This window comes from Mesoplodon mirus, assembly GCF_964341445.2.
Source record: "Mesoplodon mirus genome assembly, chromosome: 17".
NCBI lineage: Eukaryota > Metazoa > Chordata > Mammalia > Artiodactyla > Ziphiidae > Mesoplodon > Mesoplodon mirus.
The window spans coordinates 76,535,411-76,823,768 of record NC_138993.1 but is presented as its reverse complement, the minus strand read 5'-3'; the positions used below and the strand labels follow the sequence as shown (position 1 = coordinate 76,823,768).

The 288,358-nt window shown below is 50.3% G+C and overlaps 2 protein-coding genes and 1 pseudogene across 5 annotated transcripts; 1 reads left to right on the top strand and 2 right to left on the bottom strand.

Annotated features, from left to right (window-relative positions):
- Positions 1 to 121,294: 121,294 nt before the first annotated feature.
- TEX29 (testis expressed 29) lies at positions 121,295 to 133,008 on the bottom strand (the record flags this gene model as incomplete). Its single annotated transcript, XM_082602367.1, has 5 exons — positions 121,295 to 121,335; positions 121,579 to 121,745; positions 122,546 to 122,615; positions 130,485 to 130,595; positions 132,951 to 133,008. The coding sequence occupies 5 exons, from the start codon at positions 133,006 to 133,008 to the stop codon at positions 121,295 to 121,297; spliced, it is 447 nt and encodes a 148-aa protein (XP_082458493.1).
- Positions 133,009 to 136,147: 3,139 nt separating this feature from the next.
- ARHGEF7 (Rho guanine nucleotide exchange factor 7) lies at positions 136,148 to 268,477 on the bottom strand. 3 transcript variants are annotated; one of them, XM_082602482.1, is made up of 22 exons: positions 268,071 to 268,477; positions 234,197 to 234,283; positions 208,890 to 208,974; positions 205,476 to 205,606; positions 199,617 to 199,818; positions 187,913 to 188,001; positions 177,751 to 177,845; positions 177,432 to 177,527; positions 171,816 to 171,938; positions 164,105 to 164,243; positions 163,326 to 163,385; positions 162,485 to 162,631; positions 161,652 to 161,738; positions 159,217 to 159,295; positions 158,889 to 159,028; positions 155,269 to 155,493; positions 153,105 to 153,198; positions 150,846 to 150,935; positions 147,833 to 148,009; positions 139,908 to 140,007; positions 139,595 to 139,649; positions 136,148 to 138,603 (listed from the first exon to the last, which is right to left on the bottom strand). In XM_082602482.1, the coding sequence occupies exons 1-22, from the start codon at positions 268,233 to 268,235 to the stop codon at positions 138,481 to 138,483; spliced, it is 2,589 nt and encodes an 862-aa protein (XP_082458608.1). In that variant the 5' UTR covers positions 268,236 to 268,477; the 3' UTR covers positions 136,148 to 138,480. The 3 variants fall into 3 exon arrangements, with proteins under 3 accessions (XP_082458608.1, XP_082458606.1, XP_082458607.1); XM_082602480.1 differs by lacking the exon at positions 147,833 to 148,009; XM_082602481.1 differs by lacking the exons at positions 136,148 to 138,603; positions 139,595 to 139,649; positions 139,908 to 140,007; positions 147,833 to 148,009 and adding an exon at positions 147,217 to 147,483.
- On the top strand, positions 168,707 to 169,341 carry LOC309792713 (peptidyl-prolyl cis-trans isomerase A-like; annotated as a pseudogene). Its single transcript, XR_014296224.1, has 2 exons — positions 168,707 to 168,832; positions 168,900 to 169,341. The product of XR_014296224.1 is annotated as a peptidyl-prolyl cis-trans isomerase A-like (transcript).
- Positions 268,478 to 288,358: the final 19,881 nt, after the last annotated feature.

Sequence of the window (288,358 nt, the reverse complement as noted above, 5' to 3'; positions counted from 1 at the left end):
CCCAGCCCGGACATATAGACACAGGTTCTAACTGCTGATTCAGAACGTGATGGAGGAGGGAAAAAGTTTGCCTAGTGTTTTAAAAAAGTGTGCTTTTTTTTTTTTAATTGCAGGATGGGGGTGGGTGGAGCCCAATGAGGAAGAGGGGGGCGTGTCGCAGTAACAAATTCCTTTAAAAGTATACTCTTTTGTACTATACTCTTCTATACTATTGTTTTAAAATTTCAACTGTTATTCTTAGTAGGAGCATTTATAAACTCCATGATGAATAAGTGAATTTACTATTTCTCCGTAAGTCATACCCAATTTTAAACCACCCCCATCTTTATGCGTTTGGCTAATTGATGATAAAGCGCCGACAGCATTTGCAAGTTGCTCATGTTCTATAGAATTCACTCTCCTACCCTAATAAAACTACTTTAAACACGAAACAGCAAATGTGTTTGATTGGAGCGCAAACTATTTAAAACAAGTTCTCATATTGTTTTTTCAAAACTTATGTAGGAAACGTTTTTACCTGCATTTGTTTACTTCCAACAACTTAATGTTTAAAATTTTAGTTATGCCGTGAGATTCAAAGATCACTTCATTCTCTTAAAGGTAATGTGCTATTTTGCTTCATGATAACAAACACCAATGTTTTGACAACTGCAACAGTTCCGCACACATTAGCATATTTTGGCTGAGGTATTGTTTTACTCTGACCTGTATAATAAGTGTCACATTAGCAAGACAACAAATCAAACGTTTGTTAATTTCCCTCGCTTTCCCACACAGCTGGTGGCGTTATCGTGTCACCAGATTTTAATTAATATGATAAGTAACACTTGCAAGACAACAGCCGGATTTTTTTCCCCTCTGTGTATGTGTGAGGGGCTGTAAACCTCCTCTGTGTGTGTGTGTGCCCACGTGCGCACGCGCCGGCACACACGTGTGCAGATGGTAGAAAAGGAAACCAAAATATTCACAAGGGCCTTTTGTAAGAAATTAGGCACTAAAAACGTTCACAGCCACAGACAATGCTATTTCCAATCAAACTTTCATCACACCATTTTCTTTCGCTTTTCCGGATCAAAGATCGCCACGCACCAATGCAGCATAAAAATCATAGAAACAGATAATAAAATGTGCTAATTTTCATACCTGGGGTTGTTGTGTGTTTAAGGGTTTAGCAGTTAAGAGAGATGCAATACTGCTGTCTTCGGAGAGGCTTAATTTTAATCTCTCCAGCCTCCCCGGGAATAGAAGCAAATACATGTGTGACTTGTACAGAGACTATTGTCAGTGCTCCTTGTACGAAGCTCTGGTCAGGCTGTTCTTGGGTGAGTCAAAAGTGCCATCTATTTGCAAAAGCTGGAAGTGCAACGGAACTCAGAATGGAAAAACCCCTCCACCCCCGGTTCCAGCCCTGCAGCTTCTGACATTGCTAACAACAGACCCAGAAGCGATCGGCTTGGCCGGGGAAGAAAAACTACCACACTGAAATACGTAAAGGAAAATGCACTCCTATCCTGTGCACACAGTAAACTATTTTACAAGGCTGGTGCCAAGACTCTATTTAAAGCTGTTTCTATGCATTTTTTAGTAAAAAGAGCAGTATCCAGTTCCAAAAAAATGTGTCATGTAAACCATTACCTAAGAGTGAATGTATTTTACCTTTAGATTTTTTAAACATTATTTAATAATCTTTTAAGTAATAGGAGAAATTACGTCTCGAACAAAATACTAGTAGTAGAAATCCTCCAGCTGGTGCTGGAGAAAAAACAACAGTAAGAAAAGAGGTAAAATCAAAATTACAACTCTAATGCTTTCTTTTCTATTTTATTTTATTGTATTTATTTATTTATATATGTTTTTATTTTGGGTTGGGTCCCGGCTGCCGCGTGTGGGCCTCTCACTGCGGTGGTCTCCCCGGCCGCGGAGCACGGGCTCCAGGCATGCGGGCCCCAGCAGCCGTGGCCCGCGGGCTCAGTAGCCGTGGCCCGCGGGCTCCAGAGCGCAGGCGCGGCAGGCGTGGCTCCCAGGCTCCTCCCGGACCAGGGAGCAAAACTGTGTCCCCTGCATTGGCAGGCGGACTCCCAACCACTGCGCCACCAGGGAAGCCCCCAACTCTAATGCTTTCTGATTTTGAATATTCTGAAGAGAAAGGAAGCCTCTTTCTCCTGGGAATGGAAAGCAGACGCCCCTTTTATGGAGCTGAAATTCTTCCAAATCTTTTTACTGTGATTTAACCTCACATTTTTCCTTCTGTTGCAAAATACAAGATTTCCCCCAATGAATCCCAAACTCTAATATTCCACCTACATAAAATTAAGGCCCAGAAGCAGGACGGCAGCCACATCCCTAAAAGTGGTTTTCTCTGTAAGTAGGACCAAGCACAGAAGCAGTGTCCACACACGTAGGAGGAGGCGTGTTGAGAGGCAAGGCCGGCAGATCCAATCACTAGTCGTGCCACACCGTGGTAGCCTGCCTCCACCGAAGCTGCCTGGCCCGGTGGGGTGGCCCAGGAGCAGACCTGACCACCTTCAACCAGGCTGAAATTTTAGGTCAACTTGTCATCGCCAGTAATGGTTCTAAAAGTAAACCTGGACACAGGTTGCCAGCTTCCTCTGCAGGCCTGTGCAAGCAGTTACGCCAGTCGATGCACACTAGGGGGTCTGCAGGCAAACCACCAGCGGCCAATCGGTCAGAAATCAACGCTGGGAGAACACGGTGCTGCGTTCAGTACAGTACCGAATGCAGTTATGTGTGCAGGGACTCCCGCCGAGCTGGGGGCAGAATCTGCCCGTCGTGGGGAAGCGGAGACCCCAACCCCGTCTCCCACATGTACCCTGCGGGCCGAGGAGCCCTCCCCCCTGGTCCTCTGCCTCACCTGGTGGGCGGGAGTGCCTTCCTGAAAGGTGCGGTGGGCTTCTTCTCTACCGAGAGAAGCCAGGACAGCTGAAGACAGGTGGGCCCGCTGTGCCAGTCACTGGGCGCCCAGATGTCCACGGGGCCAGACGGGATCTCGGGTGGGCCTTTGGTCCACCGCCAACTCAACCAAGGACGAGCTCTCTCAGCTGCTAACATGAGAGCCCCTAGAACTCACCGGGGTGCATTCTTCTGCCCTGGCTTACTCTCTGCTACTTTAGCAGAAATAGGACCTGGCTCTTTGCTGCCTTCACTGTCCACCCCAGCTAAGGAAGGGGATTTAGGGGCAGGACACAGCCGGGAGGGCTTGCAAGGGTCCAGGTAGTGTTCATTTACCACACCCCTCAAGGGAAATACTGGCCCAAGATGACTGCCCAGGGAGCTCCCAAAAGAACTGGGGCTGAAGTTCCTTTTGTAAGTCGGAGCCTAGTGCCCAAGGAGCAAGGACCCTGCGTGACAAGTGGCTGTGACTCTCGAAGGAGACAGGAAGTCAGGGTGCCTGCAAGAGCTTCTCGGACAACAACCCAGCAGCAAAGGCAGCTGAACTTCAAGGGGAAACAGCTAAGAGCTTCAGTCAGATTTCCAAATCAAACACCAAGAAGACGCACATTTTATTCTGACCAAATAGGGGCAGGAGAGAGCTGTTTTGGGCAGTGAGCTTAAGAAGAAGCGACAGCGCAGCTGATGCAGGCAAAGAGCCAGGAAGAGAGGGGGAGGACGGGAGAGACAAGAAGTGAAGCGGGAGGAGGGAGGGAGGGGGAAGGCGTCCAGTGCACTAAAGCCAGAAATTACCAGAATCTGTTCAAAATAGCAAACGGAGTATAAAATTAAAAGATAAACCTGTTCGGCTTCCAAAAAAGAATTTTATATCTACTCACTCACCATCGACCCCAAAATCTCTCTCTCACACACACACACTGCAGAAAAATACTGAATCCTAGCAAATCAGGACGGTGGTGTTTTACCTGTCCCTGACCGTGAGCCTCAGGAATTACAGATCAGGCTGCTCTGTGCCACTGCCCTGTCCCTGTCCCGGGAAGGTGGCACCAGGAGCTCAGGGCAGGGTGGAGTGGCAGGAACCAACTTTGTCCCCAGGGACACGAGACGGCACATCCATAAAAATATTTTAAATTAAACGTAGGACCTCATCCGTTACAAGATACACCAATATCTTGTGCATCACTAGGAAGAAAAATGCAGCCGGTTGTCATTACAAGGTGCCATGGATGGTCAGACGCATCTGATTTTTAAACTGCCAAATGTGAAAAATATCTATTTTAGAATAAATGAAGTACAAGTAAGATGGCATTGCCCCCATCAAAGATGTTATTAAGATTGGAGAGAATTGAAAGAAAAATATAAAGATTTGTGATATCCTCTTGATTCGCTTTCTATAGATTTGGAAGGTAATTACGAAAACTAAAATGTAATCTTAAAAAATCTCCCGTTCTGTGGAGCAGATTTCAAAGTTCATACTAAGCTTTGCACTTTTGGTCGCATTGGCCCTACAGACAGGCCAGGAGGACAGCCCGTGCGCTGTTGAAACTGGCCCCCCACCTCCACCTGCCCCAGCTGCTTCCCATGTGGAAGGAGAGCAGGGATGAGGGAAGGAAAGACAGATGAGAGCAACAAAGGCCACTTGACAGATGTGACTCTGACACAGTTGTTCAGGGGCCAAGACAACAAGGGAGGGGAGGACGGTGGAAGGAAGCTGGAAGCTTTCCGTGAAACAGCTGGGAATGCACCTGTCCTGCTGGGCATGGGTATGGATGCTGCTTTGGGAAGACGGTCATCTCCTCTGAAGACAGACTCAGGGCTGGGTTCTATAGCACTCGAGAGGATGCTGCATCAGGAGAGTTAGTAAAACTAACGCAGGAAAATTGTGTTCTTGGTTAGGAGTTGGTTTGTTTTTATAAATTTATTTATTTATTTATTTATTTTTGACCGCATTGGGTCTTCGTTGCTATGCACGGGCTTTCTCTAGTTGCAGCGAGTGGGGTCTACTCTTCGTTGCGGTGAGCGGGCTTCTCATTGCAGTGGCTTCTCTTGTTGCAGAGCATGGGCTCTAGGCGCACAGGCTTCAGTAGTTGTGGCACGCGGGCTCAGCAGTTGTGGCCCAGAGCCTCTCGAGCACAGGCTCAGTAGTTGTGGCACATGGGCTTAGTTGCTCCGCGGCATGTGGGATCTTCCCGGGCCAGGGCTCGAACCCATGTCCCCTGCCTTGGCAGGCAGATTCTTAACCACTGCGCTGCCAGGGAAGCCCTGTTATTTTGGTTGGTGTTAAATTCCTACAAAATCGTACATGTAACATAACAACCACCTTGCTGTGAATGGTGTCTGTCATTCGCTAGCTGACCCACTTGGCTGCCGCAAACATCAGCAAGGAATTGATTTTGATGATCTGCCATGCAACTGACGGAGACACCAAGCCCAGATGAAGGAAGCGCCCAGCCGGCGCAGTTGGGCGCGTCGACTCTGTCTGTACCTGTGCCAGGTGCCTGCGGCCACTGCAGAGAAAAGAAATGAGGCCACCTCCCCTTCCACGTGGGACCTTGGGCCTACGGCGTGTTCTAGGTGATGTCGCCGTTCTTATTTTCTGTTGAGAGTTATATTTTTCTAAGTCCCTCGATGCCGATCACGCTTTGTAAAATGCCCAGTGAAGTAACAGAGAGAGAGGAAGGAGGACAAGAAAGAAGGAGGCAGAGAGCCGTTTCTCACATTTACCCCCAAACGCCATTCATCCGCAAGTGAGGGGTAATACTTAGCAGACAACCTCCAGCCTCCCCATTTAAGCATCCTTGTTCTCATTAACAGGCTTGGCATTATTCATTAACCGGACCATTCAGTTCACCTCAGGGGCACCAGAAAAAAGGACTTTTACTACTTGCATTATGCACCTTGCTTCTGCTAATTTTAGTGATTACGCCGAGACTGGGCATATCATTAATCTCGGTCCTTATGCCTAGTTTATTTCACACAAGTAGGAGGTGTATTATTATCCCGGGGGCCCAGCAAAAGCACGCCTTCCTCAGGGCCGCACTGCCGGGGCTGTCTTTGGGAGGAAGATGGTGGCCCTGCCTGTGAACCCACAGTTACGTCAGTCCCAGCTGGGTTCTGACTATGCGCCCACCACCGAGTCCTTGCATGGTCACTGGCAGCTTCATTTGGCTAGCAACCTCTGGAAGTTCCATTTTCTACAGACACGCTCATAAATTTCTGCTCACTTCTGGAAAAATGCCATCAAAGAACACAGAAATATATCTAGGGGTCTGGGTAAAGATTGGTTCTCAAAGCATTTTGCAAAGTCTAAGTGGGTCATGACAGGCCCAAGAAATAAAGTCGCTGTTTATTACCAGGCTACAGAGGGAGCAACAGCCAGGCACGCAGCTTCTCAGCTAAATCCCTGGGGAGGATTCTAGGACAATGAGAGACCGGCAGTCTTGCTAAACCCATCCTCCACGGATCTGCTGCAGAGAGGAGGCCAGAAGGGGGACGCTTTCACAGGGTGTGAGGAGCAGGGAGAACATTCCAGTGGGACAACCAAGCCCTCCAACAGGCCTTCAGCGTCAGGCAGGACACAGACACTGAGGATTCCAGACGCTGCCCAGACCCCACCGCCGCCCCCACCCCCCACCACAACTGCCCTGTCAGCGTGGGCACCTTCCCGTGGCCGGGCGCTGGGGAGTGGGTATGGCCGTGGGTGTGAAGGGCGTGGACAGAAGCCCGGACGTGACTGTGGGCAGGTCACGCTCACTCTCAGTGTTCCCGTCTGTAAACAGGAGGCAGCGCACAATTTACAGGCTTCTTCTGGGAACCATGTGCAAAAGCCAGATAGACTCTCTGTCAAGGTTTCAAAGAAAGCCCCTGAGAACCTGGTGTGCTTGAGCTGCACAGAGGAAAAGAGAAGTACATTTAGTGATGTGTTGAGAAAGTCATCGTAGAATGGTCTCCTCTTCATTCATTTTCAATCATCCATCCACCCATCCAGCCATGTATTCATCTATCCACCCGTTCATGCATGCATCCATCCACCTATCCATCCATCCCCCCATCCCCCCACCCATTCATCCATCCATTTACCTACTACCTATTCATCCATCCATCCACCTATCCATCCAACAGACATTTAGTGAGCAGCCCCCAATTGCCAGGCCCTGTGCTCACTCAGTACGGGGACGTAAAGCAAACAAGTAGGCAGAGCCCATGTCTTCATAGAGTTCGCCGTCCGGTGGGAGAGCCAGAAAACAACCGTATTCACACAGACAAATGCAGAATTACAGCTGTGATGTGTGATGCAGGGGAGGGGAAGGGCACAGTGAAGGCACAAAGTGATGGTCCAGTCACACCCAGTCCAAGGAGGCTGAGCCTTCTCAGAGGACGAGGCCGGGGCTGAGATGGGCTGGGAGGATGGAGGTGACTGGGGGAAGGGGTGAGAGGGAGACAGGGAGGGTGAGAAGGGAGAGGAATTTTCCGTGTGCTGCCGTGTCAGTTTCCTGGGGCTAATGGTTTCCTTTTAGGTAGCGATGTTCTACCTCCTTGTACCTTATGTCTGTAAAGTGATAGCCACTCACTCACGTGTACGTGCTTCCCCAGCTTGATCCCATAAACACAGACACTGATTCCACCTAACGAACCATCGGAAACCCCTGAGTCACTCAGGGAGCACAGAGGAGACACTCAGCCCCCAGGGAGACGCCCCCGGTGAGGCCGGAGCCCAGGCACAGGTAGGGCGCTTGCTACAGACCCTCCTCCGTGCCAGGAGGTTTCACACTAGTTTCAAGTGCGACAGGACATGGAATCGTTCATACACTCACTTCACGGGTGCAGTGTGAGCCGCCGAGCACTTCAGCTAAGAATCCGGCAGCGTGAGTGAGAACACCTAGGCGACGGTGCGGGAGATGTGCTCAGGGTGAGGGCCACAGAACGTGGGCCCTGCACGCAAGGCTGGGCCGCGCAGATCAATCTTCATTCAGCTGCCTTTTACCACCTGTGACACGGACTCTACCGAATCCCCGCGTATGATGCGGTCCTTTCCTAATCCCCCTCATTACTCACGCCTCCAGAGTCAGCTTTGCCCCTCTGCCTCCAAGCCACCTAATTACTCATCTATTCCTGCATCTGGACCGGCTCTGGAGGAGGCTCCTGGCTGTGAGATGCATGTTAAGAAACTCTTTGCCAAGTTGTTACCGAATGTCCCAAAGAGGCCAGACCAGGCGCGCTCACTCGCATCGTATCCGCCCCCCTGGATGCCGCTTCCCGGAAGCTGCCCAGCTGCCAGAGCCCCAGTCGGTGAAATTCAGGAAACTCTCATCAAGTGGATTACACGATCACCTTTAACACCAGTCCTGGGTTTTCAAAGCTGAGGCTTCCGCGTGAAACCAGGCGATTCCAGAGGGTCTCCTGCAGTGGTGGTGGCCACGCGGTGAGCAAACAGCTGGCGAGACCCCTCCCAGGAAGGAGGGTCCAGAGCGTGGCAGGCCCTACAATGAACACCCCACCTGGGTCTCCCACCGTCTTCCTCAGCATCCTTCTCTCCTTGAAATATTACTTAGGGACAGGCCCGACGGACTGTTGTTGAAGGCAGTAATTGGCAAACTATGTAAAATCTTATAAAAGCAATTCGTACTAATAATCTTAAGACGGGATCACAAAAAAATGATTCTACCAGATGTAAATAGTTGGTGAACACGAGTTTCATTGGAAGTATGTTATTCTATGGTTGTTCCAAAATACATAAATCTATGCATTTCTTCCAAGAAAAGCAGAGAAAAGAGAAAAAACAAACAGAATTGACCTAAGATGAAAAGTTACCCATAAAAGGAACTGCATTAGACCTGTTCGTATATGCATGAAAACATTGAGATTTTCTGTAGCAAGGGATACAAAGGCAGAGACTGAGAAATATCCTTCCTTTTACGAATACACATCCGAAAACGGCCATTGGCTGATTTTATGACTCCGACTGGACAATTGATACCAGAGAATGAACTGTGATTACTGAGACCACTCACACTAGTATCCCTCACATGTGTGCCCCTCACACTGGTTCCGGCACACACGATCATACCTCACACTAGTGTCCTTCACTGCAGTACCCCTGACCTCACTACCTCTCACAATAGGATTTAGCACTAGCACCCCTCAACCAGTACCCCTCACACTGGTGCCCTCACACTGGTTCCCCTCACAATAGTCTTCCTAACCTCCATCACACTAGTATCCTTCACAACCTCCCACCCTCCTACTAGCCATGGAGGGGACCGGAAGCCAAGAGCAGTGAAAAGTACAACTCTCTACGTGCAAACCCTAAATGAGTGGGGCCTTTCAGCCCCCCATCTGAACGCAGCAGGCTGGGAAGCTTTACTGATTACTTCATCGGCCCTGTGTTGGGGTGCCTTATTTGCATGGCACTGGGCTAAGGACCCCTAGAGTGGTCATCCTGTGAGACACAGACCAGAGGTGAATGGAAAGCATTTTGTGCTAGCAATTATCAAGAGACCACAAGGGAGAGCTTAATTCAGGCTCGAGAGGAAACGTCAGTGTGGAGTCGGGGAGAGGGGAGCCCCAAAGGAGGGGATGGCGTGGGGAGAGCACAGGCTCCCATCACTGAATGCCTCCCCGCCTTCAAAAATATAGAATAACACGTCAGAGGAAAAGTGTCCACCTCTTTGCTGCCAACTGAAGAGATGAGGGATGCTTCCTCTTCTGAAAATCATGCTGCATATTGCGGGGTCTTGGGTTTCTTTATGGGCATCTGACTTGTTAGAAAGTCTTATTAGAACTTCAGCAACTTAATCGTCTTGAAGGGCTCTAGGCTAGGACAGCCCTTCGGGTAAAATTCTCAGCAAATCCTGTCATAATGGATTTGGGGCTAGGAAGCAGACTGGCATCTTTTTGAACACAAACTTCTGTCCTTAGAGTCAATACCTAGGTTATCGAGTGAAGCTCTCGCATGTCTTCAGGGGGCCACCATCTGAAATACCCTTGCAGAAACCCCAGCACAAATGGACAGGTATTCAATCAGGAAGTTATTTAGTAACACGAAAGTGTATACTCTAGAAAATAGCAATTCTAGAGAACAGTTCTATCGCCCTAGAGCTCGCGGGGTGTCCACACACCCTGCACCCAAAGCAGATGGCGTCCTGAGCACACGAGCTTGGACCGTGGTCCTGGTCCCCCACCAGCTCACGGTCCAGCGGGGGCTGATGCAGACAGGCCTGCTGATCAGGCTCTCAAGTCCTGGGGGCACTGGGCGTTTGTTCCCGAGGAGGCGGGACTCTGAAACGCTCAGAGACCTCAGGGAGTCCGGCAGAAACCGAGCTGGACGGGGTCTGGCTCAGCCAGCCTGTCTCACCCCGGCCTGCTGTGACCGGAGGTAACTGGACAAGGTCGATCTATAAGGGCAGAGAGGCCCCTAGAGCCCCTGTGGGCCCCCAGGTCGAGAGAGCCGAGACACGGCTTCCACCCCATAGGCCTGGAGAGCAAGGCTGCATCATATACTTCTTCCTCCTTTCTTCTCTAGAACAAAAGGCATGCATGACCAGACACGAGGGCCCCAGATGGTGGAGGATCACAGCTGAGATCTCCCCCAAAATAGGGTCTCCCCTGGGGCAGGGCTTGAGGTACCCTTGACTGGGTGAAGGATTAACCTAGAGAAGAACTTGGAGATTTCCAGAGTTTTCACAACCACAGGTTAGGATGTGCTTTCACGTTGGAATTCTAATGCCTCCTGACTACGCCATAGAACTCTTCTCTTTGAAGGCCTTCCTAGACCCAGGCAGAGGGTTCACAGAAACCCCATGATGTGGTCAGAACGCCGGAGCGACCACTGCCAGACTCTGACCACAGCTCCTCGTGTGCTGTGACCCCTGCCCAGGATAGGGGGGAGGGATGGGGGGGAGGGATGGGGGAGGGATGGGGGGAGGGCCTGAGAACAGTGGCAACTGCAGGCTCTGACACCAAATTTCTCAGATGCCCTCCCAATACAAAATCTTTTCTGGCTGCATCTCCTGATGCTGTACATACCTACTGGTTTTCGTCTGTCTAGCAGGAAGCTACCCAGCTCCTGGATTTTCCTCCCTGCTGAGTTGAACAATGAGGATTTTTTTTTCATCATTATTTCAAATGTTTTTCACAAGCTTGATTTTAAAAAGGAAAATTCCCCACCATATTTTCGGTCTGATTATCAGATGATGATGGACAACAGAGTCACTCAAGGAGAAACAAGCTCTTGTGTACAACAGCTCCTCCAATTATCAGACGCTACTAAACTACTATTGATCCCGCTCACGTCGGGTGATAACTGAGCATTTTCCACTTCTTTAAAGTGCTGTTAGCTAGAGACTCCCATCAATGGAAAAGCAGTAGATGTCCTTTAAACACAGCTCAATACAATAAATAGCACACACTGAAAGTTCAGAGTTCTTTAATCTCAGTGAAACAAATAACTACCTAGCACAGACACACAGACTTGAGAGTCGCTAAATGGTTTATTGCAAAACTGGCTCCCAGGGAGGTCATTTAATATGTCACCTTAGCTACCACCCACAGATGCACTGCAGGAAAAGCAGAGTTCACTCCATTTGCTTTCATCGTTTAAAAATAGAGACAGAGAGATGGGGGCGGAAGGTGGAGGTGGTAACCGGAGTGACAGTTGTTAACCATCAGGGATAGATTTCTCATAACGGTTGGCAATATCCTTCCAGCCTTGGTGCCGCAGATGCTGTTTTGCATGGGATGGCAGGATTTGCAGATGGATGGGGGCCGCCGGGAAGAGTGCTGGTCAAACAAATATCTGTTAGATTGGCTGTGGTCCCCAAAGAAGCTGACCTGTGACTGCTTCTCTCCTGGGTATGTGGTTTGGCTAGTGACAAATAGGTGCCTTTGTCTTGATGGATCAAGCTTTTGTTGTGGGTCCAGGGCAAACTTGAGAACATAAAACCAAGAAATTGACGAGTAAGGAAATCAGTGCGAAACTGCAAAACTAATCTCTTTGTACCATCAGTAGTTAGCCAAAGAGCTGACCACTGAGATGAGGGGTCAGGTCAAATGACCTGAGAAGTCAATGAAAAGTGGTTTCCATTATTTATTTTGCCATAATTTCTCCCAATGTGAATGGGTTCACATTCTCTTGCATGAAAATAAAAGCCTGGAATTTCTTCAAACAAAGGCATCACGGTCATCCCAGGGCAAGTTCCCTGCCAGTGGAGCCCCATGCCCTTGGCTCACCCACCCAGCCGCTGGACGTCGGGTGATATTTTCAGCGTCTGCAGAAAGGAGCTGTGGTTGTGAGATGGAGCACCCCAGTGATTCCTCCTGAACGAGGGTGTCATAGATGTTGGGGGCCCAAAGAGAAAAGAGGGATGGATATTGAGGAGGGACGCGGTGAGAGTAGAGGTTAAAATGAATTTAAAGATGAGGCATCACTAAGTTGTCCGCAGCGTCTGATTCTCTCTTTGTTAATCCAGTCAATGCCAAGCTATCCGTTGGGGTCACAAAGGGTTCACACATAATCATAGCTTTCAGTGACCTGAGGTTGGGACGTGGGGCTAAACAAGTAAGAAGGATACAGCGGTGGGCTAGGGCGTGATGGCAACTCATGGGGCGCACACACTCACCAAGCGGCCCAGGAGCCCCCGTGGATGGAGAAACTTGTGTTGAGCCTTGGAAGGGAGGTGGAGGTCAGGCAGGTGGTGGAGTTGGCGCCCGTGTGGGACGGCAGCTGAGAAAGCCTGGGGGAGGGGCGTGGCCTTCAAGGACCCACAGGCAGGGACTCAAACAGATACTCATGGCAGCAGCATCCACACCAGTCGGAAGTGGAGACAACCCAGTGTCCTCCAACAGATGATGGATAGAAAGCGTGGTCCATCCACACAGCAGGTATTACAGCTCATGCTACGCCGTGGATGAACCCTGAGGACAATATGCTGAGTGAAATAAGCCAGACACAACAGGACAGGGACTGTCTGACTCCACTCATACGAGAGACTTGGCGTCGTCAAATCCACAGAGACAGAGGGTAGGTGGTGGTCACGGGGGCTGGGGGAGGGGATGGGGAGCCGGCATTTCATAGCGACAGAGCTTCAGTTTGGGAGGATGGAGACAGTTCTGGCAGTGATGATGGCACAACCCTGTGGATGTACTGAATGTCACTGAAATGCATGCTTAAAAATGGCTAAGATGGTAAATTTTACGTTCTGTGTGTTTAACCACAGTTAAAACGACAGAGCCTGCAGGCCTCTGGGGGGCAGGAGAGCCAGTGGCGTCTGAACGGGGTGTGTCGGGGAGGGTGCTGGGGGCCTGCACGTTTCACTTGAACAGAACCTCTGACTTCTGCCGGAGGAGGAGGACGGCGGGTGGAGGGGCAGCTGGAAGGCAGGGAGCCGGCAGCTCTGCATCCGAGGTGGGGACGCCCTGCACCTGAGCAGCACAGGCGGGTCCTCACGGAGGTAGCAGGGGTGAAGGGGGTCGGGGGGCCCCGACACAAGTAGAACACGTGCGCCAAGGGCTTCCCGCGACAGCAGAGGGACAGTCGCACCCCACGGACACAGGCACCAGGGAGGATTCTGTCCAGGTAACAGCTGTACGTGCTCTAAGGGAGGGGCCCGCGGCTCCATGCACCTCAGGGAAGGGACGCTCTGCAGAGCTCCAGCCCACGTCGCAGACAAGCCAGGGCCAGCCTGCAGGGCCGCTTCCCAACGCCCTGAAACCGGAGACCACAGAGGCAGGCTTTGCTGTTCATGTGCGCTCTGTTTTAACTGACCTCTGTAATTTTTTTTAATTGAAGTATAGTTAATTCATTTGTGTTAGTTTCAAGTGTACAGCAAAGTGATTCAGTTACACACACGCACACACACACTCTTTCAGATTCTTTTGCATTATAGCTTATTACAAAATATCGAATATAGCCCCCTGTGCTATACAGTAGGTCCTTGTTGGTTATCTATTTTATATAGAGTAGCGTGTACACGTTCATCCCAAGCTCCTAATTCATCCCTCCCCACTACTTTCTCCTTCAGTAACCATAAGATTATTTTCTATGTCTGTGAGTCTATTTCTGTTTGATAAGTTCATTTGTATCATTTTTTAGATTCCACAAATAAGTGATGTTATATGGTATTTGTCTTCCTCTTTCTGGTTTACTTCACTTAGTATGATAATCTCTAGGTCCATCCATGTTGCTACAAATGGCATTATTTCACTTTTTTATGGCTAAGTAGTATTCCACTGTATGTATATACCACATCTTCTTTGTCCATTCATCTGTTTGTGGACATTTAGGTTGCTTCCATGTCCTGGCTATTGTAAATAGTGCTGCAATGAACATTGAGGTGCATGTATCTTTTCGAATTAGAGTTTTTGTCTTTTGGGGATTTATGCCCAGGAGTGGGATTGCTGGATCATAGGGTAACTCTGTTTTTAGTTTTTTTTTTTTTTTTTTTTTTTTGCTGTACGCGGGCCTCTCACTGCTGTGGCCTCTCCCGTTGCGGAGCACAGGCTCCGGACACACAGGATCCGCGGCCATGGCTCGCGGGCCCAGCCGCTCCGCGGCATGTGGGATCTTCCGGGATCGGGGCACGAACCCGTGTCCCCTGCATCGGCAGGCGGACTCTCAACCACTGCGCCACCAGGGAAGCCCCTGTTTTTAGTTTTTTAAGGAACCTCCATACTGTTCTCCATGTGGCGGCTATAATATTTTTAACCCTTTGAATTTGAATGCCTCCAGGCTGGCAATGCTTCTATAGGTAGCCATCATATTCAAAGACGCCTGCTGGCATTCATGTAAAGTAAGCGCCCAGGAGAAGCAAGGATCTAGGTGTTTAAATCCTGACAGCCTGTGGGGAGGAAACACACACAGGAAGAAGCTCTGAGTCAAAGCTCTGAGTCATGGGTGGAAGGGTGCGGCCGTCAGGGATGGTGCAGGCCCCAATCACCCTTTTCTCAGCAGAAGAAAAGGAGAACCGTGGCCACATCCCCAGTCACTGCCCTGAGCACAGAGGTGTTCAGATGCATCCCCGTGGAGCTGTGAGGTGTGTCACCAAAGACAAAAGAGCCCCTCTGATGACATGTCCCAGACTTGGGGGCCGCTGGGCAGAACAAACTCAGCCTCAGAGAAGAGCGTGGTGGATGTGAGGACGTGAGAGAGGTAACGGCGCTGGATTTGGAGTCAGACCACCCTGTATGAAGACCCTCACTTTGTCGTTTAGCACCCATATGACCTCGGACAAGCTCCGTAACTTCTCCATGCTTCGACTTCCAAATCCGACGAATGGGGGTGATGGCAGCGGCTCCCTCACGGTTTTTGGAGAAATAAGTTTGGAAGGGAGCCCGGCCCCAGGTGAGTGACACACAGCACAGCCGCTATTAGCATCTGTGGCTTTTTCCATTGTCAGCCTCTCTGGGCCCCAGTTCCTTTAGCTCGGCATCCAGATGAAGTAAGGAGCCTGGAAACTCCTGGCGGGATTCCTGAGCTCTCTTCACCTTTCCGAGGCAGGTCACAAACCTGCCTGGGGTCACTTTCAAGTACTGACCTCACTATTAATAAAAGTAACAGCAGCTAACGCAGACCGAGTCCTTATCAGGGTGGCCGGTACCACGAAAATGTCCATATATTAACCTCTCTGTCTGCTCAAAGCAGCCATCCCGAGGCTGGAGGCACTCGTAACTACCTTTGAGCTGCGAGGAAATGGGATCATAGGGATATTAAGATAGTCCCATAATCCCCGGGCCGGTGGGAGGTGAAGCCAGGCATTAGGCAGGTCAGCTGCCTGGGGAGGCCCTTCGCAGTTCAGACATCAGCCCTGAAACAAGGCGTAATTGGCTCGTGGGCAGGTGGGCAGTCTGAGACGTGGACCAGAAAAGAAACCAGGATCCCATCAGTGGACCAAGGAAAGAAACAGGAGCTGGTCCATCAGGGACCATTATTACCCACTAGTCCTGGCTCGAGTTTTCCCTGTATCTTAGTGATGAGAGCAAAGCAGAACTTCACTCTAACCAGAGAGGTAGAAAATCTACAGTGACCACATAGTTACAGGTATCAGACTGATAGAGCCGTCGTTTTCATAGGTCAAAAGTGGTCAAATATGGCCAACTAATATCCCCAGCCTAACATCTATACCTAAGATGTGTTAATAAATTCCTTGTGGTTCATTCTATCGTTGAAATTCAGTTCTCCCCATCAAGTAGGTTTTTATCCTCTTAAATTCTGACATATAATAAGCATGTTGAAGCATTTTCATTCCAAATCAAGACAGGATGAGGAGGCTTCCCTGGTGGCACAGTGGTTAAGAATTCACCTGCCAGTGCAGGGGACATGGGTTTGAGCCCTGGTCCGGGAAGATCCCACATGCCACGGAGCAGCTAAGCCCATGCGCCACAGCTACTGAGCCTGCGCTCTAGAGCCCACGAGCCACAACTGCTGAGCTCGTGAGCCACAACTACTGAGCCCGCGTGCCACAACTACTAAAGCCTGCATGCCTAGAGCCAGTGCTCCACAAGAGAAGCCACCACAACGAGAAGCCCGTGCACCACAATGAAGAGTAGCCCCTGCTCTCCGCAACTAGAGAAACCCTGTGCACAGCAGTGAAGACCCAATGCAACCAAAAAAAAAAAAAAAAGAAACCTTAAAAAAGAAAGACAGGATGAGGGAGGTAAGGAAGCCAAACCCGGCCACTTGGGGTCCTACATGATCAGGAAATTAAGTTCTTGGTGTTGGTAAGCCCAAACTGAAGACAATTCCAGAAGGTTAACCTCCAAAATGCAGCACACCACTGCACAGGCTCCGAGCCTGGAGGAACAATCTCACAGAGGCGTGAAACAGCCTGCTCAACTTTACATGGGTCTCATGGTGCATTTGAGGCTCCCTTGGCAAACCAGGTCTTCAGCAAGCTCGCAGTTCAGGAGTGGACGTGAGAGGTCCTCCAGCCCAAGCATCTCCAGGGACCAAGCATCCTCGAAGAAATGTGTGTCCGTGATCAGCCCTACATGCATTACATGCGGCACTGAGCATTTTGGTGCAAATACACATACTACTAAACAGCAAATTAATGAATGATGAATATTTTTAAATTTCAACATTTTCTAGAAAACACTATACACCTCCTGCACTTCCAAAAATCTTGAACTCTTGGGGATTGACTGAAGCGAAAATAAAAGAAAGTACATCTTACTCTAAATGAGCTGGGGCAAGTGGGAGTGTGGGGCCGAGCGGGCGCAGGAAGAGAAGTCACTGATGAGGGTAAGAGGAGGAAGCTGAACAATGACTGATTTGCACCTGCGCCGACTCTGCCTGAAATAGGTGCCGTGTTGCTAAGGGCTCCACCCGGAGCAGCCGGGGAAAGAGGCAGGCAGGAAACCACAGTCTGCAAAAGAGATGAGCTGTCTTAGCAAAGGGACATACAGGATACTTCATAGGGTGGCTGGAAAGGAAATGAGTTGGAAAAACAGAGTTTTCTGGACTGACTCTGATGTTACCATCTCAGAATTGGAAGACAAAGCAGAGGCTCTGACACTAACTAGCTTCTCAGCAAGGGCTAAGTAGTTTCACCACTCAGGCCTCTGTTTCTTCCCCGATGGAATGAGGTTGGCTCACAGCACATGTAAAATCAGGAAGGCGTTTCCCCAAGCCAAGTCTCTAATACAACAGAACCTCAGCACCTGTTCACCCCTAAATGACACTTTCAGTACCTGGTGATGAAGGCGAGTCCTGGCTGTGCCTGCTCTGACTGCAGGGCTGGCCCCTGCCCCCGGGAGGGTCTGGGGTCCACGCCTGTGGTCTAGGGAGAGGCAGAAGCATGACAGCCCCCTCCTTCATCCCGAGCATCAGAAGTCACAGTCCAAGCTTCCTTCCGGGGCTGAGAGGAGAGGCCCGGGCAGGCAGAACAAAGAAGATGCTCCTACGAGCCCAAACAGAACATCCGAGACACTGGAGTCTGCCTGGTGCCACCTCCAACTTATACAGAAACCGCAGGGGAGCATCTCTGAGGTGTTCTTCCCCTGCGACCTGGGCGCTTTCCATCCAAAGGCCACCATGTTGGGTGATGCCTGGCCTTCTGGCCATCGGGGGCCTTCCTCACACCTCCCAGCTTCCCAACCCACCCACCCTTGAGGGCCCAGCTCAAATCCCACGTCTCCCATCAAGCTTTCTCTGGTCAGCATGATGGAATGCTAGAATGAGAAGGGACAGTGGAAGGCTCTCCACTCACCTCTCCCACGTCACAAATCACACAAGCTGGCAGTGTTTACTGCGTGTGGGATAACTTGTGGAACCATCAGAACCCCTAGGAGATTAGTACTAGTACTATATCCCCGTGTACGGATGAGGAGGTGAGGCTCAGAGAGGTTAACTAAGTTGATTCCGTTAAGGCCGCACATCCAGGCCATCAAAGAGACAATATTCTAATCCAGAGAGTTCATTCCTGAATCTACGCTCTTTCCCTGTCACCAACCCGACAAGCTGGGGTTTAGAACCCAGGTCTCCAGACAACACCCCTCCCTGGCTTCATCCCCCCAGACCAAACTGATGCTTCTCTTTTATTTATTTTTTTTTTTTTTATGGTACGCGGGCCTCCCACTGTTGTGGCCCCTCCCGTTGCGGAGCACAGGCTCCGGACGCGCAGGCTCAGCGGCCATGGCTCACGGGCCCAGCCGCTCCGCGGCATGTGGGATCCTCCCAGACCGGGGCACGAACCCGTGTGCCCTGCATCGGCAGGCGGACTCTCAACCACTGCACCACCAGGGAAGCCCGATGCTTCTCTTTTAAACACCCACCTCCAGGATGGTGCAACCTCACTGCAGTTCATCTGTGCTGTCAGTGATGTCTATCTTATCGCTTTGCATTGTTAAACACTTAATAGCTGCCCACTGACCGTGTCGACCTCATCACCTTATTTTTATTAGAAATCACCTTGAAGGCAAGGAAAGAGAGTCCCTCATGGTTCCATAGTTATAATGACTCTAGTTATAGACCAATATTGAGAACAGATAATCTGGCAAAGGATTCTTACTCCACTTCTGGCTATAAGGGCCAGCCCTGGAGATGTAGCTTGAATGGTGAAATATACAATTAAGAGAGCATTTCAAAGGAGGTTATTTCAAAGGAGCATTTTAAGGAGGTTATTCTTTCTAGAAGTATTCCAGCCATGAGACAACACTGACAGACTTGGAGCATCATCATTCTGTAACTCCTAAAGGCCTTGGGAAGCAGGACTGCAACATGACAAACATGGGGGCAGCCAGAGGGCACCACCCACTGATGGAAAACTGCACCACCACCTATGAAACGGTCTTATTGAGTCTTCACCTAACTGTTCAAGCTTTCAGGGTTTCTCAGCCTCAGCCCTACTGACATTTTGGTTGGATAATTCTTTGTGGTGGGAGCTGTCCTGTGTATTTAGGGTGGTGAGCAGCATCCCCAGTCTCTACCCACTAGAGACCAGTAGCATCCCCCTCTAGTTGTGACAACCAAAATGTCCCTAGACACAGCCACATGTCCCTGCATAGTAGTGACACACCCCACTGAGAACCTTCCCATCCAACCAGCAATTTGGAGGAAAGGCAGGGGATAGAAGAACAGGTTAAACCCACCATGGAGATGCAATCAACCAAATCCAAACTGAAGGAAACTCTGTAGAACAAATAACCCCATTTTCTCAACACATGAATTGCAAAAGGGAAAAACACGATGGTGGAGAAAACATACAGATTAAAAGAGGCTGAATTCCAACCTACAGATCTTATTTGGATTTTGATTCAAACAAAAACTGTCCAAAATGATAGTCGGAGACTATTGGAAATTTGAACACTGGATGTTTGATGATATTAAGGGAACATTGGTAGCCTTTCAGGTGTCATAATGTCAGTATTATTATTATATTAAAGTTTGTGCTTATATTTTAGAAATACACATGAAATGCTTACAATAAAATAACATCTTGGATTTGTTTAAAAAATATGAGATGGGATAAGTGGGAAGGAATATGGATGAAACAAGATTGGCCACAAATGGTTAACTACACAAACTGGGTGATACCCCAAACCAGGTTCATTATACTGTCATCTTCTTTTTCATATATTTGAAATTTTCTGTCAGAAATTTTTCTTTTAATTAGGAGGACTTTTAACCATAAAAGCCGCCCTGGAAAACCTGCCGTGAAGGTTGCCACACCTTGGTGCCAGCATCACACACCTTGCCGAGAGTGGGTGTTGGGTGGATGGTCAGGCTTGGCTCTGTGCCTAGATAATTATATTTAATTTATATGTTGCTACCATTCATACTTCAGAGTTTATAAATACCTTATCAAGCACAGTCAATGCCTATTTTAACTGAAAATTTCTTAGAAGAAAATATCCCTTAATGGAGGCTCTCTCTTCCTCACTGCCTGCGGGGATGAGCCCGTCCACCCACCCAAATTCCACGAGCTGCTGTTCCCCGGTGGCACCTACCACACTTACAGGCACGGAACAGGGGGGAGCTGGCCACGTCCAGCAACATCTGGGCAAACCCAAGCTTTGAACAAGGCTCGCCGGCACTCAAATTGCTGCCTTTAGCATCTGTGGATGACCCAGGGATGGGAAGGCTCTGGGCTAGAAGTGTGAAGACGTGATGTGTGCTGGTTGGTCCACTAGCCACCTGTTGATGTCATGCTTCTCTGGGCAACACAGTCATTCCAGCCCTTTCCACCTTTTAAAGTGCTATGGCCCTAAGTTCCCTTCATTGATGCCTTATGCAGGTTGGGAATTTGGTCCTGGCTCAGCATCCATCCCACACTACAAAGACATGGGATCATTTGTCTTTTAGGTGAGGGGCCACTGCCTGGGGCTCCCTTGTATGAGCAAGCTTAGGGAGCCCACTTTCACAGGGGTCTGGAGACCTGAGTCGCTGGAGACAAAGAAGGACCACACAGGAAGCTTCCGCTCAGACTGTCGTCACCAGGGCGGGAAGCCTCTGAGTCTGAGTGCACATGATCAAGGTGTCACCCCACTAGTCTGCCCACTGGAGATGGCAGATGAAGCAGGAGGAATGGAGTGAGGATTGGAAAACAAGAGTGCAGTGGCTTGGTCTTCACGAGAATCGGCACACGTGGCTTCCCCAGCACAGCTCCAGGAAGGGCTGTGGGTTGGTATCAGTGCATCTTGATGAGCTTCTCCTCTGAGCACAGCCCTGGGGCAGCCACACCACACACTTAGGTACCACTTCGAGGACAACACCATGAAAGAACTGACAGATTAGCGATTTTGTGGCACCAGCATAATACTATCGTTTGTATCACAGAGTCAGCAAAATCCAGCCTCCAATAACTCAGCTCACCATTCTCCACCAAGACTGGCCATCAATACGGGTTTATGTGCCTTGTACTAATCACCAAAGTCAGATAATACGCAAGGTTAATGGTTGCAGACAGTCTGGGGAAATATCCAAGATCTGATAAGGACACGCCCACATTATTGCAGATCTCTGCGTCTATGTCGCCACCAAGAACAAACGAAGGAGGGAAATCGATGTTTAAGGCAGTTGTAATACATCTCTCTGGGTAACATATAAATTGGCCCTTCATTGGCCCATTCACATCTCGGTTAATAAATAGTTCAGACACGGGCCACCCTGATAGTGAAGGAGGGTGACCATTGTCTGCCCGTCAGCCCCTGGAGATTTATGCTGCTTCAGCACAAGGACCCGGCCAGGGCTTTCCAATTACCTCGCCCGTCTCTCAAAGGAAACAGAAGCAGTGGGCCCTCAGTTCTGATGAGGAGTTTAATATCCATATATATCAAGCCCTCAAAACTGGGAGCTGCACTGTCTTCTCCGAGCAAAGCACTTTTATTGAACAGTCACTAGACAAAGCCCAGTGTGGGGCTTCTTTGTCCCGGTATCGACCGTTGGGGTGAATGCAGGGCCCTCAAGCAGATTGAGTTTCCTCTGGTGTAGACTTGGCGACACTCGATAACATCCCCAGCAAGCCCTGGAGAACCTTCTGTGGATTTCAACGTTTAATTACTGCGTTAAAGTTCCCCGCCATCCTTGAGACGCTTCCGGTCAACAGGGAGCTGGTTAACTTTGGCATGTTCGCCTTGAGGAAGACAGGACCAATTTGCAAATACACCTCTTTCGGTGCAAGACACACGTGCACAATCATCCCTGAACGACAGATTCGAGTCTTGGCAGTGTGTTTTTCTTCAAATTTAGTATGCCTTTCTGTGTCCCGGTATAATTACTACAATTTACCTTCCCAAACCAAAGCGTTCTGGCAACATCTTTAATTTGTAACTAAACTACTAAATGCAAATGTGGAATTGGCAGCTTGGCCATGGTAGCGTTTGGGGGAATTTATCTCAACCGTGACAGTGAGAAAAGCACTCTCCCAGGACCATGAGTTTTGACAGTCCCTCCGACGAATGAAAAATCACCCAGCACAGCTGCCTGGCTGAGGCTCTGGTTTATTTTGGGGGGTTCTGCTCCAGCACTGAGAGCCACGCTCTTGCAAGCAGGACGAGGGTGGCGGTCTTTCCTGCGGCCCAGAATGATCACGGCCGTCTGCTGAGGAAGGCGCAGTGGAAGGGAGCCATGGCCACTCAGCTCTGTATTTGACACAGCACAGAGACTCCGGAGAAAGGCGTCCTTCCTTTGGAAAGTGGAAAAGGGTCAGAAGAATGAGTCAGACGTCCCAGGACCCGGCTGTCCCGGCAGGAGTGAAGTGATGCATGCGCACCGCTGGTTCTCACTCTTCCCAGGGCGTTGGCTACGCGCCAGTCACTGTGCGAAGCCCGGGGCTTTGGCTGTCCATCCTTCCAGGCGTTGACAGCACCCGGGGAGATGGAGCAGGTAGCATAGCCCGATGTGATCCACATTCTAGCAAATCCCCAAGGGACAGGGAGGAAGGCAGAGATTAACACTGCCTGTTGGTGAGGGAAGCAAGAGGACGGTGTAGAGAGCTTCTCCAACAAGCCAGAGACACACCTGAGAAGCAGCCGGCTTCCCCAGACAGGTGAGGGAAAGGCCCAGTGGCCTTGAAGCATTGCCCAGTGGGGCAGGTGGGAGGTCAAATCACAGACCCCGAGGACCACATCTTAACACCACCAAAACCGGCTCCGCGGGGGGACCAGCCTCACATTGCAGTCAATGTACTTTAAAATTGTTTTTTTTTATTTTATATTGGAGTATAGTCGACTTACAATGTTGTGTTAGTTTCTTCTGTACAGCAAAATGAATCAGTTATACGTATACATGTATCCACTCTTTTTTAGATCTTATTCCCCTATAGGTCATTACAGAGTATTGAGCAGAGTTCCTTGTGCTATACAGTAGGCCCTTGTTGGTTATCCATTTTAAACATAGTAGTGTGTATATGTCAGTCCCAAGATTAGGAGTTTGGGAGTCAACATACTTGTATCTATTAGAATACAAAGAACATCTTTAAGACGATATTCTGGCAGAGGTTTCCCGAGTCCCTGTTAAATACACCAGCCTCCACCGTCAAGAAATCCAGTGGTTACAGTTTTGTTTTCTCACTGTGCACGTGGAAGAGATGGCCCAGGAGATGAGTGTGTACCTGGGAAGCAGGTTTAAGAGGGGAATCCATCTGCCTTCTTAGGTATCTTTGAAGCATAAAGAGACCACTTATCCAATGTGCCCTCTAGAGAACAAGAGGAAGAAAGGAGATTGTATCTTCTCCTTTGTTATTGACCGGGATTCCCTTATTTATATGTCACTGTATAGGAATCACCTGTCAAACTTCCATTTGGGGATTTGGGGGCACCCCGGTCACACCTGCAAGGAGAGGGCACAGCTGTGACCTGCCTCAGGCGCAGTTTGCTGATGGCACCACTTGCGAGCTGCACAGCAGCACTTAGCCCAGTCTGCTCCGGATAAAATTTCTCCACCCCCGCCCCAGACCCCCAGACTCTCAAGCTCTCCTCCCCGTAACCCGCGCAATGCCGAGGTCTGGCTTACACCCCACAGTCACTGCTCCCATTCAATCTTTGCCGCCTCCAGAGAAATGGAAAGTTGAATTTTCCAGTGGAGCCAAAGGGTAATTACAACCTCAGGAAGGAAGGCGCCACGGCTGCCCACAGGAGGTCCTTTGTAGCCAGAAGCAAGTCTCCCAGAGCATTTTTTCTGAGATTAATATTGAAAATGTCCCTCCTGCCCAGAGGATGCACAGTCTCTCCCTGGGGTCCTCCTGAGCCACAGCCTGCACCCCGAGGGGGCAGTATCTCTGGGCACTTGTGATGTGTTTGCATCAGACCAGTCAGGAAACTAGACCAGTGATTCCCAAGCTTCCAGAAGAGAAGGAACCATCTGGAAGTCTTGTTACAACACAGAGCCTGAGCCCAGCCCATGCCCTAGTTTCTGATTCCGTGGGTCTGCGTGGGGCCAGAGAATCTGCATTTCTAAGGAGGTCCCACGTGCTGCTGACACTGCTGACCTGGGGACCCCACTTGGGGACCAGCGCCTTCAAGAAGCCATCTGTGTCTCAGAGTTAGAAAAAAAGGGACAGGCTGGCGAAGGAACAGAAATCCACAACACGGGGGTGGCGGCTAAAGAGATGGAGGGGCCGCACCTTCAAACACTTGGAGACCTGCAAGTGGGGAAACAGGATGAAAGCTTTCTGGAGCGTGGCCAAGACCAACAGGTGGGGGCCATGGGGAGATGGGTCCTGCTTCATCTAAGGAAGCATTTACTTAGAGGCTCAGCTGTTGACAGGCCCCTGGGTTCTCGGGAGGTTAACACAACCCACTGGAGATGTGCAATGGTCATTTGCAAACAGGGTGAAGAATTTAAGTAAGGGGATGGGAGGGGAAGGGGGAGGTTTGAGCTGGACGTCCTGGAAGATCTCTCCACCCCTGAGAGTCTGTGAGGCTACAGTTCCCACACCGTCTCCTGACATGCTGATTTGTCCATCAAGCTCTTGGTCAGCCTCAGGTAATGGTCAGCTCCTAGCTCACCAGGCTCCATCCGTCCTTCCAGACCCAGGAGCCTGCCTGAAACTAGTCCTACTTTTAAATATTGACATTTGAGTTCTGAAATAATAGAATCGGAAGCAGTCATGAATCAGCCCCACTTTGAAAAGACGCTGCCGGATTTAACTCTAATATGTCTTTAACTGGCGTCGTCCCTAAGGAAGAGAGATTTTTCAGAGTGCTTCAAGCAATAAGAAGCTTTCAAGAAACATACTGGATTTTCATTCTTCAATTCCTTTCAGGTCTAATTTGTGTTAATTCAGTTAAGGGCATATGCAATTTGGTTGTCACAAAAATTAAATATAAAGAAAAACATATATTAGTGCAAAGTTTGAAGAGTTAGGTGTGTAGAAGCCAAGCAGTTCCCCCAAATTTGTCTTTTTTCCTATAGCAGGAACCCAGAAGGAAGGAGGAAGAGAGAGGAGGGGGAGAGAGGGAGAGGAAAGAAAGAAAGAAAGAGAGAGAGAGAGAGAGAGAGAGAGAGGGAGGGAGGGAGGAAGGATGTTACACATATGACCTTCTTTTGACTTTATTGCTCTACAAAGGCTCCTGAACCACAAGCATGCTACGAGTGCAAACAGCCAGGCCTGCAGGGACAGTCCGTGCCCCCAGCCCCTATTGAACACCTTTAGTTTCTCCTCTCTCCACATCCTGGGCTCCAGCTGGTACGACGGCACCAAGGACAAGGACAGCCCTTCTATGAGGGATGATGCTGTGTTCACAAGCTGGGTCCGTGGGCGCCTGGGTTGTGCCATCACTGAACACATCCCCTGTGGGACCAAAACAAGGACCCCCCCGACGCCATCACACTCCCGCTGTCCTGCTCTGGTGTGACACACCTCCGGTAAACACCAGTGCCACCAGAGCAGGATGGCCCATGGGACAGCTCCTCGAGAGACTGTCTGTGCTGGTAAAACTGCCTTCTGTAAATGCCAGGCACTCCCTGTGTCCCCGTCTGGTGCAGACACCCCTCCAACCAGGCAGCACGCGGATGCCCGGCAGCAAGAGAATGCCTGGCACGTGGTAGGGCTCCGTCGGCTTGAACTGCTAAATGTGCTGAATCCCTGCAGGAGTGCCCTGACGGCCATCAGGGGCCCATCTCCCTGATGAGAAGACCAAGTCTCACAGAACTTAGGTGGCGTGTCCAAGGATGTGCCACAAGGATCCAGCAGAGATGGTACCAACATCAGCTCTGGCCCCAGAGCCGTTGTTAAGGGCTGGCTCAGAAACAGAGGCTTCTGAGCAGAGCTGGGACCTGAGACTTTGTGGATGGAGATGGGCCAGGAGGCAGAGAGAAGGCCCTCCTGGGGAAGCCAGGCCACGACACTGAGTGCTCCCACAAGCTGGGGGCAGAGAGGCACCTTCCGGAAGCTCACAATGCCCACCGTCCACCATGCTAGGCCACGGGCTTGGCCACCAGAGTGGAGAGCCTCAGCAGATGCCTGAGAGAGGAGGCCCCAGAGGGACAATGCTCCCAGGGGCCACACAGAAGCAGGCAGACCCGGAAAGCCACTGATGCAGCTCCCAAAAAAGGCACTGAAGGTTCGGACGGGCTAAGTCAAACCTGGGACAACTATTTTCTTAATCAAGAAAACCTGGTGGCAGATGAAATAAAATCAGTGGGCAAGTCAGCAGCCATGCTCTCTGGTGCTAACAGAGCTCTGCTATCCTGTGAAAACCGAGTCACCCTAACACAGAGTGACCTCAACGGCCTGGCCCAGCCGCCCCAGGGGAGAGTCCAGGGGTGGGTGTCCCTCCCCGGCCCTTTCTGTTGCCAGCCTCGCAGCCCCTGGCCACCCACATGCCTCTAGTTCTCATGAATCTCCTTCCCCCAAGTCTCCACCTTATGGTGGATCATAAGCTCCTCTCTGGGAGAGTGAATACGTCCTCCTCCATGTCATCAAGGCCCCAGCTGAGTGCTCACCGAGGGCTAAGTCTTCATCTCTGAGCTTGATTCACCTCTCGGCGTCCATCCCTCCTCCGGCCCCGGCTCCTCAGGCCCCGGCTCCTCAGGCCCCTCAGGGCAGCAGAGCCTCTGAGAGCCACCAAGGCTGATGTAAAACAGGACACTTAAGAATGCGCCTCTTCCCCATTTATCTCTCGGGCAGAGGGCGTAGAAAGAATGAAAATTAAATTCAAAAAACCCGATGATAATGCATTTACTAATTTCAACACAAAGAAGTCAGGAAATGCAGAAGTTAAGCATCTCATCCTCATTATCTCACCCACATCCCAGGTAGCGCCCATTAAGCCATCATTTAAAACAGTTTAACTTGTAATGAGAAACACCCTGAGCCATGAGAACGAACCCGCCTGCTTCACTTCCCAGCTCTATTGTTCCCCGAGGCTCCAAGTCACCGCGTGATTATGTCTTTCTGTTTAGAGTCTGAAAATAACGCCTTTTGTAAGGATGTCCGTGGGGCTTGGGGAGGAGTTGATATAGAAATGAATACCCAGCCTGTTGAAAATGTAAACTCTGAAACCAGATTATTAGGAGATGACTATTCATTACACAAAAAGAATGAGTGTGGTTCCTTCTGTAGATGATACATTCCTAGAGATGATGTAAACCACAACGGGATTTACAAAAGGAAGGAAACTTTAACACAGTCACGTCGCAGGTGAGCATCCCCAAGCACACAGCGGGTCCTCAAAAACATGTCATGAGCTTCGGAAACGCTACGATAGCAAAGTGACAGGACGCGGTTGGTGCCACCTCGGCCTGTGGGTCCCTCAGGCCGCCACACACCTGCCGACCAGGAACTCCTGCCCTCTCCCTGGTTGGAGGCCCTGTGGACACTCCTGAATCCCTTTCCCCGCTGGATCCAAAAACAGAAGAGAAATGCTGAATGACAATATATGTGGTCCATTCCTCCCAAACTGGGATCCTTGAAAAGTTGGGGGTTTCCCCCCAAGAATTCAATGAATAAGCTTCCCTATCACGTATCGGCTGACCATGCCAATAGCCCGCAGCACCATGAAAAGGCAGGCGGTATCTGACGGTTAGTAGCTCAGGAACAAATAGCCCATTAGCCCCGTTGGACTCTGCTCTGCGGGCTGTGCTTGGACCTTCCGCTCAGCCAGACGCCACCCGCCAGCAGCAGGGCCCCGAGGACACGCTCCCCTGAGACACAGGCCACCTCTCGGGGGTCCGAGCAGAGTCCCAACATGACAAACAGCAGTAACAGGCCCACCCGGGGCCTTATGGGGGTGGGGGTCACAGGAGCTGCCAGGCTGGGCCCTGTGGGCGGAACAGCAAGGCCTTCGGAAGCCATTGTGAGCAGACCTCAGCTTTGTCTGCGGCGAGCTGGCCCTGAGCTGCTGCCGGGAGGGGGGAGACCGGCCTGTGTGGAGGGAGCCCCTGCACCCCTTCCCCCGCAGTGGGCATTGGGCACTCCAGGCACCAGCTCTGGGTGCCGAGAGGGAGGCAGCTCTGTGCCTCCGCCCCCCGTCTCACGTCTGGAAGGAACACAGCATCTCCCCAAGTTCACTCTCCCACATGAGCAGCGATGAGCAAGGCCTCGGCCTCAGGGGCTGCCCCACCCAGGCTCTAAACAGGCAGCCAGGGATGCCAGGGGCTGGCCGGTCCTCAGGCGGCCCTCAGAGCCTGCACAGCCTTCCACAGCCCCCCGGAGCCTCCCCGCCTCCAGAGGGGACAGGAGTCACCCCTTCCTTCTCTAAACCCTTCTCGCATGGCCGCCTTCTCAGCCAGATCCTAAACTCCCGGCGTGGAGCAGGTTTACCCCATCTTCACAGCCCCCCAGTGCTTCCCACAGAAACACCCACCAGAATGGGCCACCGGTCAGCACACCAGGCACGTCCACTGACGGGGGGAGGACAGCTGTCTGTCCACGTACAAAGCTTAGAGAAGGGAAGGGCCGCCCCCTAACCATCATGGGCTTCGTGGGATCAAGAACCGCACAGGGGCATCTGAGAGAGTAGGAGGCTGGTCAGAGCCTTGCTGTCCCATGTCTGGGGTGGTAGCCACCAGCCCCGCCCGGCTCCGAGTGTGTGCGATGAGGCCAGTCCAAAGAGGGATGGGCCGCACGGGTAGAGCACACCAGGTCTCCAGGACTTAACGTGGAGAAAGAACATAGCACATCTCACTAGTGGCTTTCATGTCAGAGGGGCAAGTCCTGCAGAACCGCTTTTTTGCTTTCCTTAGCAAAGAACAGGCGCTTCAGGTGAGGCTGGGTAGAGAACACTCTGCACAGCTGGATCTGTGACCTGAAGGAGAGCAGGAGAAGGACCTCCACAGAGACAGACGACTTCCTTGTTATGGGGCAGGGCTGTGATGTGAAATGATGTGAAGTGGAGTGAAATGAGGTGAGGTGAACTGAGGTGAGGTGAGGTGAAGTGAAGTGAAGTGAGGTGATGTGATACAGAACATGGGCAATGAGAACTAAACAATCAGAGTTGGATCTTAATTCTTGCAATTTCCTAAAGCTGATCCATTATAATTAGTTGTTATATTTATTGCTCAATCTAGGTGCCCTCCTAGGTGCTTTTCTTGCAGTATCTCATTTAATTCTCCTGCAACACCGTCGGATGGGTAATATTATCCCCTCCTAACTAATGAGGAACCTGAGGCTGACAAGTTATGAAATTTGCCCAGTGTCCCTCAGGTGTGGTGATGGCTTCTAGCCTCCCTGGCTCCCCGAGGATAACTGTTCCCCCTCCCAGACCCCCCACCGAGTGTCCACCCTGCTGAGGGGCCACCCAAGCTGAATCAGGGTTCACCATTGTAACCGCGCAGCAAGCCAAGGTGCTCCAAGCCAAATGTTACAAGAAACATGTAAGATATTAAAGATCTCTGAGAATTTAAATATTTTAAATGTTCTATGGTAACATTTGATTGACCCCCCAAAAAACCATAAAGGGTGCAGCATGAGCGTTTAGAAAGGATATTTCAAGTCTTTAGAAAAAAAGTCTAGGTGTGAAATAAACATTATATAGCACTTAAATCTCCACACATCTAAACAAAAGCAAAGACATGAAATAGTTTTGCACGTAAGCATTCAAGTCATGCTGACGTGGGCACAGGAAGGCAAGGTGTGAAGCAGGCAGAGGCTTCACTAGGACCCGAGGCTCTCCTTGGCCTTCATCGGTTCAGGCTGGCACAGATCAGCTACCCTGGACGACAGCGTGGATCAAGTGGAATCCATCACTCTCCCCCACCACTACCCATTCCAGCCGGTTTCCACGTCTGTGCCTCAAACCCTACCTGACAAGGTTTAAAAGCAACCCCAGAGCATCGCTGGTAACAATCACCTCCTCTGTTTCCAGGTGCAGCTGCGTGTACAGAAGAGCCGGCCTGGATCAGCATGTGACCCTGTGTTTCAGCAGCTGGCTGTCCGTTTACCTGGTATCTCTGGGGCTTGCACTGCCTGCGATGTCCCCAGGGTGTATTTGCTCAGGTGCCAAGTGTGCCCAGACCTGTTGCACTGGGCCCAGCCAGCCTGGTTCTCTGCGGCTGTGTTTACAGATGCCCGTCACCCAGGCCCGCCGGCAGCTCCTGGCTGTGACACATGGTGGCCCTGTGTGTGAAACCGGCCGCCTGCTCCCAGCGTGGAGTTACACGTTCCCTCCTGAGAGCGGCCCCAGGAGCCTACCCCACGGTCACCATTCTGCTGGCTTGGCTCTAGCTCACTCTGGTCCCTCACGGGTGACTCCCCCAGAATAAAGCTGGGAAAGGTCAGGGCAGGGTGCGCGAGCCAGAGAAAAACACCACTAACGCACCCACAGGATGGGAGGAGAGGTGGCCAGGGAAGCAGTGACAGAACGGAATGCGTCACCAGCATGTTCTTCACTTCTGATGTTCAGCACGAACCTTCTCTGCTCACGTGTTGTTATAACACATTGTTTTGCTCAAACTCTGGAAAAGTGATGGGTCCAAAAAATCCATCTTCTCCAAAACTTAAGTAAATCCCTCGTTTGCTAACGGTGTTCCCTTTCGAGTGAAACCAAACGTCTCTGTGGGAGCCTCTCCGTTTGGGAGGCCTGGGCGGCGGCAGTTGTGGGCGGCAGGAACGAGAATTAGCCTGTGAAGGTGCTCTGGAGCTTTCTAGGCACCTTCGTGGTGTTGACCCCTCTGCTCGTGTGGGTCCTTTGAGGGACGCTGCCCCACCGTTTCCCTGACGTTTGCCCCTGCACTGCTAAGTGCCCTGGCGTCTCCGCCTCAAACCCCAGGGATGTAGGACCAAGCAGGTGGTGTGATGCTCCGCCCACAGCCCCAGAACCTCCCTGCCTCTGTGCAAATAAGGAGGTTGGGCCGGGGGAGCTCGTCCCAGCCTTCGCTCCCGGCAGCTGCCCTTTCACGGACCTCCTCTCTCCACGCAGCTTCGTCAGGAGCAGTCTCTCCAAACGTCGGCAGATTCTCCCTTCAGCTGAATTCAGTGAACTCTTTAATTCGTAATGTTTTCATTTTAAAGACAGTTCTTCATTCCTAGAAGTTCAGCTTGGTTCTTCTTCACATCTTCCTGTCTTGGTGGTGTCTTGCTATTGAGGGAATAAAATTTATATTTTAAGGCAGGACAAGAAAATTCAAGTATAAAGTTCTCTCTCTGTCCGTTTGGGCTTCTTCTCCATTTAGTGTGTGGCGTGCATCTGCCTTGAGCATTAGCCAGAGCTCCTCAAAGCTGGGCGTGCCTGCTCGACCATAAAGATCTGGGTTTTTTCCCTTTCTTCTGACTCTGGCAATGGAACTTCTTAGAAGATTAGCGTATTTCCCAGCTTTGTAGGGGGTTGTAATGACTTACTGATTGCTTTGTACACGCTCTCCTGGTCTATATATCTTTGATGAATTTTATGTGACATGTCAGTGTGTCATTTTCAAGTCCGATCCTGTGTCTCAAAGATGACTATGCCTTTGACTTCTAATAGGCTGGACTGTTCTCAGAGCTTCTGAGAGACTGTCTCCCGGGTTATAATCCTCAGGTTGGCAGAAATAAAATTCTCTTTCTCCTCTAGGTTGACTTATTGGTTAATTTTTCACCGACACTATTTCCCTACACTTCACCTCCTTCTTGCTGAGTGTTTTACAGCCTCATTTATCACGCCTCTCGGTTCTCCTGTGTGAAGCTCCTGTGCCCTGAATTCGCAGTGAGCGGGCTCCTTGCAGGGCTGGTGGCTTGGGATTTCAGCACGTCTTCAGCAGGGCTCTCTCTGTGGAACACCCATGATGCTGAGGAGCTCCAGGTCTGCACCCACAGTGCTCGGAGATGGAGGCCACGCTCCCAGGATGATGCTGTCGATTTCTCAACCTAGGGGCACCCAGGCTATGCTGACAACATGGATTAAACCAGCGTGGGAGCAGAAATAGGGCGATGATTCTCTTTTTTTAATATTTATTTATTTAATTTATTTATTTTCCTTATTTTCTTTTTTTGGGGGGGCTGCTTCAGGTCTTAGTTGTGGCACATGGAATCTTTGTTGAGGCATATGGGATTTATTCGTTATGGCGCGCAGTCTGCTCAGGCTTCTCCCTAGTTGTGGTATGCGGTTTTCTCTCTCCAGTTGTGGCGCGTAGGCTCCAGGGCGCATGGGCTCTGTAGTTTGTGGCATGTGGGCTCTCTCATTGAGGCACGCGAGCTCAGCAGTTGTGGCGTGCAGGCTTAGTTGCCCCATGGCATGTGGGATCTTAGTTCCCTGACAAGGGATCAAACCCGTGTCCCCTGCATTGGAAGGTGGATCCTTTACCACTGGACCACCACAGAAGTCCCAGGGCTACGAGTCTCTTGACGCTCTCTCCACCAACGGTCCAGGGTCCTTCCCGGCTAGTACGGGTGGGGGGATTGTTTCTAGAATACACTTTTACCAAGAATGCAAGTTCTTGGCAAGGATCCTGGCTTCAGGTGTGCAGGAGAAGTAACACCACATTCAATATTGCCTTTTCCTCAGGCCAGTCACCTGTTTACCTTGGAGGCATTAAAGTGCAGATCTCTGGGTCACTGGGTCCGTGAGACCAGCAATGTCAGCCTCACCCCCTGCCTCCTAGGGCTGCCAATGTGCCACTTATTCACAGACCACTCTGATCTCCAGCTCCTTCTTTGAGTCTGAGCCCTTGGGGATTTCTCTTACTTTCTTTTGGATTTAACTATGCATTTAAAATGTCAATTATATTTAATGCACCATTTCTGTGTGTTTTGTAAGAGGATAGTTTTCAGGTCATCTAACCCATTACATGGTCTGATGCACAGCTTCTCAACTATATGATCTATAAGATCCTTTCAGGTTTTCCGGTCTATGGTTTTCTTTTTAAGGGTTTTATTAAGATACAAGTCACATACTATATAATTCTTCCATTTAAATTGTACAATTCAATAGTTTTTAATGTATTCACATATGTGCAACCCTTAACAGAGTCAATTTTTGAGTATTTTCATCACCATCTGCCCCTCCTCACCAAGCCCAAAGCAATCACTAGTCTATTTTCTGTCTCTCTAGATTACCCCATTCTGGAAATTTCATATAAGTAGAACAATGTATGTGGTCTTTCATGACTGGCTTCTTTCACTTAGCATTTGTTCATGGTCCATCCACATTGTAGAGTATACCAGGGCTTCATGCTTTTTCGTGGCCATGTAATATTCCACTGTAGGGACAGACCACATTTTTTTATCCATTCAACAGTTGATAGACACTTGGATTGTTCTCTCCTTTTGGCGATTATGAATAATGCACATCTTTTTGTGTGGACATATGATTTCATTTCTATTGGGTGTATAAATAGGAGCAGAATTTCTGGGCCATACGGTAACTCTAGGTTTAATCATTTGAGGAACTGCCGGACTGTTTGGTTCTGTGTGTTTTTAATCTAATTCCATCTACGTCTTATGGAAAACAAAAAACTATATGTGGAATTTGCTTAATTTTTCTCATTGTAAATCATTATCACTGAAATTTTAGAAGACTGGCAAGTCACCATCACCCTGATACAAAAACCAGACAAAGATACTACAAAAAAAGAAAATTACAGACCAATATCACTGATGAATATAGATGCAAAAATCCTCAACAAAATACTAGCAAACAGAATCCAACAGCACATTAAAAGGATCATACACCATGATCAAATGGGGTTTATCCCAGGGATGCAAGGATTCTTCAATATATGCAAATCAATCAATGTGATACAGCATATTAACAAACTGAAGAATAAAAACCATATGATCATCTCAGTAGATGCATAAAAAGCTTTTGACAAAATTCAACACCCATTTATGATAAAAACTCTCCAGAAAGTGCACATAGAGGGAACCTACCTCAACATAATAAAGGCCATATATGACAAACCCACAGCAAACATCATTCTCAATGGTGAAAAACTGAAAGCATTTCCTCTAAGATCAGGAACAAGACAAGGATGTCCACTCCCGCCACTATTATTCAACATAGTTTTGGAAGTCCTAGCCGCGGCAATCAGAGAAGAAAAAGAAATAAAAGGAATCCAAATTGGAAAAGAAGAAGTAAAACTGTCACTGTTGGCAGATGACATGATACTATATAGAGAGAATCCTAAAGATGCCACCAGAAAACTACTAGAGCTAATCAATGAATTTGGTAAAGTGGCAGGATACAAAATTAATGTACAGAAATCTCTTGCATTCCTATACACTAACAATGAAAGATCAGAAAGAGAAATTAAGGAAACAATTCCATTCACCACTGCAATGAAAAGAATAAAATACCTAGGAATAAACCTATCTAAGGAGGTAAAAGACCTGTATTCAGAAAACTATGACACTGATGAAAGAAACCAAAGATGACACAAACAGATGGAGAGATATACCATGTTCTTGGATTGGAAGAATCAACATTGTGAAGATGACTATACTACCCAAAGCAATCTACATATTCAATGCAATCCCTATCAAATTACCAGTGGCATTTTTTACAGAACTAGAACAAAAAATCTTAAAATTTGTATGGAGACACAAAAGACCCCGAACAGCCAAAGCAGTCTTAAGGGGAAAAAATGGAGCTGGAGGTATCAGACTCCCTGACTTCAGACTATACTACAAAGCTACAGTAATCAAGACACTATGGTACTGGCACAAAAATAGAAATATAGATCAATGGAACAGGATAGAAAACTCAGAGATAAACACACACAACTATGGTCACCTAATCTATGACAAAGGAGGCAAGGATATACAATGGAGAAAAGACAGTCTCTTCAATAAGTGGTGCTGGGAAAACTGGACAGCTACATGTAAAAGTATGAGATTAGAACATTCCCTAACATCATACACAGAAATAAACTCAAAATGGATTAGAGACCTAAATGTAAGACCGGACACTATAAAACTCTTAGAGGAAAACATAGGAAGAACACTCTTTGACATAAATCACAGCAAGATCTTTTTTGATCCACCTCCTAGAGTAATGGAAATAAAAACAAAAATAAACAAATGGGACCTAATGAAACTTCAAAGCCTTGCACAGCAAAGGAAACTATAAACAAGATGAAAAGACAACCCTCAGAATGGGAGACAATATTTGCAAATGAATCAACGGACAAAGGATTAAACTCCAAAAAAAAAAAACAGCTCATGCAACTCAATATTAAAAAAACAAACAACCCAATCCAAAAATGGGCAGAAGACCTAAACAGACATTTCTCCAAAGAAGACATACAGATGGCCAAGAAGCACATGAAAAGCTTCTCAACATCACTAATTATTAGAGAAATGCAAATCAAAACTACAATGAGGTATCACCTCACACCAGTTAGAATGGGTATCATCAGAAAATCTACAAACAACAAATGCTGGAGAGGGTGTGGAGAAAAGGGAACCCTCTTGCACTGTTGGTGGGAATGTAAATTGATACAGCCACTATGGAGGACAGTATGGAGGTTCCTTAAAAAACTAAAATTAGAACTACCATTTGACGCAGCAATCCCACTTCTGGGCATATACCGAGAAAACCATAATTCAAAAAGAGTCATGTACCACAATGTTCATTGCAGCTCTATTTACAATAGCCAGGTCATGGAAGCAACCTAAGTATCCATCAACAGATGAATGGATAAAGAAGATGTGGCACATATATACAATGGAATATTACTCAGCCATAAAAAGGAACAAAACTGAGTTATTTGTAGTGAGGTGGATGGACCTAGAGACTGTCATACAGAGTGAAGTAAGTCAGAAAGAGAAAAACAAATATTGTATATTACTGCATATATGTGGAACCTAGAAAAATGGTACAGATGAACCAGTTCGCAGGGCAGAAATAGAGACACAGATGTAGAGAACAAACGTATGAACACCAAGGGGGGAAAGTGGTGGGGGTGGTGGGGGTGTGATGAATTGGGCGATTGGGATTGACATGTATACACTGATGTGTATAAAATGGATAACTAATAAGAACCTGCTGTATAAAAAAATAAATTAAATTTTAAAAAAAGGCTGGCAAGTATACCATTATTGAGAACAAAGCTTTATGCACAGAAAAAAGTCTTAAAAGATGGCCTCCAAAAGTGGGTATCTTAGGAGGGATACATTTTTATTTTTGTGAATTTCCCCATTTAAAATGTGCATTTTCTATAATGAAAATAAATAATATTTGTCATAAAATAAATTAACTAAGAATATGGGAGAAACAGTTTTTCGGAAAGTGACAAGGACATGGTTAGGGGTTTTGGTTTTTGACCAGAATCTGAAATAAACCTTTCCCTAAAGCACCTGGAACGTTGGCATGGATAGAGATGTAAGTGCTGCCTGGGCTTGTTAGGAGCCACGCATGAGGCTTAGAGAGACAGACTCGCCCCTGGGGGGGGTCACACGTGGGTCGTTGTCTCTGTATCAGGAAACAGGCGACGAGAGAACTCTGGAGGCTACTGGTTACCCAGTGCTTTTACGTTTTCAGGGATAAAGAGGTGGCGCAGGTGACCCCCCAGCACAGCAGCAGAGTCTGCTTACCTTCAATGCAGACGCTGACGGGCCCCCCTCACTCTGGGCCGCCTTCGCAAATAGATTTCCACTGCTCGCCGCAGTCCTTCCTCAGGGACGCAATTCCCTCAGCCACGCGTGGTCAGGGACCCGAGCCAAGCAGCAGCCCCAGTCACCCCAGTTCACTTCCAAACACCAACGCCCAGGCCTCACCTCCAGGGTTGATGGTGATCCTGATGCAGTCGGGCCTGGGAAACCAAAGGTCCCACACGCAAGAATCTGAAGCTTCACAGAAAACTGGTAGAGAAGATCTTCTCTCATCTCAAAAAAATGCCTTATAATTGCCAAAGGAAAGGAAAAAATCGAGAATGGAGTCTTTACTGTAATTTACTGAAAAAAATAGCAGAGGCACAAAGATTGCCCTTCCTAAAAAAAATAACAAAAAGACTCTGCAGGTTTGAAATCACAATGTGATAAAAGCAAGAGAAAAAAGCCTTTGGAGTGTGTGTGTGATACGTTACATTATTCCTAAAATACTTTGACCCTGCAGTTCAGGTCATCGTCCAGGTCTCTCCTCGGCATCCCTGGGCCCCGGACAGCCAGCCAGGGAAGCCCAGGGCTGTGACCTCGCAGTGAGTGCCCCTGTCACCAGAACTGTCACAGGGCCTCCCTGGGCCCCTGGGATCCCGTCCTCACAGCCCTGCGAGCAGCGCCCTCCTTCCTGTGCCCCCCAAAGGTGCCTGCTCCACGTGGAATCCAGGTCTGGGGGCAGGTGTCAAGTAGGACTTGTGCGGTGGCCCCCAAAACGTGCTCAGTGGAGCTGAGGCAGCTTCTCTCCCGTTTCCACCTTCCCCGAGCCTCTGCCGCTCAGGACTGCCCGCTTCCTGGTGAGTCTGCGCTGAAGAAATAAGTGCACAGGTGCAAGTCCGCAGGTCTCCACTGAATGGATTCACCTGCTCCTAAGATGCAGGGCCCACAGAGATGCTGGCGGGGGATGCTGAGCGTGGGCTCCCCTCCGGCTCCCCGTCCCTCAGGCCCTGCCTGCTGGACTCTTGTCCTCACCACCCTTCTGCTCACGCTTGCCAGGACGCTTGCCTCAAACCAGATGACGGAGGCATGACTGTCGCCATTTCAGACACAGGGAGGCTGGGTGCATAACTAAGCTGCCCTGGGTGACCGAGTAAACTTTGGCGGCCAGGCTTTGGCCCTGACTCTAGCTGTGGCAGAGCCCAGGGGCCTGACCACCACGCTGCCCACTCCCCTGACCCACACAGCCCAGCCGACCCCTGGCCACTGTGGAGCTTCTAGAATCAGCGTCAACAACAAAGTATCGATGCATCGATGCCACCCACGTGCTCCTGATGGAGCTGATGTGTGGAAACGCCTTGAGAGCCATACAGAGCGGTCCGTAGTCCCTCACAGTTTCTAAAGCAAAGGGAGAGGCCGAGTGTGGGTCCTTCCGTCTCCTCCTCAGGCACCAACCCCTCCCCGACCCCAGCGCCGTCCCCACCCCATGCAGAGCGGTCCTGGCGGGTCCCCGCGTGGTTTCCACCGTCGCATGAACGAGCATCATGGCCCCAAGGCAGGGCCGCTGTCCCTCACCCTGCAGCCCCAAGCCCGGGGTAAAGGGCCCAGGCTTCCTGAAAGCAAAGGGTCTGAACCCTGGTAGGGGCTATCACTACGCCTCACGGAAGGCTGTGGCTTCTGCACAAGCAGGCTGGCCACCCAAAGCCCCGCAACCCACCAGTCAGGGAAGCTTTCGGGACGGCAGGCCCACCCCAGGGCCCGGGGCCAGCTCTTCAGCTCGTGAAAGCAGAGCCCCAGCCTTCTCCCGCCTCCCCGAGGATCAGCTTCCCCAGGTCCCCACCGCCTTCTCAGGAATCAACCTGCCCAGCTGCCCGTTTATTTTAGGAGGGATTTTACTGACATCTGGTGGCAATTCAAGAAAGTTCACTTTTAGAAAAATCAAGTGCAGAGATTTAATCTGCCTACATTAGGGGTTGTGATTCCAGAATAAAGGGGAGTAAAAGGACAGAGGTCGTGTTCTGAGCCCTGCTGCTCCGGCCCGGACGTTGAATCCCAGTAGCAGCGAGGCCCCGTGTTCCCAAAGGGAACCCTATCCTTATTCTCCAGGCACCGCATCCCAGGGTCAAGACAATAAATCAGGAGCCAGGAGCACGGATTTGAAAACACTCCTGACAAACAAACAATCCAAAAGTGGGATTGTTTCCAGGGTTAACAGCAAAAGCCTTTGCAAACCCCACGGGCTGGGCCGGATCCCCAGAGCTGTTTACCGGAGCCCATCGGTCTTTTGCACTCTTCCTCCGGCCAAGAGGGTCTCCCAACAGCTCTGGGGTGGCTGCAGTCTGTCTCCACCACCCACACCATGAAATCACAGGGACAAACCTAGGGGACCCCACAGCGCAAGTGTGGAACCACACGGCCAGGACACTGGGACACCCCGGGGCAGGTACCAAATCCCATTCCACACCAGGGCGATGTGAAAAAGTACTTAGAAGCCAGTTGTGTAATTAGAAGTCATTTTCACGGACCGGTCGCTTCTCAGTGACTGGCTTTAAAAAGATGACCAGGCCTCGGTACAGGGCGTTGCTCTACACTCACCAATTAGAATCTCCCCTAATAAATTAAGACGAGTTCTCAGTTGGACAAAAGGATAAAAGTTTGGATTTCAGTCCAAGGTGAAAGATTTCCTTTCTAATTGACCAACAGGGCAGTACAAACAGCAGGCAGCAGACACAGCTGCTCACACGCACTTTGACACAGACACGCAAAGAAGATGCACCAGATGTTAGCAGTCGTGTTTGGCAGGTGTCACTTTAGATGATTATTCTCCTCCTTCTACACTCATAGTTTTTCCAGATCGTCTGCAGTGACGATACGTCATTTTTATCAGAACAAAAATAGGAAACAAAGCCTGTGTGGACAACAGGTTTCAACACCTTCCTGTGTTGCAGGACAGCTCCTGCCGCCACTGGCCTGCTTCCTGCACCAGGGCCCGGTTCTCCCTGCAACAAGCAGAGAGAAATGCATGTCTCATCACGTCCTTGTGCCTGCATAGAGCGCGGCTCCACCCCGCGAGCTTTCCTTTGCTACCCAGACGTATAAAGTGGCTGAAAGTCCCTGCTCCCAGCCGAGCCCGTCTCCTCGGCCCATCAGACCCTCTCCCAGTCCTGTGGACCCCAGCGCGGACCCCAGCGCGGCCCAGGCAGGCTGCTCTCTCCTGGGTCTGCCTGCCCGAGCACAGTGGCTGCCAGGAGGGCCTCGTGACTCGGTGCCACCAGCCCCGCGACCATCACGGCATCAGAGTGGACGCTGGGAAGCACTTTTCGAGTCAAAGCATAAACAATGGACAAACGCAGCAGGAAGTAGGTGCTGGCCACGATGGGCGTTTGTGTTTTTACTGGGTTCAGGGCCTCCAGGCTTGACGGCTCCCTCCCCTCCTGCCACTCCCAGCCCCCTCGCCCCTAGGTCCACCCTCACACCCGGCCCCCCAGCCTTGGCCCCCACTCTGGGGCTCCCTCCACCCCTGCTGCTTCCACCGGAAGGCCCCGGGCCGCCTTTCAGGAGCTCGCTCTCTGCGGGGAAGCTCCCCGGAAAATACGTCTATGGCCACAGGGTACCCTGGGGGTCCTGCATCTTAGGTCCACTTGGACCACGTGTGAGTTTAACAGTGGGATCCACACACCTGACTGCCTTACGAGTGGCCCCTTCTATTTCCGACGGGGAGGTGGGCACCGGGCAGGCGGAAAACCCATTTGCCCAAACTCCTTGCCAAGTGTAGCAGGTGGGGCAAGTATCGCAGCCGCGGCCTCGAAGATGCATGGAAACGTGCTGACGCTATTTGTCCACAACTGAAAAGTAACACGTCACACTGGCCGCATTTGCCCCAATAGCAGAAAACTTAATTTTGCCAATTAAAGATCACGTGGTCCTTCCCTGACTGGTCCCTGGAGCCCACCGCCTTCTCCAGGAGGTCACCTGGCGCCAGGATCTCCATGGCGTCCTTCCATGGTGTCCAAAGCCAATCCTAGGCTGGCCGGCATGCCCACTGGCCTCTGCCAGGGTAAACGTCACCTCATCAGGCTCCCCAGCCCTGGGGCCCCGGGCTGACGTCTCTCGCCCTTCCTGCCTGCAGTCAGTGGAAGGTTCCTGTGTCCTTCGCCGCCCAGCTTGGAGTCTTTGGGTCTGTGGCCTGCGAGGCACAGCTCCCCTGGGGCTCCAGGTTCAAGGCCGGCTTGGCGGGCTGCTCTGGGCCCTCCTGCGGTCACCCCGTCTCTGCTAAGCGAGTGGCTTCTCCTCGAGGCTGGTGTCCTCCACCTCCTGCCCTGGACGTCAGCCCAGCCAGCTCTGCAGCCCGGGACTGCTAGACCCGCCACACCTAAGCTCTGCAGGACCCTCCCTGGTCTCCACGAGGGCTGGACAGTTATTCCTGAATCCCCGGAGTCTCTGGGGTCACTCCATCCCCAGCTGCTGTGGCCTCTCACCTTTGACAGGATTTGCAGGAAATTCTGCAGAATTTCCCCTAAATCTCTTCTCTCTCAGTACTCCGGCTTTTGAAAGTCAGTGTCTTAGACAGCAGATTTCGACACTGCCTCTGCGGTAGAATTTAACAGCTACAGCTTAAAATTTGGCCGTGAGCAATAACCTTTGTTCTGATCTGGATTCACCCAAGATTCACCTACACAAGAGTGAGAATCACAGACACCGGGGAGCAGAACTTAGGAAGGGACTACTCCCAGGGTCACGCAGTGCGGACACTGCCCTTGCAGGACCCCAAGAGTGAGTCTGTGTCCCGGGCACCTGTAGACCCAACCCTACACCGAGGGGCTAGGCGCCCCTGGACAGCAAGCGTGACCAGGAGCGACAGACACACCAGGGCTGGAGGAATATTCTCCTGCTGCCGAAGTTCCCAGCACAAGGACATCATAAACATACGTAGACAGGGACCTGGTCCAGGGATAGATGTACAGACACGTACACAGACCGGGATGCGGGATCTTTATAAACGTACTGACACATGTAGACATGCGCGCTCACCTCCCCCATCTGAACGCCCAGGCAGTGTTGGGGTCGGAGGAGAAGGGGGCACGTAACTAGTGCTGTTCACCTGGCGCACACCTGTCTACCTGTCAGCCAGGGCTTCCCCTTCCCAACAAGCGGGCACCAGGCTTTCTGGGGCAGAGCGGAGTGTGTGTGCCTCGGGGACCGTGCGGTGGCAATGCCAAGCTTCTGGGCGCCCTCCCCCGTGGGCGCCTTGTCTGAGCCACAGAAAATGGTCAAAGCGACCCATTTCTCAATTCCCCAGGGAGGGTGCGTGGCCTGTGCCGGCCAGCTGCGTGATTCCCGACTCCTGTGGGTGAGTCGGGTGTCAGGACCTAGCTTCTCACAGGTCCCTGATGGGAAGGACTCTGGGCATTCAGAGCAAGCAGGGAACCCCACCGCCCCATCCCCATCCCCACGGAAGCGCCGAAATGGGGCTTTTCACGGACCCCGCAGGTATTAATAGATCTGATTTGTAGACCCAAACCTTTGGTTCTGTAACATTTAGCGGATTTCCTTTTTTAGCAGCTTCATTTTTCCATTCAAAACGTGAAAGTTACAGTCTTATTTTTCAAATATTTCAGATGACATACTGCAAATCCGTGCACTATTAAGGCCATCGTATGCATTTTTTCACACGCGGCCTCCAGGCCGAGGGACAGGAAAACGTACTTTAGACTGAGTGAAGTATGTGTGTGTGTGTTTGTAAAGAGAAAGCATTTCTTTTCACCTAAGAACTGAAATTAAACTTCTCCTAAAATATAAAAAGGGACTTGAAGAGTGAACCTGGTATCACAGCAGGGGTCACCCAGGCGTACTGAAAGGTCTCGGCACACCGCCTGCCGGAGCACGGGATTGAGGTCAGCCCACCTGGGTGGACCCGGCCCTGACCTTGGGCACATTCCTTCCTGTCTCTGAGCCCCCGTTTCCGTGACTATAAATCACAGAGGCGAGGATAAAACGAGATTAGTCCTCATCCCGCGCTGCTGGCTGTGAGGACAGGGGATGACAGACGCCCCGTCTTCACGCGGCGAGAGCCCGGAGCGAGTGGTCGCCCGTCCCCCACGCCCCAGCCCCACCCCGTGTCTCTGCCGCTGTCCGGACGGAGACCTCAGCCCCAGGCGCCTGGGTTTCTCCCGGCCGAGCCGGCGCCTCAGGCTGCCGCAGCCCCTCTCCCGCTGCCGCTCCTCCCCGAGGCCTCTGCGATGACCGGCGCCACATAACAGAGAGGGAAACGGGGTTCAGAGAGGCTCAGTGACCTGCTCAGACGGCAAAACTGGGCTGAGAATATGAAGTCGGTTCTGTTCGAGCACACGAGTCCCACCAGCTGTGGGTCAGGCGTCAGGACAGGCCTGGAAGGAGGCGCCTGGTGTCTGGAGCCTTCGAGAACTGAGAGTCTGCCTCTGACGAGCTGTGTGACTCCAGGGAGTGGCACTGCCTCTCTGAGCTTCTGCTTCCTTATCTATAATGTATCAGCTTTGGACCAGGGGATGCCAGGGCCTTTTAGGACCAAAACTCTGGGGTTCTCTCCTAGTCCCCTCCTCTAAAGAAACAGTCAAGCACTCCATGTTTCCTTCAGACAGGAAGGCAGGAGCGTCACTCCAGCCCGAAGGAGAAGGGATGGTATCTGAGCACAGGCAGTCTGGCCGGCGGGTCCTCGGGGAAGATGAGGTTTTGAACAACACGACGTGACCTCGAAGCTGCAGGGGCCCCCGATTTGACAAAGCGCCCAATCCCCTGGGGGCACAGCACCTCAGCTGGTGTTTCCACCCGTCCAGCCACCAGAAATGTGACAGAGAGGCCCGGGGTCCCAGTGAGGGCCGGGAGGGGGAGAATTGAGGTGCCCTCCCCCAGACACTCATCCCGAGAGGCGTGAGCTCTAAGAGCACACAAACGCTCTGCTGAATCTCCAGAAGAGGGGAGTGTAAAGCCTCCCCAAACGGAAAATACACGTGCACGTGGGACGGGAGGAGGGGCCCAGCGAGCCTGCCGGGAGCAGAGACACGCTCCTGGGTGATGGGGGTGCTCAGCCCGCGCGGGGCAGACGCCAGGGCCGTGTCTGATTCCTTGATCAGATGAGTCAGTGCATCTGTGGAGCTGAGAACACGCCACATGCACAGCAGATAAAGGACCCAGGGCAACGTAACCGAGGGCAGCTGGCCTCACCTGAAATGGACCCTCCTTACACAAGTCTGCTCAGCAGCAGGACCAGAAAGTGACTCACATGCCGGCAGGTGTGGAGCAGCTGCTCAGAGCCAGGGCCACCCAGATGGGGCAGGTCCTGGGCCACGAGCCCCCCTGCCACCTGGCCGGCTCTGGAAGTGGGGTCCCTCTCCCATGGGCGGTGCCAGAGGCTGTTCCTGTGGCCGGGACCAGCCACAGACCAGCCACTTAGCCAAGGACCAGCCGTGGTGGAAAAGAGCCGGAGCCCAGCACCCAAGCTCCCTTCCCATCCTTCCCAGCACGCTCCCCCTTCGGGTCCGGGACGCGGCCCCTGAGCCTTAGCACAGCCCCTGCCCATGTCCCCCACCAGCCACCCCCATGCTCCTCCCAGCTGGTCTCCAGAGGCGTGACTCTATAAAGATAGATAGATAGAGATAGAAGGTAGGTAGATGGATGGATAGATGGATATAGGCAGGTAGATAGAGATACATACTTACATACATATGATAGAGAGAGAGAGAAATACACAGAGAGAAACGGACAGAGAGAAAACAGGTGTGGTCAAGGCCACTGCTGAATCTAAGTGAAGGATATTTAGGTGTTGGTTGTTCATTGTTGAAAATTTTCCAAGCAGCCCAGGAGAAAGAAAGCCAAGGGCAGCAGTGCACAGGCGGTCCCGTCCCCCCGCCGACCTCCTCTCAGCCTGGTGGTTGCTGTCCCACCCTCCCCACTGCCGGCTGGGCTCTGTGGGCCTGGAAAAGTGGCCAGGGCCCAGGGGCACGTGCTGCCCACTGCCCACGGACCTCGTGCTGTGACCCACCAGGCTCTCCAGGGCCCCCTGGAGGTGGACACCTCCGCCTGCGGTTCCCAGAAGCACCACGCATCTTTCTATCTGTCGCATTTCCCGAAGCCCTGAATCCTCTAGTGATGATATGAACCGTCGTCCATCATCAAGGCCCACAGGCTGTGGGCCCCGCACAGCAGACGGGGGGCCCCTGAGCTCAGCCCTCAGCCCCCTCCCCAGTGTCTGTGGCGTAACCCAGCCTTTCACAGTGACTGATCATCTTCAGAAGCATCCTCGCCCTTGTCTTATCTGTGGTCAACGGTGTCCGCATGTTCCTTTCTAAAAAAGCAAGGAAGCACGCTCTAGACTTCCTGTGTGGCTCAGAAGTGCACATTCTTAACAGGGTGACAATTAATTGTCCCAACTCTTTTCATCGCCCTGTGAGGCAAAGGATGGGAGACGGGGCCGGGCAGGGGCCGTGTCACTCAGCGCAGGAGTCTGAGAACAGAGGCCACGACGGCCCCTCGCGTCGCACCAGACGCAGCGGGTCTCGCGTCTCGTCGCTAGAGGGCGCGACCCGCACGGATTCCTCAGCGCTGCTGGCCCAGCCTCCAGCCAGCCCTGGTTTCCAGCAGTTTTCTTAGGAAAAACATACCGAGTGGCTTGGACCACGTCGGGCTGTGGTTGCCACCGAGGCTGAGGTGCTGCAGAGGCAGCTGTGCCGTCTGCCTGACAACAGAAACGCAGTATTTCGCCCCGTTTTCCAGCACAGTCAGGAAAACCAAGTCTAATGTTGCAGAAGCCTCCCTCTCTCCCTCCCTCCCTCCCTCCCAAGTCGCTCTGAGCAGCTCCAGGCAGGAAGACCCTAAGGCTAATTTCACAATAGGGGCAGTCCAGGTGCAGGAAACCAGTTTTCACCTGTGGTACAGACCTGACTTCATAGGTTAGCTCACCACCAACCGGTAACATTTCTCCTCTCTCTCTGACAGCATCTCCTTCTTTCTCTCTGAAGCAGTCCTGAGTTATTTCACCAAGGAACAGCGGGAGAAAACAGAGAACATAGGGTGCTTTTATTTTTACTTTTCCCTGTCACTGTTTGCCCACCACTTCTTGTATGAATGTAAGCAAGTTTTTTCCCAATAGAATTAAAAAAATTTGAAGATCTTAGTTTCTTGTGCCGTTGTCTGGACGTGACAAGTAAATCTGGATTACACAGCATGAATGACTTTTACAGTTGGTAATGTTGAATATTCTGTAAATAATATTAACCCTGAAAATGCTCCAAGTGTCACCTCTGTTAACATCTACGTGAGTGCACCGTTGTCAGGCCTGTCGGCTGTATGGGGGTCTTCAGAGGCTGTGGTGGTCATACCTCCTCTTTGCTCCCGTCACCCCCTCCCCCTCTCCAGCCGGAATCCTCCTGGGACCCCCTGACTGCCCCCGACCCCGGGCAGACAGATCAAGGTCGGTCCCTCCACTTTATCCACTGAGACAAAATGCTCCGTCCTGTGTCCAATACCAGCCAACCGCGTGCGCTGACAGGTGCTGGCAGGCGTCCGATCCTCCCCACGAGGGCACCGCCGCCCCCTGCAGACCTCCCCTCCACGCAGCCTCCAGCCGCACCCCCGGGGACAGCTCAGGCCACGCAGGCCCGCGAGCCAGCAAGACAGGCGAAGAGTCTTGGTTGATCACGCCTCCTGCTTGCCCCTGGCACCTTCCCAGCTAAACCTGCACCCAGGGAGTCAAGGGCAACCCCTTGTTGGGGTCGGGGTGGGGGGCAGCTCTGCCAGTGCCGTGTCGACGGCGAATCAGAGCCAGGCGAGGGGGGACTAAGGACACCTACTTTCCTGCCCCCCAAGCCCTGAGAGTCTGTGATTTCACAGATGCTGAAGGTTAAGAATGCTAGGGAGACAAGTACCTGGTTTCCTAAAAGGACTCCAGGTGCCAGATTCAAACACAGGAGCCAGAACATTCTCGGGAGCTGTGGTTCATGCAAATACCTACGCTGTACAATAAACCTCAATATTCGTGTGGCCCAAATCGGGATTAGACTAGGCGGCATTTAGTAAAATGAAGGTTTGAACCAAAGTGAGACTCCATTTGTGCCCAAATAGTTAACTATTTTTAAGCCTGCCCTTTATTTCAGTTTTATAAAAATATATTTCTAAAAACCATTCAAACGTTCTCATGAGCGATCATGTACACATACAGACTGTTTCTGTAGAGGGTTGTCCTTTTCCAGGCAACTGTCTTTTGACCTGAGCCTCTCTCAACGAGGTCAACCCCTCACTCACCCCCGAATCACCAAGGATGCGCCAGCTGCTGAATCAAGTGTGAAGGTGGGGCGTGGCACAGCTGGTCTCCAGGGGAGGGCGGCTCCCTCCCGGGAAATCTCCCCACCCACCCTGCTGCAGCAGCGTCACCTGCAAATGCTGTGGATTCGCACAGGCGGCCTCACCCGGGTCGTGGTCACAACTGCACGATCTCCCAGCACAAGCCTCACAGACAGGCCCGCACCCGCCTCTACGTTGTGTGTCCCGTCTCACCCCGTTAAGAGGAAGGTAGATTGTGGCACCGTTTCCTGTGCCTGGGTTCAAGGACGATCCTTTTCCTCCAGAGGCCCCTGGGCAGCCTCTTGGCTCCTCCAGTGTCACCCCTGGAGGGAGGGACTCTGGAACTGATGAAAATGATGAACGTGCCCTTCAAAGGTGACCCGGCCTGGAGGTAACAGACAAGGTGACGGTCATGGGAGTGGAAGAGGAAGTAAAGAGTGCCCGCTGCACGGAGGCCAGTCCAGGGCCGCTGGGAGGGCAGATGAACAGCAGAGGACCCACTGACAACAGAGGCAAAGAGGCCAGTCCGCGCAGGCGGTCACGGCCGGCATGTTCACGCCTCCTCCATGCATCACGAGGACCTCGGGCTGAGCCTCCATAAATACTCCATGGATCGGGATTACCTCCCTGTTGGAGTCCTAGAAATGTAACCACGCCTTTAGAAGCCTGGGTACATTTCACCAAGACAGGAACTTCAGTATTTAAGTGCCTGTCTATCCAAGAACCACGCCTTGTTCCAAATAACGTGAAAGCATTTGAAACTTTTAGTATCAGGTGACCTTCCCAGACCCAACTGTCTTTGTACAACTGCCTGCCCCACCATCAGCCACATGGGAGAATCTTCAAGCAGGTGAGGCAGCTAGTTCTATGTAATCTGAATTTGTATGACTGCTGGAGAAAAAGACTGAAAGGACACTAACATTCCTCAAGCACACGCTCCGTCAGGTGCTGGGCTGCATGCATGAAACACACAGCCTCGCTGACGTTCTGCCTAAAGGCATTTCTCTACCTATGGTTGAGGGTTTTTTTTGGAGAGGCCATGTTCATTTGTATGTTTGTTATTGAAGTATCACTAACATACAATGAACTGTACATAAAGTGACAATATGATGAGTTTTCACACGATTACACACCGTGAAGCCATCACTGCCATGAATACAGTAACGCATCCATCACCCAGGAACTTCCTGATGATCCTTTGGAACCCTTTTCTCCCCCCTTCCCCACCCACCCTGGCCCAAGGCAGCCGTGGTTCTACTTTCTGAATCTACCTCACTGTACATTAGCTTACATTTTCCAGACTTTTATCTGAATGAAATCATAAAGGATGTACCGTTTCGTCTGGCCTTTTTCACGCAGCATGATGATTTTGCGATTCATCCAGATGTTGTACGTATCAGTAGCTTTTCCCTGTTCATTGCTGAGTGGAGTTCCGTTGTGTGCATGTGACACAATGGGCTTAGCCAGTCACCTGCTGAGGGACAGTTGTGTTACTTCCACTTTGGGGTTATTACAAATGCTATGAACATTCATGTCCAAGTCTTCGGACATATGATTTTTTATTTGGAGTAAACACCTAGGTGTACAATAGCTCGACCACATGGTAGGTAGTATTTAACCTTTTGAGAAACTATGGAAGAGTTTTCCATCTGCACATCTTTAAGAGTTCTTTTTGTATTCTGGAGACAAGTTTTTTTTATCAGATTTGTGTTTTTTTCCCAAGTTGTGGCTTCCCTTTTCATTTCCTGAAAGGCATTTTTTTTTTCATAGTAAAGAGCTTTATTGTGGCTGTTCTTGACATTTTAAAAAAATTTATTGAAGTATAGTTGATTCACAGTGTTGTGTTAATTTCTTCTGTACAGCAAAGTGACTCAGTTATACATTTATATATATATATATATGTATTCTTTTTCATATTCTTTTCCATTATGGTTTGTCACAGGATATTAATATAGCTCCCTGTGCTATACGGTAGGTCCTTATTGTTTGTCCATCCTATATATAATAGTCTGCATCTGCTAATCCCAAACTCCCATTCCTTCCCTCCCCTCCCCTTGTTCCCCCCCACCTTTCAAAAAAAGGCATTTTTGAAAAACAGAAATTCTTAACTTTGATGAGGCCAAATTTATCAATTCTTTCCTTTACATTTGTGCTTTTGATGATGTATCTAAAGCAATCTTTGCCTAATACAAGATCAAGAAGATTTTATCTTATGTCTTCTTCATGAAGTTTTATAATTTACTATTTTACATTTAGATGTGTATCTTTTTTTTTTTTTTTTTTTTTTTTTGGCGGTACACAGGCCTTTCACTGTTGTGGCCTCTCCCGTTGCGGAGCACAGGCTCCGGACGCGCAGGCTCAGCGGCCATGGCTCACAGGCCTATCTGCTCCACAGCATGTGGGATCTTCCCGGACTGGGGCACGAACCCGTGTCCCCTGCATCGGCAGGCAGGCAGACTCTCAACCACTGCACCACCAGGGAAGCCCAGATGTGTATCTATTTTGAGTTCATCTTTGCAATGTGAGATATGGATTGAGTTTCCTTTTTGCATATGGATATCCAATTTTTCTAGCACCATGTTTTAAAAAGTATCCTTTCTCCACTGAATTGCCTTTGCATCTTTGTCAAAAATCAATTATCAGTGTATGTGTGGGTCTATTTCTGCAATCTCTATTCTGTTCAATGTATTTATCTGTCTGCCTGTACACCAAAACCATACTGTTTTGATCACTGTAGATTTGTAATTAGTCTTGAAATCAGGTAGTGTTAGGCCTCCAACTTTGTTCCTCTTTCTCAGTTTTTTGGTGTCTTCTAGGTCTTTGCACTATGAATGCAGATTCATGGAAATCATCTTGTCAATCACTACCAAAAAAAAACACTGCTCAAATTTTGATTGGTATCATATTGAATCTTCAGATCAATTTGGGGAGAACTGACATCTTAGGAACAGTCAATCTTCTGACTCACGAACATGGCATATCTTTCATATTATTTAGGTCTTCTAAAATTCCTCTCATCTATATTTTATAATTTTCAGTTGTCAGATTTAACCCTAAATATTTCATATTATATGATGATATTGTAAATAGTATTTTTGGTGTCAATTTCTGTGTTACATTCTAGCACATAGCAATTCAATATATTTCTGCATATTGATTTAGTATTCTGCAGACTCGCTAAACTCACTGATTAGTTCTAACAGCTGTTTTTATAGATTCCATTGGAATCTCAGTGAAAGAAGCCAGACTAAAAGGAATCTACACTGTACTATTCCATTTATATAAAACCCTAGAAAATATAAACTAATGTACAGCAACAGAGCATTAGTGGGGGATCAGGGGAGCGGGAGAAGCGTTACAAAGGGGAAACTTTGGGGGGCCATGGATACATTAATTCTTTTCATTGTGCTGATGGTTTCCCATTTCTATACTTATGTCAAACCTTAACAAAGCATACACTTTATATATGTACAATTTATTATGTATCGATCAAGCCCCAAAAAATTTGTCTAAAAAAATCCTTTTTTTTTTAAGTTGGATAAGTTGGAGCAAAGTTTTCCACTGATCCAAACACTGGAGTTACAGGGTGAGAATGGAGGGCTTGGGAGGGAAGCAAGGCCACCCAGACTGTCACCTTCTAATGGGTTCCAAGAGGAGGGGCTGTGAGAACTGCTCAACTCTGAACCGGTGCTGGAGGGAAACCTGGGCAGGTAAGGGGGAGCAGGGAGATTGTGACCATGTGCAGACTTGGGATCAACTCATGGATGGAGACTCTCTTCCCGACTGTCCTGTCCTGTATTGAAGGGACTCGAGTTATGACAAAGGAGACATTCTCTGAGAAATTTACAGATAATTCACATAATGAGGACTGGCAGCTCAAATTCTGGTTGCAGAGCTGTGGTTCAGAATCATTTCAATATACAAGGATGATAATCCAAAATTCAAGAGATCAAGTTTGTTAGGAATAAACATAAAATACTGATGTTAGGTTTAAAAATCTACTCCATGTGTTCAGCCCAGGTAACGTCTTACTTGATAGTAGTTCTCTTCAAACAGACCTTGTTAGGCTTGCTGACCAAAAGTCAAAGACCAGTAAAGACTACAGAAATTACAGGATGCTCTGGGCTAAGTTAAGAGAAGCACAGACCGTGAACCACGGCTCAGACAAGCCTTCTCTCCTTTCCCATGTCTGGAGCAGGGTGTCCATCCAGGCCCCAAATTTTAGGAGAAACGTGAGCAAGAGGGAGACATCTGAAGGGGTGTCACTGTCAAAACATCTTGATGTGTGTATAAACATGAGCTGAAGGAGCCCCACATGTTTAACCTGGAAATGGGGCAGCTCAGACACCCAGTGGTGGCTTCACATACATGTGCTTCTATGTATGAGACCAGACTGGACCCGAGAAAATCACGGCAACAGAATGGCCAGCAGGTGGGAGATAGAGGAGGAAAGAGCTCTGGAGACCACAGGGAGCGCCTTGTCACCAGAGCCGTCCAGACTCCCTTGTCCACTGATGGAGGAGAGCCCAGCCCAGCCCATGAGTCTGCACCAGTGTTTTCTAAGACCCTTTCTGGCTCTGAGAGCCCACGACATAAGGAGCTCAGAGGGAAAAGAAAACAGGATGGTTTTAGGGGATGTACATCATAGTCCACAGTCACAGGGCTGATTTCGATAGAAACCCTGTAGCCTCTGCTCACAAAGAACTTCCTCTCACCATTAGCGTTTCCACGACTGCAAATGTGGTTCTTCAGAGGGATGACAGAGTTCCTAGAGAACTCTCCCCACGCTGCCCCAAAGAGACTCGGCCAAGGCTAGGTCTGCTGATTCAAGTGACAGCGTGTGCTTTAACTTGCAGTCCTCACCGGTGTCCCGCAGGTTCTTACCTCCCAAACCCAGGCCCGTGCCTGGCTCTTGGCAGCTCAAGAAAGATTTGCAGGGTGATTCCCCAGCAGCCCGTGTTGGGGAGGACCATGGCTGGAGAAGAGACACTGCTCCTTCCAGACTGTGCCCTAGAACAGTCCCTGGGGAAAATCCAGTCCCACATCCTTCAAGGTCAGAACCCTACAGTTCCTGGCTACCACATAAGACAGCTGATGTCAGGTACATATTGACCTTTGGAGAAACTTCTGCACTTTCTAAAGGTCAAACAGGGAGTAACCGATTGGCAAGCGGCTCCTGGGCTGTTGAATGCTGAGACATAAAACATTCTGGAACCGATGCCCAGAGAGAACAAAGCCTGAATGTGTGCTGTTGGTTTTTGTGCCAGAAAATACAGGATCCAAGCGGCCTCTGGATCTGTTGCTGGGTGTCTGCTGGCAGAACCTTTGTTGTTTCTGATACAACAATAGGAAGAGCTCTTTCTGTTTGCACACGGGTTAGTTAGTGTCTGGGCTGGAAGCAGAATGCACAAAAGAAGTCCTCTGTCTTTTCGAGACAAATGACTCGGATATTATGGAGACGCAGAGAGAAATTCAATTAGTTCTTCTGGGCTGCGGAGAGCCGTCCCCTCTTTCAGATCCAATCCCCAGATGAACAAAGAAGAAGGTGAGCAGAGCTGACTCACCTGCACTGACAGAGACGTCCCGGGAAACTGGTCCACGTCCCACCCGGTCAGGCAGACCCCTTCCGGGCAGTCCACACCACAGGCCTGGGCTACCCACCCACCCTGAATCCCACTCCCAAATTTACCTGGGGTCTGGCTCCAGAAGAACTGAAAGAATTATAATAAAAATAACAACAGACGATTCTTGGAGCACTTACTGTCAGGCACTGGACATGGTGTGTGTTGGGGGCAGTTTGTTTGTATTTGTGTTTGTGTGCATCTGTGTGTACATGTGCATGTGCGTTTGTGTGCATCTGTGTGTATATGTGCATGTGCGTTTGTGTGCATCTGTGTGTACATGTGCATGTGCGTTTGTGTGCATCTGTGTGTACATGTGCATGTGCGTTTGTGTGCGTCTGTGTGTACATGTGCATGTGCGTTTGTGTGCGTCTGTGTGTACATGTGCATGTGCGTTTGTGTGCGTCTGTGTGTGCATGTGCATGTGCGTTTGTGTGCGTCTGTGTGTGCATGTGCATGTGCGTTTGTGTGCGTCTGTGTGTGCATGTGCATGTGCGTTTGTGTGCGTCTGTGTGTGCATGTGCATGTGCGTTTGTGTGCGTCTGTGTGTATATGTGCATGTGCGTTTGTGTGCGTCTGTGTGTATATGTGCATGTGCGTTTGTGTGCGTCTGTGTGTACATGTGCATGTGCGTTTGTGTGCGTCTGTGTGTACATGTGCATGTGTGTTTGTGTGCGTCTGTGTGTACATGTGCATGTGCGTTTGTGTGCGTCTGTGTGTACATGTGCATGTGCGTTTGTATGCATCTGTGTGTACATGTGCATGTGTGTTTGTGTGCATCTGTGTGTACATGTGCATGTGTGTTTGTGTGCATCTGTGTGTACATGTGCATGTGTATTTGTGCATGAAAATTTCTGTGTGTGTATGTATGTATTTTGTGTATGCGTGTGTATTTGTGTGTATGTGTGTGTTTGTATGTATGTGTGTCTGTGTGTATATGTGCATCTGTGTTTGTGTGTGTTTGTACATGAAAGTTTCTATGCATGTAGTCTATGTTTGAATGTGTGTGTGAGTTTGCATGGGTAGATGTGTTTGCGTGTATGTGTTTATATGTAATTGTGTGCGTGTGTATCTGTGTTTGTGCTTGTTTGTGTATGACAGTTTTTGTGTGTGTGTATGTGTGTATGTCTGGGTTTGCACATGTGTTTTGTGTGTGTGTGAAAACATTTGTTCGCTCTGGTTAGAGAAACAGCTTCTGAGGAGCGGCGTTTGTTTGGGGGAAGGTCAGGCACTTGCAGGAATAAAGGTGTCCGTGGTGGGGAAGTCCCACCTGGGGTAGGACAAATGGGGGGCAGCTCCAGCCTCAGAGGCGTCCACCTGGTGGAGTCCGTGGGCTGCCAAGTGCACCTCTGCCTGGTCTCTCTTCTCTCAAAGCGATGTCATCCTCCCAGTTCACATGTGATGTAACAGATACATGTCTACAATACATTGTCTAGGATGATGCAAATACCCCATAAGTATCTGGGTTTTACCAGCCCAGGACCCCTCAAAAGTCCCCAGATATTTCTTAGGTTGTCTTAAAAGCCAGATGCCCACACACACCTCAGTCCCAGCCTACGAGAGGAGCATGTCCTGGGGATCTGTCTGTGACTGAGGTCAGCACCAGTAGAAACTCAGCCTGTCTGCCATCCTGAGGCACGTCGTCTGCCCTTGAAAGAGTCCCTAAACCCAGACAGCTGGGGACAGCCACGGCGTGCAGGTGTGTGCTTGTGCTGCGATGGGACAAGTAGACACCACGGCTCAGGGGATTCGCTGGGAGAACACGATCATGTCAACAGCAAAAGATAAATAACTATAACATGGCATGGCCACACATTCGCAGTTAGGCATGTGAAACGGTCCAGGGTGGGCACAAAAGACCGGGCGGATGGTGCCTTGCAGTGGACCTGGCGAGTCAAGTGCACGTGGGGCTTGGGGGTCTTGAGAGAGGAGCGGGGCAGCGGGGGGTGGGGTGAGGAGGTGCACGAGAGCCTGCTGTGGGCACATGGTCACAGGTCAGCCGCCCGGAGGCACCAGGGATCCCCTCACAGGAAGTGCAAGGGACTGGCCAGTGGGGGTCTCTGAGCATGAGGGGCTCCTTCCTGGTGGGACGGAGCCCACCCAGAACCCAGGGGAAGAGCGACTCCCTGGACAGAGGGATCCCAGACCCTTCTGCCCACCGGGGGCCCGGGTCACAGTCCCTCACCTTGTCTCAGGTGTCGACTAAACACAAAATACCGTGCTGAGTGCTAGAGGGGAGCAACAAAAGAATAAAGACACCCTCCACTGCTCTCCGAGGATTTACCATCCCCCTGGGAAGAGCGCAGAGCAAAGCACTGTCTCTGTCCTGAGCCTAGTGGCCTGACCAGCCACCCACGATGGCAGCCAGCCCAGGCGTGGAAAGTGTCTGTCCTGAGCAGATGGGAAGGGGGTGCCGGGCAATCGGTCCCAGCACTGAGCACCCGCCAGGCACACCCCTGGACCTCAGCCATCACCCCCGGGGAAGCCTGGCCTGGTCCTGTCCCACGAGGGTTCCAGGCTGGTCACAGTCCTCCCAAGATTTGGAATTTCTCACGCATCCACACAAGCTTTGGCCTCTGAGACAGAAACTGGAAGCCCGTTAGACGTGAAAACTCACCAAGTGGCTTGTCCCTCATCTCCAGCCACTAGGAACCCGTGAGATGCAGGGCAGGGAGTCTGGCCTTGGCCTCCTGGCCGCAGCCTCTCTGAAAGCCCCCTGTTCTATCTACCCCCCACCCGGCATGGCAGGACCACCTGGAGAGGCCGGGTGGCGGGAGGGGGGAGCTCCTGGCTCCTGCAGGACCTGGCCGTGGGCCTCAGTGTCCCTGTCAGCCAAGTGGGGTTGCGAGTCCTGTTCTGTGGTGAGGCGTGCAGGGCTGAGCCTCCCGGCCACCTGTCCCCCTGACCCCCTCCCAGCCTCCTGTACACTCATCTGCCCTTTGCCTGACACGATCCTGAGCTGCCAGGACTGGCGTCTCACCCCAGGATGGACGGCAGAGTCTGTATCCTCACTTTGATTTTCTCAGCAAGCCAGCAGGCCGTCGGTCCCCACCCTCCCCTAGCCCAACACACAGCACAGGAATCATCACTTGTATAAGCGTCTGTCCTCCCCACAAGGACACCATGCTCTGTGGGACAAGGGCCACGCCCTCCCTGGTCATTGCTGTACTCCTACGTTGAGCTCAGAGGCGGTCAATAAAAACTTACTGCACTTACCAAATTTCTTCAGAGGTTGAACAAGGCTTCTGGAATTTGGGATTTCTATACTGTCACCTGACTACTTAGCTCAGGTGGTTTGGGGAAGGGTGTGTGACAGCGACCCCTGGAAAACTGTCCCTCTGTAGACCTCTGGGCCTGGAGGCCTGGACAGGTGCATGTTCCCTCCTCTGGCCTGGAGACCTGGGCAGGTGCATCTCCCTCCTCTGACCTGGAGACAAACCAGCCTGCAGCTTCCGGGCCTGCTTCCTCCAGGATTTAACCAAGACCTCCATCCTCTAGACCAGGGCTTCTCAATGTCTGCACTATTGACATCTGGGACCAGATAGTCCGTGGTCGGGGGCTTTGCTGTGCACTGCAGGGTGTTCAGCAGCATCCCTGGCCTCTGTCTGCATCATTTCGTAGCATCCCTGATGTGACAACCCCAAATGTCCCCGGATATTGCGAAGTGTCCCTGGGGCACAGTTGCCCCCATTGAGGGCCACTGTCCTAGATCTGCCACTGGGACAGGTGAGGAGAGATAAGGAAGAGAAAACCAGGCCGAGGAAAAGAATATCCCCACCCCAACCCTTCCTGAGACAGGAGGAAACAGTAAGCCGTGCACCCTGCTCATCCCTGCTCTTCCACAGGGTCCCTCTTGGGTCCCCACACCCTCTTGGGTCCAAGAGCTGGAGGAAAGCAGGGGGGCATCCTCCAAGCTTCACGGGAGATGCTCCTGGGACCCTTTGGAGCACCCAACACATGGAGAAAAGAGATTCTCATGAAGGTGCCTTAAAAGCACAAAAGGAAAAATTAAAGAGGAGGACTCCCAAAGCATGCTATACAAGGTCATCCCCCTGTGGAAGGTCATACCCTCAAAACTGTCACCCTCAAGACACAGAGCCCAGCACTGTCCTGGGAAACAAACATTTCTCCCCGTGACTCAGCACCCTGCTCTGGTATGGGTGCTCGGTGAGGGCTATGAGGAGGAGATGTCTGAGTTCTTTCCTTCTGGATTGACCTGCTCCCCAAAGCCCACTTCCCTCCTAGGGTACATGGGGCGGTGGCTGCCAGGTTGTCAGTTATGAAGAGCTGCATCCCACCTGAGTGGGTGACCTTTCTCTCTGCAGGCATCCCACCCTCTACTCCAGGAAACTATTTTCATCAGGAGTCATGCTACATCTTTTTTAGTTTCTATTTGTGATGGTTAATTTTACGTCAACTTGTCCAGGCCAGAGCACTCAGTCTAGATGTTGCTGTATTTTGTAAATAGGATCAACATTTAAATCAACAAACTTTGAGCAAAACAGATGACCTTCCAATCCATTGAAGCCTTTAAGAGATGAGACAGAGGTTTCCTGAAGAAGGAATTCTCAAGGCTGCAATATAGAAATATGGCCTGAGTGTCCAGCCTGCTGGCCACCCCACAGATGGTGGACTTGACAGGTCCCATAATCATGTGAGCCAGTTCTTTAAAATAAACTTCTCTCCTTCCCCTGTCTATGGAGAGAGAGGGGATGGAGATGTTGGGGACAGAGATGGTCCTCTCCGTCTGGTTCTCTACAGAGCCCCCACTGATGCGCTAGTAATCACCTGAGCATTCCGGACCAAGGTGGAGGATGTATTTTGTCTCCCAAGACCCTATTAAACTGAATACAGAGGCGAAGTATAAATTTACAATAACAATGAGAAAGGAAGCAAAGCCATGAAGAACCGTGAGATTTCAGCAAACTTTAGGACCGTGGAAAGTGAGGAAGTCACTCTGCCTAAGAGATCAGCAGAGAAGGTGCGGGCCCAGAGGCGCCAGGCTTGAAGGAGGACATGGGTGAGACCTGGGGCCAATGTGAGGGTGAACGGGAAGCCTGTGAGGGGACTGCCCCCCCTTCCCCAGCTCCACACAGAGCACAAACCATGGCCAGGTGTTTGCCCGCCGCACTTCCCTTTAAAGAAAGTAAACATGAACCACGGAACATTTCCATGTTCTGCCTCTTTGTGGCCCCCCAGCTTAATGACGGTCCCCTCACCAGTAGGTCAAATCCACCAGTCGGCAAAACCCAACCACTCAGAGCTCCCATGGATGTTTCGCGCTTCCTTCTTAAGTACGCATAGACACCCACAGATCACCAAATATTTAAGGAGATCCAGCCACACAAAAGATAAAGTACTAGACAAAGACAAAGGAAAACAAGATAGTAGAGGATACAGATAGTAGAGGATACAGATCATTCATAAAAAAAAATAGTACTTTAAAATTTTTCTATTTTCAAAAAGATTCAGTATAAGACTGAGGGGGGAGGGGGAGGGAAATGGATGTTATAAGGACAACACTGAACAGTAGGAAAGAGCTTTTAAAAGTGAAAACAAAAGCAAATTTAAAAACGAAAATTTAATATAGAAAGTTAATGAGATAAAAATTTGGAATTCTTCTAGAAAATAGAACAATAGGATATAGAAAAAAGAATTATAACTAGAAAGCTAAAGAAAAAAATGAGGATTAAGCCACATTACACAAATAGATCCAGAAAGGAAGGCTACAGAAAATTGTCCAAGAAATAATAAAAGAAAATATCTCAGAACATTTCAGAAAGAACATTCCCCCATCAAATGCCAGCAGAATGAGAGTAAAATGTCAGAATGTCGAAGATAAAGAAAAGATCCTAAAAACTTCCAGGAAAAAAACACAGATTCCCCACTGCTTCTTTCTGCTGCCCATTATCTTATAATCACCAAATACCAGAAGACAGTGGAGCCAAAATTGTCAACCATGGTATGTTCCTTTCAAACTAGGTTTGTATATCTAGCTAAGCTACAATCAAATGGGAATATACATGTAAATACAAAGAAACTTTACCTTGGATGTACCCTTTTTTTAAAATGCAAACAAACTGGGAATATATTCCAGAAAAACAAAGGAGTAAACCAAGGTACAAAATCTGGTTATGCTCATTCATTTTTCTTTTCCTCCCTCTTCCTCCCAGGAATGTTCTTCCGTTGTTAGACTGTTTAGGTTTTGGTGGGTGGGTGGTATTTGTAAAACCAAATCCAAGGGAGAAACAGAAGGAAAAAAGATGTGAAGGTTAGGAATGAAAAAATGAATTTTTAAATAATTTAAAAGAGATACTGAAGAAGCTGATGGAAAGAGGAAAGCAGATGGGAGAAGAAAGGGGGATTTTAAAGAATTGCTGTTGTCTATATAGCCTCAACATGGTATTTGAGAAGTCTAAGTAGGAATTTCGGTTATTTTCAAATGAATTTTTCATTGGTGGGATGCCTTCCTTGAACCTCAAGTCTTCTATGAGACTGGACCGCTTGGGTCATGTTTTCATTGGGTTATAAATTAACAACAATAATTTCAGTCTCAAACCACAGATCATATAATTAAAGGAAATATGATGTGAAAAGTCAGGGAAGGGGACATATGATATAGGTGAAATCAAGATAGAATATATAGATATTTGATTCTTTTAATCAGAAAACTGCTGATTTACAGGAGGAGTTTTAGAAAAGCTGAAAGGTAAAAATAATTGCAGATATATACGTGCTGAATAACAGAAGATAAAAATAAAAGGATTTTTAAAGTAACAGTAAAAAAAAGCTTTTTAAAACTCTTAAAACAAAGGCAGTAGAGAGCTTTTCATCTTGTTCTGTGCTCTGGAATAGCTTATGTAGCATCATCATTGAATGTTTCTTAAAATAGGATATCTTCTCAGCAACGTTGATGATTACACCCTTGAAATCCACTCTTCTAACCAATGCAATGATACTTAAAGTTGAAATAACAAGTATCCATGTTAAAAAGTGAACACTGTATTATTATTTTCAGATATTAGTATGATTATAGGCTAAGTAAATTCAAGAGAGTCCACAACAGCAAGTACAACAATAAAACTACCTTAACTGGTGAGGACTCCATAAAATACCCAGACTCAAAACAAACCCACCAAAACTGCGAGCTCTCCTAATTCTTCAGTGTTCTTGTATTCTCTCAGTTTACCTCTTTTCAATTCAGTTGCATGGTGTTATGATCATGATAATAATAATAACCACCATTCATCAAGTGCTGACTATGTTCCAGGAAAGTATGTGATCAATCATATATATCATGATCTTATATCATATATATTTATTTTATATACGTAGATATATATATATATATATATATATATATATATATATATTTGGCCACGTGGCTTGCAGGATCTCAGTTCCTTGATCAGGGATCAAATCTGTGCCCCCTGCAGTGAAAGCACAGAGTCCTAACCACTGGGCCGCCAGGGACGTCCCACCCAGGTGACTCACATATAATCTTAACAATGTTCCATAAAACGTTATCTTTGGCTTGTGGATTAGAATACTGAAGTTTAGCAAAGCTAAATGTTTCACACGAATTTATATTTATAGAGAATGAAAAGCCTGGATTTTCGGTCCACGTTCCTCTGGATACAAAGTCTATGTCCTCACCACATGTTCCTCTCCCAGGTGTGTTCCTCTCCCAGGTGTGTTCCTCTCCCAGGTACGTATACAGGTAAATGTCTGCCTCGGTGGTGAGCTGGGCCTTCAGCGCAGCCTTCTCGGTCTCATCAGTAATCACTGGCAGAAAGTGTGTTTGTGAGAAGGGGCAAAGTGATGCACCTCCGCAGGAAGACTGAGTCCTAGGACCTACCCCTGACCCTGTGACTCCGAGTCCATGGGTCCACCGAGGTCAGGTACGAGCGGGGGTGCCATCTCTTTCTCCCGGAATCCACTTCACCAGCACCTGCTCAACATTCTGAAGAGACTGAAATGCAGGCTGCCGCACTGATCTCTAATTCAGCGTCTTTCTGACGCTGATCAGCAATATTTACTCAGAACGCTTTTCCAGTCATTTATTTTTGTCCTCACCCAGCTGACATTCTATTTTTCACTCATTTTTATTTAGTGTCTTTCACATTGTATTGTTTTCTCTAGTTGTTATGCCCGTTTTAGCAGGCTGGAGATGCTCTACCCTTTGCTCTGTTTAGAAGCTGCTCCCGGTCCATCCTCAGCGGGTTTCGGTTAAGATTAGGATTCATATCGGCCATCACTATCAACTATGGGAATGGCCTCTGAGTGTCCAGGGCCGAATCCTTCACGGGCACAGGGAGAGGGAAGGCATGCGGCTAAGAGCAGGGAGGAGGCCAGGGTCTCCCTTAGTGCCTCTAATTGTGTTCACTTGAGGCTGCAGCTCCTTCTGCACAGAGCGGGGTGCTCGCCGGGGGCACAGATCCCGTTGGTGGGGCTCCCCACCAAGGAAGAGGATGCAGGAGTGACGTGAACTCTGACCGTGACTGTAGCCAGGACTTGGGCCCGGGGTCTGCGGGAGCGAACGGTCAGCCTGGGCAGAACGCGCGACCCTGCTTATGGCCACAGCCCAGAGCCCCATGTGTGACGCCGTGGAGCAGGGGTTGTCTAAACAGACCCAGCAGCCCCCCAGCCAGGTTGTGGGCCAGAGGGGCTAGGCCCGCGGCTGAGCTGGGTTTCTCAGTACGTCAACATGGGTGGTTCAATGGACTGAAGTTTGCAGGCGCCCCCCATTACAGGGACTTACACAGGCCCATCTGCATGGATTATCGACACTCTGCCACCCTCGCATGCCCACCTTGCCACCCCTCCCCACGGAGCCAGGGCTGCAATTATTACCACGGATAGTCAAGGGACAGGAGGCCCAGCCAGTGTCTCAGGGCTGATTGGTGCCTGAGCAGGATGCCCGGCACCTTGGCCGCTAAGTCTCCCACCAGAGAGCAAGCGCTGAGCTCCCGCTCCCGTCTTCTGCCCTGTTGACACAGGGGTTGCCCCACCCTGAATCAGGGGACTGGGGGGGCATGGGGCTCCGTGTGCCCAGAGTGTCCTGTCTCAGAGACACAGTGGTGCAGCTGTGATTATAGGTTTTCTGTCTGCGGGAGACAGGAGGACGCAGGCTTGGGGACTGGGAGAGGGACGGGGGGAGGAAGTGGGGGGAGGGGAGGGGAGGAAGGAGGGGGGAGGGGGGGGTCGAGACAGCCGATGGGATCCAGCAGGAGCACGGCAGCACCTTCTGTTCATGTCCTTGGGATGAACTGGGCATTGTCTAGACCCCAAATCTCAGAACCTTCCCCTGAAGACATCCAGTGGGCAGTGGGGATAAGGTCTGAAGTTCAGTGAAGAGGTGACTCTATGGCTAGAGATTCCCGGTGAACTTGGGGACAAACTGTAGTGGACAGCTTGGGAACGCAAAGCAAAAAATAGAGAAGGCCAAGGTCGGAACTTAAAAGAGACTGTTTGCCATGAACCAGCCTCGGAGGCCAACCGCCCACCCGCCCTTTGCCTGTGTTCCTCATTAATAATACGGATCCTTACATATGCAATAATATGTAAGTGATCTTCCTGATCAAACCCCAGATTTTGAAAAGAGTGTTACTGGGAGCAAGGAATATTATCATCTTTAAAATGAGAACCTGTAAAATCTGGGATTGCATCAAATAAAAAGTCAGTGGACTGTAATGGTTATAATCTCCCCACTCAGATCCCTGGAAAGACAAAACAAAGACTTCCGAGCCAACAGGGAGAGACGCACAGATGGAGGCCACCACCTCTGCTCGCCGCCCACAGGAACGGGAGCGACACCCACCTGCCCGGCCCCCGGGCAGGCGGTGGTCAGGAGCTGGGAGGCCAGGGAAGAGCCCGAGCAGAAACTGACGTAATGACGACTCCTCAGTATTAATGAAGAGGGAGAACTCACCAGCTGAGTCCCTGCCACAGTACTAGAAGTTGTTTCGTAAAAGCCACGGCTTGGATCACCAAGAGTCTCCTTGCAGCCATGACCAGTGGCCTCTCTGCAGACCTGGCTGGTTCCCGACAGCAGCTGGGGCACAATCAAGTCCTCTGCTCTCTGGGGGCCCCTCCTTCGTCTCTCTGACAAGACCCCTCTGTGTCTGCAGCAGCCTCCTCACTAAACTTCTGCCTCCAGCCTGGCAGCTCCGTTCCCCACCTCCCCATCCATCTGTCCATCCAACATCCATCCATCCATCCATCCATCCATCATCCAGCCAGCCAGCCACCATCCACCATCCATCCATCCATCCATCCATCCATCCATTCACCATCCATCCATCCATCACCCATCCATCCACCATCCATCCATTCATCCATCCACCATCCATCCATCTATCCATCCACCATCCATCAAGCCATCCATCCATCCATCCATCATCCATCCATCCATCACCCATCCATCCACCATCCATCCATCTATCCATCCACCATCCATCCATCCATCCATCACCCATCCATCAACCCATCCATCCATCCATCCATCCACCATCCATCCACCATCCATCAACCCATCCATCCATCCATCCATCCATCCACCATCCATCAATCCATCACCCATCCATCCATCCATCCATCCATCATCCAGACAGCCATCCAGCCATCTATCACCCATCCATCCACCATCCATCCATTCATCCATCCATCCATCCACCATCCATCCATTCATCCATCCACCATCTACCATCCATCAATCCATCACCCATCAATCCATCACCCATCCGTCCATCATCCATCCATCACTATCCATCCACCATCCATCCATCCATCCATCACCCATCCATCCACCATCCATCCATCTATCCATCCACCATCCATCAACCCATCCATCCATCCATCCATCCACCGTCTACCATCCATCAATCCATCACCCATCCATCCATCATCTATCCATCCATCCACCATCCATTCACTATCCATCCACCATCCATCCATCCACCATCCAGCCACCCACCCATCCATCATACATCTATCCATCTATCCACCTATCTACTTATCCAGCCATCATCCATCATCCGTCCATCCATCCATCTATCATTGATCTATACATCATTTATTCATCCATCCACCCATTCATCTGTCTGGTGGTCACACCATAGTCAATGTGTTCCATCTAAAGAGGGGATGTGTATCTTTTCCTGCAGTGTTTCTTCACTGGTCTGAGATGATACACCAACTTCTCAAAGTGACAGACAAGGTCCTTCGTGGTGGGTCCTTGCTTGCTGTCCTCCTCCCTTTCAGTCCTTCTTTCTTTGCTCTCCAAGCTCTGCATGAGAAGTTCACCTCTTTCCCAAGCAGGTCGGGCTCCAAGTCCTTCACCTCTGGGTGAGTCATGGGCATGACCTGTTCAAAGGTTCTGCCTCATGAGATAGACCTGACCCACCAAGCCCTTTCCAGTCAGCTTGTGGTCTTAGCTGAGTTGTGACTTTCTTCAAAAGGATTTCCAAGACTCCCCACCCACCCTGCAGCTGGGGGCATAATAATAATAACAGCGTCTACCTCAGAGAACTGCTGTGAGCATTAAATGAGATTACGCAAGTCAAGGGCTCAGCACAGGGCCTGGCTAAGGCTGTCCCAAACCCAGCAGCCATCATAATGGTCCTTTGCATCCCTCCATGAAAACAATACCCACTGGATGAAGCCTTTCCCAGCTCCCAAGCTGGGTCTCCAGGGTGTCTGTCCACACCCCTCCCTAGAGCCTATCACACGTTTCATCTGTGTGTCTCCCCTGCCCCCACGGAGCTGAGCCCTTCAGGAACAGGTGCTGGCACAACCCCCCTCTGGACTCAGGCACCCAGGTAGGTATTCACTGTTGAATGTCCATGGGTGTATTGTTATCACCTTGACGAGGGGGAAACTGAGGCTTGGAGAAGTTAAGGATTAAATACAATTCACTCTTCAACCAACTCCAGTGCACAGTGCACTTCCTATGGGTAGTACCACAATCAGAAAGAGTAAAGGGGTATTCCAGGTCCAAAGGACGCATGTGCGAAGTCCAGAACCTTGAAAGGGGTAGAGCCTGGGGTGACCGGAGCGAGGGCGTGTGGATCATCGGAGCAGAGGGAGGCAGGTCAGGACTAGCTGGGGCTCTGCTTGAAAGGCCAGGACGCTGGGGTCTGGGGTTTACCTCACACACACAGCCGGGGCCAGCACGGAACTTCAGCAGGAACGTGAGGCAGGCGGACGGGAGAGGGGCATTTGCAGAGGAGGTCCCGGGTGAGGAGCCGGGCAGGGCTGATGTCAGGTTGACAGACACACAGAGGCCGTGGGGACGTGCAAGTGAGGACAAAGCTTCGAGCATGCAGGGTCTGTGGTGCCGGGAGACGTCCAAGAGGTGGTGACTAGCAGGTGATCGGACATGGGGTCTGGGCCTCAAGGAAGGTGTGTGGCTTGTACACATCTCGGGAGCCATCAGGACACAAGGTACCTGGAGAAGGGATGAAAATCCTCCAGGAAGAGGGTGTGGAGCAGGACGAGAAAAGAGACAGGCCCCAAATACCATGTGGGAGGTGGGGCTCGTGCAGGGAACATACACAACGCGGCATAAGGGCTCGGTCAATAAATAAGAGAGGAACTTCCCTGGTGGCACAGTGGTTAAGAATCCGTCTGCCAATGCAGGGGACACGGGTTCGAGCCCTGGTCCAGGAAGATCCCATATGCCGCGGAGCAACTAAACCCACGCACCACAAGTACTGAGCCCACGAACCACAACTACTGAGCCTGCATGCCACAACTATTGAAGCGCACACGCCTAGAGCCCGTGCTCTGCAACAAGAGAAACCACCACAATGAGAAGCCTGTGCACTTCAGTGAAGAGTAGCCCCCGCTTGCCGCAACTAAAGAAAGCCCGTGCACATCAACGAAGACCCAATGCAGCCAAAAATCAATCAATCAATAAAAACAAAGCAAATTTATTCAGCAAAATAAACTTCATAGTAAAACTACCTACAAAAAAATAATAAAATAAATAAATAAGAGGGAGGGAGGGAGGGGAACTTTAAGGTCAGATGGAGGACGTCCTTGAACGTTAAACTAAGGAAGCTGGACCACTTTTAATGAACTCCCTAAACCTTATTTATGTAACTCCATACATCTAAGCTCTGTTTTTTCCAATAACCAACAGTGTGTGAGAGCAAACGAGCCCATGCAACCTTCCACAGTGTAGTTTAGGTGTTTAAGTTCAAGTTCGTGGAGCGATAGCACACACACCGTGACAAAGCTCAGTGTCTCCCCATTAGTTTCTTGATGAGCCTTAGACGCTTTCCTGATGGTGTCACACGGCACCATCCAAAGATGCACTTGTGGAGAGGAGAGAGGGGACAAAGAAAGGCAGTTCCTGTGCCAGACGCATTTTTTACATAAAGCTTCATCCGGGGGACACGATAAAGAGAACGCCTCTATGGACTTTTTCTGACAATTCCCGAGCAGAACTCAGCTGAACCACCTGACTCCTGTGTGAAGTTGAGATGTGTGGCATCACCACTGGAAAGGGTTCGGGTGAACCGTGTCTGTCCTGGAGCTCCTGGGGCTCTGCTTGCACCTGCCCCAAACCACGGCCCCCCACCCCAGAACTGAGGCTGCCCTGCAGGCTGGTCCCCACCACCTCTTTGTTAATGCTTTTTACTGCAACGTCCGAATGTCAGGACAATTTACTTCCATTGCTAAGTTCACATCTCTTTTCAAGACTCACTTCAAATTCCACAGTTTGTGACTCACTTTAATAATTAATGAGATTGAAAATATGATTTCCATCTCCCCTGAAGATTTCCCTTGGGGTCCAGTCTCACATTCTAACTTGACTACAGGAAAAGATTTCCTAAAGTCTCACAAGGACATTTAAGATTCAAGTTGTAGCAAATTGTCTATGAAAGACAAACAAAAGAGTGTGTTCAGACTTAACAGTGGTGGTTCTAAACTATTTAAGTATGTAAGAGTGCCTGAGGCATAAAAACAAGTCAATCACAGAAACCTCTCCTCCACTGGAGGTGGCTTGTATGGGGTCCTCCATAAGGGTAGGAGAATGGATCTTTTCAAGCCTATTGGAAGTGGTTGATTTTCTAGTAACAGCTGTCATTCAGCTGACACTTTCTGCGTTCAATCCTGTTACATGACTACTTTCAGTCAGGCCAGGGGGTCATAACATTTTCATCCAGCAAAGTTTTGTTGAACATCTGCTGTGTACCAGGTACTAATCCAGGTGGGACACATTTAAAGATGATTTAAAGTCAGTCTCTCACGTTGCTAACAGTCTACTTGGGAAGACTTCATGGGAGCAGGTGAGGAAAGTCTGGCGAGATGCATGGCCTAATAGGGGTCAGTACCAAAAAGCAGCCAAATGTTTGGGGGGAGGGCAGAGGGGGGGCGACCCTCACTGCATCACAGAAAGGAAAAGCTTGGCCTGGCCTGAAAGTGGCCATGCTGGTCAGTAAGTATTCACAGGCAGACGGGGAGAGGTGCCGTGGACAGCACCCTAAGGGGAAGAAGAAGTTAGCAGAAGGGCTATCTTACCCTGGGGAGTCATTGGTGATGTAAGGCAGACAGAGCCTTTGAGTGAAAGAGCCTAGAGGTGGGGTCGGAATGGCCAATGTCAATAAATAATAAATAAATTGGGGAAATAAGAAAGCTCTTCCTGAGTTTTGGGCTTTTTGAACCCAAGCCACCAATTCTCCTTGCTTGGTCCTGCAATAAACCTTTCTCTGCTCCAAAAAGGAAAAAGGAAAAGAAAGCTCTTCCTTACAGCAGAATGCCTGTGTCTGTCTCTATATAATATGATATTCCATTATATTATGTTTTGTTATGTTGTGTTATATCTTATCAATAATATCTAATAATAGATGTAGAAATAATAATAGATGTAGAAGAAATTATGGGCTTAGAAAAGCACTAACAGATGCTAAAATCAGTGGACAGAGTTGAATGAGAAATAGAGTATTTCCACACACTCAGTGTATGTCCCACAAATTACTAAGTAATTAGGATAAAACGTCACTTTCCAGTAGAGACACCATCCTAACCACATGTGAGGTGACAAGGCCGACATGGTCAAGGTCGGAGCCCCCAATATCAGTGCCTCTGATGACACGTCAGAACACAACACTCTTTGGTGACAGCCCCACCCCACGTGCAGGGCCTGAATCCAGTCACACAGAAGCACCGATCAATCCAAATAACAGCCCATCCTCTTCAAAGCCGTCAAGGTCAAGACCGACCAGGAAAGCTGAAGAGCTGTTCCAGACAGAAGAACATTAAAGAGACTTCAGAGCTCGGTGTCATTCCTCATCCAGGACCAGACTCTGATGGGAAAAGAACACCCGAAAACGATGCTGTCGAGTCAATTGGTAACAAATGATACTGCCTGAGAATGAGACCAGCGGTTCCAGTACCCTCGCTGTGTGTCCGAATTCCCCCCGAGGGCGTTGAAGCTTCCTGCCCCGTCACCAGGGTTCCTGACTCAGAAGGGCTGGGGTAGGGCTGGGAGTCTGCATTTCTAACAGGTTCCCAGGAGCTGCTGCTGGTCCAGGGACCCCACTTGGAGAACCACCAGATTAATGATATACCAGGGTCAATGTTAAATTTCCCAGTTTTGATAATTAAACCTTATGTATGTGAAAGAATGTCATGTTCTTAGTAAATACACACTGTGGTGAAGGGTCTTGACTTAATCTCAACTTAAGTGGTTTGAAAAGTTGTGTGTGTGCATGTGTGTGTGTGTCTGTGTGTGTGCGTGTGTGTGCGTGTGTGTGTGTGTGGAGAAAGAGAAAAATGATAAACAATGGAGCAAAAGGTAAATAACTGATGAACCTAGCTAAAGGGAATGTGGAAGTTTATTGGACTATTCTTGCAGCTTTTCTTTAAGATAGAAATTATATCAAAATAAAAATTTGCCAAAAATATTTAAAAATAAAATATCATCCCTTCTGCAGGTCTTACCAGCCGTGAAATCTGATTGCTATCTTTGGCTCCACTGACATGGATTTTAATGCCTGCAAGGGTGGTAGCAGAACTTTTGAGTATCTCACCAGTGCAGATGAAGCGCTCTGTGACGAGTGAGGACTTCAGCGAGTCTCTGAACCCCTCACTTTGTAAGCAAAATTGGGTGTGTGTACACCGTTTCCTGGAGAGAGGGTCATTAGCTTTTGAACCACTGGAGAAAAATATATAAGATTATGGCACTACAGAAAAATACTGTGCAATCTTAGCAAAAATAACCTTTCCTTGTGCTCCTAACTCGATTCAGCAAGACCTGGCTGGAAGCGCAGTTCACGGGGCTCACCTTCTCCGGCTGGTGGGAGCCTGGGTCCTGCTGGTTGTTAGATATTTAGAACACCCCCAGGTCCGGTGCCACTGTACACCAAGGAGAAAGCAAAGACTCCCCTTCCATAGGTGGAAATCCAAACAGCTAAGCAAGGATTCGGTGAATGACGAGTATACGAAACGCAGGGCGAGGACTCGCTGAACCGCGTGGAGTCGGGCAGGTCACAGGGTTTGAGCACGTGACGTAGTTCAAGGTCCTCCCCAGGTGATCGCCGTCAGTCTCTGGCCAGTCCGGGGAAGGAACTGCCATCCACAGCCCTCACTCACGTGTCTTTAGGTGATGCACAGACCAGTCTATTCCACAATCACTTGGGAAAGAGGGAAGTCAGCGCCTAAAAGATTCCGCTGCTCCAATAACGGCTCCTTCCACACGCCCCACTCGGTATCACAAAGCCTCACAAATCACCCAGCCTGGCTCTAACCATCTAAAGAATCACACACACATGGCTGCTCTCCTGCCGGTACCCGGGGCCGGGCACAGAGGGGGCTCCCAGGGACCCCGTTTCCCTGACGAGAGGCCACTTTGTGCCTGAGAGCCTGGGGCTGTCAGACACTTGGAGTGGATGGCTGGGGGCGCGGCTCTCAGTCGGGAGTGATTTCCACTTTACAACCCCCCCAGATCATGACGTAACCCCATTAATTACCTGCCCTGTTATCTTGCTGGCCATAAAGAAGAGAAATCCTGCTATTTTTATATGAACAAACTACCTGGCCCCCATCCCCTGCGGCGATGAAAATTCTGCATGTTCTCTCTGCTACGGATATCAGAGGCACCTGGCGGGCCGAGAAATGATGTTATTAAATGCGGGCACATCTGTAGCAGGAACAGCTGCACGTCAAAATCCGGCATTAACGCTGGATGGAAATTAAAGGTGGTCGGTGAAGTCCGCAGCCACAGGCCTGCCTGGAGGATCCATGTAGTTCTCTCTTGGGGTCGTTTACCTTCCCAGGAGAGGCATGTGGGGCTTCCAGACGTCTTCCCATTGTACTTGGGGACACTTGAGGGCAGTGCCAAGTCCTCCCCGTCACGAGCAGCTCTGCCCTTTGACAATTTAAAGACACCTTTCAAGTGCCGGTTAAGCCCAGTTCACGGTACCCACCACAGGTTACGTCACCGGTGGGTTTTCTTCCTCACCTACAGTCTTCTTCAATTTGTTAGACTGATAAAGAGAAAGTCTGCAGCTAAAAAACCCTTTTTCCCCAAAATGGCTCTTTCCTATAATGGTTGGGGTTACTGGTTTTAGAAGAGCGTGATTTTAGGGCAGGAACGGGGACCATTGGCTGGGACACGCCACGGTCCCTTCCATCGGAAAAGCCCATGGCATCCTGGGACCCGCTGTCACACCTGATTCCAGCACTTGTCAACTTGGGGCCATGGGCAACTTCAGGATCTCCATCTCCCCGTCCATGCAGTGCAGGTGACAAAGCCCCACTTCACCACTTAGTGGTGGGATTAAAGGAGGCAGCATTTAGCCAGTCGCCAGGGGCACGTTAGCCTTTTAACTACGCAAGACTGACCACGGCTCCCTCCATTCTTTCCCGACGGCAGCTGCACCTCTTTCTGCAGCCGTGCAGGTAAATACCCCACAGCGACCAGAGGGCCCGCCAGCCCGCAATACACACCTCTGACAGATGCTCCACTTCCCTTGGTCAGAAAGTCTGAAGTCTTAACAACCGAGGGATAAAAGGGTCCTTTCTCAAATGCCCTAGCGGCAAGCTGAGGTCGGCAGTTCTGTGGGCGAGGTGGGGAAGGAGAGAAGGGAGCCGCCTGCAGAGCAAGCTCTTCTGGTTCTGGAGGTGCCAGAGAGCAGGTCCCCCACCAGGGCCCCGGGGCTGGAGGAAGGGGCCGCAGACAATGCTGTCAGCCGGGCACTGAGGACACACGGATGCATCCGGGTCCTCGGGACTTGCAGGCAGAGCTGTGGGGAGGTCAGAGGGAAGTGAAGGGAGGAGGGTGCATGGCCTCCTGGGCCGGCAGGCCCCCTGCTCCCAGCTTGTTCCCAGCCTGTAACCCACTCCTCATACAACTACACCACCTTGTGAGTCCACAGCACGCACATCACAGAACTTTGGCCAAGGACCGGACCTACAAATCTGCACTGTCCTGTGTTGCCGGGCCACACACAGCAAATGCAACTTGAATTAATTAAAGTTTAACCCTCAGTCCCTCCGTCCCAGTGGCCACGTTTTGAGCACCCACGGCCATGTGTAGCCGTGTCTGCTGTCGTGGGCGGCACATGTAGCGACATCCCCGCCATTACAGAAAGTGCTACGGGAGGCACGGTTGCAGGTCCACAAAATTACACAAAACAGCATGTGGAATGGGGCCCAGCTGGAGCGACTGGAGTGTCACAGGGGAGTAAGAAGGTGTGGCCACCAGAATAAGGGTGGGTTTAGATTCTTCTCTTCCTCCTTCCTCTCCCCCCTCTCTCCCCCATCAGAATGTGATTAGATCTCATGTGCACGTTTATTTCTGTAGGGTCAGAAAAGTATTGGAATATAAAGGAAACTTTTGAGGGTCGGCCATGGCCATGTGTTTTCACACAGTGATTCTCATTATTTGTGGGAACTGTGTTTTGTAAAGTTGCCTTCTGGGGTTCCCAAGAGCCTCTGATCACAACATTTTCATCAACAGATCGCTACTTAACCATGTTTTATGCGTGCTTTTGTTCAAGGACACTGTGATCGTTAATTCTATGTGTTGGCTTGACTGGGCCATGGGTGCCCTGCTATTTGGCCAAACGTCATTCCAGGTGTTTCTGGATGAGAGTAGTGTTTGAGTTGGTGGACTGAGGAAGCAGATTGCCCTCCCCAGAGTGGGAGGGCCTCACCTAATCAGACAAGGGTCTGAACACAACAAAAAGACCGAGTAAGAGGGAACTCCTGCCTGCGTGCTGGGCCTGGACGTTGGTCTTTTCCAGCTTTCAAACGTGACCTGAAACAACCGCTGTCCTGGGTCACAACTTGCCAATTACATGTCTCGGGACTTCTCAGTCTCCATAATCACATGAGCCAATTCCTTATAACAAATCTCTGTCTATATATACATATCCATCCTGTTGGTTCTGTTCCTCGGGAGAACCCTGACCGCTTCAGACACCTTATTCACTATAACGGCTGATTCATTAACATGGACCTCACGGCCATCAGCACTGACACTTGGGCACGTCACTGCCTTCTTGGAGTTACAAACACCAGACAGCATTTCAGAGTGATGCTTGGGGACCATTTCAGGTGACTACATCACCAACAAAAACCACAAACATGAGAAAACATGGCACTAAAAGGGGGAGGGGAGGAAGGGGACAGATTGGGAGTTTGGGGTCAGCAGATGCAAACTATTATATACAGAACGGATAAGCAACAGGTCCTACTGTACAGCACAGGGAACTCTATTCAATACCCTGTGATAACCATAAGGGAAAAGAATATGAAAAAGAACGTGTATATATATATATATATATATATATATATATATATATATATATATATATATGTATAACTGAATCATTTTGCTGTACAGCAGAAATTAACACAACACCGGAAATCAACTAGACTTCAATTTTTTAAAAAAAAGTGAAAACATGGCACTAAATAGACAACAAAAGGGCTTGTTCGCTGTGAGAGCCGAACCCAGAAGGCTTGGCCTCCCCTCCCACCGGGAGCATGTGTTGTTGGAAGACCTGCTCCTGTGCTTCTTGATGACCACCAGTGAGACCCCCCAGCCCCTGTGGTACTGACTTTAGGGTTACAAAGGCATTTGGGTGAGTAGGCGGATTTGCAAATAAACACCAAATCCCCAAACGGTGAGGATTAGTGAGGATCAACTATCTACCACTGAGCATCAAAAGGCAGCAGGAGTCCACACGGCTCAAAGGCCCTTCTCAGATCCTCCAAGCACACCTATGAATTGTGCAGAAAGAAAACCAAATCCATGATATGAAATCAGTCTCCTAGACACAAGGTGTTGAGCTAAGGAAACAGCTCAGGTGTTACCCCCCACTCCACCCCATTCTTCCCTTTAAAATCCATTAATGCTGCTGTTACTCAATCATCCGTTCAAGACCCTACAGTGCGCCAGGTACCTGCACCTGGTGACGGGAATCTCACCTGGCTAAGACCCTGTCCCTCCCCTCACCAAGTCTCTGGTCGTGGAGAAATAAGGATACAAAACAGGAAATCACAACTCCTCGTGGTAAGTCCTACAACAGAGGGGACGGAGGACTTCCAGATTTGGTGACACCAGAACCACCACTGAAGACTTTTCAGTTGCAGGGACCAGGAGGGGTCTCTTGGAACACAGTCGTACCGTGTGGAGCACAGTCTGTACATCCCGTTCATGTCTGTCTGCTGTCAGGAGGGACACCCCCGGCCCCCAAAAAGGTACCTTGATCCATCCTGTCAGCTGTGGCAAATCATGGGATGACACGTACGGCCACATGCCCAGCCTGAAATTTACCAGAAGCAAAAATCTCTTCTGGCTTTAATGATTCATTCATTCATTCTTGCTCCCCAAATGCCCCATTGTATTTGCTCCTCTTCAGGTTTAAGATGGGAAAGGAGAAAAAGAGGTCGGCCACGCCCTCTGCTCTCTGGGGTCCGGCAACAAGGACCTTGTCAGAAGGGCTCCTTCCTGGACATCGGCGGAGGGTCTTGGGCCCTGGGGGGCGGTTTCTTCCTGCAGAGGTCGACCACCTCTTGTGCTGGGTCCTGACCTCCTACCTCACCCCTTGAGAGCAGGGTCCCTGGGACATGCTCTTCTGCAGTACAGACCAAGCTGGCAGTAGAGACGCGCCTCCCAGGAAGGAAGAATCCTGCTACCCAGACCTGCCACCCAGGCTCTGCCACCCCTCCTCCCCCACATGACCATCATCCTCCGGAGGGAAGGGTCCGGCCCACTCTGTTTACACTGGCAGGGACAGGAACGTGACGTGATGGGCAAGTCTTCTAAGTGCGGTTGTTGTCTTCTGCTGGTGATTCCTAGCGACTCTTTTAACTTCTCTCTGTGTAACCACCTCAGGTCTTCTGATCCCTCAACCATCAAACCGACTTCTAGCAGGAAAAGCCTCCACAGAGAAAGAGCTGGCGCGCAGGTGGAGGAAAGAAGCGTGGGAGATTTTTTGTGCCTTTTCCTCAATGGACCCTAAACACTCTCATCGGCTCTTTCTTAGGAGAGGGTGGTCATTGGTCTGTTTTCATTGCTATGCCGAGTCTGGAACGTGATTTTTAGTAATGTACTCGCTTAACCAAATTATATTACTGTCGGAGAAAAACAGAGATTCTGGGGGATGTTTTACTCAACCTGCTTCCAGTTGGTTTCCATTGCTCAGGAATTTCATGGTTATTCCATCCACGGAAAATCCAGAATTTTCCTCAATGCCTAAAATTGTGCATTCTCTTGCTGACATGGACACAAAGTATACACTGCAGACTGAAAAGGTGTATGAACACTCCTGAAAACTCTTTTGACTGCACTGAGTCTTTGATAGATAACGTTCTCCTCAAACTTGTGGTCACTCACCCCTAGTATGAAACCACTGTTTCTAGACCAAACACCTGGTACAGCACAGCACATTTTTCTCCCTTAGTTCATTTCTTTCTTTCTCAGTTTGTATTAATTTTTATTGGAGTGTAGTTGCTTTACAATGCTGTGTTAGTTTCAGGTGCACAGCAAAGTGAGTCAGCTCTACGTATACATACATCCCCTCCTTTTTGGATTTCCTTCCCATTTAGGTCACCACAGAGCACTGAGTAGAGTTCCCTGCGTAGTACAGCAGGTTCTCATTAGGTATCTCTTTTATACATAGCAGTGTATGCATGTCAGTCCCAATCTCTCATCTCTTCTATTTAAAATTGCTAGCCCCACGTGTCCTGAATGTTTACTGTTTTCCTTGGAAAGCAACAAGCAAGAATGCAAACTAGTAAATATTTACCAGGCACCAACTGTGAGGCGGAGGCTGTGTTTGACGCAGGGGCAGATGGCAACCGATTCCAAACGCCTGGCGTCCGTCTAAGCGCTACTTTCTGCATCTGAAGGACATTTCCCAACATTGACTTCAGCCTGTTATTCACGGTGGCATGTTAGGAATTCATTACTAATGGCGACTTCTGATGATTTTCGTTCAACAGAAGGCCATGTTGTAAAGCTGGCTGGCTGAGAAGCCTCCTCGAGACGTGTGATCTGGAGGTGGAGGTCCGTGCTGATCCTGTCCTGCTCTTCCGTCCTGCAGTGGGGTCACTCTGGGTGACCTAGTGAGCACCCCGGCCCCAGCTTCTGTGTCTGCACACAAAGGGAATCAAAACCTGCTCCCTGGGGCATTTGTGGAGGCATTCGCTACACCACGAGCCTAGGACAGCGGGGCCGACGGCTCCCTAAGGGCACAGCTGCCCCGGGGGGAGGGGAACCCGCTGAATGCAAGGCTCTCTGGGTCCCCAGGGCCCTGGAGGGTTGGTCTGCTGGCTTGAGACTGGGGCCAAGACAGAGCCAGTGGGAGGGGCTGGACGCACAGCAAGGTGGTCAAGGTCGAGGCCGGGGAGAAGAGGCCGCCCGTTGGCCGGCACAGCCTGGGAGGGGGACACGGCAGAGGGGCTGCGGGCTCCTGCCCCTCACCTGGATGCCCAGGTGTTTGCGCTGTGCACGTGAAGCCCTCACCCGCTCACCCGTCGGCGCAGCGTCCACAGCCCGAAGGCCCTGGGAGCACTTTGCCTGCAGCCTTTGCGGAAGTGAGCCAGCTCTCGGGCTGGGCCCCCGGCGCCACGTCTGGGGCCGCGTCGACAGCTCGGCCGGGCCGGGCCCCACGCGAAGGCTGGGGAGTGGGTGGGACGGGATCCCTGTCTAGACCGCAGGGGCAGAGACCAGGCTGACTTCTGAGGTCTGCCTGAGCGCGCTGCGCGGAGCCCCTGGAATGTACGGTACTTGGGTTGGCATGAATAGCGCAGACGCTCGGAGAAACCCCTCTGCTGTCAGCTGCGCGCGGATTCCCGTCCAGCCAGCTCAGCCTCCGTGAACAGTCCAGACCCCATCGCCAGCCCTGCGCCCCCCGACCTAGCAAGGCTACGGACACAGGAAATACCGGAAAAGCATCTTCGTCAAAAGAACGCGTGGCAAAGTTCAGTCCCTTCTAAGAAGGGCCTTTCACGCACACCCCCCGAACAGTGGGGACTCACACGGCCCCTGAGAAGAAGCCCCACCCCGTTGCCTGGGTGCCTGATGCCTCGGCCAGTCCAGCGTCCAGCGCTCCCGAGCTCTCCCCCGGGGCCGGCATCCTGGACCACCAGCAGGAACCCGCTCAGCTCTGCCGAACCCCACACCCCTCCTCGCGGCCCGGCAGCCCCACCTGGGCACGAGGGCCACAGCCCCCGTTCTCTGGCAAACGCCCTCTCGTCGTTACCCCTTGCCCTCGTTTTCCGGAGTCCTTTCCCCAGCACGTCCCCTGCAGGATTCACCCCTGCACCACCAACGTATGACTCCAGGCTACGGCCACGCAGGGAGTCCCCGGATGGAAGAAAGGACACTGGGACCATCCGCAGCCCCGTCTGGCCACCAGCCTGACCCAGTCCACCTCAGCTTGGCTTCCCCCAGCGCGGCCAGGCCTCCTGAGGAAGGGTCGGGAATTCTTCACTCCGTTAGAAATCCCAGCGGCCCTGTTATGGAAGCTGAGTCATAAAGACAAATTCTGTGTTTTATACATATCAGTGAACGCCACGGGGAGCCTTTGCCAGATGAAGCCAGGGAGGTGCTCGGGCCAGAGCTCAGGGGACAGCTGTGTCCTGTCCCTTCAGCATGGAGGGCGCACGAGGACAGTGACCACGCTGACCCGGGGTCGGGCCCCCCACCGGCACCCCTCGGATGCAGGGACGCAGTCCCCAGGGAAGGGTCTGTGTTCTCCTTCCCAGGGACACTTCTGAGCAGACAGACTCACCGCCCACAAGTGCAGAGAGATGGCAGGACTCACCCCAGGATGACCGTTACGCGGGTACACAAGGTACCAACCAAGACGGCACCTGAAGACCTGCAGCCAGACTCACGCTTCTCCTGAGCACAGACGCCAGCTCTGACGCGGCTCCGGGTGCTGGTACCTTCCAGACGCACAGAGGCCCGTGGTGGCCTCGTCAGTCCTCTGTCCGGGGCCTCCTGCCTCCTCTGTGCTGGTTCTCAAACGGGCCTGCACGCGGAGGGCAGGGAGGGGCCAGAGGAAGGGGGTCACTCCAGATCCGCGGAGCAGGTGTCATAAGCAGGAAAGCTACCTACGCGGCTTGCCGGGCTCTCGGCCACGCCCACCAGAGAGACCTTAGCAGGGTTCAGGCATGTACACCATCCAGGGGGGCTCAGGCACACCTTGCTCTCTCGAGGCTGCATTGTTGGAACAGTTCCCACTGCGGGAACACTGGGCAGAGCCTACATGCCAAGGCCAGGGAGGGGGTGACGGGCCTCTGATTGCCCACGTCCAGGAGGGTCGTCCGGTGGTCACGCCCTCTCGATGACCTCCTCCAAGAGTCAGTAGCTACATCCTTTAGCTTTTGCATCCATTCACTGTGACCTCAATTTCCCCTGATGCAAAAGCAGCTCTTTTTGCAAAGATACAAGGTACTCATCATGCAAACATGCAGCTGAGGAGTGAGATGTTGGTGGCAGGGTTGTATCAGAGGAGTGAAGCTCTAAGTGTGGATTTCAGTCCTCAGCCAAAGGGGAGAGGGATGTTTTCCTTCTGGCTATGGTTAGGAGGACTTCTTTCTATAAACCTGGCCGCACGGGTCTGCGTTCTCTGACTCAGGACAGGTCAGGGACAGTCAGCAGGCACAGGATGGATCTTCTGTGTGCTCAGAAAATCCAAGCCAAAGAAGATCCAAATAGAATATCTGCTTACTCATAGTCTGATTAGTTTGGGGGTTTTCTTATTTTTCTCATATGAAAGCAAAGAGATTTCAGGTCAAAAAAAAAGACTAGAAGAATCACACCAGAGATTAAGATCAGCTGCCTTTGGGTGATTTTGATTATTTTTCGAGTATTTTTTAATTTTCATTAATGAGCTTATATTACCTTTATAAGGAAAAAGAGAGTTGTGAAATTTAATGATTACAGGGTAGATTTTATATGGCAACAAAAAGTTTTAATGGCAATTTCAAAGCATGTAGAAACCGTAAGGTAACATCTGACTTAAAAAACAAAAAAGACGATGAAACTGTGCTGATTTGGTTTTTGTCCCTCAGGTCCCATTGTACACTGTTCTCTTGTGCCATGTTGCTAATTCTATTTGAGTGGATTTGTCCATATAAACAAATACCCTAAGAGGCAGAGATAAATCAATTACTTATGTATTTGAGGAGGCTTGACAGGAACCTTTCAGGATGCCATCAGCTCCAGGTGATGGGCTATCTCTACATTTGGTCTGGGATAGAACCGCCAGGTTGCAGGGTGGGGCTGGGTTTCCAGAACCTTCCCAGGGCCGCCCCTCCCCCCATGCATCCCCCCCCTGCATCCTCCATTCTCTCCCCACGGCCCCCCTCATGCCCTGGGGTGCAGAGAGAAAATGCTGGCCTGACAATGTCTCTGCTTCCAGGTTGACTTCAGACAGTTTGGAGAGCCCTAAATCTATACTTTTTGGATTTACTTTATTTCCTCTGTTTTTAAACCATTTCTTTGAAGGCTTTTTTTTTAATGAGCCCCTTGCTGGGTGTTCTCAGCCTGTCCCTCCCTCCGCACCCCCTCCTCTTCACTCCGTCTGGGCCTCAGAAACTGTCACCTATAAACTCCATCACCTGGTTCTTTTGCTCCTGGTTGCTTCTTGCCAATGGGAGACATTTGTAGAAAACTGAATATTCCAGAAAAGAGAGTGTCTGGGGTGTTTATTTACGAAAACAGGTGGCAGCTCAGTGGGGGCTGCGTTCCTCCCCCTGAAACCACAGTGCCGGGTGCTTCTTCCAGGGCAGAGGCTTTGGGTGGCCACAGCCCCGGGCAGGGGGGCTGCCCCGTCACTCCTGGCCCCTCAGCCCCGCCTACTTCTTTATAGAGTATTTGCCGCAGACTCCTCACTTGCCCCTTTTGAATCTGCCGTGAATTTCGTGCCAGGACGCCACCAGCAAGTGTACGCAATGTGTTAGACCACCGACACCTGCACTGCTTATGAGGACAAACACCCATGTATCAGGAGAGCACCAGGTCCTTTTCCATAGGCAGCCGTATGCTCAGATCATCAACTTCTCGATCAGGGTGAACGTAAGCGCCCCCCGAGGGTGTCTCTCCTATCCAGGTGACCTAGAGAGTCTCCTAAGTGTGTGAAGGTAAGAAAGTACATTAAGGCCCCCATGGACCACCTGGCAGGCAGGGAGGTGATGGATGGAGGAGGAGACTGGGCCTCCACCCGCTCCAGGCGACCTTCCCGACCCCGAGAGGTCGAGTGCCACCCCCTAGTGAGGACACCCCCTGTAGTCCGGCCAGCATCCCAGGCCACAGAGTCTTGACCCAAATTAATAAGGCGGCGCCATCCTCTTTTCTCAGGTCCGCTCACAGAGCACCCATTTCTCATTTTCTGGGAAAACCATTTTCTGGAGCATCCTCGGTAACAGAACCCGGCTCATAGGAGGGAAGGAAGCAGGCTCTCTGACGCTGCCAGGGCAGTAGGAGCAGAAACCAGACAAGCTTGGTCTGCATTTCTGGAGGGAGATGAAGAGCACGCGCATCCCGAGAGCCCTGTTTAGCACCCGGGTGAGTACAGCCAGAAGCCACGGAGAGCACAGCATCCTAAAGGAAGCTGAGGGGGACGTGAGAGGCTGCCCTGAGGTCTGGCCTGGGGCGTCAGTGTGTCTGGAAGCAAGTTAGGACACAAGGCATTTTACAAAAGTAACGGGAAAGATGACAGTTTTGAGAGAACGTTTGGTTTGGATTTAATACTAGATACTGAGTAGAGCTGATCTCCTTCCAAGGGAAGGGCAAAGATTTCAAGTCAATTATCTTCTCTTTGTAAAGACTGTGTGTGCCCAGAATGTAAGACAAAATGTTTTGCCCCTTTTTCAAAACAGAGCAATTTGTGTCTTTCTGAACATCCAGTGTTCTGGTGGTGATTACGGGGCTTATTGCTTCAAGATGCTGTTTGTTCCATGTCTCAGTTTTAAAAATTTGACCAACATAAATCTAAACATTGACGTTGTGGTTCCTCTTTACTTGAGCATCTCAGATAAATAGATTCTGGGAGACAGATTTTCATCAATAATCCACCCAGATATCCTTTCCTTCTCAGAAATTCAGCAAATCCTCAGATAATTCATTAATTATTGAAGAGTCAGTCGGATTGATTACCATAGCTCACCAAATCCAAGCTGTTACAATACAGACATCCTGATTTCACAGGTATTAAAATGTAAGAAAGGGCCTCCCTGGTGGCGCAGTGGTTGAGAGTCCGCCTGCCGATGCAGGGGATACGGGTTCGTGCCCCGGTCCGGGAGGATCCCATATGCCGCGGAGCGGCTGGGCCCGTGAGCCATGGCCGCTGAGCCTGCGCATCCGGAGCCTGTGCTCCGCAACGGGAGAGGCCACAACAGTGAGAGGCCCGCATACCGCAAAAAAAAAAAAAAAAAAAAAAAAAAATGTAAGAAAGTTCATGTTAGAATCTGAGACACGGCAGGGACTTCCCTGGTGGTCCAGTGGTTAAGACTCTGCGCTTCCAATGTAGGGGGCACGGGTTCAATCCCTAGTCGGGGAAGTAAGATCCCACACGCCCTGCGACATAGCCAAAAAAATCTCAGACACAGCAATAACGAGAGCTCTTCACATGCTCAGGGGACTCCCAGCACTCCATATGCGTTGATATTAGCTCATTTCATCCTCAGCATGGCCCGAGGGGATAGATCTCATTATCTAACTGTCCCAGTTTCATGGACAGGGAGAGCCAGCCTCGGGGAGGTGAGGGTGGCCAATGCAGGCTGTATCCAGGCAGGTGGCCCCTGGGTCTCGCCACTGTCGCCTTGCATCCAGCTGAAGGTACGTCCACCCTCTAAGGGCGAGTTGGGCCTAAATTGTTCTAGTTAAAGTTCAACAAAGTCCAATTGTTGGCTAACTTGAACAAATCCTATTGTAAAGACAAACAGCTCTTGATGAGGGCAGGACTTGCCAAGAGTTGAGTAAATACATCCTAAAGTTAAGACCGCACTACCCAATAGAGATGCAGCCCACGGGGTCCATACTCTGACCCATTTTCTGAGAACTGCACAACTGGGGGACCACTGAGTCCTCCGTCCTTGGACCAGGGCTGGGGGGCGCCTGCCTGAGCCCTACCCCTCCCAGGTTCCTGCTTGAGCCCCCCCCAGTCAACCCCACCCCAGTGGACAGTGACTAGCGGACAGGCTCACCCAGATAGGACCCACATTCCACACCAGGGTGCCAGGACTTCAGAACCCGGAGCCAATTTACATTAACTTATCAGGCTCCTGAGCCGAGGCCCTGGAGGTGAGAATTCTACATGCACACCAGGCCCACAGGTTATCAGGAAGGCATTTCGTCAAGGAGGGGCAGGACCCACATTCGGTAGCTTGCTTTGTAACTGAAATACCCAGACATGCGGTCCATGGGCCTCCCTTTGTACTCTTGCCCAGGGCTCCACAAATATTAGGGATGGGAGCCCAGCTCTACATGCTTTGGGGCTTGGCTGTTTGCTTGCTGTGTGTGTGTTCCTTGAAAACAAGAATGTAAGGATTTAAATGACCCCGGGAACAAATAACTCCTTCATTTTCAGCTGAAGAACGGAAGGCCCAGAGAAGTAGCCAGTGTCAGGAATGGAAAAGATGGGTAGATTCAAATAGTCAACAAATCCAAGAGAAGGAGAAAGCAGACATGTATATGCAAAGGTAATAATCCACTTTTAAAGAATGAACATGAGCTGGGGTCACCGCCCGCTGCACTGTTTTTACTTAATGCCCAGTGATGTGATTGCGGCCACTGTCAGACCCCCCTCAGTTCATTGTTTTCCTTTTAAAGTTATGTTTTCAAAATCTTTGCTTCAAACCCAAGAATAAAAGCAAAAATGTTTTCTAGCAGAACTCAACTATAAGTAAAACCAATTGAATAGATGATTCATGTTATAAAACATACCTTTATTGTACACTTTCTTTAAAATTAAAGATACCTGCACTATAAAGTAATACTGAGAAAAGAATGAAAACTAACTCTAATAATAATGCCAACCATTGTCTCCAGAAGTAAGTGCACTCATAAGTTGTCAGACATCAATCCCAAAGGACATCCAAACCACGATGCAGGAAATAAATGTTTTCCACGTTGGAAATACACACTGGATATTTCTAGAATCTTAAGACTCCCACTGACTAAATGCTTTCTCCTAGGGCTAGGAGTTTGGATGTAATAATTATATCCTAAAACATTATTTTAACTTTTCAAAAAGAAGAGTAATGATATTTTGAGAATGTATCCAATACTTTCCAAAGAATGCTAGAGACACTTTTTCACTTTCAAGATAAAATATCCCAGATACCTGACAGATAGTCTTCTGAATAGTATACTCTAAGGAAAAACTAAAACTGGGGTAAAATATATAATTGCATATTTTCAGGTTTGTCTTTCAGTAATGTGAAATTTTTCAGAAATAGCTGGAAGAAGATTTGGCCATTAGGTTTATGACATGTGTGCTTGGGATGAGAACACAGTTTAAGTAGGATCTGAAAACCTTACGTGTCTGCAGTGGTCAAGGAACAGCCATCTGCAAACAAGCTTTTAATTTTCAATAGCACAAGACAAAAGGGAATCTCCTAAGTCGGGACAGCTCTGTACCAGATGCGTGAACTTTGGAGAGGTGATTTGCATAGAGCAGTAGAAAAGCATTTAACCCAAGGCCCCAAAGTTCCAAAGAGAGGAAGGTCAACTGGCACAGATTAAAACAGAAAAAAAAAAAATGAGATGCAGTTCTTGACAGATTATTATCTGCATAATGTCCTTTGAAATGGTGACATTGGCTGTTAGCGCTAATAAAACCTGCCTGTTTTTTTTACCTAACTTTTATATGTCATCTTTTTCTAATGATCAAAAGCCATTAGGATTAATCTACGTTCTGATTCCCTAAAAAATAAAAAATGTACTTTCAAACATCCCTGTTACATACTTAATACATCCTTCCTTGCCTGTGGAAAACCTAGACCGGCCAAGGCAACCACAAGTCACTTGACAGTCCAGGATTAAAAGACTGAAATGATGTTAACGGGCGGAAAGTTCTGCAAAAACAAGTAACGAAGAGCCTTCTGACTCCATCGACATCTGCCTTAGAGTAAATCCCGGTTACTTTCTTCCTAATTTACAGGGTGGGTTCGCCTGCGTGAAGCCATATGCATGGCTGAGACGGTCCAGTGGAACACGCGGACGCTCTCCTGCGCGGACATTCACCCTCTCTCTTTATCCCTCCCTCCTCCACCTCTAGAGTCAGCTTACAGTGTTATCAAAAGTCATCAGAGGAAACTAAGCCAGTCACCTCCACACCTGTCAGAAACCGCACGCTCGACCGGACCATGCGGTCTCGCACCCCAGGATCCAGGTCACCCGCCCAGAGGGACGCGGGTTCTCCCAAGGTGAGCTGCTACCTGTGTTCCAGGTGAGCTTGCCATGGGGGCGGGGTCAGCCTCCCTGTCTCCATGGAAACCAAGGAAGCAACAACCGCCCACAGTGGTCAGCAGCGGGCGGCCTCAGCGGGCCGGGGCCTCGAGGCTGCGGCGGACCCTCAGTCCTGGTGGCTCTCCAGGCTGGGGACCAAAGGCTGGGTGTCGCCACACAAGGCAGGATGAAGGCGCTGTGGCCGCGATGCGGGAGCCGGGGCTGTTCCCAGGGAGGAGATGGCAGCTTTAGAGCCGAGCCGGGACCGACCGGCTGCTGGAGGCTTCGTGCAGACAGGCTTGGGGCCTGAGCTGAGAAAGCTTTGGAAGATCCTCCTGACCCGAGTGTCCGCCCGCTGGCCCCCCCGCGTCTCCCAGATGCTCACTCCCCAACCCCCGTCATTCCCGCACCCCCGGTCCACCCTGGAGACCCGAGTCAGAAAGAACAGAGGGATGCCAGCCCCGGGCTGTGAGGCTGCCACGGGGCTGCGGGCGTAGGCGGGGGAGAGACTGTCCTTGTCACCAGCCCGAGGCACAGCCAGAGCCCAGGGCGAGGTCGGGAGGAGGGTGGGTGAAGGGCAGCCGGAGTGGCCTGACCTCGGTGACCCCGGTGACCCCGGTGACCCCGGTGACCCCGGTGCTGGTGGAGGGAGGGCGCCTTCACATTGTTGTGTCTTAGAGACTCCACAGACCACACCTCGCATTCACCGTCCTGCAGCACCCATTCTGCGGCTCCCGTCTGAAGGCCCGCTCAGCCGAATGTCCACCAGGCTCCTCAACGCCCATCTGGTGCCCTGGGCCGGGGGAGGGGCTGTGCAGTGCCAGCGGTGCCCGGGGAAATCACCTGTAACCGTCTCTGCTGTGACAACATCCCCAGAGGAAAGGCGCCAGGCCACCCAAGCAGGGGACAAGACGCACCACTCGCTTTTCTCTCTTTTAAGTAACTGGAGAGAAACCAGGCTCAAAACCAGAGCCCACGTGCCTGCCGGCTGGCAGCTCACCACCCACAGAAACCCCTCATTTCTCCCCACTCTCTACCACGCACATCTCAGGCGGAGAGAACAAAGCCACAGCATGTTAAAACAGGAATTATAGAGAAGAACTTTTCATCAAGGCCACCAAATAGTTAAAATGCAGGAAATTACAATTTTCAGGTTGAAAATTTGCTGTGATACGTGATCAGCGGTTTCCATCATGAATAAAAATCTCTTTTTCATCATTTCTTCCACAGTGAAAATACTCCATGAACTTTTCTTTACCATTTCCCTCACATGAAGTTGAAAGGTAATTCTTTGACAATTAGCAATCTTTTCTTTTGCATCAATTTAACTTTAGCATAAGAATAAAGCCCAACGCGATGCAGCTCTGTCAGTGGGAGAAAGTAAGAAGGAACTTGTCAGGTTTTTTCTGACAAAGTATATAATGAAAGCCAAAAGAATCCTGCCTTTTTCCCCCCAAAATGAATGTGAAAGAGAATTTATTCAGGTGCTCATGATATTGAAAAGCACAGAACACTAAGTGCAGTAGGGTAAAATACATACAATTAGAATCCTCATTTTGAAAGACTTCAAAGAAAGTAATATTCGTTACAGCTGAGAACACATAGAGGTATGTTAAGTAAAGCATCAAAACATGCACTCCTGTAAACTAATTGGATAATGACATATATTATCCCAACTGTCAGCTTCCACTGTGCCTTTAAAAGTTCCTTTTGTTAAGCACGCAAATTCATCATTAAAATACCAAAACAACACAAAAATACCTGTTAGCCAGCATTGAACCTAGCACACACCCCTGCCTTATCTCAGTGCAAATAAACACTCGAGACTTCTTTTCTCTTTTCTGTTCGTTTCTGTGGGGTAAGCTCACTGATTATTGATTCAGCTTCCCTGAAGCTCAAAGTTTGGTAGTTTAAAATCACACACCATGGTCTTCATCTCAATTTCTCCCTTCTTCAGCTCTGAACCAAGGATGGAGTTTGCAGAGCCCTCAGGCTAAGCCAGAAAATACTCATTATTTCGTAGGATTCTCACAAAAACGGTAACCCAGAGTAAAACTGCCGCTGTCCTCCAAACAATCAAAACCCAGAGAGAATGGCATTATTCTGACCAGGGCAGATGCTGCCCACGACACCCTGTACATTTCTCAGCACTCAGAAGCGTTTTCCTTTCTCTCCCCTGCTTGCTTTCTTTCTTTTTCTTTCTTCCTTTTTCTTTCTTTCTTTCTTTTTCTTTCTTTCTTTCTCTTTCCCTTCCTTCCTTCCTTTCTTTCTTTCTCTTTCTTTCTCTCTCTCTCTCCCCCCCCACCTCTCTCTCCCTCCCTTCCTTCCTTCCTTCCTTTCTTTTTCTCTGTTTGCCCTTTGAACTATATTCAGAGCCAAGAAATTGGAACTTAAAAAGCAACCAGAAATGATTCTCCAGGGCACAGCCAGGGCATCCTATCAGAATGGAAGTGTTCACGCTTGGTTACTCTTACAGTCACTGGGAGACGGTAACAGAAAATGACCTCCAGGGAACATCCCTTCACCTGACTGGCCCCGGCCCCTAGGTCTGGGTCCAGGAGCACCATGGCTATTTTCACAAGCATAGCAAACACTTAAAGGTGGGGCTGGCACACATTTCTGCAATCCCCAAATCATAACTTTTCACCAACTTGAGAGAGAGAACAAAAGTCTCCGTAGCCCAGGTAGCAACAGTCGTAATGAATCGTAGGTGGCAATCCAGCCCCACCTGGGTCCCACGGCAGGTCACTCCTGCCCCGGAGACAGCATCCTTCTGCCTCCTGGTCACACAGTGACCTCGAGGACCCCGAGCACGGCCCCAGCGGCCAGCACACAGACCCCCGGGACTCCCACGAAAGGATCCCACGCCAGATCCCGGGCAGAGCTACCGTGGCCCAACCTGTGATCGGGGGTCAGTCACTGCAGTACAGACGACCAGACCCTCCCCCCGCACCCCAACACTCAGCCGAAGAGGCATGGCCGGCTGTGCTCCCACACGTACCCCCTCCCCATGCCGCCCAAGGACACCCCCTCCTGCAGGGGGGACCCGCAGCGTACCTCCTGCGCCGGCGTCCAGCTGCCTGTCGGGGCCGGGGCTCTGGGACTCCCTGGTCCTCGTGGCACTGAGAGGCTTCTCTGGAGCATCCCAGCGTCCTGGGGCAGCAGGCGGGGTCTCCACAGCCGCGGAGGCCGAGGCAGCGACGAGCACAGCTGGAGGCCGTCCACAATGGGCCAAATGTTGTGCAGCAGCAACAAATCAACCGGGAAAACCAGCGCACAAATCAAGCCAAGTGCCGCTTCTGGAGGACGCTGAAAGCTGAAGCCACCGAATGCTACACTTCCTCCTCAAGACCGTTCCAGCCAGCTCCTTCTGCTGTTTTTACTGTACCATAATGCACTAGGTCTGGCTTTTACCCTATTGAAAGAACATGAATATATTATTATCCACACAAAAGAGCAGGTTATTGTTTATGAATTACCAGCCTTCCCAGCAACAAAGGCTATTTTCATAAGAAAACTCAATTTCATTTTAGCTCCAATTTGATTACCAGCTGAAGAAAAGAAGCTTGCTCCTAACCCTCAAAGGATTTTTATTCATACCATTGAATGGGCTTTATTGCTTCCTTTTCAAAACTGACGGAGAAAGCTTTTAGAGTAAAACATTGACAAAAAATTATTGCGCTGCTATTTTGTGCAATAACAGAGCTGAAGAGGGCAATGATTTCTCAGCCATCCTTCACCGTACTTCAGAAAAGCAAAGGCTAGAATTAATGACAGACCAGAGAGGGGAGGAGAGCGAAGTTCTCACAATGCACGTCAAATCTAAATGATCACCATACACTGAAAAGCCCCCAAAAAAGCCCACAGCTGATTGATTCACGGCTTTCACAAGAAAGACAGGCTTGAAGAGTTTATTGCACCACAATTTACTCGGAATTATCATAAAAACGAACGTAGAGACTGAATGTCACCCCGGCACGCTCCAAAGACACACACCCAGGGACTAAGTTCATGCAGGCATTGTCGTCTTGTGGGCAGGAGCTGAGGGCAGTTGGGGCGTCCGTGAAGGGGCTTCATGTGCTCTTAGCATGTAGAGCCATGACTCGGGCTCCGTGGGGGGAATGTTCACCCCCCACCAGAACATTTGTTCATCTTCACAATTTAAAGTGGGAAAAGTCCGCAGCTGCAAACAATGGCCCAGTGCCCCAGAGGCTGGATGCCTGCTTCCCACCTGGGTAGTCTGTCCTGGGGCCTCCCTGGAGGGTGCATGTAGGGAGGCCCTCTGTGTGTCAGCTTGTTGGCTTCCATTCCCCAGGGAAGCGTGAAGTTTGCAAGGCCTCAGCTGCTCACAAGAATGGTTTGGAGGTAAACGTTTAAATGACACAGGTTGTTGCTAAAATGTCTCTCTCCAGACTCACAGCACTCTTCTTTTCATTAAAATTTGAGCAATAAGGGCTAACCTGGTGGGATTGCCAAAGAAACCTGCACTTGACATTATGCAAATAGAGTCTACAGTGTAATAACTTGGCCCTGCTCACGTGGACACCTCAGGGGGATCGGACCAACCAAAACTGAAAAGATGCACTTAAAAATCTACTTATTAGCCAGCGGGCCAATCCCTGCACTTGCTTGTCTACACGGCACCATCTGGTTTTACAGGTGAAGAATGTGTCATGTTCAATGTTTTACTGGAAAACCACATTGACATTTAAACACAAACTAACCAAAAAAAGTAAAACGACCCTACTTGGCCACTACATTTTTCAAAGACTGTTGAATTTGAACACGAAATACGGGTGTTTTCTCTCTTCTTGAGTCAGGCATCTGAGCCTCACTGTTCACTAGGAAGACGGGCTTCCAGTTGTAATAAGTCATTTTCCAAGACTCCCCTGTTGTCACTATGTGTGACTGCTGACACCGTACACTGGTGATGTCGAAGCTAATAATTAAAAAGCCAAGCTCCCGCCAAGCATTCATTGCTTACAGATATCTAAGCGTTCAGCACTGGCTTGACAACAAAACTCCAAATAACTAATGCCAGCTTCACCTTCCCTGAGGTTCTTGGCGTTAGGGACCTAAGGTCAAATGTTCACAGTAATTTTGTCCTATAAGGTCACCATGAACCCTGAATTAGCAAATACTGACCTCGGCTACCATGGACACACGGGGAGTTTCCTGCAAGCCTCTGGTCACAACATGCTCACCGACCAATCAACACAGGAACTTGTTTCATGTATGTTTCTGTTTAAAGACACCTTACTTTATATGTATCATGGATTCATTAACATGGAACCCACAGCCAGGAGCCCTCTTACTCGGGCCCAAAAGGGGCTCATCTGATGCACGTAGTTTCTCCGTACATCACAGCCTTCCTGGACTTAGGAAAAGTAGACAGCACTTCAGCACCACGTTTTGGGGCCTTGATAACAGCAAAACCACCCCCAAATCACAAAAATTTGAAAAATGTGGCTCTAAGACTGTGAAAATGTTTATTGTGAGAAAACTAGAACAAGAAACGGTTACCGTCTCATCTGGCCTGAGTTTGGGACCTGCATGTTGGTTGATACATATTTTCTGCTACACTGTACACGCCCGTCCATGAGTGACATTGAAAGCTCCGCGAATATGGATCTGGGTTTACAAGTGAACTTGAGCAAGTAGGTGAATTTGCAGATATAGAATCATGAAAGAGAGTCAACTCCATTCTTTTTTTGACGTAAGGCTGTTTGCATTTGTGTCCAGAAAGCTATGGACTGAACTTGTTCCCCCAAAATGCAACTGTTGAAGCCCTAACCCCCGAGGTGACCATATTTGGAGATGGGACCTTTAGGAGCTAGTTAAGGTTACATGAGGGCAGAGGGGTGGAGCCCTGATCCGATAGGATTAGTGGCCTCATAAGAAGAGGAAGAGAGCTCTCTCTCCTTCTCCACGTGAACAAACTGAGGAAAGGCCATGTGAGGACACGGCGAGAGGGTGGCCACCTGCAAGCCAGGGAGAGAAGCCTTAGGAGAAACCAGCCCCACTGACACCTTGGTCTCAGACCTCCAGCCTCCGGAACTGGGAGAAATAAATGCCTGTGTTTAAGCCACGTGGGCTGTGGTGTTTTGGCGGCCTGAGCAGACTAAGACACAGTGAAAAGTGGAGCAGAGATGTGGCCCTTCATCAACCAGTAACCACTAGTGAGCATCTACTGAACATCAACTCCAGTCCGCAGTGAGGACAGGAGACAGCGGGGGGTTCAGAGAGGCCCTGAGGGAGGAGGCCCTCGGTGGGGGGGTGGGGGGGAAGCAGCAGCACCCAGGTCAGGGCACAGGCCCGGGAGCACTGGGGCCAGCCCATGGGGCCTGGGTGCCCACCCCACAGGGGGGCAATGTTTCAAAATGTGGCCTTGGACCCCTGACATCACATCACCATCACATCACCATCCATTGTCAGGAGAGGAAGTTTGGGGTCCACCTGGTTGTAGGGCCCTGGGAATCACTTTCCTGACTCACCAGCCCAGGTGACTCCTCAACCTCATTAAGTTAGAAAAACATTGCTATCCATTGAGCAGATTAGAGAAGGATTGAAGGAAACCGCCACGCAGAGCAGGTCGGCGCAGGGTCTTGGGAAGAGCCCCCCACAGCTGCAGCCCTTCTCGTCTGGATGGCAACCTGGGCGCAGAGCGTCTGCAGACCCTCGGCCAGGCAGCCAAGCATGGCTCGGAAACCTGCCCTCAGGTGTGCTTGCCTAGGCTTAACTAAGAGGAACATTTCCTGACTTCGAGGAGCAAAGGAATGCACAGAACGGACAAGGAATCTCCTCCTTCATCAATGACTTCAACCTCAAACACAGGGGGGACATTGAAAATGAAAGGAAGCTTTTCCCCATGCTGTTGTCGTGTCCAGAAAGCCAAGAAAGTTCTGGCTCTAGTGTCAGACAGACCTGCCACTTGCTTGTGGGTCAATTTCTCAGCCTCGCCGTTAAACTCTGAGCTCCTCGAGGACCAGGAGTTCCCCTCGTTTGTCCTGGGTTCACGGAGCCGGCACATAATCGGTGCTCGATCAAGTATTAGGATGAAACGCCTTAAACATTACAGGATGGAATCCAAGGCCTTCATTATACATCAGCCAAGGTCAAGCGCTAAGAATTAATGTAAGTGGAGAGGGTGACGGTGAAGTCCAATGTTACGAGCTTGTTTACCGAAAAGAGAGGGATCTTTAAAATTGCGAGGCCCCACTTACATTTTCAAACAGTTTAGAACCTCTTTCAGCCACACCGAGTCGGTCTCCTGCCCCTCCTCGTCATCCGGACACACGTGAACCCCACTCACCTGAAAACTTTCACCTGACCGCTAGGATCCAGACCCAAAGAAACAGAAGCCCTGCCCGGTGAGAAAGTACCTCCCCTGTACACAAGCCAGCAACCATCTGAAATCAATAACCATGTAATCTGGGTTCCAAAAAGTCTCACCAGCTCTCCAAGGGTCCAGGATGTCCCATGATACTTTGTCCTTACATTTCAGCCCTTCAAGCAAAGTCACGTCCCCTGAGAAGCAAAACCCTGGAACGGATTCTAAGTCAGGAGGCTGCGGAAATGAAGAACAATGCTATCCAAGCGGTAAAAGTGTCCCTGAGCCCAGCCCTGAGTGGCCCCATTAATCCTCGCCAAGCAGTGACAGGCGTTCATGCCATTATTGGAACATGACAACAAATCTCATTGTTTCCCCCAAGGCTCCATGTACCTTGGGAAGATATTATTTCCCCAAGTCTGATGGTGTCAGAGGAGACATTTAGTCACTAGACATTTAAGAAGCAGAGGACGCTGCCTTTTAACTTGATAGCCATCCACTGCTCAAGAAGAAAATCTAAAACCTACACTAAGTTGAAAATCACTTTCCATTTTTTTCATTGTCCAGCGTTTATCTTATTCCACTTTATGTTTCAAAATTATGATCCAGACACTTAAAGTTTGTGATTTGATGGCGTACTTACCCCACCCCACTCTCCCCATTTTTTCCCTCCTCCAATTAACAAAAAATAGAGACTCTGGCCTCATGTAGTTGGCTCACAAGTTCTTACAATAAATGCACATCTGAAAATTAGACTCCAGATGGGTATGAGCCATTTTAGCCTCTATTTCCATATATAAAGCAGTAAGAAAATGAGCCAGACTCAACCCAGAGGACAAATTACCTTATTGAGGAAATTTCAAGTTAAAATCCTTCTGGATTTTGACAAGACTCTTTTGAACTTGCTCCAGTGATGGGCATTATGGTCTCCAAGGCTTCTCGGGTGGTGCCTGGGAACAGGCATGGCCATCTGATAAGTTCAAAGGCCAGCTGTACCCCGAGGGGAGGCCACACCCCCAAACGTGCACTGGATCTCTCCTCTTCCGACCCTCCCCCAGAAGGTGCACCCAAACGACCTGGAGAACAGACACTGGGGTCTCAGGAAGGAAGTGGGTGCTGACGACAAGCCACCCACCCTCGCAGCCTTCCTCTCTGAGGGGAAGCCCAGCCTGGTCTGCGGTGGGTTTGGAGACAATTATCTCTTTAAGATGAAGAACACGTGTGACTTCGGGCAAGCGAAGCATGGTATCAACCAGCCACAGAGCAGTCATTTACCCAGGATGGTCTACGGCAATTCTCCTAGAGCAACTGCGTGTCCTGTCATTCAATCCACATCACGCAGGCGTGATTGATTGAACTCGCTCACCTGTCCCTCTCCCCTCCCGGGAGTTCAAAGGGGTGGGGCTGGGAGTCCTAAAGCGGCTCATCCTTCGGTCGGTTCCTAGGGGGTGGGGGGCATCTCATCAGCATAAACTCAGGCACAGCCAAGAGTTTCCTTACGAGTAGCAAGACACTCAGGGAACTCCCAGGGTTTGAGGGGCTCTGTGACTGGAATGGGGGTGGGGACACTCACGTTTTCTGACACCACCCCTCAGAGAGTGTTCCAGCCCCTCTGCTCGGGGTGGCTCCAGACAGATGGTAGGTCTGTGGTCCTCTCTGTGCTCCACAAGCCTGGACTAAGCTTGGGGTTTTTGTTCCATGAGGTTGAAGGTGAGTGAAGCAGAAGTGAGTGGATGTAGTAGCTGCTCTGCCTTGGCGGTTCCTTCTCACAGTCTGTCCTCTCCTGGGTGGTGGGTCCGTCCCCTCAGCACCTGCAGGCCCAGCGTGGCTGGCCCGGGCCAAGCCACCCTTGTCCCTGCAAGGGCGTGGGGACGATGCCTGGCCTCTGGGATGGGTGGCGACATGAAATCCAGAATTTCCCCTCCCAGTGCAGGTCTCAGCTGACATGTCTTCCTGTTGGGCACTCTTGTCATGTACTGGTCAGAATGGAGTGGAGCTGAACAGGCCTCGGGACGGCTGGGCCTGAGGCCAGGACCACAGGCCAGTAACCCTCAGCAGCGCTACAGGGTGGGTCCTGTCATGCGTGAGTCAAGGCCCCTCAGAACCAATAGGGTACATTTATGAAGAGGGTTATTAAAAGCCGTTAGCTCACCTGATCATGGAGGCTGAGAGGCCCACCGTCTGCTGGTCCCACCATCTCCAAGGTCACCGTGTTAGACCGGGAGAGCCCTCGGCACGGCCCCCAGTCTGGGCTGAAGGCCCGAGGAGCAGGCGCAGAGGGAGGGGGAGAGCCCGGCAGCTGGGGGGAGGGAAGCCCCCCCCCTTCGCTCTGTCAGACCGGCTATGGCTGCAGGGCTACCCACAGGGGAGAGCGACCCTTGACTCAAACGCCAGCGCCATCTGGAGACGCCACAGAAACAACAGAGCATCGTCCGACCTGCGATCTGGACTCTGGTGCCAGGACCCCTGCCCATGCTGTGTTACACCTGCTCCGTGGACCCTGACTCCCCACCCTCACGCAGCTCCAGGTCATGGACGCAGGTCTGGGGCACAGGGCGAGGTGTGCCCCTGAGAAGCTGCTCAGACTCGGGGTAGACACCCCCTGCCCCGGGTGGCGGCTTTGTTCCCAGCCCATGGCACCTGCAGCCGGACTCACAGAGGGGGCTGTGCACCCTGCCCTCGGGGGCCTCTGCTGCCCTCGCGTTTGCTGGGACTCCAGGTTCTGAGGCTTCCTGCAGCCGCGCTCGGGCCAAGGGCCGAGGGAGGCCCCTGCTGGGGTGGACAGGCTGGGGGAGCAGCCAGCCACACCGAGAGGAAAGGGCAGCTTTTCAAGAGGGAGGAGGGAGGCCGTGCTGGCTGAGAGGCACAGGAGGGGGACAGCTGAGGTCACAGGTCAAGCTGTCAGACTTGACGCCCACAGGCTTCAGGGAACGGAGAGAGGGGTCAGTGTCTGTGACTGTGGCATCTGGCTTGGCGTCAGGACAGGGTCACCTGCTTCGACTGTGTGGACCGGCCCCGGGCAGGCCGGCGGGTCCCCCCAGAGCAGGGAGGGGGGAGCGGCAGCCGTGGCAGACAGAACCCCCCTGGAGCCTGGCCCTGGAGCCTGGCCCTGGAGCCTCAGCGCGCCCACAGGCCAGGCACCCTCAACAGGGAAATGGTCTGTTGTGTCCCTCATGGCTCATCCCGTGTCCCTGCCCCGGGGATGGAGCCCCGGCATGTCAGTCAACGCATATTTTTCTCACCTATTTAACCCAGAGCAAACTGAGAGCAGACTCCATCCCCCTTGAGCCTCCCACGTGGGAGAAGCAGGGTGTGGACCACGGTATCATCGGGGCTTCACCTTCCTCCAGAAATGCACCTCATCGTGGACGCAGCTGGTCCTGCGGGCCACAGCTGGCTCAGAATCTCCTTATATCTGAATATACGTCCGATTTGAAAATGATCAGCTGGTACATCAAGACCAGCTATAGACATCTTCTTTTCCCAAGAAAAAAAGAAAAGGAAAAAGTCTAGATAAGATAGTAAACCCAGGGAAACAGGAGGAGATGATGTGGTAAGAAAAGGCAAAGAGAAATACAGGTCCGATACCAAGAAACACTGGCGTAGACGGGACATCCCGCGAATGCGTGAGAGGCGACGGACCAGAGGAGGTGGGGCAGTTCGTGGGGCAGGAGGACGCAGCACCCCTAAACGAAAACATCTTTTCTCTGGCAGAAATCAAAATATTACCCCAAAGCCCAAGATCACCCTGGTAAGCCGAGCTTACAATAAGCAAAGCAGGAGTCGATGATTACCTGGTGTGGAACCATCTGGAATGATGTGTGAATGCAACTTCATTTACACACACACACTCACACACACACACACACACACACTCACACACTCACACATACTCACACTCACGCACACTAACAAGGCTTAGAAAGTGCCAGACTCACTCCTGTGTATCCAAATCAGAGCAAGGAAATAAATATTGCTGAAGGCTGTTAAATGGGGGGGTGAAGCCATTAGGGAGGGTGAAATGCAGAGCACAAAGCCTCTTCACGATGTGGAGAAAGAGAAGCTGTCAGAGGGAGGAACGTTCCAGAGAAAAAAAGAAGAAAAAGGCAAAGCAAAGAATGGTTCCGAGAGGGCCTTGGTAAGCGACTGCCTGCAGCAGGCGAGCATGTGGAAGGGCCCTCGAGAGAACACAGGGCTCCACGAAGGCCTCAGGGCAGCGCTGGGAGGACAGGGCAGAGCCCGGCTGCACAGTGGCTCCAAGATCATCTGGGCGAAGCGGGTGCCGTGGTGCCAGGAGCCCGGTGAAAGCTGAGTGAGGGACCGTGGGGGGATTTAGACCGAGTCCACCTGCCGGTTCACGGCCAGATGAGTCAGCCGACCAGCCTCGTCGTCTGCCCATCAGCTGAGGCTCAAGGTCAGGCTGCCCTCTGTCCTCGGGGAGCCCAGCACCCGGCCTATGAGGCACAGAAGCGTCGCCCCCTTTCGCAAGTGAGGAACCGCGGCCTCAGAGCACAGCCCAATAGCGGGATTCCAAGTCAGATCCCAAACTCATGTCAACACACGAGACCCCTCAGAGAAGCCTGCCCTCCACCCTCCTCTGGCCCCGCCAGCGGGAGAGGCTTCCTCTAGAGCTGGGTGGCCGTGTTCTTTGTCTCCCATGTGGGACACTTTAGGGAACGTGGGCGGGAGGGATGCCGGCCTGGGCTCGGCAGCCCCCAGGCCAGAGATGGGGGCCGGCCCCGCAGGACGCTGCCAGCCGCCGTGCAGACAGCAGCCTGCCCGGTACTCACTAGTGACGATCAAAACACTCAATAACCGTACGGCAGGGTGCCGGCCAATCACACAGGGGAGACGTCGTACAAAGACAAGGGCCTGCGAGCCCTGAGCCCCTCTGCCGGTGGCTCCAGGGGGGCCCAGGGCCTGGCGGCAGAGGAGTGGGACCCAGGAGGCCTGAGGGAGGGTCTATCAGCAACCGCTGCAGGAGCATGTCCGTGTTCTGACCACTGGCACGGCTGCACCTGGGTCATCACACGGCAAGAACACAGCAGGCGATGCGTGACAACGTGTTTTTGATGCAAAACAAACCACCCACACTTGGCGGCTTGCACAACAGCTGCTGGTTTACACTTGGGCTCTGGGAAGCGGTGCTCTGAGCGAGGCTCGGCTGGGGCACCTCTGGTCTCTGTGGACAGTGGTCATCAGCTGGCGCTGCTTCTGCTGGTGCGGCTGGGTCCCTACTGCCAGCCTCCAGCAGGGAGCCTGGGTGTGTTCACGGGGCAGCAGCAGCGCCAGGAGGGGCAGGAAGACACAAGACCGCCTGAGGACTGCGCTCAGGACTGGGGCGAGGACAGTCTTACTCCACGTGCTGCGGCCACAGCACACCAAGTGTCAGCCCAGGTGCCGGGAGTAGAGAACCAGCCCCGGCTCCGGTGGGAGGAGAGCCATGTTGCAGCCTGCCACAAGGCGCTGTGGACCAGTGATGCCCCCAAGCCTCCGGACTCAGTGGCCAGGGAGAGGTGGGCACAGGCCCGATGTGGAGAGCTGTTGGGGTTTCAATTTAAAGCATCGGAGGGAGTGGGGAGGAGCGGCTCTTCTGGATATGTTTGCCTGCAGTTGAAGAATAAAAGCTTTGGCCAGGGGAGTCATTTTCATTTTGTATATTTAAGTTAATTTTTCTTTTACTTATTTCGGAAATCAACCGAGTCTGGGAGTAATTGTCTTCTGGGTTTTCAAACAAGGCTTTAAAAGGTTGTGCCCTGGGTCTGCACTTTCTGGCAAAACCTCTGCACACAGCCGTGCAGACAATTGAGGGGGGATGTATTTATATTTAATGCCGTCCCACTGGCTGGCGATCTGGGTGAGGATTGTTTAAATAGAAAAAAGGACTGGGTGTACAAAAGACCAGAAAGGACACCCATAGCAAAGGCTGAGAGGGACACAAAGGGTGCTGGGGATTCTACTTAATTCTGCAAGGGCTCAAGCCCTTTATGACCAAAGGAAGGGGTTGTTTGCTTTCTGTTCATCCTAATGAAACCAGAAAGCCTAGACAGTGGGCAAAGCTCCTTTTTCTCTAAATGAAACAAAATTCTTCTATCAATTTGTTTTGCATTTAATCTGTATGAATCAGATCTTTAAAAATAACATTTTAGGGACTTCCCTGGTGGCGCAGCGGTTGAGAGGCCGCCTGCCAATGCAGGGAACACGGGTTCGTGCCCCGGTCCGGGAGGATCCCACATGCCGCGGAGTGGCTGGGCCCGTGAGCCATGGCCGCTGGGCCTGCGCGTCCGGAGCCTGTGCTCCGCAACGGGAGAGGCCACAGCGGTGAGAGGCCCGTGTAACGCCAAAAAAAAAAAAAAATAACATTTTAGTGTGATAAAGACTGACCATTTTATGTAGGAAAGAAGTTGAGGGCAGTCGGGACCCTGCTGGCATGCCGGGGGTGCGGGTTGTTCTTAGTGTCGTAATGACCCCAATTGAAGAGCACGGCTCCTCCAGATTGAACAGCAGAGCTCCAAAACCCAGGGACGCCCCCAAGTCCCAGAAAGCGCGCAGGCGTGTGTGTGGCGTCATGTGTGTGTTTCCGCCCGCTGCTGCTCTGCCGCGTTCCCGGACCTAGACCCCCACCAGTACCCAGAACACCATGGCAGGACACTTAACCAGAATGGCCCCGAGCAACATTTGTTTCCCTTTCCGGTCTGGTTCCATGAGGCATTACCCTAAAATTCTCTCTGGGTTGCTCTGGGTCAGCTCCCAGCTCTGCCCAGAGACGGAAGCTCCGCACCCAGGGAGCTGCCCCACCTGCACCTCCCTCAGCTCAGGCCCCTGAGCCTCGCTTCCCAGCCCCCCGGGAGGGGCCACCCAGACCAGGGCCCAGCAGAGCTGAGTTTTGCGTGATCTAGCTCCACCCGCGACAAGCTGCAGGATTTGGTTTACAAGAAGTCATTTCACACCTCTCAACCCATGTCTCTTGATAGGCGAGAGAACCGTCTCCATCCCGTTGCTCTGGGACTTTCTTCCCCAGGGATGCCAACACCTATCCTGACCACCTCCTCTGAAATTATCAGTCGCAGGGAAACACATCTCTCAAAGGGTTTGTCTTAGACCCCAGAACTGAAAGCGTTTGTGGGCGGGGTCGTATTCAGTTCTCTCTTCCATCCTGGCTAGACAGACTGAGGCTCAGAGAGGCGACAGGGCTTAGTGAAATGGTCCACGTCCCCAGACGAGAGCTCGGAAGAGTCTGGCCAGTGGCTGTTACCCTGCACCAGACCCCTCCCGGTCTGCCTGGGGGAGGGCGCCTCAGGGGCCTTGGTCTGATGTTTCTGATCTCCTGGGGGGGGGTCGCCCACATAAAGAGCAGGGCATCTGTGGGCTCGAAGAGGACCCTGGACGCTGAATCAGGAGAGATGGAGATTGCAGGGAGATAACGGGGTGGAGGGGCAGGGGACTGAAGCTCAAATAGTTTGGGGAACCCTTTTCTAAAAAAGAATCCAAAATTGCAAACACAGAGCCAGGCAGAAGCCTTGGAGGGAAGCTTTCTGTGTCAGTGGTTCTGTGGTAAGTCCATCTCTGAGAATAACTGGGGAGAGAGAACTGGACAAGGAGACACACCTGTCATCTGAGTATAAAGAGTCATCACCTTCAGATACACGTCCTGAAGCCTGGAACGGATGGGGAAGGTGGCCTGACAGGGTAGTCTCCTGCTGAGTGGAGACCTGGGAGTCCACACCTGGACCACCCCGGGCCTGTGTCCGAGCCCAGACAGAAGGTGCACACAATCCAGCGTGGTCCACCATGAGGACACATCCACCCATCCTGGCTGCTTCCTCACCAGCCGGTCTCAGCCTGCTCGGGGCTGCCCTCCCCCCAGACCAGAGTCACAAAGATGCCCAACCACAGACCTACCCCTGCATCCAACCCAGAGCCAAGCACTTCCTTAAACCCTCCCCAAATCACCTAACCCGGGCCTTCTGATGAGCCCCTCTAACTGCTCTCCCTGGGACACCCGGCAGGTGTGCTCCAGCTCAGGTGTGTCCTGGGGTCTTTGCCAAAGGTGCTGACAGACCACGATTGCCAAGGCCAGGAGGGCTGCCTTGCCCCTTCCAGCTATGCCTGATGTGCACGTGAGCCTTATCCCCCCCCTCAGTGTGAACAGAAAGGAGGAGAGGATGGAGAAGAGGGAGGGAGGGAGGAAGGGAGAGTGCTTCCTGGAGGCTGGGAGAGGTGAGGCGTTGCATCACCCCACCCGCCCTGTCCAGGACCAGCCCCGCCCGAGGAGACCCCAGGGTGTGCCTCTCCCTCTCCCCACCTGACCGTCCACCACAGGCTTGGCACCTTAAGGCTCAACCTCCTTCCTTACCCATAGCCCAGCCCCGGAAGGGCTCCTGATCCCAGGGCTAGACTCCCAGGCTACCCCTGCAGCCCCCTGGCCACCCACATTCTCCTTCAGGCGACAGACTGCCTGGCCCCAGCCCTCTCTGCCCAGCCTCTCTGGGTGAGGGCCCCCTCGGACCCTCTGCTTGGTTTCTCAAGCACACCTTTCCCACTAGACACTGTGTCCACTTTCCTCAGCTGCCCGACGCTCAGATGGGCCACAGCATCCAGAACCCCGGCTGGGGTCGGAGCCTGGACCTCCGCTTGCCCGGGGAGGGAATTAAGAGCTACGGGCACAGGTGGAGGCGCATTTCCAACAGGTACAATTCAGAAGTCTCACAGCAGAGTGGTTCGGGGCGGGTCCTGGAGGCAGCTGGGACTTGAGTCCTGAACTTTGTGACTGTGGGGAAGTGTCTTGGCCTCTCTGTTCCTTATGTTCTGGCTGGGAAGTGGGGAGATTGCTGTGCCTTAGCTCAAAGGCTTGTGGTTGGGATTAAATGACGTAATAACGGGGACCAGGGCCTTCCCTGGAGGTCCAGTGGTTGAGACTCCGCACCCCCAGTGCAGGGGACCTGGGTTCAATCCCTGGTCGGGGAGCTGGATACCGCATGCCGCAGCTAAAGACCTGGTGCAGCCAAATAAATAAAAAAGTGAGTAAAAGGGGGACGGAAGCCCACCAACACGCTGGTGGTTGATGCCGCGCCCGAAGGGCTTGTCGCGAGCCAGTGTACTCCCTGGGCAGCTCCCCAACTGCAGTGCTGCTGCAGTGACCGGCCCTCTGTCGTGGCTCTCGTCTCCCCCGCCGTCTCCTCCAGGACCTCCCTGTTGCCTTCTATAGGACGCGCGCCACCCCATCCCGTGCCTGCTGCACCCCAGGGACGGCTGCTGACAGACTCTGTCCCCCCAGGTTCTGGACGCCCGTTGTCCATTTAGACTCTGCCTAGGTGGACGGAGACACAATGCGTCCTCACGTCTTTATGTCCCAAATTTTCCGTCTGTGAAAGAAACATCATTCCTGCCAAATACCTGTCCTCCCAGAGATGGAACCAGAATGAAACACGTGTGTGCAGCAGCTCGACGTTTGGGGGAAGAAAAAGAGCCACAGAAGCAGAAGGTATTGTCTTCATGTGCGACGGGCTTGGGCTTTATGTTTGTAGCGAAAACAATGAGGACCCATCTCTTCACCGCGTCTCGTCCCCCTGGGAGCGCTCTGGCTCGGTTCGAGCCTCTCTCCTCCTGAACCCCCCTCGTGGGTCTCAGATGAGCTGACAAGGTGGCTGAAAGCACACGTGGCCACATCTCGAGACCTGACATCTCAGCATCTCACACAGCCTGGGCTCCACCCGCAGGCTCTGAATTCTAAAACCACCCTTCTTGTCTGCTACGAATTCAGAGCTAAGAGTATTGCAGCTTCTACTCGTACGTGCAAGGTGTAGGAGACTTTGGGACGAGGAACCTTGGTTCCCTACAGAAGGAAAAGTGTGCAGGGCCAGATGCCAAGGTCCTGGGTTACATTCTCCACAGCCTAACATTGACTCGCCTGTCTGTCACCTGAGCTTCCTGAGGTCGATGAGGCTCCACTCAGAAACCATGCATCCTTTCTAACGGTTGACCAAACTGACTCACCGTGGCCCTGACGGCCCTGCGAAGCGCTCACACATCCTTCCCGCCTCTCGTTTCCACCATGACGTGACCAGAAGAAGCAGCGCCCCAAAGTCTCTAGTTCCCGAGGACACATTTTTGTTACTTGGAGGAGATCAGTCAACGCAGCACCACCTGCTTCTGCTGGGGAAGCTTCCCCTGTTCTCCCTGGGCTTGGTGGGCACCGGGGCCCCCGAGCAAATGACTACTGTTGGGCTGAGGAGTTACCCCGAGACCTGCAAAGGCCGATCTGCTGCTCTCCCGAGGGTGCCCGGCTGCAGGCACGTCCGTGTCTGGGGGGGGGAGCTTCGTGGCTGGCGATGGCTCCAGGAATCACTCTGAAAGCAGACGGAGCCGGAGGCCTGCCCGCCGCTCACACCTGGACTTGAGGGGCAGCAGCCAGTGTCGTCCCCGGACGCTCCACTGGGACTCGGCACGGAACCGAGTGCCCGCTGGTGACCACGAACAGCAGCCACGGGACTGAGCCCAGGAGAGACCTTAAGTAAATGAGATGATGACGAACAAAGAGGGAGAAAGGAGAGGGGCCATCAAGCGCACGAGCGCCAGGCGTGGGGAGCGGCACGGCTCACACAGAACGCGCTTCCTTCCAGATGCTGAGCGGCGCTGCGCGGGGCCTTGAGCAGGTGCCGGCCCTCGAGGTAGCGCAGACCGAGCGGCTCTGGCGGAGGGTCCCGGGCCCGGCCGCCGAGCTTTTGTGCTTTGCTTCCCAGGGTCCTGTCACCTCATTACTGACGCCTCTTATCTAGAAAAGCACGTGTTTGGTGACGGTGGGAGATGACTCTGTTAATGGGTTAAAGAATTGAGAGCAAATGCTGTTCTGACCCCTAAAAATCAACAGCAGGCACAGCGATTTTAACTAACGTAATCCGTGGTGTGTTAAGAGAAGCCAGTTCTCTCTCCGCCGCAAGCCCTGGGTTTCGCGGGCCCTCCCGCAAACCCAGATTCCAGCCTGCTGGGAGGGGCTGGGATGGGAAGGAGAACCGGGCACGGTCCCCGGTGCCCACCAGCCTGCAGACTCGACGTTGGCCATCCGTGTCCCCAGCGCTGCTTTCCGGGGAGACGCCGCCCCGGGACGTCAGCGGGAAGGCGGGCGAGAGCGGGTGGGCGCCCAGACCTCGAGTCTTTCGTCGCTGGGTTCCCAGGGGCACAGCTTGTGAACCACACAGCCTGCCTACCACGGAGCCTCAGAACCGGGGTTCTCTCTCATCTCGGTGGGGACCCTCAGCCCTGCACAGTCACGTGGCAGCAGAGACGCCAGGAGTCCTCACCGCCCTCGACTGTAGAACGGGATCCTGTGATAAGCATCTCCAAGACCTTCTATCTTTCATTTGCAGGTGACTGAGATCTCGTGGCATATCTCCAGCAAAGGGAAAGAAAACAGTTTAAGGGAGACTCACTTGGTCATGTACCAGAAGACCTCAATTTAACAAACGTATATGTTACGACTTTGTTAATTTAATATTTCTTTATATAGCTATATATGTGTATATATATCTCCGTATACATATATTCTCAGAGAACATGTGGCTAATAATTAATACTGAACTTGAAAATAAATGGCTCTTGGTCAGAGAAGCAGAGAAGGAATCCAGTGGACGCTGGCAGCTCGCTGGGTGACCCGACCACTGCTGACCTCCAGGCCCAGCTCTGCACCACCACCCTCTCCTCCCCTGCCGACCCTCTGCTTGTCACCAGGTGCCACCAACTCCCTCTGCGATGTGCAGTCTCTCTCTGCATCCTGTACCCTGGCACTCCCACGGGACCAGGCCTGTCCAACCATGCGTGGCCTGATGCCCCAGCACGCACTGACACTCATGCACACATACATTCACACATGTACAGACACACACATCCTCACACACCCGCACACGCCCCCTCCCTTTCTCACACCCATCTAGGCGGAAGTAAAGGGGGAGTGGACACTGCCTCTCCGTCTGCAGGTTCAGGACGAGGGTACAGGGATTAGGGAAGCTGGAGGGACAGTCCCTCTGGGTGACATTGGCTTACACGGAGGGGAACGAGGGTTGGAGCCCGTGGAGGATCCCAGCCCCTGAGTGAGAGGTGTTGCGGCTGAAAGACAAGGGGTGTTTTAGACTCACGTGTGCATCCCACTCCTATGCTGATGGACCCACAGTGTGCGGGCAGCCCTGGGCTAGATGTGGGGCTGCGGTGGAGGTCAAGCAGGGGTCTGGCTATGGCGGGGGCCACTCATCAGTGGTCACAGGCAGGGATATGGCCCCCAGCCCTTGATCGGCGCTGTGAGGGAAACGTGAAAGCAGTGACAAGTGTCAGATGGGGAGCCCCACCCGGCCGAGGGCTCAGGCCTCGGGGCCTGAATTAAGCCTGCTGAACTTCACTGCAGTTGGGAGAGACACGCCTGTCCGGCCAGAGGGGAGACAGGCAGGAGGCCCCTTCAACACCCCAGGGAGCAGAGACGGAGGAGTGAGGGGACCCCACAGCACCTGGGGACCAGCCCTCCTCCCTCCCCTGCAAAGCCGGACCAAGGAGAGGCAAACAGACAGCCTCCTAATAAAACCGAGCGCAAAATATGTAGGAGTTTCCATTTATTCTCAATTGGATTGTAGAGTCGTCATGCTTCAGACATGGACAGCGTCTGGCTGGGTCTCCACCCAGCTCACACTTTATGACAGTGTTTGTAAGGTCTCCTTCATTGTCCTGAAATACAAGGTATAGATATAGGGTCTTCTTACAGCTATAATTTCAAAAACGTAGAACACTGTAACTATACTGTAACTCAGAAGTGAGAGTAATTCACAGGCAGCACTGGCGTCCCAGCCCTGGTGTGCTGACGACGGGCAGGGGTCTGTGCTGGACCACCTCTGCCTCTGCTCACGTGCCCACGATGGACACTCGGGTAAACCCCAAAGTAGTGCAGCATCACCTCCATTTCCACTGTAGCTGCATTCTCGGGGGGGGAAATGAATGTATATTAAAAGTGTGCAAGGGGCTTCCCTGGTGGCACAGTGGTTAAGAATCCGCCTGCCGATGCAGGGGACATGGGCTCAAGCCCTGGTCTGGGAAGATCCCACGTGCCACGGAGCAACTAAGCCGGTGCACCACAACTACTGATCCCATGAGCCACAACTACTGAAGCCCATGTGCCTAGAGCCCGTGCTCCGCAACAAGAGAAGCCACCGCAACGAGAAGCCCGCACACCGCAACAAAGAGTAGCCTCTGCTTGCCGCAACTAGAGAAAGCCCGTGCGCAGCAACGAAGACCCAACGCAGCCAATAATGATAATAATAATAATTTTTAAAGTGTGCAAAATGCTTTGCACACGTTTGTAAGACAGGGCTGGCTTCTAAGCTCAGCCAATGACCACCTGTTTTCTCACCAACGTGGGTGGCTGACAGGACAAGTGGGATGCCGACCACACCTGGCTTTCGGCTCCATGTGTTGTCAGAGGTCTGGCACCGCTGAAGTCACCCACTGAAGGCCACTTCAGCTCACCCCACAATCATTAAGACCCCAAGGATGCCCCTGCAGTAGGAACTACCGATGTAGCCCAAGTCTGCACTGACAATGTGAGGACACAGACCCCAGAAATGAGTGACTTGTCCTCAGAGGCAGTGCTGAGGTCTGCCCACCCTCCAGGTCCTCTGTGGGGTCGTCTCCAGTGACACCCTGGGGAGAGGGGGGACCCCTGATGGCCAAAGGGAAAAGGTCCATCACTCAAGTGTATCACTGTCGAACGAGGTCCTGGAAACACTGAGCGCCCAGTGGATTTCACACAGTAGATCTGGGACTCAAGATTTTAAATATATGTATTATGTTGTATTATTTCTCACTGCAAAATAAAACACCTTCATTGCAAAAACAATTAGAAAATGCAAATACACAGAAAAGAAAAATCACACAGAGATAAGCACTGGTAGAATTTTGATGTATTTTCTTTCAATCTTTTTTCTATGTATATGTGTGTATATATAACAGTTATATATATATAACTGTAAACACACACATACACACACACACATTCTATTGGTTTTTTTCTCCAGCAAACTACAGAAAATTAGTCCCTGACTGGTACATGTATTTATACACATTTTTAATAAAAGTCAACTCATCTTCCTAGTGACGGACACCTTGTTTTATTCACCTGAGAGCAAGGCAGATAGATTTGTTCATCGTGAAAGGTCCTCCCTGTCCTGCTCATTTCCAGTAGCTGCATAGAATTCCATGGATATGCCAGTTATTCAACCAAGGATTTGCTGATTTTCCAGCTGAATCTGCTTCCCTACTCTTCCCCAGTGTTTCTCAACCCGTTCCAGTGGCGGCCCAGTGAGAATCAGCCCTTCCAAAGCCCCATCTCCTCCTGCCGAGGCCCTTGGATGCTGCGCTCCCCTGCCCTCCGCTGGCCTCGGGTGCAGGGTGGGGAGGGCTCTGCGGAGCACAGGCCCTTCCGTGGGGACCCAAGCTCCCGTCATGGAGCTGCCGGAGGCGGCTCCCAGGTAAGGGGGTCGCACCCAACCCCAGTCTACACCTGGTGTCCCTCACCGATAATGTCACTAGCAGGAGAGTCACACGCTGCACACACAGCGTTTCAACCATTTATCACAATGTTGATCTTTATTTTAAATATAAATCAGGCAATCATTTATGTCTTTTATGTTCTTTGTATTTATTCAAGAATATTTAACTGCAGACAAAAGGTGACTTATTCATTATTCATCCTGAACAAGGCAAGTATAGCAATTTGAAAAGGCTGACATTTGAGCTTTTTGCCAACACTAGCAAAATTATATCCTTCCCATTGTAAATCAATGAAGTAGAATCATCGTGCACAAAGGAATTAAATTGCCTTGTCACTTTAATAAGGCCACCTTATGTACAACCTTCCACCAGTGCCATTGTGCAGAGAAATGGCGGTCCTCATCCCCAGGCGCCTCAGATCTCAGCTGGCTTTCCAATTACAGGGGCATCCTGCAGGTCCTTCTCTTTCCTGGGAGACAGTGTCAGAATGTCATGGGCACAACTTGCTATCAGTGACGTGCACACTTCTGAGCAAATTAGCATCCAAGCTACAGCCTTGCTTTGGGCATTCTGTGAACTTATCTGGTCTTCCTGTACTTGGGCTCTCCACTCTCATTCTGCCTTCCGCTCCTTGCACACCCCACACACACTTACTCACACACACACACTCTCACACACTCACACGCTTACACACTCACACACACACTCACGCCTCGAGAAATAATTCTACCAACTCATTTTTGTTTTCATTGAGAAAGGTCCAAATTTTCCGGGTAGGAAGCATTTTTGTAACAACAAATGACAACCTTTCAAATTTAGACATCTTTGTAGACATGTCGAAAAAGAAGAAGGTAGGGTTGGTGAGGCCAAAATGATAAATAACAGCTTGACAGCAGCAGAGAAGACAGCTTCCAGTTGAACTCAGCAGGCTAGAACATCCTTTATCTCTGCTCCCTCGACACTAAATTCACCCCGACAGAACAGAAAAGGTGCTCCCCAAACGGCACGGAAAAGGCGTTGCTGGCAGATTCAAGATTTCACTGAGTTTTGGGAAGATGGAAAGCAGATACACAATGGCAACTGACAGAGAAAAATAATGATGAAAACTAAGTGCCTTCGGGGTGGAAGAGGCAACAAGCAGCCACAGAAATCTATCACATTTAGCCACAAGTAAAAGTTTAGTAATAAAATACAAACATAAATCTCCATTAGGAATGCCCAAAAGCTGGAACACAGAATCAAAATTCCAAAAAGCCTTTCTCTTGAAGAAAACAACAAAAGGGCTTCCCTGGTGGTACAGTGGTTAAGAATCTGTCTGTCAATGCAGGGGACATGTGTTCGAGCCCTTGTCCGGGAAGATCCCACATGCCACGAAGCAACTAAGCCAGTGCGCCACAACTACTGAGCCTGCGCTCTAGAGCCCGCAAGCCACAACCACTGAGCCCGCGTGCCACAATTACTGAAGCCCACGTGCCTGGAGGCTGTGCTCTGCAACAAAAGAAGCCACTGCAATGAGAAGCCCATGCACGACAACGAAGAGTAGCCCCCGCTAGCTGCGACTAGAGAAAGCCCACGTGCAGCAACAAAGACCTAACACAGCCAAAAATAAATAAATTGATTAATTAATTTTTTAAAAAGAATTGATTCACACTCAATTAATTGTACACTTCAAAAGGATGATTTGTATGATGTGTTAGATATTGCTCAATAAAGCTGTTTTAAAAAAAACTCCATAGTAAATAGCAATTGACTGAAAACTACAAATAAAAATTGTAGAATTACTAAAATTTAGTGGTGATAAAAATGCTGCATATCAGGATTTATGGGATACAATTAAAACAGTGATCAGGGAAAATTTTGTAACTTTAAAAAATTATAGCAAGAGATGGGACTTCCCTGGTGGTCTAGCGGTAAAGAATCTGCCTTCCAATGCAGGGGACACAGGTTCAATCCCTGGCTGGGGAACTAAGATCCCACATGCCTCGGGGCAACTAAGCCCATGCACCACAACTACAGAGCTTGTGTGCCACAACTAGAGCTGACACGCTGCAACTCCTGGGCCCACGTATTCTGGAGCCCACACACCACAACTAGAGAGAAGACCGCGTGCATCAACGAAGACCCGACACAACCAAAAAAATTAAATAAAATAAATAAAATAAAATACTTTTTAAAATTACTGTGTTCAAAACAGAACATCTGAAACTCTTCACACTGTCAAACAAACAAACAATAAAACAAAGCTACTTTGGTTGATGATAACTCCACTTAAAAAATATTATACCAATAGAATAAAAGAATAAAAATAAAGGAAATAAGTTCCCAACTGAAAACCTAGAAAAATAGCTGTAAAATAAACCAAGAGAAAAACAGAAGGAAAAAATAATAAGGCTAAAAGCAAATGTGACAGAATAGAAACTAAATTAGTATTTACTTAATATTTACTTAGTAATATTGACCATAACTATTAATAGAGTATAATAGGATATTAATCAGAACTATTAAATAAATCAAAATGCCATTTCTGTTAGAAGAAATGAACAGACACTTCTATAATTTGCCTAATCAAGAAAATAAAGAAAAAAAAAGAAATAACAATGAAAAAGATGAACATAAAAAACTCATAAGAACCGTTTTGTACAACTCTATGCAAATTCATTTAAAAATATAGATGAAGCAAATAATATCTTAGGAAAACACAATTTGCTAAAATTGACTCAAATAAAGATAGAAAGCTTAAACAGATCTGCTTCCACAGACAAAATACAGAAAGTTATCAAAGAACTGTTTCATTAAAAAATAAAACCAAGATGGTGTCATAGGGAATCTATTACGCAAATAACAAGATAATCTCAACATTAGTTAAATTGTTCCAGAATATAAAAAGCTGGAAAATTTCAAATTCTTTCTTGAAGGAACTATAATATTGAGAGAAACCAATAAAGACAGCACCAAAAGGAAAGCCAGAGATCCATATTTTTCATAAATATCAATACAAAAAATCCTTAAAAAAAATTAGCACATAAAATCCAAAAATACATTGAAAAAATAGTACATCATGTCCAAGTAGAACTTATTAGGAATGTAAGGCTGGATCAATATTAGAAAATCCATTAAGATTGTTTGCCACATTAATAATAGCTGTAAGGAAAAAATGATATGATTTTCTCCAAAATACTAAAAAAGGCTTCAACAACATTCAACAATAACTTCAATAAGAATTCATGGATATTTCTCTAAATACATACACATATTTACACACATATATGGAGCTATCTACATTTGTATCTATACACACACACATATGCATGTATATACATACTACACAGATGTAAAATCAGCCTTTAGGTCATTATCTTTCTTAGCAGGAAAACAATAGAGGTATTTCCCACTAAGGTCAGAAACAAGGCAAGAATTCCCACTATCTGCACTACTACTTAATGCTGTATTGAAAATATAATGAATACAACTGGATAAGGAAAAGCCATTACAGCATTAAAAATTTGGAAAGAAATAAAACTTTATGTGGACATGATGTAATAATATACTTGGAAAACCAAAGAGACTCAGTAATGAAAATAACAAAAACAATAAAAGAATTTTAAAAAATAGAAGAATGTAAAATGAGTCTACAAAAATCAATAGCACATGTGTGTGGGTGTGTAATGGAAGAGAAAGTCACCATTACCAAAGCAACAAAGAGGATAAAGTGCTTAGCTTAGGAATTAACTTATCAAGAAATATGCAAAATCCATATGAAAATAATTTCAAACCACTCAAAGAAGAACACAAAAATGACTTGAACAAATGCAAAAACATCCTTTTTTCTTGGATAGGATAGCTCAACATTATAAAAACATCAATCCTCCTAGAGTACTATACAAATTTTAAAAAATTGAGATAAAACTCCCAGTAAGTTTTTAGTCTGGACTTACACAAGTTGATTCTAAAGTTTAAATGAAAAATTAAGCCTTCAACGTAATTATTATTGCATATTATTCAATGCAATAAATGCAATAATAGCTAGGAAAATTCTAAAAGCAGAGCAGTGAGGGAGGATTAATCCTACCAGATATTAAAACATACTGAAAAGGCTGAATAATTAAACTGTGATCTTGGCAAATGAATAGACTGACCAATGGAACAGTAAGTCTAGGCAGAGACTCAAGAGTATATGGGAATATAGTAAAGGGTAAGGGTGACAGCTCAACTCACGGGGAGTAGATAAGACTCTGTGATAGTAAAGGCTGTTGTTAAACCAGAGCAGGACCCTATGGTCCCTGACCCCCATGTCCTCAGCCTGCCTTTTGTCTGTGGAAAAACTTTAGCCAGAGAATAAGTTTAATCAGAGAAGTGAGAAAATGCAGAAACAAAGGAAAACAGTCCAACAAGACTAAATAATAATAGTTTAGTCATTAAGTAAAGTCAAGGACCTTTACTTCCTCCTCCAGGGCTATAGGTAATATTCTGAGCCATAACTCTTGAGCTGTTTTATAGGTACTGAAACCCCACCAGGTGGGAGAAGTTAACCACATGATGACCAGACTGTAGCCGTGACATAAGTTGCCACAATTCCGAGAACTGGCCTCAAAGAAATGGAAACATGCTGACTATGTTTCCATTCAGTTCCATAGCCAGCAGTTCCAGGGAGCTTCTGGCTATGGAACTGAAGACTAACTGTACTTAAAACAATCAAGATGACGCTGATCAGACCACCGATGACTCATTTCAAGATGACGGTCAGAGCTGACTGTGCTGTTTGGGCATGCAGCCCCCTGCCTCAGCCTATAAAAGCTCTTGCCCCCTGACTGGGGTGGGGAGGGGAGTGGGGAGTCGACCCTTGGACAGGAGTCCGCCCTGTCTCCCCGGTTGCTGGCTTCCGAAATAAAGCAAACTTTCCTTTCCACCAACCTGGCCTCTTTACTGGCTTCTGGGCTGCGAGCAGCTGGACCCCACTTTCAGCAACACTGTGATCCTTGGATGGCCGTTTAAAAAAGGCAGAAATGGGTCTATACTTCACACCATATACCAGAATAAAGACCAAATGGATCAGTGATCTAAATGGGAAAACTTCTAGAAGAAAATATGGGTAAATTGTTTCATAATCTGTATATGAAAGGGGTGAAGAAAACTATTAAAACTGTGACATAATTTATATGCAGTAAAAGAAACGGCTGATTAATTTGACTATGAAAACTCTTTTAAACTTTTGGAAAGCACCATAACGTCGAATAACAAGAGACAAACTGGCCAAAAGTCTGCGACACTCTCGCAGGTTAATCTCCTTTATACATAGCCTCTCAAAAACAGAGGAAAAGAAAGCGTGAAAATCCAGTGGAAAATGGACAAAAGCATGAACAGTTCACAGAGAACAATAAACAGAAGTCCCTTAATGTATGAAAAGATGCTCAACTTCGCTTATAAACACAGATTAAAACTACAGTGAGGACATCTCACTACTCATGCTGGCGAAACTCAGTAGCCTGACCACACACCCTCTTGGCAAGACTGTGGGAGAGAAGCAGGCATGCTGTATGCTGTTGCTGGAAATGCAACGTGGTACCCACCTGTGGAGGGGAATTTGGCAATAGCTAAGAAAAAAGTGCATTTACCCTTTGATCCAAAAATCCCACGTCTAGGAACTAGCCCTGAAAAATACATCTTCACAATGACATGCCCAAGATTAGTCATTGTGATGTTATTTGTAATTGCAGTATATAACTACCTAAGTGCCCACCCACAGGCAACTAGTTATATAAACCATAGGACAGCCAGATAATGTACTATGCAGTTATAAATAGGAAAATATTATAAACTAATATAGAGTGATTTCCAGAATATATTTTAAGTTAAAAAAGCAAAATACAAAAGAGTATATACAGTATACTACCTTTTGTGTACATACAAAAGAAGGTTAAATAAGAAATATATATAGACTATATATATATGCACTCACATATGTAGACACACACATACATACACATATAGACAGGAGGATAAACAAGAAACTAATAAAAATTATTACCCAAGGGGCTGGTGAATAGGAAGTAAACAGAAGGGATGTAGATGGGAAGAAGAATTCTCTGACTATACTTTTTTCCTATAGTTTTGCTGTTGAATCATGTAAAAGTTTAACATACTTCTTAAAACGTCAAATATGATGATAAACCTCATACCCTAAAGTTGGTAACCCACAGAAACAAAGGAACGTAACGTCGTATCAGATTGATCACACAGCCTCACAGCAAGGAGAAGTAACGCAAACAAAGTTTTAACCCAGTCCTCTGGTTATTCACACTTCGTGAGATCTAGTCTGACGACAGTTACTGCAAAAGGAAACTTTGCATTTTTCTTCACAAGTTTGTTTCTGGCAGTGGTGTTGCTGTAGTGATTCTGGGGTGAATTTGGGCGTGGCGTAGCATAGAGCAAAGAGGAAACCCGGAGTCTTACTGTAAGAGAAGGGAAATACACACATGGGACAAGGTGCAACCCTGTGGGATTGGACTTGAACTGGAGCATTTGTGTGAAGATATAACTTCTAGCCCTGTCCACTCGAAGGACCAGGAGCAATGACACCCCAGGAGCGATTAGCACTCCTGCCACCAGGTCTTTGCTTATAAACTCCACTCCCCACGGAAAGCAAACAAGGCTCCTTAGAAAACTGGCTCATCCCAGGTCTCAGGCAGAGAAAGCACAGTAAGCATGGACCACGTTTCATGTCAGAAGGCAGAGAACCACTTAAAGACGAATGGGGCATATCGAAAAGTACAAGAACCTGATGGAAGAGGCTTCTACTGGCCAGACTTGGAACAATCTGATCATGAAAAAGAATAATAATGGTAATAGATTATAATACATTGAATTAAAAAGAATAATTGAGGGCTTCCCTGGTGGCGCAGTGGTTGAGAGTCCACCTGCTGATGCAGGGGACACAGGTTCGTGCCCCGGTCTGGGAAGATCCCACATACTGCGGAGCGGCTGGGCCCGTAAGCCATGGCTGCTGAGCCTGCGCACCCGGAGCTTGTGCTCCACAATGGGAGAGGCCGCAACAGTGAGAGGCCCGCGTACCACAAAAAAAAAAAAGAATAATTGAGTCCATAGTGACTTATTTTTTTTAAAAAGACTAGAGACATAAAGTTATTCTTTACAAAAGAAAGTCAGTTAATAAATGTGGGAGCTATGATAGAATTAGAATATCTGCAACCATAGTTGATAGCAATAAAAATCATCATGTGAACGTTTTGGGGGGTGCAGGATATTCACATGGCTTCCATTTATCATCCCACAGATTTCTTACCAGTTTCAAAAAGGGCCACACTACTTACACTGGAGATATCTGTCAGTCAGTCATCTCAGCCTAATGATTAAATCCAACCAATTGCTGTATCCTCCCAATGCGATGAGGCTGGAGGTACGCAGACCACCCGTGTGGCCGTCTGGCCAAAATGTTTGACCTGAATTGAATCCCGAGGAAACAAGCACCCAATCCACACTGTGGACACCACACAAGACAACTCGTCCCGACTCTGTGGTGTAAGCATCATGAGGGGAGGGACAAGGCAGTGGTATTGCTCTAGATTAAAGGAAATTAGGGCAAAGTTACAACAACCGTAATGTGTGACCCTTGATTGTTCCTAGATTGAAAAAGTACGTAAAAGGCATTTTGGGGACAATTGGGCAAATTAGAATACAGAGTGTTTCTGATTTGCTGGGGATGAGAACAGCACTGTCAAGTCGGGGTACCCCCTCGTTCCTGGAAAGTAAGTGCTGAAGCACCTCTGGGTGAGTCAAGAATTGCGTGTGTGTGTGTGTGTGTGTGTGTGTGTGTGTGTGTGTGTGACAGAGATAGAGACAGAGACAGAGAAAGAGCACGCACGTGAACGTGGCCATCAGTGGTGCAGACGGGAAGCTGGAAGTAGGGGAAACGTGAGAGTGGAGGATGTGAGAGAATAAGCCTTGACTTTCCATGACGGTAAGTCAGTGAACAGGAGGCAAAACTGATACACCAACAACACCGGAGCCAAGACGTCAGGGTCAAAGCCCATCCCTGCCTCTTCCTCGCTGTGTGTCTGGGCCAACTACTTAACCTCTCTGTGTCTGTTTTCTCATGGGTCTATGGACAGTACCTGCCTCACGGGGTTGTTGAGAAAATCAGGAGTTAATACGTGGAAAGCAGTTCAGAGAGTGCCTGGTGCAAAGTATCAAACAGCGCTGGTGAAACAGCTACTTATCAGGAGATTGTTTAGAAATGTGCAGGAAAATCCCAAAGTCACCACTGAAACAAGTAGCAGTGGCCACCTCTAGGGAGAGGATCTGGGGGTGGGAAGGAAGCTGATTTAGTTATAAACTACGAAGGACTATGTGCATGTTAAACTGCTCCTGAAGGAATCTGACGGAGGGTAATTTTTAAGAAGGAAGCAGCACAGGATTCAAGGTGCAACTTCTAACACCTTCTGGATAGAAACCAGCTCTGAGACGTACACACCTCTGTGCTTCCGTTTCCTCCTGGAAAATGAAAAGGTAGAACTGAGCAACCAGAATACAGCTCAAATGGTTCTTATTCTGAAATAAGTAAACCTACAGCCAATGAACTGTTATATCAACATCTTGAGGGCAAATGGAAAACCACAACAAACCGTTCTACTGCTTGACCCGCCACGGGCTCTATCACGACACCCAGAGGTAGCTAGTCTGCCCACCCTCACCTGTCGGCACAGCCTGTGGGACGCGGGTCTCTGGGGCCACTCTGCCCCCAGGATCCTCTTTCCCGGTGGCTCCAGGCACCCTCCAGTTCCGACGGGAGCAGGGTGTCTCTCCCAATCTCAACCCACACCCGGAACTGGGAAACAGCAAGGTGTCATCCTCAAGCGCTAATAAAGCTCACGCTGCAACCACAGACCCCAAGTAAACATATTTTCTCAAAGTTACACACACACAGACACATATGTCGTAGCGTTGGAACTCTTTCTGCTCTCAATATTTCGTCTTGTTTTGAGAGTTTCCTGAAATTGCATGACTGAAAACGCACGCACAGGGGAAGGTATTCTTCACGCTGCTCACATTGCTAGTTCTAGTCAGAATATGTTAATACCAAATGACCTTTTTCTGAAGGGTATTTTAAGGAGACAAAGCAATTTTCCGTAATATGGTTACCATAGTGATTGGCCCTTTAAAGGGCTGGGGGAGAAATGATGCACATCCGTAATCAACAGCAACTGCGGCAACAAATGGTTTGATAAAGCAACATTTGGGGATTAATTTGAAGCAGGATAGATAAGCGGGTTTTTAAAAGTCAACCAAAAAAGAAGAAGAAGAAGAAGAAGAACCACAGCGCTGCACAAGTGGGGCCTTGGTAATGGGCACAGACCTCTGCTCAGGAGGAAAGCAGGCCCTGGGCGGGTCCCAGGAGCTGCCAGGACAAAGGTGGTCCACGTGGAGGGGACAGGGAAGCAGCCTCCTCCCGAGGGGCGAGGGAAGACTCCCCTGCTCCCTCACGGCCAAGTGTGACTGCAGATGTGACCTCAAATTTAAGGTAAAGCGGGAACCACTAAAGGAACCAGGGCTCCTGGGAGACGGCCACCCCCAGCGCTGGACCTGGAATGCTGTGTTGTGTCAGGAAGCAGGAAGGTTCTCGTGGAACAGCAGCGACGTGCCAAAGAGACGCAGAGCCGGCTTGCAGGGGCTTCTTCTGGCTGAACTAGAGAGAGTTTACACGTCAAAGTAAATAACGGTAGTAACAGATTATAGTCCTTTAAACCATTGGACCATGAGTCCATGTGGGTATGAATGAATGAATCAATGAATATATAAGTGGAAAGTTTAATGAAGACACGTAATTTCAAAGTACGTGCACACGAGACACTGGCTAAGATGGGAAAGAGAAACATAGAGCGGATCCATCTAGGAGACGGCAACTTCGGCGAGTGATTAACGATGACGGACTCCTGCAATGAGGCTACTTAAAGGTGACCCTGAGGGGTGCAGTGATGAGACCCAGCGCCTCCTCCGTGTGGTCACGAGGAAACATCACACAAACCCAAAGGAAGTCACACTCGGCAACTGGGCTGTAATCGTCCATGACCGTCTAGGGAAGCCTGAGGAGTGTTCCGGACAGAACTCTACAGGGTCCTGACAGCTAAGGGTAAGATGTGCTGACCCAGGTCCTACCCGTCTCTGTCTAGCCGCGCCCTGCTCTCCGGGACTCGGGCAGGCAGCGCCTGTGATGCTCTTCAATGCACATTCTGCCTCCGTCGGGCTGGTGTGGACACAGAGGCCTGCGTTTCTAACGAGCTCCCAGGCGGTGCTGATACCGCTGGTACCCAGGGTCCTAGACGGCACATTCACAGCGGCCCCCCTCTCCCCAGGCCTCCTCCACCACCTAGCATGCTGCTGCTACCACGAACGTCGGGGCACGATGCGACACAACGTGTTATCTGACGACACTGAGGCCAGAAGTCCAGCATGAGGCTCCCTGGGCCCAAGCGAAGGTGTCACAGGGCTGCCCCTCCCAGAGCCTCCGGGGAGAAGCTGTGCCTGCCTTCGTCTAGCTTCCAGGAGCACCACACTCCCAGGCTCTCGGCCCCTCCACCTTCACAGCGGGCAACGTCACACCACTCTGCCTCTCGCTGTGGTGGGATTGCCCTCTGACCCACCCCGGAGAGGCCACCCTTCTCAGGACCCACGCGGTTAGTGGGGGCCACCTGGACGATCAGGACCGTCCCCCCACCTCAAGGCCCCTGGCCGTCAGCCCATCTGTGAAGTAGGTCCCAGAGTCACAGGATCCGGGCTTAGGGTGTGGACGTCTGCGGGGCCGTCTTCCTGCCTCTTTCCCATCCTGTCTCCCGGCTGAGGGTGGTGCTTCCTGCACAGGATTTTAGCAGTTTCGCCACCGCCCCCGTGTCCCCCAGGCCAGCTCTGTCCCAGCCCTGCATCCCTGGGCAAGTTCTGCTTCACCCCATCTCACCCAGAACCTGGCACATGCAGACGCTTCATAGAAACCGGTTCCTTCATCCATCTGAAAGGACTGATGACATGCTGCTCTCAGACAGGACGAAACACTCTGCCCTCGGCGGCCGGGCCGGACAGTAGGCTCCCCTGGCTCGCCCAGCGTCTCCTCCGCCTTGCCCACTGCCCCCAGTGATGCCACGAGCGTCCCGGACGAGGGGCCCATGCTGAGCCCGAGCCTCGGCCACTTGCTGTGTTCCCTCTCCATGTCCGGTTGTGTCCGTGACGTGAAAAGATGACGCCTCACCCCCGTCCCCAGCCATGCTCCGGGAAGCAGAGGCCCCTGCGTGGCGGGAGGACAGGGCCTCCGCTGGCGGCAGAGAGACTTGACCTTTGTCCTAAGCCCTGCACTTAATTCCTAAAGCCTCTCTACGAAGGCAAGAGATGGGGATTCATTTTTTAAATCCATGTGCTTGCAACCTAAAACAAGCAAAAGAAAAGCCAGACTGGAAATCATCGTGGGAGGGCAGGGAGTGTTTCAAGCCAGAGCAAAAGCCCTGACTTTATTTCTCTTCTTTGTGGAGAATCAATAACAGCCTCTGTGTGGATCGGACTCAGAAAGTGCCGTGTGCTGGCGGGTAGCTTAGAGACACCCATGTGCCCACAGAGAATGGGGAGAGGCTGAACGGCATCGGGCACTTGTATACGCTGGATCCAAATGAGGACTTATCAGCAAGTTCATTACCTAAAAATAAATCAGCTTTTCTTTGCTTCATCAAAAGATCAGATTATAGTGTACACCGCCTTACTTTCGGAATAAAATGTTTTTATTCTTAGACAAGTGAGGACAATGAAAAGCATTACATAATCTGTCAGGCCAACTGTGAAAGGGAATCGTTTCCTTGCAGTGAGGGTCCTCGGGTTCCCCTGTTGCAGAGGGAAGCCGACTTCAGTGGTCGAGAAAAAAACAACTCCAAGATTCAGGACGCAAACAGAGAGTGTTTACTGCCCGGCTTTCAGACGGGATGCTCTCGGTGGGACGGCAGTTTTCCTTCAGGCACAGAATGTCCCTGGCACCCCAAGATCAGAGCTTCGGTCTCCCCACCTCTGCCAGACCCTGGCGAAGACGTCTCATTCTGTGCGTTTGCAAAGCAGTCCTGGCCCCTCCCAGCAGGGCAAGGGGTCTCCTGTCCCCAGTGAGCAACAGAGCAGATCTTCACAGGAGCGCGTAAGTCTAGCTCCCACCCCGGCCAGCGGGGCGCCAGCAGGAAAAGCTCTGCAGTGAGGAAGGGGTACAAGAGCATGTACCACAGCAGCCCGAGGGACCAGCTCTCGCCCCCGATGCCAGCCCCGAGTCAGGGTCCCTAGACCACCCACACTTCAGGCCAGCTGGCTGCCAATGTGGGGCTCTTCGAGACCACCCTCGTGTTCCGTAATTTGTGAGAACAACCCACAGAACTCAGGGAAGCACTGTTCTTACGATTACAGTTTCATGATCACAAAAGGATGCAAATCAGAACCAGCCAAAAAAAGAGCTACGTAGGGCGAGGTGGGAGGGTCCCACAGGGGACGCTGCCGTGTCCTTGGGAAGCATCACCTCCCGCTACTTCGATGTGGGTCATACCCCAGGGACGCTCGGCCCAGCCTCAATGTCCAGAGTGTCTTTTGCAGCTTCACTTATACAGATATGATGGATCGTCCCCTGGATCTCCAGACCTCTTCCCTCCCAGAGGTTGGGCTGGCATCCCGGGGCCGGTCTTTCTGGTGCGGTCAGCTCCCACCCTCAGCCACTGTGTCAGCGTAAACCAGTGGGCTCTCCACCCCGAGTCACACAGACACGCCTACCACTTGGGAAGCTCCATGGGTTTCAAGGTTACCTCCCAGGCACCAGATCTCTCTTTAGGCTGAGGCCGACTTCTTTATTACCCAGGGGTGTACTGGTCAGCGTTCTCCAGAGAAACAGAATCAACAGGAGACTGATTGATTGATTCTAAGGAACTGGCTTGTGCCGTGATGGAGGCTGACAAGTCCTCTCCACATCAGGAACCTCTTCCCCACTGAGCTCGTTCTGACCGCCAGGTTGCTTTGCAGTAATTCTTTCCAGCTTGTGTTACTTGTGATATTGCCATGCAGTTCTGAGTTTTGTAAGCCCAGCAATGCAAGCTGGTCTTGACCCCACCTAGCTCCCCGCGGTTCATGCTTGGAGAGCGTATGAAATCCCCAGAGGCACCTGTGACAGCTCACTCCAGGCTCTAGAACCAAATGGACCTTGTTTCCGTTCCCCACGTCAGAGAAAGACCGGAGGGCTAAGCTGTCGAGGGCTAAGCTGTCGTCTCCCGAAGACTCGGCCTCCTTGACAGGACACTGCACTCTTGGTGGAGCTGATGCCTCTGTCGGCTTGGCGTGCGCTCCACGCAAAGAGATCTTGGAAATAAAACACTGCTGTATTTCCAGCTTTGAGAGGAATCGCTGTGGCTCCTAATCATAGAGGAGACCCGAGGTGACCAGTGGGGCTGATGCCAACGTGAATGCCCCAGAACCCCGTGTGAGCCTGGGGACCCACGAGGTTGGCATCACAGCCACATCGATGTCAATGAAACATCCAGCCAACTTCCCTCTTCCGTTCTAAAGATTTGCAAAACTCTGCAGAGTGTCACTCCCCAGACAACCAGAAACTCTGTCACGCATGGAATTTCTTCCTGGTAGCCTCCTCCAATCAGCAGATGCCTACTAAGCGTGATCAAGTTCCAACGATTCATAACTCGGGGGAAGTACCCCCCGCTCTCCCAGATGTTCTTGGACGGTAAGTCTCTACCCCTTTGCTTCTCCAGTCACCCACCAGGAAGGTTGCATGATTCCTTGTGAATTATTCCTTTATTATTATACTGCATACTTTTCCATACTGCAGGTTTCTATACCAAAGTGTGTCCACCCTCATCAAATGTCACTGCAAAGTCTCTTGCCTCCTTATTTTGTTCCTATACAATGCATTTTACAGACTACTTTTTTGCAGAAGCAAATGTTTTGGACATCTCCTTGCAGATCTTAGTTTGCAAAGTTGATGCTTTATTAGTAAAATATCTAAAGCAATTTCTTCACAAAGGATTTACCACAAAAGTCAATTTATTCTGAATTATTTGGGAATAATTTTGGAAATTGGGAAATATAGACCATCTGAGTTGAGGTTAGTGTAAACATAACCCTAGATGTATTGAAGAAGGCAGGTCAAGTCCATCTTCCCCTTTATTTGGAGATAACCCAAGGAGTTCACAGGTACCCAGGTCACACAAACACACTTCTAGTATCTCAGGACTCGGGGATGACAAACCACGGCCGGCGGGGACGTCCACCCTGTTACCTGTTCTCATAAAAAAGGTTTTATCGGAACCCGCCACATCCACCCAGGCATTTCCGTGACCTGGGGCCGCCTGGATGCTGCGCCAGCAGTCGAAGAGGTGTCGGGACGCAGGGCCCGCAGAGCCTAAAATAGTTGCTATCTGGTCCTTTGTGACCAGTGTGCCGACACCTGACCCAGACCAACCCGAGGGGGACAACCAAGGTCGGCAGGACGCTTGTGAGGCGGAAGCGTCAGCAAGACCCTGACCCACCCCCACTCACGTCCACACGCGCTAGAACTTACCAGCTAGAAAATAAACGAGGGCTTCTAGGGGCTTTTGTGTGCTGATTCCTTACCAAATAATCCCTTTGTGAAGCTCTGGAGAATGCAAGTTTCCAACATAAAAGCAGGGATTCTCCAAGACCACGGGGTCCCCCTGGGCTGGCGTCACCCACACTGAGCAAGTGTCAGTCATGCTGAGCCCACGTGCGTCCTGTCACGGGAGCGGGACCCTGGGGAGGGTCATGCTGCTCCTGCTGGGCAAGGCCTGCCCTCCCTGTGGGTCTGAGTGACAGCCCGCCCGGTGAACCTGTAGCCTGTGCCCTGCAAAGGGGGTCTCGGTGCTGAGTCACACTGCGAGCTGCCGGTCCCGGGGTCAGTACCAAGCCGAGTGTCAGAAATGCAAGCTCCCGGGGCACGGTCTCAGCTCCGACGGCTTCCTCCCTCTGAAGGTAAAACTCTGGCCTTGGGTGCACAACACGGAACACGAAGCTTTCAAGATACTTTTATTTTTCCTCATCGGGTGGCCACTGCATAACATACTTCAACAGCCGTTCCCCCGCTGCCCCATTTCTCTCAGAGATTCCCTCCCATCTTCACTTGGTCCCCAGCACGCACCTCAGTCCTCAGTTTCTTCGTCTTCTGGTATGGCCAGTGCTGTGGGATTAAAAACAAAACAAAAAGAAGTGGCCTTTGAATGGACTACTCGGCCACCCCAGGGGAATTTCTTCAAGGCCTGTGAACACAGCTGCAGGGCACACACGTGGCCATGATTCACTCAAAAGCAAGTTGGTGGCGGGGGCGTCTCTGCTGCCCCGAGCCTCTCCACTCATTCCCGGGGGAGGAGGGTCTGCACCTCTCCCCGCAGGGAGCACCCTGAGAAGGCACGCGCAGGGCCTGCACATCCGCCAGGGGCCACGTCCAGGTCCCTGAGGACATCTGGGCAGGCCGCTCACTGCTCCAGGAAAGCCACGCCTTGTGACCCGTGATACCAGGAGCCCTAGACGGAGTTCCTGCACAAACATGGCCCAGGACAGAGCCAATCACTGAGGACACTCTTCTCTACCCTGCCAGGGGCTCCGGCCAAAGCCCGCCTAAGAGGGTGAGTGACCAGACAAGCAACTGGGCTTCCTGGAAACCAGAGCAGCGGGGGGCACACTTCACAGCTGCAGGCGCCGCAGAAGGAGGAGACGCTCTCACGCCGCCAGCCAGCACCTGGGCTGCAGCTCAGCCAGCAGTCCCGCTGCCCACACCCCGGCAGGATGTGTCTGAGGGGACACGGAGGGCAGGAGAGGGAAGGCGATGTTTCTAGGAGGGAATGGCCTTGTGGACGGGAAGCCTGTGCTGAAGGCAGAATCCGCCTTGCAAACCCACCCCTCCCAGCTGGAGAAGATAGACTTTTGTCCAAACTAAAAAACAAGTATAACTCGCAGAAGGGTTGACAGGGCTGCCGAGTGTCTTTACCAGAGAAGACCGCAGAGGAAGTAAAGCTGGGATTCCCGCCGCCTTACCGCCCTCCCTGCCGCTCTCCGGGCTCTTGTGCCAAGGCTCTGTGCTCGGGGCCTTCGACGCCGCCGGCCACTCGCCCGAGGGCACCATTTCCACTTTAGCCCTGGACTTGGAGGACAAAGGTACCTCTGTAAGGACTTCCTTTTCTCTCCTACTGTCTTGGACAGCTCTGATGGAAAGAGAGTTTTTATCACAATCACAGAAATTAAGGGTGGAAAACTCTATGGGCCGCCCAGCCCTCCGCCAGGACATGCCCCTAAAAACATAGGGTTCATGATCATGAACATGTATTTGCCAAGATAAATGTTTGTCTTAATAGTCCTCATTTTGGATTCTTATACGTGCTCTAAACAGACCCAGCACATGGCACCCAGGCTTCCAAGGACAGAACAGGGAGCATCACATGCAGGTCACAGCCAGGCCAGTCCATCAAGACGCCACCCGGCACCGCTCGGAGGATGAAAGTGGTTTTCCTCCTTGTTGGACACAGTGACTCAACTAATCTCAGTGGCTTCTGTTCATGTCACAGGTGCCAGGGCCCCGCATGAAGGCTGAAGTCCAGTCCTGCCCGTGGACCACAGGTGATAGGCAGGGCCTGGTGAGGTGAGTCCTCACCACTGACACCGCCCAGGGACTCGGGTCTGAGCACACGGCTGCATCACGACCATCACAGCCTGAAGGACAGGGCTGCCCGGGTGCGGACCAGCGGCCAGGGCTCTGCAGACCCAGCGCTCACTGGCCACGAGGCTGAGGCGGGACGAGCCAAACTGGAGATGTCAGGTGTCCTTCGATGCCACTGGCATTGCTATCAAGAGCGCCCGGGACAGAGGCTGGTCCCCCCAGCAGGCTCGCGTCCACAGAGGGCCCTCCTCGTCCCCCATGGCAAGGCTGGGGAGCCGCCCGCCCACACCATCCTGTTCCTCTCCCTCTCGGGTCTGCAGGTGAGGCTCAGAGAACGAAAGCACTGACCTGTAAATAATGGTGATGATAAAGGCCCCGGCAATGATCACGATCAAGGAGGAAAACACTTGCACATAAGCTGGAAAACAATTTCAGTTCATCACTTGGACCCAGGTCCGTCCCCAAAGGGATGCTCCCCGGAGCTGGCCACGCCCTCCGCCTGCCCCTGAGGCCCAGCTCCGCCCTGAGCACCCGCCTCTCCACCTTCTCCCCCTGGAAACCCGTGCAGGATCCAAGCCACTCGCAGAGGGAAGAAGGCTCCACCTGCAGGCCCTCAGGGCGGCCCGTGGCCCCCAGAGGACCCCTGAGGACGGCTGTGGGGAGAGGCTCCCTCGTCTGTCTGTCCTCCAGAAAGAGCAGCACCCGGCCGCCTCGCCTCCTGTGACCGGGGCCCGCACCCTGCCCCCGGCTCCCTGGAAACGGTCCCTCAATACTCAGGTCAATTGTCCCAAAACATTAGGCGATGTTTTTGGGTGGCCGATCCCTCGGGTCTGAGTTCAAATTTCACGGACTGAGCTCTCCGTTAACGAGGGGTGTGCACTGCCCCAAACTGCTCACGTCTCCTCCACCCCCGACAGAAGAACCTGAGCCTTTCAAGGTGCCCCAGGGGCAACCGCTCCCCTGGCGCTTCCCGGTGCGGGAGCATCCGCTGGTGTGAATCCCGGGCCCCTCTGCACGCCCGGGGAAGGAGGGGGAAGGCGGAGCTGGACGACCCCCCCAAGCCTTCTCCAGGGCTCCTCCGCCGCAGGGGACTCGCGGCGCCCAGGCTCACAGGCGGGCCTGGGGACCAGCCTCCCGCGAGGGCCCCGCCGGCCGGCCCGGCGCTCGGGCGACTGCAGGGCGGCACCCTCAGGCCGGGCAGCTCTGCGTGCGCGCGGCTCCGCTCGGTAACCACACGCTCTTCCGCCCCGGTCTGTCCTCCGCGCTGTCTTCATCGGGCGCTGACGTCAGGACTTGAAAGCGGCGAAGCGAGCATGTAGGGCGCCGGGAGGGGCTCGCGCACGGGGGCACTTGCCGGCCTCCCTCCGACCGCCCTCCCGCCCCTCACGGGAAGCGGACTGGCTGGCTTGCAAACGCCGACCTCGAGTGATGTGATTTGCTTCAAATCCCTTACTTCCTCCTCCCGCTCAACCGTTTCACCTTCACCAGTAATAACATTATCAGACACAGTGTCCCCGCTTGGGCGGTGCTGCCCTGGGGCTGTGAGGACGGAGGGGCGCCACCACTGGGCAGCTCGAAACCGCAGAGACCTATCGGCTCACAGCCTGGAGGCCAGAAGCCCAAGGCCAAGGTGACGGGCAGAGCCGTGCTCCCTCTGAAGGTTCTGGGGGGTGGAGGTGGGGATCCTTCCTGCTTCTTCTAGCTCCTGTGGCTCCCGGCACCCCCGGGCATGTGGGCGCATCACCCCACCTCTGGCTCCGTCATCACACGGCCGCCGTCCCTGTGTGTCTGCCTTCACGGAGCATTCTCCCCGAGTCTGTGTCTCCCGAGTCTGTGTCTCTGTGTCTCCTCTTATAAGACACCAGTCATGTTGGAACAAGGGCCCGCCTTCTCCAGGATGACCCCATCTTAACTCATCCCATCCAAACCAGGTCACACAACAGGTACTGGAGGCTAGGGCTTCAGCATCTCTCCTCGGGGGACACAGTCCAAACCAGAACAGAAGGTAAGCGATGGTTGTAGAGGAAGCTGCCTCCCAGGACGCGAGGATGACTCCAGTGGGACGCGCACTGGCTAATCTGCAGGGGCTCTGGCAGTCGTGCGGGGCACGGGGGTCCTGGATGTGGGGCTAAGGTCAGAAAACTGAAAGGGGTTGAAGCCAAACAGCTCAGCGATGGAAACGCAGATGCTCAGTTTCCTGGAGCTGCTGGCGCTCAGCGAGCAGAGGCTAGTATACAGCAGGCGCTCACGCTCGGGCGTTCATAGGGAGAGGGCGGGGTTGGGGGGAGACCTGGGGCTGTGTGGTGCTTGATACACTCTGCCTCCCCTCAACGGTGACCAAATTAGGAAACTTCCTGTTGGAGGATCCTTCCGATCTGTTGGCTTCTTTCTGTCCACGATGCCTTTCCCGTGGAAATGCGTGCACCTAGGTTCACCCCCGAATCTTCAGGGCCTCCGAGATGCCTCCAGCGATTCTCACCTCCTGGAATTTACACCGTGGTGTAGATGCTTCTGCGGTGTATGGGGCTGACCTCTGAACCCCCAAGGCGAGGTCAGAGTCACCGTGGCTCCTACCCTGCTCTTTCGCTGCTCGCTGGCTCTGGGGAAGACCGTCTCATGTATAAGGACATGCAGGCAGACTTGTGACAAGGTGAGACCCACGGGGCAGGTGGTGCAGCCCCAGGCTGGCCTTGGACAACTGGCGCAGCCTCCTGAAATCTTGACTATAATTCCCATGAGTCACCGGAGGCCAAACCACCCAGCTAAGCCCCTAAGTTGTTGCCTGAGGCCACTGAGTTTTGGGTCATCTGTCACACGGGGATAGATAACTAATATAGGGGGTCCTAGGCCTTGACACAAAGTACGCTTTAAACGATGTTGAATGAATGGAATTGAAACAAAGTGCGAATTAGGAGCTTTTAAGGGACAAGAAGGCAACCCACGAATTCTTGAATTCCAAGGAGTGTATATTCCTTAGTGTGGTTTTGTGTCCTGGTTCGTGAAAGAAATTCAGAATCTGTATGTAAGTGAATCCCTGTTAGTGAGACACACATATTTAGTCAATGATTTAGTTTTCTATTGTCAGCATGTCTTTTACACCTTTACATGTGTGAGTACTTTTTGTTCTCGAGGTCAAGCTCCTGAAGGCAGAGACTGAATCTCAATGATTCTCTCTGCACAGTCTCTGGCCAGCACGTTATTTGTTACAAGCAATATGTGTGATTTATCCTAAAACACATACTATGATTGATCACTCAGAAAAAACAGCAACTGAAGGAATATCTTGGCAAGTCCTCCCCCAAATACAGTTAAACAAAAGTTTTGAAATCGTCTCAGCAAGTCCCATGAAGAAACTGAAGTCAAACACTTAGAAGAAATGACAGGTTAAATACTGTACCCTACAGTCAAGACTGAGGAATGAAAGCAAGTCATCCTCTTTGAATTCCCAATTCTTTCTCAAAGATCTAATGTTAATTCCCCAAGTTCATGTTCCTAATAATACAGGTTATGCCCCAACACAATGCACACTGCTAACCAGCCAATTGAAGAAGTTGGTGAAAGGTTTTCATAACGTGGAATTACGTGCACAAAGAACTCATAACACCCTGTCACCGACCACCACTTACACAGTACAAAGGTTCGCTCGCCGTCTTCAATGAGAAGGATGTCGAAGAAATGAAAACTAATTTGAGGGCAGGCGAGGACCCGAGTGCAGGGCTCACTGCCCAGACGCTTCCCACAGGTGGTCCAACCTCCTGAGCTCGAAAGAAGCCTGAAGAAAAAGCCTAGCTCACACAACTCATTGATTATCACTGAAAGAGTGGAAAAAGGACTAATACTCGCCTCCATGCAAACAGGACACACCCACCTGCAGAACAGTGAGCCCTCTGCAAGGACAAAAACTCTCCAGTGTGTGTTCTTCTCTGGGTTCCTTAAGGACACTAATCATTAAGGTGCTGTAAGGAATAAGGTTCATTTTTCAAATAAGTGACAGGCATCAGGTGATTGCTCTAATGTAAACGATGTCTGAAATACTAACATTTACAAAATGGCCAACTCCCACAATAAAACTCTGGTGAGAAGATGCTCAGGGGATGGAACACATGAAAAATAAAGAAAAGGCAGCAGCAGCACCTTGGATTTCCTTTGCTGGATGCATTCTTCCTTGAATGATCCATTTCACTGCTTTATGCTGTTAGGGCTCCATTTCATTAGGATGTGAGTAAATTGGGATAATTAATGGCCAAAGACCATGCCCTGCCCTGTAACTTGACCTGGGAATTGAATGCCTTTTGCCTCTGTCTATGTAGAAGATTGAAAGAACAAACTCACATACCCTTTGGATGTTAAAGTCTCCTGCTTTTAGGAGCCCCACGTGGTAAACGTCTCAGAAAAACTAAGTTGCATATGTGCCTAGGACACCAGCGTCCTCTAAGAAGCAAAACTCTGTGATGGAAATGAAGTGAGCCAGATTGTAATCGTCAGCTGCTCTCCAAATAGTGACATGTGTGTGCGTCCAACTGCTAAAGCCACAAAGCAACAAAAGAATGACAAGTGCAAAAAGCAGCAAATTATGGCCAAACCACCACCCAGTGCCATGAAGTCAGCCTCAGGAGTACCTGTCACATCCCCCAGTGAACGAGCGGCTGGGATGCAGCAATGTGATGGGTCATTCAACAGTGTAAGACCTGAGACTCATCCAGCTCTCTCAAGTAAGAGGCCATGGGTTTTACAATGAGATAGATGGAGGAGAATGAACTCCTTTAAGAAAAAAAAAAAAGCACTATGTCTTGTGGTACCTCTCTCACTACCCCACTGTGTACAACTGGACTAGAGGTTCATTAAAGCCCAAAATTAACTTTCAGGGTGACATCAGAAAAAATGGCAGAGCAGAAGCTCCTGCCCCAAAATACCCTCCTTCAGAAAAGTAATGAGAACAGGGCCAAAATTGAGGTAATAAACTTTTTCAAAACTTTGGAAATTAACCAAAATCTTGCAGCAGTCTCTTTATGCAAGATGAACAGATGAATCTCAGTAACAACAGTGATATTTGGACATTTTAACATGCCTGTTCCCACCTCTCCTGCCCTCTCTCCAGTTTCATGATAGTCATGAAAACCTACAGCCCACAGTCCTGGTGACAACCAGCAGCTTGGTACCACCGGAGAGTAAGGAACAGGACTGAAACTCCTTCAAAGTCCTATTCCCAGAAAATGGTCACACTTTGTTCCATCTGGTGCTTCACTGGAAGACCCCACTCACAAGGTTGTCTTTATGTGACTTGACTTGGAGCTCATGTAGTGTGAACAGCCTTTCTCTCAGCCATTGGCTGGAAATAATCAGAGGCATCGTGATTGTTGAGAATCACGATGGCTGAGGTGGTTGAAAGCAGTTGGAGGCAAACAACAGGCTGACCAAAAAGCTTAGAGGGAAAACCAGGGGATGATCTGTCTACAGGGAGGTTTGGAAAGCTGTGACATAGTCCTTGGAACCTAGAAGGCAGTGGGCATGTCCAGAGCTGTGCACATACCTAGGAAAGACCTGAGAAGGCTCCAAGTTTGCACTGGTGGCTGACCTTGAGGTTCTGTGCCAAGTAGGAAGTGAAGGTTAAGGTAGAGTTGGGAACTATCTAGCTGCCTGTAGAAGGTGGGTCCCAACACACACACAGGGCCCTCAGCAGAGACTGAGAGATAATTGTTTCCAGGTGTCTACAGAGATTTCTGTCCAGCCATTAGTCTGACCACTAGGCTGACCAAGCAGAGTCTTCAATGAGCACACACCACAAAGAATACAGATGTTACAGAATTCATCCAGAAAAGTCATGAAACAATGACAATAGCAACAGCAAGAGATCTGGGGAGGCAGGAGAACCTGATTTTCAGAGTTGCCACATTATATTATTTTAAATGTCTACTGTCAACAAAAAATACGAGACATGCAAAGAAATAAGAAAATATGGCCATGTACATGAAAAAAGGCCATCCATAGAAATGGTCCCCCAGGAAGCCCAGATGTTAGACTTACTAGGCAAAGACTTTATTTTAAATATGTTCAAAGAACTAAAGGAAGCCATGTCTAAAGAACTGGAGTATGAGAATGATATCTCACCAAATGGAGAATATCAACAAAAAGATAGAAATTATTTAATTTAAAAAAAAGAACCAAATGGAAATTCCGAAGTTGAAAGTATAATAATGGAAATGAAAATCTCACCAGAGGACCTCAATGGTAGATTTGAGCAGGCAAAAGAAAGAAACTAGTTTGACACTTCCTCAAAATTTTAAAATAGAGTTAATATATGGTCCAGAATTGAGAACATGTTCATGCAAAATCTGTGTGTGCATTTGTCCATAGTAGCTTCATTCATAATAGCTAAAAAGTGGAACAACCCAAATGCCCATCAACAGACAAATGATAAACAAAATGTGGTCCATCCAGGCAATGGAATATTATTCAGCCATAAAAAGGAGTGAAATACTGACACATGGTACATCATAGATGAACCTTGACAACATTATGTAAGTGAAAGAAGCCAGACACAAAAGGCCACCCCATATGGTATGACTCCATTTATATGAAATGTCCAGAACAGGTAGCTCCATAGACACAGATTGGTGGTTACCAGGGACTGGAGGGGGAGGGGAACAGGGTGATGGTTTAATGGGTGCAGGTTTCTTTTGGGGATAATGAAAATGTTCTGGAATTTATAGTGTATAACTTTGTGAATATACTAAAAGTCACTGAATTGTACACTTCAAAAGGGTGAATTTTACGGCATGAGAATTCTATCTCAGTAAAAATAACAACCAAAGGAGGTAACTTCCAATTGCTTCTATCTTCAGGTACAGGGGAAGGGGTGTGGGATCCTAGGGGTGCTGGGGTCCCTGGAGGTGGCATGAGTAAGGAGATCTGGTCCCAAGTCTTCTAAGTCAAGATCTGAAGGAGAAACTGTCACCAGAAAATCCTCCCAGCTATGAGGAGTGCTCGTTGTGGCCTCTTATCTGCCTCTTTTTGAGCTAAACTGCCTCCGCTTTGGCCCTACCCACCGAATCTTCACCATAAAGGAAGACAATGCTCTCCCTTTGGCTGAACGCGGATCTTGCCGATGCTTTAGCTTCTTGTTTTGCTCAGAATATCACTTCTTGAAGGAGCTGGTGGAAGGTTTTGAGCCTGTGGAATGGGGCTGCCCCGAGGGTAATGTTTCTGACTTCCCATGTCCAGGAAGGAGAAGGTAGGCCTTGGGGATGGGCGGCTGAGCCCAGCTGGGACCGCAGAGGAGAAACAAGGGAAGAAGAAATCCCGGAAAGTCACAGGACACAGCTGCGCCCTTGACCCCTGGGGGGTGAGGGCGGAGGAGGGTACAGGACACATTTCCCAGAGCATCAGAGCTGAGGGTCCACGGCCAGCTTTCTGTATCTGGGAACACGTTCCTCCTCCCCGGTGAGGTCTCCTGCAGGCTGCCCTGTTCCAGGGACGTGTTTACCCCTTCCCAAAAGTCCTAGAGCCCTCACCCCCGTTTCTAAAAGGGACGCATACAGGGCAAGGAAAAGCATCAACCATCAAGTAGAATTTGAGTGTTTGGAAATACTAATTTAGACAATTCCAGAGGCAGAAGTGTGGGGAAGTATCCAGAAAAAGCATCGTTAGGGCATCCCTTCTGGGCCAGGAGACCCAGCTCACCTCCTCCTCCCCGCTCACCCCTCCTGCTGCCCTCTGAGTCCCGGGTGCCTCCCTTGCTGTCTGACTGGGAGGGTCCGGCCTCCCCTCCAGCTCGGGGCCCCTCCCCATCCCAGGCCCCCCTACTAGTTCCAACTCCCCAGGCGCATCCTGGGCTTCAGGGACCGGCCGCAGAGCTCAGTGTCAGGTCTAAGTTTCATCCTGACCCCAGTCGGGGGTCTGTCCTGGGTCCTCAGGGCTCCAGCTCCCGCCTGGGTCAGGCCTCCCCTCGCGCACAGCCGCGGGGGCCCTGCCCCGAGCCAGCTGCTTTTGCAGAGCCGTCTCCTCCAACGCAGGTTTCTACACCCCCTCACCCTCCCAGGATGGAGGGATCTCAAATAAGCCTCTTCAACAGCACGTCTGTCCCACCCGGGAGTGGACTCCCTCCGGTGGCTGAAGTCCCGGGCCCAGACCCTCAGAGCCGTCTCTCCTGCGGCTGCACCAAGCAGGGCGATGTGACCAGGAAACAAAGAAAGAGGCCCGAACAGCAACGGAGACCCGGGAGAGGGAAGCAGGCCGTTCTTGGCCCGCGTGGCTTTGTCCACCAGGGCGGGCCTGGCCGGATACTTACTGGGAACGGCCTTCTCATAGCAGATGCCTTTATAAAAGCAGCACCCGAGTTCCTTGCACCGATATCTGGTGACACTGTAGTCACATATGTCATACAGAGGGATGTCGCACACTGCAAAGCAGACACACATGGACGTTACCCCGATACGCAGCGCCCTCTGACTCGAAGGAACTCAGGGCAGGGACAGGAGCTCACGGGTGTGCGTGGTGAGTTCTGTTACAGTTTTCGTTATGCCTCATACACATCGCACTTTGAAACTCAGATCTGGAATGAATTAGATTTCTGAACACGACAATGTCAAGTTGATGACGCACACAGAATAATGCGGGGTCCCCCAGGGATTAAGGAGATAATGCATCCCGGCGAGCTGGGCTCAGCGCTCCACAAAGCAATTGGGAAACACAGACCTAATACAATGGGTGTTTGGGAGTTCGGGCAGTAACATGTTCTTAATCCACATTTAAGCGCAGACTGAGTTAAAATGACCGACATGAGGATTATTTCAGAATTTAAAAGTCGCATCAAAGGGACAGAAAGTTTAGTGCTAGGAAGGCACGTGCCTTGCAGCGGAGGGCAAAGGACCGCAGGGGCTCAGCTCTGAGCAGGTGCCCCATCAGCAGTAAACACGGTCTCCCCGGCGGGCGCAGAGCAGGGCCCGCCCTTTCCTGAGTCTCCAAGGAACGCCGTCTTCCTCGGGTTGGCGGGGGAGTTTGGTCTCTCAGACTAAGGGATTCCAGGGAAACCCACCGCCCTCCCATGCCCTTTCCTCCGTGTCCCAGGACACCCCGACTCCAGGTGTGCCCCATCCCGTGTCCTCGGCCTCCCCGTCGTGGGGCCTGTGCTGCGGAGGCCACCGTTGCAGACGGAAGGCTGGACAGAGTCGGGGACCCCTGCAGCCGGAGTCTGGGAGCCAGAGCTGGCCCGCTGACCCGGGGGGGCAGGGCTATGCTGGCTCCCGGGCCGTTGTCGCCGTGGTTGCTGAGGTCTCGGGCGAGGGCTCGGTCCCTGCAGACTTTGAGGGGACGTGAGCTGTGCTGGGTTTTCCTCAAGTGTGTCAGGGATGCAAGGAGCCCCCTCAGGGATTTCTCCAAGTTCTATCTCCTTCGATCGTTCCAGCAGCCCCTCTGCAGAGACCCTCCTCACGCCCGCCCGTGTTAGAGGTGAGGGAGGGAAGGTCACGCCAGCGTGGGGAGGAAGGGCTTGACCCGGGGACCTGCCCGCGCGGCCTGTGGTCTCGGCTGTTGATCTACCGTGCACCTCTGTCCGCTCTGCCTGTCGGTCTAAAGCCAACGTTGATTCCCTCACAGAGGGGCCATGAAAATTGAAATCGTTTCCGCGAAAGCGCCCTATAAACTGTAAAGCGCCGCACAGACCATTTGGGTTATTTCTGCAGAGTGGCTCATAAGGAAAAGGGGGGCTGGAGAAGCAGCACGGCAGCCGGCCCTGTACCCCTGTGCCGCGGGGCATCCCACACCCATTATACCCTCGTTGGAGTCCTCTTGGGTTCCCGAATCCACGGCGCTTCCCAGACCCGAGCTTCCAGGTGGAAGGGACCCCCGGCGCCCGGACGGCCCCTCAGAGCCCCTACATGGCCTGGCCCGGCTGCGACGGCCCCATGGGTCCCCTCCCCACCTCCTTCCCCTGGTTTCGCTTCTGCAGTTCAGGAGGCCTGGACCCTTGTGCCCAGACAATTGACACATGGGTTTGGAACTGAGCCCAGCACGTGACGCGGGTCTCAGATGTGAGAGGGGCACATGTCCCGCGTGGCTGCATCAGGGGTCCCCAGACAGACCAGGGCGTAGGGTCAGGGCACCGGAGGGTGTCAGGGTGCCCGGGTCCCCAGGAGAGAGCCTCCCACTGGGGAAAATTCCCTCGGGACATTGCTGGGAAACCACGTGTGCTTTTAGGCATTTTTCTTTATGTCATGTGTCCGCGGAGCGTTTCTTCCGTGAAGTGAGTGCCTGGGGAGGCTCCCTGGGCCGCGTCTGCGCGGTGGCACCCACTCCCAGCTGGGCCCTCCTTCCTGGGAACCTCTGTGTGACCCCATCTCGGCCCCATGACCACGCTGCCCTCTCCAGGGAGCGGCTCCACCCCGCTGCCCTCCGCCTGGCCTGGTGTCCGAGGCCCCGGATCCCTGGGTCACTCGGGGACACGGCCCTCCGAGGGGTCCCTGGACGGGTGACTTGTCGGAGAGAGAGGGCAGCGGTGGGGCAGTGTGGGTGCGAAGCTGCAGGACTGCCAGGCAGAACTGGACACGCAGAAGATCCCTCAAGGGCTTCAAGGGCTTCAAGGCCCCGCCCCCCGAGGCCCCGACCCGTCCCCTCCGCACAGATGTTCCCACGGGGACGCACACGGCCCTCCCCCCCGCTCCGGGCTGGCCCTGCCCGCTTCCTGCCGCCCCTGTGCCGGGCCTCGTGGCTCGGAAACCACAGCCTCCCCGGAGCCCCGCGCGGCCCGGCCTGTTACCGGCAAATGTCTTCAGGAGGTGCGAGGGGGGCTTCTTGAATTGTGGAGCGTATCTCATGGCAGCAGCTGAAGGACAGCCAGGGGGTCACGGGAACCTGCGGAGAAAGCAGTCAGCACGGGGGACCTGGAGGCCAGGCCGCAGGGTAGTTTGCGCCAAGAAGGGAGGAGGCCGGGCGGGCACGTCCCCCGCTGAGCTCCAGCCACACAGCTCACGGTCACGCTCCACGTGGACAGCAGCTCTCGGATCCAACAAGAGACGGGCCGCCGCCTCCCTCCCACAGCTCGTGGCCAGTGGAAGGCCCGCCCCGCCGGCTGTGATGTCACACAGGCCCCGCGGTGGAGGCCCGCAGCCTCCAGACCCCGCATCGCAGCCCTTCCTTAGCGACCCCCACCCCATCGGCCGGCCAGGCTCATCCTCAGAAGTGGGTCCAGCGAGGCTGAAGCAGCAGTAGGTACCCAGGCCCTGGGGTGCGGCAAGCCTGCCTGGTGACTCTGAGAACCAGAAGGACCCGGCGTGGCTCGAGGGGAGGCGACGGAGGCCAAAGCACGAGCACGCGTGGGGGTGGCGTGGGGGGGCTGTGGCCTTCACGCCGAGGGAAGTCGGGCGTTAGGACAGGACTCTGTGCAGAGGGAGGCGGGGACCGGCCAGCGCCTGTGAGACGGGCTGAGTCGTGCCCCCACCAGGAGACGCGTTCAAGTCCTGACCCGAGTACCTGTGAACGTGAGGCTGTTTGAAGCTGGGTCTGTGCAGATGTCACTGGGCTAAGATGAGGTCATTGCCATGGCCCTAATCCAAAATGACTGGTGTCCCACCAAGGAGAGAAAACAGACACACGGGGAGGAGGGCGCCGAGAAGACACAGACGGCCACGTGCCAACAGAGGCAGAACCGGGCACTTCTGGGACGGGCGCCACGGGGGCTGGAAGGGGCCTCCCCCAGTGCCTCCAGAGGGACCCGGGCCCGCCGATAGGCAGGCTCCAGACTTTGGGCCTCAGGACTGTGAGAGAATCAGCCTCTGCTGTCAGGACCCAGCCAGTTCACTGTACCTGTCACAGCAGCCTTGGGAAAGCAGCACCTGTGTCATCAATTTTGCTGGGACAATAACCAGAGAAGGAAGCCTCCAGACCCTAACACGCACCTAACGTGGCTCTTAGGGGACAAAACAAACCCAGGGCAGTGGCTTACAGGTGGGTGGGCCACGCCGCCCAGGGCTGGAGCCCCAGGTCCCCGCCACGTGCTTGGCCCTCACGGCCAGGACAGCATCTGACCGGGTTCCTCAGCGCTCACTCCTGCAGGGGTGCCGTGTGCAGGGGTGGCGCCACTTCCCACCTCCTTCCAGTTAAGCGCCAACCACTCCTGTTTACAAGTAAAATCGAGTTCGTTAAATACCGCATCTAAGGGAGAAATTAAAACGGCGCAACTCCAGCCCCCGCGGAGCCCAGGTGGTCAGCATCCAGCCATGTGTTAGGAAAGGGCAGCCTCGCGTGACCTGCACGCAAGGAAACCTTCAAAAGAGCAGCACTGTCCCCATCCTGTCCTGTGGGGCAGTTTTCAGAGTGTCCAGCGCCTGCCCCTCCCTCTGGTGGATTTGCAGAAAACACTGGAAACTCCTGGCACCTTCCAACCCAGAAATGAGAGAGGCCCATCCTACAGTGATGTACCACGCAGCCCCTTCACAGGAAGCACCTGGCAAACTGCTGGCGTGTGACCCGCGGAGCGGCGAGTGGTGACCACACACCTGAATCTCGGGGAGTAACGGTCACCTGTTACTTCTACATGGGCTTCAATTTTCCGCAATAAAAAGTCAGATGCCACGCGAGCAGCAGCGGCCAGGCGAAGGGCCTCGTCCAGAACCGGGAGGCCAGGGGCCCGGGGCGCTGGCGGGCTGGCGCGGCTCCTACCGGGATGGAAGGCGAGCGGCCCGCGTGCCCGCTGCCCTGCCCCCCGTCCTCCTCCAGCCAGCGCGGTGGCTCGCTGGGCCCCGGGGAGCAGGGCGGGGGACAGTCCCATCCACTGCACCCTGGGAATCTCTGCCGGAGAGGAACCTTGGGGGGTGGGGACGGCAGGCTGCGGGCTGGGTTCACTTGCTTTCTAAGTACTGCCAGATAAAGGAGAAATTCGGTGACGGGTAGACTGGGGACAAAACGAGCATCACGGGGGCGGGTGGGGAAACGTCGCCACTGGCTCCCCCACCCCCACCCCCCCACCCCCGGTGGCGAGTTCATCGTGGAGCCCGTGGCGTCGATGTGAACGTGTCAGGACATCTCAGGTGGCGTTTAAACCTTCCTCCCTCCCTTTCCTGAGGAACTGGAACCGTAAAGCTGGGAAGGACATCACGTCTAACACTCCCCCTAGGAACTTGGCCAGTTCTATGGAAACGTTAGAACTCAGAGGAGGTTTCTAGGCCTCCGACACAGGGCTGCAGGCCTTCGGGGGGAGGTGCCAGCTCGCAGCTGCAGGGGCCTGCGGTCTGTTCTCACCACCCTGCGGGCCAGCCGTCTGGAGGGTCGGGGCCTGACCAGAGGACCCTGAGGACCGCGCACACACAGGGACAGACAGACAGACTGGGTTGTCTGCCAAGACACACGTCCACCGCTCGTCTCCCTGAGATCCGACCGAAACGTGACAAACCCTGGCTCCCGAGTTATCCGAAAGTTCCCTTAAGCCACGGTGACTGTGACAACCGTGCCACCAGCTCCGTCCTCAGGTCGAGGGTGGAAGCGCTGGGGAAGGAGGCGCGCCGGGAACCCTCTGCCCCGCCTCGCCCGCCTGGCTTCTCCCCTGAACACGGGTTTCTGGCCTCCTTAAACTGGGTGCCGTGTGGGAGAAGGGCAAGCCTGCATCACAGAGGCCACTTCGTTTGCCACGCGACACTCCTAGAAGGACCCACAGAACCCAGAGAGCGGCGCTCAGCCATCGAGCCTCTCGCTCGGTTTACGGGGAGCTCCCGGGACAGGAGCCGGCGGTCCACGGACGGCAGGCAAAGTGGAGGCTGCGCCTGGCAGCCTTTCCTTCCACTTCCTGCCCCCAAACTTTTTTGTTTATCTTCCAGTGTTCCCAAACCCTAGATTTTAAAGGCAAATGTGGTATTTTCCAGCGTCAAAAATTCACACCAGAATTTTAAGATATAAAAAAAAATTAAAAGAAAGTGTAAGGTAACACACACACGAAAAAAACACATCACAGATAAAGTGACATGTCTGTAACATAAGAAAAATAGTTTAATAATTACAACAACGTAGCATGAGTAGTCAAGGCCAGGACACCGCCTGTGGCATTTCGTGAAGTGTCCCCACAGTTGTGAACGGGGACTCCGCGTGTCGGGGCGGGGTGGGGGGGGATCGGGAGTCCACAGCGGAGGCGCACGCGGGCCGCAACGTCCCACCGCAGAGCGCGTCCCAGGGCCGCACACGCCTCCAAGTGCTTCCCGTCCCAGGCGAGGCAATGGCTTTGTCTCCTCATCCACAAAAGGTGGGAGCAGAGGTGACTCCGGCAGGCAGGTGGCCCCTTCCTGACGTCCCCATCCACCCCCCAGCCCCTCAGAAGGTCACAAGGAGAAACGGGTGCAGCCCATTTACGACAGGACAGGTTTTCAGAAAGAGCTGCTCAGACGCATCCTCTCTGCTCCCCCAAAAGCTTAGTCAAACCTTGGATCTATGGGAAGAAAAGGTAATGCATTACACAAGCATGTCAACGGTCACCCCTTCAGGAGAAGGGGTGCTCAAATCAATAGATAAGGCAGGTCTGCAAGAGCCCCGTCCCAGGATGCTGGTGGCAACACTGCCGCCACAAAGTGCTGGAGAGATCAGGTGATGAATGGTTCCTGAGTTAGAATTTGCTCGAGACAGCAAACTTCAGGACGCTCGAACTGGACTGCTTCCCACTGCAATGTCTTACGCATCACCGAAAGATACTACTGTAAAAACAGGGCTTACCAAAAAACCCTAGAGACAATCTCTTCTGGCCCGAGCACTAGTGAGCACAACGCTAAGTACAGGAAGTTGGCAATTCTCGTAACAAGGTCGAGTGTGGGCAGGTCAACGTCAGGCCCCAGGCACACCCGCTGAGCAGGTAACGGCCGAGCTGGGGAGCCTGAGAGTGAGGCCGTGGGCCGAGGACCATGGGGGCCACGAGGACCGAGCCGCCCAGCTCGGGGACATCGGACGGTCCGATGCAGTGAAAGGGCACAGCTCGCAGAGCCACCTCTGGTGCCACGTGGGCGTTTCTGAGATGTCTCTGACGCAAGGTGCTGGGATTCTGGTTTTTAAAGACGCGACACTTGTTCTCTGTAAAAGATTATCTCACTTTAAAAACGGCCTCTTCATAAGAGCAGCGGGCAGAGCACAGGAATCAGCTGGACCCGAGGCCGGGCTTCCCGCCCGGGGCTGCGGAGAGGACAGGCTTCCCCCTCTGCCCCCTGCTGTCTGGACGCCGGGGTGGAGGTGGGACGGGGGGAGGGGCACGTTTCAGCTCCCACCCCTTAGGAGAATCTCAGGTGTATATTGCTTCATTTTTGCTGAAACAGTGGAAACACTGCCTTTCCAGCGAGCACGGAAGGCCTGCCTGCTGCACCCAACGGGAGAGCAGGTCTCGGGGTTAGACCAGCCTCACACAGAAATCCCACCTGCAGGACAGCTCACCCTCACGGGCTGCGGCGACGTGTAATAAATAACACACTTTATTTACAGGCTCTAGTGAGCTTGCTCTCTCAGGGGAGGACAAAACAGTGCACCTGGCCAAGTTATTAAACCAGCCTACACGTCAGTGCCCTCAGCGGGCCGGGTACCCTCCGACGCTCAGGTGTTCACAAGAAGCGGATGCGTGCACACCTGTCGCTGGACACAGTGGCAGCAGATGCGATTCCTCGGGTTCGGGGCTGAGGCCCAGACCCCCAAGTTCAGCCAGAGTGCCGCACGCCAGTGACTGCGATACTGCTTTCCCAGGAGACCCTCCAGCGGGATGAAGGTGTCTCCGCAGGTGCGAACAAGGTGAGCTGTTTAGGCAGACTGCAGTGGGAGGCGTTTTCGGAGCACCGCGGTGGCGGAGAACAGAGCAGGCATCTCCCAGAAACACCCGTGCGCTCTCCAGACTCTGCTTCCCACGAGGGCGTGAGCACGCGTCCCAGCGCACGGGACCAGAGGTTAGTGGAGGGAGACCGCAGCACAGGCATCAGCCCAGACACAACAACCACGGATACGCATTCAAAATGGAGCATTTACAGGCAACGTATATATAACATTTATATATATTCAATCAAAGCCTGAAAGGCCAGACGCAGTCACCGCACTTATTGCAAAATGAGGTACTGAGATGTTGAGAGGAAGGCAGCGCAGTCCGGCCTCGGCGTCTACACCTCACGCTGGCTCTTCAGGAATGCCACGGCCGTGATCAGCTGCAGCTTTTCTACACACAGAAGGCAAGAGGACTCCCGTGCAGCCCTGCTCTGCGGTCCTGAGAGTCACTCGGTGGTGGTCACGGGGCTCCAGCTTGGTCTCGTAACCGGTCTTCGAGAAAGAACCCAGGACGTTCCTTAGAGGTTGGTCTCATCCCAAGCGGGATCGTTCATGTTCTTTAGAACCTTCCTCACCAGCTTTTCCAGGTCTTTGCGGGCTCTCTGCTCCTCCTCCAGAGATTTCTTCATCTTCTTGTTATCCTGTAAGTGAAGGAGACCACCGGGTATTAACCGCCTTCGGTGCTGAGGCGGACCCCCTCCCCCAGGAGACTTGGGGCCTCACTGGAAGAAATCCTGGGCTGGGACTGCCCTGCGCCGCAGCCAGAGGTGCGGTGACCAGAACCCCCCAGAGTCTGATGGACGCACAGCTGCTCCTGGGCACCAAGACAAATCACAGACGGAGCAGGCCTAGGGCCCCCACTTGTAACTGTGAACAAGAGAATAAGCGAACGGCTGAAAATAACAAAAGGCACACCTCACGTCCCTCCTACTTCCTTCCACGTCTGCGACGGCCCATCTACAGAGTTCTATAAGAAGGGGGGCAACAGAGACTGAGTGAGTTAGGACCTGTCACTCCCCACACACAGACGTATGCCGCTGCTGAGAACCAGGAAGCCCCCGAACGGGGAAGAGGAGGCATGTGGACGGCCAAGGGCAGCTCTGAGCACGTGGCTAGTGCGCCCGCCGTCTGCCCAGCCCAGGCCACGCTGTCCTCAGGCTCCTACTCGGCCTCCCCTCCTCGGACACCAAAGCCACTGATACAAACGAATAATGCACAAAGTACGCTTGGCTAGTTAGCCAAGTTTAACTGACTTTCTGATGTGGCTTCTCAAGAACAAGGACCATGTGTTTCTTGCACCAGAAAGTGGAAGAGAACGGTCACAGTGGGGACCTACCAAACTGTTTAACTAGATGGAATTTTAGATCTCTTGCCTGATTATTCCAGCAGAATCTGGGATGGTTTATGATGTCAAAAACAGTGCAGTGAAAAGAAAGCCACTTTAAAGATTCACCTCCTGGTCTATCACATTTACAGAAGACCAGCTGTTGTCCTGCTTCTGAAATCTGAACACTGAGAGTCAGGTTCTCTCTTCCGCATGACTGCGCTTACGGACAGCTGGATTCACTTGTAACGCCATGTTTTCCTCTCTTTCCCCGTTAAAAGGAAGATTAATGATGGACGGCGACCCACCTGTCGTAACTCCTGGACTTCATCCTTTAGTGCATACACGGTGTCGACGAGACTCCTAGACAGAAGAGAAGGCGCCCTGAACAAGAACCGGGTCAGAGGGGACGCCTGGAGCCTCCCCAGACGCACACACTGCCCACCTGCCCCGCGCACCCAGGCCCTCGGTCCGGGGAGGCCCACTTCTGCGCACAGGGGTGCGGACCCCAGCCAGAAAGTTCACACCCTGGCCCTCCTGGAACCATCCTGAGGCCGGTGCTGCCCCTCCCCCGACAACCCCTTTCCCCCGCCCGCTTTAAAGCACTGGAATACAGCTTACTTTTCTTCTATCACTGTCTGACCGTTACTTTTAGTTTCTTCAACTATAATTTTCTCTTCTTCTGGAAGCAAAACTTGTGGCGCAGATTCTTTGCGTGAACCTATCATCATTTAAAACAAAACAAAACAAAACACCCTCAGGTAAATACCATGGCAGAACTAAAAAAAGAACTTGACTATACAACACTACGTAATTATTAATATTAAATTCCAGGCGTTAATTCCAGTATGTTAAAAAACGTATTTTCTAGGTAAAACAGCAAAGGGCAACTTTTAAAAGCTCCCTCTGCCTCTGTGCACTGAACCCAGTCTTCTTCATGCCTAAAGCATGACAGAGGAAAGGAAACGTTAGCTTTTCTTGCAATTTATTAAGCTTCAGTTTCTTAATCTGGACTACGGATCTTTCAAACCCTGAAACTTTCAACAGAAGGTTCTGACCATATTGCCCTGGATATTTTGGAGGAAATATTCGAACTTTTTAGGGATATTCGTATCAACCAAATTTTGTGCCATTTTATTCCAGGAATTTTACAAAGACCCATCGGGTCATGCAGTAGACATATACCAACTGTTTATCAAGTCAATGAACTGGCCCTTATGACACGCAACTCCACAGCAACGGCTAACGATGTTACAGGACATGGTTAAGAAAAGTGCAGTTTATTACTTGGTCCTCTTATGAAAACTGTACATTCCCTGGCATATAAACATTTTCCCAAAAGGAAGGAAGTAAACTGTTTACAATATCAGAGGAATGTTTATGTCATTTAACCAAGATCCAGCACAAAAGCTTACCCAGGACAGTGGCCTGATAAACATTTACTGCAAAATAAGTACTTCAGAAATTAACTGGGAAACCCAAACGTTTTAAAAGGTGAAAAACGAGAATCCAATCTTATTTAAGGGTGCAAGGAAGAAAATAAACTTTTTAAAAGGTTATATTATACAGCACTAACATGTATCATTTATATTTTTGTAAAATTACATCAGATGCACATTCGAGGAAGGACAGAACCCACCACAGACCCACTGCGACTGGTGTGATAAACGCAGCTTCTCTCCATTAAAATACACGTGACGTTGGATACATGCTCATTAATCACGGAGATGGAGGTTCAGCTTGCTTGATCTTGTTTTTCTTCTGCTTTACCCTTAGTTTTCCTTCCCAAAGCTCTGTCACATTGTAAGATGGCACTTGTGCATCCTCACGTCATGGGGACCTTGCGTATAACACACGTTTTCAGGACAGGACTTAATGGTTTCACCAGCGTTTTACTGCAAGCTTACACTCCTCTGAACAGAACAGGGCTGATGGTTACTGTCAAAGCCTGATGACAAGAGACTCATTCGATGCTCCTGGCATCCAGAGAGCACGTCCGTCACCCCCAGAGCAGCTCATGACATGGAGAGGAGGACCGCCGTTTACTGGCCCCGGGAGCCTTCCCACATGCCCCCTGCGTCTGCAGGGCCCGCCTCCATCCCCGCCCCACAGGCTGGAAAGGCTGCTTGGACGCCGACCTCCTCCTCCTTTGCTGTCTCAGGCAGAGGAAGCTTCAGCTCTGGGTGGGCAAGGACAATTCCATGTTACACAGTACGAACTTCCAGACAGATAAATAGGTACCTTACACCAGTAAAGGAAGGGCTTTATGCGTCCTGAGCAGAACTTCCATTATAATCATAGGCAGTACTTAGAACTCTGTGACAAGCCGTAACGAGCTGGCGTATCAGAGCGTATCTGTACTTAAGTTTGTCGATTACTATTTCAATGACGACCCTCCGCTAGTGCCTTCGTGTTCACACCGAGGTGCGGGCCCTGTAGCTGCAGCTCTGGCTGTCGGGGGAAGGGTGGTGCCCGGCTCACACCCCACCCAGCACAGTGACCTGCGCAGCCAGGGGGTGACTTCTCAGACAGAAGGCGACGTCCCTCACGACATGGGCCCACAAAGGGACACACTCTGAAAGGCTTCATCACACTGACAGCCGTCGGCTGCTCCGGGGCCTCCGTGCGGGGCTGCGGGCACAGCATCTCCCGGGCCTTTCTCAGTAAACGGGAAGTGCTTCTGGGACGTCTGGGCCATGTGGGAAAGTGCTGCTTAAGAAGGAAACGCGCACATGAAACACACGACGGAGGAAGCACAGGGACGCTGCCAGGTTAAGAATTCTGAAGGTTGAGAAATTCCTGTGCCTCCAACACAAACGCAAATGCTACCCGTGTTTTTATCAGGAAAAGTGAACTCAGGTTATTTTCCTTAAAAACAGACAAGGATTCCTAAAGATTCAGAGGTGTGTAGCACACGGACGGACAGTGAAGGGGCCCACTTAGTTTTCCCTGTAAAGAGAAGGAGGCAGGTGACAACAGACCACTTAGTGCCTGAGGGTTCCCGCTGTTACCTGCTTTGCGCCCAGACGTTGCTGTGTTACGGCCAGATCAAGAGCTACCTGTGGTTTATCTGTCACGTTCAGTTTCTAATACGACATTTCTTCACGTGAACTAGCTAATGAGTCAACAGGTTGGAAATGTTTTCTTAGGTAACAGTGTTTTAGGGAAGACTAAATTCCATGTATTTCAATTACTTTTGCATCTTCTCGCTTCCTAGGCAACCTATTCACATTACGTGTTTGCAGCAGTACATTCTCCAAATAACACATAAAATAGAATCACGAGGGTTGTCCGCCCTGTGAAGCGCGGGTCGGAGCGCAGCGGGCTGTCGTGCAGGGGCCGGGGCTGCAGGGACTCACTCTCACGGGTCTGTGGGTCTCGATAAACTCGGGCCTGTCACCGATCCACGGAGCCTCGATTCCACCACCCGTAAGAGAGAACAACAAAACCAACCACCTCTGCAGAGCTGTTCTGGGGATTAATTTAAAAGCTGCATCTTATAGATATCTTTTACCAGATGAATTCATAAATATAAAAGCCCTTACACTCCACTATGCGATGTGACTGAATCAGGGGAACTAATAAACGTGTGGGAACTGGTTCAAGAGCTGCAAAAGCAAGAGAGACGCTGTTCTCATTTTTGCCAATACACTTAAAGCACACAAGGAGGCGACAACTGTAAGTATGAGAATGTTACGCTATAGACAGGATGTACTAACTGCTGGGTTCCTGAAACGTGCCACGGTGAAAAATGTCATTTATGGATTTGATGGTGAGCCAGGAGGCTTGTAAAGGAAGATTATTTATCAGCCTAAATAGAAATCCATGGGCCTCCTAGTTTCAACATAACATATTTTTGTAAAACAACTGAAAAAAACTGATAGTCTTTCAGTAAAACAACAAAGGAATATTCTCCAGCCAGGTTTATAAATAAGTTGCCTATTTCTATAACAAAGTTCTAGAGAGTAGATAGATTTAACAAGCTCTCTCCAAGATCATTTTAGTATTTTTAAAGGTACCACAGCACATTTTCTCTGAATTGGTTAGGCTGGAAAAACCGTTTAACAGCAGAACTACCAGAGACTGCTCCCTCACTTTATTTAAAATCCTCTAAAAGGGGCCGAGACACAGATGAGTGTGTTCACGGATGTTCCAGCCCACTCAAGATCTGTGTTTCCCAAACTCTGTACTAAACACAAAGTTTTGTGCTTCCAAGAGATAACTGGGGTTCTGCAACACGTAATTTTGGAAAATTCTGAATGCTGTAGCCACTTCCTGGAGATTCACAGTGCACATTTAGCATGCTTAAGATTTTCAGTAAAAATACCCATTTAACTTGAATTCAGCATTTCCTAAACTTGTCTGAGTGCTGAACTTTTTCCCCCACTATCATCAATATTAACATTTTGCAGTTTTCTCGTTAACAGTTAGAGGAGTGCTGGACTGGCCTATAATCCCGCTGTGTCAGTGAATACACACACACACACACACACACACACACACACACACACGAGTGCTGGGTGGCTTTGTTGTTGTTCACGATGGGGATGAATACAATGAAATAATCATCATTAGCGCCGACCCAGCTGCCAACGCCCGCTGACAAGGATGCGGCAGTTCCACACTGCCACCAGAAGGGGCCGCTCTGTGCCCTCAGCTGGAGAGGGAGCAGGTGCTGGGGGCCATGAACTCACTCAGATGTGTGATCCAGAAGCTGGAGACACGCTCAGAACCCTGTCCCCTAAAACAGTCACAGGTCGCCAGAGAACTGTGGACCTTAGGTTGAGAAACACAGATGCATGCAGCACTCCCACCTCCTGGGCAGAGGACCTGCCCAGGCAGCAAGGAGAGGGCCTCAACCCAAGGTGCCGTCATGGTGGTCAGACTGCCACCTGGTGCCTCATCAGATGGCCTGCAGCTCTTAACCCAGGGCGCACGTGGTGCGTCTGCCCCTGCGAGGGGATTGGCCTGCACTGAGAGTCTAAAAACAGGGTAGGTCTGTCAGAAGAGAACATCTGCTTATCTAGCCAGCGGCCCAGCACATTGGTAGCAAAATTCACTGACTTCTTAAACTCGTAATCTTTCTAAAATCTGCATCTAATTATACTCAACAGAAACTGAAGTAACTTTCAGAATGAAACAAAATGTTACATTTTCAAAAAAATCTACTTAGTAAAATCTCTCTGAAAGGCCACTTTGTTATTTATGGCTATGATAAGCTTCTAATTCATTTTTCTTAAAAAACAAAAACAAAAACACGAGGACCCTCTTTAGAGAGGGATGTGCATTTGTTTATCGTTTGCACCTTGTCCTGGCCCCATACCTGCCACAGGTACTTGTTTTCCTTTCATTCTGCTTTTCCTAGTCAGCTGGACATGCACTTTACCAAACAAAAATTAAAAACTGACCTCAGTGTCGGTAAGAAACATTCAAGTCGGGGCTTTTTTCCGTTTATGCATACGTCCCCACCCCCATCAAAAAAGAGAGAACTCTTTTTCTGAAGACAAACGTCCCAGTAATTGAAAACTTGTTTTAAAAAACATCCGAGGGGAACAGATGAAATAAAAATATACAAAGAGTCACCTTGCATCGTCCAGAACACACTTAACCTAAGAAAGTGCAAGCTTTGCCATCAAGGCAGATAAAAGGTGTTCTACTGCCCGGCCTTCCTGGGGAAGAGGTTACATTCAAACAGCAAGCGTCAAACTGCAAACTCTGCTACTCCCTCCGCCCCACATAACAAATATTAAAAGCCACAGGCTAGCAAATGCAAAATTTATTTCAACTGTACATAACAGATGTCTTTTTTTATATATATAAAACAAACACTTCATTGCCATATGCAACCACAAACAATAGGCATACTGTACAGTACAATGCAACATTCAGGTATACATCCCACTGAGTCTCAAACGGCAGTCACCCAATGAAAATGGCTTTCCCGTTCACAAATAAGAAGCACAATATATAGATTTTTTTCAAGGTCTTATACCACTATATACAAATCACTGTGTTTTCGCAATTTTATGCAAAACACATAATTAATATAGCTTATATACTTGTGGCAAGTGTCAATTCAATGGGAACACCGTTTAGGCCATTTGCAAAAGCGCCTTGTAATGGCTTAAACCTACCTCTAGTTCAGATTCTTCACCCTTTTGTTATAATACTAACTGTACACATAGATATTACAGAATTGCATAAATGTAAGGTACTATTTCAGCGTGACTAAAGTTCCACAAAAGTAGAAGCACTGGCCTTGGGATGCCGCATCACTACTGCCACGTGAGAACTGTTCTCAAGCCAGTGGCACTAATACTTCCAACCAGGTCACAAGAGCTAATGGTGCCAGACATCAGAACAAGTCCAAACAAACAAACAGCCAGGCTGTTATTCTGCAGTGGTCTTAGCATCAACAAAGAGTCATCATCAAAATGGCTTTAACTGGCACAAAAAGGACTGAGGAGAAAATGTCAGAACTCTGGTGTACAGAACATCAACGGAAATGTCTCATCAGGACAACCCAGATGACACCTGGTGTTACAGAGAAACCCAAGTGCAGGAGCGGTGGTGCACACAGCACGTGACACGACAACCCAAACTCACTGAGGCGTGGTCGAGGCGTGTAGGCCAACACTCGTTATCACAGTCTCCAAGCAAACAAAAGACCCTCTACTGTGAGTATCAGAAAAGCTGCGATGTATTACTTGATGTGATATAAAGTAAAACAAAACGCTTCTAAATTCATTGCATGACATTAAGTATGTGAACCCTGGAGTTATCCTATTTCTCCCACAATCCCATTTGCTATCTGGCTGAATGTACACAAACCCGTCTCTACCACGGGCGAGTACTGGGCTCCGACTAATAGTAAAGACTGCTCCTCAACTTTCTTATTCATACTAATTGATACAAAAACATGAAACCTCCAGATGGCGTAAGTAGTTCAGTAGCTACCTGGGAACAGACAGACGTCTGGATGTCCTGGTTTTCCTAACCACCTCCCTGCACGCAATTCTGAGGGTGCCGGCTCCCTAAACAATTGGGGGGGCCCTCCTGCCGGGAGGGATGGAGGGCACCTCGGGCTGTGGGCAGTGGGACCAGCCCCCCGACACAGGGCGGAGCACAGCAGAGCCGCGCTGTGCAGACAAGGTCAGAACACGGAGCACACGGTTTTGGCGGGGGAGGCGTGGCGGGAGCGGAGGGTCCCGGCCGCCCTGAAGGGGAGAGAATGTTCCTCCCACTTACTACGGCAGCTCGTTTGCTGAAGCTGGTTTCAAGGAGTCCTTAACATACCACCTCCGGTCCCACTTGAACACCAAGCCAGGCGTGCGCGGGAGGGACCCGCTCTCCTCTCCGGTGTGGACCGGGTGTGGACCGAGTGCGGCCACCGAACGCAACGGGGCGCATTCGGTTCTTTCTGAAGCAGAAATCAGCCTGAGGGAGGGCAGTGAGGTCTCCTTACAACGACTCCCAGGAACGCGGGGGGCCCCTCCAAATCTGAGACGTTCTTGCAAGTGAGTTACGTGGCAACTCAGCATGTTTTCGGGCGACTCATAACCCCGTTAGGATCAAGAGTGAGGGTGACGTTCCACCGGGTGCCGTCATGGGAGTCTCACGGCAGCTGTTGCTGAAAAGAAGCCACGCGCCCGTCACGGGCAGTGAGCTCAGACGTGGATGCCGGGAGCACCGCCTGCTTGGGTCGGCACACCGACCGGCCCGACACAGCCTGACCCACGCGCTCGGGGCTGGGCTTTAACCCTTCGCTGCGGCGGCACAGGCTCGCCACGTGCCTCTCAGGAGAAACTCCTCCAACTAAGGGAAGTCTGGCGTGGCGGCGCGTGGGGGCCCGGCCCGCGGAGAAGCGGGGCTGCGGAGCCGGCCGCCTATGGTGTGCGGACTCGCCGCTCGCGCTCCCGCCCGGCCGGGCCCCCGCGCGCCGCCACGCCGACAGAGGCTCCTCGCGGCGCCCGGGGCCCCGGGGCAGCCTGGCACTCGGCCGTCTGATCTGGACTCGGCGCTCTCGAGGCACGGGTCTTCTTCTTATCTCTCCACAGCTACTGGGTCGCCGTGTCCAGTACACACACAAAATTACATCCCTGTACGGAAGGCCAGAGTCTCCTCCGTGTCGCTGGCACTTAGATCACAAACCTGTGTGGTTTCAGTATAAAATACAAAAGTGTTCGTACGGCTGTATCTAAAAAGAAACGAGACAGTTGCTACACTGAGAATAAAAAACCAAACCGTCTGGAGACAGAAAGCCACCACTGCCCGCTGAGAAAGGACCCTCGGTTGCGGCTGTGTGGGCACCGTCTCCTTCAACAGTCAGTAACTTGCGTGGATACTCCAAATGGCAATTAAACCGCCACAAAGTACAACGGGAAATATCAGAAACGCTCCCAAAAGTTGTTAAAATATCACATAAAAGAGACAAGAAACAGCAAGAAAACATCTAAGAAAAGCAGGCTGCGGTACAACAAGCATTGTTAAGAAAAGCTCAGAAGTGCATTAGTTCTGGTGAGAGATATATGAGCAACAGCTCTTACGAGATGTAGAACCCATCCTGTAACTATGGGCTGTCCATACACTGTCATAGTCAGAGTCTTCCGAGAGGTCTGAAGGCTCCAAACGAGAAAGGCTGCTGCGACGACCCAGGGAGTCTAGACTTGACTGGTCGTCATCAGCCAAGACGTGATTATGCATCAGGTCAGTGCCTTGCCATGCTAAGACGGGGCGGGGTGGGAGTGGGACGACAGGGGGTGGGGGGACAGGCAGAGGTGGGTGAGCAGGAGGACGGCAGGAAGAGCCACAACCAAAAACATGGAAACAAAAGCAAAAGGTGACGGGAAGAGAAGGGAAAGAGAAAATACTGTTAAAAAACGGCAACAATGTTCATTTCTCCTTATTTATGGCTGGGTTTTATTTACGAACTTATTAATTAGCACAACCCTTAGAATAAAACCAGACCAACTATTATTTAAACAAACCTAGGTCACAAGTCTGTGTCCAAATTGTTCCTTTTTAAAGCTACTGCTATAAAGCCCTCACGAAATCTTTTACAAGTTAAGCCCATGTTCACAAGAAAATTCTAAAGACATCTGACAAGTAACCAATTCTGCTACACATTCGATTAACAAACGGTCTCATTTGGGACACTTGTGAAAGGAACCGTTTATGTGTTTAATGCGGATACACTGAATGCAAAATACTTTCCAAGGATTTCTGATGGACTTCTTCCACTATCTCTTCGCCAGACTCTAAATCACCAGAAGCCATCTTAACAATGGGGGTTGAAACTTACCTTGTCACACTGCAGTGACTGAGAAAACTTCAGACGGAGGACAGGGTTACACAGGCCCCTTCCCCCTCGCTCCCACCCCAGGGCGCTCACCCCCACTCAGCCAGGGGAATGGACACAGCAGGGAGACACGTCTGCTCAAACGCCATCAACGTGGACGCAGACCCTCCCACTGCCATGAAGGGAGACGTGAACAGGGAACGCCCCTGTGTCACAAGAAGGACGGCAGAAGGAAGTGGGCACAAACTGGGAGGAGAGGAGTGGGTCCATGCATGAGTGGCTGGCGATGTGAGCGGTGACGCTGGCCAGGCGGCCGCGAGTGGGACGCGCAGGCTGGAACGGGCCCGCGGAGGGGCCGGAGGACACACACGCTTGATGGCTCCGTCCCGTTCCTGCTCTGGGCAAAGTTAAACCCATTCCCAGACCAAAACGAGAGCGAGCAGTGGGCTCGGGTGGTTTTCTTCGACTACATCCCCGTGGTCCTTGGGGAGGAAATCAATACTAAAGATGTCTGGATGATGAAGGCTTCTTGGCATCCAAACGTTTACTGAACAGAACTGAGCTTCAGGTGAGATATGTCGTCCCAACTGTTCTTACTATGCATTTAACATGGACAGAGCTGCTCTGGGGTCAGATGCACCTGACCCCATCTCTAGATTCCTAGGTACACTACCTGTCCAGCATAAAGGATCCATTTCCCCATCCTACCTGTTCCTGAGAACGTTCAGTTTAAGGTCATCTATGACTGTAAGACCTCTGAGGTCCCAGAGTGGTTAGCGCATAGTATCCGTGAAAAACAAAAACCACTGTATTGTCCAGTGCTTTTCTTGCATAGCAGAAGTGGAAACACCTAACAGAGGCAACGTGATGAGACCTGCACACACCAGGGCCACAGCAGAGCAGGGCCCTGTCTCCTGGATGAGGCAACGCAGCTCACACAAAAGCTCACACAAAACTCACATCACCTGGTCCATTCACCTGAGATGGCCTGGTTAAAATTTTATTTCAAATAGTTGAAGTGGACGTGAATAATTTTTTTAAAATCTCAAATTCAAAACCCAAAAAACAATGGCCACATATAGCCTATTACCTAAAAATACAATCTCTTATCAAATATAGGAAACTGTAATATCGTAACTGCTCCGTCACCTGCAGGCCCTTCCGTTCCTCTCCTGCTCTGCTGACTAGTCACTACAAACAGGCGTCTTCACCAGACGGAGGACGGACCAGAAGTCCTAACGTCATAGGTGGGACACGTAAAATACTAGCCATAAAGAAGTTTCTAGATCATCTGCAGATTTAGCCGGGGTTAATCCCGTTGGCCCTGTCCTCATACCTGTAGTGATCTTTAACAAAAGCTCAAGCAGTTGAAAATTCCTCTGTCCACCTTTTCTTTCTCTCCCCATCATTGGTTTACACCAGACGCGACACTGAGTTGAACCACCACATTGCAGGTGGTGCCAATGAAGTGAGTTGAGCAATTGGCCAAAAGTCAAGGTGGAAAGGAAACCAAAAACACAAAATCTAACAGAAACCAGTTTTCATGCCAGAAGTAATATACGTCATCCAGTTCGAAAGAAAGGGAGGGAGGGGGAGGGAAGCTCAGCCCCTTTTCTCCTGGACAAACCACAACAAGACTACATCTGCTGCAACCAGCCTGCACTCCACTCTCAAATGCTGGGGAAGTTTCAAAAAAAAAACAGAACCCATCTTTTCAGTGTTCACACAACAGATTAAGATTTTTTTCACATCAGACATTATGCATAAGATGCAGGTAAACTCAGTGGTACTGAAATCTACCCGATAAACTCACTGGTGTCTACTTCAAAAAAATTTTAAGTGCAATCATTTTTAAAGGGGGGGGGAGGGCTAAAGGAACTCTTGCTCTAGGCTTATATTTTTGACAACAATTCTAAGAAGCACCCCCCCCAAATTCCACTACCACACCCGTAGTTTAAACAGCTTAAACAACTGAGCTGAGCGAGTCCCCCGCTGTCTTCCAACCCGAGAGAGCTTTATCAACTCTGGCAGCGCCCTACACTTCCAGGTTTCCCAGCGGAACCTTCTCCAGAAACCAGTTGTTTTACTGACAGCTCAGATGCCTTCCCTTGACTGAGGGACGCCGGGCCAGGCCCCGGAAGCGCCCTCACCGGGAACCATGCCCACGAGCCTGCCCAGGGCCCACAGCTGTGTCCTTCAGGTCGTGATTTTAAAAAGCAAAACAAACCACCACAGTCCCAGCGGGTTCCCACAACACTTACTTGAGTTGAGCGTCTGCCGCGTCTTGGCGCTGGTGCAGTAAGCCTCGATGACCTTCAGAATCTGGGCATCCTCCTCCAGCGCAGCCGTGCCTGCAAGGGACACACGACCCGTCACAACCCAGAAGTAACAAGTACAGTTAACCGGACGAACACAAATCATCAACTCAGCCAACAACGGTGACAACTAACAATCCCTCCTTTTCTTTTCTCGCCAGATAAATGTTCTGATATTCACAAGACAGTTATGTTCAGAAGGATTTTTATTTTTTCCTAAGTATTTTTTTTACCTGCAACATATCTGGCAAAGGGCTAATATCCTAAATATACATATAAGTTGTCTTACTAACCCACAAGAAAGATAGTATCCCCCATCCTGAAAATGAAAAAAGGCAAGAAATAGGAACAAATAATTCACAACAGTCAGAAAGAAAAAATGTTCCTTCTCACCAAGAAAAGAAGTGAAAATTAAAACTAAATATCATGTTTTCACATGTCAGCCTGACAAAAATCAGAATGCCCGAGAATTCTCAGTGTGGATGCGGATATCGGAAAGGACAAGTTCCCTCCATCCTCATCTGGGAGGGGGGGAGTGAAGACAGGTATGACCCCCTGGCAAGGCCATTTGACCCTACTTATCAAAGGCTGTAAAGGGAGCATCTCCTCTGACCCGTTCCTACTACAGAGTTAATCTAGGACGCTCCAGAGCTCTCCCGTAAACTGGGCTCCAGACCCGGCTTCCTCTGCACTCAGAGGCCACATGCGTGGAGCATGCAGCCAGCAGAGCAAGAGCACCTAAAGGTCCTGGTACCGGGCACAGACCCTCGCACCCAGCATAATTCATACCATCATGTGGTTCAACTCTGCTTTCTGCTTTTCTAGATTTTTCTGCATCTTCTAAGATATTACTTAGAATATATTTTAAAAGGCTCAACTACTCTAACAAAAAAATGTGGGAAGAATGGAAGACTGAACTATTCATAAGCTGCATCAAAAAGCCTGCACGCCGTCGTGTGATATAGACACACACAAGGCGGGCCGCATGCTCGCTGCTAAGAGTCAGCGTCAGCACAGAGAGCTGAGGGGCGGCTGAAAAGCCGACTTAATTTCCGCTAACTGGGACCGGTCGTTAACAGGTTTCCGTAAGAACAACGTTTAACTAGTCTCGCTCGAGGTAACGCCCGCAGGCAGGCCAGGTCACTCCCCTCTGCCAACAGGAGGGCGACTGCACGAGTGATGCTGCCTGTCCCGCTGATGCAAGCAGACCATCTTCAGACACGGGTCAGCACGCTCGCGGCACGCAGAGCGCAGCGCCCACGCACAGAAGAAGGCGCCCGGCAAGCGCTGGGGGTGAAAGCCCACCAGGCCTGGGTCAGAGCTGCACATGCGGAGCTGGTGTCCAGCCCCGGCCGGACCCTGTGCACAGGTGGACCCTCCGCATGGGGGCGCTCGGCCTCCCCTGCTCCATCAGGAGTCCCGCAGGTGCGCCCACCATCTGAGGAAGTGACCAAGCGACCATAGGACAGCAGGATGAGCGGGGCTGCGGCAGGGGATGTCAGGTGGCCCGGGCGGAGGGAGCTCACCCGGGAGCAGCCTCCAGGCCATCCCTGAGCCCACTTCCCCAGGGGTCACCATGACCCTCGCCAAGGACGGGGGGGGGGCCCACTTGCAGCCACTGCACCAAGCCGCCTCCTCCTTGGGGTGACGCCGGCTACTCGGCTCCAGTCTAAAAGCCTTCTTCTGGAAGTGAATCCCCAAAGGCTCCCAAATGGGTGTGGGCAAAAGGAGCAAAGGTCCGGAAAGTCACAGAGCCTCGTGGCAGTTCTCGGGGCGGGGGGAGCTGCAGAGGCGGCCCCGCAGAGCCCCTCCCACCTGCCGCGCCGGGTCGCTCTCGCCACGCATCCACGCGGGAGGCCGAGGACCTGGAGCTGCCGTCCACGCCGCTCATGGCATCTCAGGAGTCCTCACGGAGCATGGGGGCCCTCCGAGCACAGGGTCGGTCCCACAGCGGAAACCCGCAGCCGCCGCCCAAGGCAGGGTGACCCCGGGTCGAGGGGCCCCGCACAGAGGCCCACCCAGGGGAGGCCGGGCGGGTCCCACGGACCCGCACCTCCCCCGCTCGTGGGGCCTGTTGCTCCCCCGCTCCAGCTACGTCCTTTAGAGGGGACCCTCGGCTGGGCCCTGGCTTCCACGTGCGGCCCTGGAAAGCCCGGAGCCTCCCCGCCCGCCCGCCGAGAGCCCCGCGTCCTCGCAGGTACTCACTTTTCCTCAGCGCAAACTCCTCGTCCGAAGGCTTCCGCTCAGGCTTGCGCTTGGGGAGCAGCTTTTTCATGGTCTTGGGACTCTTGCTGAGATCCTAGGGAAGCAAAGGGGGAAAGGCTGACAAACCCCAAAGGGAGGAACTTCGGCCGGTCCGCGAGGAGGGCCACTGTGAAGGTGTGAAGCAGTCAACACTCCGGCACCGCAGGGGCCCCCTGCTCCCCTCGAACTCTGATCGTTCTTTGCCAGCTGCTGAGCATCATCTACAGTCAACAGGGCGCAGACTCTGGTAAGAACCCTCGTGTCACCTGGATCCAGTGGCACCGGGACAACAGCCAGGCCTGGCTCGGAAGGGCCAGCTGGCCGAGGCCTGCACAGGGAGCTGCGCGCTGCTAATTCTGGGGCAGCCCCCCTGCTGCAGCCAACCAGCAAGAGACGGGGAACTAAGGCTACTGTTAAAAGAAAGGCAAGTAAACACAACTCCTTCGGCAAAGCGTCTGAAGCCTCAAGGGAGAAGAAAAGGGTCTAAGAGCAGCCCACGGGCTCGAGGGCAGAGGCGTGCAGAAGACAGGGCCCCGGCTGCAGAGCGTCCCCACCGCCCGGAGCTACGTTCACCGCCTCAGGGTCTACCCCCTCCCTGCAACACCGCGCCCAAAACCCCCCGCGAAGGGGAACGTGGAAGACAGAGCAGGCCCACGCCCAACGCGGTGGGCAAGGTTTCGACTGTCAAGCGTATACTGAATTTTCATGTCAGAAAAGGCTAACTTCGGCATCATTTAAATTATGTAAACCGCTGGTGAACCTTACGATGAGAATCCAAGACTCGGAACGTGACTCGTGCTATGGGATGGATCAGACTGAAAAGCAGAGAGAACAGAGCCTGAGTTTTAAAGGTGTCTCTTCAAAATCTTCCCCGTGAGAATGAAAATTTAAAAGCTCCTGAAAATGCAGCAGAAATCAGTCCCTACAGAAGTGAATCCAGCATGTGCCCTGTGGCTTCCCTAGTCCTGGGGAACGGAGGTGGAGCCGGGCAGAGCGCCCGCTCGGCAGTGCTCTGTGCGGCCTTCCGTCTGTGACCACTGCCCACCGGGCGGTCTGCGTGCTCAGCACACGGACGTGCTCACGGCCACACCCCTCCACGCCTGCCTCTCCCTCCTCCGCCCCACCCTCCCTCCCCAGCAATGAGATCAGCAGGGCTCGCCCACACGCCTGCAACACAGACATCAGCACTCTTCCAGGAGTTGCCAGGGCGAAGAACGCTCCGACCTGGGCACAGGGACACCCGCAAGGTACAGGTCACAAAAACCAGAATTCATTAACAGAAACATAAAGGATTAATTATAACTTACGCTGTACTCTTCTATAGATCTTAGAACACCTAGGGCTGCCAGCAAGCACGGAGGGGGTGTCTGCTCCAGGGCCTCTGCAAATGCAGCCTCGTGGACACGCAAAGGCTCACACCACGCTCACAGCCAGGCCACGCCCGCCACACTCACAGCCACGCCTACGGTAACCAAACTCCACTCACACTCATCATTTCCCACAATCTCCAGCGTCCTCAAGGGCACATATTCCTGGACCCTACTTCTCGAGTCCCTTCCCTTTCTCATCGGGCGGGGAGGCAACAGCAGACACGTGCAAACGCTGTCCGAGGGGAGGAGAGCGGGTGCGCTGTGACCACGCCACCAGGAGCGCGGCCCTCACCCCCCTTCCCCGTAAACGTTCCCTCTGCCTTACACAGGTGACCTGACGCAGGGTTCCCGGGCAAGAGCTCAGGCCTGACAAGGGTCACACGGTGTGGCAGAGCAGCACGCACACAGCGAGACCCATCACAACCAAGTTCAAAGTTCTTTCAGCGAGAGGCCGGGAGGCCCACGTGAAGCCTCCCAGCTCCGTGGCCTCCAGGCAAAGGGAACGGAGGCCGCGTGGGCACAGAAACAGCTCCTCCGTGACGGGCACAGAGAGGGCCCTGCCACGAGGGTCTCCCCAGGGCTCCCAGGACCACAGGAAGGAGGAACAGAACAAAGGCGGACCCTTCACAGTTCTGAAGAAGCCGATCTGCTTTATGTCACAGACAGAAACACGGGATGGTCCACATTTCTGAACTCCCTGGACTGAAGCAGGGAACGGCCGAAGTAACACGCCCAGCCGTCAAGTCGGGGCTCACCTCCTTGTAGCAGAGAGCAGCTGAGGGCCGGAGAGGGGGTGCGGGTCGCAGGCAGCTCAGGCTCCAGGGCTTGGGGGTCTTCGGAGGCTCCAGGGGCCCCCAGTTGATGGTGGTGTGTGGAGTGCCGTGGTGCGAGGGGTGAGGCAGCGTGTGGTAGGCGGGCGTCAGCGGCACGGGCTTGCTGTCCGCATGCTTGCTGGACGGGGTGACCGAGTGGGAGGGGAGCTGTGCGGGGAACAGGGCGGGAGAGAGCAGAGACACCGTTCAGTGTCAGGGGGCCCTGAGCAAACACAGCCGGCCCGCCAAGACACCCCCGCTGCAGCAGCCCCAGCTTGTGCGCAGTGCCCTGGGCTCTCCAGATGCTCAGTCTCTGGGCCACTCGGGTGAGCGGGGAGCCGCCGTCCCGCGTGCTGCTCCAGGCCGCGGCTGAGCGGGGGTCAGGAAGCAGCGGGGCGCTGGGGGATCAGACCCAGAAATTCCATCCACCACCTTTAACTGCCATGGAGTCACGTTTGCAAAAAGGTATTTCATTTAGTACAGATACCAGAACTGTATGACAGAACGGGCATTCCCTGCACTGGGAATGTGATTATGGGGAGGGTAATGATTACCTCCCCAGCTGTATTACTCACTGCCTGGTGATTCAGGGGTGGCCAAAACTAGGGCCTGATCCCTGTTTTTGTTTAAAAAAAAAAAAAGTGCTCCTGGGACACAGTCAGGCCTATTTCTGTCAGTGGCTGCTTTTGTATTACAAAAGCAAACTATAATTGTAACAGAGATCATATTGCCTAAAAACCCCCCAAATATTTACTGTCTGTCTTGTATTAGAAAAATTTTGCCAATCCCTGGGATAAAACATTTTCTCAGAAAAATCAGCTTTAATCAAAACAAAGTTATATAAATCTAATTTCTCAGAAGGGCCTTATTAATGCGGTTTATATTCCTAGAAAACCCAAAAGTATTCCATCACACTGACAATTAAATAAGAAAATGTTAAATAAAATAAATAACATTCAAAAATTAGCTAATGACCTCAAATTAGCTGAAAACAATACAGTATATGCTTAACAGGAGAAAGAGCTGAGTGGTTCTGTGAGCTGCAAACCTGAATGAGACCATCATTCGAAAGAACTGAACAATATCTGAAAAACAGGCTTAAAGGGAAGCCCAGGCTGTAGCTGAGGCTGGTGTCCAAGGACAGAAGCAGTGGACTCTGCAGTGACCACACACCTGTCCTGCGTGTGTGTGTGTGTGTGTGTTGTACGCGTTATACAACCACTACAAAATAATTTTTTCAAACTAAATAATTCACAAAAGGAGAAAATTACGCAAAACATCCCTTCTAGCAATGTCACGGTAAACTAACATTTGGTTTTATTTCTCCTTGCTTGTAAAAGTCAAGAGAGGTAGCTTTATGCTAAAGTTAGAGTATTATTCAAGCTGGACACAGCAATCACAGGGAGAACACAGACACCCCCAGAGAGAACCTCCGTAAGAAGAGCACACAACAGTTGACAACCCTGCTGTGGGGCACAGCGCCCTCCACTATGTGACAAGAAAAGGAACGAGAGCGGCCAGCGTCCCGATACACAGCACAGTATTACTTGATGTGACTTTATAAAGGTTAGTTTCAGGCTGTTACAGACAATCAGCGAGATGGCACTTCCCTTTTCCTTATAAACACACACGTGGGGCTTCCCTGGTGGCGCAGTGGTTGAGAGTATGCCTGCCGATGCAGGGGACACGGGTTCGTGCCCCGGTCCGGGAAGATCCCACATTCCGCGGAGCGGCTGGGCCCGTGAGCCATGGCCGCTGAGCCTGCGCGTCCGGAGCTTGTGCTCCGCAGTGGGAGAGGCCACAACAGTGAGAGGCCCGCGTACCGCAAAACAAACAAACAAACAAACACACACGTGGACGCACCTATGTCCTTGGGATAAATTTAGTCCCGTGAAAGCTAAGCATCTTTAGTATTTTATAAAAGTATGGAAAAGTTATAAATGGTGGAGCCATTCAAAATGAAACATTAGCTGAAGCAAACGAGCAGTTTTAACCCCCAAACTGTTGAGAACTGGCCTCAGACATTGCACCTGTGACCAGCACGCTGCGCCATGGCCACTGTCCCTGAGCTAAAACTTAACCCCAAGGATGGCGACCACAGGTGGTAGAAAACTCCCAGGAAAGATGGTCAGAGCCTGGCAAGGACGGCAAGAAGAACCCAGCAGCCAGAAATGCTGTGAGACCCTGGTCATCTGTAAGAAGGGTGCCTGGTTCTTCACTATTGCCTGGTAAAGATGGTGAATGTTCAGATCATTCAATACCAGTATCTTAAGCATGAAACACCAGTAAAGAGAAGTTTTAAACACTGACACTTTGGTGCTGGTATATTTTGAAATGTTTAAGCATCTAAAAACTTAAAGAGCTATTGAGCTTTTCTAAACGTAGAAGATACAGATTTCTTACAATCAAAACAATGAGTCAAAACTTACACTTTAATGCCTTCAACATGAATCTGGTCCTTTTCGTCATCGTAAGTATTCACTGTTTGTTTTTTTGATGAAACATAATAAATGCAATTAAAATGCTCAGAAAAGCCCTCTGTGGACCAGTGGTTCTCAGGCTTTTGGTTGGAACCAACTTAGGTTACACGACCCACTCTGAGCAAGGCAGCTTCCTAGCCAGGGGCCATGAACTGTGTGTGCGCGTGTGTGTGCGTGCGCAGCTTCCTAGCCAGGGGCCATGAACTCCGTGTGTGTGCGCGTGTGCGCGTGTGTGTGCACGCACAGCTTCCTAGCCAGGGGCCATGAACTCCGTGTGTGTGCGCGTGTGCGCGTGTGTGTGCACGCACAGCTTCCTAGCCAGGGGCCATGAACTCTGTGTGTGTGCGTGTGCGCGCGTGTGTGTGCGCGCACAGCTTCCTAGCCAGGAGCCATGAACTCTGTGTGTGTGCGTGTGTGCGCGTGTGCGCACACACAGCTTCCTAGCCAGGAGCCATGAACTCTGTGTGTGTGCGCGCAGCTTTCTAGCCAGGGGCCATGAACTCTGTGTGTGTGCGCACACGCAGCTTCCTAGCCAGGAGCCATGAACTCTGTGTGTGCGCACACGCAGCTTCCTAGCCAGGAGCCATGAACTCTGTGTGTGTGCGCGCGCACGTGTGTGCGCGCGTGCAGCTTCCTAGCCAGGGGCCATGAACTCTGTGTGTGCGCACACGCAGCTTCCTAGCCAAGAGCCATGAACTCTGTGTGTGTGCGCGCGCACGTGCGTGTGCGCGTGCAGCTTCCTAGCCAGGGGCCATGAACTCTGTGTGTGTGCGCGCGCACGTGTGTGTGCGCACACGCAGCTTCCTAGCCAGGGGCCATGAACTCTGTGTGTGCGCGCACGCAGCTTCCTAGCCAGGGGCCATGAACTCTGTGTGTGTGTGTGTGTGTGTGTGCGCGCACGCGCATGTAGCACTTCGCCGTCCGCTGGCAATGAGCAAGTGCTTTGCAGAGAAACACAAGGCACGTGTTGTGCTTTCCTGACCCAGAGGCTGACTAGGCCTTAAAGCACTTGATCACTAGCTGGCAACTGAACCCAAGGCTGACCCCGGAGTCTGGAGGCAGGAGAGGGACGGGGGCCCTTACGGTGTGAGACGGCACAGAGTGAGGCTTAATGGTGGGGTTTCCTGCAGAGGTGACCTTCGTCTGCTTCTGCAGATGGTCCACCCACTCGTGGAGGTCCTGCTGGTTGCTGCAGGACACTAAGATCCGCTCAATCATGCTCCCTGGAAGAGAGAAACACAGCTGAAACGGGGAGCAGGTGGAACACACACACATGCACACGCGCACCCCCGAGGAGGGCCAACAGCGCTGAGGTGTCAGCCCCCTGGAAGGGTCGGCAAGGGCCTGCACACAGAGGGCCAGCTGCCTGGTCACCCGGACAGAGGGCATCCACAGAGTCTGTGCCTATCACCTGATATTTCAAATGCATTTCTATGATTTTCACTGTCCTCAAGCTTTGTGATTGTCATTCCTGTCGTTGGTAGCTTTCCCTAAAAAAGACCCCCCCCCAAAAAAAAACAATTAGTGCTTTTCTAGTAAAGAAGATACCATTAATAAAGTAAATATTAAATGATTTTAGAAGTGGCAGAGGAACTGTGTCTGTAAAGCAAAAATGCTCTTTTGTTTGTACCAAATGCATGTGTAATACGAACCTCTATCTCAAACAAGAAATCGTAATACTATAATCGAGAAATGAGCCAGCAAAAAGGTACAGGGCAGTAAACCAGAAACAAAATAAATTTCACCTCATGGGTTACTCTAAACATAAACAGCAGGACACAAAAACATTACACATCATGATAAAAAAAACTAGAGTCTACAGTGGCTATCTTAAATGATGTTTTTATGCAAAGGAAGCACAGATTTGCCTTAAAGAAATGCAGAGGAAGTTCCACATCTGAAGGCAAAGTAAGAAGGAAATTGGAGCAAGAGGAGCTGTACGGCAGTTGTGCGCGGTCGTCACCAGACAGGAAGTCAAGAGCTGTGCTGAGCGCTGCACAAAATGCAGAAAACAGCAGCCAGCCCATCCGCTCTGACAACAGAGGGGAGCGGGAACGTCCACGGAGAGAGGCCAGAAATGGGCCAGCAGGGACCAGCACAAATAACAGACACACCACGGGATGCGGTGGCCAAGCAAGTCCTCAGGGAAAGTCTCTCCCTGAGGACTGGGGCCAAGCCGCTCCGAGAAGCAGGACTCTCAGTGGGTGGCAGCGGGAGTCCTGCCCTGCAGGGGGCGCCAGCAGTACCACAGCCCACAGGGCTCCTGACATCTACAGGGCGGAGGCCAGGGGTGACGCCAAGCATCCCACAGGGCACGAGGCGGTTTTCCCAGCCCTCGGCTCCCGAGACAGGGATCATCCAGTCCACGGGCCACCAGGGCTCAGCAGGCGGGACAGCAGGTAGCACTGGGACAGCCGCGGTTAGATGCAGACACTGCAGACGCCCTTCCAAGAGCCCTAAGGCACAGGGGTGACCAACAGCTCTGAGAACTCTCCAGGAAACAGAGCTGCAGGGCTGCACTCGACGCAGCAGCAACCCCGGAGGACAGGACGTGCTCACTGTTGCTGGATGTAGCACTTTTTAACATCCCTCAAAGCCAGAAATGAACACTGACAGTACGTGGACCGTGGGTCACAGCACTTGGAGAGAAACCCCCCAGGAACCCGTGCACAGGGCGGGAGAACAGTGCTCTGCTGGTGGCATGTCAATGCCAACACCCTAGGGGCCTAAGCCTGCCCCAGACGGCAACCTCAGCTCCCGCAGGTCAAAGCAGGGCCCCGACTCAGCCTCTTGGGTGTAAAGCACGAAGCTGGAGAACACTGATGGCAAAGGACCAAGGTCGCTTAAAGCGGGAGCCGCCAGTCTGGGGGAACCTGAGTAGGTGCTCCCCCAGCCAGACATCAGTCAGCAGCAGGCTTACAAATTAAGAGGTATTATTTTTCTAGGTTTGCCCGTGTATAGCTGCTTTCTCAATTTTAAAGTGCTCCTTTTGGAGTGTGTGATGACACTCCTCTTTGGGTGGCAAAGCTTTCTGTGCAGGTACAAACAAGCCATGGACACTCTGGACTCAGGACCCACTAGAGCTCTTGTCAGGGACAAAACAAACAATGTGCTACGTATGCAGAAACGCAGCTCAGAGAAAACAAAGGACGACTTCTGTTGAAACAGCATCTGGTGACTAGCCAGGCCTTGAAAAATTGATGGGAAAGGCAGAAGCTTCTGTAACTACACAGAGAGAAGGCAGTAAACCTTGCTAGAAGCTCCTATGAGACAGACAGAAAAAGCATAAAGCACTTAATACCACATGTGAAATCAGCACACAAAAAAGAAAACATTTCCCCTTGCGTGTTCTTCTTAAATCAGCTCTCATATTGTCTCAAAGAAAATCAGAAAAATGATCAACAATAGAAAGGCTAAACGATCGTCCACTACCACGTACACCACCCAACGTGTGCCCATGACCCACCTCGGCCACGGGTCCCCCTCCAGCTAGCCCGCTGCTGTGCCCACCGTGTACCAGCCACCAGGAAAGAAGCAGGACACGACTTGGTGGCGACGGGCTGGCACCGCACCTCAGCAGTCTGTGTCCTGGGGGGCAGCTCCACAAATTTTAGTCTCCTCCTTTTTTTGCTTTGGATTAACACAAGCATCCTAATTTGCGCAGTCACGTCGAAACGCACAGACAGGACTTGTGTGTATGTATTTGAATGTAACACTATGCATACAACATTACACGCAGCCCACAAACAGATGCATGTAGTACTGAACACAAAACTCAAAACAAGCCTGGAAGTGATTCTCAGATCCACAATAAACAATTAAATATAAATGTAAAATGTGTTTTACCTGGTATATAAAACCACTCATCCTAGGGCTGGCGGACAACATTAGCAAAATATTTGGGAACAGCAGAAGATAGCGTTCATTCTTTTCCTAAATGTAACAGAGCAAATTCAAATAATTGTTTTAAAAACACATATTTTACAGTTGTGAGAATATTTATAGTAGGCCTTATGAAATATTATATCATACTTCCTGTTTACATATTTCTCTCTACCAAATTTAATGAGCTACATTAATTGGAAACAAGATTGTGATAAATTCTTAGACTCACAAGTAGCCCACGTTAACATCTGCTTATAAAATCTGATTAAGGAGTTTAGCTCTGCCATTAACTCTTAATTAGTAAAATCTTCTTTCTGTGGTTGAGAGAAAATGGAGGAAAAGAACCTGTAAGCTTTTAGGGGCAGTGGGTGACCAGGTGGGCCCTTCAGGCTGAAGGAGGGTGGGATAAAATGGGGAGATGGATTTAGTCCACCGGTAGACGCTGGCACTAACCTAAACTCCAACACGTCAACTCAGTGTGTCCACCCACCCCGTAAACTTTACCCAATCCACATGAAAGACCTAAAAGCAGTTTATGTATTAAAATTCATTTGCTTCAATAGGTAAGAAAAGCCCCACAAAGACCACAGTGAAGGACAAACGTTCCCAAGAATCTAAAAGGAGACACGGAAAGAGAACCGCAGGCAGCACCTCCACGCGCCGCCATCGACACACCGCTCACACAAGTGAAGGAACGCCGGGAAGCCGTGTCCCAGGCAGGCGCCTCCCAAACCGGCCACGTGCAGGGGCCCTAGGAAAGCCGTGCTGGGGATGGCGCTCGCGCGCTGCGGTACCTCGCTCCCAGCGCACTGAATCAGGACCTGGGACATGTAAATGACGCTGCCCAGGGTCTTGATGTCGTCCCCCTCCCAGCTCCGGATGGCTTCCGTCAGGATCTGCAGCTCCAGCTCCTTCCTTTTCCGTACTTCCTGGCACTGCGCCTGGGAAGCACAGAACACTGTTAGGAGAAACGGGACTCCTGTGACCTTAGGTTTGGGCCATACTGCTTTGCATCTTACTTCTTAAGACAGATCACCTGGTGAACAATTTGCTTACTTCACAAGTATGGAATCAAGTCAAGAGAGACAAAACACGCAACAGCTCTAGAACGAGAGACACTGTTTTAGAAAAATACAGCCATTCCTGACACTTTTAGAAGAAAAAACGTGGACTGGGCAAGAAAAATATTTTCTGCTTTTACTAGCGAGTGAAACAGAGAAGACTGAGAAGAGGGGAAGAGTAAGTTCCACGTGTGCTGTAAGTAAGACACGTACTCCAGAAACTCAGGTCAGTAAGACGGCACGACAACAGATACAAAAACCCCAACAGCATTCCATTTCACACTCAGTCACTGAAGACACTGTGGGATGAGGTTAAAAACATGTTCTGAATCACTATAAGTAGCTATAGCATTATGTGGTGCCTTTTTAAAATTTTAAACAATGATCATTTCATTTTCCTGGTGTCCACAGTCCAGTAAAGCCTGAGAGTTTACCAGCCATGGCATAACTACTATATATTTATTTTTATTTCATCAGAGTAAATCCAAATTATACTTCATAAGTAATTTTCTGCATTCGTTTGCCATAATAATGTCTGACGGGGAAAAACAACGTAATATGCTTCATCACTTACTGAAAGGTTTTTGAAGGCAGTCATGGATTTTTGAATATCTTGTCTATCTGGATGATAATCCTTTGAATAAAAGAAGCACACTATTAGCTTTCATAATGAAAAGTTTTTTCTTAGAAAGGCACTCTGTAGACTGGCTCGGACCTTCCCTATACTTTTCAACCTGTAACCTGTCCTATTCTTCACAGCATTAAAGTGCCATTTCTTAGTCCTTGAGGGGATCATGGAGCAGAGTGATGTGGACTCTGTCCTGGGGAGGGAGGCCGGCACACGGCCACGCCCAGCCCTTACAGGCCTCCACAGAGGACAGAGGCGGACAGCTGTGAGGCAGACTGGACAGCCTGCCCTTTGGGGAATGGTTCCCTACGGCCTAACCAAGCCAGTAACCTGAACTGAAATTTCTCCCAGGCCCACAGGCTGGTGTCTGAACACAGTATAAATACGTATCATTAACTAATTTTTCTACCGTTATTACTCTGTAACTCATGCACTTCACACACTGTTAAGTGCACGTTCCTGATACGACACCTCAATGCTATGAGTGTCTTCTAGCGACGGGAAAGTCCCCCATCAGCAGCAGCGGGTGGGAGAGGAACTGAGGGAGCAGACACTTCTCTACAGCTGGGATAAGGGAAAGCAAGTTCACGTTTAACAACGTCATTCTGAAAACCCCGAGTTACGGGCCGCTGGGTAAACCCCCTCTGCAGGCCTTGGCCCGGGAGCCCTGGCCCGGGCGTGGCAGGCTGGCGGGCTGGCGGGCTGGCAGGCAGGGCAGGCGGTACCTCCATGTGTCTCTCCAGCTCCTTGAGCAGCGCAGGGTACTTGTCCAGGCGCATGAATGGCTTGCTGAGGCCGGTGGTCAGCACGAGGATGCCTGGGCTGCTGGCGCCTTTCATCTCCATGAACTCGCCCAGCTCTTCACTGACCACGCGCAGCCACGCGGGGAGAGGAGAAGAGGCCACCGTTAGAGCTCAGAAGGGCCGCGCTCCTGCCCCAGTCCCACCAGGACCAAGAAGTACCACGCGGTGTCCCTGACGGTTCAGAGGCTACCTCTGTCACAGCCCAACACGTGCCGGTTATCTCCAAACACCAGAGGGGAGACCCCCACACGGTGCATGTTCTCGCCCTCAGCCTGAGCAAAACCATGTGTGCATAACACAGGGCACCTGTGGTTTCCCAGCAACCCCATCACGGAAGGCCACCTCTGCGAGGCAACTTCCTGTGGAAGAGTGTGAATGTGAGTGGCCTTCTGAGAGCAAGAACAGGGCCCAGTTACCGGGAACTTCAAGACAGTAAAACGCGTCAGGAGACGCGTCCCGACTACAACGAGCTGAATCATGGCGCTGCCCCTCCAGGTGCTTTAGTCCCTGAAGGCGGTTGCACGATGCAGCACGATAAAGTAACTCACACAGACTCAGGCTTTAAACTTTTAAAAGCATTTTCGCATCATCAGTTCATTGAACCCTCCCAATGTGTGTGAAGAAAGTTCTCCGCATTTGTAGGTGAGGACACCGAGCATACACTCAGGAACCAAACTAGCTCTAAACTCAACTAAACCAGCTCTAAACGCACGTCCTTAACGTCGTGCTCCTCCTCTGCCACCCTCACCGCCTTCCAGCTGACGCTCCAGTGGCAACGCCCCCCTGAGCTGCCCCGCACCGTGCCCTGTGCCGCCCTGGGGGCTCCAGTTCAGGAAGGACCCCAGGAAGGCCAGGGGCGCAGCTGTGGGTCCAGCTCTGTCACCCACACATTTGTGGCTCACGTCTGTGACTGAAACTCTGCGCTGAGGGACAGATGACGTTTATAAAGGGTGGGAGGAAGCCAGTCTGTGCCCCTCACTGCTGCCGAGACGTGTCCCTCCGGACGCCGGGGACGGAGGACACCTGGACTGCAGGCTGTGAGAAGAGGCGGCACCCACCCACTGGGACGGCCGGACGACCTCGGGGTCCTGAAGAATCACTGAGCCCATCCCCCCCGGGGGAGGGTCAGCTGAACCCGCCTCACGCCTCACCTCCACCCCCAGCTGTACGTGGCCACCCGCCCAAGCTTCCTAGGACCAGCAGTCCCACTGAGGGCTCCTGGCGAAAAACGCGCGGTATCCAGGCTAAACCGTCTGAAACTGCTAGTTCAAAAGCGGTGAATACGAGAGGCTCCTACGGTACAACCTAGAGTGACTTTCTGTGGGAGGCGTGACGGCAGAGCTGGCGCTGGCACTGCCCACCTCTTACTCTCAACCCTGCACATCGATTCTGCTGACACATCCAAAGGGGAAGGTATTTGACTCGACTAAACCAACTCAGAAGTAAAGGCTTCCAAATATCAGGCTGAAAACAAATTAATCAATCACTGGGAAATCAGCCTTATGTCTCTTTAGCAGTAAGACCTCTCTCGAAGACAGCTCCTATCTACACTGGGGCTCGTGACGACGTGGTGGCCTGAAGTCGGAACACCGTCCTGGGCTGCGTAAGAAGGGCGACAGCATAGTTAACGGCACCTGCCATCTACCTACCTACCTACACATAGTTTTTTTTCAAAAATCAACCTTTTAAACAAATATACATACACATTTAGGAGCTATTATCAAAATCAAAGCAAATTATAAAACGGGAAAATTTTCACAAGGTCCCCGTTATAACAACTCAGCATATACAAGACACATTTTTCCCACTTCCATCAGAAGGAAGGCTTCATGACGACTTCCTTCCTGCGAGACAGCCTGCCACGGTGGTGCAATTTAAAATACTTAGCACAGAAGCGGCCCAACTACATCTACGGCTCTATGTGCACACGCGCTTTCACAGGCAACACGACCCAACACCTCTGTGCACAGAACTCTGTGCTTTCGAAGAACGGCTTTCCCGGAAAACCACAGGGCTCGGCTTCCGAAGCCAGGCAGGCGATGCTCCGGGACCCTGCTGCGGGGGAGCCTGGCACTGGCACCGCTGTGCACGGTTCCATGCTCTGCCGTCACCCTGTCTTCCCCTCCTTGCAGGGCTGGCTCTTCCAAGCCTGACCCTCAGGGCCGCCTCCTGGCCCACCTCCCCAAGCTCGGGCAGAGGAGATGCACAGGCAGGAACGCGCGTCAGGGAGAGAGACAGAGAAAGGCGACGGCACCGGACATGCACTGTGCATCATCCCTGCCCACGCCACCCTGGGCCTGAGAGAGGGGTCATCGTGCACGTCTGCAGACGGGAGCCACTGCCAACAGCGGCCGAGCCCAGGCGGGGCCCCCCTACCCACGCTCGGCCACTCCACGTCTCGCGCCCACCACGCCCGCCCTAGCCCTCACACATTTTCACTCGGAAACGTTCGCCTCTTCAGATCAGCACACCCAGCCCTAACGAGTGAGCAGAGAGAAATGATGGCTTTATGGAGGAGAAATTTATATTTTACCAGCATTTCTCTGAGTGCTGAACAAATGATCGAGCACAGTCCCATAAAAATGAAGCTTAATGGTACTAACAGTACATTTCGACTCCTTTAAATATAATCCAGTCGGGGCCTTTTCTACCACAAGAAAAATCGTCAAAAAGTCTCTTCAGGCCATTTTTGATATTTCAGTATTATACATGCAATTTCATAACCATAGTTATGGCAGACAATAATGAATAAAACTAAGCAAATTATCCTCATCACCCACCCACCCCCCAAAATTCCCCCCTACAACTAAAATTTTATGTGGAATTTTTGCAAAAGCAAAAGTAACTGAATATTCACATGACAGCCTTGCAATGCCAGATACGTGCACAGTTAAGAAAGGAAACAGAACTTTTTATATATCTTTATAGATCACTGTAATCGTTTTTTTTTTTAGTTTTATAAACAAATTTAGTACTACAATCAAACAAGACAAAACGGCTGGTTACAGCTTTTCTGACAAAGCAAGGCTCTTTCAGCTTAATTTCTACTGATGCTGGCGATCCTTACACAGCATACCTCCCCCGTATTTACTGAAATGACACCATTGCCGGCAACACGGCAACCAGGGGAACACACAGAGAGCCATCAAGTAGCCCAGCAAAAAGCCACAATTAAAGTGCTGGAAAAAACGAAACCCGTAATTCACTCAAAGCAGGCAGCCATGAGCCTATGAGGCTACTATCATATGATAATGCAAAAGGTACACATCAGTTATAATTCAACAGAACTGGTGCTTCTTTTTTTTGCCATCCAAGGGCAGCTGAACTTTTTTTTTTTAACATCTTTATTGGAGTATAATTGCGTTACAAATGGTGTGTGAGTTTCTGCTGTGTAACAAAGTGAATCAGCTATACGTATACATATATGCCCATATCCCCTCCCTCTTGAGCCTCCCTCCCACCCTCCCTACCCCACCCCCGTAGGTGGTCACAGAGCACCGAGCTGATCTCCCTGTGCTATGCGGCTGCTTCCCACTAGCCATCTATTTTGCATTTCGGAGTGTATATATGTCCAAGCCTCTCTCTCACTTCATCCCAGCCTCCCCTTCACCCTGTGTCGCCCAGTCCATTCTCAACGTCTGAGTCTTTATTCCTCCCCTGCCAACTAGGTTCATCAGTACCACTTTTTAGATTCCATATATATGTGTGAGCATACGGTATTTTTCTCTTTCTGACTTACTTCACTCTGTAGGACAGACTCTAGGTCCATCCACCTCACTACAAAAAACTCAATTTCATTTCTTTTTATGACTGAGTAATAGTCCATTGTATATATGTGCCACATCTTCTTTATCCATTCATCTGTCGATGGGCACTCAGGTTGCTTCCGTGTCCTGGCTATCGTAAATAGTGCTGCAGTGAATATTGTGGTTCATGACTCTTTTTGAATTATGGTTTTCTCAGGGTAGATGCCCAGTAGTGGGATTGCTGGGTCGTATGGTAGTTCTATTTTTAGTTTTTTAAGGCACCTCCATACTGTTCTCCACAGTGGCTGTATCCATTTACATTCCCACCAACAGTGCAAGAGCGTTCCCTTTTCTCCACACCCTCTCCAGCATTTATTGTTTCTAGATTTTTTGATGACGGCCATTCTGAATGGTGTGAGGTGATACTTCATTGTAGTTTTGATTTGCATTTCTCTAATACTTAGGGATGTTGAGCATCTTTTCATGTGCCTCTTGGCCATCTGTATGTCTTCTTTGGTGAAATGTCTATTTAGGTCTCCTGCCCATTTTTCAATTGGATTGTTTGTTTTTTTGATATTGAGCTCCATGAGCTGTTCATATATTTTGGAGATTAATCCTTTGTCCGTTGTTTCATTTGCAAATATTTCCTCCCATCCTGAGGGTTGTCTTTTCATCTTGTTTATGGTTTCCTTTGCTGTGCAAAAAGCTTTTAAGTTTCATTAGGTCCCATTTCTTTATTTTTGTTTTTATTTCCGTTACCCCAGGAGGTGGGTCAAAAAGGATCTTGCTGGCTTTGCAGACGCCGCCACCCCAGAACCTTCCACGCTGCCCAACCATGGTCAACCCTACCGTGTTCTTTGACATCGCCGTCAACGGCGAGCCCTTGGGCCGCGTCTCCTTCGAGGTAAGGGACCTGGAAACCAAGAAGTGACTGCTTGTCCAATCCATAAAGCTATGTTAACAGATTGGAGCTGTTTGCAGACAAAGTTCCAAAGACAGCAGAAAACTTTTCGTGCTCTGAGCACTGGGGAGAAAGGCTTTGGTTATAAAGGTTCCTGCTTTCACAGAATAATTCCGGAATTTATGTGCCAGGGTGGTGACTTCACACGCCATAATGGCACTGGTGGCAAGTCCATCTACGGGGAGAAGTTTGATGATGAGAATTTCCTCCTGAAGCATACGGGTCCTGGCATCTTGTCCATGGCAAATGCTGGCCCCAACACAAACGGTTCCCAGTTTTTCATCTGCACTGCCAAGACTGAGTGGTTGGATGGCAAGCATGTGGTCTCTGGCAAGGTGAAAGGGGGCATGAATACTGTGGAAGCCATGGGGCGCTTTGGGTCCAGGAATGGCAAGGCCAGCGAGAAGATCACCGCTGCTGACTGTGGACAAATCTAGTAATAACTTTGACTTGTGTTTTATCTTAAACAAAAAAAAGGACCTTGCTGTGATTTATGTCACAGAGTAGAACTGATGGTTCTGTATATACATTTTCAAGATTCATACTCAGAATTCAAACTAACACAATGTAAGGATCATAAGACTGCAGATAAGACTTTAAAACTGCAAAACACTACGTTTAAATCAATGCTGAAAAAGTATATTGACATATACACACTAACATGTATAAAATAGATAATAAGAACCTGCTGTATAAAAAATAGATTAAATTAAATTAAAAAAGAAAAAAGTATATTCAAGCAAAAAAAGAGATTTATCTACTCCTAAGTGTGGCGGCTTTTAAGACTACAGAAAACGTAGGGAAGCGGGAAAGAGGCTACAAGCTAGGGTCCCAGAATGGAAAGTGAAGGCCAACAGAGGCCACCAGCCCCCCGCGAGCCTCCTCTCAATCCCCCGACTTACGCTTCAGAAGCGGGGTCTGACCTGCGGGCGGAGCGGGCACCCTCGCCGCCCCGGGACCTCAGGAGGGCACACAGGCAGCGCATCCTGCGGCCGCCACGCTCTCTCGCCGTCTCCGGGCTCACAGCCCCAGAGCCTGACCTAGGTCCACCCGCCTCCCGCTCCAGGACTCGCCACGTGGAGGAGGGCAGAGGTCCCCACTCGGAACCGCATCTGTATTCTCTCCCTGCTATTCTGGGAAAAAGCTCCACTGAGGTTTCAGCTACGACACAAGCAGTCATTAAAGTAATAGTACAGAAGGGAGGAAAACAGCACACGCTTGCGAGCATGCCCCTTGAACGTCTAACATTTCAGGAACCTTCAACAGTCTGAACTGCTTTAAATGTCGCCTTCGGCACAGAGCCTCACATCCACCCTCTTTTCATACTTTCAACCCACCCCTAGGGGATCAACCCCTGACCAAACAGAGGGAAGGAGAGAGCAAAATTAAAAAGGTGTGCAATTTTACCCTAACGTTCTGTTTGCTGCTTATCTCCCCCACGGCTGTGTCAGCAATTCCTGAGGAATTTTCAGAGACACAAATGTAATCTCTGCATTTCACCGGTGTGGAACTTCCATTTAACTTGTCATTCCCAGGAGTGGATGCCGGAGCATGTAACTGCATCCATGCTTCACGGTTTAATGAGGAAGGTACATGCTAACAGTGCCCACACTCCCAGAAGCGTGAGGAAGAAGCAGCCCCGAGGGGTTTTCCATCTCGGTGGTCACCGCGTATCCTAATCTCTCTTCTTTCCACCGCCGTGTCAAAGACTGCTTGCTTCGCTGCAGGACTGGAAATGCTTTACTGCAAACGGAGGTGCAGTATGTCAGCACACGGAGAAGCAGTAAACGCCCAGAGTCCAGATAAGATACTAAAGCAATTCGCACTTACTGAGCCTTCATCGTGCTCACTCAGTCCTGACAGTTTCCATGTTCTGCTTCACGCCTACAGTACCCTATGGCCAGCGCTCTCAGAGAAGAGGGGTGACCTCCTAAGACCCACCTGCTTCAGAGAGGCAGTCAGGGCTCCAACCAGGTCTGACGGACCCAGAGGCCCTGCCACCGGGCCCACACAACCCAGGCGCACTCACAGGGATGCTATGTTGCAACCTCAGCTCAGTCTCCGCAATGCCTGCTCCCCAGCACAGTTTCTAAGCTTTAAACCGAACTACTTAGGAGTAAGTTGAGGTGAAATATTTAAATCACAAGCACAGTGGCGTTTACCCTGATGCGACTAACACAATTTCTTCATTTACGGGTTAAACAATGATTGAACTGCTATTTACGGCTGAACTGCTGTTTTCAGAAGAAACCATAAATCTATTCTAAAACACTTATGAATGCAAACGTGTGCCCTTCTGGGAGCAGAAACAGAGCCTCATCGCCCACTCTGTCTGCAGGCCGAGCCCATGGTCCTCGCCTCTGCCCAGGGCACCCAGCCCTACTCCAGGACACAGGCACGGCCTTGTCTTACCAAACAAGCAGGAAATCAATCTGTCCATTGTTTCACTTGTTTCACCGCTGCTTCGGGGTGAAAAGCTAAAGCGAACGGTCTCCAATTTAATGTTTTCCTAAGAAATCCAGGCCTCACTGTAAATGGGCATTTAGTCCTACAGCAAATGCACTTCTGTCTCGCGTGGTCTGGTGTTTACGCGCTGAGAAACGTGATTCCAGCAGCCCGGACTCAGCCTGCAGCCACATTCCAGAACACTTACCAGCTCCTTCAACCCACTGTCCAAAGGGTCCGAATTGAAGGGGAGACTTCAAAACCCATCCTTTTCTATTACAAAAGCACTAAGCAGGATTTCAAAGACTTCCAACCAGTATTTCTCAGGCACTAATTTCGAGGGTAATTAAAATTATCATCTTTGCATAAACGCATGAATGTTCACACTGAATTGCACGTAATATCTGACAGAAACAAGCTGCTCCAGGGGGGACCCCATGACGCCCCTCCCCGCTCGGGGAGGCAAATCCCGGAGACGCACCTGTGCTCCGTGAGGACGCTCACTGCAGACGGGTGGTTGGCACAATACGCAAGGTACAAGGTCTTCATCTGCGGCATCAGGTTTAGAAAGCAGCCTCCGACTCTCTGCTGAGCTTCCGGCATCCTGGAGAGGAAAGGCACAGGGGACCATCCTGAGTGCCACAGGCAGCGGTGAACGCGGGAACCATGCGGGAGGAGGGCCTGTGCACCACCCCACAGAGACGACACACACAAGTCCCAGACTGTATGTGCTCCGACCACGAGCCAGCGGGGGGAGAGACCTGCCTCGGAAGCCGCTCTGCCATAAAGCAGCCAACCAAGCCCGTCCTTTTCTCCAGCGTCCAGATGCCAGGACCTGTGCACAAGTCCAGGATTCCTTGGGCAGTGAGAAAAACAATGTCATGAAGCCTTCAATTGTGTGTAAAATAAGGAGATGTATAACATGTGGCTACTTGGTCGGTAAGGTTTTCTACTGAAGGAGCATCAAGACAGGCAGATGAGAAAACACAACAGCCCTCTTTCCCTTTGGGCAAAGGCTGGAGAGAGTCAGTGGTAGGCAGAGACACAAGCATGCCAACGGGACCTACAGCAACCATCATCATCATCATCATCATCACTGACGTGGGAAAAAGACTCGTCCAGAGCAGGAAAGGCACCTTAATCCTGGGGCAGGACGGGCCAGCTGTCTACAGCATTTCCATGACGCAGTGGCCTAACCCTGACCAGGCGTGTGCTTCTTATTGCGAGTTTCCCCGCTCAGTTCATTGATTCAGATCTGAAGCCAAAGTAAGTGGAGCATCTGCACTTTCAGCAGACTCTTCTCCGGTGTGAACTTAGCCCTAAGCGGGTTTTTAATAGCCTTCAGGGATTAGTCACAGTTCCCTGTATCTGCAGGAGAAATAGTCACTGACTCAACAAATTAACTTCAACCATTCATTCAGGCACTGCAAACAGATTAAAAACAGAGAAAGAAATGATCTCTACCTAAAAAGTGACTGCAGTCTTTTAGGGGAATACGAAACAAGTTCAAAATTAAACTGACTATAAGACAGAGATGATGTCTCAATTTTCTGAGACACAAACTGCAGCAGCCCCCAGAGGAGGACAGCACACACCTCCAGGAGAGGGATAAAGACCAGCATCCTTTCCAAGTCACCAAGGACCAGGCATCACACACAGCCAAGAATGCCTTCCTCAAAGACACACTGAGACTACCTGCTTGCTACCAGGATCCAGACACCTAAGACACATCTATTGAGACTATTACACACTGACATTTGAGCAGGTGATGGTCATACTCAGACACAGTGAAACAGGAGGAGGCTGGCTTCTACAACAAGAAATCCAGCAGGGAACCCCGACTGCCCAGCCGAGGGGACTGAAAGCAACGGCAATGATGGGATGTCAGAATTTGGGCAACAAAAACAGAACACTGCTGGAGACAGGGCACAGGAAGACTAGAGATGCACTATCTAAATGATGAAGTTACTGCAACTGCATACACACTGCTCAGTGCTGGGCTATACACTGTCACGACGTCATTTCCCACCTGGTCCAACACCACAGCCCCGATGCACTCAAAGGAGAATGTAGTTTAAATCTAGGTCTAGGGATGTTCATTTCTTACATGTCCATGGATTATATATGGACAGTGACTTCACTATACAAGGTTTTTTCTTTTTCTTTTTTTCCTTCCTTCCTTCTTCTTTCTTTCTTTTGACCTGTGGAGCCTTGGCCCTAGAGTTTTATGACCTCTCTCAGACCAGTTCTGCAGGAATTCACTACACGTGCCCCCCGTCAGTTTATAAAGCCCTCATAATCCATCAACTCGCCGGAAGGCACCAGCAGACGGAGCTCAGAAAGGTTATATGAGCGGTCCTAACGCGGAGCCCAGGTCTTGCGCCAACACGCCTCACACGTGACACCGTCTAGAGCACTGAAATAACGGGGCCTGCAGAATTCACAAAGATCAGCAACACGGAATATGACTTAAGAACTGAAACACAGGATTTTCACTGTGGTTCTCTCTTGTGCTTCTAGAGGTGGTTTTTAGAGCGTGACGACGTGTAGGCAGGGCCCCCATTGGGGTGTGGAGGCCACAGGGCTGCTTGTCAGCCACATCCACCTGCAGCCTCCTGGTGGCCCATCGCCAGCTCTGACAATGGGTACGGGGTCAGCAGTGGTCTGATAAGTATGGTTTTATCACTGATATGATGACAGGAGGGATGTTACTAATGGCCTGATAACAGGTGGTTGTTACCAATCAGTGGTCTGATAAGGGGGGTGCTATCCACCGAGGATCTGAGAACAGGTGGGGCGTTATCAATGGTCTGATAATAACAGGCGGGTGACACCGACAGTCCAGCCAATAGTCTCTGTAGCAGGAGGGGACAGCCAAGGGCCTTCCTCCTTCCCTAGAGTGAAAAGGAATGAATCCCAGGAAAAACCTGAGAAATCAGAACTGCTACACCATTCTCCCCCAGAGCACATTTATTCCCGCTGGTAATGCTAGCTGGACAGAGAGGGGGTTCACAGTCCGGTAACCACCGATTTCCAAGGGGAGATGAAGACCAGCACGAGGGCACGGCTACGCGCTAGGTGAACCTCAGCATGCGGTTCGGCAGACAGCATCGAGAGAGATGTCTACACGAGTGGCCACCAGTGCCCACGCGTAGGAGCCTCAGGGGCCACCGGCAGCCCCCGGCAAGTCCTCTCCTGCTGAACCCCAAACCCTAAACGTGGACGACCCTCTTAAGGGTGCCAGAGCCCGGAGAAGGAGCAGCGTCTGAGGCTCTGGCGGGAGGAGTCCCTTCCCACCGGCCAGCAGCTCTCTCGGGCTCCCCACCCCGGGCCATCTGCCCGAGTCCCCGCACACGCCACTGGTCTGCCTCACTTTCTAAATTCCCTAGACTCTTAAGGTTTTAGTGCTGGACATGTGCTTTCAAATCACGTTTCTGTGGAATCTTGCAGTCTCAACAAGTAAGGAAATTATGGCAAGAGCTCCTCAGGGGCCTCCCAGGTGACATCATGGCGGGCCAGGGGCGGAAGGTCAGTTTCTGGCGCTGAGTCCACCGTGGAGACTCCGCCACTGAGGTCAGAGGCGAGTCCCACGACCGGAATCCCCTGGGTCAGTGCGCCATCAACCCCAAATCACCTCCACAGAAGCTCAAGTCCTGCGCTCTTCTCTTTAATAAGGATGGCCCAGGCAAAACCAGAAGCGTGCTCTGCAGCTGAGCCAGTCTGTTCTGCAAAGTTGAATATTATCTCTGGATCACCCACGCTTGCTATTATGTGGATGGTTCAAGAAAACAACTTTCAAACAAAATGAACTACATCCTCTAGTTCAACCTTGTATTTTGATAATAATCTAAAACAAATACTATTTTACTGTGAAAATGTTACAGCAATGGTCTGTTATAAAAATGAATTTATTTATATCTTAAGATACGCTTTATAATTAACTTTTGAACAAAATCAATACACAATGTGTATTTAACCAACAGCAATTACACTAAATGCTTATTTATTAAATATTTTCTTCTATAAGCTGAAGCCCTACAATATATGAGAACTGACGGGAACTCAGTCTACAATACACTAAAAAAGAGTCTGCAAGTAAACAAAGCGCAAATGTGCATGTAAAGAAACGCGGGGAGAGGGGCAGGCTGTGGCCGGGACTGACTGTGCCCACTGGGCTGAAGGAACCAGCGGGGTTTCCGTAAGAGGAGCAGCAGGAGGAAGTGGACCCAAACGGAGGGCACAGCAGGCAGGGCCGGGTGGGGGGTCACCTCTCGGCACCCCTTCTCCCCGCCCAGGGGGCGGCGGGCAGTGACAGAGGCCGGCTTTCTGGGCGACGGCACAAGGCAGGGAAGGAGCGGGAGAGACGGGCGGGAGCCCATCGGGGACGGACCCCGTCAGATGCCACCGCTTGGGAGCTCATCTCCTCACTTAGCTCCCCGCCACGAGGCGGCCTGTACAAGCACCTTGAAGGCCAGTCTGTAAAACACAGCTGTGAAGCAACACGTGAGTAACCGGGCACCACCAGAAGCTCCTGAGCAGAGCTCGGACCAGAGGCTGGTGGAGAAATGGACACGCATGGGGCCCCCTGGAGGTTGAGGCCTGGTCAGGAGTCCATGCAGGACGCAGGGAGGACGAGGCCGGCCTGAGCCAGGGCAGTGTCAGCACAAGGGCAGGGCAGACGCTCCCACAAGAAAGGGAACTCCTTTCAGGCCAGAAGAACGCTTGGAAAGAGAATACCAGCTACAAGAGCTCTGGGCGTGGGGTGATCCGTGAGGGAGGGGGAACAGGACAACTAGCAAACCATGAACGAACGAATGAATGAGCACACAGGTAAGTGATGAGACAGGCTGGACCACCCCCGGACAAGGGCGGCTGGCACGAGCTGCAGGGACCTCGGGACACGCTTGATCCTAGAAAACCCAACCACGGCGACATTCCGTCTAAAGTCACTTTTACAAAAGAGAAGTCAATCTTACTAACAGGAAGGGTTTCTAACTACTCTTTGGAAATCACCCTACAAGGTGCCCGAGGGCGGGGCAGCCCAGCCCTGCCCTGAGGCTCCCCTCCTGCCTCTCGGGCAGCCCATTCCCCCCTCGGGGCTCTCTCCCCCTCCAGAATCCTAACCCCACATTTGGGCTTGGCTCCCATTCCTGGCACAGAGCTCCTAAAACCCCTGTCATTTCCTGAGTGACAGGAGCATCTTCTGTTACCCATACCGCGCCCCTTTAACCACACCGGGGCTTGGGCTGATCCCCCAGACGGCTTCAGGATGGGGGGGCCTGCCTGGGGAACCCACCACGTGATTGGAGGGTGGGGACTTCAGCCCACCCCAGACCTCCACGGAGGGGAGAGGGTTCTGAGACTGGGAGGATTGCCAGCGGCCAATGATGTATTTAATCAATCTTGGCTCTGCAACGAGACTGCCGTAAAACCCCCAAACGCCGGGGCCCCGGGGCTTCCGGGCTGCTGGACACATGAAGGTGCTGGGAGGGTGGTCCCCAGGGAGGGCATGGGAGCAATGTGGCCGCCCACAGGGTGGCACGTAAGGCACGAAGCCGTGCGCACCCCAGGCCCTGCTACACACCGTGCTCTCTCCCTCTTCGGGGTTCTTCACCCCTGCTTCCCCGACCCCGCTGGCCCCAAGCCAAAGAATCACCACCCGGGGGAAGCCTTTCTTCTTTTCCTGAATAGTCAGTAGACCCCTCCTGTGAAAATAGTCTAAGAGACAGCTTTTACTATAAAAGTTGATATACCCCAAAGATTCAAAATAACCTAGTTTCCAGCAACTTCCCTGGCGCAGTCAGTGGTTAAGACTTTGCCTTCCAATGCAGGTGGTGCAGGTTCAATCCCTGGTCAGGGAGCTAAGATCCCACATGCCTCGTGGCCAAAAAAAAAAAAAAAACCCAAAACATAAAACAGAAGCAATATTGTAACAAATTCAATAAAGACATTAAAAATGGTCCACATCAAAAATAAAATAAAATAACCTAGTTTCCACCTTTAGAAATGTGAATTCTACAATTATGCTAAACCTGATCCTTTAAATACCATTTATATCAATCAATCTGAATTTTGCAATTTTTAGCATCTTACTTACTTGGTACATTCTTCTAAAGACTGTACAAGCATTTGCTGGAAAGAACATATTTCTTCTAGATTTCCCATTAAATATGAAGTGTTTGCTGAACTTAACCTGGAGCCGAGAAAACAACAGGAGAAATAAGTGAGCAGTTGTACTTACATTCCTCTCCTCTCCCAGCCCAGCACCCTATTAAAAGTCTAATAAACAAATTGCTCATGTCTACAGGAAACTGCTGCTAATTTTGTTCCAGTAGCTCAGCCTCTATTCTCTGAAAATACGAAGGAACAGCCAAGGTGACGACTCTTTCACACTTGACAATTATCATCTAACTTACTTCTCAGTGGTCTGCAGTGGCCGTAGATAGGTTGAAAGCACAGTCTGAAGTTCTTTAGAATATTCATTTTCTGTTTCCAAAATATTCTGTAGCACCTACAACAAATGATGAATAAGTATTTTTTGACATTAAGGTGTATAAGCTTTGGCAAGTTCATCACCATTGTTCAATTCACATTGTTGCTTCTATGTAATACTAATCTGTTTAATATCATCAGTCACTCCCTGTGATTAACTACTAAATCCATGTAATGAACTGTTACCAAGGCTACACAACTGATTTCATCTCACCGCCAAGCACATCTGACACAGGTATATCTAGAATGAGGCCAGAATGAATTCATCATCAGATAAGTAATGCCGAGTCTGTTTAGAAAAAAAGAAGGAACCACTGATAATCGCAACAGCATGGATGCGTGGATGAATCTCTACAACACTGTGTTGTGCAAAAGAAGGCATTCACAACAAGGACACTCTGCACAGTCCATCTACAGTAAGTCCAAGAACAGGCAAAACTAACCTATGATGGCAGAAATCAAAAGGCGGGGGTGGGAGGAGGTGACAAAGGGGAAAGGGGCGTGAGATAAATTTCTGGAGTAATGGACAAGTTCTACATCATGGTTTGGGTAGCTGTGACGCAGATACATATACCTATCAAAGCTCACTGACCTGTATCCTTAAAATCTATGCATTTTGACCTATGGAAAGTATATCAACTAAAAAAAACATGAAGTTTACCCTTTAGACGGCGTCTAGTAAATCTCAGTCCATTTCTGGGAACCTCAGACCTTCATTAGAGAAGATGATCATCTCAGATCATCCTATACACATTAAAAATTAAAGGTCTATCAGTGTAAAGCAACCTTTATATAGCCACTATTGTATTTAAAGATAGGAGGATAATTATAAATCAACCTTAACATAAAAATGTTTCCTGATACCCTATAGCAAATATAGCCAAAATCAGTTAACAACTCCTAAAAACATAAACACAAGTACAAAACAGGTGAACTAAAACACGTGCCCCTTTCCATCAGCAATCGCCAAGAGCAAATCTCCTCCCTGGGCAGGGCGGGATGGCTCCGGGTCTGCAGGTGGAGCCTGATGGGAGCCCAGGTGTGAAGGTGGCCTTCTACTAATTCCCAATGCACACTACACTCTGGGCACAGAGCAAGGTGCCCTACCCATAGTATCTCCAATCCTCGCAAAAACCTTCCTTTTACAGAGGAAAAGAGTAAAAGCAGAGAGAGGTTAAGGAACTTATCCAGAGCCAGAATGTGAGCCTTCAGCTGACCCTGCACTGCCCTGCGCTGCCTTCTCCAGCCACAGGCTAAGGGCTCCAGTGGAAGCAATAAGATCCCTTCCTCAGCTATGGTTTCCATCCCACTCTGTTAGAGAGCCAGCATCTTCTTCAATCAGAAAATCATACTATGTATGTCTTCTGAGGATCTACTGTATGCGTTAAAAAGTGCTGTCCGTCTTCCAAAACTGATACATCATCCTAAATTAATCCTGCAAAAGAAATTATACAGAATAAAGATATCAAACACGCTCGGTTTTCTCCCACGACTTTTGATAATCAAAATGTAAGTCTAAACGTTTAAGAAAAAAAGTAATCATTAAGCTAGATTTAGATTTCAACATTAATACAAGCATCACGGATTATTATTCTGCTCACTGCTGTTTTCTGCATTCTCGAGGAGAGGACGGTCATTCATGAGTCAATGCAACCCTGATTAGATAACTCACATACTACACTATGTAAGATGAAGAGAATCAGGCTCTTTCACTGTGACTCTCAGCTCTGGTTTCGCCCCTGAATGGACCTATTCACAGATGCCTGGTGGAGCGGGCGGAGGGGGAGGGGTTTCTCCAGGAGACCCTCCCTTTGTGGGGAAATGTGGGTGCTGATCTTACAGTGACAACGCCTCCCCTCAAAGAAATACTCAGTGGACCCAAGGGTCAAAAGACTGGAGAACAGAGAGAACAGTGTGGCCCTGCCACTGCATCACCAGAGCATACACTTTAATCCACATCTTATCCTGCAAAATGACGTGAAGCAAGCCAAGCATAATGAGTCCCTGAGCTAAAAAAAAAAAACTAAAATTTAAATCTGTCACAGGTGCCTAAGACAAAAAGCCCTTTTTTAATGTGAAAATGAACACTAAACTATGATTTCGTGTCTCAATTACAACTGTCAGGAACTTTTAGCACCACCGCTTAGCACCTGCTCGGAAACCTCTACACCTGTTTTCTGAAACAGAAGAACAGCTCCTGTGCGACGGAAGAGGAAAAGCCCTGCATGACAACATCAGGAGCACGGGCACGAGGAGAAGGAAACGGCATTTCTCCAATCGCAGCATTCAGCAGAGCAAGCGGACACAAAAGCTTCCCAGAGAATGCACCAGAAGCAATGTCAAAGAAAAGACTGCATCGACTATGACAGGTACGTTGGTAAATTTCAACTACTAGTTGTAAACACGATCTTCAAATAAGTGCTCCAGTCAAGCTCTATAGTAATCCCACCCATGCCATCCAAGTTACACTTAGCTTTTCACAAACACTCGACCAAGACTTGCTAAGTGAGTCATGCTGGCGCTGACCATCCACCCTGCCAGAAGGCCACATGTCCCTCCCCGAGGTCAGCGGCACGTCTGTGTGCTCCAGCCATCACCTGTCTCCCCTTTCTTGACTTCTGCATGCTCTGGCTGCTGCAGGACCCCATGAGACCTCACAGCCCGGCTGCCACAGCTCCATCACACAAAGGCTGGTCCAGAGAACGCGAGCAGCTTTCACAGGAAGAGCAGCCTTTGCTCGGCACCGGCACCGTGAGGAAGAGCCGGGCTGAGCCCAGCCGACACAAGCTCTCCCCGAGGCGGGAGGCGCGGAGAGCCCAGTCGGGTCAAACAATGGTGCCACACAGGAGGACGACACTGGGCAAGCCACACAGACAATCCCTGAACTGTCAGCCGTTGCAGCAAAGCAAAACAAAGGACCGACTCATTACCCCGCAGACCACAGAAACTCACTTCATTATTGCCAGCGAAGGAGCATAGAGCAGCGCTCATTTTACAAATGAGTCACAACTTCCACTGCAAATTTTGGTAGCTGCCATGTATTCTATTTTATGTGTCATTGATAGTCCTTTAAAAATAAATAACTGATTTATGTGTAAGAGAAAAAGCAGTAACATTAAGTCATCTGATCCAGATACAATAAAAGATTATCATCACAAACTAAAACCCAATTTCAAAACCATGAGCCTGGCTCAGAAACGCAGTAGGAGGGCTTCCCTGGTGGCGCAGTGGTTGAGAGTCCGCCTGCCGATGCAGGGGACACGGGTTCGTGCCCGGGTCCGGGAAGATCCCATGTGCCGCGGAGCGGCTGGGCCCGTGAGCCATGGCCGCTGAGCCTGTGTGTCCAGAGCCTGTGCTCCGCAACGGGAGAGGCCACAACAGTGAGAGGCCCGCGTACCGCAAAAAAAAAAAAAAAAAAAAAAAAGAAACGCAGTAGGAAACGCCCAAGGACGGCACAGCTATTGCTACCCCTCTCCCACCCCCCGAACTAGCCCGCTGAACCACAAGGGAAAATAACCATCGCACGTTTCCTTTCAGCCTGGTCTATTTAAACTGTATGTTAGGGGTTAAAGTTTCAGAAAGTACGAGAGGACTTGAGCCGCTCACAGCTACCGGCCCCGAGGGGAAGGAGAGGGAGGAAGGAGAGGCAGGGGAGGAAGCGGTGCCTGCAGCCCCGCAGAGCCAGAGGCATGAGGACAGGCGGGAGCCGCCTCCCCACCCGCACTGGCAGCCACGTGCTGCTTTCTCCGTGTTCTTAGCACTTCACAACCTTAACTCACAGAACGAGTCTGGGGGGCGGGGCACGCAAAATGTGTATGTTCCTGTGCCTTTTAGAAGGCGTTACGTTATTTCAGTATTTCTAAACTTGGGAATTCATGAGGTCTTGGGATGTATTTCTTCCGAATGCTGAAGGTTTACTACGCAACAGCTCCAGCAGAAGCTGCAGGGCCCCTCTGGCCTGTGTCAGCCAGGGGCCAGCAGACCCGGGCGTGAGTCCCAGCTCTGCCATGTCTTCACCAAAGGGCTCTTCCTGGTCTGTGACAGATACTCAGAGTCCACTCCCTGACTTCAGGCAGGAGGCGTCTTACAAGCCTCCTCAGACTGCCTTCCAACCCAAACCCGCGGAAGTCCTCCTTAGAGCTCCGTCACGTGACTCCATCCTTCAGAAAGTGACTAGTTCACAAGACGGCCTTTCCCACGACTGAACAGCTCAGCTCTTCCCTCATTCACAGGCCAAGCCTCAGCTGCTACTCTACCCAGCTCCTGCTACCAGCGGGAAATCTCCATCTATGTAAAACAAGGAAATTACATAAAAACAGTGGGAGCAGAATTTGTCAAAGATGCCAGCAGGCCCCTCGCCGTCGGTATGAATGTCGGTGGGATACGGGAGAGGAGGGCGCAGGGAGCTAAGCTGCCCTGTCCCGGGTGGGAGCCATAACGGGCCGAAGCCTCGTACGGGCCCCGGGCGGAGACACCAGACGTCAGGACTGAGAAGCAGTCTTGGCTAAGGTGGGCGAGGTAAAGGGACCATAAAGGATAAAAGAAGCCAAAGCAGTGCTTGGGGTCAGTGTGGCTCTAGGCCAACCTCCGGCCACCAGGCAGAGGCTCCAGGCAACTCCAGGAGCCAAGGGGACGGATGGGCGCAGATTCGCTCTGGAGTACCAGAAAGGTCCGTGGAGGTTTCTTACAGCATTTTATGAAAGATGCACACCTATTCTGAACATTTCTTAAAACTATTGATTGCTACCTATTATATCTGCAATCTTTCAAAGACAAAGCTACCTTTTGCCTTTTCATTGTACTCCGGGGAGTGGAAGCAAACAATGCCTCATTTGCTGGCAATAGATAAGGAGCACTGATATAACCCCGGAAAATAAAGCCACAGTGCGTCACTGGACACAGAAGGCCATAAGGACCCATATCTTCCCAGACGGACATATTTAAGGAACCTCGTTCTCTACTGGTGACTGAGGAAACTCCTCATCCCCTGAAGAGGTGTCGAAAGACCGTTCACTCCCTCTGGGGGTGGACACCCAGCTTCTACAAGAGAAGGACTTTCTCTGATCTCCACCAGGAAAGGTGTCTGCTACCTGGCCGTAGGTGCAGTTAATTTCTTTCATTGTCAAATCCATCAAGCTCAGGCAGGTCACAAACATGTTCCCTTTAATTATACGGTCCTGTCACCCTTGACTACGGCTCTCCCAGGTAATTAATCCTCAAATGGGATGCTTGTTGGCAAATGGATAGGTGGCCTCAATGAGGCCTAATGCCCCAAATGCTTCTAAACACTCTTCCTAATAACCATGAAAACCTCTTAAGGGCCAACATTTCACCAGGCACCTTAAGGCCAACCGCTAATCCTCACAACAACACTACAAGGCCAAGGCCAGCATTTCCAATGTCTTTTTACAAACACATGACTGTGCGAACAGCTGGGGGGGCGTCTGCCAGGCCAGCCCCCCGAGAGGGCGCCCAAACACTACACACAAAGCTGGAGCACCCCTCCCCCCAGAACCTAAAGAAGGGCTCTCCGGACCATTCAGTGACCTAAGCCTGAAGACAGACTGACCTCAAACACTTTCACATTAGAAAACAAAGTCAACAGTGCTGGCTGGCTTTGTCACAAAAACTAATCAACTCTTTACTTAAAGCAAAGCTATGGGTTTTTTCTTCCATCGTGACTCTCCATGTCTGAGGCCCGGACTCCCCCACCTGAGGTCTCTAACGCCCTGCTGACATTTCCAGCACAGTCTGGGCTCTGGTGCCAAAGTAATCCTCCAAACATCTCTATTACTTGCATTATCAGGTAATGAAATTCTGCCACATTCTCTGGCACACTTCCTTCTCACTTTCAGTGACATTTTTACATAATTAAATCACATTACCTATGTAATTTTATATTCTGTTTATTGCGCCTAAAATGAATATTTGACATTTTTTATAGCTTCATGTGCATTTTTAAGAATTATAAATGGATGTACTGCTGGTGTCTTAACCATTCTGGTACTGCTACATATTTAGGGTGCTTGCAACTTACTGTTGCAACAAAGCATCCTATGAAAACACGCTTGCACGAGCATCTCTGAATACCTTTCAGGTAATTTTTCTGGGGTGGATTTCAAGAAGTAGAATTACCACATTAAAGGGCTTCAGTGTTTTCAGAATTCCACAAACAGCTGCCATATTACTTTTGAGAAACAGCTCCTGGTCTGCACGTGAGGAACGTGGAAGCCGTCCCTCCACACTAACAACAAGTAAAAAGCTGAACAGACTGAAAATCGACAACTCTTCTCGAGTCCGTAAGGGGAGGGGACACAAGGCTACTGCCCCCGAGATGTCGCACTGCCTGGAGCAGAGACGCTGGGGTGGGAAGACCTGGGCTGTAGTTGACGACACGCTAGAGGCTCAGTGCAGACCAGCCTGAGTTATAAACCCTGGGGGGACACAGTCACGGGGGACCCCCGCCCGCTCAACCAGGTGCCCAAAGTAAATATCAGAGACAAGTCGACAATCTGGGTGATTCCAACTATAAGGCAGGAAGAAGATCGGTGGTTGCCAGGGGTAGGGGTTAGGGTGGGGAGGAAAGAAGCTGCAAAGCACAGAGGATTTTTAGGGCAGTGACACACTCGGCATTATAATGATGAATACACGCAGGCACAGAGAGTGAACGTTACAGTAAACTGGGGAGTCCGGATGAGCGTGTGTGTCAGTGCACGTCCATCCTCGGCGAACAATGTCCCATCTGGTGAGTGACGCTGGTAATGAGGCAGGCTGTGCGTGTGCGTGTGTGTGTGTGCGTGTGTGCGTGTGTGCGTGTGGCGGGGTGGGAGGAAGAGGGCACGTGGGTAGTCTAGCTCCCTCTCAAGTCTACCGTCAATTTAAAAGTGCCCTAAAATAATAAAAGTCCTGTTTAACAAAGTGTCCAAAGAACTAAAGAAAACTATGCTTAAAGAATTTTTTTACAGTATGAGAACAATGACTCAAATACAGTCTGTATTGAACTATAAAAATAGTCAAATGGAAATTACGAATTGAAAGGTAGGGGCTCAGGATCAGATCTGAGCTAGCAAAAGCAGTAATTAGCAAACACAAAAAACTCCCTAGAACAGAAGGGAAGAATGAAGAAAAATGAACAGCACCTCAGAGACCTGCAGAAGGCCAGTGTGTCTGCCAACACGTGCACGGGGTGTGGGTGGCGGGGGGGGGCGTCCCGGAAGGGGAGGAGAGAGAGGTGACGGAGGGCCCGTCAGGACAGCCATAAGTTACCAGGAGCCACTTCCTGCTCCCCAGTCTTTTTTTTTTTTTTTTTTTTTTTTTAGTTTCTGCTTTATAACAAAGTGAATCAGTCATACATATACATCTGTTCCCACATCCCTTCCCTCATGCATCTCCCTCCCTCCCACCCTCCCCATCCCACCCCTCCAGGCGGTCACAAAGCACCGAGCTGATCTCCCTGTGCTCTGCGGCTGCTTCCCACTATCTATCTACCTTACGTTTGGTAGTGTATATATGTCCATGCCTCCCCAGTCTTGACCATCACATGACGGCGGAGCTTCCTCGCAGCCTCCTGACCTCCGCGTGTTTGTGTCTCCACCTGGAATGCTCTCCTGTGCTCCTCACTGACCCCAAGTGGAGACCTAAATCCTTCACAGATCATCAGCCCACACTGGTCTCACCTCCTAGAGAGCGTTCTTATCTCTCAGTGGGTTAAAAATATCTGGACTTCTGCAGTTTTCTGTGAGAACAAAACTACACAAGGAAGTGTGAAAAGTTTAACACATTATCTGTTCTATTTGTTCTGCGTGTCATACTGTGTCCCACGTTTTACTTTTCTGTATAATTTATAAATATGGAATTCAGGAGAGCTGACACTGACTCCTGGCTTCGTCACTAACCAGTCCTGTTCACTGCAAAGTGAGAGTGCTAAATGCCGAAAGATGATTCCCGCGAGCTCTATATGTCGATGTCCGTCACGACCGCAATTTTAACATGCGCCGTTCACTCATATAGCTTTATGTAAACAACCGTTTGGATGTGATTCTGAAGCCGAGGCGTTTCCCCATCATCCAGAATGAAAGAGTTGGCTGACTCAAAGACAACAGCACGTGTGACACAAGGGCTCTTCTCCCTGTATGAGCGCAGTTAAAGAAGGAAATCTAAAACAGCACTGGTTACGTTTCAGTCTGGATACACGATGCCGAAGGAAACAACCCACCAGGGTTTCCAGAAAAGCACGGCTGCCTAGTTTTACAAAACACCCGGTGGAAGCAGCGTTCCCGGAAGCCAGCGCAGTGCCGCTGGCACCAGTTCGCACGGCACCGACCGTTTTCCTCTGATACAATTATCTGGACAGACACGAGTGCAAGATGAGGACCTCCCTCTCTGGAACGTCACTGTGGACTAAGAGTGCGCGGCTCGCTGCAGCCTCCCCCGGAAAAGAAAGCCACGTCTCACATAAGGACGCACGAAGAAAAGGCAGCTCCGTAAGCTGAACGATTTCCTCCTAACAAACCCTGAAGCAGCACAGGACACCACACGTAACACATTCCACGGACTAAAGAGCAGGTATGTGGGCAGAGCCACGTCCCAGGAACAAACCCCGAACAGACAAAGAGTCGAATGAGGAAGGTTTGGAGAGCCGAGCTCGGCCAGGCAAGGCAGGTGCCCTGAGCCCTCGGGACGCAGGTGGGCTCTGCCAGCGGGGGTCGGAGTCCAGGTGAGGCCGGTGAAGAGCGCTAACGAGAACGGGGACAGACCAGCGAGACGGTGGAGAGATTCAAGGGAAGGAGGTGACCAGCACGAGGAGAGGGGAGGCCACGGGCCACCAGGGGTGCGCTCAGCGGCCTGGCGCACAGAGACCGGGCAGCAGAAGAGGTACAGAAGTGAAGTCCTGCAAAGAGGAAGCCACGTATCGGGGGCAGGAGGTGAGAGGAAACACCGACGGGGAGGGGCTCCTGCCGTTCTCTTCCCCGCTGCGTCAGCAACGCCTTTAGCAGGGCCTGGCAGAGCGACCCCTGACAAATCCTTAAGAAATGAACGAGGGTCCCCAAGGCCAACTTGCGCTGCAAGGTTTGGGGGCAAACGCGTCGGAGAGAGCTGAGCGCGCAGCCCCAGGTCACTGGTTCAGGTTTGCACGACTCTCCACCATCTCCTCATAAAAGCACCGGAGATGAAACGCTCACGGTGAAAGGGCTGCTGCCAGGAAACACTCAGCGGCTGCTATTTTACTTCAAATCCTCAAAGGTCTCGTGACTCAGATTTATAGCCCCGATCAAGAAAATAAAAAAGATTGGGAGTGGGGAAAGAAAGAACTAAACAAGTGCACACTGCCCACAGAATTCAAAACATAGCAGTGTTTAGAAAGTTCACCTTGCTGGCTTATCACACCAGGTAGATATACACCGGCAATGTAAAATTTACCCAAATCGAGACTATCATTTCCCATTTCCAGCAGATGGAACGGTTCAGGAAAAAGGAGGTTTGGATTAGGTATTAGATTTAATGTCACAGGTACTTTTTAAGCTCACAAACTGCTCAAGTTTCAAAATGCAGCAAATTTTAGGATTCTGAAACCCTTGTCTTCACTATGTACAACGTCTAGACACTCTCCTCTAATTTCATGCTATTTGATATATATAAACATATCAATCCCAGGAAAGACTACGTTAACATATAAAATAAACTAGAAACTGTATTGATCTGGAAAACTGACGATCTACTCCAAATGTAAGTATAATGGCATTTGATGCACATAAAACCTGTAAATCACATTATGCACCTTTTTAAAACCCCATTGTTGAAGATCTGTAACCGTCTGGGGAAATAATCACAATAGCCAGTTATGCAATAAGAACAGGGTACTATTCCACACATTAATACAAAAGTATAAGAATATTAAAGAAATACACAGAGGTCAGAAGGAAACGGAGCAGAACATTAACGGTGGTAGCATCTGTGTGGCGGACGACACGTGATTTCTATATCCTTCCACCCTCTCTAGGCAGTTTACCCACATTCTACACTGCTCAGTTTTAGAGACATTCAAAAAAACAAGTTATTCTTCAAAAATGTTTTGCGATTACTCACCACATTATAATAGCTTTTGTTAATGGCAGTCGTATCAAATCCTTTGGGAGGGCTCTTCAAGGCTCCAGACTTGGGTGACACGGGCTTTTCTGAAATAAAGACGTAGGGCAGGTTTACGGCTCCACCCTAGAGAGGACCACACGCGGCAGCCCCGCACGGCCCCAGCTTCCGGGCCCAACTGAACCCCAGCCCAACGGGCGGCGGGACAGAAGCCTGTGCAGCCAGCAGGCCCCCAGCCCCACCTCCGCCGCACGGTCGGCTCCCTGAGCTCAGAGGCCTCCACACCCGTGCCTCCAGCCCGTCCTCCCAGCCCAGGCTGAAAATCTGACAGATTATGCACCATTGCTGTCAACAAACAAAAAAGAACTAATCTATAAGCTACACATGCAGCTCAGGTGTGCAGTACGGGTGAATTACTAGGCCCACAGCATCAGAGACAACGTTGGCAGACGCGTAACAATATTAAGACATCAAGACCCACAGGCTGGACTGTATTTGGAGGTATCCAGGTCCCTCAGGACGCAGACGTCCCTCTAAACAAGGGCCACAGACAAAGAAGGAAAGCCACCCACGCAGGGCAACAAGAGAAAACCACACTGCCTTCGGAGCCTCCACACCAGGGACGACAAGGAAAGCGGTGACGATGACTGCAAGGATTCAAGTACTGAATGTTACATGGCTTTCATCCAACTCCATTCAAGAGAGATTTATTCAGAATAGGTACTGAAGAAGCGCTTGCCAACTGACTCCTTGGCACTCTGTGTGTGTGTGTGTGTGTGTGTGTGTCTGTCCGTCCGTCCGTCTGTCACTGAGGTTCTATGGGGTGCGTCTATCACTGGTTCTCCAAGGCCACTGAGGCTGGACATCAGAGTGGGGCTGGTGGGGAAGAAAGGAGAAACTGTGATGAGCACTGCCTGGGGGCCTCGGTCTGTTCAACCCCCTTCCTCCCTCACCTCCTCTGCAGGGTCTGGCTGTACACATGGCTGCCGGGGCCCCTCCGGCGTGTTAGGTAAAAGGATGCTGAGCACACCTGTTCAGAATCTCTCTCTTTAGGCAGCATTTCCCTCTCACCCCAAACACTCCTGAGCTCCGGGTCCCTAATTCCAACTGCTCAATATCTCCATTATCTTCTCAGCAACAGAAACCCCCAAAATGCCCAAAGCAAAGCGCACTGTCTTTAGCTGTGGGTCCCCCTCCTCCTATGGAGCTGTTTACCTAAATCTTCTCTCAATGCCTCACTGTAAGGGCTTTCCAAACAGCTGAAAATAACAAACAAAACAGAAGGTGTTATTCCTAGTTGAAAGAATTCTCTCTGCCCATGGGATGGAAGCAGAACTCCACAGAAAATAAACTACTTCTAAACCATGGAAATACAAGGAGGAAAACCAATCTAGTCTAGCTAATACACTTTGCTTCCCAATCTTGTATCTGCAGCTAAGCATTTAACTGCGGAAGAAAAAACTACGACGTTTCCATCCGAAGAAAAAAATGCCTTTTCATCTTTAAAATCTGCAATTTGGGGGAAGCGTATGCAACAACAGCAAAGGGAGGCGGCTGAAGCCTAAATTACCGCCCCAGGGGTCATAAACAGCACATGGAGGAAGGCGCACAGCAACACGGGCGCAAAGCAAGGTTAGTTCGTAAGAATGACTTGCATCTACTTGAAATTTTTTAAAAGTGAATAACTTGCCAACTGCCTCATTTTACTTAAACTTAAGACGTACCTCACAACATCACGGCTAATAAAATTCAGTCGATTTACTATGAGAACTACAAGGAAGAAGCTTTTTCAGAAGCAAGCTTCAATCTACTAACATTCTGTAAAAATAAGGGACAGGCAGAAGAGACCCAGAGAAATCAAGGTTTAAGTCCAAAGAGGTTGTCTTTTCTCCCTCAGAAAAAGAAAGCACACAATGTACTGGTCGCTAAACGGAAACTTCTGGGCTGGGAGGCGTCATGAACACACGCCCAAAGCCTTGGGTCCAGAGGCTCAATGAGCTGTCACTCAAAGGAGCCTCCAACACGCCCTCTGCAGAAGGTGCAACGGCCGCCGTGCCACCTGCATGCCACCTGCGGGAGACCCGGGAGGGCAGCGCTGGCCAACGCTCCAGGCCCAGGCTCCAGGGACAGTCGTCCGTGGTGGCAGGGCGAGCAGAAGCGCAGGACCCCTGCGAGCCTCGGGTGGCCTCTAGCGCCTCCACCAGAGAAAACTTTGAAGTGTCAGTGCAACATAAGAGGCCGAGTCATGGCCACGCGTAACAGAGGAAAATGCACAGGAAACATATTAGAAAATACTCAGCCTTCCCAGTATCCTAAGAAAAACAAGACATTGTTCTGGCCCATCCAACGGCTAAAATAGATTCCACTCGCTGGGACGAGGTGGGGGAGCCAGGAAGACAGCACAGCGCCACCTTCCAGGGCCGACGGATGCAGCACGTGTCCCCCTTTCTCGCAATAAATGTTAAAAAACGCCGATAACAACAGAAGCTAAACACAGATGTGCTAAAAGAAGAGGGGGATGGGGACCACCCCCACCAGGTGCCAGAAGTAAAGGAGGCCACAAAGCACGGGCAGTGGTGGGGGTTGCCCCGGGGGTGGGCTGCCGCCAGCGCTGCTACAGGACGGCCCGTCCCACCGGGTGGAGCTCTGGTGACCCGCACGGCTAACAAAAGAAAGCCTAGAGACTTCTGTCCGCCGGCCAGAGGAGCAGCTAGGAAGTGTGCTGGCCACTCAGGGATGGGGGACAGCCTGTGAGAAACCAAACCAAGCCTGACCCCGCCAGGCGTGCAATCCAAGGCCACACCATCTCCTGCAGGACCACCAGGATTTGCCAAGGGCAAGAAAGCTCTCTGGGAGCCCTGAGGAAGCCAGCGTCAGCCGTCTCTGTAGGTACTTCTGCAACCCAGGGTACAGAGGGACCCAATGAACAACCATCCATCAAAGAGCAATCCATAAAATAAAGCACAAGCTCATGAAGAATGAACCACCAAGAGAGTGTAAACAGAAAACATACGAGGGAACCAGTCCCCGAGATGCAGAAATTAACAGGATAATCTAGGAGGCTGTGCAGCAAATGTGCTTAAAATGCCTGGAAAGAAATTGGGACCATAATGAATTAAAAAGGCATCATGGGGCTTCCCTGGTGGCGCAGTGGTTGAGAGTCCGCCTGCCGATGCAGGGGACACGGGTTCGTGCCCCGATCCCGGAAGATCCCACATGCCGCGGAGCGGCTGGGCCCGTGAGCCATGGCCGCGGAGCCTGTGTGTCCGGAGCCTGTGCTCCGCAACGGGAGAGGCCACAGCAGTGAGAGGCCCGCGTACAGCAAAAAAAAAAAAAAAAAAAAAAAGGCATCATGAAAATGAAGAACATCCGGAAAAGAATGAAACAACTTCTAGAAATGAATACGATGGTCACTAAAACAAAAATCTTGATGGACAGGTAAAGAGGGCAGTGAGGAGGGAACTGGGAAGGGAAAGATCTGAGGAACGGACTCCAGGTGAGTGTGGTCCAGTGAAGCAAAGAAACGGAAGTATGAAAGGCGGATTAAAAGCCACGGAGGGTAAAATCTAACCAGATATTCAGGAGACAACAGAGCAAATGAGCAGGCAGCGTTACTTTCCAGAAACGGCAAGTTCTCGCGTCCTGGGCCAGGGCAGCACGGCAGCCCTACGCAGTCACCCCTCCACCCCCGGGGCGCGGCCCCGGCGCTGGCGATGCTTCCAGAGGCAAAGGCAGTCAAACCCCGGCCACCTCAGGACCCAGCTCTCGTGGGCTTTTCTTCCGCCTCTTTCTGGAAGAGTAAGGGCTGCCTCATTTCCCTCTGCCTCCTGTCCGAAGGTTTCACAGCCCTGCTTTCTGCGCTGGTGGCGGCCCTCCCGTCAGGCTGTGCGCACTGACCCCATGGGCGACGCTCAGCCCTGAGGACAACTCCAACTCTGGCTCGCGCTTCTGAGTCCCCACTGTTTGTCACCCGGCCCAGAAACCATTCTCCCACCCCCGGCCAGGCACTCGCTCCCCAGGGGTTAAGCCCCACGGTCACTGGCTTCTGTGCTGCCAGTTTCCTCAACCCTGTACTCCTTCCTCTTGGCTTTCAACTGCTGAGCGTCTTCCTGGTTCAGTTAGCGATAATCTGTCCTTGTGGACTCTCCTGAACCTCGGTCTGAGCCTCTGTTACAGAAATCTCCAAGTGTGCACAGGAGTGGGGAGAACCCCACACACGTGTGCCCCTGCGGAGCCGGCACAGGTACCAGCCCCTGGTTGCTCTCACACCCCCTTCCCTCCTGGGAGCCTCACAGCAAAGCCCATCAACGCTTCTGCGTCCACCCTAGTTGGAGGGATCTCCTCTTTAATTAAAATCCTAACATCAGGCACTTACCACCTGACAAATTCGTGGTAACTCATTAATATTATCTGATGCAAGTCCATATTCAGATTTCCCGGTCGGTCACAACATGACTTTTGTCGTTGGCTTATCTGAATTAGGAAAAAAATAAGACCGACACCGTGCATGGGGGCTGCTGTACCCTAAGCCTTCTTTAGCCTCTCAAAGCCCCTCCTCTCTCTACTTAACGCCAGCAGGGAGCACAGGGCACCGTCCCCTTCCCCAGCACCCATGCTACCCAATTTTCTATTCAGGGGACCTCAGGTAGGCTTCTTGATTTATGGGTAGACATTTTGTTGTTTTTTCACTGTTTTTCCCCCAGTTCCCACAACAGTGGCCACTCAAGTAAATATCTGTTGAATGGACGTTGGCTGTGATTTCAGAACCGAGTGCAATCGTTAACAACCTTGGAGAATGAAAAACAGAATGCAAAGGTGGAAAAGGTCAAGGGTAAGTCCTCGTGTTACAAAGTGGGGCACCAAGAGATGCCTGTCAATGTCCATGGACATGAAATAAAGGATATGTTAGCATCCCTGAAAAAGGGAACCACCAGGAGAGGGCCAGGGAGGACAAGAAGTCAGAGGGAACGGCTGCAGGACACAAAAAGGCAGAGAAGTCCCCACACAGGAAGGGGCTGCGCAGAGAAGGCAGCCCGTGGCAGGGGCTGGGGTCGCCCAGGGGCGAGTCCGGGAGGTGGGAAGGGGGGAGCAAGCGACCTCTGCTCGTCACCACGTCGGCTCTCCTGCCCCACGTGCTCTGTTTGCACGTGCCTGATTATTTTTAACATCATATTTCACAAATGAAACTTCTTTAAAAAAGAGCATCTCTATTACTGAAGACCACGGACCCTGACCCCAAACTGCTACAGGACAGCTGACCCATGGGCGTGTCCTTGAACCAGGGGGTGTTCATCACGGCCACTGGGACGCGGCCACGCTCACAGAAGATGCCCTACAGCGCCCAGTAACATCAGTGTCCGTGTGAGCGTGCGTTTCTTATGTTACTCTAGAGGGACACTCACTTCCACATTCCAGAACTAATTACCAACCACCTAACCGCAGGCCGCTCTGTACATATGTGAGGTTCCCCACAAGCCCCCGAGGGGCCAGGCTTACATGTTATACTCTCCCCACCCAAAAAATGTGCATCAGGAAGAGAGAGCATGGAGAGGCACAGCCCCATCCCGGGTGCCTTCAGAAACGGAGCATCACGCGCACCCAGGCACATGTGTGCATGCACACGCACACCCCCAAACCCATTCCATGCCAAAGAAGGGGGTGAGGGCGGAGGCTTTTCCCTGCCACACTGATGAAACAAGGCTCTGTGTCACCCTGTCCCTCTCCCTGCACAGGTTATATTTCTATCAAACACTGTTCTTTCACAGCCAGAGTAATAACTGCGTCCAAAATCCAGCTTGCATTACACGTCACTTTAGTATGCCAAAAATAAACAGAAAATACTGGAAAATGAGAAACCTAGGAAATGGCAGTGTGAATGCTCATTAAACATCACACTGCAAGTGAGAGTAGCAAGTGAGAGTCATTTAAGTTCCCACATCATTGCCAAGCATGGCTCATGACTCAGCGGCCCAAGCCCACCCGATCCTAAAGGAACATTTACAAGAAGTGCCTTCACTGTTCACCGATGAGAAATGGGAGAAAGTAAACTCAGAGCATCAGAAATAACCACTTAAAAGAAACCTGGTGCACGAGGTGCACACATGAACCGGGACTTGTGAGCATCCCGAGCCCACGGGTGCCCCCAGCAGCAGCCCAGCCACAGCGGTGCTCACGTTCTAGCCCACGGGAGACCCAGCGCCTCCGCGTTCCCTGAAGGAGGGCAGCCCCGGCGCCGCTCCCTACAGAACCGGCCTCCTGGGTGCTTTCCTTCCATCTCCCTCGAATTTAAGAGACTACTGCGTGCGTGTGTAAAATACACATATACATCTGTGTGAATAAAACGAGTTTCACATATTCAGGAAGAATATCCAGTGCTTTTGCAGCAAAATGTGAAATATCCTCAGGCAGACTCTTGGAAGAGATCTGTCTTCAAGGAGGGAGCATTTCAAACAAGAAACCACACACAGGCCAAAGACACAAACGGGGTGAAGCCTGACCAGAGCACTGCCACCTCCGGCCACAAGGGGGCAGGCGACCGCGGCCCCGCACACGCCCCGCCCGAGAAGCGGGACAGAAGCTGGACACTGGAGAACTCACCCGGAGACACGCAGCCCAGCGGACATCACGCAGAAGGAATCTCAGCTTTGTTTAGTCGATAAAAATATCAGTAAATCAAATCAAAATTTAACGCAGAAGAGAAACTCACTGTTTAAAGGAAGTCGGTGTTTGTCTTTGGTAAGGAAATGACCCTGACATGATGGCCAGTTAGAGGAGTCTGTATGTTGGGACCTGGCACATTTTCTTTACAGAAAATTAAGCATTAATGACACTGTGAATTACAACACTTATGCTAAACTTGGTCTTTCAAAAAGGAAACCTATTCCAAAATCAAAAAGCCACATTAATTACTAAAAAAAAATGCAATACAGAAATGTTATTGTGATCCTAGAGTTTCACTCTCAACTGTTACAGAGTGACACGGTAAAAACATGGTTTCACATCTTTCCTTCTCAAATGCCCACGTCTAAAATCAGACGGGGACAGCTTTCCTTAGAATATACTGAAGTAACCTGAGGGACACCCGGGATAGAAACTTACCAAAAGAGGTTATTCCTTTGGTTCAACAGTCAAATAAAGAATACTTAGCATAACAGATCACCAATTTAAGCAAATATGTTATTCCCTATATTTTAAAAAAGAAACAAGACAAAAAAGGAAAGTTTTCAAAGTTACTTGGGTCTCAGTTTGGTATGAAAAAACGAGGGATTCCATGTGACCCCTGCAAACAGCCCTTGGACAACAATGCAGTTACACACATACGATGAACAGGGGTCTCTCTCCCTCTCTCTCTCTCTCACACACACACACACATACGCACACACGGAAACACAGGATTAAGACACAGAAATAGGAATTTTAGGCAGATCAAAGTGATGCAGTCACTCCTGAAGCAGGTAAACACTCATAAACATGCAATGGCTGGTTCTTCTTAGAGCCACATCTGCCCCCGTCGCCACCCCCGGCTCTCAGCCCCAAAACCCCCCTCCAAACGTGGGGCTGAGAGCCGAACACTCGTGCCAGGCTGCTAGACGCTCAGAGGCCAACAGCTGTGAGCAACCCGCCACCACAGAGGACACTGACCACACTCACACAGCCACCTGAAAACAACAGGCGACACTGACCATACTCTCATCCACCTGAAAACAACCCTCTGGGACTATCTTTTCAGTGTAATTTTCAAAGGTTAACTTTGGAGAAATACCTGAAAAGGAAAAATTCATTTGCACTCATTTGCACTCTTACTATGGTGACTCAATATCAGACCAGAATTCCCATTTAAATGAGTTGTGCACAGCAAAATTCAAGAAGCCCAGATTCAACAGACGTCTGCACAATCAGCAAGTTCCACTCTTTATGGCTTGCCCCACCACCAGCTCTGTGACCCCTGAGGACGTGCCCACCACCAGCTCTGTGACCCCTTGAGGACGTGCCCACCACCAGCTCTGTGACCCCCTGAGGACGTGCCCACCACCAGCTCTGTGACCCCTGAGGACGTGCCCACCACCAGCTCTGTGACCCCTTGGATCTCACTGGTAAAGAGGAAGACCACGTCACCCTCACCCTCCGTCCGTGACCCAGCACCCTCCTGGAAAGGGTCCAGTGCTGCTCTCTCTCATCCCTCGAAGAAGAACAAATACTCGGCCTGCCCCAGCCCTCAGGCTCTAGGGCCGGCACTGGGGCTGCCCCGCTGCCCCAGGACTGACTGGTGAAGACGGGCAAATCCAACCAAGCTGCAGACTAAGCCACATTTTCCAGCAGCCATGTCCGTAAAGCCAAGGCAACACTTCCCAATCAGCCTGACAGTGGTGCCGGGCTCTCAGCTGGTTCTACACATGGACACATTAAAAGGAGGGTATTATGTGTACCCTGTGCCCTGAATATGCCAATAGTACTTATCCTCTGGAGCTGTGGTGAGGACGGAAGTCACAGATAAAAAGCACTTTCTACAGGAACCAGAACGTAAAAGCGTGGTTAGTATTGCTTAGCTGTATTATTATGATAATGAAAATATACTGCTTTTATTATCAACAATAGAACAATATCAACTATAGCAAAAGAGCAACAATGAGATACCACTTGACACCCATTAGGATGGCTATTATCAAAAACAAAACAAAACAGAAAACAACAAGTGTCAGCAACGATGTGGAGAAATAGGAACCCCTGTGCATTGCTGAGGGGAATGTGAAATGGTGCAGCTGCTGTGGAAGCAGCACAGCCGTTCCTCAAACAGTGAACACAGTCACTGTATGAGCCGGCAGTTCCACTCCTAGGAATATACCCAGGAGAACTGAAAGGACTCAGGACAGACATCTGTACACCCATGTTCACGGCAACATTATTCACAAGAGCCAAAAGCTAGAAACAGCCCCAAGTCTAGGAACAGAAGAATGGATAAACAAAATTCGGGTGTGAAATAAAACACGTACACATACATATGTACTGGTCTCAGCCCCCGGTTCCCGGCACGAGGCTCCTGAAGCCCTCGGAACGTCCTGACAAGGCCACCGGGAGCATCTTCTGTTCTAACACTAGGTCTCTGACCCTGTTCCTGACACACAGTCCCTAAACCCCCTGGAGTTTCCTGGGTGATAGGAGCGTCCCTTGTTCTCATGAGGCGACTCCGGGTGGGCTTCTGGATGGCTCCTGGTCACCACAAAGACCGAGCCGTGATTAGAAGCTCGGAGCTTCCAGCCCCACGCCATTCTCGGGAAGGAAAGAGGGCTGGAGATTGAGTCAACCGTCACTCAGGCCTCTGTGATGAAACCTCCGTAAAATCCCAACAGCGTGGGGTTCAGAGAGCTTCCAGGTTGGGGAACACACCTACGTGCCAGGAAGGTGGCACCCCAACTCCACGGGGACAGAATCTCCTGCGCGTGGGACCCTTCTGGGCCTCGGCCCCTGCGCCTCTTCATCCGGCTGTTCATCTGTGTCCTGAACCATATCCTTTCCTACGGGATAAACCAGTAAACCTGAGGAGTGCTCCCCCCAGTTCTGTGAGCCCGTCCAGCAAACTATCGAACTCTAGGAGAGGGTCACAGGAACCCCGATTTACAGCCAGTTGGTCAGAAGCCCAGGTGACAACCTGGGGCTTGTGGCGTATGAAGTGGGGTCAGTCTTGTGGGCCTGAGTCATCAACCTCTGTGACACTAACCCCAGGCAGATGGTTATCAGAACTGAACTGAACTGCAGGACACCCAGCGGGTGTGATCCAGTGGTCTGACGTGTGGAAAGCCCACACACTGGTATAAGAAGTGCTCCAAGTGTGGCGGCAGTGTGCGAACAAAGGAGAAACACAGACGTGTGAGGGTTTATCAGTGGCAAAACCATACAAGGGCATATTATTCAGCCTTAAAAAGGAGTGACATTCTGACACACACACTACAACACAGGTGAACCCAGAAGACATGCTGAGTGAAATAGGCCAGACACAAAAGGACAAATTTTGTATGATTCCCCTAATATGAGGCTCTTAGGAGTCAAACGTCAGTCAAGACAAAAAGTCGCATGGGGATGCCAGGGGCTCAGGAGAGACAGGAATTGTTTAGTGGGTTGAGCAGCTGGGAAGATGGAAAAGCTCTGAGACGGACGGTGGTGACGGCTGCACAGCAACGTGGACGTACTTAGTGCCGCTACACTGTACACAGAAAAATCTTTTTTAAACGGTTAAAATGGTCAATTTTACATTATGGTAAATTTGACTACAATCTAAAAAAGGCAGAAGAAGCACGTGTTATTCCCTCCCAAAATCCAACACCAGAAACCTGTACCAATCAGGGCTGCAGGCTGCCTTGTTAAAAGACTTATGGTTTGACGTCACTGCTAGGAAAATACTTGTTTTATCAAGACTGTCCCGTGCACTTTTAGACAGCTTTTCTTCCTGCCACCGCAAAAAACCAAACAGCAGCAATGACCGCTCCCCGAGGCCCGCAGCACTGGCTGGACCAGCCCGAACGAGCGAGCCCTGCTGACCCCACGAGGGAGCGCCGTCCCCGCAGCCTAACCTGAGCCGCCCGCGGGCCCCGGGGCTCCTCCCCGCGCGGAGCCGCTCCCATCACACTCCTTCCACGCGGCCCTGCCTGCACCGCGGACCAGCACCACTCTCCCCAGGCAGAACCGGAACAGCGCAGCACACAGCAAGGCCTTTCCAGTCAACGGACGACACGCAAGTCAAGTCCCAGCAGACTCGGCTTGCAAATCTCTCCCCGCCTCTGCGTCTCCGGCCACCCACTCTTCCCTTCAAGACGCTGGTTCTGAAACCTCACTCATCAGAGCGCCCACACCCCAGTTCCACATGAACACAAACATATACACATACACACAGGAACCCATGAAGGCAAGGACTACGTGACTGCACTGATACAACCAGCAGTCTCTGTCCATAAATTAATGCTGCTTCAGGGAACGAGGCACTACCGGGCAGACGTGCCCGGGAGGCCTGCCAGTACCCCCCCGTGACGCCACGCAGGACAGCACCACGCACACACACGCAGAGGCCGTGCGCCAGAACTCCCACACCCATACCGGAGTGACATAAATCACAGATCCCAGGCCGCAGAGAGAACCTGCGATTCCACGATGGGAATCTAGGCAGAAATGAAAAAAGTGCCAGTACCACTATTCCCTTTCAAAATAAGATAAGCCTCTGAGTAATTTTTTAAATTCAGTAATGTTAAGCAATTGCAGAAAACCTAAGGAAAGCAGTGCATTTTAAAACGCTATTATTAGCACAAAGAAAAGGACAGAAATTACTTAACTGTACATGACGGGCAAAAGCACCCACAGCAAAGAACTCAACACAGCAAGAAACCCAACACAGCCTGCGTGATAGAGCCAGCTCCCAGTCCTGACACTAGCCCTACAAAGGGCGATAAATTTTACCTTACGTAAAAGTGTAACCACAAAAATAAACACCAACAGATTTGAGATGTTTCTCCTTACAAATGGAAAATAACAGAGTAAGTCTCTATCTTAAAGTGCTGATGTCGCAACGGAATGAAGAGTGAGCCTGTGACCGCGCAGCCCTTTCCCCAGCGCGGGGGCAAACACCACTCCCCCTCGCAGAAAGGACACGGGAGACTGGCCCCGCCCAGGACAGGGGGGGCACGTGCCCCGCCTCCTGCTCCCTGCGCCGGCTACTCACCGCTGGGCTTGATCTCACGCACGTAGTTGCTGGGGAACCAGCCGGTCCGGCCGCTGTGCGTGCCCTCCCACCAGCCCCCTTCCTCCACCCGCGTGACGTGGATGACGTCGCCTTTCGCAAAGGACAGCTCGTCTTCATTCGTCTGCTGGAAGTTAAACTTGGCTCTTACGACCAGCTGATTGTTGCTATTATCCGTCATGTCCTAAAAAGGGGAGAAGGGAGGAGACGTCATGAAGGACACACGTTCTACATTGTGATGACATGAACAGATTTCGCTTGGACAGACGGAGCATAGCCACCCTGTTCACGCGGCAGAGGAACGCTGGACACACCGAAGTCCCCACGGCCCTGTCCACTGCCCCAGGTCACGTCCCGGAGGAAACCCTCAGTGGCTGCAAAGGTCTTATGCCTGCCAGCGTGGTGCCTACATGAACAGAGACGCACTTTCACATACACTTACCCACTACACACTTCTCTACAGTGTGCAACAAGTTAATACACTGTGATCATTTTCCCAGCAGTCCTTAATTACTTCAGTCTTAACTGCTTAATATTACACTGTATGGCAGCGCCGTTAGTTACTTAACCAAGTCTCCACTACTAGACTTGAGACCGTGTCTAGTTGTTTTCTACTGCTAAACAAGGCTGCATCAGAACTGTCTGCACATGTCTTTGCACACGCCCGTAAATGAGCCGATACGTTAAATGCAGGTCAGAGAACACGGATGACACATTTTAAATCCTAACGCCCATTTCTAAGTTGCCCTCCAAAAAGGTCCCACAGACCAGCACCAAGCGACATTCCCGCCAGCAGCGTCGAAGACGTCTGACTGCTTCGAACACTCACCAACACTGGATACTGCCAAACCGACAGGAATAAAGGGTACCTCATTTTAACTTGCATCCTTCTCAGAGGTTAAGCCTCACTGCAGATCTCTGAAAAGTGGGCAGAGGAAGGCAGACTGGCTACAATGTCTTTCTGTCTCCATCTATCCCAGGCCGGGTGCTGGAGAGGCTTGCAACCTGGAACTGCCAACGGAAGTCGACAAACAAAAATCCCCAAGCAGAGTCTGCTCTCCTGGCCAAAGGGGCGGGAAAGGGACAGCACATGGGCCACTCAGCCAGCACCCGGGTGTCCAAGGAGACCAGGCAGGACGTCCCGTGGCCCACCAAGCCCCAGAGCTCCGCCAGCACCAGTGACATCAGCCAAGATGAGGCTGAGAGTCCAGCATCCAGTCCCCCCAGGTGGCAGGAGGCAGCCCCATCTGCCCACACAGGTGTCCCCTGCCCTCCACCCGGCCTCGTGGGGGGAGCCAGGCCCAGCGTCTCCCCGACCCCCCTCCAGCAGCACTGTCAAGGGTCCAAGAGAAACCCCAGTGACACCAGGTCAATGAGTCTGACCCGACACCACTGCAAGGAAACCAAGCTGTCCCCAGAACCACGGCCTACCACCCTCGGCCAGGACTGCCACAAAAAACCCCATCAGCCAGGGCTGCAGCCTAAGACGCAAGATCTCAGCAGGATCCAGCATCTTCCAACACACTCTCCAAAGTGTCTAGGATAGAACTGAAGACACCCCTTATTCCAAGAACAAGGAAAATCGGAGCCTGACTGAGAAAAGACATGGATCCCAACACTAAGATGAAGCTCTCTCAAAACAGACAAAATAGAAAATCCCAGAAATGAAACAGAACTTACAAAATCTACTCAAACTGACAGAGTGAAAAAAAATTAAGAGAGCCCCGGGGACTTGGGGGAAATGACACAGATCTGAGATTGGAACCATCGAAGTCTTGGAGGAGAAAGGACAGAGTTGAAAAAGGAGTCTAAGAAATACGGCTAAAAATGTCCCAAATGTGACAAAAGACACAAACGCACAGAGTCAAGAAGCTGAGTGAACCCCAAACAGGAAACACCTAAAGAAATCTGGACCAAGTCACACCGTAACTAAACTTCAGAAAACTAAAGACAAAAAAACTTTCGTGTTAGGATAAAAAAGACATCTGTGGATATGCAAGATCTGAAAAACTTTACCTCCCCTGCACCCTTGCTCAAGAAGTTAGCATAAGATGCACTCCTCCAGAACAGGGAATTAACCACGAGAAAAATGAAGACAGAGACAGACATGGAGGAAGTCGACTCGGGTCAAAGGAGTCTGCAGGTGATGAAGGAAGCACAGAGGCGGCAGCTGGCACATCCTGGCTGCAACCAAGAGACCCTCCAGCAGCCAGAAGACTTCACCAGCGTCCCCCAGGAAGAGGAAACTGAAAAAACCCTAACATGTCTGAATGCGCAAAGACGAGATTCTTTCAATAAAGGCAAGAGACCAGACTATAATCTGCACAAGGTGCACAGAAAACTAAAGAGGTCGTCAGGAAAAGAACTAAAGAGGTCGACAGAAGGTCGTCAGGAAAGAACAGTCCCAGCACACGGTGGCCCCGCTGTGAGTCCGGGTCATGATGCTGTTGCGCTAACACCCACGCAACGAAGCCACTACAGGACTCAGCCACGGGGAAGGGGGGCCCAGAAGCACCCGTGAAGCTAAGGCCCAGGGGAAGTGGAAGAGCCCCGATGCCCCCTGCCACTGTGGGACGTCCACAGTGGCAACACTGTGTTAGTTTAAAAAAACCAAAAACCAACCTTTATATAAGGCATTTTATTTAGAGAGACACAGGCAAATGCCTAAAGAACCAACAGAAAAAATGGGAAGTGGTTGTCTCTACTGATGTTTTCCTAATAGCGAGTCTTGGAGAATTACCTGAGTCTTTCAACAAGGTTCATGTATCACTAAACAAGATGAAGAAGATAAAGCACAAACACAGTGCTCAGGCAGAGCTTTGAGAAGAGGAGCTGATATAACGCCTAAAATAGTTCGTGTATTTATCTATTTACGTGTTTATACGTTAACTGCTGTAAATCGTGTTTAATGATTCAAATTAATACATTAAACATTTATCTAATGAATTAAACATTTAATGCATACTTCACATTTAATACTTATTCGATAAAGCAATCTCTCATCCACATTTGGCAGGAACCCTCCGGATGACCACTGTCCCCTCAAACGCAGGGTGGCAGGGGCACCTGAGCGGTGAGGGCCGGACACGGCACACGCTGTCCTCGCTCTGGTCAGAGAAACACGACCCGCTCATACACCGTGCCAGGTTCTCTCTGCAGACCACTGTCATCACTCATCAGCCGTCTACTCTGATCTCCATGACTTTCTCCTTTCTGTGACTTCCCCGGCTTTGCAGAGCCGATTCGGGTGACAAATTTCAATAACGGAACATGACACGTAACCAACACAGGCGCAGAGCAGGCCCCTAAGGAGGTCAAACTGCCCTGGGAGCCCTGCTGCCGGCCTGTCTGTCCCCCCCACTGCTGGGCGCACGCCGGCTGACATGCAAGTGGCACGCGGGGCTCTCGTCAGGATGCTGCCGAGGCGGTGACCTACACTCTCCCTACAGTTGCAGGCCAGGCAAACACCAGGGACGTCTTCCCCACTTCAGAAAAGGACACTCCACTAAGCACAGGACAGGGCGACGTCTGCACAGGGCTAGGAGGCCAGTCTGGACCCCTTCACTTCTGACGCCACAGGTTCCCAGCCATGGAGCGTGGCCTACACTCAAGGATGGGCTCTAGGAGCACTGTGAGCGGGCACAGGCCCAGGCGGGGTGAGGACCAGGCACCAGGCAGACAGCCCAGCCCTCCGCACGGGGGCTGCCACCACCGCTGCTGCCACCCCGGGAGGCTGGAAAGGGTGTATTCAGTCACTAGCTTACCGCTTCAGCTCTTTTCCTCCGCTGTTCTAAAAGCTCCCCTGAAACGAGGGGCGGAGAAATCGTTATTCCCTTTTTTTTTAAAAAATAAATTTATTTATTTTATTCTTGGCCGCGTTGGGTCTTCGTTGCTGCACGCGGGCTTTCTCTAGTTGCGGCAAGCGGGGGCTGCTCTTCGTTGTGGTGCCCAGGCTTCTCATTGCAGTGGCTTCTATTGCTGTGGAGCACGGGCTCTAGGCGCATGGGCTTCAGTAGTTGTGGCTCGCAGGCTCAGTAGTTGTGGCTCGTGGGCTCTAGAGTGCAGGCTCAGTAGTTGTGGCGCACGGGCTTAGTTGCTCTGCGGCATGTGGGATCTTCCCGGACCAGGGCTCGAACCCGTGTCCCCTGCAGTGGCAGGCGGATTCCTAACCACTGTGCCGCCAGGGAAGTCCAAAATCGTTATTCTTACCTAGCAGGTCAAGAGGAGTCTCACCGGGTCCACGGCACAGGCAAGGTAGCTGGGGCTTTTTAGTTCCGGTGTAACTTAAACTTTCTCTCGCTAATGAAACACCAATGCTATACCTACCGTGATCTCAGCAACATTCATCACAACAGAACATCTAACTTTATTTTACTAAAATTATTCCTTTGTAATCCAGTCCTCATTTACTCAAAAACAAAACAAACAAAAAAACCGACGACAACTGCCACAAGTGAATGGGTCAGACAGCAAATGTTTCTTTGTCCAAAGCTTGCTGATTTTTCTTGCATTTTCCTTGCGTATTTCATAAAGCTAACTGAAACTATTTTTCAAGTGGTCTGGGCATCTTCCCTTGCTTTGGATCACAGAGCTCGCAATGGGACCCTCTAAGTTTGTCCAGCCTCACGGGGTGGCCGTGAGGGTCACACGAGTCAGTCCAGGTGAGACACCGAACCAGCCAGAGCTGGCACAGAAAAGAAACGCTCCAGGTGTGTTGTGTGGTTCACAAGGCCTGAAACAAGGCAATGGGACTTCTCAGAGAGGAAGAACCATCACAGACACACAGCAGGGAGAGTTAGTTCGAGTTCAGAAAGTTCCAGAACACACAAGAATTATGTCCCTTCTGCAGCTCTCCGTTTGTACTGCTGCTTCATGACCAAACTCAAAGTCACTTCTCTCTACAACACACAGCTCCAACGAGGTTAGCTTCCGTTTCCGAGGACCACAGCAGCTTACTGGGCAATACTCCCTTGCGGTAAAGTAGAGAGCAGTGGTCTCTGAAGACTCCAGGAGGGTCGGTTCTCCTCCGACTCACAGGGCGAGATCACTGATTCTCTAACATACAATAATTTACTAAAGTGTCGCATGAAGCGAAGTCACAGCACCGGCTGATCGAGCTGAGGACCAGGCCGCCATCCGGTCCAGAGTGGGCTCGGCTGTCCGGCAGGCGGACACGCGCCCCAGCTGGTGGATGGGGCGGCCTCTCCCCACGGCCTCTGCTCGGCCCTGTCCTTCACCTTCCCAGGTCCTCATTTCCACGCCTGTGCTTGCAGCCTGTCTCCTGACGATTTACAAATGGGTTTTCCTCACTTTCCAGGAGCACTGTTCATCTCAGGTGGCTTCCCCACCTCACCAGCACCGTTATAAGGCAGCCCCTCCTTCACAAGCTGCATCCTCACTCAGTAGGGCGCTGTCATGCTTTCATAAAGAGAAAAAAACCCTCTAGGTTCTTCGGCTTCCAACCATTTCTTCATCATCTAAGTACTAGGTATGGATTTCTTATTCCCCAACTTCTGTACCTTTGTGCAGAGTAGGTAAGAAAATATGATGCAAGTGACCAGGAAAACATTTTAAAGCTCACATCCCTCCAGATAAACAGATATATATCTTAAAACAGAGTGCCCCAAATACACAGATTTCTTAGAAGCTGTCATGAAGCACGACACGCGGATAATCTGGTGATGGGCAAACGCCAGACCCTAGAACAGGAGCCATGGCAGCAAAGGCAAACCCCCCTCTGGCTGAGCAACTCCCCGGAGGCCCGTGTGTCCTCCCAGACACGCTGCGCACACCCGGCTCCCCAACACACTCCCATTCTCAGGGACCAACTCTCACACTTACCAAACTCCGATACTGGCCCTGGAACAGTTTTGAAGTCCGACCGTGCGAAGGCTGGGGTCCCAGGGAGTCGAAAGACTTGATCCGGTGAGAGGAGGGCCGGGCACACACGGAGTCACTTCCCAGGCCGATGTCTGCAAGGTCGTCACAGGGGAGAGAGCGAGCTGAGTCCCCTGACACCGCGCCCACACCCCGCACCGGGCTCCGAGGGTCGGGGGGCCACCCGCGCAGGAGACCAGGAGCAGTGTCCCCGCCACGGGACCGAACGACCGCACGCGCCCCAGGCACCTTCCCGGGAATTCACTGAACGTAAGTACTTAGCGGTCCTTCTCTAGCTAAGTTCCGAGTTTACGACGTGTTCCGTAACTGTTTTCAGGACTTTCCCCTCACCTGGAAACAAGAAGCCTCTCACACTCGACTCCTGGGCAGAGCGCCACCCAGACCCCCCCGCACGCCCCCTCCTCCAGGATCACCCTTTGCGCGGTGAGCGAGCCGCAAGCGTGATCGTGCCAGAGACGGAAAAGACTCTCTTACTGAGACAAACAGAACCCCCGGCACTCTCCGTCCAGAAAGGCCCTTGTGAGGATGACGCCCTCGGCACGACGGCAGGCACGCTTCACTCACCTCACAGGCTGTGAGAGGACCAGAGGCCACACAGCACTAAAGGCTCAGATCTCCCTCTGGAGTCGCTGCAGGGTCACACACCCCACTCAGGCCACCAGCACGTACATGTCAGCAGCCCACTTCGCAGAGGCGATGTGATGTTTTTTAAATGAGGCCACGAGAGAGTTTTCTAGGGAAATCACTGTTTTGACACGCACGCGCCTAGCAATTTCCTAAAGCTACGTGGGGGACCTTCTATAAAAATGTCCTGAAACTGGGGGTCTCCAGGTCCTCTTTCTCTGGCAGATCCCTTTGGATTGGCTTACACAGTATCTTATGAAATTCTGAATTAGGTACCAACAACTGAAAGTCTGGGGACTCCCCAGGGAAACAGGCATTTCCAGCTGTTCTTGAAGCCCCGGGGCTCTGGTGCCTCTGGCTCTGTGCTCCCTGACTGACCCAGAGCCGAGCAGGGCCCACGCGGGCAGAGCAGCCGCTGCCCTCTGCCCCCCTCGCTCCTCCACGCTGCCTGCCAGGCTCCACGGACCCGGCGTCCGGGACCCCTGCCCTAAAACCACCTCGCCGTCTCAGTGTGGAAGCCCCTCCAATTCTCAGGCCCTGCTCAGTGCTGGCAGTAAGGGCCAGTGTTTGCTCCCGCCGTGTGGCAGAGGCCTGGCAACTGCGAGCACAAACAGCGCCCAGAGGACAGGCGTGAAGAAGCTGCCCCGGTGGCTGCCTGCCGTACCCAGGGAGTGTTTAGGATCCCCTCCTTCACCAGCTCCAGTCTCTCCTCTGTCCAAGTAAAAGGGAAGCATTCCTCCACACGCCTGGAGGACACAAAGGGTCTCCCTGACGTGCCGGACGCAGAGCAAAGACGGTGACGGGCCTCCCCAACAACGACCGTGGAGTCAGCAGGTGCACCTGTCTTACACTTGCGTCAGCCCCTACAGCCGACGGCTGAAAAGGCACCATCACCTCCTTCACGCTGACTTCAGAAACACAAATGAAGAGCAGTAGCCAACAAACACAGAAGCAAAACGTTCTCTTCATCTGAGAAGGCTCAGTCCTCTTGTTTAAAAGCTGAGGAGAAAAGTACCAGGTTTATTTCAGAACTTCCAAACAGGTCTTTGTAAAGAATGGCGTCAGGTGCTCTGTGTCCAGGGTACATCCGATGATGTCAAGAACATGCGAGAAACACTTCTGCATCAGATGGGGGCGGGAAGATACAGCTCCCGGCCTGTGTCCACGCCTTCCGCGGCCCGCGGGGCTCCGCCCCGGTCACCGAGGGCCTCGCGGCCCCGTGGATGGAGCGCAGCCGCCCTCGTCGCTCCCCGTCTCCTTCCGACCCACCCGAACTTACACACCCAGGGCGAGAGCCAACCTGCCGTCTCCCGCCCGCGGCCTCACACGTGGGGACCGTGTCTACCAAAGCCACTCTCACCGCAGCTGCCAGAGAGCGAGCTCAGCGGAGGGCAGTGCGCGTCACACTGCGGCCCAGACGCCGGCAAAGTGCTGCAGGCGGGCCGGGGCCGGGGAGGTGCCCGCGCTGCACCCGCCGCCTGCACGCGCTCGTCCCGTGAAGCCCCGTCATCGACTGCCCACGCTTCGACCGTGGCGGGCTGGCTCCTTTATTACCTGTCTGCTCGCGTTGGGTCTATCGCTTCTCTATCGCAGCACAGGCTTGACAAACGCCACAAGCCTCCTGTCTGGAGGGTGCGATGGCTGCGTGTCCTTCGGTCCGCCTCGATGCCCCCGCTTCTCCGCCCCCTCCCGCCCTCCTCCTGGACTGGGACCCTCACGCTTTCCTACACTCGCTCACCCGGGTCCTGATTCAGCGTGTCCCCAGGTGCTATCACCCCAACAGCCCAAGACATTCTCAACTTCAAGCCCGAAGTCAAGCTATGAGAAGGGAAACCCTGCCCGGGACGGCGGGCAGCACAGGCTGCTCTGGGCACACGTCCCCAAGCGCGGCAGCGGGGCAGCACCCAGACAGCCCTCCCGGCAAACGAGTGGCGCGAGGGGCCCCTGAAGCGGTTCCTGCAGCCCCTAGCGTTCCGATCCCATCCCGTCCCCACACAGTGAGGAAGGGTCGGGGTGAAATGAGAGGAGACCCTGACAAGAGAAACTGACTTTTTCTGATCAAAAGAGGCGTATCAAGGGCTAACTGCCCCTCCCAGGGATCTGAAACTACAGTCCGTAAAGGTAAGTTGAAAACAAACATGACTTTAAAACAAAAGAGCCTCTAAGCCCTTCGGGTGCCTCAGGCAGCCTCCAGGCCCGAGCTAGTCCCACAGGAGCACATACAGACCCCACTGTCCTCTCCACGGTTGGGGAGCCCACCTCTCCCTAGAGGTGCGACTGGGGCTTGAACCCGCAGCCCACAGAGCCCAGGTGCCCTCGTCATCCTCAGGAAACCTGGCCCAGGTAGGTGTTTACTGCAGAGGCCAGCTCACTGGCTGCACCTCAAAAACAGGCACTAGATCTGCTCACTAGATCTGAGCTTTAATCAGCATGAACTTAATAAAACTGCAGAGCAAGGTGCTTCAAGCTCCAGGCCAGCCCATGAGTTGCCCTGCCAACGAGGCACTCCCCCTCTGCTGCACTTTTCTCTCTGCCCACAGGAAGGAAAGCACTGATGTCTACCAGGACCTGCAGAGGAAGACTCTGCTCGCAGCAGAAGTGACAACCCGAACTTTAATGCAAAATCCTTTTTCAAGCTCAGGAACGCTCACTCCGCCTCGCTAACACGGAAGCAACAAGGTTCTCGCCCCCTTTCCTTCCCCTCCCCTCAAGTGCAGTAAAAAAGAGACTTACCTGCTGTTACTTTATTTAGAGTCACTAAGGAGCTGAGGACCTTGTTGAAATTCTGCCCCTGATACAAATCGTTTGCATCAAATGTCTGAAAGGGAAAAGTGAACAAGCAGAATTAGCAGAGTCCGGTGCTGGGCAGTTCTGCGCAGTCAGAGGAAGACAGTCGGCTTCGCAGGCGAGACCCCAGGGAGGCGGCACACCTGCGAGCTCGGCTTCCGGTCGGAGCAGGAGGCCAGGCCAGGTGCCCTCACTGGGGCCGCTCAGGGCCTGAGTCCAGCTTCCTAACCACCACGTCCCCACCCTGCCGCACCCTCCTTCATAACCTGGGGCGCTGCTGGCGCTCCGTGAAGGCTCCTCTCCTTAGACGGAGGCTGAGGCCTCAGGGCAGGCCTACTACAGACTTCCTCTCCTGGCCACAGCCGATGCCAAAACCAACAGCAGCAAAAAGGAAACGCCGACATCACAGAGGATACGAGAGGGAAGGAAGGGAAGGCAGGAGAGGCCGAGTCCAGAAGAGGGGGGGGCGGGGACACCGCCACCCTCGGGGACCGTCTGGTCCGCATCGCTGCGATCTCGGCTGCCTAGAGACTGGGGACGCACCCAAGCTAGTCCCCTCCCCGCCCACCCTCCAACACCCAGGGGCTGAAAGATGCTGCGCGTCAGGCTGCCTAGACACAGCACGGCTGATCCACGATGTGTGCGCAAACACGCGCTAAAATAAACACATCTCATCCCCAAACACTGTCTGAAGACCACATATACCTTCTGATCACTGAGTAACTCCTTCCCTCCCCCCAAAAATTTAATAGTCAAATCATCCACAACTCTGCGCCAGAGAAATTATGAAAAAAATTCTTTGAGATGCAGTTAACAGAAAGATGTGTTCAGATGCCCAAATGAAAACTGTGTTAACATTCTTCAAAGGTTCTCTCACTGGGGCAAAAATGAACTATGGTGACCAGTCATCCCAGGAGTGACTTCCCCTGCAGGCCGCCTGTCACCCCTCCCCCGACTCTATCTCACACCCTGCCAGGAGCCCGGCTTCCCCCTTTCCTGCTTCTCCCTCCCCCTGCACAGCTAACTCTCACTCATCCGGCTCCCGCCAGCCTCACCCCCCCCCCCACTAGACTCAGCAGGGCCCAGCCAGGCTCCCGGCACACTCATTGCCACAACCTTACGGTCTATGTGTGCACGTTCTCCAGACCGTGAAATCTACACAAGCAGACCTCACAACATCCAGGAAATGGCCAGCACACAGTAAAAACGTGAATGTTTGCTGAATGGGTAACAAGGCACCAATCCACCCCGTGGCACTGAATGTCACCGTGGGGCAGACACATAAAGAGCAGCTGAGAAGAGCCGTTCCAAATCTAAATAACCACTGCTGTCCCCCACAAAAGTCTTCAGTCTTAATTTCTTTTTTTTTTTTTTTTTCCGGTACACGGGCCTCTCACTGTTGTGGCCTCTCCCGTTGTGGAGCACAGGCTCCGGATGCGCAGGCTCAGCGGCCATGGCTCACGGGCCCAGCCGCTCCGCGGCATGTGGGATCTTCCCGGGCCGGGGCACGAACCCGTGTCCCCTGCATCGGCAGGCGGACTCTCAACCACTCGCCACCAGGGAAGCCCCAGTCTTAATTTCTGAGATGAGGAAAAATCATCATGAGGTTCATTTATTTAAACACGAACAAGAGAGAGACAAATCCAGAAGTTGAAAAACCACCTCCAGGAAGGAGGCCATCAAATCCAAGTAAATAGAGGAGCTGCAAACACAGAGCTGGGGAGAGGGAGCCGTAAACACAGGCACCCAAGCCCTCTGTGCATGTCACTCACGCATTCTCATCTGATGGAGCAAAAAATAAAACAATTCATGATGCCAGGTCCTGCCTGTAACAAAGAGTATCCCCTTAGAACAGCCTTCAGAAATCACCTTATAGTACAGACTTGAACTCATTTGTTCTGACATCTATTATTTAAAAAGAAATTTCCAAGTCAAAGGAGAGCATGATCTGGGCTGATATAGCCAGCTACATTTTGTAATGGGCTGGCTGCATTTTTTATCAAAAGTATGACCCTCAGTAGGCCTCAGCCTCCTTCTGTGCAGGACCTACAAGTGCCCTCTCTCATAAACGGTGGGCGCAGATGATCTCAGCTCTCAAGTTCTAACTCTAGAGCTTGGAAAATTCAAATTGTGGTATTCTGCAAAAAAAGAAATGTATATAAAAACATGTACTAACCTTCATCGTGGGGAGGCAGAGAGTCACAAAACCCAGAAAAACAGGATGCTGAAAACTGAAATTTCCTGTTATTCCAGAACTATATATCTCTCTTACTTGGATACCAGGAAGCGTCTGGTTGGCTGAAACGGCCCACCAATGGGCTCCAAAGTGACATCAGAACTTAAGTGAATTCACACACACACCACATTTCTTAACAGGAAGCTACACAATGAGATGAGACAAACGCTTGCCACTGAGAGGGGAAAAAATGCACATTCTGAGTCAATAAAATGTTTTGACTAAGGTGCTTCTCTAGAGAAAGAAAACTGACTACTTCCTGAAATAGAAATCTATTCAACAAAAAGCAAAAACAGAAAAATCTTAGGGTACAGAGAAAGTCTGTACTGTGGGAATAGAGGAAGATGTCATTAATAGGGCACACAGTTACCCCGGGGCGCTCATGCTTAGGAGATAAGCCTGCCCCTCCGGTGGACCTGCCATGCGGGCTGAGGGCACACACGCCCACCCTCCACGCCCCTCGGGTCCACGCTCCCACGCCTTTCCTCAGAGGGTTCTCAGGAGGGGCCGCACGTTAGGATCTCCCAGGACCTTAGAAAACCAAGACACTCAAGCCACATCCCAGACTAATTATCAAGAAATTAGAATTTCCAAGAAAGGGACCCTGAATCAGAATGTTAACACCCGTCAGGTGACTCCATGCAGCCAAGGGTGAGAAGCACCTCCCTGGAGAGAGAGGGAAGGTGTCAGGAACCCTGTCCCCAGGCAGGCTCACCCCCTCGCACCCATGACCATCCCTTATAAACACAGAGAAGAGGGAACACATACCCCAGAGACCTTGGAATCTACCCAACTGGGAACGTGTATTTCCAAAAAGTCACCCTCACTTTTACATTTAAGTGAATTAAAGGTTCAGTAGACTAAGCCAATATTCTCAAACTTATCCTACCAGTTTTCTACCAAAAAACCTCATAATATTAAATGTATTAGTTATAGTTCATTTTTAATACCTTACTTTCAAAAGAAACAATACTACGTAATGATATAGAACAAATACCAAACCATGTGGAAACCAGGCTAGAAGGGACCCAGAGTATTTAAAGTGGGACATAAAGATACTTTCTGAGAACTGTCTGTCGTCACCCGCAAGGGCAAGCGAGGCTGGGATGAGCTGGGGAGGAGGGAGACAGTCCTTCCGAGCTTGAAGGCTGCCCCCCCCTCCCCCCGGTTACGGCCCTACTCCGCGTACTGAAGCCCTCTGGGCCTCGGCTTCGCACCCTTGAGACGGGAACGAGGAACAGACAAAGGCCTGAGGATGAGGATGAGGATGCCAATGACGGGAGGCAGCACTGTGCCAGTGCCCCACAAGTTCAAAAATGAGTGAAATTACAAACACTCCATCTTGTACACCAAGCCTCAAGGTCTCCTGAAAAAACTGACCCATTGATAACTACGTTCTAGCAAGGAAAACTCCCTTTTTCTGTAAAAGACCAACAACTACAGAACAAAACAAAGAAAGCTTGCGCAAGGTGGGTGCTCAGCAACCGAGGAGAACCCTCGAGAGCCTGTGCGGAGAACAGACCGCACGGCTCCGCACAGCGGCAGGCGCTGCCCTCCGCGGGCCCCCAGCAGCGCCCCAGCTCGCACTCGAGCGGGTGGCCACGTCACTCGCCGGACGCCGAGGCTCCCTGCAGAGCTCCGTGCACACCAGAGGCGGCGGCAGCTCCACCACCGGCATCGCTCCGCGTCTGCGCAGCAGAGGCCCAGGTCCTCAGGGCACCCAACGCTCTGACCGCTGACCCTCAGAAAACACTGCCGGCGCCGCCACACCAAAAGGGCTGCGCCTGGACGTCGCTCCCCTGGCCCAAGCGCAAGCTCCCAGCCTTCACCTGCGCCAGCCCTCTAAGTTATCCTCTTCTGACATATTCCTTATTTCTACTTAATATCACATTTCCAGATGTTCAGGTTTAGTTCCAGAACTAACACCTGCACCTGAGGAAGATGAGGCTGCACAGACGTCGACCGTCACCAGCACTAACCTGGCAGGGCGAGGCCATCAGGGTGACCCACATGCGTGGGCTAGAGCTCTCAAATGTGCAAACCTCCAGCCAGAAAGAGGACGGCTGTGCTTTGGCAGAAAGAGCCACCGTGGTTTTCAGGGAAGCATCACCAGTAATGTGGTAAAATAAAGAGGGTTCCAAGGCACAAGCTAAGAACTGATGCTGATCAATCCGGAAAGTTCACGTTCATCACACTATTTTCCAACTTCCTTTTTTTATTCTTTTAAAATTTATTTATTTATCTATTTGTGGCTGCATTGGGTCTTCGTTGCCGCGCAGGGGCTTTCTCTAGCTGTGGTGAGCAGGGGCTACTGTTTACTGCAGTACGTAGGCTTCTCATTGCGGTGGCTTCTCTTGTTGCAGAGCACGGGTTCTAGGCACGCGGGCTTCAGTAGTGTGGCTCATGGGCTCAGTAGTTGTGGCTCTCGGGCTCAGTAGTTGTGGCACGTGGGTTCTAGAGCGCAGGCTCAGTAGTTGTGGCACGCGGGCTTAGTTGCTCTGCGGCATGTGGGATCTTCCCGGGCCAGGGTTCGAACCCGTGTCCCCTGCACTGGCAGGCGGATTCTTAACCACTGCGCCACCAGGGAAGTCCCCCAACTTCCTCTGTCTAACTCCAGGTCACCCCTAAAGAGGGTGTGCGTCCCCACCCACTGCCACACCTTCCCATGGGTTCCAGCCAACGAGCTCTGAGCACACGTACCCGCTCTGAGCAGGACAACGCGTGCCAGGCCCCAAGCGAAGCTTTAGGAGCCCTCAGGCGTTTCAGCCAGCCTCCCCGGTCTTTTCCTTTAAGTGAGCATGGCAAGGCCCAAACTGGAGCTGCCCCACCAGCCTGGACCCGAGAATAAAGAGGACGCTCGGAGCACAGCAGCCCCGTCTCCGCAGCCAACGAGACGGGCGGGATACACCTGCGGGGCTGTCAGCCGCGGAGACGAGGGCGCTGCTGGCTAACACAGCACGCCCGGCAAGAGCGGGCGACACGTCCACACCCCACGGTCTCCCTAACTGCACTGGCTCTCGAAGGGGAGAGGACATCTCCAGACAACAAGCAGGAAACAACGGTATTAAAGTGAAGCAGTCGGCTCACGTAAAGCTGGACCACTTTAACACTAAATGGTAACAGTTACCACCTCTCAGGCTGGGTCACAGGCTTCCCCGTTATTCAAAATAAGGTTCTGCTCCCCAAAAAGGACCCATCGCTCCAGAGCAAGCCACGTTCTCCCCTCCTTCCCAAATACCAAAGGCGGGCATCGCGTAACTGCTAAAGGCTGCTGCTTCACAGGGGTCTCCAAGGAGAGACACACGTGCCTCGGCGCTCGCCCTGGAAGAGCTCATTCTCGCTCAGAGGACTTCCTCTCCCCTCCCCGTGTATCAGCAACCTTGAGCAGGTGCCACGAGAGCCAGGAAGGCAGGCGGGCTCAGGAGATGGAGGGAGACAAGAGCGCAGCGCCACCTGTAACCTCCAGGTCATCCCGTCCATGGCACAAGTCACCCTAACACTCAGAGGCCTAACCACAGGTGGTCTGGGTGTCAGGAGCCCAGAGCCACCTGGCGGGGACGTGGCTCAGTCTCCCACGGGGAGGCCCCAGGTGTCCACGGCCAGCCTGACAGCTCCCAGGGCTGAGGCTCTGGAACGACGGCTCACCGCACGGCTGTGTCCTCACGGCACGGACAAGGCCCCAGAGACAGTGACGGGGGAGCGAGAGCAGGAGCGGGAAGGGAGCCCCGGGGCTGCACCGCAGGAATGGCGCGACCAGCGCTCCAGACGGCTCCACTCGAGGGAAGGGGCCACGCCCCACCTTCAGGAGGGAGAAGTGGCCCTGCTGGGAAGCCAGCCGCCTGCCCACCCCCTATGCGAGTCCTGCTCCCTGCGCCACACCCTTCTCCTCAAATCCAGCTGCCACCCCCTCTAACTGGGCCCATCAGATGTCACAGCCACTCGGCAGAGCGCTGCCATCCCTGACAAAGAAGTGGGGCAGACCCCGCCCTGGCAGGGCAACAGGAGGATGATGAACACCTCCGTCTGCAAGGCTCCCCTAACCCCAGCGTCAGTGAGCTGCTTCACCTTGGAGTCCAAGTGCACAGACGGTACTGGAAATCAGCATTACCTTCCACATAATAAAACAGAAAAGCAAACTTCACTTCACAAAAGAGAGTGTGTTATACTTCACATAACAAAGATCCTGTTAGTCAGGAACCTTCCAACTGTCAGCAAGTGAAACCCAACTCAAACTGGCTTCAACAAAAGAAGAACTTACTGGTTCTCATAACTAACAAGTGAAGAATGGCAAGAACCACGGGCACCGAAGTCGGAAGCTTCAGGCCATCTCCTGACTCGGCTTGCCTCTGCGTGGGCTGCCGTTTCAGGAACGTCCTGGTTCATGAGGTAACACGGCTGCCAGCAGCTCCAGGCCACAGCCAACAAGTCCACCCCCTCCGCTGCACCTGGCTGGCCCTGCCTGCGTCACAGCCACATGGCCACAGGCAGAGCAGCAAGGCGAGCTGGGCAAGGCCCAGGCGATAACGTGCAAAAGCCTCCTGGCAACCTGCACACGTGTGCGACGTGGTGCAGGCAGGTAAGGCAACCCTGTGCAGCACCAGGACGGACCAGCGGATCCAATAAAGGACGACACAGTAGTAATGCGCTGTTACCACCAGCGCCCCAGAGTCTCATCAGCAATCACAGCGACCTGGCCTTCACAGAGCCCAGACATCACAACCACAACGGACTCGGACCCAGCTGGCCACACTGATACAAACGCAAAAGTAGATGACTCACCCCTAAATGATGTCACCACCAGCTGATGACACCCCTGTGTGTACCCAAAGAGAATAAACCAGGCAATGTGGAGAAGTCTTCCTTCCCCCACCCCAGTACTAATGGAGAGACCCCTCACCAACACAAGGCAGACCAACCAAGCACTTTCTCAGCTCAGGCAGCCTCAATATTTGAAATGCAAGCAGCCAGGTCAGCTCCTCAGAAGAGTTCATGAGGAAGCTATTTCTGACACAAGAAATTGTTACTTTGGGCACAGTTCTGGAGTGTGGTTCTCGAAGTTTAAAAATATAATCTTGTCCTATCACATTGTCAGATGGAATCTGTGATTTTAGAACAAGATGAGTAAAGACGAATCTTAAGTAAGTTGTGCTATTTAAGTTTAATGCAAATGGTCCACATTGTTGGGGATAGACATGTGGAAAACAGGGATCCAGCAGGGAATTCTCGCCTCCTTGGCTTCTGCAGATTTTGTACTTAATTCCACCTACTCCTACGCCCTAGGGATAAAATTAAAGTTTGAGGACGGATTCTATCAATACACAGCACTTTCACCCAATGTGCCCCCCATTTCTTTTAGTTTAAAATGACAATTAAATCATATTCAATTTTGTGGATTCCACTGTATCAACACCAAAACACTAGGACAGGGACCACTTATACAAGAAAAGAGATACCAAATATTTTAGGTAGTTTCCAGGAAGGGTTGGGTCGGGAGGGAGGGAGAACAAAGTCCTGAGAAGTGAGGCAAGATGACTGATGCAATGAAAGGGCTGCTACGTCTCCGTCCACCGTAAAGGAGCAATCATCCCAAACAGACATCACCAGGTGGGGAAGAAGAGGATGAAGCATCCACTGAACCATCCCCTGGGTGCTATGCTGCAGATTTCATGTCAATCTTATTTTATAAAGGGGAAAAATGAGGCTCCAAAACACGGTATGACAGGTTCCACAGGAGAGCAAAGAATTGAACCTGATCAGTCACTGCTGCTCCCCCTGCCACACACATGGGTCAGTGGGGCAGCACCCATGGGCCCATGGGTCCCAGAGCCAGCTAGCACAGGCACAGCACCCCATCAGCCCACCGTGGGCTCCTAGTCCGACTCCTAGGGACAGTGAGGCAAGCCTGCAGAGAACAGCCACACAGTCGCCAGACAGAGAGGGTCTGGGCAGGTCACAACCACCACTTAGGCTGACAATTAGCTTAGGTGCTAACCCAGAGAGCCAAAAGGGCAGTGAGTCCCTTGCATTAACTTTAATACTCAAAACAAGTAGTTATAAAACCCAAACTTTGAGAAACATGTCAAGACAGTAAACTGCACACATACATAACCTCCCATCCCTCCCAAGGTTCCACTGAAATAACAGAAAAGGCAGGCTTTAAAAAAAAATAGTCATAAATGGGACTTCCCTGGTGGTCCAGTGGTTAAGAATTTGCATTCCAATGCCAGGGACATGGGTTCAATCTCTGGTCGGGGAGCTGAGATCCCACGTGCCATGGGGCAACTAAGCCCGTGAGCCACAACTACTGAGCCTGTGCATTCTGGAGCCCGCGAGCCACAACTGGAGAGAAGCCCGCAAGCCTGCATGCTGCAGCAGAAGATCCCACGTGCTGCACTGAAGATCCTGAGTGCCACGACTAAGACCCGACACAGCCAAATAAATAAATAAACAAAAAGAAAAATTTTAAAAATATATCTAGCATATAACCAAACATACTTTATTAAAAAAAAAAGGTATCTGGGAGAGTGGAACGTGAGTGCGTTAAGGAGTGTGGTCTGATATAGTATGAATGCCCAACAGCACTTGAGGTTGGAGGGCAGGAATTTAACATGAGACGAGTTGGCATGATTAAGTATTAAAAAAAAACAAACAGTAATAAAGACTCCACTGAAGTGCTAACGGGGGGACCGGAGAGGCCATGAGCAGTCGCAGTGGGGCTTAGGGAATCCTGAGGACAGGAACCAGACGGGCTCTGCAGGATCAAGAAGCGCTCTACACAGCACCTGTGCGGAGCCTGGGGGGCAGTGCGGGGAGGCCTCCAGCTCCAGGGCAGGAGAGCAGCGCCCGCTAAACCGCAGCACAGCAGCCCCCCCCTTCCTCGAGGAGAGGCCAAGCTCCCAGACCCCACCAGGAGAGCCCACCGCCTGCACTGGCTTCCCAACGTAAGTGACAAACTTGAGGTGCCGCTAGACCCACGTAACAGGCACTGATAGGAGGCAACAAAAATGAAATACCCTAGGAGTTCTAACCACAGTAAAGCCTGAACTGTCCCAGAGCTGGAGGGGGGCAAGGAAACGGGATGCAGGGACAGTCCACCCCTCCACCCTGCTCATGGGCATCACCCACAGTTCCCCTGCCTGCTCCTAGCCACGCCCCTACGGTGAAGGCATCCCACCACCTACGTGGCTTTACACTCGCGTCAGCTACTGGGCCCATCTTCACAAATAGGAAGAGGAACCAAGGCCACATTTGACAGAAGAGTAAAGAAGAGGACAGGTGAGTTCCGGCTCCAAACAAGATGCAGCAGACACACTCTCCTATTCCTCCGCCTCAGTGCAGCGAAAAGCCCTGGGCGTCCACATAAAACGAACGTAAGGCAGACAGTGCTGGACACAACAGGCCAACTGCCCACGGGCTTCAAGACCTGAGAAACAACATGGCAGTGGGTTCCCTGGATCTTCTTTTTGCTCCCCCAGACTGGGTGCTGGAGAAGCCTGCAATCCAGACACACCAAAGGGTGCAGACTAACAAAGCGCCAGAGAAGCCTGGCCTCTCCGGCCAGAGCACCAGGAAAGGAGCAGCCCGGCAGACAGGAAACTTCTAGACAGTAACCAACCCCCCACCAAAGCCCACAGGAAACACGGCCCACCCTACCAAGGCCTTAACAAAGTGCCCTCCCTCGGCCCTGCCTACAGGGGCCCGCAGAGTCATAGTGAGTTCCTCAGCTTTCAGACAGCAGTCAAGTCTAAGACGATACATCAAGAGATACAGGCTTCTGGCTCATTATTTATAAAGGTAACTACAGAAAAATTAAGAATCATCAAACAGTGCAATTAGTAAAATGTGGGACACAGAGGGATTGTGAGGCCTCAGGGCACGTGTGCCAAGTCCTGTCCTTTCATGCGGATCTAAAGGAAGCCAGAGCAGGACAGAGAGGAGGAGCCGGGTTAGAAGAGGATTTCACGGGTAAAACTCGAAAGGGCTGTGAAAGAATTCGCAATTACAGTGAGAAAATGAGAAAGTACAAGGACGTCATCGACTGTTCAATGCTACGCAAGTTTAACTTTCACCACACACGAGACGTTCAAAGGAAGCTTGAGTGACCAGAAAAGTCAGAATCGTACGTGGTGCTTGACATGAGACTTGAGGGTAAGATGCGAGACCAAAACATCCAGATGGAGGTGTTCAGACCATTTCATAGAGAAATAAAGCCAAGAAAAATTCAGCCGTGACCAAATATTTTCATTCAGAACATCTTTGTCTTTTGCTAAAAATCAGGCGCCAGTACTTCTACCTAAATGCCGTAAAATGCTACATCTCTCTCTGCCTTTCTCTATTTAACTTCGTGTTTCCAGTACGTGTACACTGTGCACCGATTTCAAAATGAGTACTGTTTACTAAAGCTTGCCAGCACAAACACGATGCCATAATATGAGGACAACGTGGCCACTGGCACGCTGTCTCCCTAGAATTCTTCGCCACTTACTGGTCTTAATTCTACCTTCTAGGGCTATATTTGAGTCCCCAGTGCTGGGCCCAATTTCTCTTAATAAAAAGTTTTCTCAAACGTTTGGGCACTTGTCTATCTAGTCTGAGCACTCCCTTCCAAGCCTATTATGATCTCCAAGAGAACGCTAAAATTTTCCCATCAAAGTTCAAGGTTATCACATACCCCCAAGCAGTTAGGACCCGGAACACCACAATTCCCCTTTAATTCCTCTTTAGGACAGTTCATCAATTTTAGGACGTTTTGTTGGTTCAACTCAGCAAATCAACTTGAGAAGCCTGGGGGAAGCAGGAAGCAGTGGCAGGCCCCACCCACCCAGGGGTGCCCAGCCTGGCCAACCAGAGGGTCTCCTTCTCTCTCTAAATCCCAACCCCATGTCACCGTCCCTCCTGCAGGACTTACAATCACTGCCCTGTATCCCAGTTACGTATATTCATTTCATGAGCCATACAACGCTCCACGATGCTTCTGGCAAACACATGTTGTGTCTCTGTGTGTCTCCTGAACAAGGCTCAGGGAATGTCCTCATAAATCCTGTGCAGGCTGACTAACAGCACCTGGAGAAACACTCCCCTGTTCTATACTCACAATGAAATAGAAACTGACTCTTCAGTCTCCTATAACACACTCTACCCAGTAAACGCTCTGGTTGAAGGATCCACCACCTCATCCTACCTGGGCTGTGCACCAGTCATCCTAGGAATGCTCCAGTCACATGAGAAGTCAAACTCTCCTCTCCCAGGGCCGGTTCTAAAGTAAGATTCCAACAAGATGCTGGGAAACGAGAAGGGAAGTTTCCAGGTCTTCTCTTGGCAAAGAGATGTCAAATCTGAAGCTGGAACAACATGAGACTCTCACTATACATACATCCCATCTCCTGAGCTGCCTTGTCCTTCCTGGTCCTTCAAACATCACCATGTGACTGATGTGCTTCAAACTCCTGACCATGATCCTCAATAAAGAATGCATTTTACATCACAACCAGTACACACACACACAAAATCCAGACAGTTGTTGTGCAATCTGAATTTTTAATAAATTCACCACTAAGTAAGAGATAAGCGGTTAACAAATGCAACAAGGATGGAATTTATTCAGGCTTTAAATAAAGTTGCTAGTGAGCCATGGGGTCCGATTTCTTTATTCTCCAGTTATAAATCTTTCACTACACTGAATGGCTTTAACTGAGTTACGTATTACACCCAAAATGATGGAGGGATATGTAGAAAATTAACATTCTGCAACTAAACCTCCTAAATCTTAAGTAAATTCCCTCTTCAGTTGCATGGTGCAGATTATTTATACCTACATTAACACATTTATTACAAATTCAAATTGCATGAATTATAGACTCTACATTCAGTGGTTCCCCAGAGAAGACCAAATGCCCAGGAGCCCACCGTCTTCCCTCTTAACGGAGCTTCCACCAACTGGAGGGCCGCCGTCCCCTTCTTCCAGCCGACCTTTAGTCCTAAATGTATAAGTTCTGGAATCTCTGTAAACCTGGATTCAAGTACCAACTCTGCCCCTTAGTGGCTATCAGAGATCAGGTACATTCCCTCACCTCCCCACATCTCATTTCTCCTCTGTGTACCGGGGCTCACTGCATCTACCTGGCAACACTGCCTTGTGGCTGCTTCGGTACTTAGGAGCCAGTCAGCAAGCTGCTATGCGGTTTTAAAAGCCTTGACAGGCACACCTTGGAGATATTGCAGGTTTGGTTCCAGATCACTGCAATAAAGTGAATATCACAATAGAGTTCCACGAATTTTTTGGTTTCCCAGAGCAAATAAGTTATGTTTATATTGCAGTCTGTTGAGCGTGCAACAGCATTATGTCTAAGAAAAAAAGGTGCATATCTTAATTTTAAAATACTTTATAGCTAAAAAACGCCAACCATCATCTGAGCCTTCAGCTAGTCGTAATCTTTTGCTGGTGGAGGGTCTGGCCTCGACATTGATGGCTGCTGACTTTTCAGGGTGGTTCGTGGTTGCTGAAGGCTGGGGTGGCTGCTGCAATTTCTTAAAATAAGACAACAATGAAGTCTGCCACGTCGACTGACTCTTCCTTTCACGATTTCTCTGCAGGATGCGGTGCTGTCTGATACCATTTTACTCACAGTGGAACTTGTTTCAAAATCGGAGTCCATCCTCACACACCCTGCCGCTGCTGTATCAACTAAGTTTACATCATATTCTAAATCCTTTGGTGTCATTTCAACCATCTTCACAGCCTCTTCACCAGGAGGAGATTCCATCTCAAGAAACCACTTCCTTTGCTCATCCATAAGAAGCAGCTCCTTGTCCGTTAATGTTTTATTGTAAGATGGCAGCAATTCAGCCCCATCTTCAGGCTCCACTTCTAGTTCTAGTTCTCCTGCTGTTTCCACCACATCTGCAGTTCCTTCCTCTACTGAGGTCTTGAACCCCTTGAAGTCATCCATGAGGGTTGGAATCAACTTCTTTCAAACTCTGTTAATGTTGATATTTTGACCATTTCCTACGAATCACAAATGTTCTTATATGGCATCCAGAACGGTAAATCCTTTCCAGAAGGTTTTCAATTGACTCTGCCCTGATCCATCAGAGGAATCACCATCTGTGGCAGCTGTAGCCTTACAAAATGCACTCTTTAAATAATAAGACTTAAAAGTTGGAATTCCTCCTTGATCCATGGGCTGCAGAAAGGATATAGTGTTAGCAACATGGAAACAACATTAATCTCATCGTATATCTCCATCAGAGCTCTTGGGTGACCAGGTACATTGTCAGTGAGCAGTAACATTTTGAAAGGAATCTTTCTGAGCAGTAGGTCTCAAGAGTAGGCTTAAAATATTCAGTAAACCATGGTATACACAAACGTACTGTCATTCAGGCTTTGTTGTCCCATTTACAGAGCACAGGCAGAGTAGTTTAGCATAATTCTTAAGGGCCCTAGGATTTTCAGAATGGTAATGAGCACTGGCTTCAACTTAATGTCACCTGCTGCATTAGCCCCTAATGAAAGAGTCAGTCTGACCTTTGAAGCCGGGTACTGACTTCTCCTCTCCAGCTATGAGAGTCCTACATAGCATCTTTTTCCAATAGAAGACTGTTTCATCTACATTAAAAATCTGTTATGTAGTGTAGCCGCCTTCACTGATTATCTTAGCTAGATCTTCTGGATAACTTGCTGCAGCTTCCATATCGGCACTTGCTGCTTCACCTTGTACTTTTATGTTACGGTGATGGCTTCTCTCCTTCAACCTCATGAAGCAACAACCTCTGCCAGCTTCAAACTTTTCTTCCGTAGCTTCACCTCTCTCAGCCTTCATAGGATTAAAGAGAGGGAGTTGCTCTAGATTAGGCTTTGGCATAAGGGAACGTTGTGGCTGGTTTCATCTTCTATCCAGTTCACTAAAATTTTCTCCATATTACCAATGAGGCTGTTTTGCTTTCTTATTTGTGTGTTCACTGGAGGAGCACTTTTAATTTCCTTCAAGAACCTTTCCTTTGCAGTTACAACTGGGCTGACTGTTTGGTGCGAGAGGCCCAGCTTTCAGCCCGTCTCAGCTTTTGACACAGCTTCCTCACTAAGCTTAAGCATGTCTAGCTTTTTAATTAAAGCGAGAGACGTGCAACTCTTCCTTTCACTTGAACACTCAAGAGGCCACTGTAGGGTTATTAACTGGCCTTATTTCAATATTGTCGTGCCTCAGGGGACAGGGAGGCTGGAGGAGAGGGAGAGATGGGGGAACGGCTGGTTGGTGGGGTGGTGAGAACACACACAACATTTATTAAGTTCTGCCGTCATACATGGGTGTGGTTTGTGACAACCCAAAACAATTACAATAGTAACAAAGACCACTAATCACAGATCACCATAACAAATATAATAATGGAAAAGTATGAAATACGTTGAGAACTACCCAAATGCGACACAGAGATATGAAGTGAGCATGAAGTGAGTAAATGCTGTTGGAAAAATAGCAGCAACAGGGCCTCCCTGGTGGCGCAGTGGTTGAGAGTCCGCCTGCCGATGCAGGGGACACGGGTTCATGCCCCAGTCCCGGAAGATCCCACATGCCGCGGAGCGGCTGGGCCCGTGAGCCATGGCCGCTGAGCCTGCGCGTCCGGAGCCTGTGCTCCGCAACGGGAGAGGCCACAGCAGTGAGAGGCCCGCGTACCGCAAAAAAAAAAAAAAAAAAAAAGAAAGAAAGAAAAGGGGGGCAGATTATGAGGCTCTCTCTCGCATCCCCTCACCGCTCTGCCTTCACTTTTAAGTAGACGGGGAAGACTTCACTCAGCATCCACAGTTTTCCTGTAAAGATCTCATGGAACAAGGACCCAAACCAGCGATCCTGATAGGCCCCCGGCACTTCAATCGCTGCCACACCAACTTCCCTCAAATGCCCGGCACAGCCAGGCTGGCCTGATTCTGCCACGAGAAGTCCGGAGGAAACAGACTCCCCTCTCTGTCTCCTCAGCCGGCCAGGCCCCTCGGCCCCTCGGCAAGCTTGGGGAAAACCCACGGCTCCCTCTCCCGGGAGATGGCTCCTGATGTCACCAAACCCTCATTTCAAGGGCCCGCCAGGTCAGCTTTAAACACGAACTAATTAAATCAGATCCTCTCCAAGGGGAGACTGGAATCACTACTTTAAAAGCTCCACCGTCTACAGCCCAAGCGGGCGCCACGATCTACCTATTATTCTTCCTGAAGAGCACGTGCACGCACGTCACTAACCCCAGGGCACGGTGGAAGGTACTAGTGGTCGGAGGGAGGGAGGCCCTTCACTTCTCAGCTCAAGGACCAGGCACTGTCCCCAAACTACCAGTGAAAACACCCAATACACACCAGATAAACTGGTCCAACATTTGGGACAAATTAGGTCAGAAATGCATATTCTGGCTAGGAAGTTCGTTTTTTAAAACATACAAAATGCAGATCTTCACATCTAAACATGGTCTGAAAGGCCTCGAGATTTGTTTTGCTCTGTAATTATTCACTGGGAATCTCTCCGCTCGCTGGTTCCCAGGACTTCAGGGAACTCCTCAGGGACACAAACTGCTTTAGGGCAACGGGGGAAGGGGCTGAGCCTTCCTGCAAGACCAATGGGGATTTCTTGATTTGTTTTAAAAGGAAAATATCAATAGAAAAGTGACAGCTAAAAGATATTCAAAGAAGTCTGCTTTACTAGACTTAAAACAGGTGGGAAATAGGAAGTAAAAAAGGGGAATGAGGTCAGAAGGCAGGACCCCAAGTGACTAGAATTTCCTATGGCCAGAGAAACAGGCGGTCACACCAGCTCAGGACTCTCCCCATGTGCAGGCAGAACGCAGCGTCCAACAGCAGCTGCTCTACCTGAGTTGCTTCCGAAAGGCCACCGGGCTGTGACCAGTTTGCAACAGGAGAAAGAGCATGTAGAGGCACAAGGGCACACGGCAGAGCGGCACGGGGCTTCTCCAACACACAGCTGCCCGCCCTGCTCCAGGTCCTCCTACGGCCTTCCACGGTGGGCCAGAGGACACGGTGGGGACCAAGAACGCAGCCCTGCACGCCACCTCGGCACGTGGAAACAAATGTCCCCGCGAGGCTCCCGCCAAGAGCCCACCCAGCTGACACCCCGTCCAGGGCCTGTGAGACCCCGAGCACAGAGCCCAGCCGAGCTCACCGGACCGCCGGCCTCACTGCAGAGCTGAGAGGCAGGAAATGGCAGTGTTTCTGCCACTACATTTGGGGTCATTTGTTAGGCAGCTACAGAAAACCAACACACTACACCAGCTGTCTCACAAATAAAATGCAAGAACTGAGATCAATTTTACCGCAGAGTAGCTATAAACCCACTGAAACCAAAACTTCTGGAAGAGATCTAGACTCTCAACTCAGTTCTCCCTTTGGCAGACACTGAGGCACCTTTCTCATTCCAGTTGATAGTAGACTGGGTGCAACACTGGAAACAATAGTGAATGGGATGAAAGTACTTCTATCAATCTTAGAAAAATGTAAGTTTTTGTTTTTTTTGTTTTAAAACAAGTCAGGAGACATTTTTGCTACCCTGCAGTACTAAAGAAAGCACTTCCAGGATCAATTCTCCCCTCTCGGCTTAGCGAAGTGGGCAGTGGGCTCCTAGCCTCGGAACCGCACTGGCAGCCGGACATCACTCCCTGGGATACACAAGAGCTGTTCCAGATACTCTTCCAAATGACTCAGAGTAACCGACACATGACTCCACAGGATCAGAAGCTGTCTTCAGGCTCAATTCAGGTCACAAGGTGAAACTCACAGACCCGCTGGCAGGCCACGATGCTGCAGCTACTGCTCAGCGAAGCACGTCCTCATTTTAAAGCGCCATCTTTGGCACAGGCCGGTCATTAGCCAGGTAGCCTCCTTCTTAAATGAGCACCTTGCGTGAAGGAGCTCCAAGAGGGAGCTCTGACAAACCGAGCAGCTGTGGAAAGATGAAACAACTTGAATTTTACTAATAAATGCCCCTCGAAAGCGACAAGCTAACCATTATCAACACAATAAACTGAAGTAAAGATGTCGCAGTGTCTCATCTTCTGCCTCTCAGTTGATCACACAGACCGATTCCAAGGTCTACAGATTATCCTTTTCAAAGTCACATTTTACAGAAGAAGAAACTGAATCCCAAAGAGGCTACGGGTCCTTATCTGCCCCGAACGTTTCCAGACATCTTCTGGGGATCTGCCCTCATACAAACCCAATTCATGGACATCCAAATTGAGGTCTGACCCAAGAGTGGAGACCAGCAGGGTGTCTACCTTCAAAGCCCTACAGAGCGTCCTGAATGCACCTGTCCTATATGCTGGCACCTCCTCAGCAGCTGGCCACGGCTGAGACCATCCTTCCTGCAAAAGGACAGTCCGTTCCCATGAAGCACATCTGCACAACACATCAGAACCCTGCAACGTGAGCTAAAAAGATGGAGGCACAATCGTTCACATGGATGAAGTGAACATTAACGGATTAAACCTCACTGCTGTCCCGTCCATCTTGTTCATCCTTGGTCTCACGCATTCAACACAGATCTGACCTGAGTGCCTATGCATGCCAGCACTGGGACCCACGTGTATTCACAGTGCCCTCGAGGTTCCCAGGCCAGTGGGCTGGGTGAGGAGGAAGAAGCTTCACTGAAGACTACAACCCTGGCTTTGCAGGACACGGACGCGTGCCCAGCCCAACACCCAGCCTCTAGCCAAGCCCCTTCCTGGAGGCTCTGAAGAGTCAGACACGAAGTGAAGAGACATGCTTCCAATTCCTCCAAGAGAGCCGTCCTCCCCTTTCACCCCACAGTTCTCCTGCCTCCCACCCTCCACCACCCAACAGTGGAGGGGGCTTTCTCAAAAGGACCCTTTGGAAAAGCAGCCCCAGGTCCGTGTGTTGCTTCCTGTCATGACTACTGACAGGCAGGAGGAATGGCGGCTGCCTTGGAAGCTGCGCTGAACCTCAGTGCACGAGAGACGAGGAGGTGCCCTCGCGGTGGGGACGGACGCGGGCCGAGCTGCCGTACCCCATCTCAGCCTCGTTCCTTCGTCTCCTCCAGCCCGGGTCAGGGACACAGTTCACTGGGCTTACCCAGCCTGCCTGGGACCAGCCTGGGGCTTTAGCCTCATCGATACAAGTGACAGGAGCTTAAAACATCCGAGCCACCTCCGCTTTTCCCATTTTACCCTTAATTCCACCTTGCTCTGTTCCTGAACCTCTTCCGGAAGCTTCTTAGGGGGCGTCACTGCTCAGGAGGCCTCTGATGAGCAGGACGGCGGGCTGCCCCACCTTCACTAGCTGCGGACATGGGCAGGCACCCTACACGCCAGCGCCTTAGTTTCCTAGTCACAGCGCAGGCAGAACGACCCAACCCGAGAGGGCTGCCTGAAGACTGAGCGAGCTGACCCGCGTCTACAGGGCAGGGCCCAGGATGCAGCGGGCACTCAGGGGCCGCCGCTCCTTCTCGCCACCTCTCAGAGCACCGCCACCAGGGGAGGCCCAGCGCAAACTGAAACTGCAGAGCTCGTCGTGCAAAGATTCTTGAGAACTTCAAAGGGGGACAGCAGAGCATTAAACCAAGCGCGGGGCCCCGCGTGACGACTCGGTGGCATGCCCGCGAGGCCAGCCCTGCCACCAACCAAGCTCCCCTGAGAACCCCCGCTAGGCTAACAGGACTGCCCTGCGATCCTCAGTTCACCTAGTCCAGCCCGAGCACAGCGTGCCCGGTGGAACGCAAACCCTGGTTCGCACGCGCTGGGCTGTGACCCGAGACCTCCTCATCACCTCAAGTCTCCATCTCCTCGGCTGCAAAATGGGGAAAGCACCACCTCCTCCGCAGGACATCTGGGAGGATTAGACGATACGGCACATATGAAACTCCTAGGCACCTACTTCGTACCTGACAAATGCTAACCCCATTTAATTCCAAGCTGACTGTCCTCCCCCAGCCTCTCCAGTGATCTAAACTCGCGCGGTCCAATGCGGGGCCGCTTGCCTGGTGAGCTGCTGAGCGCTTCCAGTGTAGCTGATTCAGAGTGAGAGGTGCTGCGAGTGTGAGAAACACACACCAGATTTTAAAGACTTAATGTGAAAACACAAAGTAATGTCAATAATATTTTTATGTTAACTACACGTTGAAATAAGAACATTATAGGTACACTGGGTTAAAGACAATGTATTGTTAAAATTAACTTCATGTTTCTTTTCACTTTTTTTAATGTAGTTACTAGGAAATTTTAAAAAACAAATGTGGCTCACATTATATTTCTATTGGATGGTGCTGATCTAGACAACGGGACACCCAAAGACCTGAAGGGAAGTCTAGTTCTCCACAGTGGAAAGCAGCCTGGATGCAGAAGGGACTAACCACTTGCCCACAGGACAGCTGGCCAGGCTCTACAATGGAACACAGAGGGTGAACGCGGACACTGTCTGCCAGGAAAAATTAAATAGAATCATAATATCAGAGTAGAATTTGACCTTCTCTGCTTATAAGTACCTACAAGATATTCAGAGAATAGTCATTCATCTCCTAAACGACTTTTGTATTACTTACCGTCTCTCAACTTCTTTAAACGGCAAGTTCTGGCAAAAACATGAATAAACTGACTTCAAGAATTGATTGAGTCGGTCAATAAATACTACATCATTACCTATCACTTCCAGCTCACCATGGAGTCAGGAGCACAGGTGACCAGCTAAGACGACAGACTGCTGTGTGACCTCAAACACACCTTCAGTGCAAAGTTGTAGCAAACAACTTTACCTGAATCTAGGTCGAAGCGAAGGTAACACCTGGGTGGGGCACCTCATTCCCAGGGAAAGGACTATATACTTTTGTCTTTGTTTCAATTAATCCTGAAGCCTACATCAACAAGTTTCAAGTTTTCACATGAGCATGTCTTAGTTATTCCAATAGTATTTTTAAATATTCTTTTGGACAAAATCTCAATCATAACCTTGTTAAAAATCTAGAAGAGAATTGAGCATGAGGACAAAGAAGTTTAACAAAAGAATTTGTCCGTCGGAAACACACAAAGAAGACGAACATCTTAGAAAGATGTAAGACGATTTCTTTCCCTAACTCACCAGCCCATCAGCCTAGCTGATTACAACACTGGACAGCCCACTTAATACCTTTCCCTTCTCTCCCGACTTTAAAGACAGAAAATGAAAACTTCGTCACTCACACAGAGGGAAATCGGCACCTCTGCACACAGTCTCAAGCCGTGCTTCCAGCCAGAGTTCCCCCTTTATAGAGCGACCCCGGAACAGCCAGAGGTTACTTGTCAGAAAGCTGGAAGGAGCACTGCAAACGTCTACAGTTTTCAACTTTGATTTCCTATTCTAGTAGCTTTCCTTTCACATCCTCCTTTGCGAGTCCAATGGAGGAAACCTTGAGTGCGTCATATCTGCTTTCGTTTACCATTTACGCAGAAATGCGGGCACTGCAGACGATACAAGAAAGAAAAGCCAAAATGTTTACCCCAAGAGGTTTCCATTTTCCCGAGGGAAAGAGAAGCAACTGATCCAGGCAGTCACAGGACTGCAAAGGCGTGCTCTCACACATCGCTACGGGCAAGGCAAAAGGATAAAAATGTCTCTGGAGACAATTCGGCAATAGTGCTTTAAATGTTTAAAAGCCCTACCTTTGACCTATGCACTGCCCTATCAGGGAGTTTCTCCTTCAGAGATAATCAAAGATGAAGGATTCTGTACAGAAATGACCATCACACAGATCACTGTTTACCACAATGAAAACTTAGAAACAACCTCTACATCCAAAAATGGGGATTAGCACCACAAACTATGAAGAAGCCATTAAAAATAACTAGACAAATATTTAACACAAGAAAACAGTCACTATGTTAAGTTAAAGCATATTTATTATAAAACATTTATACTATGATGTCATGGATATTTTAAAAGCATATTTACGTATGTGCAAAGGGGGGAAAAGACTGAAAAATATACACTAACTTTCACGTTGGTTATCTCTAGATGGCATCATTATATAATTATTTTCTTCTTACATTTCTCCATTTCCTGAAGTTTGTATAACTGAATATGGATTATGGGGTAAAGTTTTTTAAAAATACATACCAACGTCGTTCAAACTACAAGAAAACGATAACAGTAACAGCCACTGTCTACTTAGCACCGAAAACACGTGAGGCGCTGTTCTAAGTGCTATATGCTAATTCATTTAATCCTACAACAGATACGAAGGGCCTGCACCGTGGTGATGCCCCTTATCCAGATGGTAGAGCTGGCAAGACGCAGAGTGGGACAGAAACCCAGCGGGCTTCAGGCCAATGTGCTCACCGGCCCTCCCTCCGAAGCAGAAACCTGATATTCATGGGCAACCACCAGGAGGTGAGCGAGGCCCTGCAGGTACACAGGACGCTTTTATTAAAGGCCCAAATCGCAGCGGGAGAGCACGCCCAGCTGACTGGTCAGCGCCCGCCCCAGCACGACCTGCTCGGGGCTGCTCAGCACCACATACACAATTCCTGGGAAGTGAGACAAACTGGGTTTTTGGTGAAAAATTACTCTGAAAAGTGACCAACTGCCACTGATGGTGATACAGGTGGAGAGGCCTAAGAAAGTAATGACTCAGCTAACATATAAAGTTGTTTAAAACAGGTAAAAAATAAGACGGTATCCAAGTCAGCAAAGACTCACATCTGTGACGTGAACAAGTCCACCATTCACCCTGCAAAACAAACATCAAAGTGCCACCAAAACAGTCTCATAGAGTGAAAGTCAGAACATTTCCTCCTCAACAGTCTCACGGTCAAGGGAACAGTTTTCTTTCACAGTTTTCAGCACTAATAAACGACTACGGCATTATTTCCCTTACACAGATCTGCCTGTTCCGGCTTACCTGTGGTCATTACAGACATACATTAGTTTGCAACTGTTGACGATTTACCTAATCACACAGATTAGTATAAAGTGAGTAATGCTGCATCCCAAACCGGACACCACCTGCTTCTCCAGGAAGGGTCCAGAAGCAAGGCTGCCTGCAGCAGTGGAAAAGCCCCTCACTCAGGGCCAAACACCAGCTCCGTGCCCCAGCTCCGCACCACCAGTCCCCTCAGCGGGCTGCACAGCCCCGGCTGGCCTTTCTGCTTACTTCCAGCATGGAGACTCTCACACCCACCCCCGCTCCCCAGGACCTGATGAGCGCACAAACTCTGGAGATGGGTCCACACATCAGTATTCCTTAAAAAGCCCAACAGCAGCCCTGTGGCTAACGTTCACACAGTTAATAATGAGAACTGATGAGTTAGGCTGTGTCTCCTTCCCGTAAAACAAGGGCTGTAATAACTCAAAAGACGAAGGAGCAAACTAAGACAACAGGTGGAAGTCCTTTAGAAAGTGTTACAAATAACCAAAAACAGCTACTGAGAACTGAAATCAGGGGTCAGATGGAACCTCTGGAAAACCAAAGACAGGACCTGGTCAGCATGAGCAACCTTCTCTCTCACACACAACGTTGCCTGCAAGTCCAGGACAAGTTCTGTCCTAGGCAAACGAGGGTTTCCAAACACAATATTCCCAAGCTGGAGAGAATCACGGTGCCTGGCTCCTTGTATCAGTAAACTTAACTTTCCAGAAAAGTTCCAACTTTATTTATCAAGACACAATAGTTCTAAACAGGGTCATCTTACATCCTTATTACACCATTAGGAACATGAGAAAAAACCTAAATTCTTATCAAATTCCATACTACTTAAGGAAACAAAAAAGTCAAACAAGATGCTTGCTAGGAAGCAGACATTATATGAAAGATGAAAAGATCACCCAAGATATATGTGCTTTTTTCCTAAACAGTTTTCCAATTTTTAAGTTTTTTTAAATTTTCAAAACTTAAAAATGTTTTCCAACTTAAATTGCTTCTCAAAATTTAACAATAAACGCAAATTGTACAATATTCCTTTAAAATTAAAACTCCTTTCATAATCAGAACAACTCATTAGGGGAATAATACTTGATTTTCCACAGCGAGTTAAGGTGTGTATGCATTAAAATAACTGATAAAGTAATTATGACGTTCGGTTCCTCTCTTCCTTTAAGAAATCTTAAGACAGTTGTTTTTTTTAAATAAATTTATTTATTTATTTATTTTCAGCTGCATTGGGTCTTTGTTGCTGTGCGCGGGGTTTCTCTAGTTGCAGCGAGCGGAGGCTACTCTTTCCCCTTAAGACAGTTTATAATGGTGGTAGACAAGAAAATACATATACCAAAGACAGGCAGTCTGTTACAAACACAATGCAGTCTAAACTAACCCCTGGAAAAACCTACCTTGACACTTACATAGAACAAAAGCTAATCTAGAATTCAAGCTATCAATCTTGAGTTTCATGTTTGTAATTTCAAAAGCTTTCCTGTCAGTCTCTTGTCTTCCAGCATTTTGTGAAAATGAAGTGTGTAGAGCTACAAAGTGTTTCAAAAGAGCAAAGTCCTTCCCTCCTCACTCCCTTTCCGTGTATTTTTCTTTAAAAACACTGGGAAACCGCCCGCCACACTGTGTTCCACGTGTGAGGCTGTCTTTCAGCGAACAGGCCTGTCCCTTCACATCACAGATTACAACAAGTCTGGAAGCCCAAGTTGAGTCCATACCGTACAGAGCTCCTTTTTCAGAGTGACCAACAAACGTATGAGCTTTCTGATGTGCTTTTTAAAATGATTACCTCTTATTTAGTTGAAAGTTTTAAAGTTTAACTTATAACTGAGCTTGAAAGAATGTTAACTAAACTTGCCTCTATTGTAAATTTACTGGAAGAGATATTTAAATAGCACAAAATAAGTCATATTTGATTTTTTTTCTATAAAAGGAAACCTTTACTACCAACTACAACTGCCAGGTCATCAGTCAAGCACAAATATTTACTGAAGGCCTACTATATGCCAAGCACTGTTCTAGATACTTAGGATGTGTTAGTGAACAAAGTCTCTTCTAGAACATCTCTAAATAAACTCAATTTTTAAAAATAGTAGCTATATACAATTTCAACAGCAACCTTTGGAAAACTAAGGATGAGATGTTTGGGGTTTTTTTACGTTCAACTTTCTTTAAAACAATACCTTCTTGCAAAGTGAGTTTCAAATTTAGTCTAATGAGAAACAAAACTCAATAGTTTGAAGGGAATTATAAAATTCCCCAACAAAGGTCAGAAAAAGCAAAAACTGCTACAAGCATTTATTATCACAGCCTAACAGAGAAACTCAATGATAAAACGACAAAGTTGGAGATGCTTTCATATACTGTTACCTAGGAGCCTGGTATAATTCATCTCAGTACTCAGATAAGGAAACAAAGGCAGAGAGTGGTAAAGCCGCAGGTAGAAAAGGCAAGATTTAAACCCCCCACTGACTATAACCAATTAGTCTGTAATTTCCAAATAAAAAAGCAGCTAGATTTCTGATCTAAAGCCCTACCCCAGGATTAAGAAAAATCACACATGGTAACATAAGATGAAAAAGAAATTTCCAGAGAGCTGTTACTGACTGTATTTAGCACAGTGACAAAATTCTAAGCAACATGGAAATGACACCCACGCCCCAAGACATAGATTAACATGTCCCTAACCTAAACATCAATTATCAGAGTAAAAACCACCTAAAGGGAGTGGCACTTGGAGGACTGGGGGCCCATTTTATTTCTCCCGGCTCCGCCTGATCACCTGCTTAGGGTTCTGACGGTGGACCCAGACCTGGATGCGCGTCCCCCGAGAATCCCTAGGGCAGAGTTAAAGCTAAGGCAAGTACCAAGGAGTCAGAAAGCGTCCCTGCCCAACAAACGGCTGTCGAAAACGTGTTGTCACCTGCACCACGAGCTACTGTAACCACTTGTCCCCATCGCAGCGTGCAAAATGTGGGGCTCCTCCCTGCCCTGAGCCCGCAGTCGCCCCTGGGGGACCCGCGAGCCGGGCCCAGTAGCCGCCGCTGCAGGCCGTTACCACGCCCGCCCGCCTCGCGTCCCAGCGCCCCGCCGGCCCCGGCGCCCCCGCCACTCACCTCCAGGCGCAGGGACGCCCCGCAGCCTCGCAGGAACTCGCGGATGTTGCTCAGGCACTCGCCCTCGCTCCGGGGCTCCGGGTAGACCTGCAACACAGAGCACAGGCGCTGAGCGCCGCGGGCAGGCCGCGGATGCGCCCCGAGGGGAACGCGACGCGGCCCCGGCGGGCGTGCCGGCCGCGCGAGCGACCAGGGCGGGCTGCCCCGGCGGCCCGGAGCTAGCCCGGCCGCCCCCGGCGTCCGCCCGCTCGGCCACCGCCTCTCCTCACCCTTTTTCCTTCCTCCGGGATGCACCAATCTCAGCCCCCTTCCCTCACCAGGAAGTGGAGCGGCGTCGGAAGTGACGTCTTCAGACCGCGCCCCGGCAGGCCCCGCCCACGACCTCTTCCGGTTCCCCGCCGTGAGGGCGCGGCCTCCTCTCTCGGTAGCTGGCGCTGGCCATCCGACGTGGCCCCCCCTGGCCTGGCCCACACACGGACTTCTCCTCCCCGCCCTTGGCGCTCGCCCTCGGACGCGGCCCACCTGGCCCGGCTCACGCGCGGACTCCCCATCCCCGCACCCCCGGCGCTCGTCCTCCGACGCGGCCTCGCAGGCGGAGCCCGCCCCGCCCAGAGGGACCCGGGAAAGCTTGGCCTCCGCTACTTGAAGCAACCACGAAGGGGCTGTTGAGAACCTGTTGTTTTCTCAGTTCTTCCCCGCCCCCGGCTTGGGGAGAGTGGAGCTGGAATTCTAATACGATGACTTAAAACAATTAGCAACGTAAATTATGCCGGTTGGGATTAAAGTGCAGTGTTTTCTTTTACTACATATTGACCATGTGCTTCATCAGTGATTAGCCAAAATAGCTGGTCACTCGTCAGCGAAAAGTCAGCTGGGGAGAGATTGTGGCGAATGCAGCCTCCATCACAGGTGAAGACCAGCGAGGGCTCCTGCAAACTGTCTGGTGCTTGGTCTGAGGCAGAACTGTAAAGGCCACGGCCACACGTGTAAGAAGTTTCTGACAGCCTCCCAGGGCAAGAAACAAAGGAAACCAAGAACGGCACCAGTTACACAGAACAATCAAGGGAGAAGCCTGAGATCTCAGAAGAGCTTTTTTTTGTTGTTCTGAACGGCATGTGAAGACTTTTTACACTAAAGTATCATCCAGAATTCTAGCATTTGAGGACGTTCAAGACATTTTGTCCTTCTGTCCTCTAGGGGGAAATCACGACATTCCATCAGGCCTTTCTCAGGAATACTGCGGTTTCATTTCAAAGTGGTCAGGTCTTCTAAAACTACGAAAGAAAACCAGGGTGTTGAGCAGTGCCAAGAGGGAGGAAATGACACTTTTTTTTCTCTACAGTTTAAAAATTCTTAGAAGTGCCAGCATATTTCCCTCCAAATATTGAACAGATTCGTTTTTTTCAGTGGAACTTGAGAGTGGAACAGCAAAACCAAATCTGCCTTCTAGTCCATTTTACTCCTCCCTCACACTGTTTTTGCATACAAATACAGTCAATCCTCATTCACGGATTCTATATTTGCAAATTCGCCTACTCAATAAAATTTATGTGTAACCCCAAAATCCATATTTGTGGCACTTTCTCAGTCATTTATAGACATGTGCAAAGCAGCAAAAAATTTGAATTGCCTTATGCACATGTTCCCAGCTGAATTTGAACAAGGCCATGCTCTGCCATCTTCTTGTAGCTCATAATGTAAGCAAATGTCCTTTTCACTCCACTGGTGCCACATTTTTCACTTTTTTTTTTTTTTTTTTTTTTTGCTTTTTCTCGGTGATTTCACTGTTTTAAATGGCCCCCAAACGTAGTGCTAAAGCACTATCTGGCATTCCTAAGCGCAAGAAGGTTGTAATGTGCCTTACAGAGAAAATACGTGTGTTAGATAAGCTTCACTCAGGCCTGAGTTACAGCGCTGTTGGCCGAGAATTCAATGTTAATGAGTCAACAATACGGTACATCCAGAAAAAGGAAGAGGATATTCGCAGATCTGTACGTGAAGCCGCTCCGGAAAGTGCTAAAGTAACCTCTATAGTGCGTGATGGAGCTATGGAAAAGATGGAAAAGCAACTAAATTTGTGGATTCATGAGATGACAAGCAATAAAAAGAGTGTAGTGGATAGCGTTGTTGTGAGGCTGAAAGCCAAAGAAATTTACGGTCATGTTACCCAGGGTCAAGAAAATGTTAAACCCTTCTCAGCTAGTGCAGGCTGGCTTGCACGATTCAAAAGGCGATACCACATGAAAAATGTCAAACTTGCAGGCAAGGTAGGTTCTACGGATCAGGAGGCTGCAGAAGAATTTAAAAAATACCTGCTAAGCATTATACATGAAAAGGGTTATATGGAAGAGCAGGTTTTCAATGCTGATGAAACTGGCTTATTTTACAAAAATGTTGGCAAACGAACCTATGTAATGCAAACGGCCTCCAAAACTCCTGGCTTTAAATCATTCAAGGACTGTGCAACCTTGCTGTTCTGTGCAAACGCCAAGGGTGACTTTAAGTGCAAACCCCTCATGATACACAGAGCACAAAACCCACAAGCACTTAGAGGGAAAAACTTGAACCGTATGCCAGTCCACTGGAGATGGAACAAAAAAGCATGGATGGCGTCCAAAATATTCTGGGATTGGTTCCACAACTGCTTCATCCCAGAAGCTGAACGTTACCTCCATGGCAAAAACCTTGCCTTCAGGGTTTTATTAATTTTGGATAATGCCCCAGTTCATTGCCGTGAAGAACTCGAAAATGCCCACCCTGACATAGAAGTTCTCTTCATACCCCCAAACACAGCATCTCTTATCCAACCCCTCAATCAGGGTGTGATAAAAGCTTTCAAGGCACACTACACCAGGGAGCTTTATAGCAAGGCTTTTGAGGCTCTCAATGCCGATGAGGAGACCACCATGATGGACTACTGGAAGTCAGTCACCATACGCAATGTTATTGATTATATCAGCACAGCCTGGGACAGCGTCAAGCAGGCTACTATCAACAGTTGTTGGGGAAATGTTTGGCCAGACTGTGTGAAAATTTTTGAAGGTTTTGAAGGTGTTACAGAAAATATAACAAGCAGTGTCAAAAACATAATGTATATTGCACAACAGATAAGTGGAGAAGGTTTCAGTGACATGAAGGAAGGCGATGTGGAGGAAATTTTGGCAGAAGCGGCAGTAGAACCCACCAACAAAGACCTGGACGAGATGGCAAAACAAGGCAATGGAGATGACGAGGATGGTGAAAGTCAGCCTGAGACTCCAAGAATTGTCCCTCTCACAGCAGCCAAAATAGCAGAATGGAATTCTGCCTTGGAAAAAATTTTCAATGACATGGAAAAGTGTGACCCTGTGCCCGAACGCAGCCTCACGTTTAAGCGCCTTACCTCCACCGCGTTCATCCCTTATGCTGAAATGCTTAAAGATTTAAGGCAAAAAGCCAAGCGGGTGAAGCTGAAGCAGTTTTTCAAGCCAGATTGGGAGGGCAAGTTGCTGACACCGTCACCAAACTGGGAAAGCCAGACTCCTGAGGCAGAGCTGCCAGATCTCACAGGCCACCCTCCCTGACATCTTCCTTCCTGACTCTCCCTCCGTTCCCGTACGGCAAGCCGAGGTTACGAGGTTTAACCCCACTGTGCACTGCCCCATCACGTGTTCCATGGCTCCATCAACAGTAAGGTGGTTTCCATAAATTTTAAATGTTTAATCTTTGGTTAATGCTTTTTTGGGGGGGGGCTTTCTTTCTTGCATTATGCTGTAGTATCCAATATACAGTGTGTATTTGCATGTGTATGTGAGCAGTGAACATGTGTACTGTGTATGTGACTGAATGGAAGAGCTAAATTAGAACAGTCACACTATGGTAGACTACGTTATGTAATGCTGTAATTGAGATGGTGTTTTATTATAAAGATATACTGCGTGTAATTATTTGTAAATATATATATATATATATGTTAAATAAGCTATCTTTAAACAGAAATACACCTAAAAACAAGATTACATATTGATTGGTTGACCAGATATTGTGACCAGAAGTTCAAAGGAAACTAACCCTGTATTTCTCCATGAACAATGGTTCAGTAGTTGCTAATTCAGTGCTCATGGTGCCCTTGTAGAATGTAACTACTACAAATAATGGAATTGACTCTATGTTTAAAATTATTGATCCATAAGGATCTAATTGTTATGACTTCTCTTCTGAATTGAGTCAACACAGCTATTGCGAGTTCACAAATAATGGAAACATATGTTACAGTTCTTGATAAAAATTATTAAATATAAAATGCAAATTTTATTTGGAAATATATATCTTCATGAGATGTATAGGGTTTTTTTTTAATTAGTTCATTTACCCATGGATAATCATCACTTACTGCTGGAAAGAGATAGGGACCAGCACCAATTCTATTACTATCTTGGGGTTTTTTTAATGCAAAAACTGAGAAACCTTGTTCATAAAAATAAGCACATGGAAATGGAAGGAGTTTTGTTAGGATGATTCTTTGAAGCCTTCTGAGTTACACAGCCAAAGTCCAGATATAATATGTCATAAATAAAAACTTAAAATCATCAGGGAACAGCTTGATTGGGGTCCCCTTCAATTTCTGTGAAAGCTAAGAAGTACAACCCTGAGCTGCAACATGCAGTCATCAGAATCACTCCCCTCCCAGCACCGGGACCCTTTGTGACAGCTGGGAGGCCTTCCACCTGGCAGCGTGCACCTCGGGAAGACAACAAAGGGTGAAGTGGGAGAAGGCCATTGTGAAAGGGGATGTGGGACAGTCAGACCAGCGTGATGCTCTCCTTGCTCAGAGACAGCTGCTCTGGCTCCTTGGTTTTAGTTGAGCATGGATGCAAGCTGAGGACATAGAAATGGAAATGGATTCCCTTAAAACTATCCTGAACTCTACCTAAAGCAACATACCTGTTTGGAGAACTATAACGTAAAAGACTCAAAACTTTACAGTAAGTAGTTCCTAACTGTAACACACATACTGACCTCGAACAAGCCACTTGACCCCTCTATGTCTACACCTGTATCCCCAGTTTAAGGCTGACACATTCAGCGTTGGTCAACAGGGCTGTTGGGAGGATCAGATGCATAATAAATTGGTTCAACAATATTGGACCTAGACTCCTGCCAGATCGTGTGATGAGCACTGTGACTACAAAGAAGAGGTGGGCACAGCCCCTGCCCTCGGTGAGGAAGAACTGCTCACAGTGTGGCAGGTGCAGCCACACAGGTGTATGCTCAGGACCCTGGAGGCACAGACAGGGCAGGCCAGAGGCTTAGCCGCCCCAAACAGTGACAACCGAGTTGGGGACGAAAGGGTGAAGAGGCAGATGGGACTGCATTGTCAAGGGTGTGACACTTGAAAAGTCCATCATGTCTTCAAGGGTGGTGAATAATCAGGGCAACTGAGATCATGGGTGAAGCTGCAATGGAAAAAAATGCATTGGAGCGATGATGATACAAAAGGAGATATTTAAAAGCTCCCTCCCCCCGCCATATTTTGCTGAAGAAGCTGTATGAATGGTAAGTGAGCACATGAAAAAGTGTTGAGCATCATTAGTCATCAGGGAAATGCAAATTAAAAGCACAGATAACACTACCCACCCACCAGAGGGGTGAGATGGAAAAGGCTGACAGTATCGAGCGTTGGCAAGGATGGGAAGCAACTGGAGCTCCCACGCGTGACCGGTGGGAGTGTCAGGTGGTGCGCTTGGGAAACCGGCAGCTCCTTGCAAAGTTAAACATACCTAAGCCCCAGCAATTCCTCCCCTAGGTGTTTACCCAAGAGGGATGAAAACATATGGCCACAAAAAGCCATGCTCAAGAATGTTCACAGCAGCTTTATTTACAGTCACCAGAGCCTTCATAACCTGAAGGCGAGCTCTGCTCAGTGCATCTCCAGATGTGTTCAGAGAGGAGCTCTGGCCTCAAATGACCAACAGCTGCCCCATGTGCTTTCCAGAAATCCTCTCCCAAACTTGCCACGATAATAAACTCCAGGCTTTCCCGCCAAAAATTCTAATCAGGCAGAGGCATAGACAGCCCCCAAACCATTGTGATTTTCCTTTGAAATATGGCTTTTGTACTCAATATTTGACAAGGAGTGTGTCTGACACTCTGAGAATTTGCTACAAACTAAATCACAAGGCAATGTTAAGGCCAGACTTCAGAGACCTCCACAGCTGCCCAGCTCCCGCCTTCTCAACTCCTTTCTACCACCCACTCCACACTGGGGACAGCCAGCTCTACCCCCAGTCCAAATAAAGTGCCAACTAGAGGAGCTGCCTTCTCTCCAAGTCTGAAGGAGTTTAGAGTTTTAGTTTCCAAAACTGCTTGAGGAAGAAGACTAGGCAGTTCTAGCAAGCAAAGAATTACACAGGTTCAGTGTTACTGCAACACTTAAGATGGAGAGTACAGAAAACCACTGCAGCTTGTAACAGCTGGGAAACACTCAGCTGCTCAGGAGCCTAGTTCCCAGAAGTGGTGGGCTGAACTGGTGACCTCCCAGGGTGCCTCCATGTCCTTATCCCTGCCCTCATTGTGTAAATAGTCTCTTTGTTAAACTCTCTTCAACCATTTCTGTTTAGCATGCCGTCTGTTTTCTGCTGGGACCCTAACCCAGTGAGCTTCCTGGTGGTACGGTTAAAAATAGAAAACAGTGTCACAGCAAAAGATGAGAAACAATTTAGGGAAAGGATTAGGTCAGTTACAGTCCTGCCACAGAACAGACCACCAGCCTACCACACAGCACTTAAAAATAGTCAGCTTTATATACTGATATGTCACAACCTCCTGGTTACAGTAGGTGTGGGACAAGGAACATGGTGAACAGTATGCAGGACATGCTTAGTGTTTAAAGAAAAAAAGCAAGAAGAAGATGTGCCTGGGTGTTCAGAAATGCATGGCCTGGGACTTCCCTGGTGGTGCAGTGGTTAAGAATCCGCCTGCCAATGCAGGGAACACGGGTTCGATTCCTGGTCCGGGAAGATCCCACATGCCGTGGAGCAACTAAGCCTGTACACCACAACTACTGAGCCTGCGCTCTAGAGCCCGTGAGCCACAACTACTGAGCCCACGTGCCACAACTACTGAAGCCCGCACGCCTAGAGCCCATGCTCTGTAACAGGAGAAGCCACCACAATGAGAAGCCCGCGCACCACAACGAAGAGTAGACCCCGCTCGCTGCAACTAGAGAAAGCCTGCGTGCAACAACAAAGACCCAACGCACCCAAAAATAAAATATAATAAAAGAAATCTAAAAATAATAAAAGAAATGCGTGCCCTGTCTCTGGAAGCACATGCCAGATAACAGGGGCTGCCTCCAGGGAGAGAACCCGGGGCTCAGAGGACAGAGGGGGAGAAGGGAAACTTCCTTTGCACTCTGTACTTTTTGGTACCCTTTGAATTTTGTACCACATGAAAGTATTATTAAATAAATACATTTTTTAAAAGAATACTCCAATCTAATGTTCTCGCAGGTCAAGGTGCCTCCCCATTAGAAAACAGTCCTTTTTGGAGAGCCCGGCTGTCAGTGTGTTGGGGTCCTCGTGAGGCAGATCTCCACCACGCCATGCCAATATGCAATGCTATGCTTAAAATCCTAAATTCACCACCTAAAAGTCTAATTAGCACTGAATGTAATGACCTGGTAGCCATTGCTTTATTCTAACTAGAGTGCAGCTGTCTCCTGATCAGGGACCACACTTGTCCATAGCTCTCCGCTCACTCTGCAGCCAGAGAGTTTCAGGGGAGTGAAAGCAGAGGTCTACAGAGCTCACTTGGAGGCTACGGGGCTCCTCCTCCAAGTCCATGGAAAACAGTGAAGCATCCAGCAGAGAGCTCAAGGACTTGGCAGCTAAATACCAGATAGTAAATTAGCTCCCAAAGTGTGTGGCCTGGGATTACAAGTAGTTACTGGAAGACACTTAAGCTTTTAATAAAGTACATTTTTCTTTGGCTTCCCTTCTTCAATATATCCCAAAGCCCAGCTCCTGTATGGATGCTACGGTCATCTGGGGAAAAATAAAGATGTCATCCATTAGTGTGGAGCTAGGCAAGCCATAAAGGGTGATCAGAAATATGAATGCACTAAGTTCAGCCATCCCAGACATGGGGGATGTCAGGGGCAGGCAGACCAGCAAGACTGCGTGGCTTAAATTAGCTCGGGTGTCCCCCGAGGCCCGGTTCCCACAAGCTCTAAAAGCACATTTTAAGTCCTTCAGAGACGGTGGCGACAGTCCCAAATTGATACCAGTGCCAAAAATGGATTTTTTTAAATGTGGGCATAAACTTTCACCAAACTACCTAGGTTAAATTTCCCCACTGCATTTGTGTTTTGCTCTGCCAGTAATGTTAGATCAAAACAGGCAGGTGAGTAGTAATCGTCAAATGAGAGCAATCTTGAAAATAGCACATGCCCTGTGGTGGCTGTGATCCAGACACCTGGGACGCAGAGGTGCATGGGCCAGGCCGTCATTAATGTCTCGTGCCTTCCTTAAGCAGACGCCATTTCTTACACCTTTGAAGGATCTTGATATAGGGAAACAGGAGTACGAATTCCTAAGACAACTCAGACTGGGCCTTGTAATCAGAGATTTTTCTTAACTGAAGTTTCGCCTGTTCATATGGAATAATCATCCCTTTTTACCTCTCATTCTCATGCTTTCAACCCAACGGAAACATGTATTTTGTAAATCTGAGCCACTGCTTACTTTCCTCTTAAGCTCAATTTCTGCAGTGTTTCTGGTCCTTTGACATCCATCTCCTCTCCTACTGAGCACATTTCAGAATGGCTACCAATGTCTTTGCCTGTGTCCATTGGTGGAAAAGCCTGTAGAGAGGCTCGTGGTCTCCGATGGGAGGGTGCCATGTACCTCTGCAGTGTCAGTGCAGCAGGTAGGGGCGAGAATACCCCCAGGAGAGGAGCCCCACCCCCCAGGACCATGGGGCACTGGTGGCCGCAGGCCTCATGGGTCTGCTGTTTGCCTCACGGACAACCCAACCCCCTACCTTTGACCGAGACACCTCAAGGTAGAATGTCAAGTCCTGTCCCCGCAGCCACTGCTGGGATTGCACCGATGGAACCTGTGTCCTCAGGTGTCTGCGCGGGGCCTGTGTGGCCTGCCACCCCATTGGTTTACCTCGCTGTGCACGCTCCCTCCTTTCCCACACAGTGAAGCCAGGGGCAGCAGTGGGAGCTTCGGAGCAGCGCCCTGCCTCGTGCCCGACCAGCCCTCCTGGTGAAAGAACCCGTCTTTCATTTCTAAACAGCCCAAGAAGCTGCATTTAAGGCAAGTTAAAGCCTCTGGGCCAGAAGATGGGACACTGACCACCTTGGAGAAAGTTCTGTTTTCACCCACACGTTAGCATGTGGGAGGTTTGAAGGCGCGCAGAGAGGGCTGGCTGACTTTGGAGAGAGGCTGGGAAGCGAAAGGGAGCCTTCACCAGAGGAAGGAACGTGAATAAGGGGAGAGGAAAAAGCTGAGGACGCTCACTGGCAAGTGTGCCTCTCTATAACTAGCAGCCAAGACCCTCCCCAGAGGGAACGGCAGGGGAAGCAGGCGACCACAGCTTGGAACACTCGTGCTGTAAAAGCCTCTTGCATGAAAGAAGCCAGTCGAGACTTCATATTAAATGTGAGTAATAAAAAGGTGATAAAAAGCTCGTTATCTCCCGGAGCTCTTAAGTACCTGCAGAGTACCCGCTGAAATAGGGCTGTAGCTGTGTGTAAGATGTGGAGCGGTATGTAGTTCAAAACTACGTTTTCAAACGATCACTTAGAAAAACTGACCTTCGTTAGTTAAAGATAAGGCGGCCAATGCATACTCAGGAATTCTATTTCTTCCATATTACTATAGCTGGAACATCTCCCTGCACATTTATAATTTGCCTGTCACATCACTCCTCTGCTCAAAACCCTCCAAAGCCCCCCATTTCACTCAGAGTAAAAGCCAAAATCCCTTAAGAGAATAAAAGGTAAGACACAGACTGGACGAAAGTACTGTATTTGCGAAACACACATCCAATCACGGATTTATATCTAAAACATACAAAGAACTACTAAAACTCAACAATAAGAAAATAGACAGCCCAATGTAAAAATGGGCAAAAGACCTGAATAGTCTCCTTACCAAAGAAGATATACAGATGGCAAGGCAACTAACCATATGAAAAGATGATCCACATCATATGTCATCAGGGAAATGCAAATGAAAAGAACAGTGAGACACTGCCGCACACCCATTAGAATGACACAAATCTGGACTTCCCTGGCAGTCCAGCAGTTAACGCTTCACCTTCCAGTGCAAGGGGTGTGGGTTTAATCCCTGGTCAGGGAGCTAAGAGCCCACATGCCCCGCGGCCAAAAAAACAAAACATAAAACAGAAGCAATATTGTAACAAATTCAATAAAGACTTTCAAAATGGTTCACATCAAAAAAAAAATCTTTAAAAAAAAAAACAAAGAATGACACAAATCCAACACTGACAGCGCCCAGTGCTGGCGAGGACGTGGAGCAACAGGAACTCTCATCTGCTGCTGATGGGAATACACACTGGTCCACACCGTGGAAGAGACTTACGCATAAAACTAAACATCCTCTTATCATAAGGTCCAAAAATCTTGCTTCTTGGGTAAATTTGCTTTACCCAAATGAGCTGAAAACGTGTCCACGCAAAAACCTGAACACAAATGCTTATAGCAGCTTTATTCATCATTGCAAAAAGCTGGAAGTAATCAAGATGCCCTTCAGTAGGCGAATGAATAAATAGACTGTGGTCGATTCAGAAGATGGAAGATCATTCAGCAATAAAAGAAAATGAGCCACGAAAAGGCATGGAGGAGACTTCAGTGCATGTTACTAAGTGAAAGAAGCCAATCTGAAAAGGCTACGCACTGTATGATTCCAACAACATGACATCCTGGAAAAAGTAAAACTATGGCAACAGTAAAAAGATCAATGGTTGCCAGGGACTAGGGGAGAGGACGGGATGAACAGGCAGAGCACAGAGAATTTTTAGGGCAATGAAACCATCCTGTGTGACACTGTGATGATGGATATGCTTCATCTCCAAACCCACGGACTGCACAGCACAGAGTGAACCCTAACGTACATTATGGACTTTACTTAATAATGTATTGGTCCTGCTTCATCAACTGTAACAGGTGTCCCACACTAGCACAAGATGTTAATAATAGGGGAAAGTGAAGAGGGGTGGATGGAAATTCTGTGTACTTTCTGCTAAATTTTCTGGAAACCTAAAACTGCAAATAAAGTCTACTCATTTTTTTTTAAGTCAAAGTCCTTATGATGGCTGAGCAGGCCCTGCACGGTCTGTTCCCTCGTTCCCTCCTTGACCTCATCATCAGCCAGCTGCTACTCTCCCCCAACTCACAGTGGCCTCTGCTGTTCCCAGAATTTGCCAGGCAGGCTCCTACCTCAGGACCTTTGCACAGCCTAGTCCCTCCACCTGAAATTCCCTTCTCCCCGATGTTCACGTCATGCCTTGCTCATATACATCAAGTCTTTGTTCAAATGTCACTTTTCTGTAACGCCTACCCTACCTACCAGAAGTAAAACGGCAATGTCACCCTAATTGCTGGCATCCCCCCCATTTTTCTCCATAGCCCTATCACTGTCTAACATGCTGTGCAGTCTACTTGCGTACTATGTACACGTCCAGAATACCTCCCTGTGCGATGAAATATATGCTGCACAGGCAGTCTGTTTGATGAGTGTTACATCTCAACACCTGGCATATACAAGCACTTAGTATATTATTGGTTCCGTGAATTAATGGTTTAATTAATTTAATTAATTAATGGTTTAATTAACCTTTGCCTATGACACTAATTCCGTACCAGAATCACTTGGTTATAGCCACCTAAAGTGAAGGTGAGTGATGCTGACAGCACCTAGAACCAAAAAGTAATATAATTGGTCTTATATGAGAATTGAATATTTGAGACAGGAGCTGTGCTGAAAAACACTTGGAAATATAATCACCATAGACAAAACAGTACAGAGACATAAGACGCTCTTGGGTTTTACCATAAACCCTAAGCCCTGTCTGTCACGGCTGACGGATGCATCCTATTACCACCGGCTCCGTCTGAGGCCGGCCGCCCGGCTGCTGCCCAGCTCTCCGAGGACCGCCAGCTTGGCATCCAGGGCTCCGTTTTCGCTCTGTGTGTATCAGGCGTCGGTCAGCCGGGCGCCGCGGAGAGCCAGCACTCTGGTTTCAGCACCGTCTCCTGTCACTGAGGAAGATCGCTGCCTCGAAGTGGGGCTCCCGGAACCAGCTGGCTGGCGCCCCCAGGCCTCAGCTCCTGTCAGCGCTGGCACGTTGTACAGCCGCCCACGAGACCTGCGTGGGGACAGGCTTGCCTTATGCCCGGGTCCTAAGTTTCACAAAGGGGCCAGAACAAGCTGATGAGGCCCTCCCGTGATTCTGACATTTTAGAGCTGAGAGACACACGGGGAGAGCAGGACAGGGAAAGCAGTGAGGAAGGGCGCCGCCAGAGCTGCAGCTTGTCCTTGGTCCGCTAGCTCGGCTCCCCACGGCCTCGGGGGGCAGGCGCAGCCCTCACCGCATCCCGCTCCTTCAGCCTGCTTCCCCTCCGTCCCCAGGTTCCGTCCTCTGTCCTCTGCACTCGACTTCTGAGCCAGCCGGTAAGCTTTACTTCAGTTATTCTGTATCTCAGCTCTGTAATTTCCGTATGTTTCTTTTGCATAAGCCCTCTTTCTTTGCTGCGGTCTCCTATTCTTCCACTTGTCTCAAGAGAATCTGTCATTGTTTTTGAAGCCTTTTTATGATGGCGGCTTGAAAACCCTTGTCAGGTGATTCCAGACTCATTCACTGCGAGGGGACGGTCGCTGAAGCTCGTCTCCACCACGACACCTAGAAAAGCAGGTCCTGTGACCAGACATGGGTAGGGGTCGGGGAGGTTGCCAGAAACCATCTCTGTTTTCTCCATATTCAGTGACAAAGTGAATTCTTAGTTGGCTACTGAATTGAAAAGCATAGACTGCAATGAACTCAAGACGCACGTCCTCGGTGGCGGTGGAAGGCCAGCATGCGCCGCAGACCCTGCAGACCTGCAGAGAAGCAGGGCCCCAGTTTAAGGACCCTATAGGCCCACGGCCCCTGGGAGCAGCACGGGACGGAGGCACAGCTCAGCGGACCTACTCGCTGGACCCAGATGCCCCCCACCCACAGCTCAGCAGTGCGGGTGATTTACCCCTCCCCCGAAAGCTGTAGTTTCAAAGAGAACCCTTACCCACAGGTGTCTCCATATCTTTCGGTCGCTTTTAGCGACTCGTCATCTTACTTAGCTATGGTTCCTCCCAACCCTAATATGAGTATTTCAAGGATTCCTCCTTAAGTACCTCAACTTAAATAATACATTCATCAAATCTCATACAAGCCTCCTGAGCTTGGCCTCAATACAGATGGTGTTTCTCTTCTTCTGTGTATTTTTTAAAATATTTATTTATTTGGCTGCTCCGGGTCTTAGTGGCAGCACACGGGATCTTTAGTTGCAGCGTGTGGGATCTCTTGAGTTGCAGCTGTGGGATCTAGATCCCTGACCAGGGATTGAACCCGGGCCCCCAGCATTGGGAGTGTGGAGTCTTAGCCACTGGACCACCAGGGAAGTCCCTCTCTTCTGTTTTATGCAACAATTTTCTAGATGTAAAGAAACATGAGGAATCCCATTTTCCAGATAAACTCCAAGTGCCCCTTCCAATCCAAGGCAGGATTTCGTTCCAGGCTCTCTACCTCCATGTTTCAATGCCCCAAAAGCCCACAGAGAAGCAGCATGGGGTCTGCTCTGTCCTGAACTAAAAGGCACTAGGTTAGGAAATTTCCCAAGCATGGCGGTGGGGGCCACATCCAGGTAGGTGAGCAGCCTGTGCTCACCTGTGGAAAAGCCCCCAGGTGACCACACCTCAGTCTCCCGTCTTCTTAAAGCGCCGTGCATGCAATCTGGCTGGTCCCAGGTTATGGTACTCCTGAGCTGAGGAGCTCAGTGGGCCGTCAGTGGTCCTGAAATGTGTCCTCTGGAACAGCAGCATCAGCATGACCTGCACACCTGTGAGAAATGCTGATCCTCAGCCCCACCCAGACCTACAGAATCAGAAACTCTGGGGTGGAGTCTGGCAGTCTGTATTTTCACAAGCCATCCAGGCGCATTTGGGCACGCTCAAGTGTAAGAACCACATAGTCACCTAAGCCAAAGGTACAAAGCAATGAAAAGCCCATCATTACTTGAAAACAACTTGAAATGCAGGTACTGCTAACTCTGGTATCAGTAATTTCACTAACATTTTTACATAAAATTGTAAAAATTTTTATACAAAAAATTAATTAAATTTTTAATTAAAAAATTAATTGTTGAGCAGCTATGCCACTTCCAGCTGTAAGAAAAAGAAAACCATCCCAACCCAGAACTTTTCAAGCCATAAGCTCCTCAATGAGAGAGAAAGAGAGAGAGAGAGAGACTTCTTCCTTCCCTACCCCCGCTCCCAATAATACTCTCCCCACCATCCTCTCAAAGAAAAAGGATTAAGGAGAAAAAATAACTGGTGAGCTTCCATTCCCCACACGTGGAGACAGGCTGAATAGTGCGGGTTTTATTGCTTTGATTGGGAAAAATAATACCCAAAAGCTAAACACTGCTTACTTTTACTGTGGTTATTTAGGGACAATATTCCCGATAAACACTGCTTGATTTACCTTTATCTCCCTTCTTTTATTATGATATGTAACTAATTGTGAGCATTTTCTAAATGAGAAAGAGAAAGCAAATCCCAGGAGAGATGTGTGTATACTCATAAAATTATAAAACAAATAGTCCTCAACTTGAACCTGAACTTTCTAAAAATTATACGTTGACATCCCTAAAAGGTCTTACCTCCATCAGATCTGGGCTTTCAAATGTCAGCGGCAAAACACAGAGACAGCCTAGAGCAGTAAGTTCTCAGCCATGTCCCCATCTTTACCTTTAAAGCCATTCGTAAATGTAAAATGATTCAAAGGGGGAAGTAAAATGAATCAAAGGGGGAAGATTAAACACCTGACGTTAATTCGTTTAAGACAAGACGGAAACCTCAGATGGCTCAGAGTTACCACTGTTTAGTCTCAACAACACACTCTCTAGACTTGAACACATGTTAAAACAGGTAGGAAATGAGGGGAAAAACACCATAGATATACTTCTCTGAAGCCACTGAAAGAAATAGTTTTCTAGAGTCTCCTTTATCAAGAAAAAAACAGCTGAAGGTCAACTTCCTCTTAACAAAATTTCCGAGTTCCTGAGCATCGTAATGTGAAAACTTGCTGTAAATTCATACATCTCTGCGTCCAGCGGGCCCTCTGTGGGTGCCCAGCTGTCCCCCACTCACGCTCCACACTCCAACATTCTCTGCTCCCCAACCTCCGTGTCCGCAGCTGCCCCCGTTCCAACACCCCCTCCCCAGCTCCTCTGTCTGTCCTGAGCTCACACTCCCCCCTTTACCTGAGCACAGGCGCCCTTGCTAAGATCACAAATGACTGGGTTGACCGCTCAGCCAGGCCTGCCCAGCACAGTCCAGGCATGCCCGCTGTCCCAGGATGATCAGTGACAGAGCCCTCTTCCCTTCAAGCACACTGCCAATGCTTTTTGGGTTTGGGGTTTTGAAGCCCACTCCCTTGGCCTCTCGCAGTCTACTGGACATCCTCCTCCACTGACTTTAGGTCACCACACTACCCCCCGGACTTAACCACCACCTTCCTTAGCCCCTCAGGCTCGTCCGCATTGCCTGGCCAGCCACGTCTTGAGTCCCCAAGGCCTTCTGGAGTTCTCGCTCTGTAATTTCCCCTTGGGAAAACTCACCACCCCACACTTGCATTCACATCTCTATGGTGTCACTCCCAAATTTATACCCAGCCCAAATGTCCTCTCTGAGCTCCAGTTCAGCACCCTCGGCACTGAATCCATTCATGACCTTCTTGATCCAAGCCTAGGCCCCAGGCCAGGCTCCCACTCACACAGGTGACTCCGCCAGCCATCCCGGTGCACAGCCAGAATCCCGGGAGTTACGTGGACCCACCATGGAGCCCCGCTACCTGCCTTCACTCACCCTCTCCCCCGCCACCTTCGTGGTTTGGGCAGCATGGTGTCCATCCCAATCCCAGCTCCCACTGGCTCTCAATGGACCACACTAAGAACTTAATAACGCTCTTCTCCACATCCGTTCTGGGCCCCATCTAATCCATTTCCCACACTGGAAAGTTTGGAGTATTGTTTTCAAAATCTGCAACTGATCACATCATCCTTCCCTTTAAAACTCTGGAAAACCTTTACAACCCAAAGTCACTCAACGTCCCGTGGGGCCTGGCGCGTGGCTCTCTCTCCAGGAGCACTTGAGCTCTCCCTCGGTCTCAGCACTGTGGCCACCCAGACGTCCCCCACTGCTCCTCTAACTACACAGCCCCTCTACTCACGCCAGAGCCCACTCATGTACTGCTTCTGGAGGAGACCTTCCCTGAGACACCACCTGTCCCCTCCGCCAGGTGTAAATCAGCTTCCTCAGCTACACACTTTGAGAAATCTGTTCCTCGCCTTCAGAGCATGTATCTCAATTTGTAAAGCAAATTCAAACAGTATCTTTAACGTGCTTCTCCCTCACTAGATGGTATGCGAGTCTATTTTTGTTAATCATTAAGTGTCCCAGCACAATCCTTGAACCACAGTAGACACCTGATACAGATTTGATGAGAAGATAAACAGATAAATAAGTGAGCTCTTGGGCAAGGAGGCTAAGTATACTTGCACTTTAAAATTCCGTACACGTTTTCTGAACAATCAGGTTCAGAAGTAGAGGGCTGGCAGTAAAATGAATTAAAGCTCCACTACGCGCAACTCGCAGGGTGAAACTGTCAGGTAACACACACCGAGATGTGATCGACATACAGTACATTGCTCATAGTTAAAGTGTACAGTTGGAACAGTTACAACACATGTGCACTTGTGAAACCATCACCAGAATCAGGTAATGAACACCCCTACCCCCCAGAGGACTCCTTGTGCCCTCAGAGGGTCTCTGCGCAAGCACTGGTCTACTTTCTGTCACTACAGATTATGATGGCTTTTTTGTAGAATTTTATATAAGGGGAATCATACAGTATGAACTTTTTTTTAATTTTTACCCACGCTATAGCATATTCCCTTTTATTGCTGAGTCGTGTTCTATGGAAATACAATACTTTGTTTATCCAGATACCAGTTGAAAATATCTGGGTTGTGTCTAGTTTGTGGCTATTTAAAAATAAAGTCCCATTTCCTTGGTTAAACACCTAGAAATGGAATTGCTAAATCGTTTGGTTGATGTGTGTTTAATAGTTCAAGAAACACCATTTTCTAAAGCGGCTGTACAATTTTCATTCACATCAGCAGTGGATGAGAGTTCCAGCCCATCCACATCCTTGCCGACACGTGGTAGGATCAGTCTTTTCAGTTTTAGCTGTTCCAATAGGTGTGTGTAGTGGTATCTCACTGTGGTTTTTTTTTTTTTTTTTTTTTTTTTTTTTTTTTTTTAATTTATTTTATTTTATTTTTTTGCTTTATAACAAATTTAATCAGTTATACATATACATATGTTTCCATATCCCCTCCCTTTTGCGTCTCCCTCCCACCCTCCCTATCCCACCCCTCCAGGCGGTCACAAAGTACCGAGCTGATCTCCCTGTGCTATGCGGCTGCTTCCCACTAGTTATCTACCTCACGTTTGGTAGTGTATATATGTCCATGCCGCTCTTTCACTTTGTCACAGCTTACCCTTCCCCCTCCCCATATCCTCAAGTCCATTCTCTAGTAGGTCTGTGTCTTTATTCCTGTCTTACCCCTATGTTCTTCATGACATTTTTTTTTCTTAAATTCCATATATATGTGTTAGCATACAGTATTTGTCTTTCTCTTTCTGACTTACTTCACTCTGTATGACAGACTCTAGGTCTATCCACCTCATTACAAATAGCTCAATTTCATTTCTTTTTATGGCTGAGTAATATTCCATTGTATATATGTGCCACATCTTCTTTATCCATTCATCCGATGATGGACACTTAGGTTGTTTCCATCTCCGGGCTATTGTAAATAGGGCTGCTATGAACATTTTGGTACATGTCTCTTTTTGAATTATGGTTTTCTCAGGGTATATGCCCAGTAGTGGGATTGCTGGGTCATATGGTAGTTCTATTTGTAGTTTTTTAAGGAACCTCCATACCGTTCTCCATAGCGGCTGTACCAATTCACATTCCCACCAGCAGTGCAAGAGTGTTCCCTTTTTTCCACACCCTCTCCAGCATTTATTGTTTCTAGATTTTTTGATGATGGCCATTCTGACTGGTGTGAGATGATATCTCATTGTAGTTTTGATTTGCATTTCTCTAATGAGTAAAGATGTTGAGCATCCTTTCATGTGTTTGTTGGCAGTCTGTATATCTTCTGTGGAGAAATGTCTATTTAGGTCTTCTGCCCATTTTTGGATTGGGTTCTTTGTTTTTTTGTTATTGAGCCACATGAGCTGCTTGTAAATTTTGGAGATTAATCCTTTGTCAGTTGCTTCATTTGCAAATATTTTCTCCCATTCTGAGGGTTGTCTTTTGGTCTTGTTTATGGTTTCCTTTGCTGTGCAAAAGCTTTTAAGTTTCATTAGGTCCCATGTGTTTATTTTTGTCTTTATTTCCATTTCTCTAGGAGGTGGGTCAAAAAGGATCTTGCTGTGATTTATGTCATAGAGTGTTCTGCCTATGTTTTCCTCTAAGAGTTTGATAGTGTCTGGCCTTACATTTAGGTCTTTAATCCATTTTGAGCTTATTTTTGTGTATGGTGTTAGGGAGTGATCTAATCTCATACTTTTACATGTCCCTATCCAGTTTTCCCAGCACCACTTATTGAAGAGACTGTCCTTTCTCCACTGTACATTCCTGCCTCCTTTATCAAAGATAAGGTGACCATATGTCCGTGGGTTTAACTCTGGGCTTTCTATCCTGTTCCATTGATCTATCTTTCTGTTTTTGTGCCAGTACCATACTGTCTTGATTACTGTAGCTTTGTAGTATAGTCTGAAGTCAGGGAGCCTGATTCCTCCAGCTCCATTTTTCGTTCTCAAGATTGCTTTGGCTATTCGGGGTCTTTTGTGTTTCCATACAAATTGTGAAATTTTTTGTTCTAGTTCTGTGAAAAATGCCAGTGGTAGTTTGATAGGGATTGCATTGAACCTGTAGATTGCTTTGGGTAGTAGAGTCATTTTCACAATGTTGATTCTTCCAATCCAAGAACATGGTACATCTCTCCATCTATTTGTATCATCTTTAATTTCTTTCATCAGTGTCTTATAATTTTCTGCATACAGGTCTTTTGTCTCCTTAGGTAGGTTTATTCCTAGATATTTTATTCTTTTTGTTGCAATGGTAAATGGGAGTGTTTCCTTGATTTCACTTTCAGATTTTTCATCATCAGTATATAGGAATGCCAGAGATTTCTGTGCATTAATTTTGTATCCTGCAACTTTACCAAATTCATTGATTAACTCTAGTAGTTTTCTGGTAGCATCTTTAGGATTCTCTATGTATAGTATCATGTCATCTGCAAACAGTGACAGCTTTACTTCTTCTTTTCCAATTTGGATTCCTTTTATTTCCTTTTCTTCTCTGATTGCTGTGGCTAAAACTTCCAAAACTAGGTTGAATAAGAGTGGTGAAAGTGGGCAACCTTGTCTAGTTCCTGATCTTAGTGGAAATGGTTTCAGTTTTTCACCATTGAGGACGATGCTGGCTGTGGGTTTGTCATATATGGCCTTTATTATGTTGAGGAAAGTTCCCTCTATGCCTACTTTCTGCAGGGTTTTTATCATAAATGGGTGTTGAATTTTGTCGAAAGCTTTCTCTGCATCTATTGAGATGATCATATGGTTTTTCTCCTTCAATTTGTTAATATGGTGTATCACGTTGATTGATTTGCGTATATTGAAGAATCCTTGCATTCCTGGAATAAACCCCACTTGATCATGGTGTATGATCCTTTTAATGTGCTGTTGGATTCTGTTTGCTAGTATTTTGTTGAGGATTTTTGCATCTATGTTCATCAGTGATATTGGCCTGTAGTTTTCTTTCTTTGTGACATCCTTGCCTGGTTTTGGTATCAAGGTGATGGTGGCCTCGTAGAATGAGTTTGGGAGTGTTCCTCCCTCTGCTATATTTTGGAAGAGTTTCAGAAGGATAGGTGTTAGCTCTTCTCTAAATGCTTGATAGAATTCGCCTGTGAAGCCATCTGGTCCTGGGCTTTTGTTTGTTGGAAGACTTTTTATCACAGTTTCAATTTCAGTGCTTGTGATTGGTCTGTTCATATTTTCTATTTCTTCCTGATTCAGTCTTGGCAGGTTGTGCATTTCTAAGAATTTGTCCATTTCTTCCAGGTTGTCCATTTTATTGGCATAGAGTTGCTTATAGTAATCTCTCATGATCTTTTGTATTTCTGTAGTGTCAGTTGTTACTTCTCCTTTTTCATTTCTAATTCTATTGATTTGAGTCTTCTCCCTTTTTTTCTTGATGAGTCTGGCTAATGGTTTATCAATTTTGTTTATCTTCTCAAAGAACCAGCTTTTAGTTTTATTGATCCTTGCTATCGTTTCCTTCATCTCTTTTTCATTTATTTCTGATCTGATTTTTATGATTTCTTTCCTTCTGCTAACTTTGGGATGTTTTTGTTCTTCTTTCTCTAATTGCTTTAGGTGCAAGGTTAGGTTGTTTATTCGAGATGTTTCCTGTTTCTTAAGGTGGGATTGTATTGCTATAAACTTCCCTCTTAGAACTGCTTTTGCTGCATCCCATAGGTTTTGGGTCGTCGTGTCTCCATTGTCATTTGTTTCTAGGTATTTTTTAATTTCCTCTTTGATTTCTTCAGTGATCACTTCGTTATTAAGTAGTGTATTGTTTAGCCTCCATGTGTTTGTATTTTTTACAGCTCTTTTCCTGTAATTGATATCTAGTCTCATAGCATTGTGGTCGGAAAAGATACTTGATACAATTTCAATTTTCTTAAATTTACCAAGGCTTGATTTGTGACCCAAGATATGATCTATCCTGGAGAATGTTCCATGAGCACTTGAGAAAAATGTGTATTCTGTTGTTTTTGGATGGAATGTCCTATAAATATCAATTAAGTCCATCTTGTTTAATGTATCATTTAAAGCTTGTGTTTCCTTATTTATTTTCATTTTGGATGATCTGTCCATTGGTGAAAGTGGGGTGTTAAAGTCCCCTACTATGAGTGTGTTACTGTCGATTTCTCCTTTTATGGCTGTTAGTATTTGCCTTATGTATTGAGGTGCTCCTATGTTTGGTGCATAAATATTTACAATTGTTATATCTTCTTCTTGGATCGATCCCTTGATCATTATGTAGTGTCCTTCTTTGTCTCTTCTAGTAGTCCTTATTTTAAAGTCTATTTTGTCTGATATGAGAATTGCTACTCCAGCTTTCTTTTGGTTTCCATTTGCATGGAATATCTTTTTCCATCCCCTTACTTTCAGTCTGTATGTGTCTCTAGGTCTGAAGTGGGTCTCTTGTAGACAGCATATATCTGGGTCTTGTTTTTGTATCCATTCAGCCACTCTGTGTCTTTTGGTGGGAGCATTTAGTCCATTTACATTTAAGGTAATTATCGATATGTATGTTCCTATTCCCATTTTCTTAATTGTTTTGGGTTCATTATTGTAGGTCTTTTACTTCTGTTGTGTTTCTTGCCTAGAGAAGTTCCTTTAGCATTTGTTGTAAAGCTGGTTTGGTGGTGCTGAACTCTCTCAGCTTTTGCTTGTCTGTAAACGTTTTAATTTCTCCATCAAATCTGAATGAGATCCTTGCTGGGTAGAGTAATCTTGGTTGCAGGTTTTTCTCCTTCATCACTTTAAGTATGTCCTGCCACTCCCTTCTGGCTTGTAGAGTTTCTGCTGAGAGATCAGCTGTTATCCTGATGGGGATTCCCTTGTGTGTTATTTGTTGTTTTTGCCTTGCTGCTTTTAATATGATTTCTTTGTGTTTAATTTTTGACAGTTTGATTAATATGTGTCTTGGCGTATTTCTCCTTGGATTTATTCTGTATGGGACTCTCTGTGCCTCCTGGACTTGATTAACTATTTCCTTTCCCATATTAGGGAAGTTTTCAACTATAATCTCTTCAAATATTTTCTCAGTCCCTTTCTTTTTCTCTTCTTCTTCTGGAACCCCTATAATTCGAATGTTGGTGCGTTTAATGTTGTCCCAGAGGTCTCTGAGACTGTCCTCTGTTCTTTTCATTCTTTTTTCTTTATTTTGCTCTGCAGCAGTTATTTCCACTATTTTATCTTCCACCTCACTTATCCGTTCTTCTGCCTCAGTTATTCTGCTATTGATCCCATCTAGAGTATTTTTTATTTCATGTATTGTGTTTTTAATCGATGCTTGATTCATCTTTAGTTCTTCTAGGTCCTTGTTAACTGTTTCTTGCATTTTGTCTATTCTATTTCCAAGATTTTGGATCTGGGAAATAGAATCTTGGATCATCTTTACCATCATTATTCTGAATTCTTTTTCAGGTAGACTGCCTATTACCTCTTCGTTTGTTAGGTCTGGTGGGTTTTTATCTTGCTCCTTCTCCTGCTGTGTGTTTTTCTGTCTTCTCATTTTGCTTATGTTACTGTGTTTGGGGTCTCCTTTTTGCAGGCTGCAGGTTCGTAGTTCCTGTTGTTTTTGGTGTCTGTCCCCAGTGGCTAAGGTTGGTTTAGTGGGTTGTGTAGGCTTCCTGGTGGAGGGGACTAGTGCCTGTGTTCTGGTGGATGAGGCTGGATCTTGTCTTTCTGGTGGGCAGGTCCACGTCTGGTGGTGTGTTTTGGGGTGTCTGTGGACTTTTTATGATTTTAGGCCACCTCTCTGCTAATGGGTGGCGTTGTGTTCCTGTCTTGCTAGTTGTTTGGCTCAGGGTGTCCAGCACTGTAGCCTGCTGGTCGTTGAGTGAAGCTGGGTGCTGGTGTTGAGATGGAGATCTCTGGAAGATTTTCGCCGTTTGATATTATGTGGAGCTGGGAGGTCTCTTGTGGACCAGTGTCCTGAAGTTGGCTCTCCCACCTCAGAGGCACAGCACTGACTCCGGGCTCCTCAATTTGGGATGATGTGTTGTCTATTCATGTATTCCGCAGATGCAGGGTACATCAAGTTGATTGTGGAGCTTTAATCCGCTGCTTCTGAGGCTGCTGGGAGAGGTTTCCCTTTCTCTTCTTTGTTCTCACAGCTCCTGGGTCTCAGCTTTGGATTTGGCCCCGCCTCTGCGTGTAGGTCGCCGGAGGGCGTCTGTTCTTCGCTCAGATAGGACAGGGTTAAAGGAGCAGCCTCTTCGGGGACTCTGGCTCACTCAGGCCGGGAGGGAGGGAGGGGCGCGGAGTGCGGGGCAAGCCTGCAGCGGCAGAGGTCGGCGTGACGTTGCACCAGCCCGAGGCGCGCCGTGCGTTCTCCCAGGGAAGCCGCCCCTAGATCCCGGGACCCCGGCAGTGGCGGGCTGCACAGGCTCCCGGAAGGGCGGTGTGGACAGTGACCTGCGCTCGCACACAGGCTTCTTGGCGGCGGCAGCAGCAGGCCCAGCGTCCCACGCCTGTCACTGGGCTCCGCGCTTTCAATCGCGACTCGCGCCCGTCCGTGGAGCCCCTTTAAGCAGCGCTCTTAATCCCCTCTCCTAGCGCACCAGGAAACCAAGAGGGAAGAAAAAGTCTCTTGCCTCTTCGGCAGCTCCAGAGTTTTCCCGGACTCCCTCCCGGCTAGCTGTGGCACATTAGCCCCCTTCAGGCTGAGTTCTCGCCACCAGCCCCAGTCCTCTCCCTGCGCTCTGACCGAAGCCCGAGCCTCAGCTTCCAGCGCTGCACGCCCCGGCGGGCGAGCAGACAAGCCTTTCGGGCTGGTGAGTGCCGCTCGGCACCGATCCTCTGTGTGCGGATCTCTCCGTTTTGCCCTACCCAGGTATGTGGGGAGTTTCTTGCCTTTTGGGAGGTCTGGGGTCTTCTGCCAGCGTTCAGTAGGTGTTCTGTAGGAGTTGTTCCACGTGTAGCTGTATTTCTGGTGTATCCGTGGGGAGGAAGGTGATCTCCGCGTCTTACTCTTCCGCCATCTTACCCGGAAGTCCCTCACTGTGGTTTTAATTTACATTTCCCTAGTGACTAATAATGTCGAGCATCTTTTCATGTGCCTGTCATCTGTATACCTTCTTTGGTGAAGTATCTGCTCAAAACGTTTGCCCATTTTTTAAATTGACTGTTTCCTTATTACTGAGTCTTGAGAGTTCCTTATACATTCTGGATATAAGTCTTACTTGGTAGAATTCACCAGTTAGGCCATCTGGCCTGGAATTTTCTTTATGAGAAGCTTTTAAACTACAAGTTTAAATTTTGTAATAGATACAGGGTTACTGAAGTGATCCGTTTCTTCTTGAATGAGCTTTGGTAGTCTGTGTCTTCCATGGAAATTGTACTTTTCATCTAAGATATAGAATGTATCAGCATAAAAACGTTCATAAGATCCCGTTATTACCCTTTAAACAACTGTAGAATCTATACTGATTCTTCACATTGGTCATTGGTGTCTTCTGTTTTTCCTGGCCAGTTTAAGAGGCCCATCAACTTTATTGATTTTTCTCAGAGAACCAGCTCTTGGCTTTGTTGGTTTCCTCTAGTAATTTTCTGTTTTCCACGTCACCCATTCCCATACTGTCCTTTATGGTTCTCTTTTGTCTATTAGTTGCTGTGGGTTTAATTTTGCCCTTATTTTTCTATCTTCCTAAGGTAGAAGCTCTATTACAGCCAACAAAAGACTTAAATCATATGCAGGGTGAGTTCTCTCTCACTCCCAGAATATCGTTTTAACAATTTATAATCAGGGTGCTTAAGACTCACACCCAACAAAATATAGTTACTGTTAGTTATTTGAAGAACCAGCCTTGGCTCACTGACATGGCAGTTACTTGAATTCAATCTAAGTAAATGTGCTTGGTCAGAGGTCAGAGGAAGGAGAAACAAACTCTTCTCCATTTCTCATCCACTGATTAAGTCTGAGAGACACTCAGTTCCAGTCTCTCATCACTTAAAAGCAAGGCTTAAAAGTGTGGTACTTTCTGGAAGCTTAACCTTTGCCACAAGGCTGTCGAGAATTTAACCCCATTCTATTTATGGAGCTTGTTTTCAAAAGAAACAAAAATGCCTTAACAAATAAGAGAACTGCGACCAGAAAATTTCATGTTTCCATGAGAAGAAATCTGTTACCAGCACCAATGTCATGTGAGCATCGTTGAACAAGCCAATTTCTCCGGCACCACAGAAAGATCGCCCTGCGGTTACTCAAGAAATCGAGCCTGAAGAAGATTCCATGTGTTCCCACGCCTCTTACACCTCCTGAGAGCAAGCAACAGAGGCTATGGGCCAGGATGATCCATCTGAAACTCCTAATTTTCTGTCAACACCCCTTTAACTTTCTTTCGTAAAGTGAATGACAAAGTGATAACCTTTTGGCATGCGTTCAGAAAGTAACAGGCTTTTTCAGAAAATCTGTATTCCTGACAAAAGACTTCTGAACAAATTTGCTAACTTCAGATGGAACTTAAAAGTCTCTTATGAACTTAAACCGTCTCAAGCACAGGAAATCGGTGGGAAAGTGTCTTCCTGGCAGAAGCATAGCAGTGTGACACTCAGAAATGAGGGAGAAAGGCCACCACAGGCCAGGGTGTTTACAAATAACCCAAACTAGACTGTTGTAAGGATTTTTGTTAGACTGCTAAAAAATCATGCTGCCAGAGCATGACTTCACTGCCAGAAACTGCGACTTCAAAGCAAACTTGGAAATGAGGATTCCCATTTTAAACTAAAACTAGATATAAACTGGAAGAGGTTTCAAGTGCTGCACCTTTTTTGGTGCTGAATTACATTCACCTTCTTTAAAGAAAAGATAGGAACTTTATCGGTCGCTTTAAAAAAGCTGCTCTAAGTGTAAAAATAATTAAAGTTACGCACAAAACACCACTTCCGTTCTCCAGACTTGTACCGTGTCTACTGCCATGGTGAGGCTGAAGGACAAGCAGCCACGAAAGCTCAGCGGCAGCTGAAGTGAGCTTGTGTTTTTGTCCGTTGGGCTGCAGGTCCACCGGGCAGCGCTGGGCTCGCCTGAGCTCGGATCACGCAGCCGATCCGGGCAGCAGCTCTGCCGACCTTGGCTAGGCTCTCCCACAGTTGGGGTTGGTGGGCTGCAGGTGGGTCCAGGAGGCCTCGGCAGGGACAGTTGAGCTCTCTGCCCTGGGGTCTTGCACCCCTCAGCATCCGGGGCCCGGGCTGGTCCTCAGGGTGGAAGCAGAGTCTGAGAGAGCGTGGAAACACACAAGGCCTCTTCAGGCCTGGGCTAGGAAGTAGCACTTGTCACTTCTTTTTTTTTTAATTAATTTTTTTTATTTGGTTGTGCCAGGTCTTAGTTGTGGTAGGTGGGCTCCTTAGTTGCGGCTCCAGGACTCCTTAGTTGCAGCATGCATGTGGGATCTAGTTCCCTGACCAGGGATCGAATCTAGGCCCCCTGCATTGGGAGCACGGAGTCTTACCCACTGTGCCACCAGGGGAGTCCCACACCTGTCATTTCTGCCACGCTCCATTGGCCAGAACAAGTCAAGGTCAGCTCAGATGCAAGAAGTGAGGAAACAGGCTTCACCTCTCAATGGGAAGAGCTGCAGTGTCACGCTACAAGGGCATGGCTACAGGGAGGATGGAGAATTGGGGCCACCTCCATAAACTACCACAACCCTCCTCTAATCTGCTGTGTACCCTAGGAGGCTCACCTCCATAGAGGCTCACCTTTATGCACCACTGCCCCAGAGCCTTCTCCCAGCACTGTCCTGGAGACACCATGCACTTAGACTACAGCGTGAATGACTCTCCCTAGACTGTGCAGTGCACAACTTACACAGCCATACGGTGCTGCCCTCAGTGAACCCGTCTGTACAATGATGAGTTTGGGCTGCGTGACATCTTGAGTATTCCTTCCACTGAGAATTCATAAATGCTTTACACTTCAGACCCGATGGTTTCTCTTATGACTTGACTGAAGTCAGTACAGAACACATGTATGTGTGTGCGTGTGTTTCCGTGTATACGATGCGTACACTAGCATGCACACAGTAGGTGATAAATACATCAGTTAGATTTAACTATTTTGAAAAACTGTGTTGGAAATGTGTAACCATCCCCACCCTATCTCCCTGCCTTTGTACTACAGCAGACAGAGCACTATCCCACAGAAGCAAGGCTGAGAACGACCAGACTGGTTCATAAAACTTTAAAAACTCAGAGCTAAAGTTAGAAGTACAAAAACATCAGGAAACAAAGTCTCCTAACCTAACTTGGTAGAATTGAAGAAGGAGGGGAAAAGTCAGAAGTGGAACCCAGGACACACAGGGCCCAGGGATGGCCCCAACGCCCTCTCTCTGCAGACACAGGGCGGGCTGGTGGGCCCTCACTGCCCATCTGTGACTCCTGGCCCTTCCCATGTGTGAAACCCTATCTACACGAAACCTGAGCCCGCAGCTTGGCCCTCTGGCCCCGCGAGCCAGCAGCTGCATGCGCTCAGCAGAGGGCTCAGGAAGCCACGTTCCGTGTTCCCACCACCCCAGACGATGGTAGTCTGGGAGGATGGGAAGGGAGGGGCCACCAGCCCGCTAAGGTTGCAAGAATCTGCCCGGTTGTGAGAATAAGGAAATATTCCAGGATTTGAGTAGCCTTATGGTTCAGATCCTGGCTTAGAGTTTTCCTGGACATAGCAGGAGAAGTTTTCAGTGTTGATCCATAAAATAATAATAACGTCCATCTACGAGGACCTGCTCTGTGCCCAGCACTGCACAAAACCCCTCGCATCTACTTGTCCACCCTCCTAACGACCCTACTGCGCCAACAGGCCGTTCCCTCCAGACAGGAATCGTTAATCTTGTTTTTAGGAGGGGAGGCAATTGAGAGAAGTTAGGCAGGTGCCCAAGGTCACACAGCAAGTGGATGACTCTGGAGCACATACTGGGACCGCCCCATTTTACAGTGGCCCCGGGGGGGGGGCGGCCGGTGGGTCTGAGGGACCCTAAACCTCCCGCCCCCCGTGCTGCCCGTGGCGGAAGTCAGTGCCCAGAGGGAGGGTGTGCCTTTTGCCACCTTCTACCAGCAGTGACAGACTCATGGGCGACTCCGGCTCCCACGTGATTCCAGTCCAAAAGTCTAGAGACAGCCCTACCAAAAAAGTTTATTATACACACACACACACACACAGTATTATTTCAGATCTTGGTTTAGATAGATTCCCAGTAAATGCAGAGTAATCCCTGAAGCAGGAACCAGCCCTGACCTAGCGCAGGTGGGTGCCCAGCAGGTGCTCACTAAGGCAGCCCAAAAGGTCCCCAACCAGGGCAGCAGGCACACCTGGGGTGGAACCTTCCACCTTGAGCCAGCTGGGGACCCGGGCTCGGCAAACTGCCGGGCCTCAGTGTCCTCACCTGTGAAACGGGGAGACACGGGAGGACAGCGGGACGGCAGTTTAGCACCGTGTCTGCAACTCAGGGCGCCCACAGTTGTTTCTTTAAAAGAGAACTAAAGGCGGGCAGTGCTCAAAGAAATGAGGGAAGAAGGCCACAACGGGTGTCACTTCTATTAATAGAATGCGGTCCTGGGAGAGCACAGACGCTGAGTCCTCCCACCCGAGAGCTCCCAGAGGCAGCTGCCCCTGATGAAAGGCCATCCTGCAGCCCTTCCCCCAGCGCCCTGCAAGCCCAAGTCACCCTGGGCGCATGCGTGTGTGCGTCTGTGTGCGCGTGTGCGTCTGTGTGTGTGTGCGTGCGTGGGGGGGGGTGCGTGCGTGCCAGCGTCCACACCATAGCACTTCCAGCGTGGGTCTCGGGAGGTCTCTGGAGGTAGTCCCGATTTAAATTGATTTTAGGTGGGGTTATTCTGAATGAGCCCGCAAATGCAGTTACAAGGGGCCTAAAACCCAAACAAGAATCACCCTGGTGCAGGGTCAAGATGGTACTTGAAAGTCACATGCTTCAAAGGCAGATGTTTATCATGACAAAATGAGCTATTCTGAAACCTTAAGCAGTTTCATTAGAAGCAACTTAATACAGCCAATAATTCAGTTTGCAAACTTTAAAGAAGCCTCCTTAAAAAACACAGGAGGTCACGTGTTCTATAACTCTTCCCCCTGCGGGCTTCACCTGCGCTGCTGAGCAGGTATTTACAGCAGCTACAGGGCAGGGCGCCGGCTTCCAAACCGGCTGGTCCTGAGTGAGGCCTCACACACCACACTGCCATTGCTGACCACGTCCTTCTCAGGGCCGAAGGGCCTAGAAAAGGCAAACTGCTCTCCGCGGGCACTCAGAGCTGCTGTCCGACTGGGACTTCTCTTCCACCCCACCCCACCCCACCCAGCCCCAGAATCCTAGGACGGAGCAGAAAGCAAGTCAGGAATCAATTAGGAAAAAGCAGTTTCTCCTTCCCGTGCTGCATCAGAATTCACTGATCTTCTGCAAGCCTGCGGAAGACCAGCGAGGACTGCCAGATCACAGTTTGGGGAAATGCAAACCATATTCTAATCCATGTGTCAGAAAAATCGGCGGAGGCTGGGCAGCTCAGACGCAGGTTCCCCCCAACGCCTCCGTTCCTCAGCGCCTGTTCCTCTCTGCCTGACATCCCGACATCCTGACTTTTGATTTCCTCCTGCCCCACACTGCTCTTGGGGTTTTTGTTTTTTTGTTTTTTTTGAATTTTTGAATTTTATTTATTTTTTATACAGCAGGTTCTTCTTAGTTATCTATTTTACACATATTAGTGCATACATGTCGATCCCAATCTCCCAATTCATGCCACCACCACCACCACCCCCCGACCACTTTCCCCCCTTGGTGTCCATACGTTTTTCCCCTACATCTGTGTCTCTGTTTCTCCTGCTCTTGTTTTTATAGTTGTTTTCTCCTGGACTAAAACGCTTAAGAACTTGTTATTCAGTCTTTTTATCTCCAACAGCGCTTTGCACCCTTCAGACAGGTAAACACTTAATACGTTGGTTTGGTTCCAACGTATCATCCGACCTGTTATGGGTTGGATTGTGACCCCTGAAACTCATACGTTCAAGCCCTAAGCCCCAGGGCTGCTGAATGTGACCTTATTTAGAACCAAGGTCATTGCCCATGTAATGAGTTGAGGTCATACTGGGGGAGGGAGGCCCTAATCCAATGACTGGTGTCCTTATAAAACGGAAGTTTGGACACAGAAGAGACCCCAGGAGACGCCGTGGGAAGACTGGACTTGAGCTGCCCCGAGCCAGGAACCTCGAGAGGCCTCGGTGAGGCCGGGACAGACCCTCCCCACCCCTGCAGAAGGGGCGGCCCTGCCCACACTGCCATCCGGGACTTCGGCCCCCAGGGTGTGAGAGAATGAAGTTCTGTGTTTAAGTGCCTGGTCTGTGGTACTCTGTTACAGCAGCCCTAGGAAGCTAATACACAGCCAACAGCTTAAACCAGTCTGAACACACACGCACACCCAGGGCATCTAGCAGGGCCAGAGGGCAGCACCTGATTTGTGCATTACACAAATACTGACAGATGGAGTGTCTCCTGGGCAGCATTTTATGGGTTATGGTGTGCTCTGTTATCCTGGGCAAAGAGAGAGAGGACCAGGTTCCTTGAGTGTTTCGTGGTGAACCAAGAAACTTCATCTGCTGCAGTTACAAGTAAAATTAAAGCAGCATTGGGAATTCCCTGGCAGTCCAGTGGTTAGGACTCGGCTCTTTCACTGCCATGGGCCCGGGTTCAATCCCTGGTCGGGGAACTAAGATCCCGCAAGCCACATGGTGTGGCCAATAACTGACTGACTAAATAAATAAATAAAGCAGCCTTTCACGACTTCCATTATTTGAGTGTGGCTTCCTAGTCTTATGGAAGTTTCAGAGGATGGAACATGACTGCCTCTCAATCTCACCCCCTTTGACTAAGTAGTCCAGGGATGTTTAAAGTGTTAACTCACGAGCTCAGCGCTCACAAGCCTCCCTGGAGTCTCCAGTCTTCGTGTGTTTCTCATCACAGGAGGAAGGACGGAAGCAAACAGTGTGGGCAGGTCAGCAAAGCAGCCCGGCCACTACTAGACAAAACCAAAGTGGCAGAGCCTCATGCGCGAAGATTCAGGAGACCTTGGAACGCCCATTTTTCTCTCCCCTACGGCAGAGAACATATCAGAACACAGCGTTGGCAATAACTAAACGTGTCTCTTTTCATAAGCCCCTCCTGTCCCTGGCTGACCTTCCACCTAAAGAAAAGCAGGCTGCATGAGGGGAACCTCAACAGAACGCTTTTTAAAATGAGCAGAACAATCTGAACTGAAATGAACTTCCACTTAGTTCCTCACCCTCTTCGCCGGCCCTAAAACAGAACAAACCAACAGAACGCATGAAACATACTACGACATGCTTTCTTAATAAAAGGCACATGGGAAACCCCAGCCACCTCCACACGTTTCTCCATTCTGCACTACGCTATCCCCGGCCGAATGGTTCGTGTTACATTTTGTGAATTTGCAGAAGTTAAGCTGCAGGCTGCTTACATCTCATTAATCAGTCTTCTGTGTGTTCACGTAGCAAACTGGGGTCAAGTTAAGAGCCTTTCAGTTCCATGTGAATACTCGGTGAAGTTTCCAAATGTTCCTTTTTAAGGAAAAACGTCCTCAGACTAACATTCCCACATTCGGTGAAAGCTGTTCGGCGTGTGTGCTTCCTGGCAGACGTTATTCGGTGTGCACGCAAACATCGGAAAGTTCAGCTAAATAACCCTTCTTGGGAAACGGAAAATGCTCGTGACATTTCTAAAACCCAGGGTTTCCAGAGGTGGGGAATAGCTAACATTTTACTGCCCAAACCTACCGTCACACCACAGAGAATCGGTAGCTCTGTCTATAACGTGCTACTTTGACGTTGAACTTTCACTGTGACTGTGTCCCTCTAAACAAACCAGTTGGGGCCCAGGGGGAATAAAAGGGTAGCTACGCTATAAGAAGTTTCAAATGACCACAGTTTTAGAACATGTTGGGTTGTTTCAGTTTGGCTTCTGCAAATTAAACATGTTATTCATTCCTCTCTTTGTTGTTTCCGAGATGAAAGGAATGCTACAGTTTTCTAAGAAAATCTTTCTCCATTTAAAAGAAAGTGATTATTGAAGTCTGCCAGTCAATATGAATGCAATTAATATGCCAAATAATATATGCATTGATAATGACATGTTTTTATCAAACAGCCTCTGAAGTTTCTTAAAGCTTCACTTTTAGAAATGGAAGTCTTTTACATAAGCCTATTTTGGTAAACTTAGCATGCATTTTCAATGCCTTTCAGCATCTGTCTTTTATTACCAGAGGTCCTGATATCCAGATGACAGCGAAGTATTTTAAGCGCCTGGAAAGACAGAGCCTGCTCCTTATTCCTGTCTTAAATCATAATTTGATTGTGACATCAGGTTCATTTAGAAGCAACATTTTTATTTCCTGGACAGACAGGCAGCTATTCACTCTAAAATGCAGGTTCTGTTTTCATAAATATGTTCCTAAAACTAGTAGGCGTACACAATTCATATTAAATAAAATCTTCTCTGACCTTTTAAATGTAGTGCCAGAACATGAGCAACTTAAAAGTTTAAACAGTTTACTTCTTAAAGTCACCTAATTAACATTTTATTATTGGCAAAGTGATACTGTGCTTTTCGGGCCAATACACCCCATTTAAAAAATTAAATAGTTTTTCCTAATTATGGTGCACTTTAATTTCTACATTTAACACCATTTAAGTGATTGTTGATCCTAAGATTATGTACTGGCAAAAAAACTGGGATAAGATTGTAGTGTCTTTGAGATACAGGGATCCACCGTTTTAAAAAGCGCTCTCTCCGCTCGCCCCTGCTTTGTCAGCTGAGCCACAGAAAAGCAAACTTTAATCACTCAGAGTTGCGGTCAAGGTTCACCCTCCAGCCCCAAGGAAACCACAAGTCACGAAGAGGAGAAGCAGGGTCTGTAGGACTAGGGATCCTGTTCAAAATCAGGTATGAACCTGAAACTGAAATCTAGGACTTGAAGCCAGCCTTGAAGTATGCCAGGGCTTTCCAACCCTGTGTCTGCCATCCTTTGGGCTTGGAGACATGAGCATTCTTTCATGGGGAGGGCAGTAAATCATTTCACAACCCAGCCCTCAGCTACTGATACATGCATCCTTTAAAAATGCATAGCAATTGGTCAATTAAACAGAGGGCGAAACTCTCGTACGATACCACCAACAAAAGCTGTTCAAACAAAGCCTGGGAGGACGCTTTGCACGGCGGTTTTCTGCTCAGGTCACGGAGAGGGGCGACTCCTCCTTCGGGCGGGGCAGAGCGGAGCTCCCCGTCCCTCCCGGCCTCCCCGGGGCCGTTCCCCTTGAACGCGGCCCGGACCCCTCCCCAGCCGGCCCCGCACACAATGGCGCCCCGAGCGGGATCCCGCCACCGGGTCCTCGCGCCAACAGCGCGCCCCCCGCGCGGGCCGCGTTCCCGGGTCCGCGCACAAAGGAGGCGCGTGGGCTCCTCCGCGCCCCGCGCTCTCCCGGCCCGCGCGGCCACCAGGTGCCGGCGCCAGCGACCCCGCGCCCGAGCGCCTCCGCGCATCCCGGGCCGCGGTGGGGGCAAGGTGGGGCGCGGGGCCTCCCGCCGCCCGCGGCGCCCGCCGCCGGGCCTCCCACCGCTCCGGGCCTGGCTGCCACGGGGGCGCGGGCCGGGGGCACTCACTTTCTCGATGGTCCCGGGCAGCAGGCGCTCCAGCAGCCTGCAGAGGACCACCCCATCCTTCAGAGACGCCTGCAGGAAGCCCTCTGGGTCCGAGATGGTTTTCTTGGGCGACTCCAGCACCCCCAAGGTAATGAGCCACGTAACGGTCTGCTCGGCGGAATTCATAGCGGCGGCGCGCCCGGCCTCCCCGCGCCGCGAGCCCGTCTCGGCGCCGTTCACCTCGGAGCGGCCGCGGCCCGGCCGGCTGCGCCCACCGCCCCCTCCTCCTGCTCGCCCATGGAGAGGCCGGCGACGGCGATTGGCTCGGGCGGCGCCGCGGTCCGGCCGGCTCGCGCTCCCTCGCGTGCGTCCTGGCCGACTGTCAAGTGCCTTTTCATTAGATGCACATGAACCTGCGGCGGCCGCCCGGCGCCGCCCCCGCCGCCGCCTCCCGGCTCCCAGCCGCTGCCGCCGATGACATCACCGAGAGGAGAAGAAAGACGCCGCGCTGGAGCGGCCCCGGGCCTCCCGGACCCCGACCCCCGGCCGCCCCGGCACCCGGCGGCCGCACACGCGCCCCCGCGCTCGGGCCCGCCGCCGTGCGCCCTCCGCGCCCCGGCCGGCTGTGCGCGCGCGTCCCCACCTGCGCCGCCGGGTGCCGGGCCCCCGCCCCAAGGGCCCGATGACCTCCAGCAGGCGACAGCCCGCCGGCCGGGAGGGCTCTACGGGCCTCCCAACCCGCGGGCCGCGCGCCCTTAACGGATGGCGCCTGGCTGGGCCCAAGCGCAGCCCCCTGGGACGCGAGCGCCCGGCCAGGCTCTTCTCGTTGTCCTGTCCCTTCTGCTTCCTTCTTCCCTCCTTGGAAGACTTGGAATCCTTTCCTTGTATTCTTAATTCATGAGTGTTTAAATTATTAAGTGCTTCCCAGAATGCTCTTTTTATTTTTGCCGGTTTTATTTCAAGAGGTAGGGGGTGAGGGGAGCTGCAAACGAGACGCTTGCTTCTCTCCGCTACCTTGCAAGCCAATAATTACAGAACACGGTGATAATTAAGTCTGTAACCAGATGGGTCTAATTCGGGGAGGAATTGATTTTCCTGATGCTGCTGCGATCCGTGGGGATGTGGACGCCCCGGAGCGCGGCGTGGCCAGTGTCACGTGTGCCCCCTGCCGGGACGCCGGTCCACAGCGCGTGTAACCTCCCCGGCCCGGAGGGCCGCGGGCCCACTCTGCAAGACCAGAAGCCTTGGAGCGGCTCCACTTTAAATTGATGCCGATGTTTTTCAAACACTGTCAGAGGAAGGTCAAGAAAACAGCAGAGCCCGAACTGGGTGATGATGAGGAAGGAAGGACTGTGAGAACAGCCCAGTCCTAACAGGCCGCTTGGCCACATCACACGGTGGGCAAGAGATGCGCAGCCGGAGACCCGGCTGTGAACCCACACGAGGGCCAGACCTAAAGAGCTCAGACATCCCGCCGCCAGGCCAAGAAGAAGCTTCTTCAAACCAGGAATGACCCTGACACATGTACATGCTAAGGAAGGGAGAGAGACTCTCCTTAAAGAAGGACCGTGAAGGTGTACACGTGTGTCCATTTACTCTACCCTGTACCTGAGTGCTTTTCCTGTTTGCTTGCTGTGACTGCCCTGGCAATTTAAAACAGCATTTGCAGTCACCCACAGAGAGCTTACTATGCGCCAGGCACATATATTAATCTCATTAGTGACAAAAGCTAGAAAACGTGAAGATTTAAAAAAACAGAAGCTTAACTCTCCCCTTCCTCTGCTTGCTTTTGCAATCATGAATTGCATTTATTTCCAGCTTCGAGTTAAGCTGTCAAGTTTTCTTTCCACATGAGAACACAAAGTGATTTGAAGAGCGCTATGAATTCTGGATTATAAGGGCCATGTATTCGGTGGTCACAGCTCCCACTTCCTGAGCTCCCAGTGTCTGCCCAGCGCTTGCTCCCTGCTTTGTGTGGCATAATCACGACGACAGCCTTAGGAAGTTTCTCTCATCGTCCCCATTTTAGTGGTTGCACATCCCGCAAGTGGTGAAGATGGACTCAAGCCTGGGCTCTGCAACTCCAGGACCAACCCACCTCACCCACTGTCCAGACCGCTTCCCTATACACTTTCTGGGAAACGGGACGATTCACAGGTCCGTCAAGTGTTGTGCCCAAGGACACTCTATCAACAGAATGGTATTAACCCAAGAGTAGCTGTTCACTGAGATTCCTATTTACTCTCTTTACTGCCGAATTGGACACATGATTTAGAATACAGTCATTACAATTCCAGATTCCATTAAATTAGGTCTGGCGCTTATAATCTGGTAAACAAGAGTAAGATTCAGCTTGACTCAAGGAAATGGTCCCGCAGAAAGGCAGCTCTAGGGAGTGGCCTTAGGTGGCCAGTGAACCTGGCAGCCAGTCATTGTCAGAAGGGGAACCCAGAGGCCACCTACTATAACTGGTCTTGGAAGTCCCTGAATGTTTTAAAGCTTTATAGCGACTAGTGGCATTCTTTTACCTTGGATGTACATTTATTTCAAAAAAGCTTATTTGGAAGGTATTCTAGAAAGTAACACTGTTCAAAGCTAGGCGTTTTGGGGACGTCTCTGGTGGTCCAGTGATTAAGACTTCACCTTCCAGTGCAGGGGGTGTGGGTTTGATCCCTGTTCGGGGAGCTAAGATCCCACATGCCCCGTGGCCAAAAGACCACAACACAAAACAGAAGCCATATTGTAACAAATTCAATGAAAGACTTTAAGAATGGTCCACATCCAAAAAAAAAATCTTAAAAATAGCTAGATGTTTTTAAGGGTTTAATTGAGCTGAGTATCCAAGGTGAGCATTTGGTTAAACTTAACATTTTTCCAAGCTCCTATTACAGAGGCCACGTGCTGTGGAGGAGAACTCCTTGTTCTAGTGGGCTGGCACCAGTTAAGGTTTTGTCGGCGGAGGATTCTGGCCTTGCCTCTGGAGGCCCTTTGGCGCACCTAAAGATCATGGAAGGGCTCTCAAGTCAGGCGTGTGTCCTTCGGTTCCCTCATTTCTCACAAGAGAACTTCAGCCTCATGCCCAGCCAGGCCGGCTGTTAGTGCCTGAGGGCCACACACAGGCCATTGTTAGGGGTTCACCCACAAATAGCCCCAAACCAGGAACTACCCAAAGCTCAGCTGAACTGTGTTAACTCAACTGGAGGATGGTGTTACAAAAATGTTAAAACCTACCCCAGCCTGAAGCCAGACGGACAGATGGCTGTTTACCTGGCCATCACACCCTGTAGAGTCGCTTTTATTGAATTGGACCATCACCTAGATTGAAAAATGCAGCGAGAAGCAGTTCTATGAAGCTCACTGTATCTAATGTAAGTATTACCAAAGGCACTCATTTTGTCAAGCAGTGTACTATTTATCTGGCATATATATGGTCAAATGCTAAAAATTAAAGATGCAAGGCAGGAAAAAATATTTTCTGAACATATATAGCTGAGAAGTTACTCAGGACAGGAAGACATTTACAGATATAGTAATCATGACACGTAATGTCAACAAGACGCATATCCTGGTGTGGGTCCTGGAGCAGATCCTGCGTCACCTTGGGTGAACATAGTTCACTTGGGGAGTGATCCCAGGGAGGACAAGTGAAGAAAAGGAGAAAGTGACCCAAAGGTGTGCAGTCAGCGGCGGGGCTCAGCTCCCCCGGGAGCCTTGAGAAGCAAAGTGGATGCTGTATCAGTCAGGGTTCTCCAGAGAAACAGAACCAGTAGGATACGTATAAAGACATTTATTACAAAGGAATTGGCTCACGTGATTACAGAAGCTGGCAAGTCGAATCTGCAGATGGACCTGCAGGCTGGAGACATGCGGGAAGCTGACGTTCCAGCTTGAAGACATCTGTTGGAGAATCTTCCCTCACCTGGAGGAGGACTGGTGGTTTTGTTCTCTTCCGGCCTTCAACTGATTGGGTGAGGCCCACCGATACCGGGGATGGCAATCTGCTTTACGCAGTCTACCAATTCAAATGCTAATCCCACCCAGCTGTGGTGCCAGGGGTGTGTTAACAAGCTGGCTACCGCTGGCGGCATGTGGGTCCCTCTGGGGCCCTGTATTAGACTCCTGCCATGACCATAACAAAGCACCACAAACCTGGGGGCTCACAACGACAGAAATGGATTCTCTCACAGTCTGGAGGCTGGAAGTCTGAGATCAAGGTGTGGGCAGGGTGGGTTCCTTCTGAGGCCGTGAGGGAGGTCCTGCTCCAGGCCTCTCCCAGCTCCTGGTGGTGGCTGGCCATCCCTGACCTTCCTTCTTGGCTTCTCTGCCTCTGTCTTCACATGGCATTCTCTCTTTTTCTGTGTCAGTGTCCAAATTTCCCTCATTTTATAAGGATACCAGTCACCAGATTAGGGCCCATTCTCATCTTAAGTTGATTACATCAGCAAAGATCCTATTTCCAAATAAGATCACATCCAGAGGTACTGGGAGTTAGGACTTGATCACATCTTTTGGGAGAGAAAATTCAACCCACAATAGTACCCTTTGAGAAACCAGGACCATGCCTGCCCCAGACATATCCCACCAGAGGAAGGGGAGGCCGAGCTTCCTATCACGTGACATCAAAGCAAGTACGAAATCTCAGACTCTCTCTTTACATGATGCTCGGATCCATGGGAGATTCTGGTGGTGTCATCCCGATCCGTCCATGATGAATCTTCCTGTCACTGTCATTCGTTTCAGTAGCTGTCAATAATTCCCTCCCAGATTCCCTACTTCACTTGGAATTGCAATGGCTTGACATCCGTCCAATACTTATCAGCTGGAATTCTGTAAAGAGGCCCTGTTATTATACAGGTAGTTCCGCAGGACAGAGAAGATAAACGCTTATTTTCTGCGTTTACCAGTTTTCAGTGTCATGGGTTGGTGCTGTAGCATGCTGCCAAGGAGACCGATGATTTTTTTAAGTTTCATTATGAATTATGGACTTGAAAAACATATGTGATGCATTTCTGCTTATTTCCCTCTTCCTAGTTTCTCTTTTTTGTACTTGTTGGGAGATGCTTCTCCGTGAGTCTCTCACATTTCTGAATATCTGAGCAGAAGTAGCGATAGCTTTTGTTCTATCTTTTTAAGAGTGTTTTAGACCAAGCACCAAGCCCTTTGAAGATAGAGATATGGTCCCCTCCTGGGCAGAGGACAAATCTGCTTGCTGACCAGTAGATTAAAAGTAAGGTCTCCTCTGGGATGAAGTTCAGGCAGGTTCACTTGCAGTCCCTATAAGATTGGGGTTTGCTAAGCTGGGGTTCCTCCGCTGTGACACAAGCCCACCATGTGTGTGGCACCCACCTGAGCCCAGCCTGCATTGCCTTGGACTTGGGAGCAGGGCGCCCTGGTGAGAACCTGAGGCCTATGCTGTCTGCCCTGCCAAGTCACGTATCCTTTGTCTCTGACCCGGGAGTCTTGTGTCTTCTGCCAGCGCCACGAAACTCTGGCTTAACTGTGTTAGCTTTTGAGTAGGTTAAAAATCCCATATCCGTTCTAGTTCTTTATGGTGCTTTTACTCATTTCCCAAGATTAGTTATCAATTACCCCCTTTTTTTTTTCTGAATATGGCTTTCACTGTGTCCCATGAGTTTTATTAGAAAGTACTTTCTTTTTCATTGCTCCCAAGAGGATTTGCAATTTCCCTTTTGAGTTCCTCTGAGCAAATCTTTTCTAGGAATATGGTTCTTAATTACCAAGAAATTGGGAGTTTGTTGGCCATTGACTGTGATTAGTCAACTGAGCCTATGAATCTCTGCTTTTCAAAATTTGCTAAGATTTTAAATGTCCCATGAACTTAAAAGGATGCATATGCTCTGTTCAAGAGATTATATACTTATATGTATTATGTAAGGTTTTTGTGCCTTTTTAAAAAGAACTTTTTATTCCAAAATAATTTTAGACCCACAATAGGTTGCAAAAATAGTACAGAAGGCTCCCAGGTAGCTTCACCCAGCTTCCTTCAAAGATAATATCTCACACAACCAGAGAACAGTTCAAAGCAAGGGAGTTGACATTGGTATAAGACTATCAGCTAACCTACAGACATTATTGGATTTCACCAGGTTTTATATGTACTTTTTGTATGTACTTCTATCAACTCCACCGCGTGTGTAGGTGGTCTCCTCACCACCACAATCGGGCTGCAGAACTGATCCGTCACTGCAGCAAAAGTCCCTGCTGCTGTCCCTTTGGAGTCACACCCTCCCCGGCTGAACTCTTGAGTCTTGTTCCCCCTTTCCTATGAAATACATCTAATTGTCAAAGACATAAATGTTAAGATCAAGTTTTCCCTAAATCTCAAATCACGCATTTGAGATGTTCAAAGCACAGGTTAATTGAAAACTTTTATCTTTTTTTTTTACAAATTATGCCTTAAATCAATTCATAATGTTCATCTTTCTCTTGATTATTTCTTTTATCCTTATTTTCCCTGGATCTGATAATATTTTTCCATTCCTGTTTTCTTTTTACTTGGACTTACCTGATGACTCTTTACCTATATCCTCATTTTCAACCTGTCTTTATCACTTTAAGTTAGATTGTGTAAAGAGCATAAATGGGTTTATTTTTTGTGCCTCATTGACAGTGTCTGGTTTTTTAAATAAGAAAATAAGTCCATTCATGTTTAGTGTACTGACTGATAGACTTTATTTTGTCCCTGTTATTTTAAATAAATTATTTTTTACTTTACATTGCTGTTTTCTATTGATATTTTCCTCTTCTATGTGTTTACCGGTGTGTTCAAATGGCTCTTCATTCCATTTTTTGTCCATTGTTTTCAAATTAAAAATTGCATCATAGTTTTCCATTTAACAAATGGTTATCTTTCCTATCTTGGCTTGTAGTCAGACTCGTATACCCTTACTTTTTACAGTGAGATGCCATGACACACTATTTCCCCACCAACATGCTCTGTTTTCTACCTGCTCACCACCCACCTCATAAGATGAGACTTGGGGGACTTCCCTGGTGGTCCAGCAGTTAAGACTGTGTGCTCCCAGTGCAGGGGGCCTGGTTCGATCCCTGGTTGGGGAACTAGATCCCGAATGCCACAACTGAGGATCCTGCATACTGCAGTGAAGATTCTGCGTGCCACAACTAAGACCTAGTGCAGCCAGATAGATAGATTTTTTTTTTAAAGATGAGACTCGGAGAATGCTCGTGCCACCTCCTCTTCATCTGCCTCAACCCCGCGCTTTCAGAGAGACCACTGGAGAGCTTTGCCTGCTCCCCTCTCTTTACCCCAAATGCCCATACTTTGCCATCAGCTTAGCTGTCTATTGTAGGACGCACCTTCCTTTCCAGGAGTCGTTATTGAGCACTTGTACTACGCACATGGGCATGTGTGCGTGTTGTCTGTATGCCACTGCTCGTCACCACTTTTTTCCCTCCCTGCATGCATCCTAAGGTTTGTGTGCTGCTGGTGTCCTGTCTCAGATACATCTACCTCTAACGGGGCACAGGTGATAGACTAGTTTATTTCACCCATGCGTGTAAAAATACCTCTATCCCCCAACGGTGAATGGTATCTTGGCTGGGAAGAGAACTACTAGGATGAGTCCCCTTTTCATCCTAGTATCTGGAGGGAATACTAGGGTGGAAGTATTCCATCCAGGTGCTCTTCCATTGTCACGCAGCTTCTAGTGTTGCAGAGAGGGAGTCTGCTAGTCTGATCCTTTTATTCTCTGTAGGTAACTTTTTCTTTTGGTCTAGAAACTTGTAGGATTTTCCTCTTTATTGTTAGAGATTAGGATTTTCATCAGAATATGATCAAGATGTGTGTGTGTGTGTGTGTACTCCTCATGTGTGTGTGTACTCCCCATGTGTGTACTTCCCATGTGTGTGTGTACTCCCCGTGTGTGTGTGTGTACTCCCTGTGTGTGTATCTGTGTGTGTGTGTACTCCCCATGTGTGTGTATCTGTGTGTGTGTGTACTCCCCGTGTGTGTGTGTGTACTCCCCATGTGTGTGTACTTCCCATGTGTGTGTGTACTCCCCGTGTGTGTGTGTACTCCCCGCATGTGTGTGTGTACTCCCCGTGTGTGTGTGTGTACTCCCCGTGTGTGTGTGTACTCCCCGTGTGTGTGTGTACTTCCCGTGTGTGTGTGCATACTCCCCGTGTGTGTACTCCCCGTGTGTGTGTGTGTACTCCCCGTGTGTGTGTGTGTACTTCCCGTGTGTGTGTGTATACTCCCCGTGTGTGTACTCCCAGTGTGTGTGTGTGTGTACTCCCCGTGTGTGTGTGTGCTCCCCGTGTGTGTGTGTGTACTTCCCGTGTGTGTGTACTCCCCGTGTGTTTGTGTGTGCTCCCCGTGTGTGTGTGTGTACTCCCCGTGTGTGTGTGTGTGTACTCCCCGTGTGTGTGTACTCCGTGTGTGTATCTGTGTGTGTGTGTACTCCCCATGTGTGTGTATCTGTGTGTGTGTGTACTCCCCATGTGTGTGTGTGTACTCCCCGTGTGTGTACTTCCCATGTGTATGTGTATACTCCCCGTGTGTGTGTGTGTGTACTCCCCGTGTGTGTGTACTTCCCGTGTGTGTGTGTGTACTCCCCATGTGTGTGTGTGTGTGTACTCCCTGTGTGTGTGTACCCCCCGTGTGTGTGTACTCCCTGTGTGTGTGTACTCCCTGTGTGTGTGTGTTTGTGTGTACTCCCTGTGTGTGTGTACTCCCCGTGTGTGTGTGTCTGTGTCTGTGTCTGTGTGTGTGTGTGTCCACGCACATGTATTTATCCTCATTCTTGCCTGGCCCTTGATGGCCTTTTCAGACTCCTGACTCCCATCTCTCTGCAGCTTAGGGAAATCTTCTTAAATCACTTATATTTAATACCTTTCCTTCATCTCCTCTTTTTTTTTTTAAAAACATCCTGGAGCCTCTCTTCTTTTCCTGTTAACCCTTCTTTATGTATTTTCAACGTTGCTTTTTTCCCCTCGTGATTTCTATTCTATATTTTCCTCTGTGCCTTGAGGTATGTCTTCCAGTTTATATTCTAGTCCAACAATGTGCGTGTCCTTCTCCTCCGATTCAGCAATTAAATTTTTCTTTTAGATTCAGGAAGTCATTTTTGTGTTGTACTTGAAACTCCTTAAGCCTGTTTTTGTCTCATGTTTATAATTTTAGGAAAGAAAGTATATTTTGAGAGGAAACATACTCCCCTTCACAATAAGGGGATCTATGGTGGCTAAAATGATTGTTCCATGATTTTGTGGCCCAAGCAGAGAGCTAAAGGGAGATTCAGGAGGTTCCTGGGGATTGGCAGCCCTCTCTTCTCATTTCACAGCCACTCTCAGTACTTCCGCCCTGTTCAGACGCTTCACTCTGATTCTGCATTCCCTTCTTTCTGGAACGTGCGTGTCGTACTAACTCAGATTTGCAGTCTGTTTGTCACGCTGGGCTCTTGCCTGTCCTCTGGACGGTGTCCTGCTCACCTCCCCCGCTTTGCTGTCTCCTCTCTCCTCCACTGGTCCCTTCCGGTCCTCCACTAACACATCCTCGGTTCTCCCCACCCTCTCGCCCCTCACCCCCACCGCACTCCCAGCCTTTAGGGATCCCTCCAGCACCCCGTCCTCCCCTCCCCTCACTGTCCTGTGATCTCCTTCCCTGCGCCAATCCCTCAACCCCTGTCACCCTGCACTGAGTGAGTCTCTGTCACTGGTTCATGGAAACAAAGCACAGTTTATGTTGGGCACAGAGTTAACTCTCTGGCTGGTCTCAGAACCTCATCGGGGCTGAAACGCTTCCACACCTTTCTTATCTCCAGGAGGAGAATGAATCCGAGGTGCTCAGGCAGGCTTTTCACACTGGCTCTGTAAGGTCTTGGGGTTAAGAAGCCGTTTGAGATCTGATGCGAAACTAAGAAACCCTCCTCAGAGGCAGGGAATGTCAGAGGGCTGTGGGATTCCCTGGAGTGTGTCCACGGGCCTCAGGTCAAGACCTCGCTGGCTCGAGAGCAAATGTGAGCAGAAGACACACACGCCCCACACCTTCTGTGGCGGAGCCAACCTACTTAAACAACAGCAGCAGGCAGTAAGATTAAACTCTTCCAATCATTTTTGTTTGTGTAAATTGTAATGAGGTTGTGATAGACAAGGATTTTAGAAAACAGAATGTTTTACAAATCTGTTTCTTCCCTCATGTGAAGTTACTTTGGGGATACCAGTGAGTATCGTTCTCAGTTCCCCCGCCTGGATATTATGTAAAAATATAAAATATATACAAAACACCAGAGACAGGAGTAGGTCTGGGTGCCAGGGCCCTGTGAATCTGCTATCAGCCTGAAATAAACAGTGACCCTAAAAGTAGGCGGCGCTTTGATTTTTATTTTAAAATACCCATTGATTTTTTTTTACCTATATTTCCCACAAAATCTAAAACTATTTTTCTGTTGGAGAAGTACTTTTTGAAACAGAACAGAAGCAGATGCCAACAAGTAAAGTTTGGTGGCGTAATTACCTGCTGTCATATTTTATACGAGGGCAACGAAATCCATCTTACGTGGACATTTTTTGCTTTATAAATGGTTTCATCCGTTTGGATGTAAAGTCTACTTCCAAGAGGAAACGTTTTTAATTGCCCCATTTTCTGTCCTTTTGACTTATTGCAGAAAAAAGCACCTCAAATGAATCATGGGTTTGATTAGTTGGAGCCCAATTTTTAGAAGCCACAGATTACTGAAGATTGAAAATGGAGAAGTCCCTTAGGGAACAGGGCCTTGAGTGCTTATCCAGTTACTAAATTTCATTAAGATGCTGCCTGGACAGTGAGCAAATCAGCCTGGTGTGGAAAAGCCTCCATCCCCACAGAGCAATTTCTGATGGAGAAGGTCCTCTTAGCTCAAGGAAACCGAGCAGAGAGGAAGGTGATGAAGTAAAATGTGGATTCACAGCAGAGTTGAGAAAATACGGCTGGAATTACGAGTCCAGTAGAACAGGAATCAACCACGAGGATCAAGAATGGGGCTTCCCTGGTGGCGCAGTGGTTGAGAGTCCGCCTGCCGATGCAGGGGACACGGGTTCGTGCCCCGGTCCGGGAAGATCCCACATGCCGCTGAGCAGCTAGGCCCGTGAGCCATGGCCGCTGAGCCTGTGCGTCCGGAGCCTGTGCTCCGCAACGGGAGAGGCCACAGCAGTGAGAGGCCCGCGTACCACAAAAAAGAAAAAAAAAGGAATGGTGGCGGGGCAGATGGAGAGGCCCAGAGCACAGGCTGGCAGGGATGTTGCAGGGACACGAGGGTGTGGGTACCAGGTGGCCTCACTGGAAGGTGGAGATGGCCTCCGAGTACAGGGTGAGGGTAAGGACACACGTCCAGTGAGGGGAACGTAACACACACACACGCGCTTTCATAGCGGCAGCGCCTATCAATGCAGGAAGCAGGAAAATGTTCACATCATCGGGAAAGAGCTCGGCAAACAACATCAGTGAGAGGAAATGTGAAGAGTGGGGACTAGGTGTGTGTGAAATGAAGCCAGACTGTGGCCCCGTGACTGCTGACCAGTGGGGCAGGGCAGCAGGGACCGCCCCCGAGGAGCTGGGACGCTGTACATGAGCGTGAATCATTCCCAAGGTCGGGAGACAGCCCGGGTGTTGCCACCGTGCGATGGTGCCTGGGGACACGCGGGTACAGAGCGGAACTGCCCGATTCCCTAGGAAGGGATCCTCCATGCCCCGGGGCCGCTGCACGTGCGGTGCACTGCGGTCGGCTGGCCCAGCAGGGCTGGCAGGTGGGACGTGGCGCTCGCTGCCCCCGCCACCCCTGCGCCAGGCGTGGGCTGCTGCCCATCTTCAGTTGTGCCCGCACCCCCAGCTGTCCGGGCACCACCGCGCTGCGCAGACCCCGGCTAGAGGGCTGAGCCCCTGGGCCGCCCACCGCAGCCCCGCGTCCCTCCCCCGGAGGGGAGGCCCACGCCCCCCTCACAGCCCCCCCGCCCCTTCCCCTCAGCACCCCCGCGCCTCGGCCATCCTCCCACACCTGCTGCTCAGCAGCCTGTCCCGTCGGCTCATTCTGTCCGTTCGGACAGCCTGTGTGGCTTCATCCTCCTGCGGCGCCCGGGCTGACACAGGATCCTGGAGAGAGAGACATCCAGTCCGAGTCAGGCCTGGCGTGGTGTAGACGCAAGGAGCTGAGGACGGTTTCACAGGAGCTAAGGAGCAGGGCTGTGTGGGGCGGGACGAGAGCCCACTGGAAACGTCGTCAAGCAAAGGGAAGAAACAAAAGAGCAGCTGTACTGCTGCAGAGAAACGCCTGGTAGGGATCCCACATTCTAAAGTAAGGTGCTGGGGGCGCCCGGAGCCAGGGTCCTGCCAGCCCCCCTCATCCCGGCTGAAAAGGGGAGGCCGGGAATCGGGGGTGGGGTCGGAGAGCGCTGGGGAGCCTCCTCTGGAAGGAGGGGCCGAGGCTCTGCCCGAAGGCAAGAGAGGGCACCTGGGGCCACTCAGAGCTTCATGCACTCCCCGGGTTGGGGGGTGCAGCGACAGGCACCCAAGCTGACTCATCTGAGTGCTGAGACCGGCGCTGGACCAGGACCCTGTGTCCAGACTTGGTGCCTCGGAGAGGCTCCCCTCTGAAGCAGACCTCTGGAGAGGTGAGGTGACAGCAAAAGTGGGGTCTCGGCGGGAGGAGGGGGTCCTTCTGAGGCTCAGGAACAGGCCAGGTGCACGCCAGGGACCTGTAGGCAGGAGGTTCCCTCGGGGCCATCTCGAAGGACCCACCCGGGCCCTTCCGTTGGCAGGAGACACCAATCCCCCTGCAAGCGGGTGGCAGGGGAGGGGAGGGGATCCAGGTGGGAACCTGCTAGAAGCACAGCGCCCCTGCCCCTCCGCATCCTGGGTCACGGTTGGGACCAGGCTGGGGGAGGAGAGCGGCTTCTAGCTGAATGAGAAGAGGAAGCCTTCATAGTAGAGCGGACTGGGAATTTTTTATGCCCCAAAAATGTGATTCTTTGTTAACACCTGACAAGGACCAGAAAAGCGACGCCCTCTGCCCCAGATCTCCTGCAGCGTGTTTCTGGGCTGCCCGCAAAGAGAGGGCAGACGGAGCGGCTTACAGGGGCCGGAGAGGAGGAATAAAAGCGCTTTCCTTTTTCATCCTGCTGAAGCCAACTTATTAATAAACTGCAGACACTCTTCCGTGAACGAGAACGTTCTGACAACATGGGGTGGTCGGCACGAAGCTGGAACATGGGCGCATGAGCAGGAAGCTGTCCTGGGCTCGGGACCAGAGGGGGTGGGTGTGGCCAGGGACAGGGGACCGAGGGGGCACTGGGCACAACGGTCGTGCTCCCAAGAGGGGACTCCTGTGCAGCGAGGAGACCTGAGGGCTGGTCCCCACGCGCCACGCGCCACCGTCTAGCTTAGCGAACAAGCTGGCGTTCCGAGTGTGCGCCTGGCAGGTGTGGCCAGCTGGAGCCACCCTTTCTGCCCACGGCCAAGGTCCGGTTTCTGGTCCTGGAAGTTTGGGTCCACACTCCAGACAGTGTTTCTGCAGGTAAGTAACCACGTGCTGGCAAGACGGCTCTGCCCCGCCCTGGGCTAAAAACAAGCCCCGTCCTCTCGTTTCTCCTGCGAAGAGTTCAACACCGGCCTGAGGTGGGGGCGACTGGGACCCCACGGTGGGCTTGCAGCCAGTGGTGGCGAGGGGCGCACGCCCTGGGCCTGGCCTCTCTCGGCTCTTTGTCATTAACCAGGGGTAGCACGCCTGTCCTGGGCACCACGGAACCTGTCCATCCACACTCTTCACCTCGAGGGCAGGGTGGCTGGTGGGTATGAGGGTGTCGGGGAAAGAGGCCGGGGCGCATGTTTCAACACAGACCCAGGAGCAAGAGGACCTGTTTTCAGTCATAGCAGCACCTTACCTTACTCCATACGAGGCAGTGACTGCAGCTTCTGAACAAGCTGATAGGATGGGTAAACGTATTGGATTGACCTACTGGTCAGCGCAGTGACTTTTCTGTTATGTAGAAGAAAACTCAAGCTTTGTGGCGAGTCTTCATAATGAGGACATGCCAAAGCTAAGATGTGTGCACCCATTTTTACATAAGGAATTTATTAGTAACCCGGATGTCCAAAACCCAGACTCACGGCATAAGACTTGAAATTGATTCTCATTGGCACAGCAAATTATTCTCCATGTGCCTATATATCTTACAACTTAATAGTTTTTAATATTCTGTCCTGAAGCTAAGGTTTACTGTTACAGAATAACAGATGCGTCCAACACAGGTGCACTTAAAGCCGTCCTGAGGCCGGGAGACTCTCGGGTCAGCTACTCGAGAAAAGGTGGAGCACTGGTATCCAGACAACGGCTGGTGGCTGAAGTGTTTGGTACTGGCCCTGTCACACCCCAAAACCCAGCCACCAAACCAGGTATAAGCTGGGGTTCAGAGCAGTGGTTTTCATATACTTTTACTCATGAAAAATTATTATAGCCTTGCAAATTTTTAATTTGATTTCTAAAAGTTTATTTGTAAGTTAAAATTGTTGCAAAGGGTGTAATGTTCAGTGTGTCCTAAGCACTGGCTTAAAAATAAAATCAGGTCACTCCTTTAATGGTATTCAGTAGAATACCATTAGGGCTTTGGAGCCCTAAAAAGAAAATAAAAGAGAGAGAGAGAGAGACACTAAATGCCTGGATACGATATACCCAAAACTAAGGGAAACAGGCAGATCGTACAACAAAGAGAAATGTGTGTTGCTGTTGCTCTTTGTCTAACGTCATACACTTTTAATCTGAATGTAACATACTTGTATATTAGAAAGACTTTTACTAGTCACTCGAGGAGACTTCTCTGCATACAAGATAAGATATAAATAGAAATACATATTATTAAATGTGATCAAAAGCAGTAGGTGTCAAAAATATTTATTCTAGATTGGATCATTATAATTTTTTTAGTTCACAACTGATGAAAACAATGCAGCATACCAATTTTTATAACTGAGTATTAAGTATAAAAGATACTTGTGGAAATGATGGAGATGGTTGGGGCCATTTTACTTTTTGATTAATTTACGTATCCGTGTAGAAATAGTTCCTATCGCCAGCCTGAGACAAAGGTCATTTTTGTTAAAGGTTTCTCCCTTGCTGTGGAAATGTGACCTTGGGTTAACTTCCTAGCTGTGCTCCCCTGAAAGCTTTATCCAGGTGTCACCTGTGTCACCAGGTAACATCGCTTACGATGGAAATCACTGCCCTGCCTCTGGACTGGGGGCCCCAGTGTGGTAACACCTAACTGGGCATGTCGGCGCCCTGTGTATTACAAGACCTAAAATTCCACGTGCTGCCTTGATGCCTCTGAGCCTCACGGGGCCCCAAAGGTCTGACCGTGAGCTGCCCTGTCCTCGCCAGCCGTGCCCCCTGCGCCCCACCCAGCAGGGAAGGCCCCCCTCTCGGCTAGTTCCCCCACCAGCTGGAGCAGCTGCACCCCCCGGTCCTCAACCTCCCTGCCCGCCCGTGGGATTATTCAAACAAGTCAGTCGCATTCCCCTCGGGAACCAGGGGTCGCCAGCCTCTTGTTACTGCGCGGTCTGCCTCTCTCAGCCCCCGGGTTCGTTCTGCTCCCTCGTGAAGCCCCCATGGGGCCCTGCCAGCTGTGTGCTCTCCCCCCACTCCCACCCCCGCCGCTGCTGGGAGCATCGCTGACTCGTGAGCCGCGGCCCAGGGTTTAGGGCAGGTGTCTTCTCCTCACCAACAAGGTGACCCGGGGGTGATCAGAATGCCCTGGAAACTACCCCTAAGCTGTACAGGGACAGCAGTGCCTATGCAGGATCTGCGTCGCTCTACGCCCCGCCTGCCTCGGTCTTCTTTCCTCGCACTTGAACTGAGCCTGGTGGGGTGGGGCGGGGCAGAGGACAGTCCCCAGACGGCTGCGTGGGCCACTGCGAGGACGCCTCCCGAGGGAAAGTGCCGGACTCTGCTCTTGGCACCGGTGTCGATGCGTTCCTGCCCGCGTCCTCTGCGCGAGGCCCCGGGTACCCTCACGAGTCTAAATATCTGTGGAGCCCAAGACCCCCTAGTGGGCATCGCAAGCACTAATTTTATCCGTGTAAGGACTGAAGAACCTTGTTCTCAAAAAGAAACAGCAATGAGTTATATGCAAAGATAATGTATGTTAAACGGACAAATTACATGAAAGACTAAAACTAACAAAACTCATTCAAGAAATCATCTGAATAGCCTTATATCAAATAAATTGAATTTATAATTAAAAGCCTTCAAACAAAGAAAAGAAAGGCCCTGGGAACACAATTAGGATTCTTTTGTTTTTTAATTTATTTATTTTATTTTTTTTTATTTTTGGCTGCGTTGGGTCTTTGTTGCTGTGCACAGGCTTTCTCTAGTTGCAGCGAGCGGGAGCTACTCTTCGTTGCGGTGCGTGGGCTTCTCATTGCGGTGGCTTCTCTTGTTGCAGAGCACAGGGTCTAGGCATGTGGGCTTCAGTAGTTGTGGCACGTGGGCTTCAGTAATTGTGGCTCGCAGGCTCTAGAACGCAGGCTCAGTCAGTAGTTGTGGTGCACGGGCTTAGCTGCTCCACAGCATGTGGGATCTTCCCAGACCAGGGCTCAAACCCGTGTCCCCTGCACTGGCAGGTGGATTCTTAACCACTGTGCCACCAGGGAAGCCCCAAAATTAGGATACTTAACACGGGAATGTGAAATGGTGCAGCCACTGTGGCAAACAGTATGGTGGTGCCTCAAAAAATTAAACAGAATTACCATAGCAATTCTACTTCTGAGGGTACGTATCCAAAAGAGTTTAAAGATGGAACTCAGACAGATACTTGTCCACCCATGTTCATGGCAGCACTATTCACAACAGCCAAAAGACGGAGAAAACCCAAGTGTCCATCAACAGATGAATGAATAAACAAAATGTAATCCATCTACACAGTGGCATATTATTCAGCCTTAAAAAGGAAGGAGATTCTGACACACACACTACAACACGGGTGAACCCAGAAGACATTATGCTGAGTGAAATAAGCCAGACAGAAAAGGACCAATACTGTCTGATTCCACTAATATAAGGTCCCTAGAGGAGTCACATTCATGGAGAAGAAAGTAGATGGTGCGGGCCAGCTGGGGGAGAGGAAGGCGGAGGTGATGTGTAATGGGGACAGAGGTTAAGTCTGGGAAGATGAAAAAGTTCTGGAGATGATGCTGGTGACGGTTACACAACAATGTGAATGTACTTAGTGCCATTGAACTATACACCTAAAATGGTTAAAATGGTAAATTTTATGTTGTGTACATTTTACTACAATAAAAAAAAAAAGACTTCATTATGGACTTCCCTGGTGGCGCAGCGGTTAAGAATCCACCAGCCAATGCAGGGGACACGGGTTCGAGCCCTAGTCCGGGAAGATCCCACATGCCGCGGAGCAACTAAGCCCGTGTGCCACAACTACTGACTGAGCCTGCGTTCTAGAGCCTGCGAGCCACAACTACTGAAGCCTGTGAGCCTAGAGCCTGTGCTCTGGAACAAAGAGAAGCCACAGCAATGAGAAGCCCGCGCAGCGAAACGAAGAGTAGCCCCCGCTCGCCGCAACTAGAGAAAGCCCGTGCACAGCAACAAAGACCCAACACAGCCATAAATAAATTAATTAATTAATTTTAAAAAAAAAAGACTTCATTACAACTAACTTTTTAAACACAGGGAAAAAACCCTTATTTTGGTTCCAAAAAGCAGGTTTTATGTCTAATCAGCTCATTTAGATGGGATCTGGTACAACCTGGTCCTAATAAGTTGGATTTCCGTGGGAGCAGCAGCTGGGCCGCGTGGCGACAGATCACCTCCTGACACCTGAGCTGGGAAGTCTGCAACGTGAGCACAGGACGGATGGCCGGGGAGGAGCATCCGAGGAACGGCTTATCCTGGAAAATCAGCCCTGAGCCCCTGGTGAGTCAGCAGTGCTGCCGGGCCCGTTCGTCAGGGTCCACGTTCCCAAGCCGGAAGGGCAGGGCAGGGCCGGGGGAGATGAGAAGGCAGGGGTGGCCTTGACCCAGAAACGGCGGGCCTGTTCGGAAGACGGGGCAGACGTGTTGGCCTCTGCTCAGACAACATCCAGAATGCTCCAAGAAATGGGATGCGTAAGAAACAGTGTCTGCTGAAGTCCAGGAGAGGCATCGCTCGTTCGTACTAAGTGGGGTGAATATCATGCTTCTGCTCGCTCTGGAAGCTTCCCTAACTTGTCCATGCTCAGGGAGTGACCTGGCCCGAGCAGGACACGCAGCGTCCACATCTGAGTTTTCCTCCGTGTTCACACGTCAGTGTAAAGATCCAGAGAAAAGGCAAAACGAGCCCCACTTGCTTACATGCTGGTAACCTGGACATGCACGCCTCCCGCAGCTCATTTACCTTCTGACTTCATCTTCAGACAACACTGAGAAGATGCTGGGGTCAGTAACACGCAGGCCATCTCTGGACTGGCGACGTGTGACAGGAACGATGCTGAGCTTTGGGACGGACGCCTCCTTGCGCGAGCGAGATGTGGCTCTGCCGTGAAAATCAGTTTTGAGACTAAAGAATACATAAGTGAATTTAATGAGAGTGATAAAAGTCCTATGCGATTCAAGGAGTTAAATATTTATGTTTTAATAAATGTGTTGAAATTTGACACATACATATGGGTTTTTTTGTTTGTTTGTTTGTTTTTAACGGTACGTGGGCCTCTCACTGCTGTGGCCTCTCCCGTTGCGGAGCACAGGCTCCGGACACGCAGGCTCAGCGGCCATGGCTCACGGGCCCAGCCGCTCCGCGGCACGTGGGATCCTCCCGGACCGGGGCACGAACCCGTGTGCCCTGCATCGGCAGGCGGACTCTCAACCACTGCGCCACCAAGGAAGGGAAGCTCCCTGTGCGTATGTTTTTTAATTAAGATATCAATAAGCAGAACAGAAATAAAGCTGTTGATTAACACCCCCTATTGGCCGTCAGCAGTAAGTGCAGGTAGAATCAATACAGGAGAATAGATCAATGGTTGGCAGCTCTGACACTCATCTTTGCTCACAGGAGTTATAAATCAGTATTAGAGTTTAGTAGAAAAGGTGGAAAGGAGGTCAGGGTTGTAAAAATGATATCTGATAAGTGGACAGAGCTGTACTGACTGCACCTTCGTTTCAGAACATCTATCTCCCTCATTTCACCGTCTGGGTGGTCATGGTCCAAACCCCTCAGTCCCCACGCTGGCCGCAATGCAGTCACCCCAGAGGGGAGCCCGTGGCCGCATCCTTCTCTGTTCTGCCGCCCACTCCTGTGTCAGTTGCTCAATTTAACGACTCCAGGACCTCATAACAGTGGAGTCATACAGGATTTGTCTTTCTGTGACTGGCTTGTTGTTTTACGTTCATTTTTAACAAGAAAGCCTTGAGGAATTTGTAATAAGCTCCGCCTATTCCCATACAATTAGTTTCATGAACGCTTCCCCTGTCCTGTCTCTTTGCGATATTTCTTCTCTTCCTCTCGGCTTACACCCTTTAATAAACTGCTATTTCTTCCTACCTCTTGTTCTCACTGCATTTTATTCTCTCTTTCCTGGTTTCCCCTCATTCCCATTTTCCACGACATCACGGGGAGGGGACTCTAAGGAGCCACGTGTAGCGATGACTCATGGGTAACCGGGGTGGTCATCCTCGGGTGCCCCAGTGGTCAGTGCCAGTTCTCACTGTAGGGCTCACTCGCCAGCGCCCCCTGACCCCCAGGGGGCAGTCACCTTTCATGTCTCCACAAAAAAGCATGAGGGGAGAGGGAGGAGATGCCTTGAAGAAAGTGAAGACACCTCACCGAGGCCACTACATCTTTTATTTTCCAAGGAGACAAGACAAATGCAACCAGGTCCCAGGGGACCCTCCGGGGCTACGAAGAGGGAAGGGGTCCCAGGTCGACCCTTGGCGGGTGGGGAGCGGCAGATTCCGGAGGATGGGGGAGAAGCGGGCACTGAGGGACCTGAGGCCAGTTTGGTCCTGAGGGAGGACAGGGGCTGCCCTGAGCTGGGAACCTCTGAGGTTCCCACACAACCCAAGGGAGGGGTAAGGGGCCCTCGTGACGCACTTTATGAGCTGAACTCTGTCCCTAAAAGGGTGTGTTCACATCGCCAACCCCAATACCTGGGAATATGGCCTTACCTGGAAAGAGGGTCTCCGCAGATGTCATGAGTTAAGATGAGCTCATATCCGAGCGGTGTGGGCCCTTCGTCCAATGTGACTGGCGTGGAAGGTGAGTTTCCCCACCTTGTACATATCTTGAGGTCTAAATTCTATTCCCAGCAAAGAG

Coding starts and splice junctions, on each gene's coding strand:
- ARHGEF7 (XM_082602482.1), bottom strand. CDS start 268,235: ATGAATTCCGCCGAGCAGACCGTTACGTGGCTCATTACCTTGGGGGTG. Junction 234,284..268,070: donor TGCCCGGGACCATCGAGAAA/GTGAGTGCCCCC, acceptor TCTGTGTTGCAG/GTCTACCCGGAGCCCCGGAG. Junction 155,494..158,888: donor ACTCTGTGCCGTCTCACACC/GTAAGGGCCCCC, acceptor TTCCCCGCACAG/CTCCCCTCCCACTCGGTCAC.